At 39.8% G+C, this 288,358-nt stretch overlaps 1 protein-coding gene across 1 annotated transcript; it reads right to left on the bottom strand.

The window, feature by feature from the left end:
- Positions 1-59,318: 59,318 nt before the first annotated feature.
- Positions 59,319-260,306, bottom strand: LOC128641800 (cytochrome P450 2W1). Its single transcript, XM_053694337.1, has 9 exons — positions 260,052-260,306; positions 232,799-232,961; positions 224,133-224,282; positions 218,451-218,608; positions 178,197-178,370; positions 129,799-129,946; positions 110,492-110,676; positions 71,513-71,654; positions 59,319-59,636 (listed from the first exon to the last, which is right to left on the bottom strand). Exons 1-9 carry the CDS (start codon positions 260,235-260,237, stop codon positions 59,449-59,451), a joined length of 1,494 nt encoding a protein of 497 aa, XP_053550312.1. The 5' UTR covers positions 260,238-260,306; the 3' UTR covers positions 59,319-59,448.
- Positions 260,307-288,358: the final 28,052 nt, after the last annotated feature.

The raw sequence follows: 288,358 nt of genomic DNA, 5'->3' as shown, positions 1-288,358 counted from the left end.
TTTAATAAACCAAAGCCAGCCCCCAAGTCTGCATGAAGGTGCGGCCCTCTTTCCAGTTCAGCTGGTGGGGAGCAGATTCTGTTCAAAATCAGTGGATTCAGAGTATTGTCTCTCAAGGGTATCGAATAGGATTCAGAGTAAGACCACCTGTGAGAAGATTCTTTCTCGCATTCCAGTAAATCCGGTGAAGGCTCAGGCTTTTCTGAAGTGTGTTTCAGATCTAGAGCTTTCAAGGGTAATAATACCAGTTCCGTTTCAGGAGCAGGATCTGTTTTTTTTTTTTCAAATCTATTCATTGTCCCAAAGAAAGAAAATTCAGGCTGGTTCTGGATTTGAATTTTTTGAATCATTTTGTAAGAGTCCCAATTTTCAAGATTGTGACTATAAGGACTATTTTGCCTTTTGTTCAGCAAGGTCATTATATGTCCACAATAGACTTACAGGATGCATATCTTCACATTCCGATTCATCCAGACCACTAGCGGTTTTTGAGATTCTCTTTTCTAGACAGGCATTACCAATTTGTCGCTCTTCCCTTTGGCCTAGCAACAGCTCCAAGAATCTTTTCAAAGGTTCTCGGTGCCCTTCTATCTGTAATCAGAGAGCAGGGTATTACGGTGTTTCCTTATTTGAATCAATGGTGCAGGGATTTTACTCGGATATCACAAGTGATATACTTAAATTCCAACATTCAACTCTCTCTAACTTGGTGATTAGACCATCATCGTCTAATTCAGGGGGCCTCTTTTGTTCTTCCTACCTGGACTGTGATCACAACAGATACAAGTCTTTCAAGTTGAGGAGCTGTCTGGGGATCTCTAACAGCACAAGGGGTTTGGAAACCTCAAGAGGCGAGGTTACCAATATTTTAGAACTCTGTGCTATTTTCAGGGCTCTTCAGGTTTGGCCTCTGTTAAAGAGAGAACCATTCATTTGTTTTCAGATGGACAATATCACAACTGTGGCATATGTCAATCATCAGGGTGGGACTCGCAGTCCCCTAGCTATGAAAGAAGTATCTCGGATACTTTCTTGGGTGGAATTTCTGTGGTGCATATCCCAGGTTAGACAATTGGGAAGCGGATTATCTCAGCCGTCAGACCTTACATCTGGTGGAGTGGTCTCTCCATCCAGATGTATTTTGTCAGATTATACAGATGTGGGGTCTTCCAGAAATAGATCTGATGGCTTCTCATCTAAACAAGAAACTTCCTAGGTACCTATCCAGGTCCAGAGATCCTCAGGTGGAGATGGTGGATGCTTTAGCAGTTCCTTGGTTTTACCAGCCTACTTATATCTTTCCGCCTCTAGTTCTTCTTCCAAGAGTGATCTCCAGCACCAGCATGGCCTCACAGGTTTTGGTATGCAGATCTTGTCCGGATGTCAAGTTGCCAGCCCTGCCACTTCCTCTAAGACCAGACCTTCTGTCTCAAGGGCCATTTTTCCATCAGGATCTCAAAATGTTAAATTTGATGGTATGGAAATTAAACGCTTAGTGCTTAATCATGGAGGTTTCTCTGACTCAGTGATTAATACTATGCTACAGGCTCGTAAGTCTTTTTCAAGGAAGATTTATTATCGAGTTTGGAAGACCTATATTTCATGGTGTTCTTCTCATAAATTCTCCTTGCATTCTTTTAGAATTCCTAGAATTTTACAGTTTCTTCAGGATGGTTTGGATAAAGGTTTGTCTGCAAGTACTTTGAAGGGACAAATCTCTGCTCTTTCTGTTTTATTTCATAGAAAGATTGCTAAGCTTCCTGATATTCACTGTTTTGTTTAGGCTTTGGTTCGTATCAAGCCTGTTGTTAAATCAATATCTCCTCCTTGGAGTCTTAATTTGGTTTTAAGGCTTTGCAGGCTCCTCCTTTTGAGCCTATGCATTCTTTGGATATTAAACTACTTTCTTGGAAAGTGTTGTTTCTTTTGGCTATCTCTTTAGCTAGAAGAGTTTCTGAACTGTCTGCTCTCTTGTGAGTCTCCTTTTCTGATTTTTCATCAGGATAAGGCTGTTTTGCGGACTTTGTTTAAATTTCTTCCTAAGGTTGTGAATTCTAACAACATTAGTAGGGAAATTGTTGTTCCTTCCTTATGTCCTAATCCCAAGAATACTCGAAAGATCTTTGCATTCTTTGGATGTTGTAGGAGCTTTGAAATATTATGTTGAAGCTACTAAAGAATTCAGGAAGACTTCTAGTCTAGTTGTTGTCTTCTCTGGTTCTAGGAAAGGTCAGAAAGCTTCTGCCATTTCTTTGGCATCTTGGTTAAAGCTTTTGATTCATAAGGCTTATTTGGAGGTGGGACAGTCCCCGTCTCAGAGGATCACAGCTCATTATACTAGATCAATCTCCACTTCTTGGGCTTTTAAGAATGAAAAGCTTCAGTTGATCAGATTTGCAAAGCAGCAACTTGGTCTTCTTTGCATACATTTACTAAATTTTACCATTTTGATGGTACGGTATTTGCTTCTTCTTTAGCAGTCTTTGGTAGAAAAGTTCTTCAGGCAGCTGTTTCAGTTTGATTCTTCTGCTAATGTTTTAAGTTTTTTCTTTCAATTTATGAGAAAAACTTATTTTTGTGTGGATTTATTTTTTTCAGCAGAAAATGGCTATTTTTATTTTATCCATCCCTTTCTAGTGATTCTTCTGTGGACTTCCACATCTTGGGTATTTCTATCCCATACGTCACTAGCTCATGGACTCTTTTTCTGGTGGTTATGATTTTTTGTATAAAAGCACAATTATATTTCCAGTTCCTCTTTTTGTATGCTTTTTTACTCCTTATTTTATCACCCCACTACTTGGCTATTAGTTAAACTGAATTGTGGGTGTGGTGAGGGGTGTATTTATAGGCATTTTTAGCTTTGAGAAACTTTGTCCCTCCTAGTAGGATTTTAAATCCCATACGTCACTAGCTCATGGACTCTTGCCAATATGAAAGAAATTAATTTATCAGGTAAGTTCATAAATTATGTTTTTATATTTTTCCATTATGATATAATCCAGTTAACCTTTGTTTTCAATCAACATGTCCTATAAGTATAGAATCCTCATAAGGAAAACAATGGCCACTCATGGGCCTTAACCTTTAACTTCTGCCAATAGAGGAGCTTGGTAGGGGACATGTAGTAGCAATAGAATATATAGGGCCACTCTTGGACCCTCAAGGCTATATTTATAGCTAAAGGGAAGCAACATTACTTTGTATTTTCTTTATAATGGTACCCTGTACATATACATATAGTGATGTAGAGAAAATGTTCCCCTGAATAAATGACTGCTCTACTATGTTATACATTATGCCCTGCAAATTTGAAGTGGCTACGGAAACTGTTATATCCAGGCTGAATGTTAACTTAAAGGGACACGGAATCCAATTTTTTTTCTTTCGTGGTTCAGATAGAGCATGCAAATTTAAGCAACTTTCTAATTTGCTCCTATTATCAATTTTTCTTCGTTCTCTTGCTATCTCTATTTGAAAAAGAAGGCATCTAAGCTAATGAGCCAGCCAAATTTTGGTTCAGTACGATGGACAGCACTTGTTTGTTCATCAAAAATGGGCCGGCATCTAAACTTACATTATTGCTTTTCAAATAAAGATACCAAGGGAATGAAGAAAATTTGATAATAGGAGTAAATTAGAAAGTTGCTTAAAATTGCATGCTCTATCTGAATCAAGAAAGAAAAAATTTGGTTTCAGTGTCCTTTTAAGGGTAATACTAAAGAATGACCTAGTTAAAATGTAAACGCCAGCGAAGCTGCATTGTACTATCAGCATCATATATAAGATCATATGTCCTTTATGGGAAGCTGGGTGTATCAACTTTGTAATAAACTCTTGTCTTGATAAGACTATGTCGAGTGAACCCCAATTTAGTAGCTAAAAATGGTCCAGTCACATGTTTGGGACAAGTGACTCTCTCCCTTAAAACACATCATGTTATGGGTAATTGTCATAAGTCAACTAAATATGGTAAGTAGTTATAAGAATAAGAGAAACCTTTATTTTTACGGGACTTTGGATCACGCCACTCCGCCTGCAAGCAGCGCAACCTTAAATTAAATTGTTGGTAAAGAGGTCCTCTAACAAATAAACACCTAGATTACGAGTTTTGAGCGCTATAGGGAAATTAACGAACGCAACAAAAGTTACGTTATATAATTTCCTATAGCGCTGCTTATACAAGTTTTCAAACATATGCCTTTTGCGTGCGATATGCTTGCGTTGTGCTCCATAACGCACACAATAAGAGCGCTGCTGAGACGCGCTCGTGCTCGCTTTACCCATAGACATCAATAGGGAGAGCCGGCCAAAAAAAAAACACCTGCGATCGCGGAAACAAAAGTTCCGTAATGCAGCCCCATTGATGTCTATGGGGAAATAAAAATACTGTTTAAACCTAACACCCTAACTTAAACCCTGAGTCTAAACACCCCTAATCTTCTGCCCCTGACATCGCCGACACCTGCCTACAGTTATTAACCCCTCATCTGCCGCTCCCGATGTCGCTGCTACCTAAATAAAATTATTAACCCCTAATCTGCTGCTCCCGATATCACCACCACTGTACTACATTTATTAACCCCTAAACCGCCAGCCCCCCACATCGCAACAAGCTAAATTAAACTATATTAACCCTTAAACCTAACCCTAACACCCCCTAACTTTAACATAATAAAAATATAACTAAATTAAATTTAAAATTATTAACTAAATAAACCTATTAACCCCTAAACTGCCAGCCCCCCCACATCGCAACAAGTTAAATTAAACTATATTAACCCCTAAACCTAACCCCCCTAACTTTAACATAATTAAATTAGATCTAAATTAAATCTACAGTTATTAACTAAATAATTCCTATTTAAAACTAAATACATACTTACCTGTGAAATAAAACCTAAGCTAGATACAATATAACTAATAGTTATATTGTATCTAGCTTAGGTTTTATTTTTATTTCACAGGTAAGTTTGTATTTATTTTAACTAGGTAGACTAGTTAGTAAATAGTTACTAACTATTTACTAGCTACCTAGTTAAAATAAATACAAACTTACCTGTGAAATAAAACCTAACCTGCCTTACACTAAAATCTGCCATTACAAAATATAAAAAAAAAAACGAAATTATCCAAAAAAAAACACAATTTATGCTTACCTGATAAATTTATTTCTCTTGTGGTGTATCCAGTCCACGGATCATCCATTACTTGTGGAATATTCTCATTCCCAACAGGAAGTTGCAAGAGGACACCCACAGCAGAGCTGTTATATAGCTCCTCCCCTAACTGCCATATCCAGTCATTCGACCGAAAACACGCAGAGAAAGGAGAAACCATAGGGTGCAGTGGTGACTGTAGTTTAAATGAAAAAATCACCTGCCTTAAAATGACAGGGCGGGCCGTGGACTGGATACACCACAAGAGAAATAAATTTATCAGGTAAGCATAAATTGTGTTTTCTCTTGTAAGGTGTATCCAGTCCACGGATCATCCATTACTTGTGGGATACCAATACCAAAGCTAAAGTACACGGATGAAGGGAGGGACAAGGCAGGTACTTAAACGGAAGGTACCACTGCCTGTAAAACCTTTGTCCCAAAAATAGCCTCCGAAGAAGCAAAAGTATCAAATTTGTAGAATTTTGAAAAAGTATGAAGCGAAGACCAAGTCGCCGCCTTGCAAATCAGTTCAACAGAAGCCTCATTTTTAAAGGCCCAAGTGGAAGCCACAGCTCTAGTAGAATGAGCTGTAATCCTTTCAGGAAGCTGCTGGCCAGCAGTCTCATAGGCTAAGCGAATTATGCTTCTTAGCCAAAAAGAAAGAGAGGTTGCCGAAGCCTTTTGACCTCTCCTCTGTCCAGAGTAGACAACAAACAAAGCAGATGTTTGACAAAAATCTTTAGTAGCTTGTAAGTAAAACTTTAAAGCACGAACTACGTCCAGATTGTGTAATAGACGTTCCTTCTTTGAAGAAGGATTAGGACACAAGGATGGAACAACAATCTCTTGATTGATATTCTTGTTAGATACCACCTTAGGTAAAAACCCAGGTTTGGTACCCAGGACTACCTTATCCGTATGGAAGATCAGATAAGGAGAATCACATTGTAAAGCAGATAACTCGGAGACTCTACAAGCCGAGGAAATAGCTACCAAAAACAGAACTTTCCAAGGAACTCCTTGAAGAACCTTAAGAACCAAATTTAAGCTCCATGGGGGAGCAACAGGTTTAAACACAGGCTTGATTCTAACCAAAGCTTGACAAAATGCCTGAACGTCTGGAACATCTGCCAGACGCTTGTGCAAAAGAATAGACAGAGCAGAAATCTGTCCTTTTAAGGAACTAGCTGACAATCCTTTTTCCAAACCATCTTGGAGAAAAGATAATATCCTGGGAATCCTAACCCTTGGATTCACACCAATAAAGATATGTACGCCATATTTTATGGTAAATTTTCCTGGTGACAGGCTTTCGTGCCTGTATTAAGGTATCAATTACTGACTCGGAGAAGCCACGCTTTGATAAAATCAAGCGTTCAATCTCCAGGCAGTCAGTCTCAGAGAAATTAGATTTGGATGGTTGAAAGGACCCTAAAGTAGAAGGTCCTGTCTCAGAGGCAGAGTCCATGGTGGAAAGGATGACATGTCCACCAGATCTGCATACCAGGTCCTGCGTGGCCATGCAGGCGCTATCAAAATCACTGATGCTCTCTCCTGCTTGACCTTGGCAATCAGTCGAGGGAGCAGAGGAAACGGTGGAAACACATAAGCCAGGTTGAAAGACCAGGGCGCTGCTAGAGCATCTATTAGCGTCGCCTTTGGATCCCTGGACCTGGATCCGTAACAAGGAAGCTTGGCGTTCTAGCGAGACGCCATGAGATCCAGTTCTGGTTTGCCCCAACGATTAATCAATTGTGCAAACACCTCCGGATGAAAAGTCTGACGACTTAAAAAATCCGCCTCCCAGTTCTCTACACCTGGGATATGGATAGCTGATAGGTGGCAAGAGTGAGTCTCTGCCCAGCGAATTATCTTTGAGACTTCTAACATCACTAGGGAACTTCTTGTTCCCCCTTGATGGTTGATGTAAGCCACAGTCGTGATGTTGTCCAACTGAAATCTGATGTACTTCAGAGTTGCTAACTGAGGCCAAGCCTGAAGAGCATTGAATATCGCTCTTCCAGAATATTTATTGGAAGGAGTGTCTCCTCCTGAGTCCACGATCCCTGAGCCTTCAGGGAGTTCCAGACTGCACCCCAACCTAGAAGACTGGCATCTGTTGTTACAATTGTCCAATCTGGCCTGCAAAAGGTCATACCTTTGGACAGATGGACCCAAGATAGCCACCAGAGAAGAGAATCCCTGGTCTCTTGATCCAGATTTAGTAGAGGGGACAAATCTGTGTAATCCCCGTTCCACTGACTGAGCATGCAGAGTTGCAGCGGTCTGAGATGTAGGCGTGCAAACGGCACTATGTCCATTGCCGCTACCATTAAGCCGATTACTTCCATGCACTGAGCCACCGAAGGGCGCGGAATGGAATGAAGAACACGGCAGGAATTTAGAAGCTTTGATAACCTGGACTCCGTCAGGTAAATTTTCATTTCTACAGAATCTATCAGAGTCCCTAGGAAGGAAACTCTTGTGAGTGGGGATAGAGAACTCTTTTCCTCGTTCACTTTCCACCCATGCAATCTCAGAAATGCCAGTACTACGTCCGCATGAGACTTAGCAATTTGGAAGTTTGACGCCTGTATCAGGATGTCGTCTAAATAAGGGGCCACTGCTATGCCCCGTGGCCTTAGGACCACCAGAAGCGACCCTAGAACCTTTGTAAAGATTCTTGGGGCTGTAGCTAATCCAAAGGGAAGAGCTTCAAACTGGTAATGCCTGTCTAAAAAGGCAAACCTGAGAAACCGATGATGATGATGATCTTTGTTATCGGAATGTGAAGATAAGCATCCTTTAAATCCACTGTAGTCATATATTGACCCTCCTAGATCATAGATAGGATGGTACGAATAGTTTCCATCTTGAATGATGGAACTCTGAGGAATTTGTTTAAGATCTTTAGATCCAAAATTGGTCTGAAGGTTCCCTCTTTTTTTGGGAACCACAAACAGATTTGAGTAAAAACCCTGCCCCTGTTCCTCCTTTGGAACTGGATGGATAACTCCCATAACTAGGAGGTCTCGTACACAGTGTAATAATGCCTCTCTCTTTATCTGGTTTGCAGATAATTGTGAAAGGTGAAATCTCCCTTTTGGGGGGGAAGCTTTGAAGTCCAGAAGATATCCCTGGGATATAATTTCCAACACCCAGGGATCCTGGACATCTCTTGCCCACACCTGGGCGAAGAGCGAAAGTCTGCCCCCTACTAGATCCGTTACCGGATAGGGGGACGTTCCTTCATGCTGTCTTAGAGGCAGAAGCAGGCTTTTTGGCCTGCTTACCTTTGTCCCAGGTCTGGTTTGGTCTCCAGACCGTCTTGGACTGAGCAAAAGTTCCCTCTTGTTTGCATTAGAGGAAGTTGATGCCGCACTTGCCTTGAAGTTTCGAAAGGCACGAAAATTAGACTGTTTGGCCCTTGATTTGGACCTGTCCTGAGGAAGGGCATGACCTTTTCCTCCAGTGATATCAGCAATAATCTCCTTCAAACCAGGCCCGAATAGGGTCTGCCCCTTGAAGGGAATGTTAAGCAGCTTAGATTTTGAAGTCACGTCAGCTGACCATGATTTAAGCCATAGCGCCCTGCACGCCTGTATAGCAAAACCAGAATTCTTAGCCGTTAGTTTAGTCAAATGAACAATGGCATCAGAAAACAAAGGAATTGGCTAGCTTAAGTGCTCTAAGCTTGCCAAGTATGTCATCCAATGGAGTCGCTACCTGTAAAGCCTCTTCCAGAGACTCAAACCAGAACGCCGCAGCAGCAGTGACAGGAGCAATGCATGCAAGGGGCTGTAGGATAAAACCTTATTGAATAAACATTTTCTTAAGGTAACCTTCTAATTTTTTATCCATTGGATCTAAAAAAGCACAACTGTCCTCGACAGGGATAGTAGTACGCTTTGCTAAAGTAGAAACTGCTCCCTCCACCTTAGGAACTGTCTGTCATAAGTCCTGTGTGGTGGCGTCTATTGGAAACATTTTTCTAAAAATAGGAGGGGAAGAGAACGTCACACCTGGTCTATCCCATTCCTTATTAATAATTTCTGTAAACCTTTTAGGTATTGGAAAAACATCAGTACACACCGGCACTGCATAGTATTTATCCAGTCTACACAATTTCTCTGGCACTGCAATTGTATGACAGTCATTCAGAGCAGCTAAAACCTCCCTGAGAAACATGCGGAGGTGTTCAAGCTTAAATTTAAATGTAGAAATATCAGAATCAGGTTGCATCATCTTTCCTGAGTCAGAAACATCACCCACAGACTGAAGCTCTCCTTCCTCAGCTTCTGCATAATGTGAGGCAGTATCAGACATGGTTCTTAAAGCGTCACTATGCTCTGCATTTCGTCTAACCCCAGAGCTATCTCGCTTACCTCTAAATTCAGGTAGTCTGGCTAATACCGCTGACAGTGTATTATCCATGACTGCCGCCATGTCTTGTAAAGTAATCGCTATGGGCGCCCTAGATGTACTTGGCGCCATTTGAGCGTGAGTCCCTTGAGCGGGAGTCAAAGGATCTGACACGTGGGGAGAGTTAGTCGGCATAACCTCCCCCTCGTCAGATTCCTCTGGTGATAAAATTTTTTAAAGACAGAATATGATCTTTATTGCTTAAAGTGAAATCAGTACATTTGGTACACATTCTAAGAGGGGGTTCCACCATGGCTTTTAAACATAATGAACAAGGAGTTTCCTCTATGTCAGACATGTTTGTACAGACTAGCAATGAGACTAGCAAGCTTGGAAAACACTTTAAATCAAGTTAACAAGCAAATATAAAAAACGGTACTGTGCCTTTAAGAGAAACAAATTTTGTCAAAATTTGAAAAACAGTGAAAAAAGGCAGTAAATCAAACGAAATTTTTACAGTGTATGTAATAAGTTAACAGAGCATTGCACCCACTTGCAAATGGATGATTAACCCCTTAATTAAAAAAACGGATCAAAAAAATGATATAGACGTTTTTTAACAGACACAACAAACTGCCACAGCCTGCTGTGGCCCTACCTTCCCCAATAAACGACTTTGGAAAGCCTTTGAGCCCTTTAGAGATGTCCTATAGCATACAGGGGACTCCTGAGGGAAGCTGGATGTCACAGTTTGTAATTTTAACTGCAACAACTGTAACTTTTATACTACAACAGTGGAAAGTCTCAGGAAACTGTTTCTAGGCAAAATTTAAGCCAGCCATGTGGAAAAAACTAGGCCCCAATAAAGTTTTATCACCACAGCATATATAAAAACGATTAAACATGCCAGCAAACGTTTTATATTGCAATTTTATAAGGGTATTACCCCTGAGAGTAAGCATGATACCAGTCACTATTAAATCACTGTATTCAGGCTTAACTTACATTAATCCGGTATCAGCAGCATTTTCTAGCATTTTCCATTTCTAGAAAATATTGTAACTGCACATACCTCATAGCAGAGTAACCTGCACGCCATTCTCCCGCTGAAGTTACCTCTCTCCTCAGACATATGTGAGAACAGCAATGGATCTTAGTTACAACCTGCTAAGATCATAGAAAACTCAGGCAGATTCTTCTTCTATTTACTGCCTGGGATAAAATAGTACAACTCCGGTACCATTTAAAATAACAAACTTTTGATTGAAGATAAAAAACTAATTATATTTCACCACTCTCTCTTACTACCTCCATGCGTGTTGAGAGTTGCAAGAGAATGACTAGGGGAGGAGTTATATAACAGCTCTGCTGTGGGTGTCCTCTTGCAACTTCCTGTTGGGAATGAGAATATCCCACAAGTAATGGATGATCCGTGGACTGGATACACCTTACAAGAGAAATAAAGATTAATACTATTCTAATACCCTAAAAAAAAAACACTTCAAAATTAAAAACCCTACTTTAGAATAAACTACCAAGGGCCCTCAAGGGCCCTCAAAAGGGCCTTTTGTAGGGCATTGCCCTGAGATAAACAGCTCTTTTACTCAAAAAAACCCCACAAACACCCCCTAACACTATACAAACCCCCACCCCCCAAACTACCAGATAAACAGCTAAAAAAAAAAAAAAAACACCCCCTAAAATTATTACACAAAATAACAAGCAAATTATCAAAAATAAAAAAAAATATTCCTATTCTAATACCCATAAAAAAAAAAACCCAAAATAAAAAAACCTAATCTAGAATAAACTACCAATGGCCCTTAAAAGGGCCTTTGGTAGGGCATTGCCCTAAAGATATCAGCTCTTTTATTGAAAATAATTTACAAAGACCCACTAACATTACAAACTCCCAAAATAAAAAAAACTATCTATAAAAAAACCTACTCTACCCATTGCCCTGAAAAGGGCATTTGTATGGGCATTGCCCTTAAACGGATATTTAGCTTTTTTACTGCCCAGACCCTAAACTAAAAAATAAAACCTACCCAATAAACCCTTAAAAAAGCCTAACACTAGCCCCCTGACAATCCACTTACAGTTTTTGAAGTCCCGCTTGAACGATCTTCATCCCGGCAAAGTCTTCATCTATGCGGCCTCTTCAATCTTCATCCCGGCGGCGACATCCTGATCCAAGTGGCGAGAAGTCTTCATCCAGGTGGCCTCTTCAATCTTCATCCAGGCGGCATCTTCTATCTTGATCCCGGAGGTGCGGAGCGGGTCCATCCTGAAGACATCCGGCGCGGAGCATCCTCTTCATATGGTCGCCGCTGGACACTGAATCTTCCATGCAAGGGACGCGATTCAAGATGGCGTCCCTTGCATTCCTATTGGCTGATAAATTTGAATCAGCCAATAGGAATTAGGGCTGCTAAAATCCTATTGGCTGTTCAAATCAGCCAATAGGATTTAAGCAGCTCTCATTCTATTGGCTAATTTGGCAAGGATGCTCTGCGCCGCATGTCTTCAGGATGGACCTGCTCCGCGCTGGCTGGATGAAGATCAAAGAGGTTGTCTGGATCAAGACTTCTTGCCACCTGGATAAGGACTTCGCCGGCTAGATTAAGATAGAAGAGGCCGCCTGGATGAAGACTTCTTCCCGCCTGGATGATGACTTCGCCGGCTGGATGGAGACTTCGCCGAGTGGATGAAGATCCTTTAGGTTTTCTTAATTGTTTTTTGGGTGTTTTTTTTAAGATTAGGGTTTGGGCAATGTAAAAGAGCTAAATGACCTTTTAAGGGCAATGCCCATACAAATGCCCTTTTCAGAGCAATGGTTAGCTTAGGTTATTTTAGATAGTTTGGGTGGGGGGTTTTACTGTTGGGGGGGTGTTTGTATTTTTTTTTTACAGGTAAAAGAGCTGATATCTTTGGGGCAATGCCCCTCAAAAGGCCCCTTTGAGGGCCATTGGTAGTTTATTGTAGGCTAGGGTTTGTTTGTTTTTTATTATGGGTGGACTTTTTTATTTTGATAAGGCTATTAGATTAGGTTTAATTCTTTTCTATTTTTGATAATTTGTTATTTTTCGTAATTTAGTGGGGGGGGGGGTTGTAATTTAGTTAGTTTTTATTTTTTGTAATTAGATACTTTTTGTATTTTTTAGTGTGTTAGGATTTTTTTATTGGTAGTTTAGTTTTATTTAATTGGTAGTTAGTTTAATAACTATAGTAGTTTAATTGTTAGTTTAAAATTAATTTTTTTAATTTGACAGGTAAGTTTTTTTTTGTTAGGTTTTTTTTTCGTTTTTAAAACCTTTATTTTGTTTTACTGAACATACATGTTATACTGTAAATATACATAACAGGCCTCAATAATGGTACATTTCAAAACGTATGCAGTTTTACACGTGTAAGTGGTTACATTCTCCTGAGTCCTGCATGTCTAGCTTGGTCTCGAATTAAACCAGTTTAGACCTCTTTTTGGTCTTAAACACACATTTTTATGACCTTCCAATGTCCAGTTTCAATATATATATATATGTTATATTTTGACTTAACTATAACATAAAATAGTAACTGTGACGCACTGCTATAATAGGATCGTTCGAGCAGGCGCCTTCTAAATCTAAATCATTGTCTGTATCTCATTTTGAGATATCATCTGGGCCTCCGCCAGGGCCGGGGTTTTGATGGATGGGGGATACGTAAGGAAGGGGAGGGGTTATACTCTAGTGATGACGGGGGAGTTACATTATAGAAATCTATAGTGCGGAAATCTCGTCTAATAATGTGCAAGGGCCTCAGGTCTGTGCCCATATCGTTAGCATTATTTTGTGTACCTCGACAGCATTGTTTCTAATGTAATGATATCTTTCTAATTACAAAAGTGTCTTGACTTGTTTCACCCATTCCCTAGATGTAGGGACCTAGGGATAAGCATTTTTGCACGGCTTAGCATCGTCAGCAACAGTTTTCACTTCGCCACTTCCTTTAATTTGGGGAGGCTTGTAAAAAGTAATATTTTCGGGTCCCTGGGGACAATAGTCCCCAGTACCTTACAGATATGTGCTATTATATCTGTCCAGAATTGTTGGATGTTAGGACAGCTCCACCAAATGTGTTGTATGGTGCCCTCTTCTATGCAGCCCCTCCAGCAACGCCCCGTGGAGGCGGGGTATATCACTTTTAATCGTGCCAGTGTCAGGTACAACCTTGTCAAGAACTTAAAATTAGTCTCCTTCACCTGAGCTAAGATGGATGCCACCTTATTATTGAGAAATATTGATTTCCAGGTTTTAAATGTTAGTCCTAAAGTCAGTTCCCTATTCCATGCCCTGATGTATGTTGGTAAGATGTCCTCGCCGGCTATCTGCAGCCTCTTTTATAAGATAAAGTTTAAGCCTTGTTTGCCAAGCACAGTCTCTCAAAGTCAGTCACAGGCCTGAGAAAGGATAGTTTATGTTTATGATATTCAATGTAGTGGTTTATCTGTGCATGTGTCATCCATGTCATGGAGGGCCCTGTTTCTAATATTTCTTCCATGCTTTTTAGTTTATGGTGTTGTGGCTGCATCAGATGGAATATTGTGTTTTCTATAATGTGTTGGCCATTATAGTCGTATCGTTTTAACAAATTAATTTTAAGATCTGGATTGTCTAAGTATGGTGTCATTGGTGATGCCATTGTCGATATATGAGTGGAGGTGTGAATTATCTTATCCCATGTCGCGAAGAGCTCCTTTATCAGAGGATAATCCTCTATCAGTGTCGGTCTTTCTTTTTTGGTATCCACGCCAGATGGCCTGGGTTATTTGTGTGTAATATAGCCCTATCTATCTGAAGCCAGTGTTTTTTGGGGTCATTCGTGCACCACTCCAAGCCTCTGCAATATTATTATTATAATATTATTGCCTGTCTCAGGGCCGTCCCTAGCCATTGCGGGGCCCAAGGCAGGATGACAAAATGGGGCCCCCTTTCTCTCCGCCCCAACCCCGCCCACTCTCCGCCCCCTCTCTGTCCCAACCCCACCCACTGTTCGCCCCCAACCCCACCCACAGCTTTTAGAATGAAAAAAAAAAACATTAAAGGTAATGCGCAACATTTTATATATAAAAAAAACATAAATCCACTAATGTGGAGCACTATCACATTGTATATATTGCAATATATCATTTGTACTTTTGGAACAGCTGTTTATGTATATAATGAAGAATTATGCTGACAATTAGGAACATTTGAGTTAAACTGGCCTTATTTTTTATGTGTTTTCTTATGATAACAAGAACATTAGAGACGCCATGGCCGGCCCTAGCAAGTGCAGGTCCCTAGGCAGACAAACAGCCCAGGGCCTCCACCCAGAACAAAAAATACTTAAGAAATGGGACAATGCACTGTACCACACAAACACACAGATATAATACACAGAGAGATATTTATATACACATACATCCACACACTCAGACACATACACAGGAACACAGGTGTACACACACACATAAACCCCATACACACACACACACAGCCCACACACACACACAGCCCTCACACACCCACACAGCCCACACACACACAGCCCCCCCCACACACACACACACAGCCCACACACACACAGCCCACACAAACACAGCCCACACACACACACACAGCCCCCACACACACACACAGCCCACACACAATAAATAAAATAAATGGTGCCCCCAGCAATAAAATGAAGCCCCCTGCAATAAAATGAAGCCCCAGCACAAAAATGATGCCCCATCTCCCCTGCAATAAAATAATGCCCCCAACAAAATAATGATGCCCCCAGTAATAAAATTAAACCCCCAGCCCCCTGCAATAAAATGATGCCCCCAGCAATACAATGAAGCCCTCCTGCAATAAAATGATGCCCAGCCCCCCTTCAATAAGATGATGCCCCCAGCAATAAATGATTACCCCAGCCCCACTGCAATGATGCCCCCAGCAATAAAATGATGCCCATTCCCCTTGCAATAAAATGATGCCCCATCCCCACTGCAATAAAATGATGCCCACAGCAATAAAACGAAACCTCCCTGCAATAAAATGAACCCCCCTGCAAAAAATGATGCCCCAGCTCCCCTGCAATAAAAATGATGCCCCAGCCCCTGAAATAAAATGATGCCCCCAACAAAAATATGATGCCCCCAGGACCCCTGCAATAAATGATGCACCCAGCAATAAAATGAAGCCCCCAGCCCCCCTGCAATAAAATGATGCCCCAGCCCCATTGCAATAAAATGATGCCCCCCTGCAATAAAAATATGCCCCAGGCCCCCCTGGACAAAAATGATGCCCCCCAGCAATAAAATTATGTCCCATCTACCCTGCAATAAAATTATGCCCCCAACAAAAATATGATGCCCCCAGCAATAAAATGATTTCCCCAGCCTCCCAACAATAAAATTGACCCCCCCTGCAATAAAATTATGCCCCAGCCCCCCTTCCATTGCCCCCAGCAATAAAATGAAGCCCCCTTGCAATACAATGAAGCCCAGTCCCCCTGCAATAAAATTATACCCCAGCCCCATGCAATACAATTATGCCCAGGAACCAGCCCACCTGCCAGAGTGCCTTTGAATAATTAAAATGTGGTACTAGTCACACTCACTGTGTCTGACTGTCTGGGTGCCTGGGCCAAAGGGGCTCCACTGAGCCTGAACCAAATAGAGTTGGAATATATGTGTCCCACTGAGAAAAGAAACAGAATAAATAAAATCCAAGGGATTGGAAGCTGCACCGAAATGATCCCTCCGCATTCCTATCCTCACAGAAGTATCTGCCTTTGGGACTTTGCTTTTTTAATAAGCAGTATTGAACTAACAGAACTGAATAAGGTAAGACAAAGAATAAACCCAGAATGAAGATTAATTGATTTCTTTTCCCTTATTCCCTTTACCAAAAGTGACATTCTGAACAATTTTTGTAGCATCATACAGATATTTGGATTTTATATATGCACATTTTGTTATTGGCTTACACCAATTTTAATAACCAAAGATGTAAAGATGCAGAATTCCATCTGAGCAAAAAAAATAATACTTTTTTTGCATTAGAATAAATAGAGTAGAATCTCATCAACTTGTATAACATCATGTAAATCAGCTTTGTCTTTAAACTAGCTATTTGCCTCACTGTGTTTTGGGTATTTACCTTGCAATCTCTCTCTGCAATAATCATTTTAGTAATAACATTTAACCCCTATGATTGTAGGTCTTTCGGACACTGAAACATTTAATCACAGACGATTTTACCTCACCTGGCTGGTGGCTACGACAAGCGGTCTGCGAGGCGAGCTGCTCACTCTGCTGCACACTGACTGAAGTCCCTCGTGAGCGTGACAGCAGCAGGCAGCTATGCTCTGCCTCCGCCCTCCGGTGCCTTGCTCCGCCTCCACCTCAGTGACAGCAGCGAATGATTGGAGAATAAAAGTTATATCCTCCAATCATTCAGATGCTGCTGTCACCTGGCATGCCATGGTGTGTGTCTCGTGGGCCGTGCCCCCCCCTCCCTCAAAAAAATGTATTGCGCAAAAAAAAATATATTAAAAAAAAATCTTTTTACAAAAAATATTAACATTTTAATTTTTTTTTTAATACTTTGGGGTAGCCCCCTGACCGCGGGGCCCGAGGCTGTCGCTTGCCCCGCCTTGCCCAAAGGCCGGCCCTGGCCTGTCTATATGTCTGTAGATCTGGAATCCCCAACCCTCCCCTCTCCTTGGGTAAATATAATGTTTGCTTAGCTATCCTTGGTCTAATGCCATTCTAGATGAATGCCTCCAGCGCATTTTGTAGTTTTGTTAAGTGTTCCAAGGGTAGTGTAATGGGAGGGGCTGCAAAACATAAAGGATTCTGGGCAGTACATTCATTTTTATGACATTCATTTTTATGACGCCGATTCTACCCATCCACGAAAGATTTTTGCTTTTCCAGCAAGAAAGATCCCTTATTATTACTCCTGTTTATAATTAGCTTGAAATAGTATCTCTGCATGTGCCGAAAGATATATCCCTAGGTATTTCATTCTATCATGTTTAATGGACATTCTAACATCATTTGCAAAATTTTGTCTGCCGGCATGGTAATATTCAAAAATTCAGATTTACTGACGTTTGCCAGTTTGGAATGTTTACCAAAATCTTTAAAGACCTGTAAGGCTCTTGGAAGGGATGTTTCTGTGTTTGTAAGTGTTGGCAGAATGTCGTCCCCATACATCGACATTTTATGCTCTGTGTGGTCTAATTTGATACCCGTGATTTGTGTGCAACCGCGTATTTTGAGGGCCAAAATCTTTATTGAGATGGCAAATAAGATTGGGGAGAGGGGGCATCCCTGCCTTGTTCCATTTGTGACTGAGAAGCTATCTGATAGCCAACCATTTACTTTCACCTTTTCAGTTGGTGTAGTGTAAAGTACAAATATCATCTCTATAAAGTGCTGGCTGAAGCCCATCTTCAACAGGGTGACTCTTAGAAAGGACCAACTCACCCTGTCGAATGCCTTCTCGGCATCCGTGGAGGTAAGCGTTAAGGGAATCCTGTGTTTTTGTGCATGGGATACGAGTTGTAACACCTTTAGGGTATTGTCCCTCGCCTCACGGCCCGGGACAAATCCCACTTGGTCAGGGTTGATTATTTTAGGTAGTATTCTATTTATTCGTGTGGCTAAAATTTTTGCGTATATTTTTATATCGGAATTGAGTAACAAGGGCGGGCGGAGGTTCCCCGGTCTGTTGGGTGGTTTGCTGGGTTTTGGCAATACCGGTATGTGCGCTTCAAGTAGGTTCCTAGTGAAGCCACCTTCCTTAAGTAGAACGTTGTACATGTCAGCTAGATAGGGAGTTAATAATGCTGTAAATTGTTTGTAGTATGATATTCCAAGTCCATCCGGCCCTGGGCTCTTCCCTGTCGGCATATTTTTGATTGCTTTTTGGATTTCTGCGTGTGTTATAGGTGACTCTAATTGTTTTGCTTCGTCTGGGTCTATAGTCGGTATTTCTATGTCTTTTAGGTAATCTTCAATTTCTATCAGATTTGTGTCATCATTTATGTTAGGGCTTGTTACTGGGTTAGCTGTTTTTAGGTTGTATAATGATGAATAATATACTCTCAGAGTTTCAGCTATATTTTGGCTGTCTTTGTGTTGTGTCCCCTGCTTATCCTGCATATGTGCAATATGTGTTTGGAGTTGTTTCAGTTTGAGAGTTTTGGCCAGGAGCGCGCCTGGTTTATCACCAAATTCAAAGTATTGTTGTCGTAGGTGTAGCGACCTCAACTGTGTCTCCTTTAGTTGGAGATTGTGAAGCTCCTTTCTAACTTCTGTTAGTGAGTTTAAAATTGTGACCAACGTCGCATTCTTTTTATGTTTGGTGGTTTCCCGGTATGCTATTTGTGCTTTTAGCGAGTTGTACTGTTGTCTACTTTGCTTGCGCTGTTGGATCTTAATTTTTATCATGACCCCTCTAATGACTGCTTTGTGTACCTCCCATAACATTTATGCCTTGATCCGTCTTGTGTTGTTAAGCCTAACGTATTCCTTTAGTTCTCTGCCTATCTCTAGTTTGTGCAGGGGGTTTTGTAAAAGAAAGTCTTCCAGTCTCCAAATGTAGGGAAGCAGTGGCCTCTCCGGCCATGTAAAGTCGCAGAGAACCGGCGAGTGGTCCGACCATGTTCTTGGTAGGATTTCTGAGTTATGTACTTGGGATAGTGTGGCGGGATCTGTCAAAATGTAATCTATTCTAGAGTATGTCTGATGTGGGTGTGAATACAATTTGAAATCGTTATCCCTAGGATGCAATGCTCTCCATGGGTCATGTACCATAAGTTGTTGCAATTGATGATTAATAGATTTAAGTACCCTCCTGGGCTTGCTGGAGGAGCCACTGGTTGTGTCCACATTAGGGTCTAGAGGTGCATTAAAGTCCCCTCCCAGAAATAATGTGCCCTTGCCAAATTCTAAAAAAATTTGTGTGACTGTCCACAATGCTGTGTGTTGTTGCTGGTTAGGCATATATATATTTACTAGTGTTATGTATATATTATATAGCAGACCTGTTACCAATATATACCTTCCCTCTTTATCCTTTTCCACATGTGTTGGTTGGAATTGAAGTGTGTTTTTAATCAAAATGCACATTCCTCCTGTCTTGGTCAGCCCCGAAGACATATATGTCCTCTGGTACCTAGGGTGTATTAGTTTAGGTTCTCTGCCCTTCTTAGAATGCGTCTCCTGAATGAAAATTTTGACCCCCTCTTGTCTATGTAAGTCCCTGAATGCAATAGAGCGTTTCTCTGGACTGTTAAGGCCCTTTGCATTGATGGTTATAAGTTGTATCTTGTGTGAGCGTGGGCTAGTGCCCTGACCTGGCATTCCTGTCTACCTTATTTTAGGGTGTTCGTATTTATCTGTTTGTTTGGGTAGTTAGATCAGTGGGAAGGGAAGGAGGGTAGAGGTGTCTGTGGTAATATGGGTTAACTGGGTTTACTATAAAGGTTATAGTCGGGGTTGGTGTGGAGGCGATCCACTTCCGTACACTTCTTTTGGTGTACTTACGTAGTAATTAGTCCAATATCTTCGTATTTTTGTAGGAATATTCAGAAGTCTAATGCAACAACTGAGGGTGGTATCCCTTACCCCCAGCCCGGTGTTTATATTGTGAATAATCGTTAATTGATGGATGTGTAGTTTAAATTTTAATATGTCTTCATGCAACATGACGTGATAATTTATCTGTTGTCATGGGGTGTAGTAATAGGCCACATAAATTCCTCTAATATGCCTGCTATTGTTGCACTGAACTTATGTGACGCCATGCACCGTCCATGTTCTCTGCAGCTATGGTCAGTGTAGACCATGTCTCTAGAGACAGTGTATTCCTTAAGGTGTTGTGTTATGCGAGGGGTCTTGTATGTCTGCAGGCGAGGCGTTGTGCGGTGATTGTCTTAAGATTAGTTCCTTGGGCCCAACCTCCAGTTTTTATATCATCTTTTACTTCATAACCATTGGCTATTTGAATACCTATAGAAATATGTCTTAGGAATCGTATTGTATCCTTTTTTGGGTGTTATTGAAGTTGGTGTTGTATGTCATGTGAGGATAAGTGGTATTGTTCCAATATTTATCGCCGTGTATTTTATAAGTGATGTTTTGTTAAGCACCTGATGCGATCCATTTAAGAATGCATAGTTTACATTATCTTTTCTATATAAACATTAATACAAACAATATTCTACATTATTCTTGAGCACATAACACCCCGGGTTCTTTCATGTTACAGTGTTCATAAGCGTTACTATGCTAATCTTGTATTGGAGGTTTTAGTGATAACTGATGAAGTATGGTGTTCTATTTTGGCCTTAGGTTTGCAGCCTAGTGTGCTTACAGGCTCCACTCTGACCTTAAAGGTGTGCAGTTTTCCTATAGGTGCTTTCTACTTACATGAGGTGCCCGCTTTCAGTAGTGCACTTTTTGTGCAGCTACGTGTCAGTGCTAAGCCTAAGCTTTATAACCTGCTAAACTATGCAATGTCAGCTTATTACATTTACACATCACGCTAGCATTTTCATTTTACATTTCTGTACACGGATCAACAAAGCAACATATCAACTTGCAAGCTTCAGTAACTAAACATCAATGGTGAACAGTAAGAACAATTTGCATCAGTAACTGTATATTAACATTACCTATCTGTTGTTTAATAGTCCGGTAGTCGTATTCCCCTTCTGGGACTTGTGAAGAGGAGTGAGAAATAGTTGATCATAGGCTATGAGAGGTTGATGATGTCCCGCCATGAATACATGTTTCACTTAGAGTGAAACTCCCCCACTCCCCTGCTAGAGTTGCTGAAGTCACCAGCATGGTCTCTTGGTGGCGTAACTTTTATTTGTAGGGTTTCGCAAAAAGTCTCCATGTCATCCAGGTTCCTGTATGTTAACGACTTGTCTCTTCTCGTGGCAGTTATGCTTACCGGGAAGCACCATCTGTAGGGTATGTTCTTCTTCCATAGTACTGAGGTGATAAACTGCAACTCCCTCCTTTTTTGCAATGTTGTGGGACTAAGATCTGCAAATATTTGTATTGGGATCCCCGCATGAGTGAATTGTGGCTTTTGTCGGGATTGCTTCATTATTTCCTCTTTGTCCTGATGATTCAGGAACTTGACTATGACATCTCTCAGGAGCGCCTTGGCAGATGTTTTGGCTCTCAAGGCTCTGTGCACTCTTTCCATAACAATGTCCGGAGATGTGTTGTTTCCTTTTATTGTTCTGTACAAATCTTGCAAGTATCCAGAGAGCGCGTTCGGTAGGATGCTCTCTGGTACTCCTCTGATTCGGAGGTTGTTTCTGCGGCCCCTATTGTCGAGGTCTTCTACTTTTTTGAGTCAATTCTGTATGGTTTCCTTCTGGTTATACATGAGCTGTGACAGATGATGTACATCCTGAGTAGTTGTGTTGTGACTTTCCTCTAACGTACCCACGTTTCTGGTCAGTGTGTTTAATGTCTCTTTTCAGTTCCTGAAACATATTTTCATGTCTGCCATGGCCGTGTTTATGTCCTCTTTTGAGGCTAAAAGTTTTAAGTCCTCTCTTGTGATGTCTGAGGAATGTGTCGGGGGCGAGGGGACAGTGAGTAATGCAGGGGCTGTCTCTGTTGGCGCATGGGATATCTCTTGTATTCTCTCCTTTTGCATGTGAAGACCTCTCTGCAATCTTCAAGTACTGGCTTAACATTGTTGATTTAGTACCCAGTTAAATCGGTTGAGCGAACAATTCACTAATATGAGTCAAGCGTTTATGGCTCAGCCCCCGAATAATACTTTTTTAGGTGCACAGCCAGTGGTCAACAGTGGGCCACAGGCACAGCCATAAATACTCAGATATTATCTGAGGGGAGACAAATACCAAATGAGATAATGAATGTTAAAATGATACTAATCAAATTCTCTCCCTACAGCCTAGCAACGAAAGGCCTGAATGTCATGACAGGTGTCCCCAGTCTGGAAGTATTTATGACTTTTCTATTTTTCAGTTGTCCCTAAGCATTATTCCCACAGATGAACGCGCAGAACAATTCCTACAGGAGGAAGTATCCCCTAACTGCAGTGCAGTATTCAGGAAATCCGTTATCCCTATTACAGAGGAGGCGGTCGATGAGGATTGTGCCGCGTGAGGTGATATAATGAATCCAAGTAAACCGTGGCGAAGTCCACCAATGTTTAAACATGATAATTTTATGTGTGAAATGGTAGAAACTGCAGGGAGATATTATGTATCAACTGAGATCCAGTATTCTGTTACTAACCCTATCATGGGATTAATTGATACTGGATCTCAGGCAACTATTCTATCCCACAGGTATTACACACAGCTAGATGAGCTAACACCCCACAAACCTAAGCTAAGGGAATTTGATGGTTCACTAATAGGTGTTGGGGGTGATCCCCTCAAAGTTTGGGGTATGGCATGGTTAAAGCTAAAGCTAGGGAACAGGGTCATAAGACACCTTGTCCTTATAGTGGATCTGCCAACTAATCGTTTAATCATTGGTATTGATCTTCTGAAGCAATTAAGCACCATAATTGATTGCATAAATAATGTAATTTGGTCACAAGTAAAAAGACCTATTAATCATGAGCAGTCCAACATGCCTCACACCAGACATAACTGTCATGTGGTGGAAGAAAAGCCAGATGCTGTGGAGATTAATTTCAGGAATAACTCTGTACCTGAAGTAACTATCCTGCAGATAGATGATCAGACTCCCCTATGATCTGATGATCATACTTTTAAAATTCCGCCTGGAAAGATAGCCAATATTTCTTTAGATGGCGATGTATTAACAATATTTCTCCACAAGGGGGACCCTAACTCCCCTAAAGGGGGAGAACATACGCAATTCCTCGCAGAAATTGCGAAAGTTAAAGAGGATCTATTTATCCCTATGCAAGTGCATGACCTTGGGAACACCAAGTATGCCAAATTGAGCTTAAAATAGGAAGCTACCTATATAAGCGAAGGCTTATTAGCGCAGATAGCTGAACCTCAGGCAATTCAATATATTTCTCCCCATGACCACTGTGTCCATGGACTGGATGACAGGTCTGAAAGCTATAATATCACAGCTAAATGTTTATTATCTATCTCTATAGGTAATAAATCAGCAAAGCACCTGTTTTTAGTTTTAAATACTCTCCCTAATCAAATATACATTGGCAATGATCTCATACATAGATATGCCATACAAATAGATTTGATTAACTCTTGCCTCTGGAGCAGGTTAAAGGGGGACTTTGAAGTATTCCAGGATGAAAATGCAGCCCTGAAATCTAATCAGCAATTGCCATATGCGGTGAATATGCAGGTGTCTAATAATATTGTAATCCCTGCTGGGGCTGATAAATTTATTTTACCCTTACAGGTAAAAAGGGGTCAGAGATTAAAAACTTCTGAAACGCTAATAGGCATCTCCCATAGAGTGCAAAATCTGGATATAACAATGACCCATACTCCCATGGTAAATATTGGAAATATTCCAATAAATGTTATTGTGCATAACATGACCCCACAGGATATTACCTCATCCAAGGGAACTACCATAGGATATGCGCTGGAGTCCAGTTATTACACTTTTGGATTCCAGAATAATATAATTGGGCTAATACTTGAAGGATACTTAACTGAAGACCAGTTAATAGAACAATCCTTTGCATCTATGCCAGAGGGATTGTTTACAATTCAGTATATTTATCCCTTCAGCTCAGAGGAAGGCCTCCCTAGTATTTGATCAGTCAACCAAAGAGCAAGAATACCCCAATACCCAGAATCATGGGGGCAAGGTAAATTATAATTGAGGGGATCTCACATTTAGGCTTGAAGAAGCCTATAAGATAGGACAGCCTGAAATCTTTCCAGGATTTCAGCAAATAGTCTACGAGAACTGCTACGAGAACATCTACGAGAACTGCTGATGGAATACCAGGACATTTTTGCTAGGGATTCTTACAACTGTGGGACTACAGACCTGCACATTGCAAGAATCCAAACCGATCCCAATGCCCACCTGTATTTGTTAAACAATACAGACTCCCTTTAGCCTCCTATGATGCTCTTGCAGAAATCTTAGAAGAAAGGGGTGTCATCAGACAGGTGCATAGCTCTTATAATAATCCTATTCTAGGTATCCTTAAACCCAATTGACAATGGCGTTTGTGTGCTGACTTAAGACAGCTGAACAAACGAGTATATATGTCTGGCTGGCCCGTACCATACATTGACCAGTGCCTAGCACAGATGCAGGGATCTAAAATATTCACTGCCATCAATTGCGCGCAGGGATACTGGACCATAAAGGTACATGAGGAAGACCAGTATAAGCTCGCATTCTCCTTCCAAAAGGTCCAGTATGCATTCCAAAGACTTCCGTTTGGATACATAAATTCAGGGCATGAATTTGCTGTATTCATGCATAAGGCTATGCCTGATGCACTGGAAAGGGGACTTTATCTTATGTTGATGATGTGTTAATCAAAAGCACATAATTTGAAAGACATATCTCGGAGCTTAAACATGCCCTCAGCCAACTTAAAAGGGCAGGCGTCAAGCTATCCCTACAAAAAGCCCAGTGGTGCCGTAACCGTGTGAATTTCTTGGGACATGAAGTTACTTCTGAAGGGTTAAATCCTCAGAAGAAAAAGGTTGAAGCTATAACAAATTCTAAAAACCCAACTAACTTAAAGGAATTAAGATCATTCCTGGGTATGACAAATTATTCTCACAAATGTATTGATAATTATGCAGAATTAGCTAAACCACTGCTACATCTTCTAAAGAAGGATGTGAAATGGCACTGGAGTGAGACTCAAGAAACAGCCATAAGAGAGCTGAAGAGAAAAGTCACTCAAGCACCTTGCTTAGCTTACCCTGAAGGCTGTAAACCTTTCTACTTAGAAACAGGTTACACAGATATAAGCATGAGTGCTGTCTTATACCAAAAGCATGAAAATTTAAGCAAAGTCATTGCTTATGCGAGCAAAACTCTATCACCAGTTGAAATAAAATTTAGTGATTGTGAAAAAGCCCTTTTATCTACTGTATGGGCTCTACACAATTTCCGCAGCTATATACAGGGCGAGAAAATTATCGAAGAAATGGCCCACTAGCCTTTGCTATATCTGCAAAGTGAGAGAATAAGAGATGGGAACCTGTCCAATAGCCGCATAACAGCCTGGACTCTATCCTTACAAGGCTGGCCTTTAGAAATTCGCTATAAACAAGGGCTTGCTGAGCTCCATGACTGTACTGCTAAGAATCATGGGGAAGAGTTACTAAAAGATGATTTCCTGGAGGAACAATTGCTTTCCCCATATAAAATGTATAATGAGGACCAGTGTCAAACATTACTTTGGGTATATGTTGATGGTTGTTCTTACCATGCCACTATCAATAATGAGCGCAGATGAGTCGGCGGCATTGGTATAACTTGGGCAAAGGGATTCCCAAATATTTCTGTAGGGTTCAACATTTGACCAAGACCCAGTCAAGTAGCAGAACTAACTGCTGTTCTAAAAACAGTTGAAATGGCTATTGAACAAGGTATTCATGGATTTGTGATCATTACTGACTCAAATTATGTGCGTGACAGTTTTGTTGAATACCTGCCAGCTTGGAAAAGAAATCGCATGCAGAAAACTAACAAAAAACCTGTCAAACATAGAAAGTTGTTCTGTGAAATTGATAAGCTAGTGGTGTCAAATGGTTTAACCATACACTGGAAGAAGACCAAGGGTCATTCCAGAATTCAAGGTCCTGATAAAGAAGGCAATGATCTTGCAGATTCATTAGCCAAACAAGGAGCCATTACTGGAGAGCTGCTTAATATTGACCACTTAATGGGTGCAATTCAGATAGAGGTCATTACCAGAGATCAGGCTAAACAACAGGATGAGCCTAACCTGGTACAATGGAGTCAGGATTCTCCTAGTGATGATCTGATCACTAGTCAAAGAGAAGACCCCATTATAGGTATTTTCTATAAACATATAGAAGACCCTGAAAACAACCCCATCTCAAAAGACAATTGTATTGGTAAGGAAGATCTTAGAATCTTAATGAAATCCAAATCACAGTTCATGTTACTGGATGGTTTGTTAATAAGAACCTCCAAAACTGGCATCCAGCAATGGGTGGTACCGACCCAGTTCAGGGGTCTCATGCTTCAACATACCCATGATGCTCCCACATCTGAACATCGTGGTGCAAAATTAACTTATGAAATATTACGCAATTACGCCTTTTGGCCACATATGTTGAAGGATGTTCAAACCTACTGTCAAGGTTGTTTAATCTGTCCACAGTTCCAACCCACTGCACCAACGCACAGAGTGCCATTGCAGAAAAGGGGGATGGTAATGCCATGGTCAGATATACAAATTGATTTTATTGGTCCAGTAATTAGGTCATCAAGAGGCAACCGATACATGTTGACAGTAACATGCCTATTCCCTAAATGGGTAGAGTGCATCAGTGCACCTAACAATAGTGCTGAAACATGCGCAGCATTGCTCATCAACCACGTGTTTTCCAGATTTGGTTTACCCCAGCGAATCGAATCTGATCGGGGGACCCACTTCACTAGCGAAGTGATGACCAAAATGTGGAAAATACTGGGGGTTAAAAGAAAGCTCCACATTGCATATAAAGCTGCGTCTAGTGGTGATGTAGAGCGTTACAACCAGTCCATTGTGAAAATCCTCAAAAAGTTTGTGAGTGAAACAGGTAAGGACTGGGACGTAAAATTACCTTTAGTCCTAATGGCATTGAGAGCAACCCCAAGTAGTGCTATTAAGATGTCACCTTTTGAACTGATGACTGGTAGAAGAATGGTTCTACCTCAGCATTTACTGTATCGCACCTCAGACCAGAATTAATAAATTCTGCCACAACACATCAGTATGTAGAGAACCTGAGGAAGCATCTGCAATATGCTTTTGCATTTGCTCAAAGAAATATAGAGAAGTCCGCAACTGCCGCTAAAACTTATTATGATTTCAAAACTTCCAAAAAGGAATATGAAATTAATGATAAAGTTTATCTTTATAACTTTGGAAGAGATCAGGTTAAGGAGAAGAAATGTCTTCCATCATGGAAGGGTCCTTTTGTCATTACGGAAAAAATATCTCCAGTGGCCTATAAAATAAGGATCCCCAAAAATTATACTTTTATAGATAAGTGGGTCCATATTAATCAGTTGCAAGCGTGCCATCCTAGGTCCCAATTACAAGTCATAGAAGCAAAATTAAATTATATACCTGCACCACAGTAGTGAAGGGGAGAAGATCAGATAGAAATAAAGTATCTAGCTCAGTGGGTAAAGAAGTTGAATTCCTGATATGTTTGAAGGGTGAATTCCAGATACTCGTCTCAGTTGTCTCTTCCTAGTAAATATACAATCTGATCCAGAACTGATGATGATAATGATGCCATCAGAGGAGGAACAGACATTGTGAGCCCAGGTTGAACGACTACCTTGTGAGCAAAGGGGAGGACTACACAATTTAATCCAGAGATCTATGGGAAGACAGCCAGATGACAGCAGGATCCCATTAGATTACAATAGGAACCCACCAGATGGCAGCAGGATCCCACCAGATGACAGCGGAAGTCCTGCATGTGACCAAACCCCAGGAGGAAGGGGATACAACCCCTAAAGAGTCCACAGGATGGAAGACTCACCAATGCAAAGATATTTTAAGGCATTTTGACAAACCCCAAGAGAAAGTCAACATGCTTCCAAAGGACACAATGATTAAGGGAGTGCCTTGGAATTGCATGAAAATTTGCTAAACTCAAAGGAGGTTATTATTGGATTACACTTCCTGCACCAAATGCACAATGGAGTGCCACCATCAAGCCTAGAGGTGAACTGAAGTCCCCAGCTTGCCAGGCAGGTATTTGACCTATACCTGGTATGATCCGTTGAGATAAAGACTCAATACAATAGTTTTTGAAATTGTTGTTCTATCCAGATTCGATAACAAATTGACCACACGCGATCCTTCATCACGTACTTCCACATCTTGCTGCCGGCTCCACTATGAAATTTCCAAACCTGTCTAGTATTTTCAGCCGGAGATTCTTCTCCCCTGATGCTGCAGGGCAGCCAGGAAATGGAGAGGGGTTGCTGACTGAAGATACCAGACGACAAGTATACCGAGCCTGCATGTTTGTTTTTAAGGATCTAAAAGCAAGAACCTAAAATCATCTGTTTAACAATAGCCTTCCCACACAAATTACGTTGAATCTAGGTCAATTCCTCCGCATGTCTCTGACATCCAGAGAATTTGAAAAGGGGGAATATGTTACATAATCTGTGGGGAGTTGTCTATATCAAAAGAATTATTTGATCAAATTATAAAAATAATTAATTTGATACGGGAATTTGTATTTAAAATTATCTTGGATCACATGTGTCCAAAGGTTACCTTTTGCCAGGAAGAACCCCTGCTGTTTGTATACACAAAAATCAGATAACAAAAAGCATGTGTCCAGGAGTTACCTGAACAGGATATCACTGGGGGGGGCTTTATCAACAGAACAGAGAGGACTGTTGTCCCAACTCAAAAGGTGGAGTCCCATTGTCTAGGAACTTTGGTGGATGGAATTAAAAACAAATGGACCCTCACTCATATGTTAATGGGATACCTGCTGACTTACTCAGACACTCCTTAACACAAAGTACCACATTTGCTTGGAAAGGACATGTAAAAATGACCAGTATTGCATTATATGTGTATAAGGATCATATGTTTTTAAAATAACTACTTCAAAAATCTGATAACTATATGTATAGATAAGTTAAATATGGAATTAAGTATATTTGGTAAATTTATGAAGTCTAGCTCACAAATTAGATAAATGAATATATATATATATATATATATATATATATATATATATATATATATATATATATATATAAATAGATAGAGAGAGAGAGAGAGAGAGAGAGAGAGAGAGAGATGTATATATAGATATATAAAAAATAAATAAATAAAAAATCCTAAGAATGATAAAATATAAGAAAGTTACACAAGTTCATTTTCATGGCACAACTCACCATTGCCATCTTGTGGCCAGTGAGTAAAAGTACAACCAGCTATACTTAACAATGAGTGAATTATTCCCAAAAGCTAATTAGCATCCCTCCAATCACAGCACTACAGATCCTCACACATCTGTGAATGGCTGTTTGAGATTAGGGCGGAGTTATAGTTCAGGATAAATTGGGTCACTGAGCATTCACAGGGACACTCTGGGTTGCATAAAAGTGAGGGCGAAGTCCTGTCCAATTTTCCCCTGGTATAGAACTTTTGAATCCTGATTGTACCCATCTCATATTTTTGATATCCTTGGAAACTTTTTGCCTATTTTTCCTGTGGATTAAGAGATTTTGTTGGACCGAAGGCAGAGGAAACACAGAGCTTGACTATTGATAACCCAGGGTTTGGAGGAGCAAACATTTGTGGAAGTATAAAAAGTCTATAATTATATTTAAAGTTGTTGGTCCTTATTAAGATGTGTATTAAATTATTATAGGCCCAATTTTTATATGTACTTACTCCCATATTCTAATTTATATTGTCTAGGAATCTAAATTACCTAACAATACAAGAAACCTTGTTATTGTCAGGGTGCCAGGAATCAGACTGAGACGAGAAGTGCAAAAATAATCACACCTTTATTAATAGCAAAAAATAATAAAAAGTCCACAAGCCAGGAATCAAAACCAGAGCTGGTAGTCAGATGAGCCAAGTCAGGAGCCAAAGCGAATAGTCAGACGAGCCGGAATCAGGAACAAGGAAAACAGCAGAGTCAGGAACAAGCCAGGGATCAGGAACCAGGAAGGACGTCAGGCAGCCAGGTAATACACAAGGAACTCTCACAAACAGGTCTGAGAGAACGCAAAGGCAAAGCATACTGAACAGAGGCCCTTTAAATAATAAGTGATGACATCACAATTCTGAGACTGCATCCTGTCTCACATGGATGATGCACACCAGTCTGGCCATAAAAGGAAGTGCAGGAATTGAGCAGCATCCCCCACAATGCACCATAGTCAGTAAGAGAGGTGAGTAAAATGGCTGCCAGCAGCACATGGCGAACACAACAGGGAGAAATCCCTGACAGTTATAGATAGTGTGCATTTAATCCAGCATATTGTAAGGAAAGCCCCGGGCATTATAATTAAATATATTTAATTTTAGTGGTATTGTATTCTCTAAGGCTGAGACTTGCTGAGGCATCATAAAACAATTTTTTTTAATTGTTTGCGGGTTATAGCCATACTTTTGGAATCTGATTAATTGCTATAAATTGCTAAGTATCCGGGTATAATTTTAATGGTAATATATTGGCTAAGATTGTATTAAATAACTGTTGTTAGTAACACATATTGCATAATTGGTTCATGTTGATTTAATTTTACCTTGTTATAGACCTCACTGTTGGATTTATACCCATAGGATCAAAGCAAAGTGTAGTAGCATATTTTATTTCATATTGTATCAGAGAGTTTGTTTTGTGTATAATTAAATGATATATCGCTTGTTAATATTTTGTTTAATGTATAATAAATCTATATATATATTTCCAAACTGAATCCTCTTTACGCCACAAATATAATTCGGCGTGTTTAAAAAGATATCGCCTGATTAGAACTACAAAAAAAAAAAAAAAAATACAAATATATTGGAGGTTACTGCGGAGATAGTCATAATCAATATTGTATTCTAAAATATATATCACATTGGAGATACCGCTGAGATAGTTTTAATTATATCTGTAACCTTATATAAAATATATAACAAAATGTATTCATATTTTTTGGGTGGGGCAATCATAAGCCTAATTCCAATAGTTTCATTGCTTTATCATCTAACAGAGTTTTACTGATGTTAAAAATACCTCTTCTATCTAATTACTTTTTCTCATTGTTTTTAGACATATTGATGGGCTTGAGGCGGTGGAACAAATGGATTTATCCTTAAAAGTATTTAAATTATTCTGTATAATAATTACTATTCGTTTATTAGCAGATTTTATTTGAAGCCTATGGGTAAAGCCATTGGCATGAGATTTGCACCCAGCTATGCCAATCTCTTTATAGGCCAATGGGAAGAAGATTTCCTCTACATTTATAAGCTGGGTGCAAATCTCGTGCTGTACAAGAGATACACAGATGTTATCATTATGGTATGGAAAGGAAGTATAGAAGAGCTTGAGAGGTTTATAAAGATTATGAATTAGTGATGTCGCGAACTGAAAATTTTCCATTTGCGAACGGCGGACTCGAACTTCCGCAACTGTTCGCGAACGGGCGAACCGCCATTGACTTTACTAGGCAGGCGCATTTTAAAACCCACAGGGACTCTTTATGGCCACAATAGTGATGGAAAAGTTGTTTCAAGGGGACTAACACCTGGAGTGTGGCATGCCGGAGGGGGATCCATGGCAAAACGCCCACGGAAAATTACATAGTTGATGCAGAGTCTGGTTTTAATCCATAAAGGGCATAAATCACCTAACATTCCTAAATTGTTTGGAATAACGTGCTTTAAAACATCAGGTATGATGTTGTATCGATCAGGTAGTGTAAGGGTTACGCCCGCTTCACAGTGACAGACCAAACTCCCCGTTTAACGCACCGCAAACAGTCCATTTGCACAACCACGAGATAGATAGATTTGATAGATACATAGATTAGATAGATCGATAGATGCAATATACATTTGATAGATACGATAGATAGTTAGATAGATTTGATAGATAAATAGATAGATTTGATAGATATATAATTTCCCAGACAGAGAATTACAAGACGTGCGGTCTGGGACCCATGGTAACGTTCCCAGAGGCAGTTGCGGCGCCAGGGGACGTGTATATGGCATGGATTTTAGGAACCGGGAGATGGAAAAAGATGCTTGGTCGGTCCTCCTACTTCAAATTTGGGGCACTGCACGTGCAATCTACTGTGCCACCAGATATGAGTGGTGTGTTAAGTAGTACTATTCTGATCAGTTTTATACCTGTTACTCCCCCTATCAGGGGAGGGGTATATGGAATGGATTTTAGGAACCGGGAGATGGAAAAAGACGCTTGGTCGGTCCTGCTACTACAAATTTGGGGCACTGGGCGTGCAATCTACTGTGCCACCAGATATGAGTGGTGTGTTAAGTAGTACTATTTTGATCAGTTTAATACCTGTTACTCCCCCTATCGGGGGAGGTGTATATGGCATGGATTTTAGGAACCGGGAGATGGAAAAAGATGCTTGGTCGGTCCTCCTACTTCAAATTTGGGGCACTGCGCGTGCAATCGTGGCCGGACTTTTAGCCGACGGACATTTGGCCGACGGACATTTGGCCGAAACACAAGTGGCTGTCACAAAACAGTCCGGCCACGAGATAGATTTGATAGATAGATACATAGATTAGATAGATCAATAGATGCAATATACATTTGATAGATACGATTGATAGTTAGATAGATTTGATAGATAAATAGATAGATTTGATAGATATATAATTTCCCAGACAGAGAATTACAAGATGTGCGGTCTGAGACCCATGGTAAGGTTCCCAGAGGCAGTTGCGGCGCCAGGGGACGTGCATATGGCATGGATTTAAGGAACCGGGAGATGGAAAAAGATGCTTGGTCGGTCCTCCTACTTCAAATTTGGGGCACTGCGCGTGCAATCTACTGTGCCACCAGATATGAGTGGTGTGTTAAGCAGTACTATTCTGATCAGTTTAATACCTGTTACTCCCCCTATCGGGGGAGGTGTATATGGCATAGATTTTAGGAACCGGGAGATGGAAAAAGATGCTTGGTCGGTCCTCCTACTTCAAATTTGGGGCACTGCGCGTGTAATCGTGGCCGGACTTTTAGCTGACGGCCATTTGGCCGACGGACATTTGGCCGAAACACAAGTGGCTGTCACAAAACAGTCCGGCCACGAGATAGATAGATTTGATAGATAGATACATAGATTAGATAGATAGATCAATAAATGCCATATACATTTGATAGATACGATAGACAGATATATTTGATAGATAAATAGATAGATTTGATAGATAGATAGATAGACAGATAATTTCCCAGACAGAGAATTACAAGACGTGCGGTCTGGTACCCATGGTAAGGTTACTTCCTTTTGCACAATCGAGTACAGGTTGGGGATTGCCTTTTGTGCAAAGAAATTTCGGCTGGGTACCTTCCACTGCGGTGTCCCCTATCAGGGAATGTGTATATGGCATGGATTTTAGGAACCGGGAGATGGAAAAAGATGCTTGGTCGGTCCTCCTACTTCAAATTTGGGGCACTGCGCGTGCAATCTAATGTACCACCAGATAGGAGTGGTGTGTTAAGTAGTACTATTCCTATCAGTTTAATCCTGTTAAGTGTCTTTTTTTTGGTTTTGTTTTTGAAGCCACAGTGCAGCACCAGAGGCCAGAAAAATTTGGCATGTACACATGCCTGAAAAATTAGGTATTGTTGCAGCCGCTGCTGTAGCAGCGGCCAGAAAAATTGATGTTTGTTTCCCAGGCAGAAAGTGCCCTAAAACATTGCAGCTTGAACTCTAGTTGGTGGCGGATAAGTCACGCAAGTCATCCGGCATTTGAAGATAAAATACAGCAGCGTGTGGACCGTTTTTAGCCCAAGGCAGCTCATCTCATCAGGCCTTTTTTACTCAAATATATCGCCCAATGTCAGTCCCTTCGGGATCCATCCCTCATTCATCTTAATAAAGGTGAGGTAATCTAGACTTTTTTGACCTAGGCGACTTCTCTTCTCAGTGACAATACCTCCTGCTTAACTGAAGGTCCTTTCTGACAGGACACTTGAAGCGGGGCAGGCCAGAAGTTCTATTGCAAATTGGGATAGCTCAGGCCACAGGTCAAGCCTGCACACCCAGTAGTCAAGGGGTTCATCGCTCCTCAGAGTGTCGAGATCTGCAGTTAAGACGAGGTAGTCTGCTACCTGTCGGTCGAGTCGTTCTCTGAGGGTGGACCCCGAAGGGCTGTGGCGATGCATAGGAGTTAAAAAGCTCTGCATGTCCTCCATCAACAACACGTCTGTAAAGCGTCCTGTCCTTGCCGGCGTGGTCGTGGGAGTCGGAGGATTACTTTCAGCTCTTCCCCTGTTATATTCACATTGTGCTCTGACATCACCCTTATACGCTGTGTAAAGCATACTTTTTAATTTATTTTGGAAATGCTGCATCCTTTCCGACTTGTTGTAATTTGGTAACATTTCTGGCACTTTATGCTTATACCGGGGGTCTAGTAGCGTGGACACCCAGTACAGGTTGCAAATGGCATCGCTGTTGTCAGAGGCAGACACACACTGCTGAGCTCTGCGATGACGGCATTCTGGTGGTGGCAACAGCATGCGTTGATTGGCGTGCTGTCTGGCTGACCCCGGGTGCCGATGCATGCTGTCTGACTGTGCCACTAGCTCCTTGCGATGACCTCCCCCTGCTTCCAACTCGTCTCCTCCTCCTCCTCTCTGTCTCCCCATCTGAACTTTCCCCCTGTTCTTCTTCTCTTCTAGTGGGCACCCACGTGACATCCACGGACGCATCGTCATCATCAACCGCTTCACTTGTATCTGACAAATCAACAAAGGAAGCAGCAGCGGGTACAACATCATCATCATCACACCGTACGTCCATGTCTGTAATGCTGCCTGACTGAGACATATCACTGTTATCTACATCCTCTGTCAATGATGGTTACGCATCACTCATTTCTTCCAACTGATGTGTAAAAAACTCCTCTGACACATCAAGTGAAGTGGCTGTGGTGCTAGTGTTGGTGGTGGCGGCAGGCGGGCGAGTGGTGGTAACTTGAGAGGTGCCCGAAGATAAGCTGGAGGAGGATGGTGCATCAAGGTTCGGAGCGGAAGCTATGAAAGATTGGGTGTCCTGTGTTAAAAAGTCAACTATGTCCTCCTCAGAACTTTTCGCGTTCATGGGACGTGGCCTCTGAACATTGGGCAATATTCTATGGCCAAAGGGAATCACAGCACCACGACCACGACGGCACCTGCGGGGTGGCCTGCCTCTGCCTGTCATTTTTTTTTAAAATGTATACTTACACTACTATTAAACAAGATATGAGTGGTGCCACTGGGCAAGTGGGCACAGTATACGCTGTGAGCCTGGCACACACGCTGGCAGGCAGGCAACTGCAATTAGATTACACAAGCAGACTGATGTTTCACAGTCAAAAAAGTTTGTTTTTTTAAAATTATTTACACTACTGTTACACCAGATATGGGTGGTGGCACTGGGCAAGTGGGCCTGGCACACACACTGGCAGGCAGGCAACTGCAATTAGATTACACTAGCAGACTGATGTTTCACAGTCAAAAAAGTATTTTTTTTAATTATTTACACTACTGTTACACCAGATATGAGTGGTGGCACTGGGCAAGTGGGCCTGGCACACACGCTAGCAGGCAGGCAACTGCAATTAGATTACACTAGCAGACTGATGTTTCACAGTCAAAAAACACAATTTATGCTTACCTGATAAATTTATTTCTCTTGTGGTGTATCCAGTCCACGGATCATCCATTACTTGTGGGATATTCTCATTCCCAACAGGAAATTGCAAGAGGACACCCACAGCAGAGCTGTTATATAGCTCCTCCCCTAACTGCCATATCCAGTCATTCGACCGAAAACACGCAGAGAAAGGAGAAACCATAGGGTGCCATGGTAACTGTAGTTTAAATGAAAAAAATTACCTGCCTTAAAATGACAGGGCGGGCCGTGGACCGGATACACCACAAGAGAAATAAATTTATCAGGTAAGCATAAATTGTGTTTTCTCTTGTAAGGTGTATCCAGTCCACGGATCATCCATTACTTGTGGGATACCAATACCAAAGCTAAAGTACACGGATGAAGGGAGGGACAAGGCAGGTACTTAAATGGAAGGTACCACTGCCTGTAAAACCTTTCTCCCAAAAATAGCCTCCGAAGAAGCAAAAGTATCAAAATTTGTAGAATTTTGAAAAAGTATGAAGCGAAGACCAAGTCGCCGCCTTGCAAATCTGTTCAACAGAAGCCTCATTTTTAAAGGCCCAAGTGGAAGCCACAGCTCTAGTAGAATGAGCTGTAATCCTTTCAGGAGGCTGCTGTCCAGCAGTCTCATAAACTAAACGGATTATACTTCTTAGCCAAAAAGAAAGAGAGGTTGCCAAAGCCTTTTGACCTCTCCTCTGTCCAGAGTAGACAACAAACAAAGCAGATGTTTGCCGAAAATCTTTAGTAGCTTGTAAGTAAAACTTCAAAGCACGAACCACGTCCAGATTGTGTAATAGACGTTCCTTCTTTGAAGAAGGATTAGGACACAAGGATGGAACAACAATCTCTTGATTGATAGTCTTGTTAGATACCACCTTAGGTAAAAACCCCGGTTTGGTACGCAGGACTACCTTATCCGAATGGAAAATCAGATAAGGAGAATCACATTGTAAGGCAGATAACTCGGAGACTCTACGAGCCCAGGAAATAGCTACCAAAAAAAGAACCTTCCAAGATAAAAGTTTGATATCTATGGAATGAAGAGGTTCAAAAGGAACTCCTTGAAGAACCTTAAGAACCAAGTTTAAGCTCCATGGTGGAGCAACCGGTTTAAACACAGGCTTGATTCTAACTAAAGCCTGACAAAAAGCAGAAATCTGTCCCTTTAAGGAACTAGCTGACAATCCTTTTTCCAAACCTTCTTGGAGAAAGGATAATATCCTGGGAATCCTTAATTTACTCCATGAGTAACCCTTGGATTCACACCAATAAAGATATTTACGCCATATCTTATGATAAATTTTCCTGGTTACAGGCTTTCGTGCCTGTATTAAGGTATCAATGACTGACTCGGAGAAGACACGCTTTGATAAAATCAAGCGTTCAATCTCCATGCAGTCAGTCTCAGAGAAATTAGATTTGGATGGTGGAAAGGACCCTGAAGAAGAAGGTCCTGTCTCAGAGGCAGAGTCCATGGTGGAAAGGATGACATGTCCACTAGATCTGCATACCAGGTCCTGCGTGGCCACGCAGGCGCTATAAAAATCACCAATGCTCTCTCCTGCTTGATCTTGGCAATCAGTCGAGGGAGCAGAGGAAACGGTGGAAACACATAAGCCAGGTTGAAGGACCAGGGCGTTGCTAGAGCATCTATCATCGTCGCTTTGGAATCCCTGGACCTGGATCCGTAACAAGGAAGCTTGGCGTTCTGTATGAGATCCAGTTCTGGTTTGCCCCAATGATGAATCAATTGTGCAAACACCTCCGGATGGAGTTCCCACTCCCCCGGATGAAAAGTCTGTCGACTTAGAAAATCCGCCACCCAGTTCTCTACACCTGGGATATGGATAGCTGATAGGTGGCAAGAGTGAATCTCTGCCCAATGAATTATCCTTGAGACTTCTAACATCGCTAAGGGACTTCTTGTTCCCCCTTGATGATTGATGTAAGCCACAGTCGTGATGTTGTCCGACTGAAATCTGATGTACCTCAGAGTTGCTAACTGAGGCCAAGCCTGAAGAGCATTGAATATCGCTCTCAGTTCCAGAATATTTATTGGAAGAAGTGTCTCCTCCTGAGTCCACGATCCCTGAGCCTTCAGGGAGTTCCAGACTGCACGCCAACCTAGAAGGCTGGCGTCTGTTGTTACAATTGTCCAATCTGGCCTGCGAAATGTCATACCTTTGGACAGATGGACCCGAGATAGCCACCAGAGAAGATAATCCCTGGTCTCTTGATCCAGATTTAGTTTAGGGGACAAATCTGTGTAATCCCCGTTCCACTGACTGAGCATGCATAGTTGCAGCGGTCTGAGATGTAAGCGTGCAAACGGCACTATGTCCATTGCCGCTACCATTAAGCCGATTACATCCATGCACTGAGCCACCGAAGGGCGCGGAATGGAATGAAGAACACAGCAGGAATTTAGAAGCTTTGATAACCTGGACTCCGTCAGGTAAATTTTCATTTCTATAGAATCTATCAGAGTCCCTAGGAAGGAAACTCTCGTGAGTGGGGATAGAGAACTCTTTTCCTCGTTCACTTTCCACCCATGTGACCTCAGAAATGCCAGTACTATGTCCGTATGAGATTTGGCAATTTGGAAGTTTGACGCCTGTATCAGGATGTCGTCTAAATAAGGGGCCACTGATATACCCCGCGGCCTTAGGACCGCCAGAAGCGACCCGATTCTTGGGGCTGTAGCTAATCCAAAAGGAAGAGCTACGAACTGGTAATGCCTGTCCAGAAAGGCAAACCTGAGAAACCGATGATGATCTTTGTGTATCGGAATGTGAAGATAAGCATCCTTTAGATCCACTGTAGTCATATATTGACCCTACTGGATAATAGGTAGGATGGTACGAATAGTTTCCATCTTGAATGATGGAACTCTGAGGAATTTGTTTAAGATCTTTAGATCCAAAATTGGTCTGAAGGTTCCCTCTTTTTTGGGAACCACAAACAGATTTGAGTAAAAACCCTGTCCCTGTTCCTCCTTTGGAACTGGATGGATCACTCCCATAACTAGGAGGTCTTGTACACAGTGTAAGAATGCCTCTCTCTTTATCTGGTTTGCAGATAATTGTGAAAGGTAAAATCTCCCTTTTGTGGGGGAAGCCTTGAAGTCCAGAAGATATCCCTGGGATATAATTTCCAAAGCCCAGGGATCCTGAACATATCTTGCCCACGCCTGAGCGAAGAGTGAGAGTCTGCCCCCTACTAGATCCGTTACCGGATAGGGGGCCGTTCCTTCATGCTGTCTTAGAGGCAGCATCAGGCTTTTTAGCCTGCTTACTTTTGTTCCAGGTCTGGATTGGCCTCCAGACCGTCTTGGACTGAGCAAAAGTTCCCTCTTGTTTTGCATTAGAGGAAGTTGATGCTGTACTTGCCTTGAAGTTTCGAAAGGTACAAAAATTAGACTGTTTGGTCCTTGATTTGGACCTGTCCTGAGGAAGGGCATGACCTTTTCCTCCAGTGATATCAGCAATAATCTCCTTCAAACCAGGCCCAAATAGGGTCTGCCCCTTGAAGGGAATATTAAGCAGCTTAGATTTTGAAGTCACGTCAGTTGACCATGATTTAAGCCATAGCGCCCTACGTGCCTGTATAGCAAAACCAGAATTCTTAGCCGTTAGTTTAGTCAAATGAACAATGGCATCAGAAACAAAAGAATTGGCTAGCTTAAGTGCTCTAAGTTTGCCAAGTATGTCATCCAATGGAGTCGCTACCTGTAAAGCCTCTTTCAGAGACTCAAACCAGAACGCCGCAGCAGCAGTGACAGGAGCAATGCATGCAAGGGGCTGTAGGATAAAACCTTGTTGAATAAACATTTTCTGAAGGTAACCTTCTAATTTTTTATCCATTGGATCTGAAAAAGCACAACTGTCCTCGACAGGGATAGTAGTACGCTTTGCAAGAGTAGAAACTGCTCCCTCCACCTTAGGGACTGTCTGCCATAAGTCCCATGTGGTGGCGTCTATAGGAAACATTTTTCTAAAAATAGGAGGTGGAAAGAACGGCACACCTGGCCTATCCCATTCCTTAGTAATAATTTCTGTAAACCTTTTAGGTATTGGAAAAACATCAGTACACACCGGCACTGCAAAGTATTTATCCAGTCTACACAATTTCTCTGGCACTGCAATTGTGTCACAGTCATTCAGAGCAGCTAAAACCTCCCTTAGCAACACGCGGAGGTGTTCAAGCTTAAATTTAAATGCAGAAATATCAGAATCAGGTATCTTTCCTGAGTCATAAATATCGCCTACAGACTGAAGCTCTCCTTCCTCAGCTTCTGCATATTGTGAGGCAGTATCAGACATGGTTCTTAAAGCGTCAGTATGCTCTGTATTTCGTCTAACCCCAGAGCTATCTCGCTTTCCTCTAAATACAGGTAGTCTGGCTAATACCGCTGACAGTGTATTATCCATGACTGCCGCCATGTCTTGTAAAGTAATCGCTATGGGCGCCCTAGATGTACTTGGCGCCATTTGAGCGTGAGTCCCTTGAGCGGGAGTCAAAGGATCTGACACGTGGGGAAAGTTAGTCGGCATAACTTCCCCCTCGTCAGAATCCTCTGGTGATAAATTTTTTACAGACAGAATATGATCTTTATTGCTTAAAGTGAAATCAGTACATTTGGTACACATTCTAAGAGGGGGTTCCACCATGGCATTTAAACATAATGAACAAGGAGTTTCCTCTATGTCAGACATGTTTGTACAGACTAGCAATGAGACTTGCAAGCTTGGAAAACACTTTAAATCAAGTTAACAAGCAAATATAAAAAACGGTACTGTGCCTTTAAGAGAAACAAATGTTGTCAGAATTTGAAAAACAGTGAAAAAAGGCAGTTACACAAACGAAATTTTTACAGTGTGTATAATAAGCTAACAGAGCATTGCACCCACTTGCAAATGGATGATTAACCCCGTAGTTCAAAAAACAAATAAAAAAAACGACATAAACGTTTCTAAACAGTCACAATCAACTGCCACAGCTTTGCTGTGGCTCATACCTTCCCCAATAAACGACTTTAGGCCCTTTTGAGATGTCCTGCAGCATTCAGGGGACTTTTGAGGAAAAATGGATGTCTCAGTCTGTAATTTTAACTGCGCAAAAAAGCGCTAAAATAGGCCCCTCCCACTCATACTACAACAGTGGAAAGCCTCAGGAAACTGTTACTAGGCCAAAATAAAGCCAACCATGTGGAAAAAATTAGGCCCCCATAATTTTTATCACCAGACACACATATAAAAACGATTAAACATGCCAGCAAACGTTTTATATTGTATTTATATAAGGGTAATACCCCTGAGAGTAAGCATGATACCAGTCATTATTAAATCACTGTATTCAGGCTTAACTTACATTAATTCGGTATCAGCAGCATTTTCTAGCATTTCCAATCCTAGAAAAAATTATAATTGCACATACCTCATTAGCAGAATAAACTGCACGCCATTCTCCCGCTGAAGTTACCTCACTCCTCAGACATATGTCAGAACAGCAATGGATCTTAGTTACAACCTGCTAAGATCATAGAAAACTCAGGCAGATTCTTCTTCTACTTCTGCCTGAGATAAAACAGTACAACTCCGGTACCATTTAAAATAAACTTTTGATTGAAGAAAATAAACTAACTATTTTTTACCACTCTCTCTTACTACCTCCATGCGTGTTGAGAGTTGAAAGAGAATGACTGGATATGGCAGTTAGGGGAGGAGCTATATAACAGCTCTGCTGTGGGTGTCCTCTTGCAACTTCCTGTTGGGAATGAGAATATCCCACAAGTAATGGATGATCCGTGGACTGGATACACCTTACAAGAGAAAAGTTTTTTTTTTATTATTATTATTTACACTACTGTTACACCAGATATGAGTGCTGGCACTGGGCAAGTGGGCCTGGCACACACGCTAGCAGGCAGGCAACTGCAATTAGATTACACTAGCAGACTGATGTTTCACAGTCAAAAAAGTTTTTTTTTTTTTAATTATTTACACTACTGTTACACCAGATATGAGTGGTGGCACTGGGCAAGTGGGCCGGGCACACACGTTGGCAGGCAGGCAACTGCAATTAGATTACACTAGCAGACTGATGTTTCACAGTCAAAAAAGTTTTGTTTTTTTAAATTATTTACACTACTATTACACCAGATATGAGTGGTGGCACTGGGCAAGTGGGCCTGGCACACACGCTAGCAGGCAAGCAACTGCAATTAGATTACACTAGCAGACTGATGTTTCACAGTCAAAAAAGTTTTTTTTTAAAAAATTATTTACACTACTGTTACACCAGATATGAGTGGTGGCACTGGGCAAGTGGGCCGGGCACACACGTTGGCAGGCAGGTAACTGCAATTAGAATTACACTAGCAGACTGATGTTTCACCGTCAAAAAAGTTTTTTTTTTTAAATTATTTACACTACTGTTACGCCAGATATGAGTGGTGGCACTGGGCAAGTGGGCCTGGCACACACGCTAGCAGGCAGGCAACTGCAATTAGATTACACTAGCAGACTGATGTTTCACAGTCAAAAAAGTTTTTTTTTTTAAATTATTTACACTACTGTTACACCAGATATGAGTGGTGGCACTGGGCAAGTGGGCCTGGCACATACGCTAGCAGGCAGGCAACTGCAATTAGATTACACTAGCAGACTGATGTTTCACAGTCAAAAAAGTTTTTTTTTTTTTTTATTATTTACACTACTGTTACACCAGATATGAGTGGTGGCACTGGGCAAGTGGGCCTGGCACACACGCAACTGCAATTAGATTACACTAGCAGACTGATGTTTCACAGTCAAAGTTTTTTTTAAATTATTTACACTACTGTTACACCAGATATGAGTGGTGGCACTGGGCAAGTGGGCCTGGCACACACGCTAGCAGGCAGGCAACTGCAATTAGATTACACTAGCAGACTGAGGTTTCACAGTCGAAAAAGTTTTTTTTTACAAAATTTACCCTACTGTTACAACAGATATGAGTGGTGGCACTAGTTGGCAAGTGGGCCTGGCACACACGCTGGCAGGCAGGCAACTACAATTAGATTACACTAGCAGACTGATGTTTCACAGTCAAAAAAGTTTTTTTTAAAAAAAATTTACACTACTGTTACAACAGATATGAGTGGTGGCACTAGTTGGCAAGTGGACCTGGCACACACGCTGGCAGGCAGGCAACTGCTATTAGATTACACTAGCAGACTGATGTTTCACAGTCAAAAAAGTTTTTTTTTTAAATTTACACTACTGTTACAACAGATATGAGTGGTGGCACCAGTTGGCAAGTGGGCCTGGCACACACGCTGGCAGGCAGGCAACTGCAATTAGATTACACTAGCAGACTGATGTTTCACAGTCAAAAAAGTTTTTTTTTTTTTAAATTTACACTACTGTTACAACAGATATGAGTGGTGGCACTAGTTGGCAAGTTGGCCTGGCACACACACTGGCAGGCAACTGCAATTAGATTACACTAGCAGACTGATGTTTCACAGTCAAAAAAGTTTTTTTTTTAAATTTACACTACTGTTACAACAGATATGAGTGGTGGCACCAGTTGGCAAGTGGGCCTGGCACACACGCTGGCAGGCAGGCAACTGCAATTAGATTACACTAGCAGACTGATGTTTCACAGTCAAAAAAGTTTTTTTTTTTTTAAATTTACACTACTGTTACAACAGATATGAGTGGTGGCACTAGTTGGCAAGTTGGCCTGGCACACACACTGGCAGGCAACTGCAATTAGATTACACTAGCAGACTGATGTTTCACAGTCAAAAAAGTTTTTTTTTTTAAATTATTTACACTACTGTTACACCAGATATGAGTGGTGGCACTGGGCAAGTGGGCCTGGCACATACGCTAGCAGGCAGGCAACTGCAATTAGATTACACTAGCAGACTGATGTTTCACAGTCAAAAAAGTTTTTTTTTTTTTTTATTATTTACACTACTGTTACACCAGATATGAGTGGTGGCACTGGGCAAGTGGGCCTGGCACACACGCAACTGCAATTAGATTACACTAGCAGACTGATGTTTCACAGTCAAAGTTTTTTTTAAATTATTTACACTACTGTTACACCAGATATGAGTGGTGGCACTGGGCAAGTGGGCCTGGCACACACGCTAGCAGGCAGGCAACTGCAATTAGATTACACTAGCAGACTGAGGTTTCACAGTCGAAAAAGTTTTTTTTTACAAAATTTACCCTACTGTTACAACAGATATGAGTGGTGGCACTAGTTGGCAAGTGGGCCTGGCACACACGCTGGCAGGCAGGCAACTACAATTAGATTACACTAGCAGACTGATGTTTCACAGTCAAAAAAGTTTTTTTTTAAAAAAATTTACACTACTGTTACAACAGATATGAGTGGTGGCACTAGTTGGCAAGTGGACCTGGCACACACGCTGGCAGGCAGGCAACTGCTATTAGATTACACTAGCAGACTGATGTTTCACAGTCAAAAAAGTTTTTTTTTTAAATTTACACTACTGTTACAACAGATATGAGTGGTGGCACCAGTTGGCAAGTGGGCCTGGCACACACGCTGGCAGGCAGGCAACTGCAATTAGATTACACTAGCAGACTGATGTTTCACAGTCAAAAAAGTTTTTTTTTTTTTAAATTTACACTACTGTTACAACAGATATGAGTGGTGGCACTAGTTGGCAAGTTGGCCTGGCACACACACTGGCAGGCAACTGCAATTAGATTACACTAGCAGACTGATGTTTCACAGTCAAAAAAGTTTTTTTTTTAAATTTACACTACTGTTACAACAGATATGAGTGGTGGCACCAGTTGGCAAGTGGGCCTGGCACACACGCTGGCAGGCAGGCAACTGCAATTAGATTACACTAGCAGACTGATGTTTCACAGTCAAAAAAGTTTTTTTTTTTTTAAATTTACACTACTGTTACAACAGATATGAGTGGTGGCACTAGTTGGCAAGTTGGCCTGGCACACACACTGGCAGGCAACTGCAATTAGATTACACTAGCAGACTGATGTTTCACAGTCAAAAAATTTTTTTTTTTTTTAAATGTACACTACTGTTACAACAGATATGAGTGGTGGCACTTAGCAAGTGGGCCTGGCACACACGCTAGCAGGCAAATGCAATTAGATTACACTAACAGACTGATGTTTCACAGTCAAAAAAGTTTTTTTTTTTTTTAAATTTACACTACTGTTACAACAGATATGAGTGGTGGCACTAGTTGGCAAGTGGGCCTGGCACACACGCTGGCTAGCAGGCAGGCAGGCAGGCAACTGCTATTAGATTACACTAGCAGACTGATGTTTCACAGTCAAAAAAGTTTTTTTTTTTTTTAAATTTACACTACTGTTACAACAGATATGAGTGGTGGCACTGCAGGCAGGCACCTGCAATTAGATTACACTAGCAGACTGATGTTTCACAGTCAAAATTACACAGTCAAAAAAAAAAAAAAAAGACATGTTCTAGCCCTAAAAAGGGTTTTTTGGGGGGCTGTCCTTACAGCAGAGATCAGATGAGTCCTTCAGGACTGTAGTGGACACTGAATACACTAGCCTAGCTATCAATTTCCCTAAAAAAACAGCAGCAGCTACACTATCCCTCCTCTCACTAAGAATGCAGGATCAGAATGAATCTAAAATGGCTGCTGTCCAGGAGCTGGGAGGGTCTGGGAGGGAGTGTCTGCTGCTGATTGGCTGAAATGTGTCTGCAGACTGTGAGATACAGGGTCAAAGTTTACGCAATGATGACGAATAGGGGCGGATCGAACATCGCATATGTTTGCCCGCCGCAGCGAACGCGAACAAGCTATGTTCGCCGGGAACTATTCGCCGGCGAACAATTCGCGACATCACTATTATGAATTAGAACAATAGGGGCTTATAATTCATGAGTGAATATAGTCAAGAAAAGATAGTCTTTCTAGATTTGGATATTGAAGTGAGTGATAATGATATAGTGACTTAAACCCACTTTAAAGAAGTGGATAGCAACAACTATGTACATATGAACAGTTGCCATCTAGATAGATGAAAAACTAATATCCCCTATGGACAGTTTTTAAGGGTCAGAAAGAACTGTACGCTATAACAAGACTATGACTTGCAGGTTGAACTATTACAGCAAAGATTTTATGAAAGAGGTTACCCTGATGAAAACATTATAGGAGCTGTTGAAAAGGCTATGTTAAGGGATAGAGCTTCACTTTTGGGTGATACAACCACAACTAACCTATATCATGCACATGAGAATTTAAATGACACAGGGCTGTTTGACACTTCTAAGAGTTATGCAACCAATGAAGTTAAGAATGCTAAGGAAGATAAATTAATAGTAACATTTGTAACACAGTATTCAACTGACCATAAGGTAATGGAGAGAATAATAAAAAAAACATTGGCACTTTATAAAAACAGACCGTATTTTAGGTACTAATATATCTGAAAAACCTAAGTTGAAGCCAGAAAAAAAGAAATGGTGGAACTTTTGGGAAATTATGTAAAAGGTTTCTTCCTCTGTTTCTTCTGTAGTTCCTGTCAATATAGTAATAAAATTAAAGAGTTTCGTTCAACTCATACAGGAGTGACCTTCAGGATAAATGAGACCATTATATGCACAGATAAGATAAAGGGGTCATATCTATGATAATGTGTTCATATAATTTACAATATTTAGGTGAGACGACAAGGACCCTGAGGGAGAGAATAAGAGAACATCTATATAGATAAGGGGGATCTAGAAACTCAACTTTATGATCATTTCAGGGTGGTACATAACAATAACTTAAAAAAATTTAAAGTTTGGGGAATGTATAAAGTAAACAAGAACTGGAAAGGGGAAAACTATGAAAATACAATATTGAGGAAGGAAGCAGAATTTAAAAATAGATTAAAGACATTATTCCCATTAGGTTTAAATTCTGAGTTGGAAGTAATTTCTTCTAAAATTATTTAAAAACAAAAAAAAGTTTTACTTAAAATCCTTTCCAATGGCGTGTCCGAACCGCGATCTTGTATGGTCACACTTTCTCTGTGCTCTCACTGATCACTTGAAATCCGCCGTTATCAGGGTAGATCTTACAGCACAAACTTATACCTATCTGTCTATAAGGGCAGACTACATAACGGCACCTGTAAATTAGAGACATTTGCGCTGTATTTGTGAAGTTTGAGTCACATTTTGGACGTAGGAGGCCTAGAGCGGCGGCTCACACATAGGCAACGCCACCCCCCTTTAACAATAGAGGGTATTTGTCCTAATTGGGTACCCGCTACATCAGCCCGATATACAGACTCACTTGCCGAACCATATCAACTTTTCAAAGTTTGAATTAAAGAAGGCTTTACCTAATCTTCCTTCATTGCTACCCCGCAAAATGGACGCTGAGCAGGAAAGGGACCTGAACGCTAGATGCGACAACAGCATGGAAAAGCTAGATCGCTGTTTTCAGAGCCTGATTGCCAGAGCCCCATGGGACTTTTTTATGCAAGCTTATCAAAAGCGGCAAAGGCTATACCAGTCCACTGTTACTAGCGAAGCAGTCACAATACCGGACTTACCAGAGGTTGTTAATCTTGCAGTGGAGCCGCCATGTGAGATCTCGTCATTTACACCGCAATCATCTGGCCGCATGGAAGGAATCAAGATGGCGGGTGGATTTAGGTATGGGGAAGCTGCTAATATAAAGGCCAAGGAGCAGTCAGAGTCCGATCTGAGCCCTAATTTCGCAGGGGCAAAAGCACAGGACTTATCGCTACCTGAAGGTATCATATTTAATATTGCGCCAGGAGGGGAGCCTGGGGAGGACATCCATGCTGATCTAAATAACAAAAAGAGACTCAGTTTGTCTGGCGTTTATAAAACAAATATTCCTGTGCAATTATGCCGTCAGGATCTTGTGGATACGCTCCGTTTAGACAAGCTGATGGAGGAAGGTTGTTCCAGAATTTTAACATCACTGCCTAGACACCACTGGCACAGCGGTGGTGGCCTCATATGGGACACTGGGACACTATTCACACCTTTGCAGGTTATACTTGGAATCGGAAGCTCATTGTGGGGTTTTCCCTAGCACATAAGGTTTACTAGTCACTGAGGGAGAGACATGGAAGCATTTTAGGTTGTTTGGTTACCCTTTATTTTCAGTTACAAAGTGCCTTTTCTTATGTTTATATTTCAAGATGTTGATACTATATAGAGGTTCCTTTACTGTTATATTTCATAAATGGCCTACTTTCCACGGTTTGCGGCCGGAACCGGGGGGGGGGAAGGTTACGTGGGTTGTGACAATGCTATAGGAACTGCCTCTGTCTACATATGTTATGTCTGGTAAAATATATGTTAATCAAGCCTATATCCCTGTTACCTTATGCCTTTACGCACTAAATAGCGTTTTGCAGTCTTAATTTTATCTTTACCTCGCTTGGAAGACACTACTTTTTTATAGCGACCTTAAATATAAGCATATGTTTCCCGTGGGGTTTGGGGGGGCCCCTGAGAGAGACATGCTGGATAATAAAGATAAAACAAGGGTCTCTAAAAATGAAATATTGTTGTCTCCATATGCGTGAGGGTCTTATCTCCATTAGAGCGCTATAGTAATACATTTTCTTTCCCTAATAAACTGCAGAAGGTTCCCAAAAGCATAGATATTTGCAACACCCATCCAATAAATAAACTATAGATCACATTAGTGATGGAGCAATACTATCCAAACTGTTCTCTTGGCCTTAAACTGTTGTATACTACCCCACATGAGATGTTATTAAGGTAAATCCGAATGCCCCTAGTGGTATTAAACCACTGCCTAAACTTCTTCAGACTAAGCTGCCTACGTTTTACTACCCGTTAGGGGTAAACATGCCTCTTCTCTGTACATTATGGTTCATGTTTAATTGTTTTTGTGTTAATACTTATATTTAACGAGTGGGTACCCGATTGGGACCTTTGCATCTCCTATCTTTAAAATGTAAAACCTATTCAACATTGTTATTTTTAGAGATGCCATTTTTCTGTGCAATTTATGTTATTACTATCTATTTAACCCCTAAAAAACGTTATTTACATATCTAGGATCCAAGAGTGATCTAATATGACATGAAGAGGGGAGAAAAATGAAGGGGAAGTTAATTTTGTCTTTTTTTTAAATTCTTTTTTATTGCTTTTGGTGCTTTACATACTTTCAGATATGCCACAAATATTTGTGTTGATTATTGTACCATGCAATTTATGCCTGTAAACTTCTTTACCTTCAATAAAAAAAAAAAAAAAAAAAATCCTTTCCAATAACCTCTTCCAAAAGATTTAAATACACTTTGGATAAAATAATTAGGGATTATATGCTTAGTATATAAATATTAATTTTCATATATAAATTAACATTTTTAGTTAGTGTATAATTCTATTATATAATTCTTTTATTTATCTACAGAATAAGACATGTTCTGTGATATAGTAGCAATATGCCTTTAAATACTGAATAGTAAGTTAATTGCTTGAAATTCCATCTAAGGCAAAACAGCACATATTTAAATGAGGACTAAGTACGAAGCTGCACATTTTGAAAAAGCCAGTAACCGCGAAATGCGTTGATTTGTGATATCAGCAAAGGGCTACAGGGGAAAGTATGTCTGTCTGCAGATGATACAAAAATTTGTAACAGAGTGGATGTTTCAGGGGGGAGGGGGGTAGACAAAATGAGAAGTGATATACAACAATTGGAGGATTGGACAAATGAATGGGATCTAAAGTTTAACACAGCAAAGTGTAAAATTATGCATTTAGGGAAGTGTAAATTTAGGCATTTAGACACAATGACACTTTATTGACTGTTACAAATGAGGAACAGGACTTGGGAATTATTATTTCAGATGATTTAAAATTTAGTAAACAATGTAGTTCAGTAGCGAGTAAGGCTAGCAGAATGCTTGGATGTATTGGTAGAGGTATTTGTAGCCGAAATAGTAAGGTTCTTATGCCACTTTATAGATCATTGGTTAGGCCCCATCTTCAGTATTGTGTACAGTTCTGGAGGCCATATCTTCAGGAGGATATTAACAAACTTAAATCTGTGCAAAGGAGAGATACCAAAATGGTACATGGTCTAAAAAATAAAACTTACCAGGATAGGCTCAATGACCTAAATATGTATAGCTTAGAGGAGAGAAGGGAAAGAGGTGATATGGTAGCAACTTTCAAGTACGTTAAAGGGCTTAGTAAAACTGAGGCTGTGGGTATTTTAAATAAAATGGAAAATTCAAGAACAAGGGGTCATGATCTCAAGCTGAAGGGTAGTAGATTCCGGAGTAATTTGAGTAAGTACTTCGTTACAGAAAGTGTGATTGATTTATAGAATAAACTTCCTCAAGAGGTAGTAATGACAAACACTGTGGGGGACTTTAAAAATGCCTGGGACAATCATAAGGCTATCGGTCACGCCGCTCTGGCTGTTGCCAGGGACGTGGCGGTTGCTGCTCTGGCTGTTGCCAAGGACGTGGCGGTTGCTGCTCTGGCTGTTGCCAGGGACGTGGCGATTGCTGCTCTGGCTGTTGCCAGGGACGCATCGGTTCCTGTGAGTGAGCACGTCTATTCCCCTCTCAAGCTGGATCCTTTGAACTCCTTGGCGCCTATGTAAGTACCTGCATAAGGTACATTCACTGCCCAAGTGTAGGTGTTACTGTTTGTGCTCCTAGGTGCTTTATTACTTGAATTGCTGGATTGCCTTAAAGGGACATGAAACCCAATTTTTTTTCTTTCATGATTTAGAAAGAACATGCAATTTTAAACAACTTTTCAGTTTACTTCCATTATCTATTTTATTTCATTCTCTGGATATACTTTGTTTAAAAGCATTTCTAAATAGGCTCAGCGGCTGCATATAGATGCCTCATGTGATCGGCTCACCCATGTGCATTGCTATTTCTTAAACAAAGGATATCTGAAGAATGAAGCAAATTAAATAATAGAAGTACATTGACATGTTTTTTTAAAATTGTATTCTCTATCTGAATCATGAGAAAAGATTTTTGGGTTTATTGTCCCTTTAATATTACTTAACTATGCTTGTCTGACTACTCTGCCTGTTTAACCCTTGAATTGCTGGATTGCCTTATCATTGCTGAACTCTGCCTGTCTGGCCCCTGAACTGCTAAACTGCTGGATTATCTTTTGTTGTTGACCCCTGTCTGTTCCTGACCACTCTATTGGTTTACCCCTGAACTGCTATACTGCTGGATTGCCTTTCTGTTGCCGAACTCTGCCTGTCTCTGACCATTCTCTGCCTTAATCTTATTGCCGTAAAGGACTACCCTGTCTACCGTGAGTACTGCTTACCTCATTTCTTACACTCACTATGTTCTGGGATATTTCCTTATCCTTCCACTTGACTACTGGCCAAGTTTGGTCTGATAGGGAAATATCCCACGAGCATTACATTATCCTACGAACTAGATTAGTTTATACGTTTAGGAAATATCAGGCAGACTTGCTGGGCCTATGGCTCTTATCTGCCGTCAATATCTATGTTTCTATGTTTGTCATTTAGGCAATATTTAAATGTCATATTACAGCTTATACATTTCAGCTATCACTTTAATACTTTTGTATACATAGTACCCTCAGAAAGATAGTACAGTACTGTAATCATAAAGGTAATACTTGTTGTTTTAAAGATACAGGCAGAAAAAATAATGGCTTACAGCCGGTGAAATTTTTTTACAAATTTTTGCTCATTTTATTATATAACAATATATATATATTATAATGCAATTTGAAGAAGTATTTTATTAATAAAATATTTACTTTTTTTAAAAGGGTTGTGGTCTATTGTCAAGATGTTTGACAGGGAAGGGCTTAAAAGGACATGAAACCCAAAATAATGATTTCAAGATTTAGGTAGAACAAACAATTTTAAACAACTTTCCAGTTTACTTCTATTATCAAATTTACTTAATTCTCTTGGTATCATTTGTTGAAGGAGCACCAATGCCCTACTTGTTTCTATCTGAACACATTGGTGAGCCCATGACAATTAGTATATATATAAACAGCCACCAATCAGCAGATAGAACTTAGGTTCTTTGCTGCTCCTAAACTTACCTAGATAAACCTTTCAGCAAAGGATAACAAGAGAAGGAAGCAAATTAAATAATATAAGTAAATTGGAAAGTTGTTTAAAATTGTATTCTCGGTCTAAATCTTGAATGTCTAATTATGACTTTACTGTCCCTTTTAAAGGTGTATATATCTGTATATATTTCTATGTGTGTATGTGTATTGTATATAGGTATGTATGTGTGCACATGTATACATATGCAAATATATACGCATATATACACCTTGGAGCCTTTCCCTGTCAAACATCTTGACATATACCATATCCCTTTAATCCCATTTTATATATTTATTTCAGTAATCAACTTCTATTTTACATTTAATATGTACTGTGTGTGTATATATATATATATATATATATATATATATATATATATATATATATATATATATATATATGTGTGTGTGTGTGTGTGCGTAATACTTTATTTTAATAAGTTTTACATGTTTTTTGTGATACTTTTATTCTAGAACTAACATTTTACTTCAAGTCTTAAAGTGATGGTAAACTCAATCGATTTGCAAGATATGCTTTTGCACTCCGTCCTGGAAAGACAAAGAAGAGGCGCTCTGGTGCAGAAAATCCTATGATACGAGAGTGATATAGGCAGAGACCAATGAATCAATACTCACAAGTGTGTATGCACAACCAGTGCAATATCAGGCAAGCCGAAGCTTCAGAGCCGTTCGGCTGACTCACTCGAGACCAGACAGCTATGTGAGACGGGCGCTTCTCATAAGGCGAAGGAGTGTATCTATAATATAAGACAAAAAGAACGCCCTTGGTGCAGAATACCCAAAACACAGTTTGACATACAACGGGTAGCGGTGAACCTATACTCACATACGGAATTGCACAAACAGTGCAATATCAGGCGAGCCGAAACTTTGTGAGCCATTCGGCTGACTCTCTGTGATTGAATCAGCTGTTCCTCGGGAGGCCGGGAGAAAAAAATCCTTGAGTGTTGGCTGTTAGAATTTAGAGCAAGCCACTAACGTTCTAAGCCAGGTAACAAGCAAAGAACCAATGTTTACACCCAATGGGAATAGAGTAGAGAATAATTGTCTCAAAAGCAAGGTAGGACAAGTATAAAACTTTAATAAAACTTTAAAAAATGCTTGCAATGCGTTTCTCGGCTGCTATATCTAAGATATATCTTTTAACTATTATGGAAATTGAACCTCACTTTAATTCATCAATTTTTTTGGAAACATAAAAATGAAAAGTTTATTTCACCTAATCTCTCTCTATTTGTTACACCACTCCCCCACACAGCGCCTATGTCCTTTTTTTCAATTGATTTTCTGGCCGATAAGCGCCCAACTCCAAAGCAAAAACGCCCCATTAATGCTTTGCTCATGCGCTTACATTTTGGCCTAATCCCTGATGCACCTGGGTGACTATGTAGAGAGCAGGTGAGTCCATTCTCTACGTCACTGACTGTCTGAAGCCGGAACTGGAGGGGGGCGGAGGAAGGAGCGGTAGGGAACAATATTATACATCTCATTTTTTAATATTTATAAATACATTTCTAAAAAAAAAAGTTAGCAACTTTATTATATGCAACTATTTTAATCAAACTGCCTATTCCAGAGAGCTCAAATTTACCTTTACTTTTATACTGCTATATGTTGCTTGAGTGCAACAACGAACCCACAACTTGTTATATGAGCGCTGTTTAGCGTGGCTGTTATATCCATTGAAAGTATAGTTAGTGGTAAAGGATCTTGGCCGTACTAAACATTCTCTGGTAATTCTGTTCTACCATGTCCAATACCAGATTTGTGCTAATCTTAGCGCCGTACTGCGAAATTGAACGCAATCCTAGAGCTATCGATAGCGCTCCACTTGTAATTTAGGACATACTGTATAATTAGTGTCAGACTATTTAGGGATTATAAAAAAACACTTTCAACCAGAGGATTTTATTTGTCTGTCAGATTTATTGCATCATATTTTAATCCCAAAAGAAAAATAACATTTACAAAGGCACCAAATAACAGCTGAATTGAAGGTTAGAAAAACAAACATAAAAAATACAATACAAAGTTTTCCTATTTACATGCGGATCTACATTTAGGAATAAAATCCAAATGTATACATAGAAAATCATAAAAAAAAACTGATCATTTGCACTAAAGGGGTTAAAACCCTATGAGATTGTATTCTATGGGGCATATTTATCAAGCTCTGTATTGAGCTTGATGCCCTGTGTCTAAAGACCGCTGCTCCATAACTTGTCGCCTGCTCTGAGGCGGCGGACAGAAATCAACCCGATCGAATGCAGTCGGGTTGATTGACACCTCCTGCTAGCGGCCGATTGGCCGCGAATCTGCAGGGGGCGGAACTGCTGGTGCAATGGTAAATGCAGACAACGTATGCTGTTGGCATTTATCGATGTGCAGTGGACATGGTACGCTACTTCGTATCATGTCCGCTCGCACAGTGATACATATGCCCCTATGAGCCTATTGTAACTTCCCTAACTGGCTTCATCAGATGAGATAATATAGCAGTCTTTTTAATATTTAAACTCAGGCTAATCTTTGCTTTTAATACACCATTACATAAAGCATTTATTGTTTAAAGAGATATGAAACCCCCAAATTTTCTTTTGTAATTCAGAGTACAGAGCATACAATTTTTTATTTTTTTTCCAATTTACTTCTATTATTAAATTTGCTTACCGTAGTTCCCATGGTATTCTTTGATGATGAGATGCCTAGCTAGGTGTCTGGGACACTATGTGGCAGAAAATAGTGCTGTCATCTAGTGCTCTGGCACATGGATATGATTGCTAAACTACTGTCATATAGGACTCCAGACATGGGGAGGCTCCTGAACTTAAAGGGACAGGAACCCCCAACATTTTCTTTCATGATTTGGATAGAACATTCCATTTATACCGTTTTAAACAACTTTCCAATTTACTTCTATTATGAAATTTGCTTCATTCACTTGCTATCCTTGTTTGCTGATAGAACGGCTTTGCACTACTGTCAATTAATAGATCTATTTAGCCAATCACAAGAAAGAAATATGTGCAGGCACCAATCAGCAGCTAGCTCCCACTAGTGTAGGATATATGCATGTTCTTTTTTCAACAAAGGATACTAAGAGAACAAAGCCCATTTGAAAATAAGTGAATTTAAAAATGTCTTAAAATGACATGCTCTATCTGAATCATGCAAGTTTATTTTTGACTTTCTTATCCCTTAAAGTCCCTGTTTTTCAACAAAATATACCAAGAGAACAAAGAAAAATTTATAATATAAATAAATTAGATCATGAAAGAAACATTTTGGGTTTCATATCTGGTAATGTCCTTTAATACAATTTTGTGTGCTGCACCCATCCCTTTCACTCTCTTGTAAAACATTAGGTATTGAATTTGTTTTTGTGTGTGAATGAACTTTACAGTATTTTTGGCATATAAGACTAATTTGTTTTACATATTAAATGCTCATTAAAAAAGGTCTGCATCTTATATTCCAAATGCATTATAGTTAGTGGTCAGCAGACAGTAAAGTGCTTTTCACCTGTCCTGACTTGCTAGTATGGCTCATTAAAAAAGGTCTGCATCTTATATTCCAAATGCATTATAGTTAGTGGTCAGCAGACAGTAAAGTGCTTTTCACCTGTCCTGACTTGCTAGTATGGCTCATTAAAAAAGGTCTGCATCTTATATTCCAAATGCATTATAGTTAGTGGTCAGCAGACAGTAAAGTGCTTTTCACCTGTCCTGACTTGCTAGTATGGCTCATTAAAAAAGGTCTGCATCTTATATTCCAAATGCATTATAGTTAGTGGTCAGCAGACAGTAAAGTGCTTTTCACCTGTCCTGACTTGCTAGTATGGCTCATTAAAAAAGGTCTGCATCTTATATTCCAAATGCATTATAGTTAGTGGTCAGCAGACAGTAAAGTGCTTTTCACCTGTCCTGACTTGCTAGTATGTCTGTTTATCTATGCATGAGCTTACATAGCATCTAAAAATGACAAGAAGATATGTTTTTATGTGCTTGACACCTAGGGGTGAATTTAACATAGGTCTAACGGACATGATTCGCTCAACCTCGCTAAATGCTGACAGCATACGCTGTCTGCATTTATCATTGCACAAGCATTTCTGGTGAAATGCTTGTGCAATGCTGCCCCGATGCTCACCGGCGGCCAATTCGCCGCTAGCAGGGGCCGTTAATCACTGCGATCAGATCAGGATGATTTCAGTCCGCAACACAAAACAAATGGACAAAATAAATAAAACATGAAGGGCTTGATTTCAAGTGGAGCACTATTTATTGCTCCCGCACATGCACGTTAACCAAGCTAGAAGTAAGCTTTTGCACACATTGGGTAGCGCACTTATTCCAACCTGAAAGTTAAAAGTTTCCGTATGAGCGATAAGCAGACGCATGCAAATAGCTAAAGTTGGAATACCACAACCGCGTTAACGTTTTCCCTCATAGCCTTCACTTGAGTGTGAAAAGTGTTAGGAAAACTAACACCCAAACAAGTCGAGCAAACCCGATTTTCTCAAGTACGCGAAATGTTAATATTTCACATTCCAATGTTCTTCACATAGCAGAACATGTTCTATTTATTCTTAAATGCATATTTCTCTTTTAAATATAATTTAGTTGTGTTTTGTGCAACTTTTTATTCGAGCATAAAAGTTAAACGGAGCTTTGATGTCGCACTATCCCGACGCGCGTTAAATTCAATTGCACTCAAGCAAACACGTTTACTTTCAACCTGTAATACGCACGCTACTTCTGGTGTGCGCAAAGAGCCGCGATAAACCCCTTTTCAGACGCTCGCAAGTTAGTGCACCACTTGTATTCTACCCCAAAATGAGACGTAGGGACAATATGTAAATAAGAAAAAAAGAAAACAGTTTGCTAGAAAGTCTTGTGCTGTTTTTAAAGAGACACTGAACCCAAATTTTTTCTTTCATGATTCAGATAAAGCATACAATTTTAAGCAGCTTTCTAATTTACACATATTATAAACTAATCTTCGTTCTCTTGCTATTTTTATTTGAAAATCATGAATGTAAATCTTAGCAGCCAGCCCATTTTAGGTTCAGCACCATGGATAGCGCTTGCTTATTGGAGGCTGACATTTACCCTCCAATAAGTGAGCATAACCCAGGTTCTCAACCAAAAATGGGCCGGCTCCTTTGCATTACATTCCTGCTTTTTAAATAAAGATAGCAAGAGAACAAAGAAAAATTGATAATAGGAGTAAATTAGAAAGTTGCTTAAAATTGCATGCTCTATCTGAATCAATAAAGAAAAAAAGAAAAATGCGTTTAGTGTCCCTTTAATGCCAAGTACTAATGTTGACCTCCCGCCTCTTATTCTCCATAATATTTGGGTTTGATGCATGTCATGTGTTGTAGAGGGCGTGGTAAATAATGCAAATTACTTAAATGCGGCTTGTTTTTTACAGTAAGCAATTGTCTATACCTTTCTTCTGATATGTGATCTCTGTGTAACAGAAGGTTGTCACAGTTTATATTTGACAAGGATCTCTTCTATCCTCTTGTACACTTAAAGGGACATTGTACACTCATTTTTTCTTTGCATAAATGTTTTGTAGATGATCCATTTATATAGCCCATCTGGTACTGTTTTTATAAAAATGTATAGTTTTGCTTATTTTTTTTAAGAACATTGTGCTGATTTTCAGACTCCTAACCAAGCCCCACTGTGCCAGATATATACACACGTTTACAGACTTCTGCAGTCTCCTGTTTGTTATCTGTCTTTTCAAAGGCATGGAGTGGTGTGGTCTGCCCTTTTTGTTTACCCAGCCCTTTCAGTGGGTGTCCCAGACTACCTCATCAACTGTGCTAAACTGGGAGCTTCTAAGTAAGTTTTTATAATGGATTTTTAGATCAGTATCTGTGCATATTATTCTTTATAGTAGTGTCTATTACATGCAGTTACATGAAAATTAGTGTATACTGTCCCTTTAACCTTATTTACTTTTATATTCTTTAAGAAATGAATAAAAATCGATTCGTTATATGCTTTGATGTTAAGAGGAATACATTTCATGCTTCCATCAATTTATATACAAACAGAGAAAAAAAAATAGTAGACCGTAAAATCTAGTCAAAACATCCCCCAAAAAATTATTATACTATGTGGGGATGGAGTGAGCTATGAGTAAGGCTACGGCCAAAATGCGTAAGCTACAGCATTAGGTCGTTTTGTGTTACTACTATTTTGTCCCCATGTTGGTCTTTATTTTTAACCAATTTTGATTAAAGTATATATTTTTTACCTGACTCCGGACCTGCTCTTTATCCATCAATTTATATACAGCCATTGTTTTTGGGTTTGGCTGACAATTTTGTGTGCACGAGTGCAAAGACAAAAGTGTAGTATATCACTACTTTTCAACAAGCATTTTTATATTCACCTGAAATATACTTACTGTGTATACTGTACTGATACGGAGCTGAAATATAATTCTGTATCACAAAGCAATGTGTAAACTGCAGAAGCTACATCACGGTAAATATATGTGTCTTTCCTTTACATGACATGACTATGACTTGTCTCCTTATGCTTGTGGGTTGACATTATCCATTATTTTTGGTTCTGGCTATAAATTGTGCGCATATCGGTGCACTGCTACTTTTTTTTAACAAAGCGGTTTAGCTGCTCTTTTATATGTAACTGAAATATACTTCGGTATCACAAAACAATGTTTTAAGGGATAGTTTAGTGAAAAATAAACTTTTATGATTCAGATAGAGCATGCAATTTTAAGCAACTTTTTAATTTACTCCTATTATCAATTCTTCTTCCTTCTCTTGGTATCTTTATTTAAAATAGCTGGAAAGTAAGCTTAGAAGCCAGCCCTTTTTTGGTTTAGAACCTGGGTAGAGCTTGCTGATTGGCTACATTTAGACACCAATCAGCAAGCGCTACCCAGGTGCTGAACCAAAAATGGGCCATCTTCTAAGCTTTACATTCCAGTTTTTTTTAAATAAAGATACCAAGAGAATGAAGCAAATTATAATAGGCGTAAATTAGAACGTTGCTTATAATTGTCTGCTCTATCTGAATCATGCAAGTTTAATTTTGACTAGACTATCCCTTTAAATGGCAGAAGCTCATTGGCGGTAAATAGGTATATTCTTCTTTTACGTTATTGTGACTTGTCTCCTTATGTTCTGGGGATGGCACAAACATTATAATATTTTGGCCTTAAAGTGAAGCACACCTCAGCATCCATATCTAGGTCAGACCTGTCCACACCTGGTGGAGGTGTAAAGGTGAATTTCTGCAGTAAACCAATAATGAAGATAAAGACTTCCATCCTTGCTAAGCTTTCTCCAGCACAAGCCCGGCGTCCTGTGGAAATCAAAACATTATATTATTAATATCAATTCTGATAGACGATCACAGTTTTGATCCAAACAGTTTCTATGTAGTCAATTTAATTATGAATTTTTAACTACACAAAAAAGCCAGAATGGCGTTTTTCTCAAAATGTTTTTTTTTTTTTCCATCTCTGATTGGTTGATATCATTATAGGTGGGGAAAATACATAGGGGTTGTTTAGACGTAAAAGTGGATTATATATGAGGCATATCATGGTATGTACAGTAGAAGTAGGGGACAGATAAGCCATTATATTTATGTATTCATTTATTGTACAGATGTTAATTGGTGCGGCTAACATTGGTGCGGTTATTGCCTCAGCTGCAGTTAGGGCTAACATTGGTTGTTGGTATTGGGTCAGCAGTTGATACCACTAATATCTGTGAGGAGTCTGGTCAGTGGTGGCTTCGATCATCTGCATTGTAAGAACTGGGTCAGAAGTTGCATTATTTGCAGTGGGTGAGTTGGAAGTTAGGATTGATACTAGTGGAAGGGATCAGTTTTGTGGCAGTTATGGTTCATTGAGTTGGAGGATATGTGGATTAGGGTTGATAAGATTGGGTGGATAGAATTAATCCTCTGGGTGGATAACGCAGTGGAGGATTTATTTTTTGATCATTTGCAATGGGTTGTTGCTGTTCTAAAGGAGTCGTATATCAGCTAAAATTTGTTTCACAACTGATTTAAAGGGACAGTCTAGTCAAAATTAGACTTTAATGATTCAGATAGGGCATGCAGTTTTAAAGGGACAGTCAAGTCCAAAAAAAACTTTCATGATACAAATAGGGCATGCAATTTTACACAACTTTCCAATTTACTTGTATCATCAAATTTGATTTGTTCTCTTGGTATTCTTTGTTGAAAGCTAAACCTACAGTAGGTAGGCTTATATGCTAATTTCTAAGCCCTTGAAGGCCACCTCTTATCTCAGTTCATTTTTACAGTTAGACAGTACTTGTTCATGTGTGCCATAGATATAACATTGTGCTCACTTCCGTGGATTTATTTATGAGCCAGCACTCATTGGCTTAAATACAAGTCTGTCAAAAGAACTGAAATAAGGGGACATTCTGCAGAGACTTAGATACAAGATAATTGCAGAGGTAAAAAGTATATTAAAGGGACAATCTAGTCCAAAACAAACTTTCATTGTAATTTTAAACAATTTTCCAATTTACTTCTATCACCAATTTTCATTGTTCTCTTGGTATTCTTAGTTGAAAGCTAAATCTAGGAGGTTCATGTTCTAATTTCTAAGCCCTTGAAGGCCGTCTCTTAGCTCAGGGCATTTTGACAGTTTTTCTCCACTAGAGGGTGTTAATTCATTTGTTTCATATATATAACACTGTGCTCATGCACGTGGAGTTCCTAGGAGCCAGCACTGATTGGTTAAAATGCAAGTCTGTTAAAAGAACTGACATAAGGGGGCAATGGCTTAAATACAAGATAATGACAGAGGTAAAAAGTGTATTAATATAACTTTGTTGGTTATGCAAAACTAGGGAATAGGTAATAAAGGGATTATCTGTCTTTTAAAACAATAAATATTCTGGTGTAGACTGTCCCTTTAATATAACCATGTTGGGTCAGCAAAACTGGGGAATGGGTAATAAAGGGATTATCTATCTTTTTAAACAATACAAATTCTGGTCACTTTAATGTTAACATGCACAATACTTGATCTCCATTTTTCCACAATGGGACTTGGAACTGCTGATAATCAATGCTGATTACTGAAATAACAAATGGTATGATATAGTCTGTGACTATGTTTTGTAGTTGGATACAATGGTCTTTATGATAAGTGTGTACAATATGAATGACATTTGTATATGAGCATCATGCATATACTGGGCATGTTAAATCAATTAAATTTTTTAAAACTTTTTATATGATAAAAGTATTTTTTTTTTTTTTTAATTCATTAAGTAAACCTTTGTCGGGATATTCATCTAAAATCAATACAAACAGTGCATGGCCACAAATTATCTGATCTTCTATAATGTGATTTTAACTATTCCCACACTGTAAATTGTGAAACTACAAATTGACAATGTTTTAAAGGGACAGTCAACTCCAGAAGTTTTGTTGTTTAAAAAGATAGATAATCCCTTTATTACCCTTTCCCCAGTTTTGCACAGCCAACACGGCTATATTATTACACTTTTTACCTCTGTGATTACCTTGTATCTAAGCCTCTGCAAACTGTCCCTTTATTTCAGTGCTTTTGACAGACATTTTAGCCAGTCAGTGCTGACTACTAGCTAACTCCACATGTGTGTGCTCAATGTTATCTATATGACACCCATGAACTAACACCCTCTAGTGGTCAAAATGCATTTAGATAAGAGGCGGCCTTCAAGGTCTAAGAAATTAGCATATGAGCATACCTAGATTTAGCTTTCAACTAAGAATACCAAGAGAATAAAGCAAAATCGGTGATAAAAGTAAATTGGAAAGTTGTTAAAAATGACATGTCCTATCTGAATCATGAATGTTTATTTTGGACTTTACTGTCCCTTTAAAGATGCTCCAGAGTAGCAAAACACCGTACAGACCATAATTTCACTAACTCACTGTACAAATCGTGATTTTTAAATCCCAGTCTAACTGTAAAGAATAGGATTTCTCTTTGCCCCATTTCTAAAACTGTAAGAATATAATAATTTTAAACAAATAAGGCTGAATGGCAAATACTTAAAGGGACTTGAAACGCAAAAATGTTTTTGTGAACGTGATATTTGCGATCCACTTAGTAATACAAGTGCACACACCAGAGCGTGCTTCCATAGGCTCCAATGGGAGGCTTGTTCTCCTGCTGTGAGACATGGCATAAGAACCTTGTGCAGCGAAGGGGGTAAGTAGCGCAGCGATGGGCAGCAAATGTTAAATATATATGTATATGATTATATACATACAGTATATATTTATGTGTTAATATGTGAATGTACACATAATAACACACACATATATATAGAAAAGCATATACATATATATTTGTGTTAATATGTGTATGTACACATAATAACAAATATATATATATATATATATATATATATATATATATATATATATATATATATATATATATATATATATATATATATATATATATATATATAATTTATATTTATAGGGAACACACAGTCCCCATAGACTGCTATGTAAGACACTTTTCTGTGCAATTTGTTTTTAACACCCCACACCTGCCACTTTTAACATCTGAAAACTGCTTTGTGCAGTTGTTTTTTTATAAACAAAATTGCTACATTTATTATTTAAGAAAAAACTACAATTGTCCAATTGGAGGACATTTAGAAAATTAACCAGAGATCTGGTTAATTAATTCCCCCACACTCTTTTTTATTGTCTCAGCAATATATTGTCTTATCCTTTGTTGCCATCTTGTGGAATTTTGCAGAAGTACACATGATTTTGTCATTATTTTGTTTCTAACTGGTCAGTTACACTCACTACCTACTAATCACAGCATTAGCATCACTTTTATGATTTTCTACTCATACCCAAGTCTTGGTTTATCTGAGTGTTGTTGTCTTAGGACAAACATAGTTCTAGACTTTTTCAAGGGATGAGAAATGAAAAGGCCCAGCATCTCCATCATCTGATTGCGGCATTCTGCCTTGCTCCCCTTTATCTAAGACATCTGCTATGATTTCATGAAAGCCCAACAAAAGCAGAGATATTCTCCCATCCAACACCTATTAACTGCGTGGATTTGTGAAAAGTTATGTTATTGTTATAAGCTGACATAGGATATTTTATATCATATTGAGTTCATTATTTTATTTGTCTATATATACAGTTGTAGGTGAGTCACCCTAAATGTTTTTTCATGGTTTAAGATAAGTTTGTTTAACGTGTGCTAATTATTTCTTTATACTCCACTCCAACATATTTGAGTTTGTATGTATACTTTAAAAGAAGGCTGACAGCTAAGTTTTAGTATTTTAGCTTTAAATCTTATAGTAAAATTGTTAGTTTGTCTTTAACAATTAAACTTACTTAATTATGGAAAGTTCCTTGGGGTAACAAAATGTCTACTAAATCCAAACATCTGATTGGAAACACAAAAATGGGTCTGATACCTCTTATGATCCCTCAATAATTGTACTAGATCAAAATGTATCTAAGAAAGAATCTAATAACATTGTGCAAGAAGTTTATATGGATAATCTGACAGAGGAGGTAAAACTAACAGGTTCAATGAAATTGAAGAACTAATCCAATATCTGTTTGATTCTTCAACTACACTGTCTAGACAAATTGAAGAGTTTGAGAAGCAGAACAGGGCATTTCATAGTCATCTGGAAGATCTAGAAAATAGATTGAGATTGAATAATATCCCCTTGGTGAAACTTACAGACAATACATTTTATAGAACACACACTGTCCCCATTGCTGGGTATTACCTTCCCTGTACTTACTGGTAGTGTAGAGAGGGCACACAGGATAGGCCCTGAAAGGAAATCTGGTGATACCTCTCTCCCACATCAGATTATGATCAAATGTTTGCATTTCCAGACTAAAATTGCGGTACTCTGTGCATATAGGAAAACACCGGCTATACAGTATGAGAGCTCTAAATTGGATCTGTTTCAAGACTGTTCTGCTGAACTCACAAAAAGACGTAGAGAATTTGCCACAATTTGCTCCGCTATCCACAAGGAGGGTAAAAAAGTATTCCTGCTGTACCCAGCCAAACTGAAAATTCTAGCTTCAGAAGGACCAAAATTCTTTGACTCACCTAGGCCCTGATGATCAAAAATGCTACGAGGCAGTGAGATATTCCAAAGGATCCGCTGCTATGTGGAGCGAGCCGGTGGAAATATTCCAAGATCCCAAAATAGCTGCTAACAGGCGGTATTGCTGAGAGGCATTCACTATACATGACATTGTTCGGCGTTGATAGCGATAGATAACACCCAACTTTGCTGCCAATATTGACAATGTATAGTAAATGATCCCTTGAAATATAGCTGCCTTGCCTAACCACTAATCATAAATATCCCACGATTGCAAACTAACACTACACTAATAAATATCTTAACTGCCACATACCCAACGCAAGTACCCATCTACTCTATTAACCCCTCAACTGCCAAATACCCACCGCAAGTATCTATCCTGTTTACCCCTCAACCTCCACATACCCACCGCAAGTATCTATCCTGTTAACCCATCAACTGCCACATGCCTACCGCAAGTACCTATCCTGTTAACCCCTATACCACCACTAGCCCACCACTAGTACCCTACACTATTAAAGAAACATTCTAGTCAAAATTAAACTTTCATGATTCAGAAATGCATTGTAAAAAGAGAAAGAGAAAGAAAAGCATAAACTGGCACACTTGTTGGGGGATAGTTAAACAATTAATTGCTGTGTGTGGATGGGTGATTAAAACATAACTTTTAATAATTGTATATAAAATAAAAATGTACTATGCCATCAATAAAAAGTACTTAAAAAAGAGGCCTCTGAAAAAGCAGTTGTGAAACGCGTGTCAGGCATTCGCACTGCTTCTCTTATCTGTGTAATAACAATAGTTTGTTGGCCTTTAAGGCAATATTTACATAGACTAGCTTTACATACTGGCAAAATATAGTAACTGGTCTTAAGGAGCCTAATTGTTTTGAGAATCCCTTAGGCTCTCTGTTTCTATTGTCGATAATCCGTTTAGACCTTTGCAAACTGTTACTCCTAATACTGTTAGACAGCTTTCTGCTGGTCTATGTGAGGGGAAATATTGTTACAGACTGACTGCTGTATCGATGACAAGAGGAGTAAGTTAGTCTATTGCTGACATTTTTTTAAGTACTTTTTATTGATGGCATAGTCCATTTTTATTTTATATACAATTATTAAAAGTTATGTTTTAATCACCCATCCACACACAGCACTTAATTGTTTAGCTATCCCCCAACAAGTGTGCCAGTTTATGCTTTTCTTTCTCTTTTTACAATGTCTATAACATTAGCATAAGGCACTGCCCACCTCCTAGTACATAGGTTTATTGGAGGGGGAACTGTGGGGATAGTCTTAACCCCCCTCCCTTCCCTAGGGGTTTTAGGGATCTTCTTCTTAAATGATTCAGATAGGGCATATAATTTTAAACAACTTTCCAATTTACTTTTATCATCAAATTTGTTCTCTTGGTATTCTTAGTTGAAAGCTAAACCTAGGTAATTTCTAAGCCCTTGAAGGCTGCCTTTTCTTCTTCTGAATGCATTTGGTAGTTTTTCAGAGCTAGAGGGCATTCGTTCATGTGTGCCATATAGATAACGTATTCACGTCCATGGAGTTACCTAGGAGTCACCACTAATTGGCTAAAATGCTAATCTGTCAAAATAACTGAAATAAGGGTCAGTCTGCAGAGGCTTAGATACAAGGTAATCACAGAGGTAAAAAGTATATTAATATAACAGTGTTTGTTATGCAAAACTGGGGAATGGGTAATAAAACGATGATCTATCTTTTTAAATAATAAAAAATCTGGAGTAGACTTTCCTTTTAACCCCTCTACCACCACTAGCTTACTACAAGTACCCTAAACTATTAACCCCTAAACCACTACTAGCCTATCACAAGTACCTTACACTATTAACACAATAAACTGCCACAAACCCCAATGCAAACTAACCCCACTATACCTAACACCTAACCCCCTTCTAAACTAAACCCCCTAACTTACTGAAAAATAAAAAAATGAATTTCCAGAAAAAAAAAGTATCAAAATCAAAATCAAAAAACCCTCCATTATACCTAACACTAACCTACATGCCCCATAAAAAATAACACCAACCGAAAACAAAAAACTCTAAAACCTACCTAAATTTAAATTACAATAGAGTCTTTGTAGGGCATTGCCCTATAGTGTATGCAGTTCTTTTGCATTAAAATAAATTACACCCCCCTCTACAATACAAGTAACCCCCACCCCCAAAATAATAAAAGCTAGCTACAAAGTCCATCTTCGCGGAGGCTGACTTCTGTATTTTACATTTAGTGTTTTAGGGTTATTGTTTTTGATGGGTGTTATTTTTTATGGGGCATGTAGGTTAGTGTTAGGTATAATGGAAGGTTTTTTATTTTTATTTTGATACTGTTTTTTTTTCTGTAACTTAGACTTTTTTTTTTTTACTATATCCCCTTATGGGGATTGATTAGGTGATTAATGTTGGTTAGCATTTAGTAGGCCTTAATCACCTAACCGTGCCCATATTTATATAGGGGTGATTAGTGTTGTTTAGCATTTAGTAGGCCTTAATCACCTAACCGTGCCCATATTTATATAGGGGTGATTAGTGTTGTTTAGCATTTAGTAGGCCTTAATCACCTAACCGTGCCCATATTTATATAGGGGTGATTAGTGTTGTTTAGCATTTAGTAGGCCTTAATCACCTAACCGTGCCCATATTTATATAGGGGTGATTAGTGTTGTTTAGCATTTAGTAGGCCTTAATCACCTAACCGTGCCCATATTTATATAGGGGTGATTAGTGTTGTTTAGCATTTAGTAGGCCTTAATCACCTAACCGTGCCCCTATTTATATAGGGGTGATTAGTGTTGTTTAGCATTTAGTAGGCCTTAATCACCTAACCGTGCCCATATTTATATAGGGGTGATTAGTGTTGTTTAGCATTTAGTAGGCCTTAATCACCTAACCGTGCCCCTATTTATATAGGGGTGCTTAGTGTTGTTTAGCATTTAGTAGGCCTTAATCACCTAACCGTGCCCATATTTATATAGGGGTGATTAGTGTTGTTTAGCATTTAGTAGGCCTTAATCCCCTAACCCCCCCCCCATGTTGTGATATTGTCAACTGGGAAATTTGACAACATTTTTTATACAAAGCTATTCTCTTCTCTTCAGGTTAATTATATTTTGAGATTGCATCACCCGGACAGAAGAGATTACTCATGTATCTCTAGAGCATCTCCATCCCTTTCCAGGATAGATCTTTTTGATAGCAGATGCTCTATTGCCTCAAATTCGCTCTGATAGGATATTTGATGTGGTCTTTTCTGATCATGCTCCTTGGGAGATTTGTCTCACTGATAGGGCCTCCAAGTTGATATATTTCATAGCTATGTATGTGCCTCAGAAAACTTCCGTAAACATTTAATTTACTGCTGGAACAACTTTTACAAAGATAATATTAGCCACGCTGACAAACCTGAATCACTTTGGGGGGCAACCAAGGCTGTGTTGTCAGGCAATAGTATTTTCTATATGGCAAGCTTACTCAAGAAAGCTCAAATGACATATCATTTTTAGAGAAGAAACTAGCCCAAGCATACATATTATATTGTGAAACTAAAACTCAGATGAGTTGGGATGTGTACATAGAGGCGAAGGAAGCACTAGGCACATTCTATAGACATTGAGCTGCTGCTCACCTTAAGAGAGAGAGTAGATTCCAGAGATTCAGGAATAAAGCTGGGAAATTATTGGCCACATGAATAAAATCCAACTAAGGCACATAAGAATATAGCGAGAATTAAACTTGGAGATAAAGTATTCCATTCTTCCGAGAACATTGCCAAAGCTTTTGCCCAATACATTTATATGCTAGCCAACTCCCCCTAGCAAGAAAAAAATTATACAAACCTTTGAAAAGATATTGTATTACCAAGGCTTGCTCCGGATCAACTGGAATTTATTAAGTGCATCAATCTCGGCTGAGGAAATGGATCTCATTATTATGGACCTGGCGGTGGGTAAATCGGCAGGCCCAGGTGGTTTGCCCTTTGAATTTTTTCAGGGTTCTGAAATCTCAAGTAATACCTATACTTACTAAGCTCATCAATAGGTACTACCAGCAGGGGTATAGGCCTGGGCAATTCTCATCAGCTCATATTAATTTAATTCACAAACTGGACAGGGATGGTGCACTCCCTGAGTCTTACAGTCCTATATCCCTGCTAAATCCTGATTACAAAATATTAAAGGGACACTGAACCCAATTTTTTTCTTTTGTGATTCAGATAGAGCATGCAATTTTAAGCAACTTTCTAATTTACTCCTATTATCAAATTTTCTTCGTTCTCTTGCTATCTTTAGTTGAAATAAAAGCCATCTAAGCTTTTTTGGGTTAAGAACTCTGGAAAGCACTTTTTGATTGGTGGATGGATTTTTTCCAATAAAGAACATTTGATAATAGGAGTAAATCAGAAAGTTGCTTAAAAGTTCATGCTCTATCTGAATCACAAAAGAAATTTTTTTGGGTTCAGTGTCCCTTTAATGAAACTGCTGGCAAAAATTTCTATTGCTTAGCTTCTTATATTCTGATTAAACATGCTTCTTTATAAAAGAACATTGGTTACTAACTCAAGGTTATGCACATAATCTCTAGTTATTGGATGAAGGCTGGGGATGGAGTGGTTGGCAGTGATTCGGAGGCCTTCCTGCTTTCCTTGGAGGCAGAGAAGGCCTTTAATTGCATAGAATGGCTGCACCTTTTTGATACCCTCCAAAAGTTTGTTTTTCAGGGTCCTTTCCTTGGTTTGTTTTAGGAACATTTACTCCGGTAGCAAGAATGTTGATCAATGGATTATTTTCGCCGAACATTAATTTAGAAAGGAGGTATGAGGCAGGGGTGTCCCCTTTCACTGCTGCTTTAAGATTTGTTCTGGAGCCTCTGGCAATTAAGTTGCGTCTGGCATATCCTGGTATTAACATCAATGATTCTATACAACATATAATACTTTATGCCGACGATATGCTGCTCTTTGTTAAAAATACCAAAGTGCACATTCCTATTATCCTATTATCTTGTCTATTAAAGAATTAGGTGTCATATCGGGTTACAAGGTGAAAAAAATCTGAGATCCTTTGGTTGAGTTGAATGGGAAAGGGGGCTTGGAGGTGATTACCCCTTTAAAGGGGTTATTGTAACTCTTAAATATCTAGGAATTTGCTTGCATCCTAACCCTCTTTGCATATAGGAGATTAATATTTCTAAGCAGTGTGAGGCTGTGATCACTCAATTTCATACTTGGAGAACCCTCCTCCTGTCCTTGTCATTTAGAGTATGTCTGGTCAAAATGGTAACATTAACTTGTTTATTGTATCCTCAATTGACGCTGCTGCTTCTGCTCACCAGAACAGACCTCCGTGCCCTCAAAAACTATGTTCTTTTTGGTGATGGGAGTTGGGGATTCCAAATCTCAAATTATATAATTGGGCCGCTCTGCTTCATGTGGTAATGGACTGGCAAATGGCCACGGGTCTCTTCATTGATGTAAACCTGGATAGGGCAGTGCTACAACCATATGACTTAACTTATCTACCTTATGCTACATTTAAGACCCTTCCTAAGGCAATTAAGTCACATATTCTATAAAAGGGCGCATTGCGGGCCTGGAATTTGTCTTTTAAAAGTTTGGGTTGCACTTGTTCTTCTCCAAGGTTTTTCCCTCTAATTGGCAAATTGGAGTTTCCATTTCATGTGTGGAAGGAAAAAGGTGTTACGTTATAGAGGGAATGTGTTAAATCTTCTCTTACATACATTGAAACCTTTTCAAGTTTTACAGTCCTAATACAATATTTCACGAAAACATTTTTATGAGTATCTCAAATTGAGACACTTAATTAATAGTCTTTTTATCATATACTTCTTAGAAGGGGGACTGAACAGGTACGAGCAGAACTTTTAGAACAATGGAATAGATTCACAGGCATACAAGTTGAATTACAGCATATCACTAATAGCCTAGTTAGACCCAAGAAAGCAACATTATCAGTTACACTTCGGGATGCTCAGCTGAGGATGCTGCATAGGGATTATATAACTCCTAACCGATTTGTCAAGTGGCACCCTGATACTCCCAATAAATATGTAAAATGCATTTTAGAGGACCCAAATTTCTTTCTTTATTTTGTACGTTGTCCTAAAATAAGGTATTTCTGGAACAAACTCCAGTTTTTGGATTTCTAAAACCTCTAAAATTTCTAAAAGATGCTCTCTATCCCCTCCCCTTCTTGGTCTATCCACTTGTTCCATAATTTGGAATAATAGACCAAGAAGGGGAGGGGATAGAGAGCATCTTCTAAAAATCAGAAAGATGTTCTGAATCTTTAAATTAGAGGCCCTTATCCCCAAAGGTATGAATAAAGACTATGATTGGAGCCTGTTTCTTTAAATCAGATTATTTGCTTTGAATTTAATTATTCTCTCCAAATTAGTAGCCATAACTGAACCAATCTTTGTTTCTGTTTCTTCTTTTACTTTAGGCAATCTGTTAGCATGTGCAATACTCCTCTTTTAATTGTATATGTGGGTTTTAAGTGTTTTTAATGTAAGGGAAACAATTGGATTATTCTCATGAGACCATCTGAAACAAAAAAAATAGATGCAGTATGATCTACATCCATAAGATGTCACTATTGAGAAATAAGATGCTCACATGAGAATAGGTAACAGGTGAAGGTATAAAAGTCACAAACCTGTGTATAATTATAAGTATACATGACTAAGGGCCTAAGGCAGGCCTGACATGTTGTATGTTTTGCTCTCTGGACCCTATGTGAAACAATAAAGGTCTTTTTAACTTTGGAGGCTGGAATACCATTGGACATGGCAAGTCCTACATTCCGTGCCCCACAACTAAGAGACAGGTGTGCTGTTTTCCAAAACCTTTGTGAAGTTATCTTTATTTAAAAAGCAGGAATGTAAAGCTTAGGAGCTTTTTGGGTTCAGCACCCTGGATAGTGCTTGTTTTGTTGGTGGCTACACCCAGGTTCTGAACCAAAAATGGTCTGGCTCCTATGCATTACATTCCTGCTCTTCACATTTTATTTTTCAGTATATGTCATATTTACCTTTGGAAAATGGATAAAAAGCATCTTTCTTCAAAAACTTCCCATCGGAGTCCAGGAAATGGTCAGGGTTAAATTCTCTTGGTGTGGCCCACTGAGTTTTATCATAAAGAACGCCGGTCAGAAGTGGAATCACAAGTGTTCCCTAGGAAATAAATGTCAAGTTATAGTAGTTTTCAGGGATTTATTCATGTTAGTGTTACTGTATGGAAAGCACAGTTGCAGTATATACAAAGCTAATTATTTGTGTTTATTACAAGTTAAGAAGACTGTAGGTTTCTTTAAGAAATTCAATTACATAGAACTGAGCAACAAGATATATCATATGAGTTTTACTGAACTTGTCAATATGGTTTATTAGAAGATTTCTCGCTATTTAAAGGGTCATGAAGCCCAAAAATGTATTTCATGATTTAGGTAGAACATACAATTTTAAACAACTTTCTAGTTTACTTCTGTTATCAAATTTGTTTCATTCTCTTGGTATCATTTGTTGAAGGAGCAGCAATGCACTACTGGTTTCTGACTGAACACATACAGTAGGTAAGCCAATGATAATATATATATATATATACAGCCACCAATATTTTTTTTATTAAAAACCAGTGAAGGCCAAGTGGCCATATTTTTTGCTCCCCGCATTAGATTACCATATGGATGGTATTTTACTGACGCAATCGCTTGGTAAGACTGGGCAAAGTGGGCAGGGTGGAGATTACCCGCCTCCCAGCCACTATAATTAGATAATAATTTTTGTGAAAAGGCACTTTTCCTGTGGATGCAGTTTATCGAAGCCAAGCCAACTAATATAGCCATCTACATCGGCTTTCTAACAAGATTGTGCTGCGGGTGCTCTGGAGGAACCGGCACACTGATTGGACGAGTCCTTGTGTCGTCAACGGCTCCAGCGTGTCTGTCGGGCGACCCACAACAGTCCCGGCCTGCTACCATTGGCACTCTGTGCCGCTCCGTCTGTGAGTAGTTCGTGATCTTGGGGGGAGGGCTAACTGTTGTTCCTCTGCATATCCCATATGATACTGCTCTATCTTTGGCGCCTCTCTTTTTTGTCTCTCTCTCTCTATATATATATATATATATATATATATATATATATATATATATATATATATATATATATATATATATATATATATATATATACACAGGGAGTGCAGAATTATTAGGCAAGTTGTATTTTTGAGGATTAATTTTATTATTGAACAACAACCATGTTCTCAATGAACCCAAAAAACTAATTAATATCAAAGCTGAATATTTTTGGAAGTAGTTTTTAGTTTTAGCTATATTAGGGGGATATCTGTGTGTGCAGGTGACTATTACTGTGCATAATTATTAGGCAACTTAACAAAAAACAAATATATACCCATTTCAATTATTTATTTTTACCAGTGAAACCAATATAACATCTCAACATTCACAAATATACATTTCTGACATTCAAAAACAAAACAAAAACAAATCAGTGACCAATATAGCCACCTTTCTTTGCAAGGACACTCAAAAGCCTGTCATCCATGGATTCTGTCAGTGTTTTGATCTGTTCACCATCAACATTGCGTGCAGCAGCAATCACAGCCTCCCAGACACTGTTCAGAGAGGTGTACTGTTTTCCCTCCTTGTAAATCTCACATTTGATGATGGACCACAGGTTCTCAATGGGGTTCAGATCAGGTGAACAAGGAGGCCATGTCATTAGATTTTCTTCTTTTATACCCTTTCTTGCCAGCCACGCTGTGGAGTACTTGGACGCGTGTGATGGAGCATTGTCCTGCATGAAAATCATGTTTTTCTTGAAGGATGCAGACTTCTTCCTGTACCACTGCTTGAAGAAGGTGTCTTCCAGAAACTGGCAGTAGGACTGGGAGTTGAGCTTGACTCCATCCTCAACCCGAAAAGGCCCCACAAGCTCATCTTTGATGATACCAGCCCAAACCAGTACTCCACCTCCACCTTGCTGGCGTCGGACTGGAGCTCTCTGCCCTTTACCAATCCAGCCACGGGCCCATCCATCTGGCCCATCAAGACTCACTCTCATTTCATCAGTCCATAAAACCTTAGAAAAATCAGTCTTGAGATATTTCTTGGCCCAGTCTTGACGTTTCAGCTTGTGTGTCTTGTTCAGTGGTGGTCGTCTTTCAGCCTTTCTTACCTTGGCCATGTCTCTGAGTATTGCACACCTTGTGCTTTTGGGCACTCCAGTGATGTTGCAGCTCTGAAATATGGCCAAACTGGTGGCAAGTGGCATCTTGGCAGCTGCACGCTTGACTTTTCTCAGTTCATGGGCAGTTATTTTGCGCCTTGGTTTTTCCACACGCTTCTTGCGATCCTGTTGACTATTTTGAATGAAACGCTTGATTGTTCGATGATCACTGTTACGGTTACCCTTAGTCTCGCTGAGAGATGGACCGCTTAGTAGCCTGGATCCCTATTGCTAAAGAGGGGAGAAGCTGCTTTCCATAGTATTCTATATGAGTCTCGCAAATATAGAATAATCTCCCTTAGCTGCAGTACAGCTAGGATACCCTTCTGCCCACAAAAACGAGTCAACGCTGCGATTGAGGGTCAAACAAGAACTCAGGACTGGGATGCCCAGCCTGCTTTTTATTAAGGTTACATGCACACAGGGCACTCCCAGGGGGAGAGGGGGGGAAGCACAAAATCCCCCATCACACATTTAGATAGAGAGCACTGTCCTTTGACAGGCCACAATAGGATTACAGTACTTAAGATAACAAGTTTACAAGTTCATCTTATCAATTAGCAGTCTGGCTCCAGAGGTGATTAGACAATAGTTTCTAAAAGCTGAAAAAAAAGAGTTAACTCTTTATGAAATGATACTTGTTACGGTTTTCTTGGAGCCCTTCTTAGGCGCTGGCTTGCTGGTTCAGGCATTGCTGCTGGGAAATAAGCTCTTCACAACAAAATAACTAATGCTTCTGTAACAGTGCTCCCTTTCTGTGGAACACTCTGGCAGACACGGTCTGACCCCTTTTCGGGGCAGACTAAGGCTGTCCAGACCGCTGGTTATGCGGGGCTGAGGTCGGTTTGTCTGGACAACCCGTCGGCGTTGCCATTCTGTTTCCCAGGTCTGTAAGTAATGGTGAAATTGAAGGGTTGCAACGATAAGCTCCAACGTAATAGCCTGCCGTTATCTCCAGAGACCCGGTTCAGCCACACCAACGGGTTATGGTCGGTGACCAGAGTGAACTCCTGACCATATAAATAGGGAGTCAATTTCTTTAATGCCCACACCAAAGCCAAACACTCCTTTTCGACCGCTGCATAGCTGACTTCGCGGGGCAGGAGCTTCCGGCTGATGTAGGCAACTGGATGCTCCCCTCCATCTTCGCCTACTTGGCTGAGGACGGCTCCCAGCCCGAACATGGAAGCATCTGTATGGACGATAAAACGTTTGTTAAGGGCTGGGGCCGCCAAGACAGGAGCGTTAATTAGAGCATTTTTGAGAGCCTGGAAAGCCGTTTCACAGTGGGGAGACCACAGGACCTGTCGAGGTAAGTTCTTTTTGGTCAAGTCAGTCAGGGGTTTGGCAAGTGTGCTGTAGTCTGGTACGAACCGTCTATAGTACCCTGCCGTGCCCAGGAAGGCTAGGACCTGAGTCTTAGTGATGGGGGTGGGCCAATTGGCGACAGCTTCTATTTTGGCCGGCTCTGGTCGCTGCTTTCCACACCCCACCCGGTGACCCAGGTACTGTACCTCGGCCATCCCAAAGTGGCATTTTTCTGGCTTCAGAGTCAGGCCAGCAGCCCGGATCTGATCCAGAACCATTCCCACATGAGCTAAGTGGTCCTCCCAGGACTCACTGTGGATCGCTATGTCGTCCAGGTAGGCGCAAGCAAAACTCTGGAAGCCATCCAGGAGCCTATCCACCAAGCGCTGGAATGTAGCTGGGGCATTCTTCATCCCAAACGGCATTACCCTAAACTGATATAAGCCGAATGGAGTGACGAATGCCGACTTGGGGATAGCCTCCGGGGCCAGGGGAATCTGCCAGTAACCTTTGCAGAGGTCAATAGTGGTCAGGTAATTTCCCCTGGCTATACGATCGAGTAGCTCGTCTACCCTGGGCATAGGGTAAGCGTCCGTCACGGTCTTTTCATTGAGCCTCCGATAGTCTACGCAGAACCGGGTGGTCCCATCTTTCTTGGGCACCAAGACAACTGGGGAGGCCCAGGGACTATCGGAGGGCTCAATTACCCTGAGCTGGAGCATCTCATCGATCTCCTTCTTCATTCCTGTCCTAACTGCTTCGGGGATTCGGTACGGAGCCTGGCGCAAGGGAGCTTGTCCCGGAGTATCTACCTGGTGGGTGGTTAAAGTAGTGTACCCTGGCTTCGGGGAGAAGGTGAGGTGTTTGGACTGGAGGAGTTGGTTGAGCTGCTCCCTTTCAGTGGGGCTAAGTCGGTCCCCTATCTGAACCTGCGCCACTATACCTGTGGGGAGGCTCTTTTCTAATAGGTCTGGAATGGGTAAACTGTCGGGGTCTTCCTGAGGGGAACAACATACGGCCGTCACGTTCTCTGGTCGCTCAAAATATTCCTTGAGCAGGTTTACATGGAATGTCTTTCTAAGATTGTTGTCGTGGCAGCTAGCTATCACATAAGTGGTGTCTCCCCTTTTCTCTACGATCTGGTAGGGACCCTGCCAGGACGCCTGCAATTTGTCTGTCTTCACCGGCTTAAGTACTAACACCTTTTGTCCTATGGTGAAGATTCTCTTTCGGGCCCCCCGATCGTACCATACTTTCTGTCTTCTCTGGGCCAACTGGAGATTAGCCCGCACGGATTTGGCTAATTGCTCCATTCGGTCCCTGAGTTCCAGCACGTATGGCACAATTGGGACACCGTCAGCCTCCATCTCTCCCTCCCAGTGCTCCCGGATCAGGTTTAGGGGTCCCCGTACCTTTCTTCCGTAGAGCAACTCGAAGGGAGAGAACCCTGTCGTTTCCTGGGGCACCTCCCGATAAGCAAATAGGAGGTGCGGCAGGAAGCGTTCCCAGTCTCGGTATTCCTGAGTGAACGTCTTGAGCATTTGCTTGAGGGTCCCATTGAACCTCTCACACAGCCCGTTCGTCTGGGGGTGGTATGGGGAGCTCAGGAGGGACTTAATTTTGCAAACCTGCCAGAGTTGTTGGGTCAATTCAGCCGTAAATTGGGTGCCTCGGTCGGATAGGATTTCTTTTGGAAATCCTACCCGGGAGAACACCTGTACTAGTGCATTCGCTACCGTATCCGCTTGTATGTTGGATAGGGCGACAGCCTCTGGGTACCTGGTAGCGTAGTCCACTACGGTAAGAATGTATCGCTTACCGGAGGGACTAGGGGTAGCCAGTGGTCCCACTAGGTCAATAGCAACCCGGCTGAAGGGTTCCTCTACAATGGGCATATTTACTAGCTGGGCTTTAGGGTGATCGCCTCGCCTTCCTACTCGTTGACACACATCGCAGGTGTTACAGTAAGTTCTAACGTCAGCGTGCACCCCTGGCCAAAAGAACGTGTGAGTAATGCGGTGTAGGGTACGGGTAACGGCTAGGTGGCCTGCTAAGGGGATGTCGTGGCCTATTTTGAGGATTTCTTGACGGTATTTGTGGGGCACTACCAGCTGTCGCCTACGCTGTCCCCTTTTCTCTGTCCAGCGGTATAGTTTCCCTTTTTCCCATAAGAATGTTTCGTTATCTGCCCCGCCCCCTCCGGTCTCTGCTCGTTCCCGGTACTTTTGTAAGGTCGGGTCAGTCTTAGACTCTGCCTCGAAAGCATCTGGGGTGTCCCAGGGTATGGGGCCTAACCTGTCAGGCAAGGTCGGGGTAGGTCTTACCTGTGTCTCCCGCACTGGTGAGAGCTCTCGCTCCGTCCGGGCTTGGGCCCGTGTAGTCACTGGGTCCGCCTCGTTGTTGCATACTGGAGCATAGGCAGAAGTCATGGGGCCCAAATCGTTGCCCAGTAGTACTTCGGCAGGTAAATTATCCATTAGGCCCACGTTCACAGCCCCCTTTCCCGCTCCCCAATCAAGATGCACTTTAGCTGTTGGAATTTTGTACACATCCCCCCCCGCCACTCTAACGGCCACAGTCTGTCCGGATCGCTTGTGCTCTGGCACCAAATGACTCTGTACCAGCGTGATAGTAGCCCCTGTGTCTCGCAATCCCTCGGTAGATCGCCCCTCGAGCCATACCCTCTGCCGATGGTGCTGGCGGTTATCTGAGGCAGCATATACAGGGTCTGCCTCGTGAAGCGGCCCCACATATCCCTCCATAGGGGCCTCTTGGTTAACACAGAGGGCCCGGGCCGGACGATAGGACCCAGAGGGGTAATTGTAATTCCTGGGTGTCTGGTGCGTATTAAGGGGGCAGCTAGCCATGAAATGCCCTGGTTGCTTGCATCGGTGGCAAGTCGGTCTGGGACGCTCAGAGCTGTTATTGGGTGGTCCTGAGTGTCGGACGGGCCCTGTGGGCACCGGGGCTCGGAATTCAGCACGAGGGGGTGCACGGTAAACCTCTCTGGGTTCGACCCGTGCTGGAGCTCGGTAGTTCATGGGTTCGTGAAGACGGGAGTCATAATGTTCATCAGCCAATTTGGCTGCTTCTTCTAAGGTAGAAGGCCGCCTGTCTCGCAGCCATTCCTTCCCTTGCTGTTCCATGCCATTATAAAAATGTTCTAAGAGAAACAATTGTAAAATTTCCTCCCCAGTCACCGCTTTACTTCCGCTCAGCCAGTGATTTGCCGCTCTCCGCATTCGGTGCGCCCATTCCATATGGGTATCGTTAGGCTTCTTTTCCGTGCCCCGAAACTGTCGGCGATACGTGTCCGGAGTTACAGCGTACCGTCGCAACAGTGTCTCCTTAACTAGCTCATACTGTGTCACTTCCTCAGCACCCAGAGTACGAAAGGCTTCCAGGGCTCGCCCGGATAGTTTCCCAGACAATATCGTGGGCCACTCTCTGTTGGGAATCTGGTGCAGGGCACATTGCCTTTCGAAGTCCGCCAAATATTCATCAATCCCTGTCTCGCTCTCTAGGAAGGGTCGAAATGCCGCATAGGGTATCTTGGGCCTCCCAGCATTTTCGACAGGGATGATTACCTGCGGGGCTTCAGCATTGCGGTGTGCATTCGCTAGGTTGAGTTCGTGGGCTCGAGTCTCTCGTATATCCTCGTCCGCCTCCGCCATCAACTGCTGTACCAATTCCATGGAGGGGTTCGGCCCGTATAATGAGAGCCTTTCCCGAACAATCCTGGTTTTTTCGTCACTAATCGTGGTCGGTGTTTCCGCCATTGTGAAGCTCTGATCCAGTTCGGTCAATTCTGCGATCAGCTCTCTCCTCGGCCGGTTGCTGGCGTACCCCCCTCTGCTTTCAAGTAAATCTTTTAGGGTTGTACGCTTCAATTTTTCGTAAGCGCTCTCCATCCGTTCTGTACCTCTCCTAGGAAATCCAGGAAAATCCCGCCGCTGCCGCCAAATGTTACGGTTACCCTTAGTCTCGCTGAGAGATGGACCGCTTAGTAGCCTGGATCCCTATTGCTAAAGAGGGGAGAAGCTGCTTTCCATAGTATTCTATATGAGTCTCGCAAATATAGAATAATCTCCCTTAGCTGCAGTACAGCTAGGATACCCTTCTGCCCACAAAAACGAGTCAACGCTGCGATTGAGGGTCAAACAAGAACTCAGGACTGGGATGCCCAGCCTGCTTTTTATTAAGGTTACATGCACACAGGGCACTCCCAGGGGGAGAGGGGGGGAAGCACAAAATCCCCCATCACACATTTAGATAGAGAGCACTGTCCTTTGACAGGCCACAATAGGATTACAGTACTTAAGATAACAAGTTTACAAGTTCATCTTATCAATTAGCAGTCTGGCTCCAGAGGTGATTAGACAATAGTTTCTAAAAGCTGAAAAAAAAGAGTTAACTCTTTATGAAATGATACTTGTTACGGTTTTCTTGGAGCCCTTCTTAGGCGCTGGCTTGCTGGTTCAGGCATTGCTGCTGGGAAATAAGCTCTTCACAACAAAATAACTAATGCTTCTGTAACAATCACGCTTCAGAAGCTTTGCAATTTTAAGAGTGCTGCATCCCTCTGCAAGATATCTCACTATTTTTGACTTTTCTGAGCCTGTCAAGTCCTTCTTTTGACCCATTTTGCCAAAGGAAAGGAAGTTGCCTAATAATTATGCACAAGGTCAGTTAAAATTTAACACTTTATTTAACATATATACAAAGACAGACAATTTACTTAAATCGGATCACTGTTTAGAAACAAACATTCATCAATTGTTTCTATATATTGTCATTCCAAGTGACCCAACTGTAACATAATAAAACCAAACCAAAACCAAAAGGTAAAGGTAAAATATAAGGGCTACGTGCTCTAGAAAATACTATTGTGGTGAAGTTAATCGATATTGAGTGGATTTCAAGTTCAAGTCATACAGTTTTCACACAGGCTATGCGCTCAAAGGCGTCCTCCTACCTGCGTACTGCTGAGATTTAACTCAATCAGCCGATTTCTAGCTGATCCCTATCAATCAATATCTCAACATTCATACAGTCTCAATATATCTGTCGGGATTAGACTAATGTTTCTTAGTTATTAGAATATATATATGTATTAGTGCTCGAATTCAATGTAATATTGCTGATAATTATCGCTATGATAAGGTAATGTTTGGCAAATTGATAGTGCCTAAAGTCTAGAGATTATTAATTTCAGTTCTAAGTGCTTATCATCACTACTTGAACAGGTTCTCAAAAATATAGGCACCGTTAGCCCTTTTGTCAAATCATATTATTACCCTTAGATCGCTATATATATATTGAAAATAACCGCTATTAGAGCGGCAACAATAGTAGCCAACAGATTATCAGTAACTTAGTTTCTAACACCACGCTAGAGTTCCAGAGCACGCCCACCGACGCGTTTCGTCACTTGTACGTGACTTCGTCAGGGCATAGGGCCCGCCCAGCCTCAAATGCCGTCTTTTATCCTCCATAGTTGCCGTGGTAACGGCTTGTGTATTGCGGAAGTGTCCACCGCAATGTCTACGGCGACTAAGTATTACTCTCCGATATTACAATTAAGTAATGTGTGATATATCGGGTGTAGGTACATTCCATGTCATTAATCTCAGATTTTTATACAGAGCATTTGTGCAGTAATTGGAAGCTGTCCTCCTACTGACTAAATACTTTTTACAGACACATATATAATTACATATGTATTGTTAGTTTTTGACAGCAGTCTGTGCAATCTATCTAAGAAAATATTACAGCAGTTTATGCTAAACATTTTTTATCGGACATAGGGACTCCATAGTGGCTAAGGGTTAGATATTTATTAAGCATGAGTATATATATATATATAGTCGTTCTAAAAAGCTTATATTTCTCTAGTGCCAAACTGACAATGAAGTATATATCTATTGAGTCTAAAAGAATGAATATCTATAGGACTGAATTAGCTTTATGTGTGATTTTATCATAACACATTTCTGTAAAGTTTACACTTCCATCCTATGCTTATCTCGTTAAAGGAGCCAAATCCCGATTAAGTTGCTCCCTAAGGGGATATGTGTGTAATTTTCAACTGTATTTATAGTCATATTTAATAGCTACGTCCCATACTTCATAATTTATTACAGATATATAGACTTAGATATAGATCTTAAATTAGATCTTAAATTAGAATATAATCTCTAGAGAAAGCTCTTATAAGAGATTGCCTCATTTAAACCCTTTGGTGATGCAGATTTTAATTCATGTATCCATCTGCATTCTTTTTGAAGCAGAAGTTTGTTAATGTCACCCCTTCTGCCCTTAAACTTTAGTTGTTCTATGGCAAAGAAATGTATCTGATATTTCTCTTGTTGATGAACTGTGTTCATATGCTTAGCTACTGGTACATTCCTGTCCCATTTTATGTCCCCTATATGTTCAAGGACTCTTGTTCTTAGTTCCCTTGAGGTTTCACCTACATAAATTAGGGGACATTTGCACATGGCTACGTATACAACTCTCTTGGTTCTACAATTCATAAATTCATTTATAGGGTAGTTTTTCCCTGTTTTTGGATGAACAAATTGTTTCATTGGGGACATATTTTTGCACGCTTGGCAGCGGCCACATTTAAAAAACCATTTAGTTTCTTGAAGCCATGTTTTCTGTGGATTTTGTACAAAGTGACTCCTAGTCAAGGTGTCTTTAAAATTACGTGATCTCCTATTAGTTATCTTAGGTCTATCTGCGATAACTTCAGACAATTCAGGGTCCTCCTGTAGGACGTGCCAGTGTTTTTGAAATATGTGTTGAATACTGCTGTGTTTTTCATCGAATGTGCCTATAATTGTAATTTGCTGACTGTCTTTATTTCTGTCAGTATCAATTTTTTCCTGTAGTAGGGGTGCTCTCTCTAGTGCCTTAGCTTGTTGGTAAGCTTTTTTAAGGCATCTATTAGGGTATCCCCTTTCTTTGAACCTTTTTCTTAGTTCTTGAGCTTCTAATTCAAAATCTTCTAATGAGTTGCAATTGCGCCTAGCCCTCAGGTATTGGCCAAATGGGATGCCCATCCTTTGGCTTTTAGGATGGTAGCTTTTCCAGTTTAGGAGATTATTAGTAGCTGTCTCTTTCCTAAATAATTTTGTACTTAGGGATCCATCGCACTCTTTTTGAATTTCCAAGTCTAGAAAGGAAATACTTGTTTCTTCAATCGTTGAGGTATAGTGCATACCGTGAGTATTGTCATTTAGCCATAACATAAAGTCATTAAAGTTCTCTTTGGAACCTGTCCATAATATAAGCACATCATCGATGTAGCGAATAAATAGATCCATATATTTCATAAAAGGGTTCATTTCTTCATTTAGGATATATGTATGTTCTATCCAACCCAAAAACAAATTTGCATAAGTGGGGGCACAGCATGTGCCCATTGCTGTGCCCCTTTTCTGCAAATACACTTTATTATCAAAAAGAAAGTAGTTGTGTTGTAACACAAAATCAAGTAGTTCAATTACAAAATCATCAGCCTTACTGCCTTTTGGGTTTGTCATTTTTAAGAAGAATTGTACAGCCAGTTTCCCTAGAGAGTGTGATATATTTGAATATAGACTCTCGACGTCAATGCTTGCTAGTAGTGTATTCTCACTCACATAGACATTTTCCAAGCATTTTAGAACTTCCTTAGTGTCTTGGACATATGATGTCAGTGTGTGTACATATTCTCTTAATTTCTTGTCTACAAAAGTACTCACTTTTTCAGTCAAACAACCATTCCCAGATACTATTGGTCTTCCTGGGGGTGACAGTAAGTTTTTGTGAACTTTTGGCAGGCTGTAAAATGTAGCTACTCTGGGTTTCAATTCACTCATATATTGATATTCTGATTTTGTAATGATTCTTTCTCCATACCCTTTATCTAATATAGATTTCAGTTCTTTTATGTATGTTAATGTCGGGTCTTTAGATAAAATTTGATAATTATCTTTATTTGTTAGAATATCAAGACACATCTTTTTGTACTGGGGGTTTGACATGATAACCAAATTACCGCCCTTATCGGCATTCTTAATTGTTATATCAGTGTTGTTGGTTAATTCTGCCAATGCTTCTCTTTCTTTAAAACTAAGATTCTTTTTAGTTTTACTTTTACAATTAAGGGCTTCAAGTTCTGTAGTTACCAATGTTACAAATTTGTCTATCGTTGGATATTTGGAGATTGTGGGCATGAAGGTACTCTTAGGTTTCACAATGCTATTTGTTTGTGTAGCATCAGTGTCATCATTTTCATCTAGTAATGTTTTCATTAAAGTAACAATTTCTAGATCCTCTTCATCCACCCCCATATCCATAAGGCATGCTTTATTTGCCTCCTTGTGATATTTGTGTAGTGCCAGCTTTCTGGCAAAAAGATGTGTGTCTTTAACCCAATTGAAGGTGTCATATTTGGGGCTAGGGATAAAGGAAAGCCCCTTGGATAATAAACTGTGGTGTTCATGTCTCAGAGTAATTCCTGCCAAATTGATGACTTGTAATTGGTTATCTTTCATTTTTGTTTGTTTGGTTTTCTCTTGTTTTGTTGTCTTGTTTTTATACTTGTTTTTGGTGGGAACAGATCCTTCTCTAAAAAAATCCTAGTAATGGATGGTTCCGTCATAGGTGTTATAGCTGTAGTTGTGGTTATTGGTGTTGATTCTTCTTCTGACAATTCTGACTCTGCAGAAGAACTTTCTGCTGTGGTATTTTTACCTTTATTTTCTTGTGTCTGTCTCACATTTCTACGTTTGTAATTAACTTTATAAATATTGCCTTTTTGATGGTCTGACCAGTCTCTCTGTAGTTTTCTATTTTTTGTTTCACTAAGTTCTTCTTTTAGTTTATCAATATGGAATTTTAGTTTTTGATCTAAAGCCTCAAAATCTTTGTCTGAGGTGAATTTATTAGTTTGTATTCTTGCCTCTTCAACTAATTTTGTTAGTTGCTCATACTGACTCCTTTCATATTCTAATGTAAGTTTCATCAGATCTAATGAGCACTGTGTCAGAATTTCCTGCCACCTTAAGACAAAGTTCTCATCTGGGATGTGAAAAGAAGGTGCTAATTGTATCCTCAGACCCCTAGGAATGAGTTTGTTTTTTACATAGTTTTCTAGACTAAAAATCTCCCAAAAGGTCTTAACTTGTTTTTTCATAATTTTGGCTATACTTTTGAAGGCTTCTTCTATATTTGTAGCTTTTGGACATACATTGCCTACATTTAATGTAAAGAGCCTTTCGGCCTCCTGCTTCCATTTTTCAAAGTCAATATTAGAAGATAGATAGCCCGCCATAGCTATCTATTCTTTTTACCTTTAAGTTCCCAAATTCAAAGGTTGTGAATGAAATCACTATGTAATAGGGTTGGTTATGGAAAAATTCAAAGGATTTGTAGCATTTAAGCTAAGTGCTGAATTAGGCACTATTAAATTGGATAAGGTCAGTTAAAATTTAACACTTTATTTAACATATATACAAAGACAGACAATTTACTTAAATCAGATTGTAATTGAACTACTTGATTTTGTGTTACAACATAACTACTTTCTTTTTGATAATAAAGTGTATTTGCAGAAAAGGGGCACAGCAATGGGCACATGCTGTGCCCCCACTTATGCAAATTTGTTTTTGGGTTGGATAGAACATACATATATCCTAAATGAAGAAATGAACCCTTTTATGAAATATATGGATCTATTTATTTGCTACATCGATGATGTGCTTATATTATGGACAGGTTCCAAAGAGAACTTTAATGACTTTATGTTATGGCTAAATGACAATACTCACGGTATGCACTATACCTCAACGATTGAAGAAACAAGTATTTCCTTTCTAGACTTGGAAATTCGAAAAGAGTGCGATGGATCCCTAAGTACAAAATTATTTAGGAAAGAGACAGCTACTAATAATCTCCTAAACTGGAAAAGCTACCATCCTAAAAGCCAAAGGATGGGCATCCCATTTGGCCAATACCTGAGGGCTAGGCGCAATTGCAGCTCATTAGAAGATTTTGAATTAGAAGCTCAAGAACTAAGAAAAAGGTTCAAAGAAAGGGGATACCCTAATAGATGCCTTAAAAAAAGCTTACCAACGAGCTAAGGCACTAGAGAGAGCACCCCTACTACAGGAAAAAATTGATACTGACAGAAATAAAGACAGTCAGCAAATTACAATTATAGGCACATTCAATGAAAAACACAGCAGTATTCAACACATATTTCAAAAACACTGGCACGTCCTACAGGAGGACCCTGAATTGTCTGAAGTTATCGCAGATAGACCTAAGATAACTAATAGGAGATCACGTAATTTGAAAGACACCTTGACTAGGAGTCACTTTGTACAAAATCCACAGAAAACATGGCTTCAAGAAACTAAAGGGTTTTTTAAATGTGGCCGCTGCCAAGCGTGCAAAAATATGTCCCCAATGAAACAATTTGTTCATCCAAAAACAGGGAAAAACTACCCTATAAATGAATTTATGAATTGTAGAACCAAGAGAGTTGTATACGTAGCCATGTGCAAATGTCCCCTAATTTATGTAGGTGAAACCTCAAGGGAACTAAGAACAAGAGTCCTTGAACATATAGGGGACATAAAATGGGACAGGAATGTACCAGTAGCTAAGCATATGAACACAGTTCATCAACAAGAGAAATATCAGATACATTTCTTTGCCATAGAACAACTAAAGCTTAAGGGCAGAAGGGGTGACATTAACAAACTTCTGCTTCAAAAAGAATGCAGATGGATACATGAATTAAAATCTGCATCACCAAAGGGTTTAAATGAGGCAATCTCTTATAAGAGCTTTCTCTAGAGATTATATTCTAATTTAAGATCTAATTTAAGATCTATATCTAAGTCTATATATCTGTAATAAATTATGAAGTATGGGACGTAGCTATTAAATATGACTATAAATACAGTTGAAAATTACACACATATCCCCTTAGGGAGCAACTTAATCGGGATTTGGCTCCTTTAACGAGATAAGCATAGGATGGAAGTGTAAACTTTACAGAAATGTGTTATGATAAAATCACACATAAAGCTAATTCAGTCCTATAGATATTCATTCTTTTAGACTCAATAGATATATACTTCATTGTCAGTTTGGCACTAGAGAAATATAAGCTTTTTAGAACGACTATATATATACTCATGCTTAATAAATATCTAACCCTTAGCCACTATGGAGTCCCTATGTCCGATAAAAAATGTTTAGCATAAACTGCTGTAATATTTTCTTAGATAGATTGCACAGACTGCTGTCAAAAACTAACAATACATATGTAATTATATATGTGTCTGTAAAAAGTATTTAGTCAGTAGGAGGACAGCTTCCAATCACTGCACAAATGCTCCGTATAACAATCTGAGATTAATGACATGGAATGTACCTACACCCGATATATCACACATTACTTAATTGTAATATCGGAGAGTAATACTTAGTCGCCGTAGACATTGCGGTGGACACTTCCGCAATACACAAGCCGTTACCACGGCAACTATGGAGGATAAAAGACGGCATTTGAGGCTGGGCGGGCCCTATGCCCTGACGAAGTCACGTACAAGTGACGAAACACGTCGGTGGGCGTGCTCTGGAACTCTAGCGTGGTGTTAGAAACTAAGTTACTGATAATCTGTTGGCTACTATTGTTGCCGCTCTAATAGCGGTTATTTTCAATATATATATAGCGATCTAAGGGTAATAATATGATTTGACAAAAGGGCTAACGGTGCCTATATTTTTGAGAACCTGTTCAAGTAGTGATGATAAGCACTTAGAACTGAAATTAATAATCTCTAGACTTTAGGCACTATCAATTTGCCAAACATTACCTTATCATAGCGATAATTATCAGCAATATTACATTGAATTCGAGCACTAATACATATATATATTCTAATAACTAAGAAACATTAGTCTAATCCCGACAGATATATTGAGACTGTATGAATGTTGAGATATTGATTGATAGGGATCAGCTAGAAATCGGCTGACTGAGTTAAATCTCAGCAGTACGCAGGTAGGAGGACGCCTTTGAGCGCATAGCCTGTGTGAAAACTGTATGACTTGAACTTGAAATCCACTCAATATCGATTAACTTCACCACAATAGTATTTTCTAGAGCACGTAGCCCTTATATTTTACCTTTTGGTTTTGGTTTGGTTTTATTATGTTACAGTTGGGTCACTTGGAATGACAATATATAGAAACAATTGATGAATGTTTGTTTCTAAACAGTGATCCGATTTAAGTAAATTGTCTGTCTTTGTATATATGTTAAATAAAGTGTTAAATTTTAACTGACCTTATCCAATTTAATAGTGCCTAATTCAGCACTTAGCTTAAATGCTACAAATCCTTTGAATTTTTCCCTAACCAACCCTAATAATTATGCACACCTGATATAGGGTGTTGATGTCATTAGACCACACCCCTTCTCATTACAGAGATGCACATCACCTAATATGCTTAATTGGTAGTAGGCTTTCGAGCCTATACAGCTTGGAGTAAGACAACATGCATGAAGAGGATGATGTGGTCAAAATACTCATTTGCCTAATAATTCTGCACTCCCTGTATATATATATACAGCCACCAATCATTTTTTTATTAAAAACCAGTGAAGGCCAAGTGGCCATATTTTTTGCTCCCCGCATTAGATTACCATATGGATGGTATTTTACTGACACAATCGCTTGGTAAGACTGGGCAAAGTGGGCAGGGTGGAGATTACCCGCCTCCCGGCCACTATAATTAGAGGAATTAGGGCCAGCATTGTATAGAGTGCATGTCTGTGTTTGTGTGTACCTGTGTCTGTGAAATGTACATCCTGTAGGTAGTTTATAACAAATATCTCATGGTATAAGGAGGTGTAATATATAATGTTAGTCTCTTTTTATAGGCAACACTGAATGTTGGGACAGGGGTGAGCCATATACTGTATGAGACAGAGCTTACATAAGGGCACTGGGCTGAGGAGGAAGGGAATAAGGCTGTGGATCGAGGGGAAAATAATAAACTATGAATTGCAAAGTTTTTTTGTGTCTCCTGATCGCATAATATTGTATATATTCTTCTGCAGCTGTGTACCCGGGCTGCCTGGGATTATGTTGTCTTCTGGTGGGTGGCGCCTCTACCCGGGAGAGTGCAGTGCTTCACAGCTTGATTATTTGCATATATATTTCTGCATGGTGGTTTGGGTAAGTTGATTTATCTTTTTATATGTCTGAGGAAGGGGGTAAAACCATGAACAAATTTACGATTAAAGGGTAATTGAATACCAATTCCTGTGAGTGCTCGTTGTGGGACTTATATATATAACCAGAACTCTGAGGTCGTGCTAACCCGACGTGCGTTAACTTCAATCCGGCGCCAAAATACCCTAAGGGTGATGCGCTCAGTAATCACGTTTACTTTCAAATTGTAATACTAACGAAAAACCTGACATGTGCAAACCGCTGCAATAAATCCCTTTTTCGCTCGTGCATTTAGCGCTCCACTTGTAATCTAGCCCAATGTCGGCAGCACATCCCCACAACCTGTTGTACCTCTGACATACATTCCTTAATGCTCATTATTTCTTACATTAATACACTGCTTGAGCCCAAGTTTGGGTTGCCGATATCCCCATACCTTTGTCCCTTCATATACACGCGTACATCAAAATAACTGCTTACAAATAATATCAACTATATCTCTTACAATTGAGTTTGAATAAATAAAAAATAATAGCTAACGTAGTTGGTATACGTATGCATAGATGGGATTTCCCTGATATCTACAGACATTTACTTGGATGGAACATCCTTGTCATATTGGAACCTAATATCTATACACAAACTCTGAAGGTATATATCAACAGGGTTACCGGACATTTACCAGGGTAAAAGGTATAGTTCAAAATATTACTTGATATTCTTTTATTGTTCTTTCTCTGTTTCATCTGCTCTTATAGCTAATTATATGATCCTCCTCAATGGAGAATAAAAAAGTACAGAATAATGGAAATTAATGAGACATTATACTAAAATATACACAGAGAGAAGCACACTCACAGGAACGAACAACCGTCTCAATATCATTGTTAGTCTGTTCTATGGTGATTTACCACCTGGGTGCAGCTTCTTTTAGCCCAGTAATGCTTTTCACAGAGTAGAACTTTCCTGTAGTATATCAGTCTGATCCCGCCTATTATGGTTAGTCCAGCGCCGAAATACCAGGCAATTCATCTCTGAACTAGGAACACAGCAACCCCAGATGATCGTTTTGGCCATCATTGGGCTTCGTCAGTGAGGTATAACCATATTCCTCTAAGCACACTGAGCAAGGAGTCCATGTCTGGATTCCCCTCTTTTTTCCCATAGGGAGACTAAATACACACAGAAGCACACTCACAGGAACGGACAACAGGCTCAATACCATTGTTAGCCTGTTCTATGGAGATTTACCACATGGGTGTAGCTTGTTTTAGCCCAGTAATGCTTTTCACAGAGTAGAACTTTCCTGTAGTATATCAGTCTGATCCCGCCTGTTACGGTCAGTCCGGCGCCAAAATACCCTAAGGGTGATGCAGGAAGGTAGACGTGGACCCGTTGCTTAGTATGGTTAGAGGGATATGGCTGCCCCTCACTAACAAGGCCCACAATAAGCTGAAACGTACGTCTGGGGATTTTTTCTCGTTCAGAGGGGGATTGCCTGGTATTTCAGGGCTGGACTGCACTGTTAAGTCATGAACAGACTGAAATGCTACAGGAAAGTTCTTCTCTGTGAAAGGCACATGTTGAGGAAAAAGAGGCTGCTTTTTGGGTGGTAACTAGCCATAGAACAAGCCTTTATGCTGTTGTTCGTTCCCAGGTTGAGCGCTTCTTTGTTTTTATTTATGCAAATTATGACCCTGAGGGAAGTCTCCCTAAGGGTGATGCAGGAAGCCAGATGTGGACCTGTTGCTCAGTGTGCCTAGAGGGATATGGCTGCACCTCACTGACGAGGCCCACAATAGGCTGAAACGTACGTCTGGGGTTTTGCCGTTTCTTTCATTCAGAGAGGGATTGCCTGGTATTTCGGGGCTGGACTGCACTGTTAAGTCAGGATCAGACTGATATGCTACAGGAGAGTTCTTCTCTGTGAAAGGCACATATTGAGCAAAAAGAGGCTGCTTCTTGGGTGGTAACTAGCCATAGAAAAAGCTATTATGCTGTTGTTCGTTCCCAGGTTGAGCGCTTCTCTGTTTTTATTTATGCATAATACCAAAATATACCTGCATATTACTCCCAAAAATTTAGAATGTCAGATGCATCATAGGGGCCGATTTATCAAGCTCTGCAGGGGGCGGCATTGTACCAGCAGTTCACAAGAACTGCTGGTGCAATGATAAATGCAGACAGCGTAAGATGTCGGCATTTATCGATGTGCAGCAGCAGCGGACATGATACGCTACATCATATCATGTCCACTTGCACTATAATAAATATACTCCTTGTCTTCAATTTAAAGATCCAGAACATTTCCCTACAAATTAATATCTTAAGTCTATCACCTCTTCTAACAGGCTGTTTTATCTACGCTATAGCTAGCCATTTAAATGTCGTAACCACTTTATTATGTTGGTATATAAAGTATTTTGTTAGGGCTGAGAATTCTCTTTCACATTTGATATTACTCAGGTGTTCCCTATTGCAGAATCTAACGTCCCTCATGGTAAGTCCTACATACTGCATCTCGCATTGAATTCATGAGTTTGTATGAACATTGCAGTTCATACAATGTGTCACATCATATTGTTGATTAGTCACATAAGACTTAAAGGGACAGTCTACACCAGAATTGTTATTGTTTTAAAAGATAGATAATCCCTTGTTTACCCATTCCCTAGTTTTGCATAACCAACACAGTTATATTTATATATTTTTTACCTCTGTGATTATCTTGTATCTAAGCCTCTGCAGACCGCCCCTTTATTTGTTCTTTTGACAGACTTGCAGTTTAGCCAATCAGTGATGGCTCCCAGGTAACTTCACGTGCACGAGCACAGTGTTATCTATACGAAAAACATGAACTAACACCATTTAGTGGTGAAATACCTGTTAAAATGCATTCTTAAGAGGCGGCCTTCAAGGTCTAAGAAAACATAATTTATGCTTACCTGATAAATTTATTTCTCTTGTGGTGTATCCAGTCCACGGATCATCCATTACTTGTGGGATATTCTCCTTCCCAACAGGAAGTTGCAAGAGGATCACCCACAGCAGAGCTGCTATATAGCTCCTCCCCTAACTGCCATTACCAGTCATTCTAAAAATTAAATTAGCATATGAACCTCCTAAGTTAAGCTTTCAACTAAGAATACCAAGAGAACAAAGAAAAATTGGTGATAAAAGTAAATTGGAAAATTGTTTAAAATTACATGCCCTATCTGAATCATGAAAGTTTTTTTTGGACTAGACTGTTCCTTTAAATACAGAACCTGTTTTAACATATTTACAAGCATTTCATCTGCTCTGACCACATTTATAAGTACATTTACATAAAACCACAAACTAGTACTATCATCACGAGGTGACCTAGTAGGGGATACAAAATTGGCTATAGTTTTGTTATTTCTATAGGAGAACTGAGATCCTTTTTCCACCGTAGATTTTAACTTATCAATTTAATAAAATTGTAAGGTGTTTTCTTATAATGTGGCAGTCCTGAGTGTATTGTTTGCTGTACTTTGTAACAAATGTAATCTGACCGTCATCCTGACCAGATCACCTTGACTTCCTCTCCAACAGTAGGCTGGATTAAGGTATCAAGTCAGCTTGTTTCTTGGCTCTTCCTATGATATTTCTAGAATATCCCCTTTCTAATAGTTTCTGTTTTAGAGTCTCACTCTCTCGTTCAATATCTATTCTTGAACAATTGCGTTTTTATACGTAAGAACTGTCCTATAGCTTTAGACAAAGGGATGTTTTGTGGGTAATTGCTGGTGGCATGTAGTAGTGTGTTCTTAGAAATGTGCTTTTCCATAGGTCTTTGTTTTTATAGTTAGACTAAATACACAGAGAGAGGAGCACTCTTAGGAACAAACAACCAGATTAATACAATTGTTAGCCTGATCCATAGCAATTTACCACCTGGGTGCAGCTTCTTTTAGCCCAGTAATGTTTTTCACAGAGTAGAACCTTCCTGTAGTATATCAGTCTGATCCCGCCTATTACGGTCAGTCTGATCCCGCCTATTATGGTTAGTCTAGCGCCGAAATACCAGGCAATTCTTCCCTGAACAAGGAACACAGCAACCCCAGACAATCATTTTTATAGTTGTCTTCTCTGGATCAGCCATTAGAGTAACATCTAAATAGTGTATTTCAATTGGTTGAAACTTTCTTATTTAAATCCCAAAAAACTCCACAGCTTCTTCAAGATAAACAATAGGTTGTCAATAAAAGCTCTTATATTGGCCTATGCATGATCTTAATAGGTGTCCATCTCCATAGCTGTAGGACAGCTCCCACCAACCTAAAAAAAGGTGGGAGTATGATGGGGAAAATGTATCCTTCATTGCTGTCCCACATCTCTGGAGAAAGTCCCTGAAAAATTTAAAAAATATGCTCAAGCAAGAAAGTCACTATGTCTATGAAGTAATCAATCATACCAAAAAAAAATCTAATGGCCCCTATATGGGGTATGATAAAGTATAATAAAACCACATCAATGGCTATTCATCTGTATTCGGGATACCAGACAAACTGGGACAGGTCTCCCAAAAGTTGTTTTGTATATTGCAAATAGCTCAAGAGTTTCGATACAATTGGTTATAGTACGGAATCCACCCATTCTAAGAGGGGTTCCAATCGTGAGCCAATGCCAGACACAATGTACCTGCCCTTCATATCTGTGTTTATGCACTTTTGGGAAATGGTGAAAAGCAGGGGTATGTGGATGTTCCACATACAACAATATTAGCTGTTGTTATATTTATATATCCCTTACTTACACCATCATCAATAATGGATTTAATTTGTTGTTGGTATTAGATTTTGTTTTCATCTTAAAATAACCAGAATCATTTAACTGTTTTAAAGCCTCTGCTATATAGTCTTCTCTCAGCATGACTATTGTGCCCCCACCTTTGTCCAATTTTTAAATTACTATGTCCCTTCTTTTGTTAAGTGAATCTAATGCTTGACATTGTCATTTTGATGTAAAAAGAGTCGGCTAGATTACAAATTTTGTCGGTAAAGACTTGCGTTGCTAACGCTCCTTTTTTTTCCAGCGCTCACTTTAAACAATGCTGGTATTACAAGTTTTCTGAATGGCTGCGTTAGCCTCAGAAAAGTGAGCATTGAGCAAATTTAGCGCCACTTCTCCCTGTAATACCAGCGTTGCTTACGGTAGCGGTAAGATGGCTAAAACGTGCTTGTGCACGATCTCCCCATAGGAAACAATGGGGCTGAGACACCTGCAAAAAAGCAGCCCCATTGTTTCCTATGGGAAAATATTTTCTAAGTCTACACCTAACACCCTAACATGAACCCCGAGTCTAAACACCCCTAATCTTACATTTATTAACCCCTAATATATCGCCCCCGACATCCTCGCCACCTGCATTTTATTATTAACCCCTAATCTGCCGCTTCGGACACCGCCGCCACCTACATTATACTTATGAACCCCTAATCTGCTGCCCCCAACATCGCCGACACCTACATTATAGTTATTAACCCTTAATCTGCTGCCCCCAACATCGCCGCCACCTAACTACAATTATTAACCCCTAATCTGCCGACCGGACATCGCCGCCACTATAATAAATGTATTAACCCCTATACCGCCGCACTCCCGCCTCGTAAACACTATAAAATTTGTTATTAACCCCTAATCTGCCGTCCCTAACATTGCCGCCACCTACCTACAATTATTAACACCTCATCTGCCGCCCCCCAATGTCGCTGCTACTATATTAAATGTATTAACCCCTAAGCCTAAATTTAACCCTAACACCCCCCTAACTTAAATCTATTTTTAATAAATCTAAATACAATTACTATAATTAAATAAATTATTCCTATTTAAAACTAAATACTTACCTATAAAATAAACCATAAAATAGCTACAATATGACTAATAGTTACATTGTATCTAGCTTAGGGTTTATTTTTATTTTACAGGCAACTTTGTATTTATTTTAACTAGGTACAATAGCTATTAAATAGTTAATAACTATTTAATAGCTACCTAGTTAAAATAATTACAAAATTACCTGTAAAATAAATCCTAACCTAAGTTACAAATACACCTAACACTACACTATCAATAAATTAATTAAATAAATGAACTACAATTATCTAAAATAAAATACAATTAAATAAACTAAACTATATTGCAAAAAAACAACACTAAATTACAAAAAATATTACAAGAAGTTTAATCTAATTACACCTAATTTAAGCCCCCTAATAAAATAAAAAAGCCCCCCAAAATAATAAAATTCCCTATCCTAAACTAAATTACAAATAGCCCTTAAAAGGGCCTCTTGCGGGGCATTGCCCCAAAGTAATCAGCTCTTTTACCAGCCCTTAAAAGGGCTTTTTGCGGGGCATTGCCCCAAAGTAATCAGCTCTTTTACCTGTAAAAAAAAGAAATACAATACCCCCCCAACATTACAACCCACCACCCACACACCCCTACTCTAAAACCCACCCGATCCCCCCTTAAAAAAAACCTAAGACTACCCCATTGAAGAACATCCTACCTTGAGCCATCTTCACCCAGCCGGGCACCGATGGGGCAGAAGAGGACATCCGGACCGGCAGAAGTCTTCATCCTATCCGGGCAGAAGAGGACATCCGGACCGGGAGACATCTTCATCCATGCGGCATCTTCTATCTTCAACCATCCAACGAGGAACGGCTCCATCTTGAAGACCTCTGGCGCGGAACATCCTTCTAGGCCGACGGACTAACTACGAATGACTATTCCTTTAAATGACGTCATCCAAGATGGCGTCCCTCGATTTCCGATTGGCTGATAGGATTCTATCAGCCAATCAGAATTAAGGTAGGAAAAATCCGATTGGTTGATTTAATCAGCCAATCGGATTGAAGTTCAATCTGATTGGCTGATTGGATCAGCCAATAGAATTGACCTTGCATTCTATTGGCTGATTGGATCAGCCAATAGAATTGACCTCACATTCTATTGGCTGATCCTATTTAGTTTTAAATAGGAATAATTTATTTAATTATAGTAATTGTATTTAGTTTTATTAAAAATAGATTTAAGTTAGCGGGGTGTTAGGGTTAAACTTAGGTTTAGGGGTTAATACATTTAATATAGTAGAGGCGATGTTGGGGTGGCAGATTAAGGGTTAATAATTGTAGATAGGTGGCGGCGATGTTAGGGACGGCAGATTAGGGGTTAATAACAAATTTTATAGTGTTTGCGAAGCGGGAGTGCGGCGGTTTAGGGGTTAATACATTTATTATAGTGGCGGCAATGTCCGGTCGGCAGATTAATGGGTTAATAATTGTAGTTTGGTGGCGGCGACATTGGGGGCAGCAGATTAGGGGTTAATAACTATAATGTAGGTATCAGCGATGTTAGGGGCAGCAGATTAGGGGTTCATAGGTATAATGTAAGTGGCAGCAATGTCCGGTCAGGCAGATTAGGGGTTAAATAATTTTATTATAGTGTTTACGATGTGGGGGGGGCCTCGGTTTAGGGGTTAATAGGTAGTTTATTGGTGTAAGTGTACTTTGTAGCACTTTAGTTAAGAGCTTTATGTTCCGGCGTTAGCCCATAAAACTCTTAACTACTGACTTTTATATGCGGTAGGAGTCTTGGAGGTAGAGGCTGTACCGCTCACTTCTTCCAAGACTTGTAATACCAGCGTTAGGAAAATCCCATTAAAAAGATAGGATACGCAACTGACGTAAGGGGATTTGCGGTATGGAAAAGTTGCGGAAGAAAAGTGAGCGATACACCTGTACCTGCCGGACTTGTAATACCAGCGGGCGTTAAAAAGCAGCGTTAGGACCCCTTAACGCTGCTTTTTAAGGCTAACGCAGAACTCGTAATCTAGGCGATTAAGTTTGCATTCTACACTAGAGTGAAAGATCTCAAACACTGAGCCCCTACGTTGTATAGGGTACAAAACTCGATTTGGTTCTCATAGTGTAAGTAATAGTAGGTTTCTCACAATGTTCAGCCTGCACTACATTACTTTCTTTAAAGAGATAATCTAGGTCTTGAAGTGTACATAGATCCTCAAAATTGTCCAAAGTTGGACCATTACTAACTGGAGCACCTACCTTCACAGACGACTGGTCTGGTGATGCTATATCAGAGTTAAAGGAGTGACGATTAAGTGTTAGATTGCAAACTAATCTATTTACATCAATGAAAGTGCCAAATCTAATATTGGTGTATGTTACAGAAGCATTAGTTATTTTGTTGTGAAGAGCTTATTTCCCAGCAGCAATGCCTGAACCAGCAAGCCAGCGCCTAAGAAGGGCTCCAAGAAAACCGTAACAAGTATCATTTCATAAAGAGTTAACTCTTTTTTTCCAGCTTTTAGAAACTATTGTCTAATCACCTCTGGAGCCAGACTGCTAATTGATAAGATGAACTTGTAAACTTGTTATCTTAAGTACTGTAATCCTATTGTGGCCTGTCAAAGGACAGTGCTCTCTATCTAAATGTGTGATGGGGGATTTTGTGCTTCCCCCCCCCTCTCCCCCTGGGAGTGCCCTGTGTGCATGTAACCTTAATAAAAAGCAGGCTGGGCATCCCAGTCCTGAGTTCTTGTTTGACCCTCAATCGCAGCGTTGACTCGTTTTTGTGGGCAGAAGGGTATCCTAGCTGTACTGCAGCTAAGGGAGATTATTCTATATTTGCGAGACTCATATAGAATACTATGGAAAGCAGCTTCTCCCCTCTTTAGCAATAGGGATCCAGGCTACTAAGCGGTCCATCTCTCAGCGAGACTAAGGGTAACCGTAACATTTGGCGGCAGCGGCGGGATTTTCCTGGATTTCCTAGGAGAGGTACAGAACGGATGGAGAGCGCTTACAAAAAATTGAAGCGTACAACCCTAAAAGATTTACTTGAAAGCAGAGGGGGGTACACCAGCAACCGGCCGAGGAGAGAGCTGATCGCAGAATTGACCGAACTGGATCAGAGCTTCACAATGGCGGAAACACCGACCACGATTAATGACGAAAAAACCAGGATTGTTCGGGAAAGGCTCTCATTATACGGGCCGAACCCCTCCATGGAATTGGTACAGCAGTTGATGGCGGAGGCGGACGAGGATATACGAGAGACTCGAGCCCACGAACTCAACCTAGCGAACGCACACCGCAATGCTGAAGCCCCGCAGGTAATCATCCCTGTCGAAAATGCTGGGAGGCCCAAGATACCCTATGCGGCATTTCGACCCTTCCTAGAGAGCGAGACAGGGATTGATGAATATTTGGCGGACTTCAAAAGGCAATGTGCCCTGCACCAGATTCCCAACAGAGAGTGGCCCACGATATTGTCTGGGAAACTATCCGGGCGAGCCCTGGAAGCCTTTCGTACTCTGGGTGCTGAGGAAGTGACACAGTATGAGCTAGTTAAGGAGACACTGTTGCGACGGTACGCTGTAACTCCGGACACGTATCGCCGACAGTTTCGGGGCACGGAAAAGAAGCCTAACGATACCCATATGGAATGGGCGCACCGAATGCGGAGAGCGGCAAATCACTGGCTGAGCGGAAGTAAAGCGGTGACTGGGGAGGAAATTTTACAATTGTTTCTCTTAGAACATTTTTATAATGGCATGGAACAGCAAGGGAAGGAATGGCTGCGAGACAGGCGGCCTTCTACCTTAGAAGAAGCAGCCAAATTGGCCGATGAACATTATGACTCCCGTCTTCACGAACCCATGAACTACCGAGCTCCAGCACGGGTCGAACCCAGAGAGGTTTACCGTGCACCCCCTCGTGCTGAATTCCAAGCCCCGGTGCCCACAGGGCCCGTCCGACACTCAGGACCACCCAATAACAGCTCTGAGCGTCCCAGACCGACTTGCCACCGATGCAAGCAACCAGGGCATTTCATGGCTAGCTGCCCCCTTAATACGCACCAGACACCCAGGAATTACAATTACCCCTCTGGGTCCTATCGTCCGGCCCGGGCCCTCTGTGTTAACCAAGAGGCCCCTATGGAGGGATATGTGGGGCCGCTTCACGAGGCAGACCCTGTATATGCTGCCTCAGATAACCGCCAGCACCATCGGCAGAGGGTATGGCTCGAGGGGCGATCTACCGAGGGATTGCGAGACACAGGGGCTACTATCACGCTGGTACAGAGTCATTTGGTGCCAGAGCACAAGCGATCCGGACAGACTGTGGCCGTTAGAGTGGCGGGGGGGGGATGTGTACAAAATTCCAACAGCTAAAGTGCATCTTGATTGGGGAGCGGGAAAGGGGGCTGTGAACGTGGGCCTAATGGATAATTTACCTGCCGAAGTACTACTGGGCAACGATTTGGGCCCCATGACTTCTGCCTATGCTCCAGTATGCAACAACGAGGCGGACCCAGTGACTACACGGGCCCAAGCCCGGACGGAGCGAGAGCTCTCACCAGTGCGGGAGACACAGGTAAGACCTACCCCGACCTTGCCTGACAGGTTAGGCCCCATACCCTGGGACACCCCAGATGCTTTCGAGGCAGAGTCTAAGACTGACCCGACCTTACAAAAGTACCGGGAACGAGCAGAGACCGGAGGGGGCGGGGCAGATAACGAAACATTCTTATGGGAAAAAGGGAAACTATACCGCTGGACAGAGAAAAGGGGACAGCGTAGGCGACAGCTGGTAGTGCCCCACAAATACCGTCAAGAAATCCTCAAAATAGGCCACAACATCCCCTTAGCAGGCCACCTAGCCGTTACCCGTACCCTACACCGCATTACTCACACGTTCTTTTGGCCAGGGGTGCACGCTGACGTTAGAACTTACTGTAACACCTGTGATGTGTGTCAACGAGTAGGAAGGCGAGGTGATCACCCTAAAGCCCAGCTAGTAAATATGCCCATTGTAGAGGAACCCTTCAGCCGGGTTGCTATTGACCTAGTGGGACCACTGGCTACCCCTAGTCCCTCCGGTAAGCGATACATTCTTACCGTAGTGGACTACGCTACCAGGTACCCAGAGGCTGTTGCCCTATCCAAAATACAAGCGGATACGGTAGCGAATGCACTAGTACAGGTGTTCTCCCGGGTAGGATTTCCAAAAGAAATCCTATCCGACCGAGGCACCCAATTTACGGCTGAATTGACCCAACAACTCTGGCAGGTTTGCAAAATTAAGTCCCTCCTGAGCTCCCCATACCACCCCCAGACGAACGGGCTGTGTGAGATGTTCAATGGGACCCTCAAGCAAATGCTCAAGACGTTCACTCAGGAATACCGAGACTGGGAACGCTTCCTGCCGCACCTCCTATTTGCTTATCGGGAGGTGCCCCAGGAAACGACAGGGTTCTCTCCCTTCGAGTTGCTCTACGGAAGAAAGGTACGGGGACCCCTAAACCTGATCCGGGAGCACTGGGAGGGAGAGATGGAGGCTGACGGTGTCCCAATTGTGCCATACGTGCTGGAACTCAGGGACCGAATGGAGCAATTAGCCAAATCCGTGCGGGCTAATCTCCAGTTGGCCCAGAGAAGACAGAAAGTATGGTACGATTGGGGGGCCCGAAAGAGAATCTTCACCATAGGACAAAAGGTGTTAGTACTTAAGCCGGTGAAGACAGACAAATTGCAGGCGTCCTGGCAGGGTCCCTACCAGATCGTAGAGAAAAGGGGAGACACCACTTATGTGATAGCTAGCTGCCACGACAACAATCTTAGAAAGACATTCCATGTAAACATGCTCACGGAATATTTTGAGCGACCAGAGAACGTGACGACCGTATGTTGTTCCCCTCAGGAAGACCCCGACAGTTTACCCATTCCAGACCTATTAGAAAAGAGCCTCCCCACAGTTATAGTGGCGCAGGTTCAGATAGGGGACCGACTTAGCCCCACTGAAAGGGAGCAGCTCAACCAACTCCTCCAGTCCAAACACCTCACCTTCTCCCCGAAGCCAGGGTACACTACTTTAACCACCCACCAGGTAGATACTCCGGGACAAGCTCCCTTGCGCCAGGCTCCGTACCGAATCCCCGAAGCAGTTAGGACAGGAATGAAGAAGGAGATCGATGAGATGCTCCAGCTCAGGGTAATTGAGCCCTCCGATAGTCCCTGGGCCTCCCCAGTTGTCTTGGTGCCCAAGAAAGATGGGACCACCCGGTTCTGCGTAGACTATCGGAGGCTCAATGAAAAGACCGTGACGGACGCTTACCCTATGCCCAGGGTAGACGAGCTACTCGATCGTATAGCCAGGGGAAATTACCTGACCACTATTGACCTCTGCAAAGGTTACTGGCAGATTCCCCTGGCCCCGGAGGCTATCCCCAAGTCGGCATTCGTCACTCCATTCGGCTTATATCAGTTTAGGGTAATGCCGTTTGGGATGAAGAATGCCCCAGCTACATTCCAGCGCTTGGTGGATAGGCTCCTGGATGGCTTCCAGAGTTTTGCTTGCGCCTACCTGGACGACATAGCGATCCACAGTGAGTCCTGGGAGGACCACTTAGCTCATGTGGGAATGGTTCTGGATCAGATCCGGGCTGCTGGCCTGACTCTGAAGCCAGAAAAATGCCACTTTGGGATGGCCGAGGTACAGTACCTGGGTCACCGGGTGGGGTGTGGAAAGCAGCGACCAGAGCCGGCCAAAATAGAAGCTGTCGCCAATTGGCCCACCTCCATCACTAAGACTCAGGTCCTAGCCTTCCTGGGCACGGCAGGGTACTATAGACGGTTCGTACCAGACTACAGCACACTTGCCAAACCCCTGACTGACTTGACCAAGAAGAACTTACCTCGACAGGTCCTGTGGTCTCCCCACTGTGAAACGGCTTTCCAGGCTCTCAAAAATGCTCTAATTAACGCTCCTGTCTTGGCGGCCCCAGCCCTTAACAAACGTTTTATCGTCCATACAGATGCTTCCATGTTCGGGCTGGGAGCCGTCCTCAGCCAAGTAGGCGAAGATGGAGGGGAGCATCCAGTTGCCTACATCAGCCGGAAGCTCCTGCCCCGCGAAGTCAGCTATGCAGCGGTCGAAAAGGAGTGTTTGGCTTTGGTGTGGGCATTAAAGAAATTGACTCCCTATTTATATGGGCAGGAGTTCACTCTGGTCACCGACCATAACCCGTTGGTGTGGCTGAACCGGGTCTCTGGAGATAATGGCAGGCTATTACGTTGGAGCTTATCGTTGCAACCCTTCAATTTCACCATTACTTACAGACCTGGGAAACAGAATGGCAACGCCGACGGGTTGTCCAGACAAACCGACCTCAGCCCCGCATAACCAGCAGTCTGGACAGCCTTAGTCTGCCCCGAAAAGGGGTCAGACCGTGTCTGCCAGAGTGTTCCACAGAAAGGGAGCACTGTTACAGAAGCATTAGTTATTTTGTTGTGAAGAGCTTATTTCCCAGCAGCAATGCCTGAACCAGCAAGCCAGCGCCTAAGAAGGGCTCCAAGAAAACCGTAACAAGTATCATTTCATAAAGAGTTAACTCTTTTTTTTCAGCTTTTAGAAACTATTGTCTAATCACCTCTGGAGCCAGACTGCTAATTGATAAGATGAACTTGTAAACTTGTTATCTTAAGTACTGTAATCCTATTGTGGCCTGTCAAAGGACAGTGCTCTCTATCTAAATGTGTGATGGGGGATTTTGTGCTTCCCCCCCCCTCTCCCCCTGGGAGTGCCCTGTGTGCATGTAACCTTAATAAAAAGCAGGCTGGGCATCCCAGTCCTGAGTTCTTGTTTGACCCTCAATCGCAGCGTTGACTCGTTTTTGTGGGCAGAAGGGTATCCTAGCTGTACTGCAGCTAAGGGAGATTATTCTATATTTGCGAGACTCATATAGAATACTATGGAAAGCAGCTTCTCCCCTCTTTAGCAATAGGGATCCAGGCTACTAAGCGGTCCATCTCTCAGCGAGACTAAGGGTAACCATAACAGTGTAAAATTAAAATCCTGATTTAGCACAGGATATTTATCATGTGACAAGACTATACCTTCCCATAGTAACCACACATATATCTCCTATGACTTCTGTGTGCAGAGCTGGTATCTTTCTCTGTTTCTTACCCCACATTTTTGGTTGATCTTGGGGGACTTAAAACCCTGTTCCAACATTTCTTGTTCATTATCATTATATACACTATGGGCTAGATTACAAGTCGTGTGATAACGTTAGCACAGGCACGTGTTTTACAAGTTGAAAGCAAGTGCATACCACTGAGTGCAATCTAAATTTGCACTTGTTGGGTTAGCGCGACTGAAGACCTATTTTCAGGGTTAGGGCTAAAAAGAAAATGTGCACGAAACACAAATACATTAAATTACATTGTAACACTCATATACTGTATACACTATATAATAAAAATGATTCATATACATATTAATTCATATTTTTTAAAAGGGATATGGTATATGACAAGGTGTTTCAATGAAAATGGCTATATATACAGTGTGTATGTGTGTGTTTATATATATATATATATATAAATACTCTGTGTGTGTGTGTGTATATATATATATATATATATATATATATATATATATATATATATATATATATATATATATATGTCTAAATAAGTGCATGTATATATGTGTATTTATGAATTTATATTTTTATGTATATACATATGTATACACACAAAAAAAGAATTATATATATATATATATATATATATATATATATATATATATATATACAGTATATATATATATATATATATATATATATATATATATATATACATACATATATATATACATATATATATATATATATATATATATATATATATATATATATATATATATATATATATATATATATATATATATATATATATATATATATATATATATATATAGACACACTTTGGAGCCCTTTCCACTCAAATACCTCAAAACATAAAAAAAACTTTTTTTTCTCCCAATTTTAATTTTTAATAATGTGTTTTACTATGTATTTAATGTTATATTCCAATTTTTGTCACATAGTAAATTTTTAATTTTTAAAAATACAGTATAATTATATATATATATATATATATATATATATATATATATATATATATATATATATATATATATATATATATATATACACATCTGTACATATCTATATTTGTACACATTCATATAGATATAAATATATATATATATATTTTAAAATGAATTATATATATATATATATATATTTATATATATATATATATTTGCGCTTAACTTTTTATACCAGCACACATTAGCATGTGCTGGTATTACTCAGTGGAGCGCTAATATTGGTTTCGCAAATATTTAGGTATATTTAGAGCTCCACTCGTAATCTGGCCTCCGCTTTTACTGTAACATATGTATATGCAATATGGCAGTTTTGATTGCACCCTCTGCAAATGGAGATGCTGAAAATGCTAAGTATTTTTTATGTTGTTTAGTGTTTAAAACGGCTTTCCAAGTTACAGCAAAACTAAGCCAATCTTTATAAAGTTTGGCTTAGATTTTCTGGCACAGGGTTCTTCAAACTTTTTTCCGCAAGACCCAGTGCAATTACACCACATAACTTTACAACCCTATTTTTATGCTTGGTCTGAAAATTCTGAAGCAATATACAACAAGATAGCTCCAATTTTTGGCAAAGTGAGTAAAATGTCTGCGTACTTAATTCCTGATTGTAGTCAAACAGCAAGCACACTTATACAACACACACACTGTCATACAACACACACACACACTCTGATTACACATATACACACACCACACACACTCTCATACAATGCACACACACGCTCATATGACACACACAACCAGTAGACCCACTCTCATAACACACAGACCACACACACTCTCATACAATGCACACACACTCTCATATTACACATACACACTGTACACATACTCTCATAACACACAAACCACACACATCACTCACACTCTCATATTACACATATACACATAGCACACACTCTTATATAACATAAACACTCTCATATTACACATACACACATAGCACACACTCTCATATAACATAAACACTCTCATATTACACATACACACATAGCACACACTCTCATATAACATAAACACTCTCATATTACACATACACACATAGCACACACTCTCATATAACATAAACACTCATATTACACATACACACATAGCACACACTATCATATAACATAAGCACTCTCATATTACACATACACACATAGCACACACTATCATATAACATAAACACTCTCATTTCTTTCATGTAATTAGCAAGAGTCCATGAGCTAGTGACGTATGGGATATACATTCCTACCAGGAGGGGCAAAGTTTCCCAAACCTTAAAATGCCTATAAATACACCCCTCACCACACCCACAATTCAGTTTTACAAACTTTGCCTCCTATGGAGGTGGTGAAGTAAGTTTGTGCTAGATTCTACGTTGATATGCGCTCCGCAGCAAGTTGGGGCCCGGTTTTCCTCTCAGCGTGCAGTGAATGTCAGAGGGATGTGAGGAGAGTATTGCCTATTTGAATTCAATGATCTCCTTCTACGGGGTCTATTTCATAGGTTCTCTGTTATCGGTCGTGGAGATTCATCTCTTACCTCCCTTTTCAGATCGACGATATACTCTTATATATATATACCATTACCTCTGCTGATTTTCGTTTCAGTACTGGTTTGGCTTTCTACAAACATGTAGATGAGTGTCCTGGGGTAAGTAAGTCTTATTTTCTGTGACACTCTAAAGCTATGGTTGGGCACTTTTTTATAAAGTTCTAAATATATGTATTCAAACATTTATTTGCCTTGACTCAGGATGTTCAACATTCCTTTTTTTCAGACAGTCAGTTTCATATTTGGGATAATGCATTTGAATCAATCATTTTTTCTTACCTTAAAAATTTGACTTTTTTCCCTGTGGGCTGTTAGGCTCGCGGGGGCTGAAAATGCTTCATTTTATTGCGTCATTCTTGGCGCAGACTTTTTTGGCGCAAAAAATCTTTTCTGTTTCCGGCGTCATACGTGTTGCCGGAAGTTGCGTCATTTTTTGATGTTCTTTTGCGCCAAAAATGTCGGCGTTCCGGATGTGGCATCATTTTTGGCGCCAAAAAGCATTTAGGCGCCAAATAATGTGGGCGTCTTATTTGGCGCTAAAAAAATATGGGCGTCGCTTTTGTCTCCACATTATTTAAGTCTCATTTTATATTGCTTCTGGTTGCTAGAAGCTTGTTCTATGGCATTTTTTTCCCATTTCTGAAACTGTCATTTAAGGAATTTGATCAATTTTGCTTTATATGTTGTTTTTTCTATTACATATTGCAAGATGTTCCACGTTGCAACTGAGTCAGAAGATACTTCAGGAAAATCACTGCCCGGTGCTGGAGCTACCAAGCTAAGTGTATCTGCTATAAATTTTTGGTATCTGTTTCTCCAGCTGTTGTTTGTATTGCATGTCATGACAAACTTATTAATGCAGATAAAATTTCCTTTAGTACTGTTACATTACCTGTTGCTGTTCCGTCAACATCTAATTTTCAGAGTGTTCCTGATAAACATAAGAGATTTTATTTTTTAAATCCATTAAGAAGGCTATGTCTGTTATTTCTCCTTCTAGTTTACATAAAAGTCTTTTAAAACTTCTCTTTTTTCAGATGAATTTTTAAATGAACATCATCATTCTGATACTGATAAATGGTTCTTTATTTAAAGAATTATAAATTGCATTAGAAATAGAGGATTCTGGTCCTCTTGATACTAAATCTAAACGTTTAAATAAGGTTTTTAAATCTCCTGTAGTTATTCCAGAAGTGTTTAATCTCCGTGATGCTATTTCTGAAGTAATTTCCAGGGAATGGAATAATTTGGGTAATTCTTTTACTCCTTCTAAACGTTTAAGCAATTATATCCTGTGCCATCTGACAGATTAGAGTTTTTGGGACAAAATCCCTAAGGTTATGGGGCTGTCTCTACTCCTGCTAAATGTACTACTATTCCTACGGCAGATAGTACTTCATTTAAGGATTCTTTAGATAGGAAAATTGAATCCTTTCTAAGAAAAGCTTACTTATGTTCAGGTAATCTTCTTAGACCTGCTATATTTTTAGCGGATGTTGCTGCAGCTTCAACTTTTTGGTTAGGAGCTTTAGCGCAACAAGTAACAGATCATAATTTTATAGCATTATTATTATTCTATAACATGCTAATAATTTTATTGGTGATACCATCTTTTGATATCATTAGAGTTGATGTCAGGTATATGTCTCTAGCTATTTTAGCTAGAAAAGCTTTATGGTTTAAACTTGGAATGTTGATATGTCTTCTAAGTCAACTTTGCTTTCCCTTTCTTTCCAGGGTAATTAATTATTATCTCAACTGTTTCTGGAAGGAAGGGAACTTTTTTACCAAAGGATAAAAAATCTAAGGTAAATTTAGGTCTAATAATCATTTTCGTTCCTTTCCTCACAACAAGGAACAAAAGCCTGATTTTTCTTCCTCAGGAGCGGTATCAGTTTGGAAACTATTTCCAGTTTGGAATATATCCAAGCCTTATAGAAACCTATAGCCAGCTCCTAGGTACCCATGAAGGTGCGGCCCTTATTCCAGCTCAGCTGGTATGGGGCAGATTACGTTTTCTTCAAAGAAATTTGGATCAATTCCGTTCTCAATTTCTGGTTTCAGAACATTGTTTCAGAAAGGTACAGAATTGGCTTCAAGTTAAGGCCTCCTGCTAAGAGATTTTTTTCTTTCCCGTGTCCCAGTTAACACAGCAAAGGCTCAGCATTTCTGAAATGTGTTTCAGATCTAGAGTTGGCTGGAGTAATTATGCCAGTTCCAGTTCTGGAACAGGGGCTGGGGTTTTATTTTTATCTCTTCATTGTACCAAAGAAGGTCAATTCCTTCAGACCAGTTCCGGATCTATCAATATTGAATCATTATGTAAGGATACCAACATTCAAGATGGTTACTGTAGGACTATCCTGCCTTTTGTTTAGCAAGGGCATTACATGTCTACTATAGATTTACAGGATGTGTATCCGCATATTCTGATTCATCCAGATCACTTTTAGAGTCTGAGATTCTCTTTTTAGACAAGCATTACCAGTTTTGTGGCTCTACCGTTTGGCCTAGCCTCAGTTTTTCAAAGAATTTTTTTCAAAGGTTCTCGGTGCCCTTCTTTCTGTAATCAGAGAACAGGGTTTTGGTATTTCCTTATTTGGACGATATCTTGGTACTTGCTCAGTCTTCTTATTTTCGAAGAATCTCATACGAATCGACTTGTGTTGTTTCTTCAAGTTTATGGTTGGAGGATCAATTTACCAATCAGTTCATTGATTCCTCAGACAAGGGTAACCTTTTTAGGTTTCTAGATAGATTCAGTGTCTATGACTTTGTCCTTGTCAGACAAGAGAAGTTTAACATTGATATCAGCTTGTCAAAACCTTCAGTCACAATCATTCCCTTTGGTAGCCTTATGCATGGAAATTTTAGGTCTTAGGACTGCCGCATCAGATGCGATCTCCTTTGCTCGTTTTCACATGCGACCTCTTCAGCTCTGTATGCTGAACCAATGGTGCAGGGATTACTCAAAGATATCTCAAGTAATATCTTTAAACCGATTATACGACACTCTCTGACATGGTGGACAGATCACCATCGTTTAGTTCAGGGGGCTTCTTTGTTCTTCCGACCTGGACTATAATCTCAACAGATGCAAGTCTTACAGGTTGGGGAGCTGTGTGGGGGTATCTGACGGCACAAGGGGTTTGGGAATCTCAGGAGGTGAGATTTCCGATCAATATTTTGGAACTCCGTGCAATTTTCAGAGCTCTTTAGTCTTGGCCTCTTCTGAAGAGAAAGTTGTTCATTTGTTTTCAGATAGACAATGTCACAACTATGGCATACATCAATCATCAAGGAGGGACTCACAGTCCTCTGGCTATGAAAGAAGTATCTCGAATTTTGGTTTGGGCGGAATCCAGCTCCTGTCTAATCTCTGTGGTTCATATCCCAGGTATGGACAATTGGAAAGCGGATTATCTCAGTCGCCAAACGTTGCACCTGGGCGAATGGTCTCTTCACCCAGAGGTATTTCCTCAGATTGTTCAAATGTGGGAACTCCCAGAAATAGATCTGATGGCTTCTCATCTAAACAAGAAACTTCCCTGGTATCTGTCCGGATCCCGGGATCCTCGGGCGGAGGCAGTGGATGCATTATCTCTTTCTTACAAGTGTCATCCTGCCTATATCTTTCCGCCTCTAGTTCTTCTTCCAAGGGTATTCTCCAATATTCTAAAGGAATGTTCGTTTGTCCTGCTGGTAGCTCCAGCATGGCCTCTCAGGTTTTTGTATGCGGATCTTGTCCGGATGGCCTCTTGCCAGCTGTGGACTCTTCCGATTCAGACCAGTCTTTCTGTCTCAAGGTTCTTTTTTCCATCAGGATCTCAAAACCTTAATTTTAAGGTATGGAGTTTGAACGCTTGATTCTTGGTCAAAGAGGTTTCTCTGACTCTATGATTGATACTATGTGACAGGCTCGTAATTCTGTATCTAGAGAGATATATTATAGAGTCTGGAAGACTTATATTTCTTAGTATCTTTCTCATCTTTTTTCTTGGCATTCTTTTTTGAATACCGAGAATTTTACAGTTTCTTCAGGATGGTTTAGATAAAGGTTTGTCCGCAAGTTCCTTGAAAGACAAATCTCTGTTCTTTCTGTTCTTTTCACAGAAGGATATATATAAATATAGTATAAAACCTGTCATTTAGTCAATTTCTCCTCCTTGGAGTTTGAATTTGGTTCTGGGGGCTCTTCAAGCTCCTCCTTTTGAACCCATGCATTCTTTGGTCGTTATATTACTTTCTTGGAAAGTTTTGTTTCTTTGGCCATCTCTTCTGCCAGAAGAGTCTCCGAATTATCTACTCTTTTTTGTGAGTCTCCTTTTCTGATTTTGCATCAGGATAAGGCGGTGCTGCGAACTTCTTTTGAATTTTTTACCTAAGGTTGTGAATTCTAACAACATTAGTAGAGAAATTGTGGTTCCTTCATTATGTCCTAATCCTATGAATTCTAAGGAGAAATCATTGCATTCTTTGGATGCTGTTAGAGCTTTGTAATATTATGTTGAAGCTACTAAGTCTTTCCGAAAGACTTCTAGTCTATTTATCATCTTTTCCGGTTCTAGAAAAGGCCAGAAAGCTTCTGCCATTTCTTTGGCATTTTGGTTGAAATCTTTATTTCATCATGCCTATGTTGAGTCGGGTAACACTCCGCCTCAAAGGATTACAGCTCATTCTACTAGGTCAGTTTATTCTTCCTGGGCGTTTAGGAATGAAGCTTCGGTTGATCAGATTTGCAAAGCAGCAACTTGATCCTCTTTGCATACTTTTACTAAATTCTACCATTTTGATGTGTTTTCTTCTTCTGAAGCAGTTTTTGGTAGAAACGTACTTCAGGCAGTGGTTTCAGTTTGAATCTTCTGCTTATGTTTTTTCATTAAAATTTTTATTCTGGGTGTGGATTATTTTCAGCAGGAATTGGCTGTCTTTATTTTATCCCTCCCTCTCTAGTGACTCTTGCGTGGAAAGATCCACATCTTGGGTAATCATTATCCCATACGTCACTAGCTCATGGACTCTTGCTAATTACATGAAAGAAAACATAATTTATGTAAGAACTTACCTGATAAATTAATTTCTTTCATATTAGCAAGAGTCCATGAGGCCCGCCCTTTTTTGTGGTGGTTTTGATTTTTTTGTATAAAGCACAATTATTCCAATTCCTTATTTTATATGCTTTCGCACTTTTTTCTTATCACCCCACTTCTTGGCTATTCGTTAAACTGAATTGTGGGTGTGGTGAGGGGTGTATTTATAGGCATTTTAAGGTTTGGGAAACTTTGCCCCTCCTGGTAGGAATGTATATCCCATACGTCACTAGCTCATGGACTCTTGCTAATATGAAAGAAATGAATTTATCAGGTAAGTTCTTACATAAATTATGTTATTACACATACACACATAGCACACACTCTCATATAACATAAACACTATCATATTACACATACACACAACACACACACTCTCATATAACACACACACCACGCACACTTTTTTACAATACACACACGTCGCATCCCAGTAAACGTGGTGTTGCAACCCAGTAGTGGGTCCTGACCCGTGGTTTGAAGAACCCTCGTCTAGCACATGCCAAATATATTTAAATTTAAAACATTGTCTCAATAACAGTGATATATTTAAGAGTTACCTTAGGAATAAAGTAGCCTCTGAAGTGGGCATCTGCTGCTGTAGCATGCGGTATGAATTGAAGTATGTTACCCAAGCGTTGTATTTCATGCACCATTGCTAAGCAGTACGGCAGGCACTTCTGATCATCCCATGTAGGGGGACGTTCAAGCCCTATCACACTCTCAATTTCCTCTTGAGCTTTCTCTGCAAAAAAAAAAAAAAAATTGTTTATGGTTATAAACAATAAAACATACCATCATTTCATTTCTGATTTTAAATATTAAAAAAAGTTTTGTTTACTTAAATGTTTTTTTTTTTTTTTTTTTTTTTTTAAACAGTTTTTATTGTGCATATAAAATAAAGATACAAGGGGGTGGAGGCGCAGCTCCAGTTTTCCATTTACAATAATAGCTGTGGGTTTTATGGATAGTATGTAAGACTGATATGATATTTATTCACATATATAGTGAAATAATTAATAAAGGAAAGAGAGGGGAAAGAAGGAAGAAAGGATAAAATAAAAGAGAGAGAAAAAAAAAAAAAAAAAAAAAAAAAGGGGAAAAAAGGAGGAAAAGATATAATAAGGAGGAAGAAAAGAGTGAGGGCTCCCGGTCCGCCCATGCCCCAGATGTTTGTGTAGTTGATGTCGAATTGTATGAATTCCCATTACCAGTAAGTTATGATTTTGGATGTTACGCTTATGACTTTATTTTAGGCTTAGTAGTTTAACTTGATTTACTTGCATTCGTTTTGGACGTAGGTGGTCCACAAATGAGAGAACTCTGCGTAAGAGTCCATTTTATCATTTTTAAGGAAGTAATACTCTTCTAATTTTATGAGTTCTGAAACTTTTTTAATCCACATGGTAACTGATGGAACTTCTCTACTTCTCCAATTTTTAGCTATCAGGACTTTGATTCCGTTAGTCATAATTTTAAACAAGTGTATGTATGGTTTATATTTGAGAGTGGAGGGGGGTTTGTGCAGAAGCCATATCAGGGGGTCAAGTGGCAATTGGGTATCCAGTATGATTTCTATCTCGGAGATGACTTTCCTCCATAAGTTTTGAATACTATTGCACCACCACCACATATGGGCAGTGTCACTATTTACATGGCCGCATCGCCAGCATCTATTGCTTTGAGATCTAAAAAGGCGGTGTAGTTTTTTCGGAGTGAGGTACCACCTGTGCAAAAGTTTAAAATTGACCTCCAGAATGGAGGATGAGATTGAAGATTTCTTTGTAGCTTGGAACATCAGTTTACTTGTTTGGGGTAGTATAATGACACCTAGATCTCTTTCCCAGCTTTCTATATAGGGGGGAGTTTGTCCTGGGGGTGTGTGAGTTAAGATCTTATAGATGATGGACAATGTATGTCTCAGGGGGGGAGAGCGAGTGCACAGGGATTCAAAGGAGGTTAGAGGTCTGACCATGTTCCCATATTCTGGGTGTGTGGTGATAAAGTGGGCAGTCTGTCTGTAAGTGAACCAGTCAGCGAAACAGTTTAGTCCCTTTTTTACTAATTCATTTTGTGAGAGTAAGGATTCATTTTCGGTTAGTGTATATACTGCGAGGTCTCTGTTCTGAGTTGTTGTGGTGGATTGTGTGGTGAAGGGCCTTACCGTGAATTCCCCGTTTTCAATTAGGGATGTCATGGGTGAGGGTATGGAGGAGATGTAGTGTGTTGTGTTAATTGTATGTTCCCAAACCTTAAGGGTCTCCTGTATCATTGGGTTGTCTGTTCTAATTAATTTGAATAGATGTGGGCTGCTCCAACATAACCTTCCCAGGTGCGGCTTATTCATTATTAAGTGTTCTAGTGGTACCCATCTTTTATGGTTGAAATGGATGTTCCAATCCACTAGGCGTTGCAGAAAGATAGCTTGACGGTAAGCTGCTAGGTTTGGAACTCCCAGGCCTCCTTGTGTTTTTGAAGTTTGCATTGTTTGTTTACTAATTCTGGGCGGTCTACGGCGCCAAATGAAGTCGCTGAATGCTTTCTGGAGGGACGGGAGGTATGTTTTGGGAAGGGGTATTGGTAAGGTCTGAAGTAGGTATAAGATACGTGGGAATATATTCATTTTAATCGTGTCGATGCGACCTAACCATGATAGCTTTTTAGATCCCCATGATGAGAGATCACGTATTATATTGTGTTTAGCAGGTATATAGTTAAGGTGGAAGATATCTTCTTGTGAGGAGGTCAAGTGTACTCCCAAGTATTTCAATGAATGAGTGCACCAGGTGAACGGGGAAATCTCTTGTGTGGCTAGTAGTGAGGGGCCTGACATATTTATGTTTAATATTTCTGATTTGGACATGTTTATTGCAAAATTGGACAGGGATTTGAAGGAATTAAATTCGTTTAATAAGTGAGGAATTGAGCGTTCGGGGTCGGTGAGTGTGAATAACATGTCATCGGCAAACAGAGACAGAACATATTTCTGTTCCTTAATTGTAATTCCTGTTATCAGGGGGTTTTGTCTGATCCTGGTTGCCAATGTTTCAATCACACAGGCGAATAGGAGTGGGGATAGGGGGCATCCCTGGCGTGTTCCGTTATTAATTTGAAATGGGGGGGAAAGAGTACCATTTACTAATATTCTCGCGGTGGTCTGGGAGTATAGGGAGAAGATCCTGGTAAGGATCTTTGTGCCTAGACCCATATGGGTCAGTGTGGCTCGCATGAAGTCCCAGGCAACACGGTCAAAGGCCTTTTCCGCGTCTGTGGACAAAAGGACAGAGGAGATGTTGTTATGCTTAGCATGATGTATTAAATTTAAGGCCCTGACCGTGTTGTCTTTCGCCTCTCTTCCTGGCACAAAGCCGACCTGGTCCAAATGGATCAGGTCAGGGAGGATTCCGTTTAATCTATGAGCCAGTATCCGTGCAAAAATTTTTATGTCCGTATTCAGTAACGATATGGGGCGATAATTGTTAGGTAAATCTTGGGGTTTGTTTGGTTTAGGGATTAATGTTATATGGGCTACCAGTGCGGTGTCAGGAAATGATTTACTCTCGTCTATAGATTGGAAGTATTGTACCATATATGGATTTAGGATCTCTTGGAAAGTGGTGTAATATTTGTGGCTAAAGCCGTCTGGTCCAGGTGCTTTCCCTGTGGGTAGGTGTTTCATAGCTAACTGGAGCTCAGCTAGTGAGATGGGGTTCTCTAATTGTTCTTTTTGTAATTCGTTAATATGTGGTAAGTTAAGTCTGCTAAGATATTCCTCTATTAGTTGTGATCTAGTTAAGTTGTGGTTCAAGTTTCTGGGATTGGTGGGTTGTATATTGTATAACTTTTGGAAAAAGTTTCTGAATGTATTGGATATGGATTGGGTGGAGAAATGGGAGACGTTCTTTTTGTCTTTAATCTGCATAATGTACCTCTGGTATGTCTTCTGTTTGAGGTACCTGGCTAGTAGTCTGCCTGATTTGTTCCAACCCTCATAGTGTTTTTGTTGGGAGTAGAGTGCCTGTCGTTTGTGTGTCTTGTCAAGATGTGAGGCTAGTTTTTGTTTGTGTTCAGTAATTTCTGCGAGTAGATTTTTGTCAGTCGGGTTTTTTTTATGTAAGTTTTCCATCTGTTCTATTTGTGAGACTAGAGAGATCGTGAGCTCTCTTTGTGCTTTATTATGTTGTGCCTTAATGGCCATTAGTTCTCCCCTAATGACACTCTTGTGTGCTTCCCAGAGGGTGTGCATGCTTGTCTCAGGTTGAGTATTATGTTCAAAGTATTCCGTAAGAGTGGTTGTCAGTTTGGTGATCACATCAGTTTCTGTTAATAAATGTTCATCAAGTCGCCAGACAAAATCTCTTATAGGTTTAGAGGGCCATGTCATTGTACATATCATAGAGGCATGGTCAGACCATGTGATCGGAGAGATTGTGGCCGAGTTAAATAGTGATAGGCCTCCAACATCTGCAAACACATAGTCTATTCTCGTATAGATCTCATGTGGGTAAGAATAATATGTATAGTCTCTAGTCTGAGGGTGTAAGGTTCTCCATACGTCATGTGCTACAATTTTCTCGAGATACGACTTAATTTTTGAGATTTGTGAAGGTGATGTGGAGGAGTATCGAGATGAGCAGTCTAGGCTAGGGTTAAGTGCTGTGTTTAAGTCTCCACACATTATGAGTGTCCCCTTCTGATGGTCTAAAATTAGGTTTTTAATTTTCTTCATGAAGGAGTGTTGTGCTGTGTTAGGGGCATACACTGAAACTAATGTTACAGGTCTCCCGTAGAGAAGACCAGTTAGGAGGAGGTATCTGCCTTCTCTGTCTCTAAGTGTTTGTAGTGATGTAAAGGGTATATTTTTCTTAATAAGGATTCCCACCCCTTGTTTTTTATTGTGGCAATGTGATGCCCAAAAGCATGTGCCAAACGTGCATGCGAAGGTGGTAGGTTCCTTTCCTTTACGGAAATGGGTCTCCTGTAAGAAGACAAGGTCTGCTCCCTGCCTATGGAAATCTTTAGAGGCCAGCGTTCTCTTACAGGGTATATTTAGTCCTTTTGCGTTAATTGAGTATATTTTTAAGTTATTACCGGAATGGGGTTGTCTTCTATTGTTATCCATTATCTAGTTTATGGATGTCTGACGTAGGTCGTGAGGTTATTAAAATGTCTATTTGTGAGTCTGGATGCAGGACGGGCCGGGAGCGCCCTTACGCGGCCTAAACATCAGGCCACGTGATAATGTATTAACTTCAAAAAACAAATTTAAAACACAAATATAAAATAACATAAACAGTGGGGTCAAATATTCAGGAAAAACCAACATTAACAGTAGTTGGATAAAGGGGGGTATCATTTCTCATCTATCACTAGGTTCCTCTAATAGAACAATAGGGTATTATACACTGTTAGCATGATTCTAGATTCTCTTATCGTCATTTACTACAGGGGTTATAGCTATGGATATACATGTCAGTTATAGAAAGAGAGCTAGAAATGTGGATACATTCAGAGCACATCACTCAGTAAAAAGGGGATAACTAGAATATCCAACATGAGAGAGGTTAGGATCATATATATAATAATTAAACGTTTTAACCATGATAATATCAACTTCAAAACCAACAACGTTAAGCCATCTCATCCTCATCCCCGAACCTCTCAGGTAGTGCATCATGTTCAGCGTCTGATCACAGTCACCGTGGGTGTAGTAGGTTAGTTTTAAGCCTGCATTTCTAAACAACATGGGTCTTATGTTAATGTGATACAGACACCGAGCAGGAGAGGGTAAGGGGGGAGGAGAACAGCTAGGTCTATCTAGAAAGTAATAACTTTAACAGTTCTATTCCCACCCCAAATCAGATCAGTTCCAAATAGGTCCCAGGGTACATTTCCCTTTAGGTCAGTTAGCTTTTTAGCAATATACTTATCAGTTCCTGGGAAACAAGGTCCATTTCGGTCCGAGCTCGATATTTCTTCAGGGTGTCAGGGTACTTATTGCATCAAACGTGTGCATGAGACTAGGGTGCTGTGGTATCTATTTTTTTCTTTTTGTTAGCTTGATACCATTGTGAGCGTTGTGGCTTGGGGTTCGACTGGTCACTTGAAGAAGGTGCATCCAGATCTTTAAGGAGTGGTTGTGGAAAGGAGATGTTTAGGCCCTTTGAGAAAGCATCCAGGTCGTCGGGTTCTTTGTAGATTTGAGTCTTGCCTTCTTGTTGTACTATAAGGCTGAAGGGGTATCCCCATCTGTACTTCATTCGCCTCTCTTGCAGGACTTGGGTAATGAATCTTATTCCCTTTCTTCTCTCAATTGTTGAGGGGCTAATGTCCTGAAAGATTTGTATACTGTAGGCCTGGAATTTAATTTCTCTTTGTAGTCTAACTTGCTTCCATATTGCCTCCTTGTCTAAGTAGGTGGTGAATTTAATAATTATATCTCTTGGTGGATTGGGGGGTTTTGGTATGGGTCTCAACGCTCTGTGTGCGCGTTCCATAGAGGCTTCAGATAGTTTGAGGGAAGGGACAATGTACTCAAAAAGTTGTAGCAAGTATGAGACAAGGTTATCCTGTGTCACTTCTTCTGGAACCCCTCTTATCCTCAAATTGCTCCTACGGCTCCTGTTATCCAAGTCTTCAATTTTAAGTTGAAGTGCTTGCATTGTGATGTCTTGTCTCACCATTTGATGATTGGCATCGGAAACCATAGTGTTTAAGGTGTCTTGACCCTCCTCCAGGGTCTCTATTCTTGCCCCCAGTTCGTTGATGTTCTTTTTTAGGGAGGACATTTCTGTTTTGATGAATGATTTTAGGTCTGCCAGGTCAGACTTAGAGGGTAGTTGTGAAATAGTTTTCTGTATCAGACTAAGTTGTTGTGACTGTGGTATGGATTCTTGCTCCTGTGATAAATGTGAGTCCGTTGGTGGTGAATCTTTAGTACTGTCAAGAGCGTCAATCTCCTGTTTGTGAAAGAAGGAGGACATGGTGGTAGTAGCTGTTGTGGATGATTTCTTGTCCGCTTTGGGTTTCTGCCTTGATGCCATTGATATAACAGAGTTATCCCTTCGCCAACAGCCAGTTTTCAGTCACTGGTGTTTATAAGGAGAGGGTTCCTTAATGTAATGTAGCACCAGTTCATTAAATAGGTAGGTTGCTATCTCTGATGGCGGCTGCGATCTGTCTAGGGAGAGCGGTTTAAGTCTGTAGGCCTCAGTCTCTGGTTTGGTATAGTTAGATAGCTACCTTAAGGCCGGTCTCAGACTTCCACCGCGATCCGATGCTAATGTTTAGGTCGTTTTGCCTTGTATATGTGTTCAGTGGATTGGGCTGTAGTCTGAGGTGTATCTGCGTGTTACCTTGTTTATCCGGTGGGGCCGCGCCACGTGGGAGCTGTAATGGCGTGCGGCTGTATGTGGCGTTTCGTTCGACTGTCTGAGCCTCAAGTCCGGTAATCGCTGCTGCGGTCTACCAGTGTGGGTCACTAGCTCCCTGCTGCTGAACCGAAGTTGGATCCAGGGCACAAGCGTGCCTCTTGTAAAGCGGAGCTTCCAGCCGAGTGAGTATAGGTGCGGTAGTACGTTGTTTAAGTTCAGCGGTTCTTCAGCTGGTAAGCGTTTGGTCCGGTCACCGGACAGTTAGGTTTATGGCACAAGAGTCTCTAGTTGCTTTTTAGCTTATTGCTGCCCTTCAAATCACCATAATGGAACCTGTGTGCGAGAATATGTTACGGAGCAAAGTTAAAGTGCAGCCATGTTCCTGCACGGCTACGCTCCGCCCCCCTTGTTTACTTAAATGTTATTGTTTGTGTTCTATACTATATTTATTAGGTTTTACCAAGATTTTAGCCAGATATTGTATTTAGGAAAAATGAATTTTACTAGTAGAAGTTTATGTATCCATTTTTCTCTACATTTCAAACCTTAGTTACTGGAAAACCATGTGCTTTTAACAAGTGTGAACTATATTGAGATTATAACAATGGATTCCAGATGTGTAGAAATATTTATAAATACTGTAATAAGTCATCAGCTCAGGGTTTTAAACACAATCTATAAACTATAAATATGTATTGTTTGTATGTGATTTAGTATTTAAAACAAATAACGATGTTAAATTGCTTTTTTAAGGGACACTAAAGTCAAAAATAAACGTTCATGATTCAGATAGAGCATGTCATTTTAAGAAACTTTCTAATTTACTCCTATTATCAAATTTTCTTTGTTCTCTTGCTATCTTTATTTGAAAAAGAAGGCATCTAAGCTTTTTTTTTTTGGTTCAGACTATGGACAGCACTTTTTTATTGGTGGATGAATTTATCCACCAATCAGCAAGGACAACCCAGGTTGTTCACCAAAACTGGGCCGGCATCTAAAACTTACATTCTTGCATTTTAAATAAAGATACCAAGGGGTGGAGCCAACTACCAAAGGAGTCAGACGTGTGCGTGAAGAGCTCATAGCTCTTATATGTACTATTTAATGTTTTTTAGTGTCTAAAATAACTCTTGAAACTCTAAAAAGGGACACTTCCATATATAGCATCGCCGGTGACACTCAGTACTATTGCATGGACAGTTTACAGCTTTGGGAGAGCTCCAGCAGTTCCGTTCAGATGAGGGCCTTGGACAACTTGTGGCTGGCTGTAACGCAGCTCATACAAGATCACTTTGCCAACTTAGAGCTGGTCCTAAATGAATGTTATGCTAATGTTGTGGCCGAAGAGGATAAACCTGCCAGGTTAACAGACTGCTGTGTCTCCCTGGCCTCTGAGACCTTGTGTAGCTATCCTGAGGCCCTAAAACAAGGGGGTGCCTGCACCTACTATGACAGAGATTGTCTACAATACGATGCTGAAACTAGGGGCTCCCCTGCCATGATTCCTGTTTCTGGAATAGCTACTGAACTACTGTGTTACCCAAGAGATCCAGCCCTGATACCATCCCTACCTTGGAACGCACTGTATGTAGCCTCCGTAGAGGACAGCTATGTTTGTAAGGTTCTGCCTCCGTCTCGTGGTGATGGGACCAAGTTCGTTGGGATAGAGATACACTCAAGGGCTTTAGATGTGCAGAGTTATGGATGTAGCGTTCTGGCTCTAAATTTCACCCAGCGTATGCAGAAGGCATCTTATGAGGGATTACACTCCGAGTGTGTGATTCAATTGTGGAAGACAGGCATAGGTTAGAACACCCTATTGCAGGGATGTCCAAACTTTGCTCTCCAGAGGTTTTGGAACTACATTTCCCATGATGCTCAGTTAGATAAAATGCTGGCTGAGCATCATCGGAAATGTAGTTCCAAAACCTCTGGAGAGCAAAGTTTGGACACCCCTGCCCTATTGGGACAGATCTTACACTCCGTATAATGGGTGAAGTTACATTTCTTCCAAAGGACAAAGTGTCAGTCTTATTACACGGACTTGCAGTGGCTGGTAAAAGTCATTTTTACTCTCATAGTGGGGGGAGTAGGTTAGGATTTCGAGCTCAGCTCACTAGAGGGACAGCTCACGCTACTATTATGTCAGTCAGCAGTTTTGTTTTTCCTTGTTTTACTAATTTGTGTTTTGAGATGCCTATTGTATTTGTTATCAATTGTTTATGTTACTGAAGCAGGTCAACTATGGTGTTAGACTGTAAATTCACACAATTTATAAGCTCACCTTCCTACTATGCTAAATTACATTTCTCTTGCCTCTCCTGCCTCCTTTTTTAGCGGCGAGATTACTGCAAATATTAAAAACAAAATGTCCTTATACAAGCTGTAATGGCCATTTACCACCACTAGAGGGGAGTCAAAGTTTATTTATAGCTTGATCCACACAGCAATTTTATGTGGTCTTCCAGCCGAAGTTACTGTATTATTACTCTTATTTTCTTCTTGATTTCCTGTCTTAGGAGTCCAGATTTGCTACCCATAAACAGTACACTTGTTATAAGTATAGAGGTAGATCTTTACTAGGACTCCCAGAAATACCCCCAGGCATCTTGAACCAGTACTTGATATATATTATGGTATGTATTATGCCCAGATTTTTTTTTTTATTATTATTATTTTATTCTGCAAGGCAGTTAATCCCACTATAGTTGTGCTATTTTTACTATCCTATTTACAGCTCTCTGAATTTGTCAAATACTTTTTGTCATTTGTGGTTAGCCCTGATATATTCTGAGCAAGATTACCAGCACAAAACTTCTGTTCTCCTTTTTTAATTGTTTATTGTCTTAGGAGTATGCCAAAAAGTTAACCAAGTTTAATTAAAGGGTAGTGTGCTTTATTTCCCTACCTGCTTTAGACCATTTAAAGGCAGGATAGCAGTTTATTTTAACACGTATGCATACATCTCACCCAGAGGTAAAGGTAAGGGCCACATATAATTGGGCACATAGTTTGAAACTAACCCTCTACCGTCTTGTTCGTACTATTATATAGACCCAGGGGCAGGTGGTTACTAAAGTATGTTTATAGCAATCTATGGCACAATTTATAGGATCATATAACCATGTTCCGCATTAACCTATACTACAGTACAGCTAGTCCCACTTAAGTACCTATGGCATAAGGCGAGGTATAGAGGGATAAAGGTTAGTACTATGGGCACAACCAGACGATTCCCTAGCAAGCATCAGATATGGACATACAATGAACTAGCTTGGTCGTACCTAGCACATGTGTACACAAGACTCTGTCTGTTAAGGATAAATCTTGGGGTTGTTATTGTTGATAAATATTTGTTGTTTGAGCTACCTATACATAGCTGTGTTACTCTTTAAGCTGAGTAGGTATGTATCTTGTCCCATTGCTCAGTCTGCAAATCTATAAGGTATGTAATCTTAGGCAGCTGTTTGGAACTTATAAAATTCCAATATCTCTCTCACAAACCTCTCCCTTTTAAGCTATTGTTTTACCCTAAGTGGCGTGCTTCCAGCGGCCGGGGCGGCACGTTTACATCTTTCTAAGGGAGAAAGTATACTATTTATTACCAACTTCTGACCTATATAGCTCCTCATCAGTGTACCATAGAGAAATACCTGTTAGCCAGAGTATTGATTTTGGCTCAGATAATGCCTTTACATATGTTGCTTGGGATCTTTTTTTAGAACGTACATACAGGCTACCGTCTATATCAGCAACCACAGTTTAAGCGCAAGTAATCTATTGAACAGAATTATATTAGTCACCCGTAAATTTATCACTGAAAATTAGCAACCCTGTCCCCCTCTCTACGCAGCCCCCTCCAGGGCAATGACTTAATATGTACAAGTCCCCTGTTCCCTTTAATCCTGTTAACCTTTAAGTGTCACACTTTATCCTCCTATAGCTTTATGTAGACTATCGTAATAGTCCCACAAAAGCTAGCTTGACTCTACACATGAGTGAGCTTGAGTTTCAGGCTTTGTTCCTCAGATGTACATATTTTTAATGCCGGCACTCTATTCTTATCATATACTCTATATACCGATTTTACCATGTGTTACATAGACGCATGACTCTTAGTTTATGCTATTTAGTATATTTAACTAACCCCCCCCCACCACTTGAAATGTGCCCCCTAGTTAGGGAGGACTAACTAAGCGGTTTATCTTGCTTATACCGCACCCCTACTTAGCCTCTTATTCTCTTAACAGTAATTCTTCAACTATTATGTTAATTTATTAGCACCACCTATAACAGCAACTCTTACATTATAGCAGAGTGTTAACCTTATGTTCCCTACCTAGTTTGGCAAAATTGATCAGCACCACTTACAAGTGAAGCTTGAAATCTTAACCCTTTTAAGTTATGCCTATACTCTTCATCATACCATTCATACGGAACAAAACTTCATTTGCTGAGAACCATACTGCCCTTATTTATCTAAAAAGGTGGATTGTTAATTCCTCAAGTAACAAGAGATATGTTGTAGTTCCATCAAACTCTATAATCCTTAAGAAAAATGAGGTTTCATTTGTATATGTTTTATTTTGTGGTTTATATTTGCTTGTTTATTATTACCTACCATGTCTCATCTGACTTGCAAGTTACAACTCTCACTCAATTATTTTTGAAACAAAGCATTGTATTATTGTATAATCACTGTTATGTCTTGATCTGACAATGTCTTGTACCCACATTTCTTTGTCAATATGTATAAAAACCTCAATTTAAAAAAACCAAAAAAAAACCAAAATAAAAAAAAATAAAATAAAGATACCAAGAGAATAAAGAAAATTTGATACTAGGAGTAAATATGAAAGTTGCTTAAAATTTCATGCTCTATCTGAATCACAAAAGAAAAAAAATGGGTTTAGAGTCCCTTTAAGGACCAGCCTATTTTTGTTCAGAACCTGGGTTGCACTTGCTTATTGTGGTTAAATTGAGCCACCAATCAGCAAGCGCTAGCCAGGGTGCTGAACCAACAATGGGCCGTCTCCTTAGCTTACATTCCTACTTTTTCAAATAAAGATACCAATAGAATGAAGAACATTTTATAATAGGTGTAAATTAGAAAGTAGCTTAAAATTGCCTGCTCTATCTGAAGCATGAAAGAAAAAATGTGGGTTCAGTTTCACTTTAAGATATGAACTAAGCATGCAGATTTTTCTACTTAAATGGCTGTCTGCCAAACCATTTGGAGATGATGTTTTTCTGAAGTTATTATTATTATCATTATTATTATCATTTATTTGTATAGCGCCGCCAAATTCCGTAGCGCTGGGTACAATGATAGGGGTATACAATGACAAAGATTTGTGATACAATACAAAACATAACAAGACTAAACAAATCTAGCACAGGAGGAAGAGGGCCCTGCTCTGGAGAGCTCACAGTCTATAGGTTTAGGGTGCAGAGACATAAGGTTGGGGTAGCTTGTTACATCGGTTGTATTTGCAGCAGTGAGTCAGGCAATTCATGTACATGTATTAGCTTGGTTCGGATGCGAGATGGAGGAAAGATGGTAAGCCTCTCTGAATAGGTGGGTTTTCAAGGATCTTCTGAAGCTATACAAGGTTGGAGACAGTCTGATGGAGCGGGGTAGAGAGTTCCAGAGGACAGGAGCAGCACGTGCGAAGTCTTGGAGGTGGGAGTGGGATGTAGAGATAACAGGAGTGTAGAGACGTAGGCCAGAGGTTGATCGAAGAGGACGGGATGGGGAGTATTTCACGATGAGAGAGGAGATATAGTTGGGAGTTAGACTGTTGAGTACTTTGTAGGTTAGGGCTAATACTTTAAATTGTATTCTGGAGTGTATGGGGAGCCAGTGTAGAGACTGGCAGAGTGGAGCAGCTGATGTAGATCGTCGGCTTAGGTGGATGAGTCTAGCAGAAGCATTCATAATAGATTGGAGGGAGGAGAGGCGGTGTTTTGGAAGGCCATTTAAGAGTAGATTGCAATAATCAATGCGTGACAGGATGAGGGAATGAATAAGTATTTTTGTAGTATTTTGAGTAAGGAAGGGACGAATTCTGGAAATGTTGCGTAGGTGTGACCGGCAGGATTTGGTAAGCGTTTGTATATGTGGGTTGAATGTGAGTTCTGAGTCTAGTGTGACCCCAAGGCAGCGGACCTGGGGTGAGGTGTTGAGAATAGAGTCTCCAACCATCATAGAAATGTCAGGTGTCGGATGTCTTGAAGAGGGGGGAATAAGAAGCAGCTCAGTTTTGGACGGATTGAGTTGGAGGTAGTGTGAAGACATCCAAGAGAAAATTGCAGAGAGGCAGTCAGCAATCTGGTTGAGTAAAGAGGGAGAGATATCAGGAGAGGAAAGATAGATTTGGGTATCATCAGCATATAGGTGGTACTGGAATCCAAAGGAGGCTATAAGTTTTCCAAGGCAGGATGTATAAAGAGAGAAAAGCAAGGGACCTAAGACAGAGCCTTGTGGTACTCCAACTGAGAGAGGCATAGGATCACAAGATATGTTGTTAAAGGAAACTGAAAACGAGTGGTTTGAAAGATATGATGCAAACCAGGAGAGGGCTGTGTCTCGGATGCCAAATGAATGTAGTATTTTTAGGAGGAGAGAATGGTCAACTGTGTCAAAAGCTGCGGACAGGTCAAGAAGAATTAGTAATGAGTAATGGCCTTTTGCTTTGGCTGATAACAGGTCATTTGTTACTTTAGCAAGAGCGGTTTCTGTTGAGTGTTTAGGGCGGAAACCAGATTATAGTGGATCAAGTAAGGAGTTAATTGTGAGAAATTGAGTTAGCCAATTATAGACTAGTCGTTCCAATCATTGTGAAGCAAAGGGAAGTAAGGAGACCGGTCGATAGTTAGAAGGCGTGGAGGGGTCAAGCGAGGGCTTTTTTAGGATTGGTATGATTGACGCATGCTTGAATGTGTCAGGAAATGTGCCAGCAGTGAGGGATTGGTTAAAGAGATGATTTAGGGTAGGGGTTAGTGAAGCAGAGAGAGGGGGAATAAGTCGTGAAGGAATAGGGTCAAGTGGGCAGGTTGTGAGATGAGCCGAGGATAGGAGTGCAGAGACTTCTTCCTCTGTTACAGGAGGGAAATAGCATAGATTTTTGTTAATAGAAGGGGTGGGTAGGATTGCTGGGTTTGCGGGGTGCGAGGTGCAGATCTCTTTTCTAATGGTGTCAATTTTATTTTTGAAGTGATCAGCAATAATTTGAGCAGTGAGGTTGGTAGTGGGCGGGGGGGCAGGCGGACGTAGAAGGGAGTTAAAGGTTGAGAACAGTTTTCTGGGGTTGGATGCGTGAGATGACACGAGGGAGGAGAAATAGACTTGTTTTGCCAGGCTGAGCGCAGAGTTGTAGGACTTAAGGTTCAATTTATAATGTTGGAAATCAGCAAAGGTGCGTGATTTCCTCCACTGCCGTTCAGCGGCCCGTGAGCATCGCTGAAGATATTTGGTCTGTTTAGTGTGCCACGGTTGCTGTCGAGTGATTGATGTACGTCGAAGAGTGGAGGGTGCAGTTTTGTCAAGTGTTGATTTTAGTGCCGAATTATACTGTAGAGTCACGAGGGTTGGACAAGAGAGGGATGAAATGTCAGAGAGCAGAGGACTCAGTTGTAACTGTTGATATAAAAAAGTCTGTTTAATGGACTTTAAAGGAACATGAAACCCATTTTTTTGTTTCATAATTCAGATAGTGAATACTACTTTAAAAAATGTTTCCAATTTACTTCTATTATCAAATTTGTGTCATTCTCATGCTATTCTTTATTGAAGAGATATCTAGATAAGTAGCGTGCACATATCTGAAGCACTACATGACAGGAAATAGTGCTGCCATCTAGTGCTCTTGCTCATGTATAACATTATTGTAAAACAGCTGCCATATACTGCTACAGACAAATGCACACCCCTGAACTTACCGTCCTGCTTTTCAACAAAGAATAACAAAAAAACAAGAAAATTTGATAATAAAAATCAATTGCAAAGCTGTTTAAAATTGTATGCTCTATCTGATTCACAAAATAATTTTGTTGGGTTTTATGTCCCTTTAAACTGCTGGATGCAACTACTATAGCAGGATTACCACTCATTATGTTATTGTTTTTCGTCCAATACCTGAAGCTGTCTTTAGAGCTTTTCTTTTTTTTTTTTTTTTTAAATATTTTTATTGAGACAAACCAGAGAAAATAGAGTAATACAACTCCACATGGGTATGTGCATAGAAATTACAAACATAAAAAGGTAAACAATAAGTCTTAGTGATGTAATAATTATCATCTTATACTTAACACATACATAGTTCTTCATTTGCTGGGGAGTATGGAGGTGGAATTTCTCAGGAGTAAATATAGGGTCTCTTTTTAGTGTTATCAGGGGTATTATGAATATAAGTTGACAAAGTTATATCCCTGTGTCGTGAAGGGCTAGGTCAAGAAGACCACTCCCTGTAAACTGAAGTGGATACAGAATGATAATATAGTGAGAAATCAGCAAGTCCACTTGTGGTGAGGGAAATATTTATCAAATAGCTGACTGGGACTTTTGGGTTATTCAAGAGATCTGTATCAATGGGGGGATATAAGTTAACAAGAAAACTGTGAGAGAAGGAAAAGATTACAGCGGACAAGAGCCGCTTGGATTAAAGAAAAATGGGTATAGGACCCAGTATAAGGGGGGGGAGGCGGAGCTATAATAGATTGCTCTACAGGAAATGTAGCTGGTATAAAAAGGGAGAAGATGAACCTTGTAAGTACTCTGGATATTTGTTTGGAGTATAAGGAGCAGGAGAGGGAAACTTGCTGGTACATAGCTAAATATTCTTTCATCTCAACTATGGTGGAGTTGCAAAGGCTTATAGATAAGGAGTAGCATGCATATTCGGCAATAACCGAATATCTAGGAAGGCAAATATTAAACAGACAAATATTAGTTAGGTACAGTTTTCATATGTTAACAAGAAAGGAGTAGTAAATATTATATATATCCTGCTATAGTGTACTACATATGTTTGTGAACATAACTGGTAGACAGTCTATCTTGTTGTAAATTTGTAAAAAGCAGTAAGCCCCTCTCTCATTAATAGCTCTCACAGAAATGATCAAACTTAACGACCTAAGGTTCCCAGAGCACAGAGTAAAATTATATAGCGCTATATCTAAACATGCAGCGGTTGAGTCACTTAAAGGCTTAAAGGGTTTGGGGTGTCACAATTGGATAAAGCTTAGAGATTTCATTCGTTTAGAATCTATGAAAATAATATGTTGTGGGAATGAAGAGATTACCGAATGGCTAAAGGATGAGGAGCGTTAAACATTCAAACAGAAATAGGATGTAAGAAACTTGAGATGTGTGCAACATATAGATGTATACATATAATAGCAAGTAGTATAAACCCCAGTAGGTACCCATATATTGTGAGAGCGACCTTCATCATAATAAATGTAAAGAACCTAGGTTAGGAAAATGTTCAATTAGGGATGCACCGTGGAAACCTTTTGTTTGCATAACTAATGAAAGTCTAGGTTCTTTCTAGTTATATGCCTTATGTAGATGCAAACTTGTTCCCTTTCTGGATCTTATGATCTTCCTAAGGGTCTCATAAACAGGGGGAACCTCAAGAAGAACACAAATGGTGGAAACTACTTCAGCTGCCACCTCAGATATGACGTTAGGGGTTCATAGACCACTGGAAAGGAAGGGAATAGAAAAATTACATAGAGAACCATAATAGTAAGGTTGGGAAAAACATTCATAACTGCATGTAAGCTGCTAGACCTTGTAAGAACTATAAACCAAAAAGATTTGAAAAGGAACATAAATGTCTTAGGGAGATTCAACTGTCACCTCAATTATAACATGAAAATACTACCAACCGCTGAGAAGAAAGGGAACATAAAAATTAACAATGAGAGCAAATCCTCTTAGTAGTGCAATGTAAGCAGTCAATATTTAAGCTATGCCGGACTTATGTAACTCTAAAATAAAGAAAGGGGTAATGTTCACAGGTCCGGTATACTGCCTGGTTATCCGCTGCGCTGGGTGGGAGCTGAGTTGTCTCTCTTCATCTCCAGGTATAGTAAAATGCTTCGGTGACCATTTCTTTAGGCTTCTGTCACTGACCTCAGGTTTGGGGGCCACGGGTTTGCTCTCACAGTCACTTACGTCTCTTAGTGGCATGGCCATACTGCCTGAGGTAGATGATGTTTGATAATTAGATCGTAGAATACTCTGATCTTGGCCTGTGCTTCTCAGAGTCAGAGATGGCATCCTGTCCAAATGAGTGCTATTCTCAGAAGCTACAGCACTGCCAGCGGTTTCTTGAGAGAAATCGTAATTTATGGTACTCTGCGTGTCCCACTCTGCAGCTGCGTGCACACCAGAGTCCCAGCACATGTCAGATTGTACGAAAGAGTCCTCCTCCGGTTCATACAGCTCCACAAGTAGAGTAGAAAAGAGGCGATTAAAATGTTGCCTGAGATCTCGGTAGTGCTGATCTAAGGAGAGCAGTGTACTACATTCCCATTGCTCAATGGCGTCTATTTTAGTGGGGCCGTGACTCATGGTGTTCTCTGATTCGGACGATAGTGTAGCAGTCTCCAATGGGCCATATGTGGATAGTCTTGTCAGGGACATAATCGCAGCCTACAGATAGCCGCTAATATGCTCAAGTCAAGTCTTACTCTTATCACCACGTGGTCGGCAATATGGCTGTTCCTTAGTCAGACTGTACGTAGGCTGCGGTTGATAGGAGAATGCTCCAATTTGTCGCTTCAGGTTCTCTCTCAGTTACTGAACCCCTCAGTACTGATCTTCATATTATCAGCTATAGTTTGGCAAGATCTAGGGCAATCCTGTGCGATCTTATCATGAATTAAGGATATTATAGTAACAGAGCTCTCTTAGCTTGCGACCGCTCAGGTGCCTGGCTTGCTCCGCCCCCTCCTTTTTTCTTATTTTAACCAATTACTGGTGACGGCTGGTCAAATTCCACTGAGTGCCGCCATCTTGGTGCTTCAATATTCTTGCACTCTGTGACAGAAGAGGTGAATATTCACAGATTGCTACCTTTTTTACAGCTGTATTGTTCTCTTCAGCTTAACATGCGTGATACAGAGTGGTAGATTTAAAGGGATATTGAACCCAAATTGTTTCTTTCATGATTCAGGTAGAACATGACATTTTAAGCAACTTTCTAATTTACTCCTATTGTGTTTTTTTATTTGTTCTCTTGCTATCTTTATTTAAAAAAGCAGGAATGTAAACTTATGAGCCGGCCCATCTTTGGTTCAGCACTTGGGTAGCACTTGCTTGGTGGCTAAAATACATTCCTTTTTTTCAAATAAAAATACCAAGAAAATGAAGAAAAATTCATAATAGGAGTAAATTAGAAAGTTGCTTAGAATTGCATGCTCTACTGGAATCATGAAAGAAAAACTTTGGGTTCAGTATCCCTTTAATTTTTTGCAGCGGCTGTATTGTTCTTTATTATTCATTTGTCCTTAAAATTCTGTATAAAAACTGCAACACTGTAAAGCTCCTACTTTGTATTGTTTGTGCTAACCTGAAGCACACAATACAGCTGGGAAAACATCAGAAACATCACTGATCTGTAAATGTTCACCAAGTCTGTCACAGGGTGCAAGAACTCCAGACAATAAAATAATTTGTTCCAGCCACCAGTAGTTTAAAAGACCTTTATTCTTTCATCAGCTAGGGTCTTAGACAAAAATACAGTGTTTCAGGCCTTCCCTTGGTGCTGTTTTCCACACTTTCTCACAGGGTGCAAGAATACAGGAGCTCCAAGATGGCGACACCCAGAGTGAAATTGGGAGCTTCTTCAGCCAGCAACTGTTTAAGAGAACAGATCTGAAGAGAGCTACAAGCACAGAGGCAAAACAATAGCATAGTAAGTAGAAATCATTATGTTGAGAATAAATGTCCATATAAGTAATTTTGGGTAGATTTTAATACAAGTTTATAATTAATCTCATGATGAGTATCTGCTGATTTAACCCAATCCAGATTCACCTGTTTATGGCCATTTTACGAGTGGAGTGCAAAATTGTGCTTTCGTGAGATCGATATTTGCAGTCCACTCGTAATACCAGCGCGCGCAATTGTGTGCTGGTATTTGAAGTGACCCTCAATGCGAAACCGAGCTTGGGTGCGCTTTGTATGGAAGCTTTGCGCTCAATTGAGCACGCTTTTATTGGCTTCAATAGGAGCCTCGTTCTTATGCTGTGAGACACTGCACGAGAACCTAGTGCAGCGAAGGGGGTAAGTCGAGCAGCGATGGACAGCAATAAAGAAATATATACAGTATATAAGCGCAATAAATTAGCGCTCCACTTGTAATCTAGCCCTATATGCCCTAAATATATGTATCCTAAGTTTGCAGCCACCATCTCACCTATAAAGAGAAAAAGCATAATGTTTGTGTTTGTGCGTAGATGTTCTGGCATTGTGCACTTACTCTGGATATGAGGATATTTCATCAGAAACAGGATACCCCATTGAATTGTGGCAGCAGTGGTCTCTGTGCCACCAAGTATGATATCAAACATAGAAGCTAACAAGTTTTTCTCTTGAAAGATTTTTCCATTTTCTGCAGTATTTGTTTCCTGTAGGAAGAAAATAATAATAATAAAAAATATATATATATCTATAACATAATCGCGTTTGTAACACGTCCGTTGCGGTTATCAGTTGCGCACGCAGCCTGCAGCGCGAGACAACTTCAGGAGCTTCAGCTCTCAACTGTAACATAACAGCTGAGAGCGGGAGCTCCTGAAGCTTCAGGCATCATGAGATCCATATGAGGCCAGATGCCTGATCGTTACAGACGGTGACACTGTGTGTGTCACCGTCTGTAACAATCTTCTGATGGTCCCGACGGGAGGTGTGGGCGGCTGAGCAGCGGGGGAGGGAGGGGGTGGGAGTGCCCTTCTACAGAAAGGGAAAAAAAGGACAGGGAGGGATGGGGCAGCTACACTACAGAAAAGGGGTTTGGGGTGGGAGGATATATGGCGATCGCGGGGGGGGGGGGGGAGGAGGAGGAGGTGGTGGGACCACTACACTACAGAAAAAAATAAAAAATAGTCAGCCAGTACCTAAGATGGCAGCAATAGAGGGGGGAGGGTTAGAGAGCTGTTTGAGGGGGGATCAGAAACAGAGGGACAGGGACAGAGGAATTGGGACAGAAGGATAGGGACAGAGGGATAGGGACAGAAGGACAGGGACAGAAGGATAAGGACAGAGGGATAGGGACAGGGGCAGAGGGATAGGGATAGAGGGATAGGGACAGAAGGATAGGGACAGAAGGATATGGACAGAGGGATAGGGATAGAGGGATAGGAACAGAGATAGAGGGATAGGGACAGAGATAGAGGGATAGGGACAGAAGGACAGGGACAGAAGGATAGGGAGAGAAGGACAGAGACAGAAGGATAGGGACAGAGATAGAGGAATAGGGACAGATGGACAGGGACAGAGGGAAAGGGACAGAAGGATAGGGACAGAGGGATATGGATAGAGGGATAGGAGCCCTGACAAAGGGATAGGGACAGAGGGATAGGGACAGAGGGATAGGAGCCCTGACAGAAGGATAGGGACATAAGGATAGGACAGAGGGATAGGAGCCCTGGCAAAGGGATAGGGACAGAGGGATAGGGACAGAGGGATAGGAGCCCTGACAAAGGGATAGGGACAGAGGGATAGGGACAGAGGGATAGAGATAGAGGGATAGGGACAGAGGGATAGAGATAGAGGGACAGGGACAGAGGGATATGGATAGAGGAATAGGGACAGAGGGATAGGGATAGAGGTATATGGATAGAGGGACAGGGACAGAGGGATAGGGATAGAGGGACAGAGGGACAGGGACAGAGGGATATGGATATAGGGATAGAGGGATAGGGATAGAGGGACAGATGGATAGAGATAGAGGGATAGGGATAGAGGGATAGGGATAGAGATAGAGGGATAGGGACAGAGGGATAGGGATAGAGATAGAGGGATAGGGACAGAGGGATAGGGACAGAGGGATAGGGACAGAGGTATAGGGACAGAGGGATAGAGACAGAGGGATAGGGATAGAGATAGAGGGATAGGGACAGAGGGATAGGAATAGAGGGACAGAGGGATAAGGACAGAGGGATAGGGACAGAGGGAGAGGGATAGAGGGACAGGGACAGAGGGATATGGATAGAGGGATAGGAAACGAGGGATAGGGATAGAGGGATTGTGACAGAGGGATAGGAACCCTGACAAAGGGATAGGGACAGAGGGATAGAGGTATAGGGACAGAGGGATAGGAGCCCTGACAAAGGGATAGGGATAGAGATAGAGGGATAGGGACAGAGGAAGAGGGATAGAGGGACAGGGACAGTGGAATAGGGATAGAGGGACAGAAGAATAGGGATAGAGGGACAGAGGAATAGGGATAGAGATAGAGGGATAGGGATAGAGGGACAGGGACTGAGGAATAGGGATAGAGAGATAGGGATAGAGGGATAGGGACAGAGGGATAGGGACAGAGGGTTAGGGACAGAGGGAGAGGGATAGGGACAGAGGGATAGGGACAGAGGGATAGGGACAGAGGGATAGGGACAGAGGGATAGGGACAGAGGGATAGGGACAGATGGATAGGGACAGAGGGATAGGGACAGAGAGATAAGGACAGAGGGATAGGGATAGAGGGATAGGCATAGAGGGACAGGGACAGAGGAATAGGGATAGGGGGATAGGGACAGAGGGATAGGGACAGGGATAGAGGAATAGATGGATAGGGATAGATGGACCTCACTTAAAAAAAAAATAGACTGCCCTCTGGGTTGGCTATCGTCTTGAATATATATGTCAAGAAAATGAGTCACCACATTCATTTAGCATCCAAAGTACATTTGGAAAATCGTTTTTGCTAATAGATTTACCTAAAATGATTGCCCAGAATTGGTTTTAATCACGAAGTGAGAAAATAAGATTGGTAAAGAAGTCAGGATAGTGCTAAAGAAACTATGACAAAGAGAAAGATGGTTATGCTATCAGCCCAATACTCCTGACATTTGTTAGAATATAACATTTGGAAATTGTGTTTTTGTAAGGTTGATAAATAAAAAAGTCAGTTTAAGGGACGTAAAACTGCATTGGCAAAACTTCTTCTAAGAAAAGTTATTACATATGCCACATGTAACTAGATAAGAATTCAAAATGTTCAATTTACTTTTATCATCAAATTTGCATTGTTCTCTTGGTATTCTTTGTTGAAAGCTAAATTTAGGTTGGACAGCGCTAATACATGTGTGTCATATAGATAAAATTGTTCTCACTCCTGTGGAGTTATTTATGAGTCAGTACTGCTTGGCTAATATTCATGTATGTCAAAAGAACTGAGATAAGGGTGCAGTCTGCAGAGGCTTAGATGCAAGGTAATCAAAGAGGTAAAAAGTATATTAATTTAACTGTGTTGGTTATGCAAAACTGGGGAATGGGTAATAAAGGGATTATCTATTTTAAACAATTAAAATTTTCAAGTAGACTGTACCTTTAATTTTTGTCATACAAGGTACTGACTCTGAAAGGAATATATTACGAGTGGAGCGCTTGAGCGATTAGGGGTTTATCACAGGGATTTGCGCTCATCTGGCTTACTGCTGGTATTGCAAGTAAAGAAATGTGGGTGTTTTTTTTTTTTTTTTAGATTAGGTATTTTTTGGGGGGAGGGGGCAGAAAAAGAGCTAAATGCTCTTCTAAGGGGATTGCCAAGCCTGATGCCCTTTTTGAGAGTGTTTTTTTTTTGGGGGGGGGGTTACTTGTAGAAAGGCGTTAGGGTTTTTTCATTTGAAAAAAGAGCTAAGTGCTAATGCTAGTTTAGTGTTAGTATAGGTTTTTTTATTTTGGGATGGGTTTTTCTTCATTTTAAGCGGGGCTTTAGTTTTAGAATAGGCATATGTTTTTTTTATTTTTCAGTAATGGTAGCATTTTTTCAGGTACTGTTAGGTTTTTGTTTTTTTAGTTGAAATTCTTTTTATTTGGTTTCAATAAAGCACAACAATTACAGTGGTAGGCTCCACATTACATGGTATGTTATACATTCTACACATTTCAACACATAGAATCCACAGAGAAGCAATATATTTATCTGGTTCCGATGTGTCTACTGCCTATCCAAATCAAGTCCAGCTATATAACCTTTTTCTTGGATTGTGTTACCTTCATATATACTTTTCAATGGAGACCTCTACCCACTGTTTCTCTATGATTAAATCAATAAACATTTTGTATTTAAGGTGCTACAAATATTTTAAACAATAAAACTAACTAAGTTGTCTGCTGAATGTGGTCAAGATCTGCTAATTTTGAAGCTAATTGAAATCTATGTACAAGTCAGGTGGTGTGAGTTGTTGTCGGGTGTATCTTATCCTGTGTGTCTAAGCTTATTCACGTGCATCATGTGGAAACTAAGTGTCAGCAATTGTTTACCCTCTCATCCCTTATTATCATGCATGATCCAGTAAAACCAGATCTTGTGAAATTGGTCCTTGGTACCCTGGAGCCGTGCAATTTCTTCTGACATAATATCTATAAATTGAATTTTGTTCATGATTTCCTGCCAGGTGGGAACTCCTATCTTCCAATGTCTTGCTATGCAAGTTCTAGTGACTGTGCAGCTTATCTTAATAAATTTATTAATGAGGGTGTTAAATTGAGGGAGACCTTGGTTCAATAACGCTTGGAAGATATTAAGGGAAATAGGTTCATCAAGTAACATGCTTAGCATATTGTTCAGTTGATTCCAAATGTCTTTTACTTTGACACAGTCCAACCACATATGACTATATGAGCCCAGTTCCTCACAGCCCCTGTAGCAATTCTTGGAGTTAGTGGGGGAGAAGTGCAAAGTTTTATGGGGGTTAAGTACCACCTAAAAGACGTTTTAATGCAGTTTTCCCTAAGATCTGCACTAACTAAACCTTTGCATGAGTCAAACATGATTTGATCCCATTCATCCTTCTGGAGTGTAGTGCCTGTGTCTATTTCCCATTTCGTGATAGTGGATGATTAGATTTGTATTTATTTTCTTGAAGTATAAGGTATAATTTGGATATAGTGTGCTTATCTCTGCTATCGGATCTACAAAAACGTTCTAGCGTTGTGTATGGGTCTTTCCCTTCATGAGTGACATAGCTATTGAGAGCAGAGGAAATTTGCAAGTACACAGACCAGTGTAATTTAAGTGGTAGTATTTTCTCCTGCAATTGATTAAATGTGATCAAGCGTCCCGCTATCATGAAATCAGCTACCCTGTAAAGTCCTTTGTTCGCCCACTTATCTAACTGACAATGGATTTCTTGAGGTAAAAGTTGTTTAAGTGTTTTTTTTTGTTTGTTTGTTTTTTATTGAGATTCAGTTTTAGGGTATACAAAAAATAAATGTCAGTTCAAAATATACGACAACAAACAAAAAAAGAAAGAAATGTGATACATCTTAGCTAGTACACAGCTTAATCAGAAGACATTTGTAAAATCAATAAACATAATAGGTACCCATCAAGCTGTATGGCTCCCATAAAGAAAACCTATAAGGCCACTCTTGGCTCTCAGATAATTGCAGAAAGATTTAACGTTAAAGAAGGCAACCAAGGACATTAGGAGACCACTTATGGATTTCAAATTATGAATCTGAATTTTCATATTTAATGAGATATAGAGCATGCTCTTATATCTGTAGTTTGGTATGTAAATCTAAAAGAGTAACGGTAAACTTTCCATAAGATATATTTTCTTGTGCTTATCTAATAAGCCGAAGGGAGTATGGGGGGGGGGGGGGGGAGGGTTGTGCACAAATGGTAATGATAAATGAATAATAATGAGTGGTTAGTAGGAGTTAGATTATTGTTTAAAGGGACACTCAGGCTTTATAAAATGTTTATGATTCAGATATAGCATGTAATTTTAAACAACTTTCCAATTTACTTCCATTAAAAAAAATGTGCACAGTCTTTTATATTTACAATTTTTGAGTCACCAGATCCTACTGAGCATGTGCAAGAATTCAGACTATACGTATATGCATTTGTGATTGGCTGATTGCTATCACATGATACAAGGGGAGTGGAAATATACATAACTTTGAAATGTGCTATAAAAAACACACACACTCATTTGAAGTTCAGACTAAGTGCTTTTGCATTGTCTTGTTATCTTGCATTTGTTGATTATGCAAATCTAATGTGTTGACTGGTCCTTTAACTATCAGGAATAAAGCTTACTCCTCAATGATCCCCTATCAGGTATACATAGGAAGTTACTATTGGCATTGAATCTAGGGTTTTCCTGAACTCATTAACTATGAGTATAATCATATCAATGTTGGCATCCTACTATCTATGGAGAACAAACAAGTTAGATATGACAATACTGGTCTATACATAAAGTTAAATGAAGGTTGCAGTGCAGATGAACCATCAGCTAGTCCTTGACTCCCCTCTAGTGGTGAGAAAGAGAATCTAATTTGTAACAGCAGTGAAGACAGCTGTGTCTATCATTAAAAGTTCCTCAATAACAATGTATGGGAAGATCTGAAACTAAACCTCTGACATGCGCCTAGAACTCTAATGTTTACCCTAAAGTAAGGGTCACATGAATATTAAGAGAGTACATCTGTCTATAAGTACATATCAATATAACAGTTGTAAATATGTGAAACAAGGAACTTAGAACTATAAACTGCATTACAATTAGTATATATATTTTACAATCACGAGAAGAATATTATCACTTTTCACGGATCTAACAATCCGTTAGCCAAAATGGGTGCTGCAGATTAAATGAAATAAGTTTCATAGAGACACAATCAATCCCCTTATAATTAAGAAAGTAGTCCCACCATATGAGGTGCTGTATGTGTTGTGCCTGTCATTAAAAGTTCCTCAATAGTAATGTATGAAAAAATCTGAAAAGAAACCACTAATGTTAGCCTAGAACTCTAGTGTTTATCCTAAATTAAGGGTCACATGAATAGAAAGAGAGTATAACTGTGCATAAATATATATCAGTAAAAACACTCGCAAATATGTTAAGCCAGAAACTTAGGGTTATAAACTGCATTACAGTCAGTGTGCATATTTTGCATTCGCGGTGAGGGAATTATCACATTTCACGGAACCCAGAATGGGTATGTTTCAAATGTAGGTCTCGAGACCCCATCCGGGTCGCATATACTACCAACAGTGGGCTCTCCAAATGGCAATCCGGTTACTGCCCGGGACCTCCTATAATCAGAGCTCTTCGCCTCATTGAATGTGTCTCGTAGGAGGCTCTGTTTCTGAGAATATTGCTGAGCGTTGTCAATCAATACGCTGCTGCATGTAGATTTCAACGCCATAAGTAGGTCCTTCCCGAGCTGCCTATAATGGCTGCTTACGAGTTGTATGATACTCTTCTCCCATCTACAGACTGCATCCATTCTGTCTTCAATATATATTACTGGTATTTCCACAATATGCCCGAGCTGAGCTGGTAGAAATGACAGCTGCGTTATCCATCACATGCCTCGAGGTCATTCAGAATGACTTTGGTTCCTGCGGTTATCGTATCAAAAGTTCCAAACCACATCAAATAGGTTAGGAAGGAAAGCTTCTTTCTAGGGTCTGAGTTACAGGTAACAAATGTCATGCTTATTCAAGAATTAACCCCCTAAATCCGTTTATTTGGCAAGAGCTCATGAGGTGTGCGTCTTGTCGGCTAGATCCGCCCCCCGTTTAGTTTTATTTTACAGGCAAGTTTGTATTTATTTTAACTAGGTAGAATAGTTATTAAATAGTTATTAACTATTTAATAACTACCTAACTAAAATAAATACAAAAGTACCTGTAAAATAAAACCTAACCTAAGTTACAATAACACCTAACACTAAACTACAATTAAATAAATTAACTAAATTAAATACAATTAGCTAAAGTACAAAAACCCCCCACTAAATTACAGAAAATAAAAAACAAATTACAGATCTTTAAACTAATTACACAAAATTAAAAAAGCCCCCCCAAAATAAAAAAAAACCCCTAGCCTAAACTAAACTATCAATAGCCCTTAAAATAACCTTTTGCAGGGCATTGCCCCAAAGAAATCAGCTCTTTTACCTGTAAAAAAAATACAAACACCCCCCAACAGTAAAACCCACCACCCACACAACCAACCCCCCAAATAAAAAGCTAACTAAAAAAACCTAAGCTCCCCATTGCCCTGAAAAGGGAATTTGGATGGGCATTGCCTTTAAAAGGGCATTTAGCTCTATTGCTGCCCAAACCCTAATCTAAAAATAAAACCCACCCAATACACCCTTAAAAAAACCTAACACCCCCTGAAGATCGACTTACTGTTCTGAAGACCGGACATCCATCCTCAAGGAAGCGGCAGAAGTCTTCATCCAACCGGGCCGAAGTCCTCAATGAAGCCGGGAGAAGTCTTCATCCAAGCCAGACGAAGTGGTCCTCCAGACGGGCAGAAGTCTTCATCAAAACGGCATCTTCTATCTTCATCCATCCGACGCGGAGCGGCTCCACCTTCAAGACATCCTACGCGGAGCTTCCTCTTCATCCGGAGTCTTCTTACTGAATGACGGTTCCTTTAAGTGACGTCATCCAAGATGGCGTCCCTTAGATTCCGATTGGCTTATAGAATTCTATCAGCCAATCGGAATTAAGGTAGAAAAAATCCTACTGGCTGATGCAATCAGCCAATACCATTGAAGTTCGATCCTATTGGCTGATCCAATCAGCCAATAGGATTGAGCTTGCATTCTATTGGCTGTTCCAATCAGCCAATAGAAGGTACTCCCAGGTATCAATAACATTATGGGCCGCTAATGAGTCTCATACGTATTTGGAGATTGAGTTTTGACTAAGCTATTTATTAGAGAGTTTGGCTCCTACAGTATTGGAGTGTGGTGTCAGTGAGATATTGAAATCTCCTGCTAATATTATTCGTGATTGGGACCATTGAGTTAACAGATTTGAGACTTGGTGAAAGAAAGTGTGTTGTTTTTCTTTAGGGGTGTACACATTACACAAGGTGATGTGAGTGTTCTTTACTCTGCCTCTCACTATCAGATATCTACCCTCCGGGTCTCTAATAACTTCCTCAGTCGCAAATTGCAAGGATTGATGTATAAGTATAGAAACACCTTTTTTGGGGGGTCTGTGGTGGAGTGGTAATGAAAGGGAAAATGTTTTTCCCAGTATTTGGGGATTAAGTCATGGGTGAAATGTGTTCTTGTAAGTATATTACTTTTGCTTTTAGTTTTTTATATTGATTTAGGGCTGTTTTACGTGTTATATCCGTATTCAGTCCCCTCACATTATGTGTGAGGATTATCAATTCAGAGGTCATAACGTGTGAGTGGATATTGTGCTTAGTGTCAGATCCAGTTTACCATGATAAACCCCCCAAACTCTTCTACCATTTTTCTGCAATGTTGTGTGTGTAGGATTTGACCCTTGCTCCCTCGACTTAAAGAATGTTGGAGAGACACCAATGACTAGCTTAACCACATTCAAACAGCAAAAGAACAACAAACATTTAACATAATAACATAACAACAGGTACATTACCTGAATTTTGGGTGATTGCCTAGAAATGTAGTTAAAATAAACATTAACTATACAGTGCAAAATAAAATATAAAATAGAATATCTAACTAGTAACAGCGATTACTTAAATTAAAGCCTCCTTTGCCATATTTTAGGGGGTACTTTTTCTTCCCAAGAAGCTTTTAACGGCTTCCCCATCCCCCACACCACAGTCTTTCCAGGCTCCCGAACTGTGTCCTTAGATGTGTCTCAATATTATCCCAGATGAGTGAGAACTTAAGTCTGGATACAATCATTCACAAGTCTTTGAGCTGAGTGCGACCAAGAGGTTATTACTGCACTTAGATAATAACTGGCAGAACCCTGGTTCACTACTGAAACCTGGAAAACATCTTTATTAACAATAGTCATACTCATCTGTCTAGAAGTCCCTCAGAGAGATGAGATAGGTCCGAAAGTGTTCTTAATTCCGCCCATGGCCGGAGACCTCTCATTTTGGTTTCTTCTTTGTAACCCTGTTCCACTACTGTCTCCCCGTTGTGGAGCAAGGTCTCTCCCAGTTTCCTGGGGTGGTGTAGGAGGGTCTGGTGCTTCCAGATTAAGGTATGAGCAAATGTCTGGAATGTCCAGCTGGTTTTCTATCGACAAATAAGGATGAGACTCTTGTGCCAAGGTCTTGAATTTCTTGCTTAATTTCCCCCAGGCTACTAGTTACAGTTGATTAGATTGCGTCCATTTTTCCCCACATTTTTTCAAAATTGGCCACTATGTCTTGTTTTGAAACCAATGCTTTAATATCGGCCTTTGTGGCTGGCGTGGAATTATCATCATTTGTTTGTGGGCTGTTCTCATATTCTATGTCTTCTTCCATATCTGGATTGTTGGGTATTTTTCCCCCTTTGGAGGGTTTAAAAAAAATACTAGCTGTGGCAGATTTCCCTGTCGTGGCGGTTCTTAGTGGCTTTCTGGCCGACATATTAAGCGAATCAATAGGGCTGCTTGCTCAAAAAGGAGTTATTCGCTCAATTGTCTTAATGGTGTACAAGATGGGGAGTAATGTATATCGTCTAATTTAGTTTATCCTTCCTTAGGAGCATCTTACTTCATTAGGGGGAATTCAGAAGATATTTATTAAATGATTTAAACCTCTGCTCCCTCGCTGCTCAATTGTATGCTCACATGATAAACATTACTTTATATCACCTAAGGTGCCACCAAACTGGGTGGACTCAGCAAGCTTTGATTAGGCGCTCATTTTATAAGTGTCCGCTGCCAAATGTCCCAGCTAGTCATTGTCAGTGTGGAGCTGGAGTCCGTGCCCTTATTTATATGTGGTCTGTGCTTGTCTCACAGTCTTGCGGGCTTACCTTGTCAGCTTTAGTGTCTCTGGATAGACAGTGAATACCCCACACTGACTTTCAAGATGGCGCCATCATGCTGCTCTATCAGAGCTTATTGTGGTTAGTTTAGCTCTTTCCCATGCCGCCACGCTACAAATCTTGCTTTACAGGCTCCTATAGTGGTCCGGGGCTGGTAGTCACTCTGCAGGATGAGTCTTAGGCACTTTTGATAAGTTTAACGGCTCTCTGTTATGCGGTTTGTACAGAGCAGTCTGATTATGCGACCATCTTCGTCTCCGGTCCGGTTTTTTATTTTTTAAAGGTACTGTACTTTTTTTTTTCTTAAGGTACTGTTAGTTTTTTTTTATATATTAAAGGTACAGTTATTTTTTTTTTTCAGGTAAGGTTAGTTTTTTGGTGGTAACTTAGGGGGTGTTAGGTTAGGGGGGTTGGTTAGGGGGTTTAGATGTTAGTATTTTACGGTGAATGTATTGGAGGTTTAGGGGTTAATAGATGTGTGGAGTAGTTTGCGATGTAGGGGTGCTGCATTTCAGGGGTTAATAGTGTAGAGGGGTACTTTGCAAAGTGGTGGTGTGGTGGTTTAGGGGTTAATAGTGCAGAGGGGTAGTTTGCAATGGGCTGTATGGCAGTTTAGAGGTTAATAGAGTAGTTTAGTGCAACTGTTTCCTCCAGCCACATAAAAAGTTTTAGCGTTAAATGCAATTGCGTTCGAGTGATCCCATTTACTTTCGACTTGTAGTACAAGCGGACAATGCAGCTCAATGCCGCCCAAAGAAAACATGTGGAGTGTAAATTATTGCGAAATTTGCGGTAATTTAAACAGTGTTTACGCTGCTTGCGCTAACAATAGCATAGATAGACGTGCAGTGAGGTCAGAGTCTGGTGAGGCACTAGTAATGATACACCGGAGAAATACATTTATGAACGCGACAAAGGCAGCTTAAATTTATGATTAAATTGGCAGGTTGCAGGTCCAATTTACTGCTATAAATACATTTGCTTCATTCTCTTTGTATCGTTTGTTGAAGGATTTGCAGCAATGCACTAATGGGTGCTAACTGAACATATTAAATGAGCCAATGACAAGAGCAAATCTGGGCTTTGTTTCTCAGACAACAAGGCTAGTATAAAGAGTTTTGCACTGTTATCCACTAAAGCCAATTAAGGACTGATATGTAGCACAATTAGCCTTGAGAAGTAAGCAAGGTGCATTACATGTTCTGATAATTAGAAATTGCTCAACTTTCAGTGCTAAATTACATGAGAAAGGGACAAAATAAATAATAAAAATTGTTTCATTATTCATAAATAGGAAGGAAAACTTTTGTGTGGCTCTGAAGAATGCTGAAAACAATACTAATAAAAAAAAGCATGTTGGACTTCCGGTGGGCGGGCGCTGTGAATGGAAGCAGGGGAAAGGAGCTCCGGACCCTATGCCACTGTAACGTAACAAATCCTAAAGTATTAGCCCAAAACTAGCCACAGTCCTTGGCAGGGGTCACCTACTCCTGTCCGGAGTGACATCGTTATCGGCAAGGAGTCTACCACCTGACTCCCCCACCGCGGAGCACCGCTTGAAAGAAGCAGGAGGAGAGTGACGGCAGTGAGCCGTCCTGCAACAACCCAAGACTCAAATCGGAGGGCAGCGACAGAGATACAAATCACCTACCAGTGACCTCCGGCGACAAAGACAGGCAGGTCTGGCTGAGAGGGTGAGTTTGAGCTTTGGCGGCAAAACGCCATCTTGCCTTACCGGAGGGGATAGAGAAGGAGAGTGACGCACATACAGCGCAGCGCACTCCCCAGAAAAACAAAGCTAAACCCCAGGGGCAAAACCACATTAATAGGCTGGGCAGACTAGACATAACGCAGCTTACAACACCCAGAAAAAATTACAGGCCCAGGATTAGACTCCTCACTGGGCAACTCTCCCTCACTAAAAGTAATAAATAAGCAGAAGAAATCAACAGCCCAGAGCCAGCATTAGGTAACTGACACCTCTCGGTACAGCTGCTGCAGGATTGGTAAAGCAAATTATTACTAGCAAGTGGAGTACAATTGCTGGGAGAAAGGGATAAAGAGACATTACAAGTGAAAGTTTGGCTACTAATCTCATACCCCCCTGTAGCTGAGTGATTGAACTGACCACCTGTTCCCCTGACATCTTCTGGAGGCTTTACAGATATAAACACACAGATAAAGCACAGGGGCCCCGGTGTACAGGACTTAAACCATCTGTGAACGCAAGAATCCACCCAGTACTGGCTGGGGGGATATCCTCACAGCTCTCTCTGATACCTTATTGTAATTACTCAGTAACTGAGGAGGGGACACCGCTCCTAGCAGCAATGCAAGGCTAAATCAAATGGGTATATCCCCCCCGCTCACCCACCGCTTATGAAAGCTTGCTAGACACCCTAGGTGACCTGGTACCTCCAGACCTGGCTGCCATTACTCACGTAATTTTCTCCTTTTAGTGATGGTGTCACTTCAGTAACGGAGACATCTCAGTAACGGTGCCTTCTTTGCAGCACACAGTTGGAATAGCAACTGTGAACCCCCCAGAACTGTATGCAAAAATATTACGACTCTTACTCCAAAAAAACAGACACAATGACAAACAGATTGAAGAATGCAGACAAGAAAAGACACCAGTCAGAGCATCAACAAGCTTCAGGGCAGGTTGAAGATGTGTCACCCATCAGCCTCATGGACACCCACCCAATTGTTACCCAGATCTCAGCATTATTTCTACCAAAAATTGAACAGCTTCAGACAGGCATGGACTCACTCACGGCAGAGGTTAAATCTTTTAATGGTAGACTGACACAGGTGGAGCAAAAGGTAGCAGATGGGGAAACCCGTCATAGGGAAACTGCAACTCAGGTTCACACCCTACAACAGCAGAACGAACGGCTGTGGGCTAAGATTGACGACCTGGAAAACAGGTCACGCCGTAACAATTTGAGGATAGTGGGGGTCTCTGAGTCACTCCCAGGTTCCCACCTAATTGAGTTTGCAGAAAGAACCCTGCCGGAACTGCTCAACATCTCCAAAGAGCATCTACCCTATACAGCAGAAAGAGCACACAGGGTGGGTGACCAGAGGAAGCAAAGTGAACAAAACCAACCACCAAGGCAAGTCATGGTGAAATACCTCAACTTTAAAGATAAAATATCTATCCTACAAGCATACAGGAAAACTCCACAACTAGAATACAACGGAAAAAGAATCTACCTGTTCCAGGACTATTCTGCGGCAGTAGCTGCCAGAAGACGAGAATTTTCACCGTACTGTAAACAACTTTTAGAACAAGGCCGAACGGCAGCCCTGCTGTTCCCAGCCAGACTGAGACTTCACACTGCAAGAGGACCACTATTCTTTGACTCACCAAATTTGCTGAAACTTCACCTACAAAGAGAGGGAGAGGAGCGACAAATTGCAGATGAAGATGACACCGCTGCTTAAGCCAGCGGTTGGTGCCAGGTCAACGGACCATATATAATAAAAAACTGGCAAAGCTATAACGCTGAAAACATGTATCCTTGAAAAGTGAGGGGGGGGGGCGACCCCCCCTTCTTGTTTATTGTTTCTTGTTATTTTTCTTGTTCCTTGTTTTTTCTTGTTGTTTTTCTTTTCTTGTTTTTTTTCCTAGACGAGAACTCAAGTCCTTCGCTACATATTTGGGACTGTTGGAGGAGGGGGCAATTAACCTAATTGTTTCCTGATATATGTATTGTTTATTGTATGCACTAACCATTTGAATTCAGGGAAGAGCTGACCTGTCCTGCCCAGAGGCGCCACTCCGGGGGGAAGGGAGAAGGTACGGGGGCAATCCATGCAATAGTGAGTACTGTTTTCCTTCCACACTTCCTAAAAGGCTCGCACAACAACATATATCCTAGTACCAAGTCTCTAGATCTACACAACCAACAAACACTCACTAGAACCCAAAATGAAACTAACTACATGGAATGTGGGAGGGATCACGTCCCCAATTAAGAGAAAAGTGATACTTAGACAGCTAAACACTATGAAGACGGATATAGCAATATTAGAGGAAACACACCTTTCGCAGAAAGAGCATCAAAAACTCAAGCAGAGCTGGGTGGGGGAGGTCTTATACACCACCTATGAAGGGAAGAGGGCTAGAGGAGTAGCAATTCTTTTCCGTAAAAATCTAAGTTATAAGGTCACGCAAACTGTTATAGACCCGGAGGGAAGATACCTGATAGTCAGACTACAAATAGGAGCATTACATATAGTACTCTGTGGGGTGTATGGCCCCCACACAGAAAAGAAAACATTCCTGACTCAACTACAAACTCAGCTCATCCAGTTTGCAGAGCTCCCAATTGTAATGGGAGGCGACTTCAATATTGCCCCACACACACCAGCAGACAGGTTCCGTAACCCAGACTATGCACCGCAAAAGACAACAATATGGAAAGGTTCCAAGAGGGAAACCCGTATCTTACTTAACTTCAGACACACCTTAACCCTCACGGATGTCTGGAGAGATAGAAACCCAGAGGCCCGAGACTACACCTGCCTACACCCAGCGAAAACAACCCTATCCCGCATAGACTACTTCTTAGTTACCAGCTCCTTTTGTCCTCATATAACTGACATCAAAATTGATCCCATAACGATTTCAGATCATGCCCCGGTTTCACTTCATATAGACACAGATGCTCCACACAGACAAGCACACAGGTGGCGATTTCCGTCACACTTATACCACGACCTCAACTTACGCAAATACCTGATAGGGGAATGGTTAACATATACAGAACTGAACGCACAGCATTTGGGTGACATTTCTCTATTCTGGGAATCAGCAAAGGCGGTGTTGAGAGGGGTGGTGATGGCATATGCGGCCAAAGTTAGGAAAACACGAAGAGCAAGGGGGGACCTACTCTTACGTCAGATACTAAATGCCAGAAACAAATACTTGAGACATCCTACAGAACAGAACAGGAATAAATATAGAGAGGTTAAAGACTTGAGAGACACTTATCTGATACAAACAACGGTTGCTGCCCAAAACCGCTCTCAGGCTAAATATTACAGGTACGGAAACCGTACGGGGAAATTATTGGCTCGGCTCACAAGGTTAGATAGAAAGCCAAACACTATAGTGGCCATCAAGGACAAAGACAATATACTTACTCAAGATTCAGAAATACAACAGGCATTCACCTCATATTACTCTAACTTGTACGACTCTCAAGACATAGACGTAGAAAAGAAAGACGCATTTTGGAGAGAGTTAACATTACCACAGCTAAATGAGGATCAGGTAGGGAAACTCAATGCCCCAATTCAACCCCTGGAAATTACAAAGGCCATCGATTCGCTCCCCCTAGAAAAAACCCCGGGACCTGATGGACTGCCCGGGGAATTCTATAAAATGCTCAGTGGGGAGACGGTGGACACTCTTGCCCTACTGTATAACGCAATCCTAGAAGGAAGAGCAAAATTAACCAATAGATTCGCAGAAGCAAATATTACAGTCCTCCCCAAACCCGACAGGGACCCCCTACTCACAGCATCCTACAGACCAATCTCCCTGCTAAATTCGGACTATAAACTACTCACCAAAATATTGGCCAATAGACTGGCGGGGGTACTCCCCCTCCTAGTTCAGGAAGACCAAACCGGGTTTGTTAAAGGAAGGTCCGCAGTCAAAAATATGAGAAAATTGCAATTAGTATTAACACACTTTTGGGAGAGACGGGGGGAGGATCGAGATCAGAATGCGAACGAGGCCTGCCTGATCCTAGTGGACGCTGAAAAAGCATTCGATAAAATATTATGGGACCATTTATTTACCACCCTGAGACAATTTGGCATACGGGGACCCTATTTGAGAGCTATTGAGACCATATACAACACTCCCCAAGCGGCGATCCTGATAAACGGGAAGCCATCAAAGACATTCTCTCTCAGGAGGGGCACGAGGCAGGGGTGCCCTCTTTCACCCCTCCTGTTTGACCTCGCATTGGAGCCCCTAGCGATTAGGATTAGGAAGGAGACAGCAGGGCTGAGTATAGGCAGGGAAACAATACACCTGTCACTCTTTGCAGACGACATGATACTCTACACAAGAGACCCCAGGGAAAACATCCCTAAAGTAATGAGGGTTATAGCTGAGTTTAGTGATATTTCAGGATACAGGATAAATAAAGATAAGTCTGAACTACTATGGCTACAGAATAATGACCCTAGTGTACCATTAGAAGATAACTTTAAAGTGATCTCACACACATTTAAATATCTAGGTATCAATCTGACTAGAAATCCCACCCAATGGTACGCAGTCAATTTCAAACCACTGTTGCAAAATCTAAAACAAAAACTTTTGACCTGGGCTTCACTACCCCTGACCTTATCGGGGAGAGTGGGGCTTATTAAAATGATCCTGTTCCCTAAGCTCCTCTATACCCTGCAGATGCTCCCTGAGCTGCTGCATAAAAAAGACCTTGGGAAACTAAACAGGGACATTCTATATTTCATCTGGAAGGGGAAAAAACACAGAATCAGTTATCAGAAAATGACTTGTCAACCAGAGCGTGGAGGCTTTGGACTTCCCAACATCGAATATTATAACTGGGCAGCCTTAACAAAGTATGTGATGGACTGGTTGGTGGACGGGGGGCACTTTACCAATTATGCACTAGAATCAGAAATCATCAAACCATGGTCATTAAAAATGCTCCCACACATGAATAGAGCTCAGGCAGACCCCATACTGGGAGGGGCGGGTCTTTTCCGTCACCCCATAAGAGCATGGTGGAAATTGTGCAGGACACTGGGGGTCTCACACAATCACACAACTTTTCTGCCCCTCAGGGGTAATCCAGACTTTCCCGCAGGATTCACCACAAAACCATTTAAGCAATGGGAGGAATGGGGGGTTAAGAGTCTAAAGCAAATACTATCAGACGATAGGTCCACAGTCCGCCCATTCATCGAATTACAGAGAGACTATGGTATACCTAACTCGCACCATTTTGCCTACCTACAAGTCAAACATTACGTGCAAAATCTCTTGAGAACGGGGAACATGTTAGAAACTGACTGTGACATTTACAAACTCTTGAAGTTGATGAAGGGAGGGATGACCTCTATCTCACATACCTATAACACTCTCCAGTCTAAGCCCAATAAATCAAATATTGAACAGCTGAGAACCGCCTGGGAAAACAGGATAGGCCACAACATTGCAGACGAATATGTAGAGCAAAGCTTTGTAAAGGTGAGGAAGGCTTCTCTCTCAAACGAAATTAGGGAATCCCACACTAAACTCGTTCACAACGCATACATAACACCCAAAATGTTCCATAAGTGGAAGACAGATGCAATGGGAATATGCCCGAAATGCTCAAACCCCAACCCAGACATACTACACATGATATGGAACTGTCCGCAGTTAACAAAATTTTGGGCCATGGCACAGAGGTGGTTGGAAAAGTGTACAGGGGACAAAATCCAGTTGTCAGACGAAATGGTGATTTTCCTACATGCTCAGACAAAGACTAGCCAGCACACAGAGTTCATACACAACGTTATACTACACGCAAGAAAACTCATCCTAAAGCAATGGATGATGCAGGCACCCCCAACCTTCACACAGCTCAAGGAAATAGTAAGAAAGCAAATGATTTATGAACAACTTGACACTCAGGGGGACATTACACGCAGAACGAAAAAATTTGTAACTAAATGGGAAACCTTTATTTACACGCTAGACCTAGCGCATCAGAAACAGATTATTTACCCATTCAAAGATGCTGAGTTTATATTGAACGCCCAACTACACGGGAAATGGAACTTATTTACGTAACGGCTCGGACATGATAACAATTGCCAGAGATGTTACAGGGCTCAGGGCACTGGGAACCCTGGGGTGGCGCCTGGGGTCGAGACAGAGAATAGGCAAGCTCTGGGAGAGGAGAGGATAATTGATTCATTTGACACATGCATGTTGCATTATACTGGTATGTTTACGTTACAGAATTCAATAGATATGTGTCTTCTACTGTCTCTTTCAGTAAGGGAGATGAACTGGAAAGTAGGAGAAGGGGCTATGTTATGAAGGAGGGTGGATAGGTGGAAAATTAAAATCAATGGTGCCACTGCAGTGATTTTATTTGACAAGTATTGCACTCAGTTTGATATGTTATGTAATTCCCATCGTTGTTACTGTATGTGGTACTGGAAAAATAAAGTATTTAAAACAAATAAATTGTTCTAACTAGAACTTTAGCGTTAGCACAGATATATGGATATGGGTCACCATACCAATATGATAAGCATAGCAGGTCTAATTTTCTATCTGGCTTCTTATAGGTTAATTAATTGATTGATATTACTAACGATTTTGTGTTAATGACATTTGTATGCCTAATACTCAAGTTGTTATACCAATTCCATTATTAAAGGGGTATGAAACCCTAATTGTTTCTTTCATGATTCAAAAAAAAAAAAAAAAAAAAAAAAAAAAAAAAAAAGCATGTTAAAATGAGAAATTTAGATAGATACTTATAGTAACAGATTCCACTTTGAGCAGAGACTTTTCACATAACATTGAGAAGAATAGAAGCTATAGTACTACATATTGTTATTTTATAGTAAAATAACAAATGTATGAAGTACTATAGCTTCTATTCTTCTCAATATCATTGAATGTCAGTAAACAATCTGTTTGGCCTGTCATGGGATTTCTTAACCTACAAATTAGGGAATTTATACAGTACTGCAAGTAAAATTTTACTTTTAGTACTGTACACATTCACAAATTTGTAGGTTGAGAACACCCAGTCTCATACAGATGCACACACACTATCACGCTCATACAGATGCAGAGTCGCACACACTCTCAGTCTCATACAGATGCACACACACACTCATACAGATGCACACACACATACAGATGCACACACACTCACTGACATACAGATGCACACACATTAATTTCATACAGATGCGCACACACACTCACTTTCATACAGATACACACACACTCACTTTCATACAGATACACACACACTCACTTTCATACAGATACACACACACACACACACTCACTTTCATACAGATACACACACACACACACACACTCACTTTCATACACTGTGTGCAGAATTATTAGGCAAATGAGTATTTTGACCACATCATCCTCTTTATGCATGTTGTCTTACTCCAAGCTGTATAGGCTCGAAAGCCTACTACCAATTAAGCATATTAGGTGATGTGCATCTCTGTAATGAGAAGGGGTGTGGTCTAATGACATCAACACCCTATATCAGGTGTGCATAATTATTAGGCAACTTCCTTTCCTTTGGCAAAATGGGTCAAAAGAAGGACTTGACAGGCTCAGAAAAGTCAAAAATAGTGAGATATCTTGCAGAGGGATGCAGCACTCTTAAAATTGCAAAGCTTCTGAAGCGTGATCATCGAACAATCAAGCGTTTCCTTCAAAATAGTCTACAGGGTCGCAAGAAGCGTGTGGAAAAACCAAGGCGCAAAATAACTGCCCATGAACTGAGAAAAGTCAAGCGTGCAGCTGCCAAGATGCCACTTGCCACCAGTTTGGCCATATTTCAGAGCTGCAACATCACTGGAGTGCCCAAAAGCACAAGGTGTGCAATACTCAGAGACATGGCCAAGGTAAGAAAGGCTGAAAGACGACCACCACTGAACAAGACACACAAGCTGAAACTGAAACGTCAAGACTGGGCCAAGAAATATCTCAAGACTGATTTTTCTAAGGTTTTATGGACTGATGAAATGAGAGTGAGTCTTGATGGGCCAGATGGATGGGCCCGTGGCTGGATTGGTAAAGGGCAGAGAGCTCCAGTCCGACTCAGACGCCAGCAAGGTGGAGGTGGAGTATTGGTTTGGGCTGGTATCATCAAAGATGAGCTTGTGGGGCCTTTTCGGGTTGAGGATGGAGTCAAGCTCAACTCCCAGTCCTACTGCCAGTTTCTGGAAGACACCTTCTTCAAGCAGTGGTACAGGAAGAAGTCTGCATCCTTCAAGAAAAACATGATTTTCATGCAGGACAATGCTCCATCACACGCGTCCAAGTACTCCACAGCACTCCACAGCATGGCTGGCAAGAAAGGGTATAAAAGAAGAAAATCTAATGACATGGCCTCCTTGTTCACCTGATCTGAACCCCATTGAGAACCTGTGGTCCATCATCAAATGTGAGATTTACAAGGAGGGAAAACAGTACACCTCTCTGAACAGTGTCTGGGAGGCTGTGGTTGCTGCTGCATGCAATGTTGATGGTGAACAGATCAAAACACTGACAGAATCCATGGATGGCAGGCTTTTGAGTGTCCTTGCAAAGAAAGGTTGCTATATTGGTCACTGATTTGTTTTTGTTTTGTTTTTGAATGTCAGAAATGTATATTTGTGAATGTTGAGATGTTATATTGTTTTCACTGGTAAAAATAAATAATTGAAATGGGTATATATTTGTTTTTTGTTAAGTTGCCTAATAATTATGCACAGTAATAGTCACCTGCACACACAGATATCCCCCTAAAATAGCTATAACTAAAAACAAACTAAAAACTACTTCCAAAACTATTCAGCTTTGATATTAATGAGTTTTTTGGGTTCATTGAGAACATGGTTGTTGTTCAATAATAAAATTAATCCTCAAAAATACAACTTGCCTAATAATTCTGCACTCCCTGTACAGATACACACACACTCTCAATTTCATACAGATACAGTACACAAACTTATGTGCAAACGTTCTTCTGTGATACCACCCACAAAAGGATATGTATGGATCAGCTAATCAATTCCAAGGGGCTCACTGCAGTAGTTAGTTGGCTTTTTACTAATGCTCATTTTTGTAAGTACAATGGGATAGTGCCAGCTGTTTAACATTGCCTATGGGTTTAATCTTAACACATGACAGTTTTTAATAAATAAATAAATAATTTCAAAATCAATCTATCCACTAAACTGTTTTTAGGCTTCAAAGTAAATTATATGAGTCTAAAATAGATCAAAAGGAACACAGCTCTTTTTCTGGGGCCCTCAAAGTTTCCTTCACAGTTAAAAATGCATGCATTATTCCTTTACAAAATCAAGCAATCTCATTAAATACTATAAAACTGCAACCCAATATTGTACAACTGTATAAATTGGCGGTGACCCTCAGTAACATACAGCGGCAGTTAGGTTAAGGTTAGCTAGCCATCATATTATATAATCACTATAGCTTAGAAAGGCAGTTTATTTTATTGGTGTCCGTATAAGAATGGCATCAGATCATGTATCCACCCACATGTAAATATAGCAATTTTCACTTTAAGTACGGTAATATATTATGCCCCTCTACATAAACACATAGCATATATTTTATCATCTTTGGGTGATCTGTTAATTGCCTAGTGAATAGATGCAGTAAGTCTTGATTATGACTGTCTTACACGCCCCTTAGAGTTTACTAAGTATGTGTCAGTGGATTACGCCCCCTCCATGTGGGTAGACACAATCGTAATAACGCTGCTATTGAGAGGAAATAATTATGGCATTAGAACACGCCCCCTGATGTACATCACAGAGAAAAGAACACTTCTTATTAGGGCTTGTTGGGAAATTTTGATAATGACACCACCACCCTTACGTTCCCCACTTTAGCATTGATCTAGTAGAGCGTGTATCTGAAATAACAAGACAGGATTGGCCCAATATTGCCGCACGCCCACTATACTCGGCCAACAGTTTAGATATGTGCAAAACTTTAAATAACTTGCTTGTAGTATGCCGTGTACATAACTGAATGATCTTGAAATCATTAAACCCAAACAAACATTTGTTTCATGCACAAGCTATTAACTCGTATCCTTTTGATTAAAATAATATCACAACGTATCAAATTAATCATTTGCACAAGTCCCCTAATCTGACCACTAATATAAATAGTAAATTTGATCCGATAATTATGGGGATTTACTAACTTGTATTCCTCTCTATCTAAATAATATGAGAATGTGTTAATTCACTTATATGCACAAGTCTCTTATTTCTGATCATTAATATAAATAGCAAGTTATGTTTGTTAATTGTGGGAAGAATTATAGTAATTTGACATAACTCCTAAGATTTGTTATCTTGAAAAATGAGGAGGATTGTGGCATATGAGGGTATGTATCATGTCTTATAACCTATGACAAGCTGCAAATTGAATGCTTATTATTTGAACCTGTTGTAAGGTTGCATTTAGAAGCATACACTGTTATTAAATTACTAGAACCACTTAATAATGCCTTCTTTTGCATTTTGCCAAGACACAATGCACTATTGTAGCTTCAATGATGATTTTAAATTCTGTTTTTATGTAAAATATTAATGTATATTGTATTTCTAGGATGCTTATGTTTAGAAAATTATGTTAGTATTCTACATTTATGTATCTTATTGTTGCTTATCATTCAATTAGGATTGTTTGCACTCACAGACACCCTCAGGGGTTTGTCAGTTAGAAGGTTCATTATGCCGGATGAAACAGCCCATACTAGGGCTGAGAAACGCGTTGCATTTTAAACCATTGCTTGTCAATGTTTTTAATAATTTTTTTAATAAACTAACTTGTTTTATACAAGCTTTGGTTTACCTTCTTCTATAGCAGTTATAATCACTGCTACTGACTTTCCATTAACCTTTGAGTGTAGCAGGATCCCCCTGCATTGACCAACCTACGCCTGGAGAGGGTTAGCTGGTACACCTCAAGTTACAAGCCTGCACCTACCAGTACATAAGTGTACTTGGGCGAAATGTGAGTACTCACTTGGCTTTATATGTTATCATTTGTGGTTCAGCATACAGATATACACATGAGGCGCCCCTCTTGTCTCCCTCTTTTTAAGGTTAGCAGCGCCTGGCTGCTTCAAATTTTCATGCACAGTGTGAGTGTTGCTCAAAAAAAATTAAACTTTTTGGTCACTAACCTGATTATGAGAAGGGACACTACAGTAAAACTTGTAGACAACAAGAAGACACCACTGACGGTCATGACATAAGCTCCTTTGAAGAAGCCACCGACTTCACTTCACATCTGACACACTGACTGGCTTGCGCTATCCTGCCTCTCCGAGTCTCACTCAGACTCAGTCACGACAGGAGGGGAGCTGTGGATGCAGATGCATGGCAGTAATCACTCGGCACTAGCTCTGAGCTTTCTCCTGTGACCTGACGACCTGAGCCTCTCGCAATTGAACCGGCACGCACGTGACAGAGTGTCTCACTCTGCGCCTCACATTCCCGCCCGGTAGTCAGTCTCAGAGTCAGACATGCTCTTGTCTGATTGGCTGAGGGGCGGGCAGGGCTCCCGAGGCTTCTAGAGACCAGCCTCCAGTGGGAGCGGTAAGGGCCACAAAGAGATGAGCATTAAGCTTATTCGACACTGGGTGGCAGTCTCTAGCGACCCATACAAAAATGCATTCATATTGCGCAACAGAAGGGGAGCTGAACGGCTAACAGCCTCTACTTCCTTGCGCAATATGAATGTGTAAGTAGTACTACGGGTGTTGTAATTTATTACTAAGAGATCATAATTTGGGCACGGCGGCAGGTGGCAGCGTTGGGGGGTAGTGTCGGGCACCTTTTGATGACAAAAAAATATTAAAAAAAAAGTTTTGTTTTTTTTTAATCATGGTTAAAGAATGTAATTACACACATTGGACAGGTGAGGCGCTGCCTCACCTGCCTCCTATGAATACACTCCACTTTTTGTGTGCAGAAGTAATATTACACTCTTGTTTCCGTTTAATGAAAACAATAAATAATTTGCTTTAACCTTCTTAGTTGTAATGAAATTACATAATTGTTGGCAAACTGCCCTGAAATTAGTCTGTGCACAGTTTTTTTTTCTTTTAATAAAAACTGGAATATGTCAAGTTGTTTCTGATATGTTTTGTATAATTGATCTAATTCAGGGTAATTCTCAATTTTTCTTAGGATCTCATTTTGAATTTTATTTTCTAGTCTCTCATATTCTGAGAGATCATATTTCAAAACCTTCATTCATTTTGTGTCAATGCTGGAATCTTTTTTCAATAATTTTGCAATGTATTAATTGATGCAAGCACCACTCCTAAAACCAAAATACAACATGATAAAATCATTGCAATTACATAGCTATATTTAGGCTAGATTACGAGTGGCAAGTTAACTATTCCATGCGAGCGATAGAGGGTTTATCGGGGCTCTTTGGGCATGTCGGGAGTAATGTGGGTATTATAAGTTGAAAGTAAATGCGTTCGCTTGAGCGCAATTTAATTTTAAGCAGGGATAGTGGGACTTCAGAGCTCTGGTTAAATGTTACGTGGGACAAAAAAGTTGCAAAAAGCACATCAAAATTACATTTAAATGTATTGTTACACTAGTCTAACAAAAAATATCAAAGATATGAGGTCTCGGGTGAAAACTAAAGGGCTGCAAAGAGCTTTAACATTCGTACATATACATGTCTAAATATATCTTTGAGAAAGTGCCAGACATGCGCGAAACGCGTCAGTTGACATATCTCCTAGCTAACCGCTACTCTGTGAGTTTATCCGCTTCTAATGCATATCGGTAAATGATGACTTTTACCCCCTTTACTAAGACTATGCCTAGTATGTTGGTTAAATAGACTTATGTCTTGCTACTGAAGTTCACTACTGAAGTTTGTTACCTTGTTCAGGAGTTACCCCTCTTTCTTTGTACATAAATATATATATATATATATATATATATGTACATATGTACTTATGTATTTATATGTGTATTTACAGACATATAAACACATAAATATATACATATATAGACACATATAAGTGCATTGGGGCTCTTTGCAATCAAGTAGCTGAAAATATGTAAATATTTCACATTCCAATGCTCTTCACCTAAGTGTTTTTAAATAGATATTCATATATCTATCTGTATGTATCTATGCACACACACACACACACACATATATATATATATATATATATATAGTTCACACTGAAGTAGGACAGGACCCGGTGTTGATCCGTGATATCCCACACCAATAACAACCAGCACCAGAGATATATTGAATCACCAATTTAGTGCCAAGTAAGCAATACTTGGCATTAAATTGGTGATTCAATATATCTCTGGTGCTGGTTGTTATTGGTGTGGGATATCACGGATCAACACCGGGTCCTGTCCTACTTCAGTGTGAACTATTTTGGATGCAATTTGGCCGTGCACAGAGTGGTTGTGAGAGTTGGTAAGTGCTGATCTTCTGTATATATATATATATATATACTGTCATGAGTCTCTTGTTCTACTCTATGTAGTTCCCTCTGCCTGTACCTTTAAGCCTTTACCACTCATATCACTATATAAGGCTCCTCCATCCAGCACTCATTGCTGGATTATCGAAGAATACTTGTTCCGTTTGGTTCTTTCTTGTGTTCTCTCAGCCTTGGAAGTAATTCCTTTCCTAGACCCAAATCTCACCTACCTCCTAACCGGCACTCCTACACTGGATTATTTGCAACTGGAAGGACTTGCCACCTCCACAGCGTTCCTGACGTCATCAGCTACTGCCCGTAGCAATTCCTGCCCGTGTGACTCTCTCCTTGCTAGTGTCAAGTTTTGCAAGTATCTGTCTCCGTTTGCAGCTCATCCTCCATATCACTCTGCCTTCCAGGACTATCCAGAGTCAGGTCGTATAACTCTCACTTGTTGTGGATGTCTGAATATAATATCTGTGTGCATAATTCTATGCTTACGATGATACACACAAGTGCCTAGAGGTTACCTTTGTGATTGAATTTGATATGATATACACACTTCCGGTAACTAAACCAAATATACTGTGAGATTGATGTCTGTGAACCACCTGCAAATATATTAAGGTTCAGTACAAATAACTCTGCATACCTTTAGTATTGATACTATACGTTCCACTTACTCTCTGTATTGTAACTCTCACTTGTATGGCCAAACTCTTACCTTAACTCAGTTACACCGGTGTTTTTGGATATAAAAAGACAAAGGGGTTAACTTTGACTATATTCTATAGTTGTTAACCCTACTGTCACAAAACATTATAATCAACTACGTTTACCATATCAGCCTCTGGACCTATACCTGGAAGATCACTAAGTTTTGTAGTGGTTGTAACATAATAATCCAGCCATAAAAAAATAAAAAAAATGTATTACAGATAATAATAATGGATCCAGTAGATGTGGTGAACCAGGTTGTCGTGCTGATACAACGGGTGGATGCTTTGACTCAGACAATCAGGGACTTACAGACTGATAATCAAACAGTCAAAGATTGTCTCAGAGACATTTATGCAGCTAGACCCAGTCCTACAGATGCTCAGCCTGAGCGCCAGGTGTCTCTCCCAGAGAAATTTCATGGCGATAGATCTCTTTTCAGAGAGTTTAAAAATGCATGTTTGCTGCTCTTTGAATTGAGACCTAAAACTTATTCAAATGATAGATTAAAATTTTTACTATCATTTTGTACTTAAGAGGTGAGCCACGGGCATGGGCAGACTCATACTATGATTCCCAAGATCTCATACTGAACTCCCTTCATAACTTTCTAAAGGCAATGTCTGCCATTTATGATGATCCATTCAAACAAAACTCAGCAGAAATTTCTTTAAGATCTCTGAAACAGGGAAGACATGCGGTTGAGGATTAAATTGCTCAATTCAAGTTATACATAAAGTATTCAGAATGGAACGAAATTTCATTAAAAATTCAATTTCGTCTCGGCCTATCAGATGACATCAAGGATGAATTGTCTCGTATTGGGATTCCAGATAATTTAGATGAACTATTCACCTTATCCATTACCATAGATAGGCGTCTCAGGGAACGCCGTATGGAGAGAGCTGGTACTACCTCATCATACAAAAGATGTACACCTACTCCATCTGTAGGAAAAGAGATAGAGACACCGATGGAAACTGGTTTCCTCAGAGGACCCCTGACTTCTCAGGAGAAAATTAGGAGACGTCTACAGAATCTATGTATGTACTGCACCTCTAGTGATCATGATGTCAAGTCTTGCCCTATACTGAAGAAAACAAAAGCTGGTAGGATTACTCAATTCTCTCTAGCACTCTCCTCTGATGATAAAACACAAACCTTACTTCACCTTGCCTTTCTCTTTACAGTGGGATCAGTCCAGGCTCAACACAGAAGCCATCATTGATACTGGAGCTTGTGGTAACTACATTGATCAAGACTTTGTCTCCATAAATAAAATTCCTACATACACTAAAGATTCTCCTGTGTCAGTTAATCTCATTGATGGAACCTCTCTTTCCTCAGGTCCTATCACCAAACAAACAGTACCCCTCCTCATGTGCACTATGTCCAAATATAGAGAGATATTAAGTTTTGATGTGCTAACTTCTCCTATGTTTCCTATTAATCTAGGTATATCCTGGCTGAATATACACCAACCTACTTTTGTTTGGCAGGACAGAATCTTAAACTTACATTCTCATTACTGTAATACTACATGTTATATGTAGCTACCATTCCATATCGTTATATCTAACCCCTATCCAAACCTGAACTAGTGCATTTAAAAACCTTCATTCAGGAGAATCTAGCCAAAGGTTTTATTAGACCCTCTACATCCCCAGCAGGGGCAGGTATTTTTTTTGTAAAAAACAAACAACTCTCTCAGGCCTATAATAGATTATAGGGAATTAAACAAAAGGACCTGTAAAAACCGCTATCCATTATCGTTAATTCCAATGTTTTATCAATTACATTTTTAGAGACATTCTTGATGTTTTCATCGTTGTTTATTTAGACGACATTCTAATTTTTTCCCCCACACAAGAACAACACATCGCCCATGTAAGGACAGTACTGGCTCGCTTACGCAACAATAGACTTTATGCGAAACTTGAAAAAACATTTCAAAACATGTTATAGAGATGGACAATACTAAGACTCTTGCTGTTACAAAATGGCCAATACCTAAGTCCAGAAAAAATGTTCAGAGGTTTTTGGGCTTCGCAAATTTTTAATGCAAATTTATACACAATTTTGCAACCATCACTAAACCCCTGACTGACTTGACAAAACTCGACAAAAATTTCCACTGGTCTCAATCCTCTCAATTGGCTTTTGATCAACTCAAGTTTAGTTTTACCACTGCTCCAGTATTACAATTCCTGGACTCTAACCAACAGTTTATTCTAGAAGTTGATGCTTCAGAATTTGCTATAGGGGCTATACTTTCACAAATGAGATCCATTACGGAGACCATGCACGCTGTGGCATATTACTCAAGAGTAATGACAACAGCTGAGAGGAACTATCCAGTAGGCAAAAAAGAGATTCTCGCAATCAAGGGTTCTTTCTTCCATGTAATTGGCAAGAGTCCATGAGCTAGTGACGTATGGGATATACAATCCTACAGGAGGGGCAAAGTTTCCCAAACCTCAAAATGCCTATAAATACACCCCTCACCACACCCACAATTCAGTTTTACAAACTTTGCCTCCTATGGAGGTGATGAAGTAAGTTTGTGCTTGATTTCTACGTTGATATGCGCTTCTTAGCATTTTGAAGCCCGATTCCTCTCAGAGTACAGTGAATGTCAGGGGGGTGTGAAGGGAGTATCACCTATTGAATTCTATGGTTTTCCTTGCGGGAAATCTTTTTCATAGGTTATCGGTCGTAGAGATTCATCTCCTACCTCCCTTTTCAGAACGACAATATACTCTCATATTCCATTACCTCTACTGAAAACCATTTCAGTACTGGTTTGGCTATCTGCTATTTGTGGATGGGTGTCTTTCGGTAAGTATGTTTCCATTACTTAAGACTCTCAGCTATGGTTTGGCACTTTATGTATTAATGTAAAGTTCTAAATATATGTATTGTACTTATATTTGCCATGAGACAGGTTTATGTATATTTCCTATTGCAGACTATCAGTTTCATATTTGGGAAAAAAACATATTTAGGGAAAAAAAAATTCTTACCTGGTGTATAGTCTTTTTTCAAATTTACTGCTTTTTCATTACATTTTCGCTGGCAAAATTAGGCTCGTGAGGTCGCAAAATGCCGATGTTTATTGCGTCATTTTGGGAACGAGAATTTTTTTGGCGTGAAGGTACGTCTGGTAACACAAATTCGTAATTTTCGGCGTCTTAGTTGACGCTGAGTTTTCTTGCACAAGGTTGCGTCTGCAATGACGCAAGTGTGTCATTTCCGGATGTTGTTAGCGCCAAAAATTTTATTTTGTGTTGTGCGTCATACTTGGCTCCAAATAATTTCATTATTTATAACCCCATTCCTATATGCCTCTTGCCTTTTTCTATTTCAGAGGGCTATGCTGTTTGCATTTTTTCCATTCCTGAAACAGCCATATAATGAAATTGATAATTTTGCTTTATATGTTGTTTTTTCTCTTATATTTGTAACATGTCTCAATCTGATCCTGTCTCAGAAACCACTGTTGGATTCCTGCTGCCAGATAACAGTTCTACCAAAGATAAGTGTAGCTGTTGTAAATTAGTTGAGATTATATCTCCAGCGGTAGTATTTAACAGTTGTCATGATAAACTTTTACATGCAGAGAATGTATCCATCAGTAATAGTACAATGCCTGTTGTTCCTTCAACATCTAATGTACATGATATCCCTGTGAATATAAAAGATTTTATTGCTGATGTGATTCAGAAGGCTTTGTCTGCTATTCCGCCTTCTAATAAACGTAAAAGGTCTTTTAAAACTTCTCATAAAGTTGATGAAATTTCAAATGACCGACAACATACTGTATTATCCTCCTCTGATGAGGATCTGATTCAGAAGATCCTTCCTCAAATATTGACACTGACAAATCTACTTATTTATTTCAAATGGAGTATATTCGTTCCTTGTTAAAAGAGGTGTTGATTACATTGGATATTAAGGAAACTAGTCCTCTTGATACTAAAACTAGTAAACTTTAAATTCTGTTTATAAACCTCCTGTGGTTACTCCAGAGGTTTTTCCAGTTCCTGATGGGGCTATTTCTACTCTTGCCAAAGTACTACTATTCCTATGGAAGATAGAACTTCCTTTAAGGACCCTTTAGATAGGAAACTTGAATCTTATCTAAGGAAAGCTTAGTTATATTCTGGCTATCTTCTCAGGCCTGCCATTTCTATGGCTGATGTTGCAGCTGCATCAACTTTTTGGTTGGAAAATTTAGTGCAACAGGAAATGGATCCTGATTTGTCTAGCATTGTTCGCTTGCTTCAACATGCTAATCATTTTATCTGTGATGCCATTTTTTATATTATCAAGATTGATGTTAAATCTATGTCTTTAGCTATTTTAGCTAGAAGAGCTTTGTGGCTCAAATATTGGAATGCTGACATGGTATCTACTGTAAGTCTAGATTACTATCTCTTTCTTTCCAAGGTAATAATTTATTTGGTTCTCAGTTGGATTCGATTATTTAAACTGTCACTGGGGGGAGAGAGTTTTTTTGCCTCAGGATAAAAGACCTAAGGGTAAATCTAAAGCTTCTAACCGTTTTCGTTCCTTTCGTCAAAATAAGGAACAGAAACCTAATCCTTCCCCTAAAGAATCTGGTTCCAATTGTAAACCTTCTTCAAGTTGGAGTAAATCCAGACCATTTAAGAAACCAAATCCAGCCCCTAAGTCTGCATGAAGGTGTGGCCCTCATTCCAGCCCAGCTGGTAGGGGCAGATTAAGATTATTCCAAGACATTTGGGCAGATTATGTCCTTAATCAATGGATTCAGAGTATTGTCTCTCAAGGGTACCGAATAGGATTCAGAGTAAGACCTCCTGCATCCCAGTAAATCCAGTAAAGGCTCAGGCTTTTCTGAAGTGTGTTTCAGACCTGGAGCTTTCAGGGGTAATCATACCAGTTCCGTTTCAGGAACAGGGTCTGGGGTTTTATTCAAATCTATTTATTGTCCCAAAGAAAGAAAATTCATTCAGGCCAGTTCTGGATCTGAAAATTTTAAATTGTTTTGTAAGAGTGCCAACTTTCAAAATGGTGACTATAAGGACTATTCTGCCTTTTGTTCAGCAAGGGCATTATATTTCCACAATAGACTTACAGTATGCATATCTTCATATTCCGATTCTTTCAGACCACTATAAGTTTCTGAGATTCTCTTTTCTAGACAAGCATTACCAATTTGTCGCTCTTCTATTTGCCCTAGCGACAGCTCCAAGAATCTTTTCAAAGGTTCTCAGTGCCCCACTCTCTGTAATCAACGGGGTATTGTGGTGTTTCATTATTTGGACGATATCTTGGTACTAGCTCAGTCTTTACATTCTGCAGAATCTCACACAAATCAACTAGTGTTGTTTCTTCAAAGACATGGTTGGAGGATCAATTTCAAAAAAGTTCCTTGATTCCTCAGACAAGGGTCACCTTTTTAGGTTTCCAGCTAGATTCAGTGTCCATGACTCTGTCTCTAACAGACAAGAGATGATTAAAATTGGTTTCAGCTTGTCGGAACCTTCAGTCTCAATTATTCCCTTCAGTAGCTATGTGCATGGAAGTTTTAGATCTCATGACTGCAGCATCAGACGCGATCCCCTTTTGTTCGTTCATATGAGACCTCTCCAGCTTTGTATGCTGAATCAATGGTGCAGGGATTATACAAAGATATCACAATTAATATCCTTAAATCCCAATGTTTGACTCTCTCTGACTTGGTGGTTAGATCACCATCGTATAGTTGAAGGGGCCTCTTTTGCTCGTCCAACCTGGACTGTGATCACAACAGATGCAAGTCTTTCAGGTTGGGGAGCTGTCTGGGGATCTCTGACAGCACAAGGGGTTTGGAAATCTCAAAAGGCGAGATTACCAATCAATATTTTAGAACTCTGTGCTATTTTCAGGGCTCTTCAGGTTTGGCCTCTTTTGAAGAGAGAACCGTTCATTTGTTTTCAGACAGACAATATCACAATGGGGGCATATGTCAATCATCAGGGTGGGACTCAGTCCCCAAGCTATGAAAAAAGTATCTCGGATACTTGCTTGGGCAGAATCCAGCTCCTGTCTAATTTCTGCAGTTCATATCCCAGGTGTAGACAATTGGGAAGCAGATTATCTCAGCCATCAGACTTTACATCCGGGGGAGTGGTCGCACCATCCAGATATGTTTTCTCAGATTGTTCAGATGTGGGGTTTTCCAAAAATAGATCTGATGGCTTCCCATCTAAACAAGAAACTTCCCAGGTACCTGTCCAGGTCCAGGGATCATCAGGCGGAGGTGGTGGATGCATTAGCAGTTCCTTGGTGTTACCAACCTGCTTATATTTTCCCGCCTCTAGTTCTTCTTCCAAGAGTGATCTCAAAGATCATCATGGAACAATAGTTTGTGTTGCTGGTAGCTCCAGCATGGCCTCACAGGTTTTGGTATGCAGATCTTGTTCGGATGTCCAGTCGCCAACCTTGGCAACTTCCTTTAAGACCAGACCTTCTTTCTCAAGGTCCTTTTTTTCCATCAGGATCTCAAATCATTAAATTTGAAGGTATATAAATTGAATGCTTAGTGCTTAGTCATAGAGGTTTCTCGGACTCCTACTATGTTGCAGGCTCGTAAATCTGTTTCTAGGAAGATTTATTATCGAGTTTGGAAGATTTATATTTCATGGTGTTCTCCTCATAAATTCTCCTGGCATTCTTTTAGAATTCCTAGAATTTTACAGTTTCTTCAGGATGGTTTGGATAAAGGTTTGTCTGCAAGTTCCTTGAAGGGACAAATCTCTGCTCTTTCTGTTTTATTTCACAGAAAGATTGCTAAGCTTCCTGATATTCACTGTTTTGTACAGGCTTTGGTTCATATCAAGACTGTCATTAAATCAATCTCTCCTCCTTGGAGTCTTAATTTAGTTTTGAAGGCTTTACAGGCTCCTCCGTTTGAACCTATGCATTCTTTGGACATTAAACTACTTTCTTGGAAAGTGTTGTTCCTTTTGGCCATCTCTTCTGCTAGAAGAGTTTCAGAATTATCTGCTCTTTCTTGTGAATCTCCTTTTTTGATTTTCCATCAGGATAAGGCAGTTTTGCGGACTTCATTTAAATTTCTACCCAAGGTTGTGAATTCTAACAACATTAATAGAGAAATTGTTGTTCCTTCTTTGTGTCCTAATCCTAAGAATTATTTGGAGAGATCCTTACATTCTTTGGATGTTGTTAGAGCTTTGAACTATTATGTTGAAGCTACTAAAGATTTCAGGAAGACTTCTAGTCTATTTGTTATCTTTTCTGGTTCTAGGAAAGGTCAGAAGGCTTCTGCCATTTCCTTGGCATCTTGGTTAAAGCTTTTGATTTATCAGGCTTATTTGGAGTCGGGTCAGGCCCCGCCTCAGAGAATTACAGCTCATTCTACTAGATCAGTCTCCACTTCATGGGCTTTTAAGAATGAAGCTTCAGTTGATCAGATTTGCAAAACAGCAACTTGGTCTTCTTTGCATACATTTCTAAATTCTACCGTTTTGATGTATTTGCTTCTTCGGAAGCAGTTTTTGGTAGAAATGTTCTTCAGGCAGCTGTTTCAGTTTGATTCCTCTGCTTATGTTTAAGTTTTTTCTTTTCATTTATGAGAATAAACTTATATTTTAGGTTGTGGATTAATTTTTTTCAGCGGAAAATGGCTGTTATTATTTTAATCTGTCCCTCTCTAGTGACTCTTCTATGGAGTTCCACATCTTGGGTATTACTATCTCATATGTCACTAGCTCATGGACTCTTGCCAATTACATGAAAGAAAACATAATTTATGTAAGAACTTACCTGATAAATTAATTTCTTTCATATTGGCAAGAGTCCATGAGACCCACCCTTTTTATGGTGGTTATGATTTTTTGTGTAAAGCACAATTATTTCCAAATTTCTTTTTTGATGCTTTTTACTCCTTTCTTTATCACCCCACTACTTGGCTATTCGTTAAACTGAATTGTGGGTGTGGTGAGGAGTGTATTTATAGGCATTTTGAGGTTTGGGAAACTTTGCCCCTCCTGGTTTGATTGTATATCCCATAAGTCACTAGCTCATGGACTCTTGCCAATATGAAATAAATTAATTTATCAGGTAAATTATTACATAAATTATGTTTTTGAACATTGGAGACACCTCTTAGAAGGTACAACTCATCCAGTTATAGTACTAACAGATCACAAGAACTTACAATATTTACAATTGAATAGAACCTTGTCATCATGACAATTACGCTGGAGTCTTTATTTTTCACATTTTGACTACGTCATTAGCTACCGTACAGGTAAAGTAATGGGAAAGCTGATGCCCTATCAAGAAGAGATCCTAGACCTCCCATTCATAATGAACCCTCAACCGTTATTCCGAGAAGTAATTTCCTCGGCATGCTTATTAAACCTATCTCTGAAATGAGAACCTTACAAGACCAGGATGTATCTAAACCTATACAACTACTCCAACAAATGGATGATGGTTTACTCTATTTCCATAACCGTCTCTACATACCTGCAAGCTTAAGATCTGAAGTTTTAACTTCCACCCATGATTCCCTTTCACAGGACATTTGGGATCACATAAAACTTTGGATCTACAGTAACGGTTTTATTGGTGGCCATCAATGTCTACTCATGTTAAGACTTACTTCTCTCATTGCCCAGTGTGTTCCACATCAAAACCTTCCCATCAACGCCCAGTCAGCCTGTTGCAACCATATCCAGTCCCCAAACGTCCTTGAACATATGTTTTCTAAAATGGCGCATTTTGTACCTCTCACTTCGATCCCAACTGCCAAACTGCCCACAGAAATTTTCATCAGAGAGACAGTACGGCTCCATGGTCTGCCCACTTCTGTTCTTAGTGACAGGGGAACACAATTCACCTCTAGGTTTTGGAGAGAACTCTGTAAATCCCTTCACATCTCTCAAAAACTCAGCACTTCATACCACCCCCAGACCAATGGTCAAGCAGAGAGGACCAATCAATGGATCGAACAATACCTCCATTGTTACAGTTCACATCAACAAGATTGTTGGGCTACTGACCTTTCATCAGCCAAGTTCGCTTACAACAACGCAAAAAACTCCACTACCTCACATAGTCCATTTTTTACGAATTATGGATTGCATCCTCGAATGGATTTATACCCGCGTATTGAAGCAGCTTGTCCTCAAGTCAATGATACAGTCAATAACATTGCCCAGACCTTCTCTGTCATTCAGGACAACATAAAACTTGCACAGGCTTCGCATAAAAGGTTCTATGATATTAGACATAAGCCTCAACCCTCGTACCAAATTGGGCAGTTGGTCTGGTTTGAGATTACAAACCCCATCAAGGAAACTTAGCAAGTTATTCATAGGACCTTTTCCTATCGTTGCTATTTCTAACCCTGTGACTGTAACCTTACAATTACCTTATACCTATAAGTTACATCTTACTTTTCATGTTTCTTGGGTGAAACCTTGTCTTTCTACTACCGCCAGCTCGACTACTTTATCGCAACCTCTAACCCAGTCACCTGAAACGGAATATGAGGTTTATAGCGTCTTGGATTCTAGATGGAGGAACGGTCTCCTTGAATATCTGGTTCATTGGACTGACTGACTACTCTGAAGATTCTTGGGAACCGGCTGCCAATCTCCAAGCCCCCCGTTTGATCTCCATTTTCTACAGGCGGAACCCGGACAGGCCTTCTCCTTAGAACCTCGCTGTGGTTCCTTTCTGGGGGGACTATGTCAGGAGTCTCCTGTTATACTCTCTTGTAGTTCCCTCTGCCTGTACCTTTAAGCCTCTACCACTCATATCACTATATAAGGCTCCTCCCTCCAGCACTCATTTCTGGATTATTGTTCAGTTTGGTTCTTTCTTGTGTTCTCTCAGCCTTGGAAGTAATTCCTTTCCTAGACCCAAATCTCTCCTACCTCCTTACCGGCACTCCTATACTGGATTATTTGCAACTGGACGGACTTGCCACCTCCACAGAATTCCTGACGTCATCAGCTACTGCCCGTAGCAATTCCTGCATATGCGACTCTCTCCTTGCTAGTGTCAAGCTTTGCAAGTATCTGTCTCTGTTTGCAGCTTGTCCTCCATATCACTCTGCCTTCCAGGACTATCCAGAGTCAGGTCGTATAACTCTCACTTGTTGTGGATGTCTAAATATAATATCTGTGGTCATAATTGTATGCTTACTACGATACACACAAGTGCCTAGAGGTTACCTTTTGTGATTGAATTTGATATGATATACACACTTACGGTAACTAAACCAGATATACTGTGAGATTGATGTCTCTGAACCACCTGCAAATATATTAAGGTTCAGTACAAATAACTCTGCTTACCTTTAGTATTGATACTATACGTTCCACTTACTCTCTGTATTGTAACTCTCACTTATATTGCCAAACTCTTACCTTAACTCAGTTACACCGGTGTGTACACTGACTAAGTATTTGGACATAAAAAGACAAAGGGGTTAACTTTGACTATATTCTATAGTTGTTAACCCTACTGTCACAAAACATTATAATCAACTACGTTTACCATATCAGCCTCTGGACCTATACATTGAAGATCACTAAGTTTTGTAGTGGTTGTAACATATAGATACAATTCAGTAAAGGCCAGCACTCATGATTCAAATTCAACCACCCAGGGTGCTTCCAAAAGATTATTAACAAATATCAATAGAGGAATGCACTCGCCAAGATTTTCAAACAAAGCCACCTTTATTCAGTGTGACGTTTTGGTGTTTCACCCCTTTCCTCCATTATTAAAAAAAAATCTTCTATGTGAGCATATTATTCTATGTGAAGAACATTGGAATGTGAAATATTCATATTTCATTTGGGGTTAGTGCACTTGAAAAAACGCGATTGGGTTTGCGCGCGAGTAAGGGTCTTAGTTCTTCACCCCACTTTTCTCTGTCTACTGAATTCTATAGGGGAATAAGTTAACAAGGTCACGATATTTTAAGTTCGGCTTTTTGCGTGTGTCAGGTTAGCGCTTGCACAAAAACATTTACGCTCCACTTGTATTCTAGCCCTATATTGTAAGACTGCCAAAATAGTGCTGTTGTTAGTGTGTTGTTTCAATATCTGGGGAATCAAGCTTTCTTGACAACTGAGCACATAGACTTTTAACATTAAAATGAATTATACATGGGACAAAGATAGGCAAAATAGAAAATTGGAAGAAACAGCTGATTTTAATGAGGTGTTTATTTGGTAAACACTGGATTATGTCTTAAAAGATATGCATAGAACAACGTATAAACAAGACAATGTATGGTGGTATTGCCACTTCTTTGAAAAATACATTGACAAGAAACTAATACCTAGGGTTTTACAAATCCAACTCTTCCCAGCTTTTGAATTTAGATATCATACTTTAATAGGAGAATGAGAAGAATCATTGACAGAATGTTCTACAAAATTAATAATGATTTTAATTAAACATGATCTCTCTGAATATGAGAGACTAGAAAAATTTAAATTCAAGAGCAAAACGAGATTCTAAAAAATATTTGAGAGTAATCCTGAATTTTATAAATGATACAAAACATAAAAAAACACTTGACATATTTTTGCTATTACATTTATTAAAGACAAACAAACTTTAAGAAATTCTAATTTAAGCTTGACCTACCTGATTGCCAACTAACCTAGTATCAAAAACAACCAAAAGAATAGAAGCACCTGATGACAGCCGTTAGTAGTGAACGTAAATTTAATGGACAGGGTATACCATCACAACATGTAGTATACAAAGTACGGAGTATACACAGGGACTGTGTCCCTACTTAAGTCAGTTGATACAGAGGAGATGAAAATAGTGAGTGTATAAAGAGCTAGTAACAAAAAGCGGCTAACGCGTTTCGGCGTGAGCCTTACTCATAGCCTCATAAAACACACATTGACTGTGAAAGTTTAAAACACCTAGCTCAAAACCTGATTGGATAGCGGAAAACACACCCTGCAAATAATTAGCCAATCCGTGACTGCTGTTTAAAGCTAATACACGCACACACACACCCCTCCCCACCCCCTATGATTGCACACTATAGTCTAACGATGAATAAATAAATGATAAATAATTCCCTTCATCACTGAGTTATCCAAACTCGTAAAGTTTACCGCAAAGGGTTGCAGCCTGCTTAACCTGACAGGAAGCGATCACTCGTCGGATAGTGCATAAATCATTTCAGACCGTCACGGGAATTTTCCGCTCAGTTCGGTGACAGAATCCGAGTCGAGAGCTCAAAGTGGGAGGGAACAAGCAATCCAAACAACCCTGATAGGATATCACAAAAGACCCTGGCCAATAGTTAAACCGGGGCTCGCCTCCATAACATACGTCAATGTGGTATAACAACATAGTGAACTGGATAGTATAAATCACAGAGTCCCACTCCAAAAGACCGGGCAGGAGGCAAAATCCTATAAACACAGGGTAGATAGAGGAACGTGTGGAGATCATAAGTACAAATCTACAAATCTAGATATGCACAAAAAAGTAGAACCAATAGACAGGACCAAAAAAGGACCAAAAAACTGTTCCTAATAATCAATCATACTTATAAAAAATCTGCAGTCCAAACCACTCATTGTGACATAGGAACTTGGGGCAAAGAATAAATCAATAAATAAATAATCAATGCATTATAGGCCATGTATGTATACAATACGATGTGATAGTCTCCTCATCATCGCCCAAATGAAAAGGGATAGAAGGTACATACACTGCACATAAATAGTGTACAAACACGCTGAAGCTCATACAGTATAGTGTAATAATGCTATCCATTATCTCGCCCATCAAACCTAACGATAGGGTACACAGACATCGAACTAAATTTAAGTAAGTTTAAATTTAAGTGTCCCAATGAGGGCACAAATATCACCACAGGGTGAAGGAACAAATAAATAAATAAATGAAAAGGGGGAATATGAAGGAAAATAAGTGAGCAAGTAAGTAAGTTGGGCGGGACCTCCCCCACTCCAACATTCACGAGAAGGTATCAAACCTAACGGGACCAAAAGTTTATTAAATCAAACTCCGAATTGAGGCCCCCTGGGATCCTGGTCTTCAGCTTAAAGATCCAGAAGGCCTCCTTCTCTCCAAGTTTGTTAACCCTATCTTCCTGACCTTTTCTTAAGGGAACCTTGTCAATAATGGTCCAGACAAATGACCTTAGTGACTTGTTATGAGTCTCCACAAAATGTCTTACTAGGGGGGTCGTTTTAGAGCCAATCCTAATATCCGACGTGTTCCTTTATGCGAGTTCTAGCCTCTCGCGTTGAGAGTCCCACATACTGTATGGAACATAGACTGCAAGTGATGAGATATACAATATAAGTTTGTCTACAATTCAGACAGTATTTAATGTTAAATCTCTCTCCACTCACTGTGGAGACAAAAGTGTCCCCCACAATTAACCTTTCACAAGCCACACAAGTGTGGTGGTGGCACTTAAAGGCCCCCAATGATGTCAACCATGAGGAGGTCCGATTAGGGAGATCACTCCAGATTTTTGTGGGAGCAACCATATTTCCTATCGTCTTGTTTTTTCTATAGGCAAATCTGATTCCCCTTTCCACTGTGTCAATCAACCCATCATCCGCTGACAAAAGGCTAAAATGTTTATCCACTATTCGGCAGATCTCGTCATATTGTCTAGAGTACTCAGTGATGAAAGACACCCTATCACCAAATCTAGTTGTGACTGAAACACCCTCTCTACTTCTCTTACCTATGGTAAGAAGTTTCTCCCTAGGGATCCTTTCTACATCTTTTCTTGCCCTCAAGATCATTGTAGAGTCAAAGCCTCTTTCCTTAAGTCTCAGAGCCAGGTCATCCGCCTGTCTCTCATATGCAGTGCGAAACGTGCAGTTCCTTTTAAAGCGAATGAACTGGCTCTTGGCCACACCCCTGAATACTCTTCTGGGGTGACAGCTTGAGGCGTGAGGGGGTTAAGACTGAATAAATATCCGACCTTTCTAACGGATGACAAAACTTTCATAGAATTGTGGAACAGCAAACTATCGGAGTGTTCCTTTCAACTGATGAAATTAATCTGTGATTACAAACAAAAGGAATTAGAAGATGCAGCCTTAAAAATCAGAGAGATACAGAAGGAGCTCAACACCCAATGTGAGGATGTGAATTTCCTTAAGTTTAATGACACGCTACAACGGGTAGTGGCGGAGGCGAAAACTCTACTCCTTCAAATTAAACACAATAAATACCTACGGGATCAACAGGATTACGATCTCAACAGGGTGTATATCTGGAATAAAAGGGATAGATCACTACTCAGGAGGGAACAGGATAAGAGTACCTTCCATCCCAACCAACAGCGAGGTGGTCACAGACGTAGAAGAAATAGAGGAAGGAGGGTAAACTTTTATGAGAGTGAGGGTGAATCTGAGGGTTCAGGGTCAGGGTCAGGAGGAGAGGAACATCCCCCTGTCCAGAGTGTGAGACCCAAGGAAACCCCTCCCATTCTCAAAGTACCCACCAAACAATTTTTCTCCCAGACAAATTACAGAGAGGAACCGACCACAGACACGGAAACAAGAGGTTATAGTCGCACCCGGGATCAAGCACAGCTTCAACAGGTTTTTTCCATCCCCCAAAAAACACCAGAAGGGGGGGGAGGAGGAAACCTAAACACGAATCAGGGTGCAGACCACCAGTACAAAGAACAGCGGAGGTACCCCCAGAGAAGGGGAAGAGGAAGAGGGAATTACAGGTTTTGAACATCATTAACCTGTCCGACTACACCCCGGATCCACATGAACTTGAAGTTCTCAGTTTGGGACTGACTTTTGTGCCTACAGCTGACTTTGACTTGTTCAGGACATTGCTTAATGTCAACAAACTTATACGTGATCTGACCTTAAAGAAATTCTTCAAGATGCATCCCATAAGAGGAGAGGATGAGAGTCACGATGCCATTCTTAACGAGTTAGAATCCAGACACTTAGTAGCCCTGAGAGATAGTTCTCTCAACTTCCAGGAGTTCTGTGATATAGGGACCTTGGAATCTCTCTCAGAAGGTGGGGAATTTAACTCAGCCGCCTGCATTGGATTACCTGCTTTTAAGGTAAAGTCTATATTTTACCCTATCCAATGTAGGGGTAACCTTTTGGAGAAATTCCAAAATAGAATAGAAGAAGACCTTACCTGCTTGTATTACAAATCTGTGAGGGGAGAACAGAGTAACATCACTAGGAAACAGAGAAAAGCATTGGAGAAACTTAGCAAAAATGAGGGAATTATAATTAGGGTTGCTGATAAGGGTGGCACCATAGTCTTGCAAAATAGAGGGGACTTCATTTCAGAGGCCCTGAGACAACTAACAAACACAGATGATTATACGGTGTTGCCAGGGGACCCCACTTGGGCCTACCAGTCACGATTGGCCTCCCTCGTGGATGATGGGGTGGAAGGTGGGTTTATTGACCCGGGCACTAAGGAATACCTCCTTGTTTCGAACCCTACAATCGCTACTTTCAACCATCTACCTAAGGTTCATAAATCCTTGGTGAACGTACAGGGGAGGCCAATCGTGAGCGGTATTGGATCATTACTTGAACACCTCTCGGAATGGCTGGATGATATTTTGCAACCACTAGTGAGCACCCTGTGGAGTCACCTGGCGGACACAAAACATGTTCTGAATCTGTTGTGCCAGATAACATGGGAGACAAACTACAGATGGCTCACTGTGGATGTCAAATCCTTGTACACTTCCATCCCTCATGATAAAGGGTTGGAGGCTGTACGTTTTTTTCTTAATAGACACTATGGTGGGGATCCCTTGTTCGTGGATTTTGTAGTAGAGGTGACTCGGTTCCTCCTCACTCGAAATTATTTTGAGTTTATGGGACAGTTCTATCTCCAAAGGCGTGGGACAGCCATGGGAGCAAAATTTGCCCCGTCCTATGCAAACATCTTCATGGGATCGTGGGAACTGTCCCACGTCTTTGGAGATCAGAACATGTTCAGATCGGATATCATTTGGTATGGCCGATTTATTGACGATCTGCTATTTGTCTGGGGAGGAACCGAGCACCAGCTTACAGAATTTGTGGCCGGCTTGGAGAATAACGATTGTGGACTGAGTTTCACCTCTGAGATACAGGAAAGACGTGTGGATTTTCTGGACATCACACTGGAGGGTGTGCAGGGCCAGGGGATCATCACGGAGGTTTTCTGCAAACCCATAGCGGGGAATTCATTACTACACGCCTCAAGCTGTCACCCCAGAAGAGTATTCAGGGGTGTGGCCAAGAGCCAGTTCATTCGCTTTAAAAGGAACTGCATGTTTTGCACTGCATATGAGAGACAGGCGGATGACCTGGCTCTGAGAATTAAGGAAAGAGGCTATGACTCTACAATGATCTTGAGGGCAAGAAAAGATGTAGAAAGGATCCCTAGGGAGAAACTTCTTACCATAGGTAAGAGAAGTAGAGAGGGTGTTTCAGTCACAACTTGATTTGGTTATAGGGTGTCTTTCATCACTGAGTACTCTAGACAATATGACGAGATCTGCCGAATAGTGGATAAACATTTTAGCCTTTTGTCAGCGGATGATGGGTTGATTGACACAGTGGAAAGGGGAATCAGATTTGCCTATAGAAAAAACAAGACGATAGGAAATATGGTTGCTCCCACAAAAATCTGGAGTGATCTCCCTAATCGGACCTCCTCATGGTTGACATCATTGGGGGCCTTTAAGTGCCACCACCACACTTGTGTGGCTTGTGAAAGGTTAATTGTGGGGGGCACTTTTGTCTCCACAGTGAGTGGAGAGAGATTTAACATTAAATACTGTCTGAATTGTAGACAAACTTATATTGTATATCTCATCACTTGCAGTCTATGTTCCCTACAGTATGTGGGACTCTCAACGCGAGAGGCTAGAACTCGCATAAAGGAACACATGTCGGATATTAGGATTGGCTCTAAAACGACCCCCCTAGTAAGACATTTTGTGGAGACTCATAACAAGTCACTAAGGTCATTTGTCTGGACCATTCTTGACAAGGTTCCCTTAAGAAAAGGTCAGGGAGATAGGGTTAACAAACTTGAAGAGAAGGAGGCCTTCTGGATCTTTAAGCTCAATTCGGAGTTTGATTTAATAAACTGTTGGTCCCGTTAGGTTTGATACCTTCTCGTGAATGTTGGAGTGGGGGAGGTCCCGCCCAACTTACTTACTTGCTCACTTATTTTCCTTCATATTCCCCATTTTCATTTATTTATTTATTTATTTGTTCCTTCACCCTGTGGTGATATTTGTGCACTCATTGGGACACTTAAATTTAAACTTACTTAAATTTAGTTCGATGTCTGTGTACCCTATCGTTAGGTTTGATGGGCGAGATAATGGATAGCATTATTACACTATACTGTATGAGCTTCAGCGTGTTTGTACACTATTTATGTGCAGTGTATGTACCTTCTATCCCTTTTCATTTGGGCGATGATGAGGAGACTATCACATTGCATTGTATACATACATGGCCTATAATGCATTGATTATTTATTTATTTATTGATTTGTTCTTTGCCCCAAGTTCCTATGTCACAATGAGTGGTTTGGACTGCAGATTTTTTATAAGTATGATTGATTGTTAGGAACAGTTTTTTGGTCCTTTTTTGGTCCTGTCTATTGGTTCTACTTTTTTGTGCATATCTAGATTTGTAGATTTGTACTTCTGATCTCCACACGTTCCTCTATCTACCCTGTGTTTATAGGATTTTGCCTCCTGTCCGGTCTTTTGGAGTGGGACTCTGTGATTTATACTATCCAGTTCACTATGTTGTTATACCGCATTGACGTATGTTATGGAGGCGAGCCCCGGTTTAACTATTGGCCAGGGTCTTTTGTGATATCCTATCAGGGTTGTTTGGATTGCTTGTTCCCTCCCACTTTGAGCTCTCAACTCGGATTCTGTCACCGAACTGAGCGGAAAATTCCCGTGACGGTCTGAAATGATTTATGCACTATCCGACGAGTGATCGCTTCCTGTCAGGTTAAGCAGGCTGCAACCCTTTGCGGTAAACTTTACGAGTTTGGATAACTCAGTGATGAAGGGAATTAGGCTCATTATCATTATTTATTTATTTATCATTTATTTATTCATCGTTAGACTATAGTGTGCAATCATAGGGGGTGGGGAGGGGTGTGTGTGTGCGTGTATTAGCTTTAAACAGCAGTCACGGATTGGCTAATTATTTGCAGGGTGTGTTTCCCGCTATCCATTCAGGTTTTGAGCTAGGTGTTTTAAACTTTCACAGTCAATGTGTGTTTTATGAGGCTATGAGTAAGGCTCACGCCGAAACGTGTTAGCCGCTTTTTGTTACTAGCTCTTTATACACTCACTATTTTCATCTCCTCTGTATCAACTGACTTTTAAGTAGGGACACAGTCCCTGTGTATACTCCGTACTTTGTATACTACATGTTGTGATGGTATACCCTGTCCATTAAATTTACGTTCACTACTAACGGCTGTCATCAGGTGCTTCTATTCTTTTGTATGTTTTTGCTACAAGTTTGGGCCGAAGTGAGCACTGATTATATGGCTGTGAGCTGTGGATCTGGCGGACCTGGGAAGCAGCCTGCAGGACCAGGGATCGATGAAAGCCTTCTCTCTACAGTGTGGAATACATTGTTGCAGTCCGGTGTGATACTTGGAATACCGCTGGAGCAATAACAATATATGAGGTATTTGCCTACTGTTTCATAAGGGGAGTCTAGTTATTTTGCCAAATCGATTTGCTTATTGCTGTTTCACGCACTGGAAGTATTCTTTGGCCTGTAACTTTAAGATCCGTTTTTCCTGCACTGTCTACTTGTCTCCAGGGATAGAGGAACCCTGTGGGGCTTTGTGACTTGAGGCTGCGCTATTTTGGGGGTCACACATCAAGTAGGCTGGTGAAGTTATACATAGTAACCACCCTGAATGATAGGTAATGTTTCCATCCACTACTTTTAACATTAACACATTAGTGATCCCCTGCTGCTTGTACTAACACCTATTTTTTCTATTCCTCTACATTTGTGTAACCTAGTATCAGTGTAGAGTTAAAGGGCATTGTGGTGGAAAACTTTCATGTGGATTATAATTTAAAAGGATCATATGTAATTTGTCTATAACAGTCCCTAGAGGCATACACCTACAGACGCAAAGTCTATCTTTCCATGTTTTAAAATTATATTTGTGGCTAATCTTTTATTGCTTCCTAGAGAGGCTTTTAAATTTAACTAGGGTTTTATTAGGAGACATTTTAATTAAAACTTAGCTATTCTGAACCCAAGTCAACCTTGTTAAGAAATCTTCTGTAGCTATGACTTTTTATGCAATAATGTGCCTATTTTTTATTAAAATCTATATGATTCTATATTTCCCTAATAAACATAGGATGTTGCCCCTTTGTCAGCGGCCAAGACCAGGGGGATATAATTAACCACTGAAAAGGGAATATTAGATTTAAACTCTCTATCATTATACGTAATGGATGATGAAAAATTAGAACTTTTGAAATAGCATAGTAATTATATATTGCGCTCATATCCAATTTAACCTCTGGGGGATGGTCTTAGAATCTCACGTAGACCTGTTATCATAGAAATAAAATTAAAATATATTGTCCTTATTCTCCTAATGGAAGCATGTCCTAAGAAAGTAAGCTATTTACACTGTAATTATATTATTAGACTTTGTATAGAGAATGTTCTATAGTTTGCATTTTTCTTGATTTTATCCCTTTGGTACTTTCAGACCCAAATTGGGTCTTATTCCTGATCACCATATATATAAAACTGAGATCTTCAATTTGAGACCCAAGAGTGGTCTCCTTTTGTTAATAGTACTTTCTGTCCCTAGTATAATCTTATGTAGAGGTCCAAACGTGGCCCCTAGTATTATTCAGAAAGTCTATGCTTAAATAGCATACCTATACTAAATGTTTTACTTATTTGACTAGGTGTGAACAAATGTTTTATTATTATTATTGATTCAGTATTCTGTTAATCTTACCTAATTGATAGTCCTACTGTACTGTACACATCCTGTCAGTTAATTATTTGTATGCTTTATTAAAAAATCTCAATAAAAAAATAAATAAATCTGCACAAACATATTTCATGGCAGTTTGGCAACAATTACATAATTCCATTACAACTGAGAAGGTTACAGCAATTCTTTATTGTTATTTATTAAAGAGAAACAGAGTATAATAGACTTGTGCAGTCAAGACATTTTTGGTTTGTCCAAAATTTTCGCACTGAATATTTAACGAAATTCGTTTCCCCAAATATTCGTTGGCTGCACTTTTTGGTATTCGTTTTGTTAAAAACAAATACAGAATTTCAGTTAAATATTTACAATCATTTTTGTTAAAACAAATGTAAATTTTCAAAGCTACAGATTAAATATAATCTGTAACTAGGATACTTACCTTAACAGAGCACGCAAACCTGATCTTGCCAGAGCCCCGGCCGCGTTAGGATAACGCTCTCGGTTCTCAGGACCAGGTCCTGAAAGCAGAGTGCATTAAGCCTCCTTATAATACTGGAAATGCAAGGTTCTACATTTTTGAAGAAAAAATAAGCAGACAATGTATTATTTAAATGGAGCTAGACTTAGCCAAACCGAGGAGGAAAGGGACACAATGCAGGGCAGTGGCTAATAAGATATTAGCATGTATTAAAAGAGGCATTGATGCAAAGGAGGAAAGCATAATTCTGTCACTATATAAATCACTGGCCTCACCTTGAGTATGGAGTGCAGTTTTGGGGACTTAGAAAAAGTTCAGAGAAGGGCCACAAAACTAATAAGGGGAATTAAAAATTTAATTTATTAGGAGAGGTTATCCAAACGGTCTGTTTTCTCAAGAAAAAAGGTGCATGATAGGTGACATGATAAGCCCTGTTTATACCAAGAAAATTGTTCTTGACAAGGGGTCACAATTTAAGTCTGGAAGAAAAGAGACTTAATCTCCTGCAACGTAAAAGTTTTTTCACTGTAAGAGCAATACAATTGTGGAAGTCATTACCTGAGGAGGTAATAAATGCCATTACCTTAGATACATTTAAAAATGGTTTAGATACATTTCTGCCTAGAAACAGAATTCAGGGATATGATTGCTTGTGTTAAATGGGTCACATTTTTTAATGGGATTAATTTATAATCAACTTGAGCTTTTTTTTTTTTGTAAGTATAGGTTGAACTTGATGGACTTACGTCTTTTTTTGCAATATTATCTACTATGTTACATATATACAGAAAATGTGACGATACCAGAGGAACACCAATTATTCAATTCATGTGGTTACATTTTAGTCCTGTTCACATATGTTAAAGGAATTTTAATAAAAGTTATGTTTTAAATCATATCTAGCCGCTTTAAGTCTGGGCATAAAGTACTAAATTGCAACTCTATTTGAAATCTTTTTCCAAAACTTGCAATGTATTAATTGATGCAAGCAGCACTTCCAAAACTGAAATACAGCATAATAAAATAAATTATGACTTAAATCATAAGTCTACATACTCATTACAATTACATAGCTATATATAATAATATATTTATGCCTAAATAGTGTTGTAGTTAGTGAGTTTTTTTCAACTACTGAATTGGCTTTGAATGTTCAGGCTGACTTACCATTGAGATAGGGCATATCTAGCTCACATTTTCATTATAGCCTTTACCATTTCATCTGGAACCATATTATCTTAATTATCTACATTCTTAAATTGAATCACTCTGATCTGTTAGAAACTGAAGAGCCGTAAAAGTGCAAAGAGACAATGCAGGAGTTAAACACGTGTGTGTCCCTTTAAACAAAATGAAAATAATGCATATTATCATCTTTGAGACAGATCAACTCATTACCATCTGGTCTTTGAGCATAAACGCTTCAGTGTAAGTTCTCCAGCAATTTTCATTTAAAGATTCCCGCAGTTCAACAAAAAGTTTTTTCATAATTTCTTGTATCTCTTCGACTTTTTTAACAACTACATGGGGTGTATTCAAGATATATCCAAGAATGGGGAAAACGTTGTAAAACTGGAAAATAAAACACAGGAACAAAAATGGATTAGGTTATTGAGTGGTAAATATATATATCAATAATACATTTTATATTTAACCATTGATATTACATAACAGCAATAATCACAAACTGAACATTTAGCATATTTTTTGTTACAGCTACATCCTATAAAAGTAATACAGGTATCCCTTATCAGAGCTGGACTGGGAATAAAAATACGAAACTACCCTAATTTTAGTCCGTAGATTGCATACACCCCATTTTTCTCAAGGGGATTACTGGGATACTTCTTACCCCAATATTTTTTTTTGTTTCAGAATTAAATTATATCAGAGTTTAATAAAATACAATTCCAGATTGTTGTTTTATAGGTATCCTACCACCCAATTCCATCCATGACTCCCTTTTACAATGTGAAAATAATCATCCATGGTGTGATCTGGAGAAGACACTCAGTGTGTCACACTGTCTCACAGTGTGAGTTCACTAGACACTAGAAACCATTCAAAGTAGGGCTACTAAATGGTAGATGGTCTAGGAGATAAAACTTACAAGGAAATACATTGTGACCTTAATACTTATAGCTCAGAGGAGAAAACATTTTTATACAGCAGCACCACCCCTTTAAATTGTAGTTGGCCAGCCCCAGCTATTGCTGCCTATCGGGAAATCCCCCGGGCCTTCCTTGTCCCTTATTTAACAATGGCCTTTTTTATTTTTTGTTTCCGATTAACAACCGTTACAGCGCTACAGCATACACCCAAAATTGAGATACAAGAAAATAATATAACACTTTCTGATATCTCTTAGAAGGGACATATTACCAGCAATACATAATTTAAGACATTTTTACACAGGAATTTATGAGAATTTGCACTTAAAGGGATAGGAAAGTCAAAATTAAATATGCATGATTCAGATAGAAGTAAATTTAAAAGTGTATTAAATAACGCTCTATTTTAAAATGTACTTTGTTTTCTTGGTATCCATTATTAAAAAAAAGAACATGTAATATCCTACACTAGTGGGAGCTAGCTGGTGATTGCAGCCTGCACACATTTGCCTCTATTGATTGGTTGACTAGTTATGTTTAGCTGGCTCTATTTAGTGCATTGGGGTTCATTTCCCCTTAAAGGGATAATATTGTGATATTTTGTATTTTACGTTTATTTACAGTGTATAAACTTATATAGCTAATAGTTTTAGATTATATCAAGAAATTAGTTCTTACATCTATAGCTTTAAATTTAATATTTTATTTCTGTCAATTTTGATAAGGGTCTGGAACATAATTTATTGACTTCCGGTAAACTTTCATTATATAAGTAGGTTTATTTTACATACAGTATCCCACAAAAGTGAGTACACCCCTCACATTTTTTTTAAAATATTTTATTATATCTTTTCATGTGACAACACTGAAGAAATGATACTTTGCTACAAAGTAAAGTAGTGAGTGTACAGCCTGTATAACAGTGTACATTTGCTGTCCCCTCAAAATAACTTAGCACACAGCCATTAATGGCTTCAGTGTTGTCACATGAAAAGATATAATAACTGCACACTGACCGCAGTCCACTCTTTCAAATACTTGGGTATGTTGTTAGACCCCAATCTATCTTTTGGCCTCCAAATAGAAAAACGTGCATCTAAACGCTATCCAAAACTAGGTGCCCTGTACAGGAACAAATCCTGCCTCAGCCCCTACAGTAAAGGAAAATATTGTACAGCAAATGCTGATGCCAATCATGGATTATGGGGATGTAGTATATGCACCTGCATCGCAAACTCATCTTAATAAGCTTAATACATTGTATAACTCGTTCTGCTGCTTTGTGCTTGTTACGGTACCAACAGTGTACCAAGGGTTAATACCAGATGAACAATGTCCTGCATAGGGAATCAGCAATTCACAACCCAGCCAGTTTCAGGTTTAAAACAGAATGTCTACTTTATTTGAAGGCAGCACACAGATTTATACACCCTGGCTTCAGGTTACAAAGGGCATTGGTTTAACAGTAAAGCAAACATATGAACAATGCATCAAACCTCTAACAATTGTCTATTCACAGGTAAAACAGATTAACATATTAAGTTAATTAACTAGGGAAGAACGTTTACTCAGACAATCTGATGTTGGGCAGTCTAGTTAACATAATCACACAAGGACACAATCAGTTTACCCAGACAGACTCCTGAGACACAATCAGATCTGAAACATACATAGAATACATCTTATTACTGAATATAGGAACAGTTCTTATTAGCTATAAAGTCTTTTATGCCCACTTGGCTTATAGAGTCACAATTGCTCCCACAAGGGGCACTCACACCCTGTACCCATCCTGTATTTATGGATACAGGGTGACATAGACATAAGACAGAGTTATGAAAGTACATGGGGTGTCCAGCATATAAAATTCCATATTTCCATGCAGTCTCTGGGTATCCTTAAGCCCATGTACCTCCAGCCCAAAGAATGTTCCATAACAGGCCCTCCAATGTACAGTGGCGAGATTGGTTTTGTCACATCTCTCCCCTTTTCCAAACAGACTAACAGGGTATCTGACCTCCTGCCGGTCAGTGCCCTGGTTAGTCCAGCAACCCACCCATAAAACACAATTAGTAGTACAGCCCACCCACAATAAATGGTTACTACACCTGAGTACGGGGAAAACTTGTCCATGTCCAGGTACCTCACCACAGCTGTGTGGGGGACTGGTACACTGAATTGGTGGGTTGCGAGGTGGGCAGAGACCAGCTGTACTCTGCCCGGGTGCCAGCACTACCATGGAAGTAGCCTGGTGGGAGCCTGGTTGCTGGAGGGGGAGACCGACTGTCTCCCCTTTGGATACATAGCTGTGCTGCTGGAGGGGGAGACCATTCGTCTCCCCTTTGGCTAAACAGCTGTGTTGCTGGGGGACAGGACCAACTGTCCCTACCCCTTGTAACGCAGCCTGCCGCTGGGGAATGGAGTCTGGGCTCCCAAAGTCAGGCTCTGCAAAGGACTCCCATAACAAGCCAGGACCATCAAACTCCTCTCCCTCTGGTTTGTCATGCTCGGCTGTCCAGGGTATATAATGTGCCATATACCACCAGAGCGCCTGGTAGGCATGTCAGTTTGCTGGGACAATCCATCTGGATTCCCGTTATGAGAGAGAATTCCTGTCCATACAAACAAGGGTTCAAATTCCTCAGTGCCCAGACCAGGGCCAAACAGTCCTTCAAAATCCCATCAGCTTCTTTACGAGTTTTCTGTACCTGCTCTTTATAGGTATCCACAATCCCTTCATACTGACATAGGGTGCCCTTGAGTTGCTGCACCTCACTATGAGCCAGCGTCAGCTTCTCCTCAAGTGTCGCTAAGTTTGTCTTTAAGGTTTCATGTCCCACTCTCAAGCTGGTGTTTTCTGCAGTCTGTCGGTGCAGCTTGTCTAGCAGAGATTCACGTTCTAAACGTGCTTTTTCCTCTGCGCTCCTCTTCTCCTTCATCAGCGCATTGTAACGGGACCTCCACATATCAATAGCGGATAGAGATTTACTGAGCTCATCATCCTGGGGCTTAGCAGCAGGTGGGTCAGTCTCTGCTGCATGGATCTGGGCACGGGTAGTCACAGAGTTAACATCAGCGGGACCCATAGGAGCGTAGGCAGAAACAAGGGGGGCCAAGTCATTTCCAAGAAGAACATCAGCAGGTAAGTCCTTCTTGACCCCCACATTCACAGGTCTAGCGCCCACTCCCCAATCCAAATGTACCCTGGCAACAGGTAGGCTGAACACATCGCCCCCTGCTAACCTCACAGCCACAGTGTCTCCCGTGTACTGTTTCTCAGACACCAAGTTCTTTTGAAGCAAGGTCATGGTAGCACCAGTATCCCGTAGACCACTGACCTTCTTCCCATTCACTTTAACCAGTTGCCGGTTATTCCGATGGGCAGCTTGCACAAGGTCTGCCTCATGTAGGATGCTCCAGCATTCTTGCGCCTCTACGTAGCGGGCCGTAGGCTGAGGATTACGTGGGATTCCGCCGGCGGGTCTTCTCCAGGACTGCGCTTGGTTCGCTGCGTTTAGGGGACACTCTGGTCTTTTGTGCCCTAGTTGCTTACATCTAAAGCACCGAATAGGTTGTGAGTAGCACCGCAAATTGAACAGGGCTCTCTGAGGGTAGTTCGTGGCCGGAGGCCGTGTGGTATAGCGGTGCGCCGGGGTTTGGTAACTGGCAGCTGCTGGGGTGACTGGGGGTCTGTACTCCACTCTAGCAGGGGGCTTAGTGGTAGCAGTGTCCAGTTTGCGGGCATCCGTATACTCATCTGCCAAGCGAGCCGCTTCCTGCAGGGTGGAGGGTTTACGGTCCCGAACCCACTCTCGAACTCCTGCGGGTAACTTGTCGAAGCAATGTTCCAACAGGAATAGCTGCAGCACCTCTTCCCCAGATATGGCTTGGCACCCCGCTATCCAGTGAGCTGCTGTGCGGTGCACCTTACATGCCCACTCAAGGTAGGAATCTCCAGCTAATTTAACAGTGTCTCTGAACCGCCTCCGGTATGCCTCCGGTGTAACCGCATACCTGGAGAGCAGAGCCTCTTTTACAGTATTATAATCCCTGACTTCCTCATCTGGAATGGCCCGAAAAGCCTCTCTGGCCCGGCCGGATAATTTTCCAGATAATATCGTGACCCAGTCCTCTGCGGGTACCTTGTGTAGTGCACATTGCCTCTCAAAATCCGCAAGGTACCCATCAATCTCTCCTTCTGTTTCCAGGAAGTTTTTAAAAGCTGCAAAATTTACTTTTCTCTTTTCCATCTTAGTCAGTATTGTAATAATCCCCCTCTTCCTGAGGTTACTGGCTTGTGTAGTTGCTCTTCTGGGCGATAAGGTTCATTCCGTCGCTGCCACCAATGTTACGGTACCAACAGTGTACCAAGGGTTAATACCAGATGAACAATGTCCTGCATAGGGAATCAGCAATTCACAACCCAGCCAGTTTCAGGTTTAAAACAGAATGTCTACTTTATTTGAAGGCAGCACACAGATTTATACACCCTGGCTTCAGGTTACAAAGGGCATTGGTTTAACAGTAAAGCAAACATATGAACAATGCATCAAACCTCTAACAATTGTCTATTCACAGGTAAAACAGATTAACATATTAAGTTAATTAACTAGGGAAGAACGTTTACTCAGACAATCTGATGTTGGGCAGTCTAGTTAACATAATCACACAAGGACACAATCAGTTTACCCAGACAGACTCCTGAGACACAATCAGATCTGAAACATACATAGAATACATCTTATTACTGAATATAGGAACAGTTCTTATTAGCTATAAAGTCTTTTATGCCCACTTGGCTTATAGAGTCACAATTGCTCCCACAAGGGGCACTCACACCCTGTACCCATCCTGTATTTATGGATACAGGGTGACATAGACATAAGACAGAGTTATGAAAGTACATGGGGTGTCCAGCATATAAAATTCCATATTTCCATGCAGTCTCTGGGTATCCTTAAGCCCATGTACCTCCAGCCCAAAGAATGTTCCATAACAGGCCCTCCAATGTACAGTGGCGAGATTGGTTTTGTCACAGTGCTACATTGTAACTACAGGACCCATCATTTTGACATGCTAAAAGAACTAAACTGGCTGTCGCTGGAATCCAGACGCACCCTCCATCTTTCCAGCCTTGTGTTTAAGACCTTTTCTGGGAAGCTCCCACCCTACCTGAGCAGAATGCTCTCCCCGGCTGTTCCCACCTCCTATACCCTCCAATCCAGTACCAGCACATTATTTAGTTTGCCTCAATACAAAAAGAAATCCTCCTTTTCCTACAGAGCACCACAATTATGGAACGACCTCCCGCACACTTTCAAACCTTCCCCAAGCCTTAAATCCTTTAAGAGATCCCTCTCTTCATATCTCAAAACAAAATGCACCTGTCATGGATGATTATATTTCTCTTGTAAGGTGTATCCAGTCCACGGATCATCCATTACTTGTGGGATATTCTCACTCCCAACAGGAAGTTGCAAGAGGACCCACAGCAAAGCTGTTATATAGCTCCTCCCCTTCCTACCATATCCAGTCATTCTCTTGCAACTCTCAATGCGCATGGAGGTAGTAAGAGGAGAGTGGTGAAAAATAGTTAGTTTATTTTCTTCAATCAAAAGTTTGTTATTTTAAATAGTACCGGAGTTGTGCTATTTTTTCTCAGGCAGAGATAGAAGAAGAATCTGCCTGAGTTTTCTATGATCTTAGCAGGTTGTAACTAAGATCCATTGCTGTTCTCACACATGTCTGAGGAGTGAGGTAACTTCAGAGGGAGAATGGCGTGCAGGTTATCCTGCTATGAGGTATGTGCAGTTATGATTTTTTCTAGGTTTGGAAATGCTAGAAAATGCTGCTGATTCCTGATAAATGTAAGTTAAGCCTGAATACAGTGATTTAATAATGACTAGTATCATGCTTACTCTCAGGGGTAATACCCTTATAGATATGCTATATAAAACGTTTACTGGCATGTTTAATCGTTTTTTATATATGCTTGGTGATAAAACTTATTGGGGCCTAAATTTTTCCACATGGCTGGCTGTATTTTGGCCTAGAAACAGTTTCCTGAGGCTTTCCACTGTTGTAATATGAGTGGGAGGGGCCTATTTTAGCGCTTTTTTGCGCAGTTAAAATTACAGCATGAGACATCCAGTTTTCATCAGGAGTCCCCTGAATGCTACAGGACATCTCTAAAGAGCCTAAAATTGTTTATTGGGGAAGGTAGGAGCCACAGTAAAGCTGTGGCACTTTGCTGGGACTGTTAAAAAACGTCTATGTCGTTTTTTTGATCCGTTTATAAACATGTCTGACATAGAGGAAACTCCTTGTTCATTATGTTTAAAGGCCATGGTGGAACCCCCTCTTAGAATGTGTACCAATTGTACTGACTTCACTCTAAGCAATAAATATCATATTCTGTCTTTAAAAGATTTATCACCAGAGGAATCTAGCGAGGGGGAAGTTATGCCGACTAACTCTCCCCACGTGTCAGATTCTTTGACTCCCGCTCAAGGGACTCACGCTGAAATGGCGCCAAGTACATCAAGGGCACCCATAGTGTTTACTTTACAAGACATGGCGGCAGTCATGGATAATACACTGTCAGCGGTATTAGCCAGACTACCTGAACTTAGAGGTAAGCGAGATAGCTCTGGGGTTAGACGAAATGCAGAGCATACTGACGCTTTAAGAACCATGTCTGATACTGCCTCACAATATGCTGAAGCTGAGGAAGGAGAACTTCAGTCTGTGGGTGATGTTTCTGACTCAGGGAGAATACCTGATTCTGATATTTCTACATTTAAATTTAAGCTTGAACACCTCAGCGTATTACTTAAAGAGGTTTTAGCTGCTCTGAATGACTGTGACACAATTGCAGTGCCAGAGAAATTGTGTAGACTGGATAAATACTTTGCAGTGCCGGTGTGTACTGATGTTTTTCCAATACCTAAAAGGTTTGCAGAAATTGTTAATAAGGAATGGGATAGACCAGGTGTGCCGTTCTCTCCCCCTCCGATTTTTAGAAAAATGTTTCCTATAGACGCCACCACACGGGACTTATGGCAGACAGTCCCTAAGGTGGAGGGAGAAGTTTCTACTTTAGCAAAGCGTACTACTATCCCTGTCGAGGACAGTTGTGCTTTTTCAGATCCAATGGATAAAAAATTAGAAGGTTACCTTAAGAAAATATTTTGTCAACAAGGTTTTATTCTACAGCCCCTTGCATGCATTGCCCCTGTCACTGCTGCTGCGGCATTCTGGTTTGAGTCTCTGGAAGAGGCTTTACAGGTAGCGACTCCATTGGATGACATACTTGGCAAACTTAGGGCACTTAAGCTAGCCAATTCTTTTGTTTCTGATGCCATTGTTCATTTGACTAAACTAACGGCTAAGAATTCTGGTTTTGCTATACAGGCACGCAGAGCGCTATGGCTTAAATCATGGTCAGCTGACGTGACTTCAGAATCTAAGCTGCTTAACATTCCCTTCAAGGGGCAGACCTTATTCGGGCCTGGTTTGAAGGAGATTATTGCTGATATCACTGGAGGAAAAGGTCATGCCCTTCCTCAGGAACGGTCCAAATCCAGGGCCAAACAGTCTAATTTTCGTGCCTTTCGAAACTTCAAGGCAAGTGCGGCATCAACCTCCTCTAATGCAAGACAAGACGGAACTGTTGCTCAATCCAAGGCGGTCTGGAGGCCAAACCAGACCTGGAACAAAGGTAAGCAGGCTAAAAAAACCTGCTGCTGCCTCTAAGACAGCATGAAGGAACGGCCCCCTATCCGGTAACGGATCTAGTGGGGGGCAGACTTTCACTCTTTGCCCAGGCGTGGGCAAGAGATGTTCAGTATCCCTGGGCATTGCAAATTATATCCCAGGGGTCTCTTCTGGACTTCAAAGCTTCTCCCCCCATAGGGAGATTTCACCTTTCACAATTATCTGCAAACCAGATAAAGAGAGAGGCATTCTTACACTGTGTACGAGACCTCCTAGTTATGGGAGTGATCCATCCAGTTCCAAAAGAGGAACAAGGACAGGGTTTTTACTCAAATCTGTTTGTGGTTCCCAAAAAAGAGGGAACATTCAGACCAAATTTGGATCTAAAGATCTTAAACAAATTCCTCAGAGTTCCATCATTCAAGATGGAAACTATTCGTACCATCCTGCCTATGATCCAGGAGGGTCAAGATATGACTACAGTGGATCTAAAGGATGCTTACCTTCACATTCCGATACACAAAGATCATCATCGGTTTCTCAGGTTTGCCTTTCTAGACAGGCATTACCAGTTTGTAGCTCTTCCCTTTGGGTTAGCTACAGCCCCAAGAATCTTCACGAAGGTTCTAGGGTCCCTTCTGTCGGTCCTAAGGCCACGGGGCATAGCAGTAGCCCCTTATTTAGACGACATCCTGATACAGGCATCAAACTTCCAAATTGCCAAGTCTCATACGGACGTAGTACTGGCATTTCTGAGGTCGCATGGGTGGAAAGTGAACGAGGAAAATAGTTCTCTATCCCCACTCACAAGGGTTTCCTTTCTAGGGACTCTGATAGATTCTGTAGAAATGAAAATTTACCTGACGGAGTCCAGGTTATCAAAGCTTCTAAATTCCTGCCGGGTTCTTCATTCCATTCCGCACCCTTCGGTGGCTCAGTGTATGGAAGTAATCGGCTTAATGGTAGCAGCAATGGACATAGTGCCATTTGCACGCTTGCATCTCAGACCGCTGCAACTATGCATGCTCAGTCAGTGGGATGGGGATTACACAGATTTGTCCCCTCAACTGAATCTGGACCAAGAGACCAGGGATTCTCTGCTCTGGTGGCTATCTCGGGTCCATCTGTCCAAAGGTATGACCTTTCGCAGGCCAGATTGGACAATTGTAACAACAGATGCCAGCCTTCTAGGTTGGGGTGCAGTCTGGAACTCCCTGAAGGCTCAGGGATCGTGGACTCAGGAGGAGTCTCTCCTTCCAATAAATATTCTGGAATTAAGAGCGATATTCAATGCTCTTCAGGCTTGGCCTCAGTTAGCAACTCTGAGGTACATCAGATTTCAGTCGGACAACATCACGACTGTGGCTTACATCAACCATCAAGGGGGAACAAGAAGTTCCCAAGCGATGTTAGAAGTCTCAAAGATAATTCGCTGGGCGGAGATTCACTCCTGCCATCTATCAGCTATCCATATCCCAGGTGTAGAGAACTGGGAGGCGGATTTTCTAAGTCGACAGACTTTTCATCCGGGGGAGTGGGAACTTCATCCGGAAGTGTTTGCACAAGTGATTCATCGCTGGGGCAAACGAGAACTGGATCTCATGGCATCTCGACAGAACGCCAAGCTTCCTTGTTACGGATCCAGGTCCAGGGACCCCAGGGCGACGCTGATAGATGCTCTGGCAGCGCCCTGGTCTTTCAACCTGGCTTATGTGTTTCCACCGTTTCCTCTGCTCCCTCGACTGATTGCCAAGATCAAGCAGGAGAGAGCATCAGTGATTTTAATAGCGCCTGCGTGGCCACGCAGGACCTGGTATGCAGATCTAGTGGACATGTCATCCTTTCCACCATGGACTCTGCCTCTGAGACAGGACCTTCTACTTCAGGGTCCTTTCCACCATCCAAATCTAATTTCTCTGAGACTGACTGCATGGAGATTGAACGCTTGATTTTATCAAAGCGTGGCTTCTCCGAGTCAGTCATTGATACCTTAATACAGGCACGATAGTCTGTCACCAGGAAAATTTACCATAAAATATGGCGTAAATATCTTTATTGGTGAGAATCCAAGGGTTACTCATGGAGTAAGGTCAGGATTCCTAGAATATTATCTTTTCTCCAAGAAGGCTTGGAAAAAGGTTTGTCAGCTAGTTCCTTAAAATGACAGATTTCTGCTCTGTCTATTCTTTTACACAAGCGTCTGGCAGATGTTCCAGACGTTCAGGCATTTTGTCAGGCTTTAGTCAGAATCAAGCCTGTGTTTAAACCTGTTGCTCCACCATGGAGCTTAAATTTGGTTCTTAAGGTTCTTCAAGGAGTTCCGTTTGAACCTCTTCATTCCATAGATATCAAACTTTTATCTTGGAAAGTCCTTTTTTTGGTAGCTATTTCCTCGGCTCGTAGAGTCTCCGAGTTATCTGCCTTACAATGTGATTCTCCTTATCTGATTTTTCATTCTGATAAGGTAGTCCTGCGTACCAAACCTGGGTTTTTACCTAAGGTGGTATCTAACAAGAATATCAATCAAGAGATTGTTGTTCCATTCTTGTGTCCTAATCCTTCTTCGAAGAAGGAACGTCTATTACATAATCTGGACGTGGTTCGTGCTTTAAAGTTTTATTTACAAGCTACTAAAGATTTTCGGCAAACATCTTATTTGTTTGTTGTCTACTCTGGACAGAGGAGAGGCCAAAAGGCTTCGGCAACTTCTCTTTCTTTTTGGCTAAGGAGTATAATACGCTTAGCTTATGAGACTGCTGGCCAGCAGCCTCCTGAACGGATTACAGCTCATTCTACTAGAGCTGTGGCTTCCACATGGGCCTTTAAAAATGAGGCTTCTGTTGAACAGATTTGCAAGGCGGCGACTTGGTCTTCGCTTCATACCTTTTCAAAATTCTATAAATTTGATACTTTTGCTTCTTCGGAGGCTATTTTTGGGAGAAAGGTTTTACAGGCAGTGGTACCTTCCGTTTAAGTACCTGCCTTGTCCCTCCCCTTCATCCGTGTACTTTAGCTTTGGTATTGGTATCCCACAAGTAATGGATGATCCGTGGACTGGATACACCTTACAAGAGAAAACACAATTTATGCTTACCTGATAAATGTTTTTCTCTTGTGGTGTATCCAGTCCACGGCCCGCCCTGTCATTTTAAGGCAGGTATTTTTAAATGTAAACTACAGTCACCACTGCACCCTATGGTTTCTCCTTTCTCTGCTTGTTTTCGGTCAAATGACTGGATATGGTAGGAAGGGGAGGAGCTATATAACAGCTTTGCTGTGGGTCCTCTTGCAACTTCCTGTTGGGAGTGAGAATATCCCACAAGTAATGGATGATTCGTGGACTGGATACACCACAAGAGAAATATATTTATCAGGTAAGCATAAATTGTGTTATTTCCTACCTGTTCTATATTACATTTTGCTTATGTATTAATATTGTTTTTGTATTTTATTGTACCATATTGTATCAATGCAATGTTTTGTGGACAGGCCATACTTGAAAACGAGAGATATCTCAATGTATCCTTCCTGGTAAAATATTTTATAAATTAAATAAAATAAAATAATAAAATATTTACAAAAATGTGAGGGGTGTACTCACTTTTGTTGGATACTTTAGATACTTTGTGTAAGTTTTCCTTCAGGGATGGACACTTGGCTTAAAGGGATAGTAAAGTCCAAATTAAACTTTGATGATTCAGAAAGGGCATGTCATTTTAAACAACTTTCTCCAACATAGGTGTGTCCGGTCCACGGCGTCATCCTTACTTGTGGGATATTCTCCTCCCCAACAGGAAATGGCAAAGAGCCCAGCAAAGCTGGTCACATGATCCCTCCTAGGCTCCGCCTTCCCCAGTCATTCTCTTTGCCGTTGTACAGGCAACATCTCCACGGAGATGGCTTAGAGTTTTTTAGTGTTTAACTGTAGTTTTTATTATTCAATCAAGAGTTTGTTATTTTAAAATAGTGCTGGTATGTACTATTTACTCTGAAACAGAAAAGAGATGAAGATTTCTGTTTGTAAGAGGAAAATGATTTTAGCAACCGTTACTAAAATCGATGGCTGTTTCCACACAGGACTGTTGAGAGGAATTAACTTCAGTTGGGGGAACAGTGAGCAGACTTTTGCTGCTTGAGGTATGACACATTCTAACAAGACGATGTAATGCTGGAAGCTGTCATTTTCCCTATGGGATCCGGTAAGCCATTTTTATTACAGAAAGAAAAAAAGGGCTTCACAAGGGCTTTTAAGACTGTAGACATTTTCTGGGCTAAATCGATTTATATATAAGATAGCCTTGAGGAATTATTTTAATCTTGGGAATTATGTAAAATAACCGTCAGGCACTGTATTGGACACCTTATTCTCTAGGGGCTTTCCCTAATCATAGGCAGAGTCTCATTTTCGCGCCTCTATTGCGCACTTGTTTTTGGGAAGCATGACATGCAGATGCATGTGTGAGGAGCTCTGATACATAGAAAAGACTTTCTGAAGGCGTCATTTGGTATCGTATTCCCCTTTGGGCTTGGTTGGGTCTCAGCAAAGCAGATACCAGGGACTGTAAAGGGGTTAAATTTAAAAATGGCTCCGGTTCCGTTATTTTAAGGGTTAAAGCTTCCAAATTTGGTGTGCAATACTTTTAAGGCTTTAAGACACTGTGGTGAAATTTTGGTGAATTTTGAACAATTCCTTCATACTTTTTCACAATTGCAGTAATAAAGTGTGTTCAGTTTAAAATTTAAAGTGACAGTAACGGTTTATTTTAAAACGTTTTTTGTACTTTGTTATCAAGTTTATGCCTGTTTAACATGTCTGAACTACCAGATAGACTGTGTTCTGAATGTGGGGAAGCCAAGGTTCCTTCTCATTTAAATAGATGTGATTTATGTGACACAAAATATAGAGAAAATGATGCCCAAGATGATTCCTCAAGTGAGGGGAGTAAGCATGGTACTGCATCATCCCCTCCTTCGTCTACACCAGTCTTGCCCACACAGGAGGCCCCTAGTACATCTAGTGCGCCAATACTCCTTACTATGCAACAATTAACGGCTGTAATGGATAATTCTATCAAAAACATTTTAGCCAAAATGCCCACTTATCAGCGAAAGCGCGACTGCTCTGTTTTAGAAAATACTGAAGAGCATGAGGACGCTGATGATATTGGTTCTGAAGTGCCCCTACACCAGTCTGAGGGGGCCAGGGAGGTTTTGTCTGAGGGAGAAATTTCAGATTCAGGGAAAATTCCTCAACATGCTGAACCTGATGTGATTACATTTAAATTTAAATTGGAACATCTCCGCGCTCTGCTTAAGGAGGTGTTATCTACTCTGGATGATTGTGAGAATTTGGTCATTCCAGAGAAACTATGTAAAATGGACAAGTTCCTAGAGGCCCCCCGAAGCTTTTCCTATACCCAAGCGGGTGGCGGACATTGTAAATAAAGAATGGGAAAGGCCCGGTATACCTTTCGTCCCTCCCCCCATATTTAAAAAATTGTTTCCTATGGTCGACCCCAGAAAGGACTTATGGCAGACAGTCCCCAAGGTCGAGGGGGCGGTTTCTACTCTAAACAAACGCACTACTATACCTATAGAAGATAGTTGTGCTTTCAAAGATCCTATGGATAAAAAATTAGAAGGTTTGCTTAAAAAGATGTTTGTTCAGCAAGGTTACCTTCTACAACCAATTTCATGCATTGTTCCTGTCACTACAGCAGCGTGTTTCTGGTTCGATGAACTAGAAAAGGCGCTCAATAATAATTCTTCTTCTTATGAGGAGATTATGGACAGAATTCATGCTCTCAAATTGGCTAATTCTTTCACCCTAGACGCCACTTTGCAATTGGCTAGGTTAGCGGCGAAAAATTCTGGTTTTGCTATTGTGGCGCGCAGAGCGCTTTGGCTAAAATCTTGGTCAGCGGATGCGTCTTCCAAGAACAAATTGCTTAACATTCCTTTCAAGGGGAAAACGCTGTTTGGCCCTGACTTGAAAGAGATTATCTCTGATATCACTGGGGGCAAGGGCCACGCCCTTCCTCAGGATAGGTCTTTCAAGGCCAAAAATAAACCTAATTTTCGTCCCTTTCGCAGAAACGGACCAGCCCCAAGTGCTACGTCCTCTAAGCAAGAGGGTAATACTTCTCAAGCCAAGCCAGCCTGGAGACCAATGCAAGGCTGGAACAAAGGAAAGCAGGCCAAGAAACCTGCCACTGCTACCAAGACAGCATGAGATGTTGGCCCCCGATCCGGGACCGGATCTGGTGGGGGGCAGACTCTCTCTCTTCGCTCAGGCTTGGGCAAGAGATGTTCTGGATCCTTGGGCACTAGAAATAGTCTCCCAAGGTTATCTTCTGGAATTCAAGGGGCCTCCCCCAAGGGGGAGGTTCCACAGGTCTCAATTGTCTTCAGACCACGTAAAAAAACAGGCATTCTTACATTGTGTAGAAGACCTGTTAAAAATGGGAGTGATTCATCCTGTTCCATTAGGAGAACAAGGGATGGGGTTCTACTCCAATCTGTTCGTAGTTCCCAAAAAAGAGGGAACATTCAGACCAATCTTAGATCTCAAGATCCTAAACAAGTTTCTCAAGGTTCCATCGTTCAAAATGGAAACCATTCGAACAATTCTTCCTTCCATCCAGGAAGGTCAATTCATGACCACGGTGGATTTAAAGGATGCGTATCTACATATTCCTATCCACAAGGAACATCATCGGTTCCTAATGTTCGCATTCCTGGACAAGCATTACCAGTTTGTGGCACTTCCGTTCGGATTAGCCACTGCTCCAAGAATTTTCACAAAGGTACTAGGGTCCCTTCTAGCGGTGCTAAGACCAAGGGGCATTGCAGTAGTACCTTACTTGGACGACATTCTGATTCAAGCGTCGTCCCTTCCTCAAGCAAAGGCTCACACGGACATTGTCCTGGCCTTTCTCAGATCTCATGGGTGGAAAGTGAACGTAGAAAAAAGTTCTCTATCTCCGTCAACAAGGGTTCCCTTCTTAGGAACAATAATAGACTCCTTAGAAATGAGGATTTTTCTGACAGAGGCCAGAAAATCAAAACTTCTAAACTCTTGTCAAATACTTCATTCTGTTCCTCTTCCTTCCATAGCGCAGTGCATGGAAGTAATAGGTTTGATGGTAGCGGCAATGGACATAGTTCCTTTTGCGCGAATTCATCTAAGACCATTACAACTGTGCATGCTCAGTCAGTGGAATGGGGACTATACAGACTTGTCTCCGACGATACAAGTAGATCAGAGGACCAGAGATTCACTCCGTTGGTGGCTGTCCCTGGACAACCTGTCACAGGGGATGAGCTTCCGCAGACCAGAGTGGGTCATTGTCACGACCGACGCCAGTCTGGTGGGCTGGGGCGCGGTCTGGGGACCCCAGAAAGCTCAGGGTCTTTGGTCTCGGGAAGAATCTCTTCTCCCGATAAATATTCTGGAACTGAGAGCGATATTCAATGCTCTCAAGGCTTGGCCTCAGCTAGCAAAGGCCAAGTTCATACGGTTTCAATCAGACAACATGACGACTGTTGCGTACATCAACCATCAGGGGGGAACAAGGAGTTCCCTGGCGATGGAAGAAGTGACCAAAATCATTCAATGGGCGGAGACTTACTCCTGCCACTTGTCTGCAATCCACATCCCAGGAGTGGAAAATTGGGAAGCGGATTTTCTGAGTCGTCAGACATTTCATCCGGGGGAGTGGGAACTCCATCCGGAAATCTTTGCCCAAATTACTCAATTGTGGGGCATTCCAGACATGGATCTGATGGCCTCTCGTCAGAACTTCAAGGTTCCTTGCTACGGGTCCAGATCCAGGGATCCCAAGGCGACTCTAGTAGATGCACTAGTAGCACCTTGGACCTTCAAACTAGCTTATGTATTCCCGCCGTTTCCTCTCATCCCCAGGCTGGTAGCCAGGATCAATCAGGAGAGGGCATCGGTGATCTTGATAGCTCCTGCGTGGCCACGCAGGACTTGGTATGCAGACCTGGTGAATATGTCATCGGCTCCACCATGGAAGCTACCTTTGAGACGAGACCTTCTTGTTCAAGGTCCGTTCGAACATCCGAATCTGGTCTCACTCCAACTGACTGCTTGGAGATTGAACGCTTGATCTTATCAAAGCGAGGGTTCTCAGATTCTGTCATTGATACTCTTGTTCAGGCCAGAAAGCCTGTAACTAGAAGAATTTACCACAAAATATGGAAAAAATATATCTGTTGGTGTGAATCTAAAGGATTCCCTTGGGACAAGGTAAAAATTCCTAAGATTCTATCCTTTCTTCAAGAAGGTTTGGAAAAAGGATTATCTGCAAGTTCCTTGAAGGGACAGATTTCTGCCTTGTCTGTGTTACTTCACAAAAAGCTGGCAGCTGTGCCAGATGTTCAAGCCTTTGTTCAGGCTCTGGTTAGAATCAAGCCTGTTTACAAACCTTTGACTCCTCCTTGGAGTCTCAATTTAGTTCTTTCAGTTCTTCAGGGGGTTCCGTTTGAACCCTTACATTCCGTTGATATTAAGTTATTATCTTGGAAAGTTTTGTTTTTGGTTGCAATTTCTTCTGCTAGAAGAGTTTCAGAATTATCTGCTCTGCAGTGTTCTCCTCCTTATCTGGTGTTCCATGCAGATAAGGTAGTTTTACCTACTAAACCTGGTTTTCTTCCGAAAGTTGTTTCTAACAAAAACATTAACCAGGAGATAGTCGTGCCTTCTTTGTGTCCGAATCCAGTTTCAAAGAAGGAACGTTTGTTGCACAATTTGGATGTTGTTCGTGCTCTAAAATTCTATTTAGATGCTACAAAGGATTTTAGACAAACATCTTCCTTGTTTGTTGTTTATTCTGGTAAAAGGAGAGGTCAAAAAGCAACTTCTACCTCTCTCTCTTTTTGGATTAAAAGCATCATCAGATTGGCTTACGAGACTGCCGGACGGCAGCCTCCTGAAAGAATCACAGCTCATTCCACTAGGGCTGTGGCTTCCACATGGGCCTTCAAGAACGAGGCTTCTGTTGATCAGATATGTAAGGCAGCGACTTGGTCTTCACTGCACACTTTTACTAAATTTTACAAGTTTGATACTTTTGCTTCTTCTGAGGCTATTTTTGGGAGAAAGGTTTTGCAAGCCGTGGTGCCTTCCATCTAGGTGACCTGATTTGCTCCCTCCCTTCATCCGTGTCCTAAAGCTTTGGTATTGGTTCCCACAAGTAAGGATGACGCCGTGGACCGGACACACCTATGTTGGAGAAAACAGAATTTATGTTTACCTGATAAATTACTTTCTCCAACGGTGTGTCCGGTCCACGGCCCGCCCTGGTTTTTTTAATCAGGTCTGATAATTTATTTTCTTTAACTACAGTCACCACGGTATCATATGGTTTCTCCTATGCAAATATTCCTCCTTTACGTCGGTCGAATGACTGGGGAAGGCGGAGCCTAGGAGGGATCATGTGACCAGCTTTGCTGGGCTCTTTGCCATTTCCTGTTGGGGAGGAGAATATCCCACAAGTAAGGATGACGCCGTGGACCGGACACACCGTTGGAGAAAGTAATTTATCAGGTAAACATAAATTCTGTTTTCTAATTTACTTTAATAATCAAATTTGCTTTGTTCTCTTGGTATTCTTAGTTGAAAGCTAAACCCTTGAAGGCTGATTCTTATCTGAATGCATTTGACTGTTTTTCACAGCTAGAGGGCGTTAGTTCATGTGTTTCATAACAATAACATTATGTTCACGCACGTGGAGTTATTTAAGAGTTAGCACTAATTGCCTTAAATGCAAGTTTTTCAAAAGAACTGAGATAAGGAGGCAGTCAGAAGATTAGATACAAGGTAATTACAGAGGTAAAAATGATATATTTCTATAACAGTGTTGGTTATGCAAAACTGGGGAATGGTAAATAAAGGGATTATCTATCTTTTTTAACCAATAACATTTTTGGTGTTTAAGACTGAGGGCTTCATGTAGTAATTACTTTTAAAGGGACATAAAACCCAACATTTTTCTTTCATGATTCAGATAAAGAATACAATTTAAAAAAAGTTTCCAATTTACTTCTATTATTAAATTTGTTTTTTTTTCTCTTGTTATTATTGGTTTAAGAGATATCTAGATAGGTATCGTGCACATGTCTGGAGCACTACATGACAGGAAATAGTGCTGCCACCTAGTGTTCTTGCTAATGTATAACATTGTTGCCATATAGTACTGCAGACAGTTCCTGCTTTTCAATAAAGGATAAGAAGGAAACAAAGAAATTTTGATAATAGAAGTAAATTGGAAAGTTGTTTAAAATTGTCTGCTCTATCTAAATTATGAAAGAAAACTTTGTTTTTTTTACAGTCTTTGTGTTTTTTAATAGCTTGATATTTATGAACTCACATCAGACCCATTCTGTCAGTCAAGGGACTTGGTGTTAGGGTGACATTTAATGAAAATGTATACAGGTTATCCCCAGAAAAACAAAGCAAGCGATTTCTGTGTGTCACTCCATATACTCTCTAATATACATAAGCGTATTAGCTCACAGCGGTTTCAGCACAGTGTAAAAAATGTGCAGGACTTAAGACTCACTCATCCCTCCTTCTCCTCTCCCGACCTCTGATAATTCTCTGCTGGACCGCAGTGTATAACTGCCCCTACCGTGTGGATCTTTGTTACTCGGCACTGTAGAGAGCAATACGTCTCCTCCGCAGCTGTGACCACGCCTCCACAGCGTACCGCTCGTCACAATCGTTGCTTACGGTACTGTTAGCTCTCATTGGCCCATGCAACCGCCACTCGTCGGGTCATCCAATCGACTTAGAGAGAAACTGGAGGCTTGTCAGTGGGGTGTGTCTTGGTATGAGTATCTGTCTTCACCTGCTTTTTCACCGTTAACCGCTGGCGTGCTTTACAAACGGCATCCGTGTTTCCATAAGAAGGAGACCCCAACTCCTTAGTTAAATAGACAGCAAAAAGGTGAAATGGAAACTGGATGCAAAATACTCTTTTGGATCCGGTTTCTGTTTCACCTTTTTGCAGGTTATCCCCAATAACTAAGAGGATTATTTGAGACCAATCATGGGCGCTACACTCCTCTACTACTCACGTGTTTATGAATGACCTTTCAGTTTGCTCTTACATCTGTTTTCATTCATTGTTACTTCTTGATGTTACTACAGTCACCAAATTTTACTTTTGTTGGGAACCGACGACTAATCAAAAGTGAATAAATGAAGATAAATCTTGACCTTTATTAGGGCTTCTGCTAAGTTTGATAACATAAAATTGTTTCTTGACATGCAGCAACAACTTAGAAAATAAATTCAAACTGAAGACTATAGTTTGAGCGTAAAGGTTTCAGGATGAAGGCTTGAAGCAATCTTAATGCTTAAAGGACCACTACATGCAGTAGAATTGCATAATTAGCCAGTGCATAATAAAAACATAACTTATGTAAGAATTTACCTGATAAATTCATTTCTTTCATATTGGCAAGAGTCCATGAGCTAGTGACGTATGGGATATACAATCCTACCAGGAGGGGCAAAGTTTCCCAAACCTCAAAATGCCTATAGATACACCCCTCACCACACCCACAATTCTGTTTAACAAATAGCCAAGAAGTGGGGTGATAAAGAAAGGAGCAAAAAGCATAAACAAAGGAATTGGAATAATTGTGCTTTATACAAAAAAAATCATAACCACCATAAAAAGGTTGGGCCTCATGGACTCTTGCCAATATGAAAGAAATTAATTTATCAGGTAAATTCTTACATAAATTATGTTTTCTTTCATGTAATTGGCAAGAGTCCATGAGCTAGTGACGTATGGGATAGCAATACCCAAGATGTGGAACTCGACGCAAGAGTCACTAGAGAGGGAGGGATAAAAAATAAAGACAGCCAATTCCGCTGAAAAAATTAAATCCCCAAAATCCAAATCATAAGTTTTAATCTTATAATGGAAAAGAAAAAAACTGAAATTATAAGCAGAAGAATCAAACTGAAACAGCTGCCTGAAGAACTTTTCTACAAAAACTGCTTCTGAAGAAGAAAAAAACATCAAAATGGTAGAATTTAGTAAATGTATGCAAAGAAGACCAAGTTGCTGCTTTGAAAATCTGATCAACAGAAGCTTCATTCTTAAAAGCCCAGGAAGTGGAAACTGACCTAGTAGAATGAGCTGTAATCCTCTGAGGTGGGGATTTACCAGACTCCAAATAAGCGTGATGAATCAAAAGCTTTAACCAAGATGCCAAAGAAATGGCAGAAGCCTTCTGACCTTTCCTAGAACCAGAAAAGATAACAAATAGACTAGAAGTCTTCCTGAAAACTTTAGTAGCTTCAACATAATATTTCAAAGCTCTAACCACATCCAAAGAATGTAAAGATCTTTCCAAAGATTTCTTAGGATGGGGACACAAAGAAGGGACAACAATTTCCCTACTAATGTTGTTGGAATTCACAACTTTAGGTAAGAATTTAAATGAAGTCCGCAAAACTGCCTTATCCTGATGAAAAATCAGAAAAGGAGACTCACAAGAAAGAGCAGATAATTCAGAAACCCTTCTAGCAGAAGAGATGGCCAAAAGAAACAACACTTTCCAAGAAAGCAATTTAATGTCCAAAGAATGCATAGGCTCAAACGAAGGAGCCTGTCAAGCCTTCAAAACCAAATTAAGACTCCAAGGAGGAGAGATTGATTTAATGACAGGCTTGATATGAACCAAAGCCTGTACAAAACAATGAATATCAGGGAGTTTAGCAATTTTTCTGTGGAATAGAACAGAAAGAGCAGAGATTTGTCCTTTCAAGGAACTCGCAGACAAACCCTTATCCAAACAATCCTGAAGAAACTGTAAAATTCTAGGAATTCTAAAAGAATGCCAAGAGAATTTATGAGAAGAACACCATGAAATGTAAGTCTTCCAAACTCAATAATAAATTTTTCTAGAAACAGATTTACGAGCCTGCAACATAGTATTAATCACTGAGTCAGAGAAACCTCTATGAGTAAGCACTAAGCGTTCAATTTCCATACCTTCAAATTTAATGATTTGAGATCCTGATGGAAAAACGGACCTTGAGATAGAAGGTCTGGCCTTAGTGGAAGTGGCCATGGTTGGCAACTGGACATCCGAACAAGAGGCGGAAAAATATAGGCAGGTTGATAACTCCCAGTGGAGGCTCCTCCATATGTGCACAACCGCACGTGCCCCCTGGAGAAAATGTGCCCCCCTGGAGAAAAAAGAAAAAAGAAAGAAATTATTAATTTTTTGGCTGAATAAATATAATTTTTCCAATAGCCCCCCTATTGGAAAACATATATTTATTTAGCCAAAAATTTTTCCTGTCTACTGCACAGTTTAATAAAAAAAAAAAAAAAATCCCTTTTAAATATCTCTATACCTCTCTACCGCACGTGCGGTAAGAGAGGTATAGCCTGCCTCAGCCCTTAGCAGATTTTTTCAATGTGCCTGCTGCTCCGCCCATAACTGAGCCTATACCTTTCCTAATCGCACAATCTTCAGTGTGCGATTTGGCTCATTGCTATGGGCGGGCAGCAGGGGGAGCACTTTTTTAATGCTTCCTTTTTTGTGTTAGCTGCAACGCTCCTGCCCTACCCTCTCAGGCACACTCCGATCCTGCTCTGGAACATCCTCCGGGTCTCACACCAGCAGTGGCTCTCTCACATCCGGGATCTCTGCCCCACAACTTGGCTTCAGTTCATGGCTAACTACATTCACGTACCGCCGGGCTTGCCAGATGTGCCCAAGCTAGACCTCACTGTACTGGAGACCGGATACCGGGAGGGTGCCATGCGGCTGCTGCAGGAGATCCGGCCCGAGTGGAAGGCGGAGGAGGTGACTACTAAGGTAGGTTATTACCGTCCAGTATGGCATGCTAAGGATGAATGGGGTTTTTTTTAGCTACCATGGCAGTTAGGGACTCCCTTGTGACTCAGTCTTACTGAGCAGTGTGTGTCTGTGTGCTACAGTAGCGCTGAGTGTCACGGGCAATTCATTTTATAACTTAGAGAAAGCTGTCAGCTTCAAAGCTGCAAAAGGCAAATTAGCTGTTAATGCCGTTGTATATAACTTCCTGCTTGGACGGTTTGAAGGAATGCAAGCAAGAGCTGTTATCCCTTAGGAGCTACAAAAAAGGTGACATACTCTTTACTGCAGTGATTGTTTGTAAAAACTTTTTTTAGCAGTCTGTGTGCTTCAACTAAGCTGGAGGGCTGTGTTAACCTCTTAACTGCTGACATAGCAGCCATGATGCAGACTTACCCAGCTTATTTAGTCTTACAGCCTGCTATGAAAAATTTGTATTCATCCCAATGCACTTCTGATTATTCCATATATATCTATCTCTAAAGCTTTATGGTGTAAATGTATAGTCTACATTGGAGTATTTATCCCTGGTAAATGTAAATATATATATATATATATATATATATATAACAGTACAAAACAGGGATGCAAGTATGCAACTCTATGTGCAAGATAAAAATAAAGCATAATAAACACCTTTAAAGACAGAAATATCATCAGGCACTAAAAGTATTAACGGACAGCAAAAAATTTTCTTCTGCATACAAAAATGTACTATGTCTCTACAAAGACCATATAGAACAAACCTTAATGATATATAATGCCTTTATAATTGTACCACATCTAATCTTCCTATCATTATCTCATAAATTTGTACGTAATTTTTTAAAATATATATATATAAACTATTTTACATAACTGGTCCGTGAACCCCCATTTGAATAACCCACAAGCCGCCACTGATAACTCCAAGGAAGTGTCAATCCACTGCTTCCGCTTGAGGATCCCTGGACCTGGACAGGTACCTGGGAAGTTTCTTGTTTAGATGAGATGCCATCAGATCTATTTCTGGAAGCTCCCACATCTGAACAATATGAAAAAACACATCTGGGTGAAGAGACCACTCTCCCAGATGTAAAGCTTGACGACTGAGATAATCCGCTTCCCAATTGTCTATACCTGGGATATGGACCGCAGAAATTAGACAGGAGCTGGATTCTGCCCAAACAAGTATCCAGGATACTTCTTTCATAGCCTGAGGACTGTGAGTCCCATCCTGATGATTGGTATATGCCACAGTTGTGACAATGTCTGTCTGAAAACAAATAAATGGCTCTCTCTTCAATAGAGGGCAAAACTGAAGAGCTCTGAGAATCGCACGGAGTTCCAAAATATTGATTGGTAATCTCGCCTCTTGAGATTTTCAAACCCCTTGTGCTGTCAGAGATCCCAGACAGCTCCCCAACCTGAAAGACTCACATCTGTTGTGATCACAGTCCAGATTGGACGAACAAAAGAGGCCCCTTGAGCTATACGATGGTGATCTAACCACCAAGTCAGAGATAGTTGAACATTGGGATTTAAGGATATTAATTGTGATATCCTTGTATAATCCCTGCCCCATTGGTTCAGCATACAAAGCTGAAGAGGTCTCATGTGAAAACGAGCAAAGGGGATTGCGCCCGATGCTGCAGTCATGAGACCTAAAACCTCCATGCACATAGCTACTGAAGGGAATGACTGAGACTAAAGGGTTCGACAGGCTGCAACCAATTTCAGACGTCTCTGTCTGTTGGAGACAAAGTCATGGATACTGAATCTATTTGGAAACCTAAAAAGGTTACCCTTGTCTGAAGAATCAAATAACTTTTTGGTAAATTGATCCTCCAACCATGTCTTTGAAGAAACAACACTAGTTGATTTGTGTGAGATTCTGCAGAACGTAAAGACTGAGCAAGTACCAAGATATCGCGTCCAAATAAGGAAACACTGCAATACCCCGCTCTCTGATTAGATTACAGAGAGTAGGGCACCAAGAACCTTTGAAAAGATCCTTGGAGCTGTCGCTAGGCCAAAAGGAAGAGCAACAAATTGGTAATGCTTGTCTAGAAAAGAGAATCTCAGGAACTGATAGTGATCTGGATGAATCGGAATATGAAGATATGCATCCTGTAAGTCTATTGTGGACATATAATGCCCTTGCTGAACAAAAGGCAGAATAGTCCTTATAGTTAACATTTTGAATGTTGGTACTCTTACATAATGATTCAAGACTTTTAGATCCAGAACTGGTCTGAATGAATTTTCTTTCTTTGGGACAATGAACAGATTTGAATAAAACCCCAGATCCTGTTCCTTAAAAAGAACTGGCATGATTACCCCAGATAACTCCAGGTCTGAAACACACTTCAGGAAAGCCTGCGCTTTATCTGGGCTCACTGGAATGCGTGAGAGAAAGAAACTTCTCACAGGCGGTCTTACTCTGAAACCTATTCTGTACCCCTGAGAGACAATGTTCTGAATCCAATGATTTTGGACTGAATTTATCCAAACATCCTTGAAAAATTTTAATCTGCCCCCTACCAACTGAGCTGGAATGAGGACCTCACCTTCATGCGGACTTGGGGGCTGGTTTAGATCTCTTAAATGGTTTGGATTCATTCCAGATTGAGAAAGGCATCCAATTGGAGACAGATTCCTTAGGGGAAGGATTAGGTTTCTGTTCCTTATTTTGTTGAAAGGAACGAAAACGATTAGAAGCTTTAAATTTACCCTTAAATTTTTTATCCTGAGGCAAAATAGTTCCCTTCCCCCCAGTGACAGTTGAAATTATAAAATCTAACTGAGAACCAAATAATTTATTACCTTGGAAAGAAAGAGATAGCAATGTCAATTTAGAAGTCATAACAGCATTCCTAGATTTAAGCCATAAAGCTCTTCTAGCTAAAATAGCTAAAGACATATATCTAACATCAATTCTGATGATATAAAAAAATGGCATCACAAATTAAATTATTTGCATGTTGAATTAATTTAACAATGCTATACACATTATGATCTGATACTTATTGCGCTAAAGTTTCCAACCAAAAAGTTGAGGCAGCTGCAACATCAGCCAAAGAAATAGCAGGCCTAAGAAGATGGCCTGAACATAAATAACCTTTCCTTAGATAAGATTCAAGCTTCCTATCTAAAGGATCTTTAAAAGAAGTACTATCTTCCGTAGGAATTGTAGTACGTTTAGCAGGAGTAGAGATGGCCCCATCAACTTTGGAGATCTTTTCCCAAAACTCCAATCTATCAGTAGGAAAAGGATACAATTTTTTAAACCTTGAAGAAGGAGTAAAATAAGTACCCAGTCTATTCCATTTCTTAGAAATCATATCTGAAATAGCATCAGGAACTGGAAAAACCTCTGGAATAACTACATGAGGTTTATAAACCGAATTTAAACGTTTACTAGTTTTAGTATCAAGAGGACTAGTCTCCTCCATATCTAATGCAATCAACACTTCTTTTAATAAAGAACGAATATACTCCATTTTAAAAAAATAAGAGGATTTGTCAGTGTCAATATCTGAGGCAGGATCCTCTGAATCAGAGAGATCCTCATCAGAGATAGATAAATCAGTATGTTGTCGGTCATTAGAAAATTCATCAACTCTATGAGAAGTTTTAAAAGACCTTTTACGTTTATTTGAAGGCGGAATGGCAGACAAAGCCTTCTGAATGGAATAAGAAATAAATGCTCTTAAATTTACAGGAATATCCTGAGCATTAGATGTTGATGGACCAGCAACATGTAATGAACTACTACTGATGGAATCATTCTCTACATGTAAAAGTTTATCATGACAACTATTACAAACCACAGCTGGAGGAACAGTTCCCACAAGTTTACAACAAATGCACTTAGCTTTGGTAGAACCAATATCAGGCAGCAGGATTCCAGTAGTAGATTCTAAGACAGGATCAGATTGAGACATCTTGCAGTATGTATAAAGCAAAATGATCAATTTCCTTATATGACAGTTTCAGGAATGGGAAAAAATGCAAACAGAATAGGCCTCTGACATAGAAAAAAAGACCAGAGGCAAAAGGAATGAGGTCTTAAATAATGAAAAAATGTTTGGCGCCAAGTATGACGCACCACAAACTGAAAAACATTTTTTGGCGCCAAAAACGTCCGGAATGAAACTCGAGCGTCATAGATGATGCAACCTCGTGAAAAGACTCGGCGCCAACTAAGACGCTGGAAATGACGAATTTGCATCAACAAATATAATTTTCGCACCAAAAAAGTCTTGCGCCAAGAATGACGCAATAAATTATAGCATTTTGCGCTCTCGCGAGCCTAATACAGCCTGCAATTTAGAAAGAGTCAATGTGAAAACTTCAGGTAAGAATTTTTTTTAATTTTTTTTTATTTTATAAAGCATTTCCCAGATATGAAACTGACAGTTTACAAAAAGGAAATATACTGATGAACCTGAATCATGGCAAATATAAGTACAAACATATATTTAGAACTTTATATATAAAGTGCCAAACCATAGCTGAGAGTATCTTAAGTAAATGAAACATACTTACCAAAAGACACCCATCCTCATATAGCAGATAGCCAAACCAGTACTGAAACGAAAATCAGTAGAGGTAATGGTATATAAGAGTATATCGTCGATCTGAAAAGGGAGGTAGGAGATGAATCTCTACGACCGATAACAGAGAACCTATGAAATAGATCCCCGTTAGGAAGACCATTGTATTCAATAGGAGATACTCCGTTCACATCCCTCTGACAATCACTGTACACTGAGAGGAACTGGGCTTCAACAAGCTGAGAAGCGCATAGCAACGTAGAAATCTTAGCACAAACTTACTTCACCACCTCCATAGGAGGCAAAGTTTGTAAAACTGAATTGTGGGTGTGGTGAGGGGTGTATTTATAGGCATTTTGAGGTTTAGGAAACTTTGCCCCTCCTGGTAGGATTGTATATCCCATACGTCACTAGCTCATGGACCCTTGCCAATTACATGAAAGATAAGACAATGCAATAGCACCTACTCTGAATTTTTAATAAGAAGTAGATTTTTTTTCTGACAAATTTATTTTTTCTCTTATTTTCCGGCCCTTGTACCATGTGACAGACATCAGCCAATCACATACTAATATAAGTACACCCTGTGAGCCTGTGCGCATGCTCAGTAAGATCTTGTTCCCCAGAAAGTGTGCACATAAAAAGACTGTGCAAAATTTGATAATGGAAGTCAATTGCTAAGTGTCTTAAAACTGCATGCTCTTTCTGAATCATAAAAGTTTATTTTGACTTGAGTGTCCCTTTAACTGAATGCATGCTTTTAATCTATAACAAAACCAAAAATGTCTAGTTGCCTAGAAATGCTTGTGCAATAATAAATGCTGACAGCGTATGTTGTCGGCATTTATTGATGTGCAGAGGACATTGTTTAATCGGCCCCTAAGTGTATTTAGAGTATTTAAAGGGATATTCTGGATCTTTGTAAACTGATTAGAGTTACATGTATAGTGTGCACACTACCCTCACAGTATTAACCACATCACGGAATATCTGATTTCATTCAGAAATCCATTAAACCTAATAGTGAGTTACATGCTGATAATATTCTGCAGGTCTATTCATTCCATTTTAGAATTAGACTATAATCGTTAACACTTAAAGAAGACCCTTAATTAAGAACTGTTGTCATTATTCATCATAATAGGATGGTTTTAAAGATTTCCTTTCCCATTTTTGAATTTTGTATATTTTTACAATTTATATTTTAAGTCGCACCAAACACACCATACTAAGGTCTGAACCCACAATTTGAGTTCTTCATATATTAATGAACCTAGAGTGCTGAACATGTATCCTTAATGATGGACTCTTTCCACCATTTTTAGTGTTGCATTTTGCAATGGGGGTTGTGGCGGTTAGGGGGTTAATAGGTTAGAGGGTAGTTTGCGATGGGGGGTTGTGGTGGTTATGGGGTTAATAGTTTAGGACATTTATAGCGGTGGTTTAGGAGTTAATAGTTTAGCGGGATAATTTGCGGTGGGCTATGTGGCAGTTAGGAGTTTAATAGTGTAGTGGGGTAATTTGAAATGACGTTTGTGGCAGTTTATGGGTTAATGGTGTAGTGATGTAGTTTGCAATGGGGTTGTCGTGGTTTAGAGGTTAACAGTGCAGTGTGGTAGTTTGCGATGGGGGTATAGTGTTTTAGGGGTTAATATTGTAGCAGGGTAGTTTGCGATGGCATGTGTGGTGGTTTAGGGGTTAATAGTTTAGCGGGGTAGTTTGCATTAAGGGAATGGTGGTATAGGGGTTCGTTTGTGATGGGATGAGGCAGTTTAGGGTTTAATACTATAGTTTAGTCCAACTTTTTCCTCAACCAAAACTCTTTACGTAAAATTTTAGGTTGCATAAAAAGTTTGAGCAATCAGATTTTACTTTCAACCTGTAATATGAGTGTTTGCACTGAAGGGGGCCCCATTGAAAGTATAGGAAGCGCAAATTAACGCAAATGAACTTGCAGTAATTGAAACACTGCTCCACTCGTAATACAGAGTCGAGTGCAAAAATCACGGCAATCTCACAATTAAATTTGCACTTCTCGTGCAAACAATTGTGCTCCATTCGTAATCTAGCCCTTGACTGGGAAGCTTAATCCAACTTCATGCCTATGATACCAGATTTATGCCCATAACACACATCAGTACTTTCCTGGCTTTCCTTCTGAGCTTGTGTCTCTAACTGGCTCTTTCCACCATCACCTCCTGGATGTCACATTACTATGTAAAATACAACACATTTTAAACTGATCTAATTATCTTTATTATCTTTATCGACCAATGTCCCTCACTGCACCATTCATCTCCTTGTTCATTATACTACTATTAAAGGGATAGTCTAGCTACATTTAGCCACCATTCAGCAAACGCTACCCAGGTGCTGAACCAAAAATGGGCCGGCTCTTAAGCTTATATTCTTGCTTTTCCAAAGAAAGATAGAAAAAGAGAACAAAGAAAATTTGTTAATAGAAGTAAATTAGAAAGTTGCTTAAAATTGCCTGCTCTATCTGAATCACAAAACTTTAATTTTGACTAGACTACCCCATTAAACCTACTGACAAAGTCTATTGCCTTGGTATTGTTATGATTCTAGTCTTACTTTATGATAGCTATATTTACAGGGCACTGCAAACATGCATCCGTTCCTGAACGAGTACACAGTGGACATTTCCATGTGTTATTGCTACCAGAATTCATGATTCTATTGCAAGATTCTTCTGACATTCTTCCTCAGCCTCTTTGTTCAGCAATCTGGGCTTAAATATGTTGAAGGCATCAGTTTTCTTAATTCTTATTTGTTTGTTCTTTGTCTTGATTTATAGTTCCCTACATTTTCTCTCCTCATGTCTGTAATTACATATGCCGTATACAAGAAACCTTTTGTGCAACTCTGTAGTTTCGTCTGCTTAAAGGGACACTGAAATAAACTGGCCAAAAAACTAATTTAATCAGAAGAGAATTCACAAAAATTATGATAAAAACAATACATAAAATATCAGAATAAACTATAAAGAGCACTGTGGTAATGGAGTGCGCTCAGGCTCTCCTTTGAGTGGAGCACCGTAACATCAGTGTCCCAGCCATAGAGCCTTATTGTGGGGAAAATATAATACCCTACCCGAGGACATTACATGGCATAAGGAAGTCCAATATACCCTTTTAGGCTGGTTGGGACCAGCCTTAACACAGAACTGAAGTAGAAGTATGGCAACAAATTGAAGTGCAGGCAGCGCTGCAGCGAAGACTACAAGGGAAATTTACACAACACCCTGCAGAGGGAATACCTTATTTCAGAAACGTCTCGCTAAGAGCTCTGACCCAGGTGAGAGGTGGACCATCCGTCCGGGACTGGGACTCAGAAAGGTGGCTGTGCCGCGTTGGGAGGCACGTGTCGTGCGCCCTGGAGGCTCCGGGCGGCAGCCGTGAAGCAGTGTCCAGGTGATTATTGGGTTGGAGCTGCCTGGTTGGCAGGGAGAAGTTAATCGACCCCGGACTCTAGCGTCTCACTATCCCCCCTGGAAGCCGGCGTAGCCCAGTGACGTCACATCCGCTCTACGGAGCACTGTCGGAGCCTTGGTGGTGGTCAGCAGCATACGGCAAGTGGCAGCAGCGTGGCAGCTCCAGAGATAACACGTATCGCTTTGGAAGAGAAGGCTCACTGAGAGGTTTTAAATAACGCCGTGAAGATATCGGGGGGGTGAGTACCACTGTATGAGTTGTTCAAGTGGGCGCGTTTTTAGGCACATGTAGAAGACAGTTACTCCACACATATCGTTATATCTTTCCTCCCTGGGTCAGAAATAGAAATTGTGATTGCCGGTGTTGAGGAAATCTTACAGGCTGCAACGCTGGGAGCTGGCACTTTGCAGGTGTGACCCTCATTGATCTCATGCTATTGTTGCCGGTCTCCTGTATCTAGATAATACTGTGTTTTGTCTTTAAGGCCTTAAATACATCAGGGGCTAGGGCCCTAGCATCTTTTGTACAGCAATATATCAGAAAATACATGGCATTGGAAATTTCCAAGGACTAAGTATATACAAGGCAATACTGCTATCACAAGGCTATTGAAGGATATTAGCCCAAGTTGTAAAGTCTTGAAAATCAAAGAAGAATACATCGCGTCTGGGCCCTATAAGACTTTCTAGTGACTCTAGAGGGACTGGAAAATCTGTGCTTGCAGGCACCCACTAAACCTCTCTCATTTGCTTAAAGATAGTAATAATTGTCTTTACAGAGTCATAATAGAGGCTATTTAACGTCATATAGAGTAACACAAGGCCGGATAACCACACATGGAATAGAGCGCTTTGAGCAGACTTTACTCTATCAATTGCCTCATGTTTGGCCCTGAAACTATGTATAGAAAATAGTTTGTAAAGACTTTGCTAAGTGTGTTCGGTGTATATAAAGTATCTTGTCAGATATCAACACTAAGTTCTATAAAGCTTTCTATATCTGTTAAATATCATGTAACATTCTTGGAGTTGGCGGAATGCAACCGCTTGGGCGCAGTGAATTTTTTTTGGCTTGAAACCTGGGAAGAGAGAAGTTGTTGCTAATTTTTAGGCAACATATTGAGGTTTGAGCCAAATTTTCGCTCTCAGAATTTTTTTTTGTTTTTGTTTTTTTTTTTTTTTTCCCCTTTCCTTTTTTTCTCCCCATTGAATTCACTAAGGTTCACTAAGTGGTTCACTAGTTTGGCACACTGAGTGCATTGGATCTGAGATTTTTGCACCCTTTCTTTTTTTTTTTTTTTTTTCTCACTACTGGCTAAGTTCAGCCCCTACACACACAAGGAGATTAGTGATTCCCCTTCTTTTTTTTTTTTTCTTTTAGTCATTTTTCTCACTTTTTTCACTTATCAATAGTACAGAACACATCAAAGTTTTTTTTTTTTTTTCAACAGCCCGCACCCAGTTTTTTTTCTTTTTTTTCCTCTCTTACCCATTTTTTCACTTTTTTCACATATCCACAATATAGAGCTCACTAAGCTCTAAGATCTTTTTTTTTTTTTTTTTTTTTTGTTGACACTTTAACAACCTGCTTTCGGGTTTTTTTTTTTTTTGTTCACGTTTTTCACATATTCAAAGCACAGAGCTTATCCAAGCTTCAAAAAAAAAAAATTTTTTTTTTTTTTTTTTCCTTCACGTTGGTATTCACAAATAGCACTTAATTCATATATATTGATGTGAATGGAGAGGTTTATCTCACAACAAAAAAACTCTTCGCCTAGTATGCCCCCGAAACCGAAAGAGAAGAGAGACAACTCTAAAAATACAGAATCATTTCATGACACCTCACAAGACCGCAATGTTTTGAATTTTTGTAATGATATGTCTGAGTTTGCTGCGGAAGTAGCTAAAATGATGGCTCCACATTTAGACTTAGTTAAACAAGAGATAAAGTCTGAGATTTTTAATCTTTCCAATGAGATTAGACAATTCACTACCCGTATGGAGGAGGTCGAGACAAGGGTGTCTGACCTGGAAGACAGATTAAATGCTGTGAGTTCGGCTTCTTCTGTTCAGGATAAGGCCATCACCCAGCTACAAGCGCGAGTTGAAGACCTCGAAGATAGGTCAAGACGGAACAACCTAAGAGTGATTGGCCTTCCTGAAACAGCGGAATTCCAAGATGTATTAAAATTTGTCTCTGTCACACTCCCTCAGGCACTCATGATTCCTCCTCCTCCTACACCCTTTCTGATAGAAAGAGCGCATAGAATTGGGGCACCCAGAGAAAATAACCCTTCATCCAATTCTAGGCCTATTATTTTTAAATTTGTCAATTATCAAGACAAAGTTTTATTTTTGTCCTATTACCGTAAACTTAATTCTCTGGTCATCAACTCTTATAGAATTGCAATTTTTCAAGATTTTTCTGCAGAAACTAGGGCCAAGCGGAGAGAAATGTCCCCTTTCTTTGACAAATTTAGCAAAGCAGAATGTAGTGTAAGATTGGTTTACCCAGCTAAACTTTTAATCAATAAGGCAGGGGTTTTATATGTGGTAAATAATAGTTAGGAAGCCTCTTTGTAAAACAATGGGCATAGTGTGACTAGCAGACGGTAACGCAAAAAGTCTTGGGAAGTTAGTAAACTGTATTTAGAATGGAAAATATTGTTACGTGCATTGGATTTTGTATAAAATTGTATATGGCGCTGGGTTTTTTTTTTTTTTTTTTCTCTCTTCTTTCCCCGGGTCCCGCCTCCCCCTGCACGAATATATGGGTTATTTAAATGTGATGATAGGGGCGAGACACGAGTCCGTTTACTCTCTGGTATATGTTAGACATGCTTAAGCTGGCGTCTTGGAATGTGGGTGGCATAAATTCTCCAATAAAAAGAAAGACCATAATTAAACATTTAGCTAAAATAAAGCCAGATCTCGCCTTCTTACAAGAGACCCATTTGAAAAATTCGGAAATGGGGAAGCTTCAAACTAATTGGGTAGGGGAAGTAATTGCGGCACCGTTTAACACACGCAAAAGAGGAGTAGCCATTCTTTTAAACAAAAATCTAGACTACAAAATAGATTCGTCAGCTATAGATCCGGAAGGTCGCTATATTATTGCAGAAATCACGATTAACAAAACTCGTTTTGTGTTTTGCAACATTTATGGGCCAAACAATGCGGATAAGACATTCTGGGACAAGATGGTACTTTATCTCCATAAATTTATAGGTCAGAACCTTATAGTGGCAGGGGATTTTAACCTAACAGCGGACCCTATTCTTGATAGGGTAAGTAAGGATCATAAGGTTGTTCGCGATAGAAAGACTCATACTCTTAAAAAATTTCTGGCGCAACTTGGGTTAATAGACGTGTGGCGCGTCCAAAACCCAGATGTGAGAGCTTTCACGTGTCTAGCAAAAGGCCAGCAATCTCTCTCTAGGATAGACCTTTTTCTGATGGCAGATTCTATGACTGGTTCAGAATGGGAAGCAGACATAAAGGATATAACAATTTCAGATCATGCGGTGATTACACTATCACTTAATGCACAGCAGTGTCGAAGTACTACTAATCAAAATATTTTTTTTCCCAAATACCTAGTGAATAATATCAATTTTCAGAACTGGCTGACTAACCAATGGGCTGATTATGAAACTATTAATAAAGACTATAAAAACAAGCCAGAGATATATTGGGAAGCAGCCAAAGCTGTATTAAGAGGCAATATTAAAGCATACATGTGTAAACTTAAGAAAAGAATTAGACACCAAGAAACCCAATTAAGTAATCAAGTAAAAAATGCGTACAGAACATATCTGAATGAACATACGAGAGATAAATGGCAGAAATATATAGAGGCCAAAACGGCACGTGATATTTTTATCAAACAAAAAACTGCCCTAGATATTCAGAGGCAAAAAGCCTTGTACGGAGGGTTTGTTGGGAGATCGGCCAAATTCTTGGCTAGGCTCACTAAAAAGAATCATAGGAACCCAATAACAGCTATTAGATCTAGCACAGCTAGGTTCACTAATAACGCAGACATTACTAAGACCTTTTTTGACTATTTTAGTGCCCTCTACACTGCCGAAGAGTATCTGATAGAAAAGCAGACAGCATTTTGGGACAAGATTCAGATTCCTAAAATATCCCCAGAAAGCCTAGCAGAGATAAACAAACCGATTGATATGGAAGAGATAGTGGCAGCTATTAAGTCTGCCAAAACGAACAAAGCAGCGGGTCCTGACTGTCTTCCCATTGAATTTTATAGGATTCTTCAACCACATGTGGTTTTAGCTCTGGAAAAACTGTTTAATTTCTATTTCATCAGGAATAATAATTGCTCACCATACTTTGCTGCGGCGGTGATATCTTTAATTCTTAAAAAAAACAAAGAACCAGATCTCCCAGAATCATATAGACCGATTTCTGTATTAAATACGGATTATAAATTGCTCACGGCCATTCTAGCAAATAGATTAAAACTTCACCTTGGTGCAATTATTCATGAAAATCAGTCAGGGTTCATGGCAGGGAGAAATCCTTCCAGGAACATACGAAAAGTCATGACCTTGATAGATTTTTTCTGGAACAAATTCAGAACAACAAGATATAGGGACACAGTAGACCTCGCCTTATTAACATTAGATGCAGAAAAAGCGTTTGATCGCATTGCTTGGAAACATCTATTTTATACTTTAGAACAATTCGGCTTCACAGGACACTTCCATAAATTTATACAGTTAATATATTCTTCCCCTATTTCATCTTTACTCATTAATGGGCAGATTTCTCAACGGATTGTTCTACAACGGGGTACACGTCAGGGTTGCCCCTTATCCCCGCTGTTGTTTAACATCTCGTTAGAACCCTTAGCAATTCTACTGCGGAAACAACTAGAGGGGATTCGGGTTGGAGATCAGAAATTAATATTGTTAATGTATGCGGATGACATACTTTTGGGTTTGAGCAACATTGAACAAAGTCTTTCTTGTTTACTTGATGTAATCGAATTGTTTGGCAAAATTTCGGGTTATAAAATCAATCTCACTAAATCTGAGCTATTATGGCTCAATAGGAAAGATTGTCATATTAAGCATCCTTTCATCGAGACGTCACAGATAACCTATCTTGGGATTAAGTTAACTGCAAATCCAGAGGAGTGGTATAAGTTAAATTTCGGTAAATGCTTTTTAGACTGTATAGATAAGATGAATGGATGGAGGAACTTACCTATATCCTTAACAGCTAGGGTTACACTTATAAAAACTATTCTATTCCCCAAATTATTCTATCTCATACAAAATCTGCCAATCCCTATTCACAATAGCGATATAAAAAATTACAACAGGGCATGCTCGAATTTAATCTGGAGTGGCGCCAGAGTGCGTATCTCTGCCGCACGTCTCATGTGTAATAAAGAAGCTGCAGGTTTGTCCCTGCCTAATTTGCATTTTTATAGCTTGGCAGCACGGTTAAAGGTTGCCGTTGATTGGCTAACGCAATGTGATCAGGTTTCACCGGTACTCTGGGAGACAGCTTTGGTGGCCCCTTTTCGGTTGGACGCTATCTTACATTGCCCTATGAATGCTCTCCCATCCCCGCTTTTTTCGCTCAGTACTTTTAGGTACGTCATTCTAGCATGGCAAAAATGTTGCTCCCTCGCGGACTGTTCACCTTATATCTCCAATTATCTACCCATTACGGGGAACCCTAACTTTGCACCAGGACTGTCAGATAAAGTCTTTAGGATATGGTTTACTAAAGGTTTGGTATTTGTCGCCCAAATGTTGGATGTGAATCGCACACCTTTAACCTTTGCTGAACTGAAACATACATTTGGGCTTGAGAACAAAGATTTCTACGCCTATTTGCAGCTAAGACATTTTTTCTTTGAGTTAAGGCAAAGCTATGGATTAGATTGGACTCTTTCGGTTCTCCAAGCTAAAATTAATATCTTTCAAGGAGGCCTATATTCTATATCTCCACTTTACAGCCTTTTGAACCAGGGGCCTTCAGCTCTTCAAAGAGAATTCATTGCTGCAAAATGGAATAGGTTTTTTCCGGCGGTGAATAGTCAGACCATCGAGAACACTTTCAAAATAATTGGAAATAGTTGGGTACTGACGGCGTGGAGAGAAACTCAAATTAAACTATCCTTTATGACATATCTGACCCCAATTAGGTTGACCAATTGGTACAGGATACAGACGGTGTGTCCCAAATGTTCCTCTCACACCGCTGACTTACTACACTGCTTTTGGAGTTGCCCTAGGATTATTCAATTTTGGCGCAGGGTAGAATATTGGATACAGGCTTCGCTTAAGATAGACTTTAACTTTCAATCAACACAGATATTTTTTTTAGTGCAACCGCAAATTGTCCCTAGAAACTTCAAATTAATTAATCAGATTATATTTCTTGGTCGTAATATAATACTGAGAGCCTGGAAGGCAAAAACAGCACCTAAATTGAATGAGCTTAAAAACGCGTTGATGACCCATTTTACACAAGAACAGTGGAACTTACAAGACGTTTCAGATGAAAGGCTAGCCAAGTTCTTTAATCAATGGGGAACATTTATTTTATCTTTTCCAGTTGAAGTGCAGGTTAGGATGGTTAAACCGTTCAGCGAGACTGCATACGTGCAACTTCAGATATTGGCAGGTCATTTTCCCCGATCCTGGCATAACATGGGAGAGTTGGAAAGAGACTGACTATGGTGGGGGGAGATAGGTCCCGGTCGGGGAAAGAACCTTTTCCTTTTTTTTTTTTTTTTTTTTTCGTTGTTATACATTTATTTTATGTGTCTTGCTTTTCAGCGTTATCTGTTGCTTTTGTTAAATTATACATATAGCGAGGTTGCTGTACAAACAGGTGTTATTCAAGATTTGTGTTAAAAAGAGGAAAATATTAGAAAATAGGAGTGTATGGAATCGGGGATGCTGATAAGTGTACTATTTTCTCTTTGTTTTGGTTTACAAGGGGGTTGACAATATTCCATAACGAATCATTTTTGTATTTGTTATCTGTCGTGCTTTGTTTCATAAGATGTTATATTCAGCCCTGCGTGGCAGAAAGAAGTGGATTTCTGTGATGTGTACACTTATTTTGTGTTAAATAAATAAACATTTAAAAAAAAAAAAAGAATAAACTATAAAATAACTTCATGGATCCATGGGTGAGTGATAAAGTACACTAAAAAATTATACAAATGGATGGTATAAAAACAGATGAGTGATAATGGTCAAATAAAGATTGTACAAATGGATGATAACAGATAGGTGATAAAAAACAAATAGGTAATAAAAAAACAAATAGGTAATAAAAAAATGGTAGCAATGCATATAACAACAGATACTCAGTGAATAAACATAAAAAATAATGGTGTCAAAAATCCATAATAAAGTCCAAAATGTTGGAGGTGATGAAATCGACTGGGTGATAATAAAATCCAATAGTAATAGTAATAATAAAGTTCAAATCCAAAAAAAGTTCAAATCCAAAAAGTGATAGATGGTGTGAAAAATGTGAAAAATTAGGCAGATATTAAAAAATTAGGCAGATATTAAAAAAATCAGAGTACAAGTGCCAAAAGTGATTAAAATTCGCAATCATCAAATCACAGTGTCATCACACTTATAAAAATGGTCCAAGTAAAAATAGTGCATACGTTCCACCTAAGGAAAAAAAATAAAACAAATATGGTGTAGAATGTCCTATAAATTTTGGCAATAATGAAATAAGGCTTACCAGTGCTGGTCTACGCGTTTCGGCCCGGCACTGGTAAGCCTTATTTAATTATTTCCATTTTTATAAGTGTGATGACACTGTGATTTGATGATTGCGAATTTTAATCACTTTTGGCACTTGTACTTTTTTTAATATCTGCCTAATTTTTTAATATCTGCCTAATTTTTCACATTTTTCACACCATCTATCACTTTTTGGATTTGAACTTTATTATTACTATTATTATTGGATTTTATTATCACCCAGTCGATTTCATCACCTCCAACATTTTGGACTTTATTATGGATTTTTGACACCATTATTTTTTATGTTTATTCACTGAGTATCTGTTGTTATATGCATTGCTACCATTTTTTTATTACCTATTTGTTTTTTTTATTACCTATTTGTTTTTTATCACTTATCTGTTATCATCCATTTGTACAATCTTTATTTGACCATTATCACTCATCTGTTTTTATACCATCCATTTGTATAATTTTTTAGTGTACTTTATCACTCACTCATGGATCCATGAAGTTATTTTATATTTTATTCTGATATTTTATGTATTGTTTTTATCATCATTTTTGTGAATTCTCTTCTGATTAAATTAGTTTTTTGGCCAGTTTATCTCTGTTTCCTTAAACCTTAGCCTCCTTAGGGTAGGCGCCTGGGCCCCTTTTTTCCTTATATTCTTACTTTATCTGGGTAACAGCTAGGAGTCACCCGCCCCCAGGCACTGAGGTTCCCTTCTGGCGCTTAGGCCAACCCCCAGCTCCATAAAGGGACACTGAACCCAATTTTTTTTTCTTTTGTGATTCAGATAGAGCAGCAGTTTTAAGACACTTTCCAATTTACTTCCATTATCAAATTTTACACAGTCTTTTTATATTCACACTTTCTGGGGAACAAAATTCTACTGAGCATGTGCAGAAGCTCACAGAGTAAACGTATACTAGTCTGTGATTGGCTGATGTCTGTCACATGATACAGGGGGCTGGAAAATGTGAGAAAATATAAATTTGTCAGAAAAAAAATCTACTGCTTATTTGAAATTCAGAGTAGGTGTTATTGCCTTGTCTTTTTAGTATGCACTTGTTAATTATGCACTACAAATAAACAATGATTGCACATAATTTTCTACCTAACTGTAGCCTTAACTTGAACACTACAAGGAACTTAAATAACCAGTAAATACAGTAGATTTGCATAATCGACAAACACATAATAATTATTTGTAGAGCGCTAACAGATTCCGCAAAATGCAATAGCACTTAGTCTGAACTTCAAATGAGTAGTAGTTTTTTTTGGACAAATTTCAAAGTTATGTCTATTTCCACTCCCCCTGTACCATGTGATAGCAATCAGCCAATCACAAATGCATAGACGTATATTCTGTGAATTCTTGCTCAGTAGGAGCTGGTGACTCAAAAAGTGTAAATATAAAAAGACTGCACATTTTGTTAATGGATGTAAATTGAAAATATGTTTAAAATTGCATGTTCTATCTGAATCATGAAAGTTTAATTTTGACTTGAGTGTCCCTTTACGCCTATGGCCTCAATTTATCAAGGTCTGTCGGACCTGATACGCACGCCGTATTCAGCATTGCACCAGCAGCTCACAAGAGCTGCTGGTGCAACGCCGCCCCCTGCAGACTCGCGGCCAATAGGCCACCAGCAGGGGGGTGTCAATCAACCCGATCGTACTTGATCGGGTTGATTTCCGGCAATGTCTGTCCGCCTGCTCAGAGCAGACGGACAGGTTATGGAGCAGCGGCCTTTGTGACCGCTGCTTCATAACTTGTGTTTCTGGCGAGCCTGCAGGATCGCCAGAAACACGGGGCATAAATATGCCCCTATGCCTAAACAGCTGACCTAAACCAACATGATGCAAACTTATTGTGATCGTCTAGTTCCACTTAGGACATTGTTGAATTAGTCACAGTGATTGCCTGTCATTCTGCTAGGAAGGATTTCACCCACACTATTGCTATGGAGAAAATGTAGCTGCACATTCTAAAACTCTAAAAAAAAACCTCTCATATGAATCAGTTCTACGGTTGTTTTTACATTGTCAACAAAATAAAAAACTACTTTTCATGTTCACAAACCATAGTGATTTTTTTCAATATGGCACAGGACTGTTGAAGCTTAATTACTAAATTATATAACTGATAGTAGTATTTGTCTATTTCATGCATAGTAGTTACCTGTGCTTCTGGAGTACCAGCAAGGATGACAATATCGTCTACATTTTTTACTATTTTTCGAAAAGTTGGGTGATCATAGTCAAAACGTTTTCCAAATAACAATCCAAAAGTGATATTGGGAGGAGCATTGCCAAATACTTTTTGATTAAAAGGTTTACCTGAAATGTACAATGAAATAACATTTAATATTATTGTAAATAATTGATTTAGCATTTTAGATATTTATGGATGGATAAAACATAGCTAGGTTTAGTGGGAAAGAGATAACATAGGAATACTAAGATATGCTCCCAAGCCATTAAAAGGCTAGCGTACTGAATGTTTAAAATTACAAACAGGTTGACAAGTCGGTATTTTAGACATTATTAGTGATATCACATCTATGCATTCTGTTGTGTATGAGTACTGAGTTTCAATATCATCACAGGTTTTACCAAGGGCTCCTGGGGACTAAGCATTGAAATAATTTATTAATCCAAATATCAGCATTCATTCTCTAAATTTCACATCCAGGTAAAACTCTGTAATTTACCGTTTATGGAGCATATGAATCAGGGGTTAAGTCGAGCGAAAATGCATGGGAACGGAGTTCCGGCACTATTTTTGCAGGTGGAACTAAGTTCCTACTGGAAATAGAACAGCAATGCTTCAGGACACACTGCTGCTGCTGCTGCTGGTGGGAGGAGCTGGAGCACAGTCTGGTTAGAGGGATAGTGAGATCCTCTAGTAATGGGCAGTATCACTTCCTACAATATACTAAATGCAAGCCTGTCAGCGGTCCTGTTGTGTGATCACCCCGCACTGTGTGGAACACATGGAACCTACATTTCTGTGTGGCTTGCTCTGGGGTTATTTAGCTCCCCTCAGCAGAAGTAGGACTATTGCACCTTAAAGGGATACTAAATCCAAAATATTTATTTAATGATTCAGATAGAACATGCAATTTTAAGCAACTTTCTACTTTACTCCTATTATCAATTTTTCTTTGTTCTCTTCCTATCTTTATTTTAATAGCGGGAATGTAAAGCTTAGGAGCCAGCACATTTTTGGTTCAGAACCTGGGTTACACTTGCTTATTGGTTGGCTGAATGTAGTCACCATCCAGGGTGCTGAACCTAAAATGGGCCTGCTCCTAAGCTTTACATTCCTGCTTTTTTTAAATGAAGATATCAAGAGAACAAAGAAAAATTAATAAAAGGAGTAAATCAGAAAGCTGTTTAGAATTGCCAAAGACAACCATTCAACCCTTCATTGGATTTAATTTGCTTTCATTAAAGGGACACTGAACCCAAATTTTTTGATTCAGATAGAGCATGAAATTTTAAGCAACTTTCTAATTTACTCCTATTATCAAATTTTCTTCATTCTCTTGGTATCTTTATTTGAAATGCAAGAATGTAAGTTTAAATGCCGGCCCATTTTTGGTGAACAACCTGGGTTGTTCTTGCTGATTGGTGGATAAATCCGTCCACCAATAAAAGAGTGCTGTCCAGAGTCTGAACTAAAAAAAAAAGCTTAGATGCCTTCTTTTTCAAATAAAGATAGCAAGAGAACAAATAAAATGTGATAATAGGAGTAAATTAGAAAGTTGCTTAAAATTGCATGCTCTATCTGAATCATGAAAAAAAAAAATTGGGTTCAGTGTCCCTTTAACCAGAGTGTATAGATTATGTACATATAAATAGCGCGTGTGTATAAAATGTTATTAATTGTGAGTGGGGTGTAAGTCTTGGTCAGTTCCCACACTTTTTTTTTTGTAGGACTTGACCCCTGATATGAATACAGTAAAAGAAGAATATTATAGGGACAGTCAACACCAGAATTTTGTTGTTTAAAAATAAAGATAACCCTTTATTACCGTCCCCCAGTTTTGCATAACCAACACAGTTATAGAAATACACTTTTTACCTCTGTGATTACCTTGTGTCTAAGCTTCTGCAAACTGCCCCCTTATTTCAGTTATTTTGACTCACTCCAGGGTAACTTCACGTGCATGAGCTCAATGTTATCTATATGAAAAACATGAACTAACGCCCTCTAGTGGTCAAAATGCATTTAGATTAGAGCCAGTCTTCAAGGTCTAAGAAATTAGCATATGAACCTCCTAGGTTTAGCTTTCAACTAAGAATACCAAACAAACAAAGCAAAATTGGTGATAAAAGTAAATTTGAAAGTTGTTTAAAATTACATGCACTATCTGAAATATGAAAGTTTGTTTTGGACTTAACTGTCCCTTTAAAAATAATTAGCTCTCGGATTGTAAGATCTTAGCTTCAGTCAGGTGTTATCTTTGGCTTACTAGAGTGTGCAACCAATGACTGTTTGGAATATTGCAGTGTCTGTACTTCCATGTAAAACATGATTTGAAAAGCCGACCATATTCAGAATCAAATTACAGGAAATGAGAACAAAATAAATAATGACAGTATATAGCAAAGTTGTTTTACTACATGTAATGAAAAAAATTATATTGATATCTTGAGGTGTTTAGTGTCCCTTTAACCCTTTAAGGACACAGCTTTCAGTTTGCTCAATTGTTTTATGACGGAAAAATTCCGTCATATGTCCTTAAAGGGACAGTCAACCATAGAATTGTTATTGTTTTAAAAGATAGATAATCCCTTTATTACTCATTTCCCAGTTTTGCATAACCAACACAGTTATATTAATATACTTTTTTCCTCTGTGATTACCTTGTATCTAGGAACCTTCTTCCAGCCCCCTGATCACATGACTGTGACTGTTTATTATCTATTGTCTTAAATTTAGCATTATTTTGTGCTAAATCTTAAATAACTTTCTGTGCCTGAACACAGTGTTATCTATATAGCCCACGTGTACTTTCTGTCTCTTTGTGTTGAAAAGAGATTTAAAAAGAATGTGATAAGAGGCAGCCCTCAAAGGCTTAGAAATTAGCATATGAGCCTACCTATGTTTAGTTTAAACTAAGAATACCAAGAGAAAAAAGCAAATTTGATGATAAAAGTAAATTGGAAAGTCAATTAAAATTAAAAGTCCTATCTGAATAATGAAAGTTAAATTTATACTTGACTGTCCCTTTAAGAGGTTAAACTTACTATAACTAAGTAAAATATAACAAAACACACATCAGTTCCAAATATATATTGAAAAAAACAAAAACAAACACATCTTCCACTGTCATAGGTATCAATCTCGTTAGCAACTTCCAGCTATTAGATTTATAAAGGATCACCTTGGCTTAAAGAGAAAATCTAAGACTTGGCTTTTCAACCAAATATCACAAATAACTGACTCTAACCATATTTCTTTCACTCTCACTATCACAGTTAAAAAGTCTCTAATTTTTCTTATATTCAATTTACATATTATTTTTATGTTGGTTACATGCTATTATTTTCTCAACAGATTCCAAAAAAGCATAGCACCAGGTCCTGCACTTTCATGTACTTTATAATGTCATAGATAATTGTAAGTATTTTCCTGTTTTTATTCCATTTTCACTTTTGAAATAAACTGGACGTTTGTTATTTCTCAAAAGAGAAGTAGTGAGTTTTCAGTTTATTGGATTCATCATCAGTAAATGAGGCTGAAGAAAGCTTCACAGGACAGGGGCGAAATGATCAAACGCAGGGACGAAATGATCAAATGAGTAAACGCAATCCCATATTCTCAAGTGCGCTATCTCAACATGATAATATAAATATTTCACATTCCAATGTTCTTCACATAGTAGAATATGTTCTATTTATTCATAAATACATATTTCTACATACTGTATATCTGATGATATTTTTGTAAAATATATATATATATATATATATATACAGTATATATATATATTTAGAATACAGAGACAGGTGCACTCTCACGTACAGTATCACAAATGCCAGGGTGCTAGAATATAGGTGATGATATAGCAGATAGAAGACAGCACTCTCTGGTCTTAATATAACAGAAGATATATTTCAGTGACGTTTTCGGGGAATACGGTCTGAGGAAGGGGTGTATTTCCTGAAATGTCACTGAAATAAATCTTCTGTTATATTAAGACCAGAGAGTGTTGTCTTCTATCTGATATATATATATATGAGTATAGTTGCATGTGACCTGTTATTTACTCACTATTCACCAGTACTCACTCATCATGTAAAACAGAAGCAGAAGCTTGCTCTATTAGTTCTCTATGCGGTGGGTGGTACAGCATCTGACTGGTTGTGAAAGTTGTGTAAATGGGCATCTGGAGGGGGGGAAGGGGGTTGCTTGCCCCCCTGAAATTTTGCTCCAGGTAAAAAGTCAATCACACTTTTGCAAGCACACAGCTATATTAAAATGTACACTTCCATTCTGATTTTAATCTGGCTGTGTGCTTGCAAGAAAGTGCAAGACTTTCTGTTGTGTTAATATTTCTGTTTTGTAATTTTCCTTATGGACTTTAAACCCAGGCTTCTCTGGGGTTAACTAACTGAGTCACTGAGACCTGTGCAGCTGTCTGTGAGTGCTGGGGAGTACCCAAGGGTGTGAAATTTGCAGTGGCACAGGATGTGCACCCGGTGTGGTTTGAGAGTGCAGTCCATTTCCCTGTTTTGTATGTGTCTAGGTAAATTACAAAAGGCCTGTGTCACCATTGTTTATCTGTCTGTTTCACTGAAAGCACGCATTGTGGGGCTGTAGGTTAGGGAGCCAGAGGGGAAAAGACCTTGACTTGGTTTAAACCACAAATGCTATAACCCCTATACAACCACAACCCCCCACCGCAATAACCTCTAGACTACTTAACCCCTATACCAACATAACCCCCCACAGCAATAACCCTTACACTACTTAACCCTTATACCACCACAACCCCCTACCGTAAACTACCACTAACCTATTAACGCCCTAGCCAACAATACCCCACCGCAAACTACCCTTAACCTATTAAATCCCTAACTGCCAATACCCCACCGTAAACTACACCCTGCTAGGATTGCCGGCGAGTGGCGATGTGGGTGAACTTTTGCTGAAGCCGCAATCCCTATTATATCCTATGGCACTTCTTGGTTCAGCCCCCTTTTGTGAATATAGGTGAACCCAAGCAGGCAGTTTTTCTTCGGTCTGCTGAATATAGGGGTCTAATATCGGGGTCTAAGGCACAGTGGCAAGGGGTCCAAGTATGATTGCTTCCATCACCCTTATAAAACACATCCCTAAATGCACTTGCTTATAAACAGGGAACAAGTTCAGCTGGGAACTGGCAGAGAAATAGTAACTTGCTCTTTTGGATAGTATAGAGTAACCTGGGCTGGCAGTTGACACAGGCACTAGATCCCCTCTTTTAAGTAGATGAGCAAGGTAACGTGAATAGGGATAAAAGCAAAGGAGTATTACTCAAAATAATACTTCTAATCTGTATAGAAAACCATTTGGACAGTTTGGTGATAAGCCTACTTGTGAATAAGTGGATGCTGGTTACTTCAGAGGTATATAAAATGTTTATAGAGTAAAACATTTCATATACCTGTAACCTGGGAAACCTTCAGGTATAATGTTCTCACTGGTCTAGTAGAGGCGATTGGTTGTCCTATATAAAGAAGGCAAGCACAAAGAGTGATGTTCATAGCTTCATATGTGATTAACAGAAGTTCAGTCTATATTGTTCCATGTAGAAAAAGCCTTATCATGATTGAACGTACATAATGAGGTTAACATACTATGGCTCACCATTGTACGACCTAATTAATTCATTTAGGTAATGCAACTCCTCAATAATCTTGCCTTCAATTGGACTCTTCCCCATGCCAAGGTCTCTCAGGATGGAAAGAGCAAATCTTCTAGTTGTTTTCCAGATTTCTCCATTAGAAAAGAACACTCCTATTGAAATAAATAATGAAAGCACAATATAAATTACACGTCAAATTTTGATTATTGAAGGAAAACTGACTCATGAAAAGCTCCTAAACTTGTTATTGAATGTGAAAGGGACAGTCTACTCCAGAATTTTTATTGTTTAAAAAGATAGATAATTCCTTTATTACTTTTATTAATTCCCCAGTTTTGCATAACCAACACGGTTATATTAATACACTTTTTACCTCTGTGATTACCTTGTATATAAGCCTCTGTAGACTGCCCCCTTATTTTAGTTCTTTTGACAGACATGCATTTTAGGCAATCATTGCTAACTCCTAGGTAACTCCACATGCGTGAGCACAATGTTACTATATGGCACACATGAACTAACGCCCTCTAGCTGTGAAAACTAAATAAGAGGCAGACTTTAAGGACTTAGAAATTAGCAAAATTTGATGATAAAAGTAAATTTGAATGTTGTTTAAAATTGTATGCCCTATCTGAATCAAAAAAGTTTAATTTTGACTGGACTGTTCCTTTAAAGGAACATTGTAGTCAACATTTTTCCTTTTTTACATCAAAAAGTGGTCACTTTTGCAGGGGGGGGGGGGTTACATTTTAGTTTAAACAGCTTTTACTTAACATTTTTTTCTGGCAAAATATATTTTTGACATGTGTACATGTTTCTTTTTTGTATGGAAGATAGAAAATGCTTGAATACACTATTCATTTTAAATTTTCATTTTATTTCCGGAGCATCTGAATTTGTGCAAAACCAGGAAAAAATACCCTTGGCCTATTAAAAGTAGACAGGTGCACAGGCAAAAAAAACATAATTTATGTAAGAACTTACCTGATAAATTCATTTATTTCATGGTGGCGAGAGTCCACAAGTTTTTATGTATGGGATATACAGTCCTACCAGGAGGAGGCATAGTCTCCCAAAGCCTATTGATACCCCTCCCAACTTAAGAATAACCAAGTAGTTAGGTGTTTAAGGAGCAAAAGTCAATAAAGAGGATCAGGTAAAAATATCTGCTTAAAACAAACATAACAACCCCAGATGGGCAGGGCCTTGTGGACTCTCGCCAACATGAAAGAAATTAATTTATCAGATAAGTTCTTACATAATTTATGTTTTCTTTCATATAGGTGGCAAGAGTCAAGCTGTTACGTATGGGATATAATACCCAAGAGGGTCAATTTATTATTGTGCAGGCAGATACAATGTAGCGTATCATGTCCTCCGCACATCGATAAATGCCGACAGCATACGCTCTCTGCATTTATCATTGCAGATTCACAGCCAATTGGCCACTAGCAGGGGATGTCAATCAACCCGATCATATTTGATTGGGCTGATTGCTGTCTGCCACCTCAGAGGTGGAGGACGAGTTAAGGAGCAGCGGTTATAGGACCGCTGCTTCTTAACTTTCGCTTCAGGCAGAACTGAAGCAGAGTGGGTCAGAAGCAGCATCGGTGCTTCATAAATCGACCCCTAGATGTGGAAGTCTATAAGTAACAAGAAAGGTAGGGATAAAACAAAAAACAGATTATTTCGCTGAGAAAAATAATCCAAACCCAAAATAATGTCTTTTATGACCAAAAAATACAAATATAGGCACAATTCTCAAACTAAGACAACTACATGAATTACTTTTCTACCAAAAGCTGCTTATGACGCAAAAACATCAAAATGGTAAAATTTAGTAAAGGTATGCAGAGAAGACTAAGTGTCCGCTTTGCAAATTTGATCAACTGAAGTCTCATTCTTGAAAGCTCATGTGGCAACTGATCTAGTAGAATGAGCTGTAATTCTCTGAGGTGGAGACTAACCCGCCTTCCAATAAGCTTTGTGAATCAAAAGTTTCAACCAAGAGGCTAAAAAAATGGCTGAGGCATTTTGCCTTTCTAATGACCATATCACAGAACAAACAGACTAGGGGGTCGATCCGATAAAAATCGTCGCCCGCAAAAGCCGGCGACGCCAATATTTGCGCTGGTTTGGTATCCTATGTACGGCGTAACCTAGAAGTTACGCGCGTATATTTCTGCCGTCGCCCGTAGTTTTTTGGGCTATAGGCAGGTATACCAAACCAGCGCAGTTTGGTATCCAATATGCAGCGTAAGGACTTACGTGGCGAAAATGGAGAAATCTTACTCCATTTTCACCTCGCCACAAAAAGCAGCCGTAAGAAGCCTTACGCTGACTATTGGAGCCCCGTAACTCCCTAAACTAGCTAGAAAATAAACCTAACACCTAACGCATGCGCAATGTCTATCTAGCTGTCGCCCGCGATCTGCTAAATAAAACCTAACACCTAACGCATGCGCAATGTCTATCTACCTGTCAACCGCGATCCCCCGCCGCAATCCCTAATAAAGTTATTAACCCCTAAACCGCTGCTCCCGGACCCCGCCGCCATCTACATAAACTAACCCCCTACTGTGAGCCCCTAAAACCGCCGCCACCTACCTTATCTATCCCCTAATGTGAACACCTTACACCGCTGCCATCTACCTTATCTATCCACTAATCTGACCCCTTACACCGCCGCCACCTATATAAAAATTATTAACCCCTAATCTAATTCCCCTATACCGCCGCCAGCTATATTAATATTATTAACCCCTAATCTAATCCCCCTAAAGTAATAAACTCTATTACCAGCCCTTAAAAGGGCATTTTGCAGGGCTTTGCCCCAAAGTAAACAGCTCTTTTGCCCTATAACCTGCCCTCCCTACACCGCCGCCACCTATATTAATAGTATTAACCCCTAATGTAAGCCCCTTACACCGCCATCTATATTAAAATTATTAACCCCTAATTTAATCTACCTACCCCGCCGCCAGCTATGTTATCTATATTAACCCTAAGTATATTATAGTTAATATAGTTATTACATTATATATATTAACTATATTAACGCTAATTATATTAGGGTTAATATAGTTACTATAGTATTTATATTAACTATATTAACTCTATCTAACCCTAACAACCCTAACTAAATTCTTATTAAATTAATCTAATTCATATTATAAACTAAAATATACCTATTTAAATCTAAATACTTACCTATAAAATAAACCCTAAGATAGCTACAATATAATTAATAATTACATTGTAGCTATGTTAGGGTTTATATTTATTTTACAGGTAAATTGTTAATTATTTTAACTAGGTATAATAGCTATTAAATAGTTATTAACTATTTAATATCTACCTAGTTAAAATAATTACCCAATTACCTGTAAAATAAATCCTAACCTAAGTTACAAATACACCTACACTATCAATAAATTTAATAAACTACAAACATCTATCTAAAAATACAATTAAATAAACTAAACTAAATTACAAAAAAAAACAAACACTAAATTACAAAAAATAAAAAAAAATTACAAGATTTTTAAGCTAATTACACCTATTCTAAGCCCCCTAATAAAATAATAAAGCCCCCCCAAAAAAACAAAAAAAACCCTGCCCTATTCTAAATTAAAAAAAGTTCAAAGCTCTTTACCTTACCAGCCCTTAAAATGGCCTTTTGTGGGGCATGCCCCAAAGAATTCAGCTCTTTTGCATTTCAATAAATATACAATACCCCCCCCCCAACATTACAACCCACCACCCACATACCCCTATTCTAAACCCACCCAAACCCCCCTTAAAAAAGCCTAACACTACCCCCCTGAAGATCTCCCTACCTTGTCTTCACCACACCGGGCCGAACTCCTCATCCGATCCGGGCGATGTCTTCCTCCAAGCGGCAAAGAAGAATTCTTCATCCCTTCATCCTCATATATCCTTTTTCCCCCACATCCAATCGTTTTCTACATCCTGCCGCAACCACCTACGCAATATTTCCAAGATTCGCCCTTTTCTGAGCGCTAGCACCACAAAGCAAATAATCCACTCCCTTGTTATTTCCTGACTTGACAACTGCAATAACCTACTTACTGGCCTTTCTCTTTCCCACCTCTCCCCCCTTCAATTCATCCTAAATGCCTCTGCCAGGCTGATTCACCTTTTCGGTCGCTCTGTATCTGCTGCACCTCTCTGCAAGTCCCTTCATTGGTTCCCCATTCACAGTAGAATTAAATTTAAAATTCTCACCCTTACATACAAAGCTCTCACTAACGCCGCTCCCCACTACCTATCCTCTATAATACACAAGTATACTCCAGCCCGCCCAGTAAGATCAAACAATGACCTGCTCCTTGCATCCGCGACTATCACCTCTTCTCATGCTAGACTGCAGGAATTCTGTCGTGCAGCACCTACCCTCTGGAACATTCTTCCTCGTGCTGTCAGGCTTTGCCTTAGACTGTCTTCCTTTAAATGCTCTCTGAAGACTTTTTTGTTCAGAGAAACCTACCAACCAACTCAATATTTCTCTTACCTAACAACATTTCCCTCATCTAACTCTGCATTAACATCTTTCTCAATCGTGCAGTCCTTACCTCCTGTTTCTCATTCTCCTACCCCTCTAGATTTTAAGTACACATGGGAATAGGGCCCTCAATTTCTTCTGTATGTGTTTTTAAACTTTGTCTTGTTATATCATTGTTTTATTTAAATGAATTGTACCCATGGACAGCGCTGCGGAACATGTTGGCACTTCATAAATAAAGTATAATAATAACTTTAGGCTTTAGCACTGTAGGTCTAATGTGTTGTTGTGTTATAGTGCGAGCGATAAGTGTTTTTTTTTTTTAAAGCACGTTCCATTGAAGTCAATGAGGAGGAGAAGAAGTTAAAGGGACAGTACACACCAATTTTCATATAACTGCATGTAATGGACACTACTATAAATAATAAAATGCACAAATGCTGATCTAAAAATCCAGTATAAAACCTTATTAGAAGCTCTACATTTATCTCTGTTAAAAAGGTTTGCTGGAAAACCTACTTAAAGTTGATGTATAGCAAATAAAACAGGCACTCCCCCTTCCTCTGCATATGAAAAGACTCTTTAGACGAACAGGAGAAAGCTGGAGTAAGTATTCGTCGGTATACTTTAAAACTTTGGGGCTTGGTTAGGAGTCTGAAAATCAGGTCAATGTTATTTAAAAATAAGCAAAACCATACATTTATTTTAAAAAAAAACCTTTATAGGCTATATATAAATGGATCATCTGCAAAACATTTATGTAAAGAAAAATCTAGTGTATAATGTCCCTTTAATGTGGTCGCGATATGGGAAGTCCTGAAGTTAGCACTCATTAGATTTCACTTGTGGAAACAATTTACTTCCAGTGGAGTTGAAGAGTGCTTCACTTTCAATCTAGCACTTATTTGTTAAAGGGGCCTGTCATTTTGTGTTTTTAAATAAATTACAAAATTGGTGTTTTTTTGCATTTGTCCAAGTCCAAATGCACATATAATAAATAGTATAAAACATTTATTTCTGCATTTTTTCATCGGCACACAACTATTTTATTTTTTACAGCTGAATGCGGTCTTTGGGGCCGAATTATCAAGGGCCGAACGGCCCCTGATGCCCCTGTTTCCCCTGTTTCCGTGAGAGCCTTCAGGCTCGCCGGAAACAGCAGTTATGAAGTAACAGTCTTAAGACCGCTGCTCCATAACTGGCTTGCTGCCTATGAGGCTGCGGTCTTCAAACCACCCGATCCTATACGATCGGGCTGATTGACACCCCCTGCTAGCAGCTGATTGGCTGCGAATCTGCAGGGGTGGCATTGCACAAGCAGTTCACAAGAACTGCTTGTGCAATGATAAATGCAGACAGCGTATACTGTCGGCATTCATCGATGTCTGTCGCAGATGATCAGCTGAGCGGTTCATGTCGGACAGACCGATGATAAATCGGCCCTTTTGTGTTGTTATATAAAGGAACAGTGTGTTAGCAATGGTCAATTTTACATGCTGGGGTGTACTTTATTGTTTGCATACATCTTATTTACCTTTATTTTGCTATTTGAAATAGCCTATTTTACCTGTAGAAACCTATGCTGAAAATATGAATAAAAAATGAATTATTTATAGAAAAACTATGTAAACAGTAGACAATAGCACTGATTAGTTCTTTAGTGGGGGGTAGGGGGCTGAGAGGTTTTTGCTGCAACTGTAGACTCACAAGTAGATTACGAGTGGTGTGCTAAAAAAAATTTGGATTTTTTTACTTTTTATTACGAGTTGAAAGTAAACGTGTTCGCTTGAGCGCAATAACATTTATTACACATTGGGTTAGCGCGACTTCAGAGCTCTGGCTAACTGTTATGCAAGACTAAAAAGTTGCACAAAACACTTAAAAATACATTTAAAAGTACAGTTACACTCATAATAACACTGCCTGATAATGATTATTTTTAAAAAAATGCATTAAAAGGTTATAAGGCATCAAAGATATGAGGTCAGGTTAGAAAAAAAGGGCTGCAAAGGGCTTTAAGGTAGAAATACATACATACATACATACACATGTCTAAATACGTACAGGGAGTGCAGAATTATTAGGCAAGTTGTATTTTTGAGGATTAATTTTATTATTGAACAACAACCATGTTCTCAATGAACCCAAAAAACTCATTAATATCAAAGCTGAATAGTTTTGGAAGTAGTTTTTAGTTTGTTTTTAGTTATAGCTATTTTAGGGGGATATCTGTGTGTGCAGGTGACTATTACTGTGCATAATTATTAGGCAACTTAACAAAAAACAAATATATACCCATTTCAATTATTTATTTTTACCAGTGAAACCAATATAACATCTCAACATTCACAAATATACATTTCTGACATTCAAAAACAAAACAAAAACAAATCAGTTACCAATATAGCCACCTTTCTTTGCAAGGACACTCAAAAGCCTGCCATCCATGGATTCTGTCAGTGTTTTGATCTGTTCACCATCAACATTGCGTGCAGCAGCAACCACAGCCTCCCAGACACTGTTCAGAGAGGTGTACTGTTTTCCCTCCTTGTAAATCTCACATTTGATGATGGACCACAGGTTCTCAATGGGGTTCAGATCAGGTGAACAAGGAGGCCATGTCATTAGATTTTCTTCTTTTATACCCTTTCTTGCCAGCCACGCTGTGGAGTACTTGGACGCGTGTGATGGAGCATTGTCCTGCATGAAAATCATGTTTTTCTTGAAGGATGCAGACTTCTTCCTGTACCACTGCTTGAAGAAGGTGTCTTCCAGAAACTGGCAGTAGGACTGGGAGTTGAGCTTGACTCCATCCTCAACCCGAAAAGGCCCCACAAGCTCATCTTTGATGATACCAGCCCAAACCAGTACTCCACCTCCACCTTGCTGGCGTCTGAGTCGGACTGGAGCTCTCTGCCCTTTACCAATCCAGCCACAGGCCCATCCATCTGGCCCATCAAGACTCACTCTCATTTCATCAGTCCATAAAACCTTAGAAAAATCAGTCTTGAGATATTTCTTGGCCTAGTCTTGACGTTTCAGCTTGTGTGTCTTGTTCAGTGGTGGTCTTCTTTCAGCCTTTCTTACCTTGGCCATGTCTCTGAGTATTTCACACCTTGTGCTTTTGGGCCCTCCAGTGATGTTGCAGCTCTGAAATATGGCCAAACTGGTGGCAAGTGGCATCTTGGCAGCTGCACGCTTGACTTTTCTCAGTTCATGGGCAGTTATTTTGCGCCTTGGTTTTTCCACACGCTTCTTGCGACCCTGTTGACTATTTTGAATGAAACGCTTGATTGTTCGATGATCACGCTTCAGAAGCTTTGCAATTTTAAGAGTGCTGCATCCCTCTGCAAGATATCTCACTATTTTTGACTTTTCTGAGCCTGTCAAGTCCTTCTTTTGACCCATTTTGCCAAAGGAAAGGAAGTTGCCTAATAATTATGCACACCTGATATAGGGTGTTGATGTCATTAGACCACACCCCTTCTCATTACAGAGATGCACATCACCTAATATGCTTAATTGGTAGTAGGCTTTCGAGCCTATACAGCTTGGAGTAAGACAACATGCATAAAGAGGATGATGTGGTCAAAATACTCATTTGCCTAATAATTCTGCACTCCCTGTATATGTATATATGTACACAGTTAAACACATTATAGTAGGAATAGATATTCTAAATGGCCTTCCAAAACACAGCCTCTCCTCCCTCCAATCTATTATGAATGCTTCAGCTAGACTCATCCACCTAAGTCACCGATCTACATCAGCTGCTCCGCTCTGCCAGTCTCTACACTGGCTCCCCATACACTCCAAAATACAATTTCAAGTATTAACCCTAACTTACAAAATTTTATCACAAACCCTTGTCGTATACCCCTATCTTTGTACCCATGGAATTTTGTGGCGCTATACAAATAAATAATAATATTTTGCTCATACCCGTGGAATTACTTATGAGAGGTTACTAATTGGCTAAAATGCAAGTCTGTCAAAAGAACTGAAATAAGGGGGGGTAGTCTGCAGAGGCTTAAATACAACAGTAAAAATTCTAGAGTAGACTGTCCCTTTAATAAATAAGAATAAATAGCAACCCAACAAGTGCAAAAAACCTCTGTCTAGCAAAGTTTATGCACAATTTACCTTGACCATGCTGGAAATTATCAATTAGAGGGACAGGAGCTCGATTTCCAAAATCATAAGAGGAATTCAGCAGGGCCTCTTTCATGACATCATATCCAACCAGAACCACAGCTGGGCTAGACCCCAAGTAGAAAGTGAAAATCGGACCATATTTTTCAGCAAGCTAGAAAATTAAAATAAATGAGTACAAAGTCAATTGGTTATGATGATCAGTATTTCTGTAATATTAAATAATTTACTGCATCAATCACTCTGAAATCAGCTTATTAAACAATGTTTACATATTGTACAGACTATATAGACATTTTATGAATCTCAGCTTATCTTTATAACAAGCATGCCTCTCAACAGTTGTTTTCCAGGACTGGAAAGTCCACGAAGTGTGAGGGAAACAAGTCCAAGGGGCTGTGACTGGGGAGTTAGAATCACATGTTTACAGTGAATGGGGTTGGAGTTGAACATTGGCAAAATCTGGGTAGTTCCGGTTTATGCTTACAAAAATGGAACATTTGCACTAAAGGGAAGGCTGTAAGATTTACAGAGGGGAAGAGCTTTCAAACTTTAATAATCCAGCAATATATGGACAGTTGGAAACTCTCAGGAGGTTGATTGTGTGAGCTGCCATTTTGTGTGAGGAGCCATGTTGGGGGGGATAGTGAGTGGTTAGTGATGGGATTGTGGGTGTGTCTGGGCAGTCCATGGGTGTGACTTGGTAGTTCTGTGGGTGTGCCTGGGTGGTTTGTGGGCATGAATGAAGGGTCTGTGCGTGGGGCTCAGGGAAATTCTGCAAAGAGGGACATTTGGCTGTTTCAGACAGTGGGACTAAGCTCAGAATCAGGGACTGTCCCTCTCAAATAGGGACAGTTGTGTGGTCTGCTATAGTCCTAAGACTTGGCCAGTAAAACTGCAAATGTCAATTATAAAATGTGTAACCATTAGCACCTGGAGCTATTACTTTCTAAATATAATGGAGATCATGCCCAGCTAGCTAATGCCATAAAGAATTTATATTGTGCATGTGCTATAGTACCATGCATGCAGTGCTACATATAAATGAGGTATAGATTGCCACTGCCATGAAAATGTAATTACTGACGTGTGAGATTAGACATGTACAGTCAAAAACTTCTTACTGTACAAATAAAGTGTTGGACTTTCTAAGATGGCTGCCACCAAGAAGTAGTCATTAACACATGTTGCTTGCTTATGCCTTGACTGGACTTCAGAGTGCCTAAGCATCATGGGAAATGTAGTTATGAAACGTCTGGAGGGCCGAAAAATCTGGAGTGCCAAGGTTTGCCATCACCACACTAGGTGCACCAGTTGATATCTGAGGGGTAAATTACTGTTCTGTATTACATATTTGAGAGAAGGAAGAGACTTTCTCTAAAAAAGAATACACATTTAGCACTCTGGGTTTAGAGAGTAGATTTCAGCTAGAGTAGCTGATACTGATTAAAAAGCCTACATTTTTCAAATTGGACTTGTGGAAAAATAATAAAACTTAACTTTTATTTAGTTATCACATAAAATAGGAAATGTATATTTAAAATAGAATCTTATTTCTAGTATATTATTGCATCACATTAATTTTTGACAAGTTCACACATCACCAGTAGTAGAAGTTAGCTTCTAAAATGAAATACTCTTCTACTTTACACAGTCCTATCTGTATTACACTTTTATATTTTCAGATTGAATTTATCTGTTATTTAACCTTATCAGTTTCGCATCCAATAGGTAATCAGGGCTGAAGAGATTTACAACAGTGTCAATGTGTGGCGATACGATATCAACAATCATCAATTAAATTACACAAGATATCCAATGGTTGCCCTGCAAGAGAATGACATCGTACTTGTGGGCGTGTCTGTACACGCTATAAAATGCTGACAACCCGGCGGTGCGACTATCCTTTGAGAAAGCCGGTTCCCGGCGAAACATGTCAGGAAGGCTAGAGTATTGGTGAGGAGTCCTAGGAGCTCCTGTGTTTTTAGTTAGGCTTAGGCTATTTTTTTCTTACTGTAGTATATCGATCTGCTCCCATGCTCAAGTAACCTCCGCTCTATATTTTGGTTGATGTAGCAACTTAGTTTAAATGTAACCAGCTGGGCTAATGAATTGTTGTTACTAGATAATCAAGCGTATACATTTGTGCAGTTTCACTTCGTGAGCATGTACCATATTAGAACTTTTAACTAAGTTGCACCGCAAAGCTGATCCTTTGTACTATTTCTCTTTCCTGTTATATTTAATATTAACAGTCGCTAGTCTCTGTTGTATAAATTTACTTCATAATCATTAAGGGATATCACTATACAAATTGGGGAGATATATGTCTACTGTATCATACTTAATATGCTGGGATCTGGGATTTAAATGCTCAATGACATGCTCTCTAGTGATTGCCTACACACATATATATATATACATACATGTTGTTACGCTTATAGACCTGTATAACTCCGGTTAGCTAACACCAGGGTATTATTGGGTCAAGTGAATTGTTAAAATAGTACTATATGTACATTGACATCCCGCCTAAGTGCATACTTATATATATATATATATATATATATATACACACACATGTACAAACGCTGCCACGTTTGTAAACCTGTATAACGCCGTCTAGGTAGGAACTCTGAAGATTGACACCCACTAGGTGCCAATGACTTGAGTAATATCTGTGATAACTTTAGATTATACAGTGAGATCTGTAAGGAGGTACATGTTCACAAAACTCAGTTACCATTAATAACGCTACAATATATTATCAGATCTCATTTAACTGATTATTCTGGGATACCCAGTTATCACATAAAGAGTCATAGCATTCAGGGTACACCATTTTTCTGTTCGCTCTCAACCTATTTATCAATTGCAATATACAAGTTACTTTATATGAATTATACTACTAGAGGATCCTAAGCGTGGTTTTAAATATACATTTCCTATTTTATGTGATAACTAAATAAAAGTTAAGTTTTATTATTTTTCCACAAGTCCAATTTGAAAAATGTAGGCTTTTTAATCAGTATCAGCTACTCTAGCTGAAATCTACTCTCTAAACCCAGAGTGCTAAATGTGTAGAGTAAGTGTCTTCCTACTCTCAAATTTGTACAGTCGTTGTCAATACACCAAGCACCTATACCCCATATACTTAGGTTACTTAATCTTCTACAATACAGGGGTTTTATTAAGGGTTATAACCAATATTAGTAGTGCCATTGGCCCTCTTTGTGTAACTATACTGTTCTGTGTTACTAGCAGCCATATGGGTGTAATAAGTTCTCAGCGTTATTAGCCTTTACAGGAATTTAAATCAATGGGCTGGCAGTGTGGAGGTAAATAAACTATGGTTTAAACTTCCCCATTACAGGCAATAACAACTTAACAATACTAACCTATATAGGGACAGATTACAAGTGGAGCAGTATTTAACCCTCCCACTTGTACCCTAACTCCGCTAGAAGTAAGCTTTTTGTGCGTGTCGGGTAGCACTTGTATTAGAAGTAAAAAATAAAAAGTTTTTACTTGTGCTAATCAGTTGAGTGCAAAAAGGGGTTTAGAATATTTTGAGCGCGTTAATGTATTCTTCCATAATAGCAAAAAAGTGGAGAAAAAAACCTCACACCCATATTTGCATGCAAACCTGATCACATATTCTCAAGTGCGCTAACCCAACATGAAAATATGAATATTTCACATTCCAAAGTTCTTCACATAGCAGAATACGTTCTATTTATTCATAAATACGTATTTCTACATATATATGATGGTATTTTGCACAAATATATATGTATACCTATAAGGGTAATTATATCCCACTAACCAGGAACCCCACTTGGGAATATAAAACGGAATTAGAGGATATCCTAGCAATGGGGGTCACCAATGGATGGATAAGTGAAAATGAGAGACTATATGATGGCTGAATACCCAAAGACACCAGTCTTTTATGTGCTCCCAAAGATTCACAAGTCCTTAGTGGCGCCACCAGGGAGAACTATCATCTCTGCATTTGATTCACTGAACCAACCCATAGCCAAGTTCCTGGATGACCACCTACGTGACTGTGTAAAAATGCTATCATCCTACATAAAGGACTCAGCAGAGTTTATTAAGTCACTGGGAAAGATAGAGAATACTGAAGGGATATGCTATTTGTTACCATGGATATGTCTAATTTATATACATGCATACCTCATAAAGAGGGAATGACAGCTGTTAGGGACTTGCTCAAAAACAACACTGAGTAAAGAGGCCCACCAATAGAATACTTTGCCCGATTATTGCACTTTGTGTTGCATAAAAATTACTTCAAATTTGGAAATGAGATATTTTTGCAAAGAATGGGAACTGCAATGGGCTCACGTGTAGCCCCAAGTTATGTCAACACATTTATGCATTTCTATGAGCAAAAATATATCTTTGACAACCCTACTTTTAAGGAACATGGCAGGGGATACAGGCGCTTCATAGATTATGTGTTTTTTGTATGGTATGGCAGAGAGGAGACACTGATAAAGGTCTCAGATGAATTAAACACACTGCCTAGCCCTATTAAATTTGTGCCAAAATGGGACCCCAATAGAATAGAGTTCCTAGATATAGAGATCTATAAGGAGAAGGACAGATAGACACAAGGATCTATAGGGAACCCACAGATAGGAACACCCTGGTTAAGTTTGAAAGCTTTCACCCAAAGCACCTACTGCAATCAATGCCCAACGCTCAAATGCTCAGAGCTGTTAGACTCACTTCCAAGGTGGAAGAAAGGGAGGCTGCAGTGGATGATATGGGAATGAGATATTCAAAACGTGGGTACCCAAACAAAATACTACAGGAAAGTAAAGAGAAAGCCATGTCTGAACACCAACCAGAAAGGAAGGAGACAGACAGTAATATACTATACTTTGTAACAGACTACCCCACTGATACATGGAAATTAAGGAAGGCCATAAATGAGAACTGGAGGGTCTTGCAAATATATAAAAGATTGACCCCATATGTAAAAGAAGAGCCAATATAGAAAGGGAAGAAGTTTGAGAGACATGTTAGTCCAATCAGACACAGTGGAAAAATATGAAAAACCAATCACTCACTTTCTGCAGAGGAAACCAGGGGTTATAAATGTCATGGCTATGTGACGTGATAACCAAATTTTAGGGGACACATTCACACACAGCCATACAGGCAAAATGTATAAAATTAAATTCCCTTTAAACTGTGAATCAAAATACATGGTGTATATGATTAAATGCCAATGTGGTGATGTCTACATTGGCAAACTGGAATGTACCCTGAAAGAGAGAATGGCCACACACAGGTCTAGTATCAGATTAGCCATTGAAAAGGGTAAAACAGATTAGCCAGTGGCCAAACACTTCCTGGAGAAAGGACATTCAGTGTCCAGTCTATGATGCTGTGCCATAGATCACATACCAATACCCAAAAGAGGTGGAAACAGGAAAAAGGCACTAATACAAAGAGAGAGCAAATGGATCGACGAGCTAGACACTGTACACCCCAGAGGCCTAAACACCTATTTATCTTTATCATGTTTTCTGTAAAGCATAGACAGGCATAGATGAGTGTGGATAGAGTTAGATTAAAACCCTAATATCTATGCTACATGTTATGCATTATTTGTTATACATTATGTATTGTTTTTAATCACTGTACAGCACTAAAACCCCTCCTAATAATGGGATGCCTTATATATTCTAGCCAGAAATAGTGACCATATGGAACAAGAAGCAAAGTCTGCAAATAGTTCATGCTAACACTAAATTGCAGAGAAGCTGTGCACCCTGGGAGTTGGGAGTGGCTTGTGAGTACTGGGGAGTATATAACTGTGGTGATTTTCACTGTATTGTTACCTTGCCAAAGAAACAAATGTACATGGATATATACTCCCCTTCAAAAATAGAACCGCAGCCTTTCCACAGTCTTTCCTGAAACCTGTTTGGAAGATATAGTGTGCAAAAAAGGAGGCACCGGTTCACTTTGGATCCTCGTCTGTTTATTCGCTTGTACTCCCCTGTCTTTAGGTTGTTCGTCAGGAGTACTCCTAGTTAGATTAGAAGGTTGTGATGGGATATCATGTCAAGACACTGTATAATGGTGTGTATATACTCGCAGCTTAAAATCAGCATAAACGGCTCCTAAGTCTGCAAAGAAGAACTTCACCAGCTTTTCTCATCTAAAAGCAATTTTATTGTGTCCAACGCGTTTCAACTGACCCAGCTGTCTTTCTCAAGAGCATTCACAGTTTTAAAGTGCTTTACAAACAAAGCATACCTTTCTGAAACACAGGCGGTTTTAAATACACAATCAAAAGCTCTACCCGTTACCCCATTGGTGGAGGCCGGGTTTACACTCGTTAAAATAAAATTTTAAATTAAACCTTAAAAATAAAACCTAGAGCAAAATATCAGTTAACATTTTTATAAAAGCATTCATTAATCGATATATTTGATAAAAATATTTGCTTGTGGGAGTTAAACTTCTTTGCATCAAGATGTGTAGTTCCCTTTCGAGCCGTTTCCTTTCTGACAGTCTCCTCTCAGGTCCGTTCAAGGATAGCGTGATCACATGATCTTTAATGTCCAATCGGGAAATGTCCCAGTTTAAACAATATTGTTTCACTAACATCGGCTGTAAATGCCGTTATAAACTAGACGACAGAATAAAGAAAGATTTGCATTAGATTCCAATAAATACAGTTCCTCATTATAGAAGGTAGCTATGCATTATCAAAATAGTTGAAGATTATTCTATATGTCATTTGTTATTTGAGAAATATGAATATAAATTTAGAGAACAATTATGTCATGACCATTAATGGAGTTCCTCATTATAAAAGGTAACTCAACATTATCAAAGTAGTTGAAGATATGGATATAGCTTTAACAAAATAAGAGAACACTTGTATCATAACCATTAAAGGGACATTACCTAAATAATACTATTAAATAAATCAATTATTTTTAAAAGGATGACATATATGGTTTAAATATGGTATTACCATCAATAACGTAAATAAATCGCCTTTTTTAAAAGGATTACATATATGGTTTAAATGTGGTATTACCATCATTAACGTAAATAAATTGCTAGTTTTTAAAAGGATGACATATATGGTTCAAATGTGGCATTACCATCATTAACGTATGAATATAGATTTAACGGAATAAGAGAACACTTATATCATAACCATTAAAGGGGCTTTACCTGAATAATGCTGTTAAATAGATTGCTTGTTTTTAAAAAGGATGACATATGATTCAAATGTGGCATTACCATCAGTAACATAAGGAAATTAAAAATCACTGTAATTCACTAAAAATGTTAACTGATATTTTGCTCTAGGTTTTATTTTTTAGGTGTAATTTTTAAATTTTATTTTAATGAGTGTAAACCTGGCCTCCACCAATGGGGTAACGGGTAGCGCTTTTGTTGATGTATTTAAAGACCTTGTGTGTTGTGGAAAGGTATGCTTGGATTGTAAAGCACTTTAAAACTGTGAATGCTCTTAAAAAAAAAAGAGGTCTTGGTCCGTTGAAACGCGTTGGGAACAATACAATTGCTTTTAGATGAGAAAAGCTGGTGAAGTTCTTCTTTACACACTTAGGAGCCGTTTATGCTGATTTTAAGCTGTGAGTATATACACGCCATTAAACGGTGTCTTGACATGATATCACAGCACAACCTTCTAATCTAACTAGGAGTACCCCTCTCCTGACGAACAACCTAAAGACAGCGGAGTACAAGAGAATAAACAGACGAGAATCCAAAGTGAACCAGCGCCTCCTTTTTTGCACACTTTACCTTGACAAAGGCCCAGATGTGGCCGAAATGTTGGAATATGTTACAATAAAGAATTTAAAGTAAGAACACTGAGCTGAGTCATAAGTGAGAGTATCAATACCTGATGGAAGCTCAAAAAACTGATCTAAGAGTGCAATCTCATAATGACAAGTATATATATATATATATATATATATATATATATATATATACATACATGGTTATAGGTATAGATATATACAGATATATGTAGGAGTATCTATTTAAAAATACATAGAACATAATCTGCTATGTGCAGAACAATGGAATGTGAAATATTTACTGTAAATACACAGTATAAGACTATTAAAAATGAATATTGCATAAATATGATTTTTTATGTTTTTATCTACTTGACTGAAAAGGGATCCAATGCACTTATATATATATGTCTATATATGTATACTTATGTATTTATGTGTATATGTCTATAAATACATATACATATATATGTATAAATACAGAAATACATATGTACACATTTTTTATATATATATATGTCCCACATGAAGATGCACTCTCACTAGCTTGCAGCAACTGCCAGGGTGCTATGTCAAATTAAATAGAGCTCAGACCATCAAAGGTCTGAGCAAGGGATACGGTCCCGAAACATCACCAATAAAATTAACTGATTAAAGTTATAGATGTCCAAAGTCCAGAGAGTGCTTATTTTTTATATATATATAGTCTCAGACTCAGTCAGTATATATATATATATATATATATATATATATATATATATATATATATATATATATATATTAAAATGTATATGTATGTATCTCAATGTTAAAACCCCTTTACCTGCCTTTATTTTCCTAACACATGAGACCTCATATCTTTTTTGCGCATTATATTTGAAAATAAAAATAGACAACAGAAAACCACTCATTCCCCTAAGGTCTCTGGCTCTAATTGAAGACCATCTCTGAATTGGAATAAATCCAAGCCCCTAAACCTACATGAGGGTGCGGCCCTCAAGCCGGTTCTTCTGGTAGGGGGCAGACTTAAGCTATGTCAAAGAGTTTGGACATACTCTGTCCAAAATCAATGGATTCAAAATATAATAATAATAAGGATTGGGTTTTTATTCAAATCTATTTATTGTACCAAAGGAAAATTCTTTCAGACCGTTTTGTAAGAGTCCCAACTTTCAAGATGGTGACTATAAGGACTATTCTGCCTTTTGTTCAGCAAGTTCACTTCATGTCCACAATAGATTTACAGGACGCTTTCATTCACATTCCGATTCATCCAGATCACTATTGATTTCTGAGATTCTCTTTTCATTTAGCAGAATCTCACACAAAACAACTTCTGCTATTTTTTTAAAGACATGGTTGGAGGATTAATTTACCAAAGAGTTTCTTGATTCCTCAGACAAAGGTCACCTTTTTAGGTTTCCAGATAGATTCAGTGTCCATGAGTCAAAAGAGACATTTGAGATTGGTTTCAGCTTGTCTAAACCGTCAGTGTCTATCATTCCCTTCAGTTGTTATGTGCATGGAAGTTTTAGGTCTCATGATTGCAGCATAGGGCACTATCCGTTTTGCTCCTTTTCATATGAGACCTCTACAGCTTTGCATGTTGCACCAGTGGTGCAGGGATTATACATAGATATCCCAACTGATATACTTAAATCCCAACACTCAACTCTCTCTGACTTGGTGGTTAAACCATCACCTTATTGTTCAAGGGGCCTCCTTTGTTTGTCCTACCTGGACTGTGATCACAACAGATGCAAATCTCAAAGGTTTGGGAACTGTTTGGGGGTTTGGAATCCTTGACAGGCGAGGTTACCAATCAATATCTTAGAACTCCATGCTATTTGCAGAGTTCTTCAGGCTCAGTCTCTATTAAGAAGAGAGAAACGTATATTCGGTTTCAAACAGACAATGTCACAACAAATCCTTTTAACAAAAAATAGCAGTATTACCCCGGATTGAGTGAATTGAATTAATCTATTAGTAATAGTTAAGCAGAACCCTTTTTGAATAATATATGGGATCGATCTCACAATACCACACTTTGAAATTCACTGAGTGGATAAACAACTTAAATATATAAAAACACATGTTAAAAATACACAAATTGCAATAGAAGTATATGCGTTATTAGCACAACACTATATGCCGATGACAGTCTTAAAAGGCTATATCAGCCTAAAACATACTCAAACTTTAGATAGTGTCAGTTCTGTGTGTGGTTATGCACTCTCCTATATGCAACGTTCTCCTTAATTCAGCGTTGGAGTCTGGTGCCTCCTTTCTCATGGACTGCAATAGCTTGTCAGTCCTCTGGAAACAGATGCTCCTTCTCCCAGAGCTTCTCCACACCATGAAAGATCTAAGACGTTTTTAACTTACAGGGAAGGTAAAGCTTCAAGGCTTAAGAGGTCCAAGTGAGAGTCGAGAACTGCAAGTGTGAGCTCAGGATACCACCAGTGAAAGGCCCCATCCGATTACTAACACGGACACTCGTAGGAACCGGCAACCTTGAAGTACATATAAAGAACTTTCCCAAAGGATTTTAAGAGGGCTCTATTTTAACTTCTAGTAAGTGCAATGATGTGTGTGTTTTATTTAAGTTGTAATAAATTGATACCGTGACTCACAGTCCCCTAGCAATGAAAGAAGTATTTCTAATACTTTCTTGGGCAGAATCCAAATCTTGTCTAATCTCTGTGGATCATATACCAGGTGTATACTATTGGAGAGAGTGGATTATTTCAGTCGTCAGACTCTACATCTGGGGAAGTGGGCTCTCCATCCAGATGTGTTCTATCAGATTGTGCAGATGTGGGGTCTTCCAGACATAGATCTGATGGCCTCTCCTCTAAAAAAAAACTTCCCAGATACCTCTCCAGGTCCAGGGATCCTCAGGCGCAATTGATGGATGCTATAGCAGTTCCATGGTTTTATCAACCTACTTACATTTTTCCACCTCTAGTTTTTCTTCCAAGAGTGATCTCAAAGATCATAATGGAACAATCTTGTGTATTTCTGATAGCCCCTACATGGCCTCACAGGTTCTGGTATGTGGACCTTGTCCTGAATTTCCAGTTGCCAACCTTGGTCACTTCCTCTAAGACCAGACCTTCTGTCTCAAGGCCTGTTATTCCATTTGGATCTCAAATCTCTAAATTTGAAGCATGGAAATTGAACGCTTAGTCCTTAGTCATAGAGGTTTCTCTGACTCTGTGATTAACACTATGATACAGGCACATAAGCCTGTTTCAAGGAAAATATATCACAAGGTTTGGAAAACCTATATTTCATGGTGTTCCACTTATGATTATTCTTGGCATTATTTTAGAATTCCTTGGATTCTACAGTTTCTTAAGGATAGTTTGGATAAATGTTTGTCTGCCAAATACTTTGAAAGGACAAATGTCTGCTCTTTCTATTTTATTTCACAGAAAGATTGCTAATCTTTCTGTTGTTCACTGTTTTGTTCAGGCTTTGACTCATATCAAACCTGTTAATAAATCCATCTCTCCTCGAAGTCTAAATTTGGTATTAAAGACTTTGCAAACTCCTCCTTTTGAGCCTATGCATTCTTTGGGCATTAAACTACTTTCATGGAAAGTGTTATTTCTCTTGGCTATCTATTTTGCTAGAAGAGATTCTGAATTGTCTGCTCTCTCTTGCGAGTCTCCTTATCTGATTTTCCATCAAGATAAAGCTGTTTTGCGGACTTTGTTTACATTTTTGCCTAAAGTTGTGAATTCTAACAAAATGAATAGGGAAATTATTGTTCCTTCCTTGTATCCTAACCCTATGAATACTCTTGAAAGGTCTTTACATTCTTTGGATTTGGTAAGAGCTTTGAAATATTATTTTGAGGCTACTAAAGATTTCAGAAAGACTTCTAGTCTATTTGTTATTTTTTCTGGTTCCAGAAAATGTCAGAAAGCCTCTGCCATTTCTTTGGCATCTTGGTTGAAACTTCTGATTCACAAAGCTTATTTGGAGGTGGGGCAGTATCTGCCTCAGAGAATAACAGCTCTTTCTACAAGATCAGTTGCCACATCTTGGGTTTTCAAGAATGAAGCTTCAGTTGATCAAATCTGCAAAGCAGCCACTTGGTCTTCTTTTCATACATTTACTACATTTTACTATTTTTATGTTTTTGCTTCTAAGGAAGCAGCTTTTGCTAGAAAGGTTCTTCAGGCAGCTGTCTCAGTTTGATTCTAGTGCCTATGATTTAAGTTTTTTGAATTTTTAAGAAAACAATAATTTTTTTTGGATTTAATTTCTTTCTTAGCTTTTTTTATTTTATCCCTCCCTCTATAGTTGCTTGTTGACTTTTACATCTTGGGTATTATATCCCATCAGTAACTAGCTCGTGGACTCTCACCACCTATATGAAAGAAAACATAATTTATGTAAGAACTTACCTAATTAATTCATTTCTTTGATGGTGGCGAGAGTCCAGGAGACCCACCCATTTTTTGTGGGTTACAATTTTTTTGTATAAAGCACATTATTTATCCTGCTCCTCTATTTTATGCTTTTATTCCTTATTCACCTCACTAACTTGGCTATATGTTAAACTGATGTATGAGTGATGTGGGAGGTATGTTTATATGCATTTGAGGTTTGGGAAACTTTGCCCCTCCTGTTAGGAATGTATATCCCATCAGTAACTAGCTTGACCATGAAAGAAATTAATTTATCAGGTAAGTTCTTACATAAATTTTGTTTTTTACATGAACATTTTCAGAAATATATATTTAATAATGAAAATTAAATTTTGTCTATAAGAAGAACATTGTAATGTAAAATATGCGCACATCAGGTTTCGCACTTTAGGTCTAACGCGGTGTCGGGTTAGTGCACCTGAAGAGTTAGTCTTAAGGCGCTTTATGCAAATATTAAATGTAAAATTTTGTTTTTTTTATGATAGTAATAGTTATAGATACTGTAAAATGTGTGTGTATATGTAAATATATATATTCTCTGGAATATTTAGAATATTTCAGAACATCTATAGTAATTATTTACATACATTATTTTTCAATATTTTAAATTTAATAAATACATAACTCACCTAAATATAACTCATGTGGGGTTAGTGCACATGAAGAATTAATGTATTCCTGTTGGCTTTATGTGCACAAACTGGTCAGGGTTACACTAATTCATACATGAGTTATATTAAGGTGCTTTATGTATTATGTAAATAATTATTATAGATGTACTAAAATATTTTAAATATTCCATAGACTATACATATATTTTTAATGTATCTATAATATTTAGTAATAATTACTATTAATGTTTTTCATATTTTACATTTAATATTTCCATAATGCACCTTAAGTTAGCTAGTTCTTCATGTGCACCAACCTGACCTAAAGCGTGAAACCTGAAGCGTGTTATGCATATTTTACATTCCAATGAAATAGATAAATAGGTATATACAGATATACATAGAAATATGTATTTAAAATAAAAATAATATTTTCCTGTATGTGAAGAACATTGCAATGTTAAATATTTACAGAAAATACACAGTAAAAAACATTATTAAATATTATTATACAATTATTATTTAGACACACACACACACACACATATATATAGAGAGAGTCCAGCAAAGAAAGGCACTCACTGTACACATAAAATTTAACTTTTAATAAATATGCAAAGATTTAAAAAGACATAACGTTTCGGTGTTTACAAAACACCTTTGTCAAATGTCAGCAATACATAAATGTCCTAATATCCCAAAACTCACCTACCATACCCAAATATACGTCTCCTTATATACCTACAAACAAACAAACAAACATATTTGCGCTCCTGTATGCGATACACCACTCACGTGGTGACGTAGTGACGTCATCACGCTACGTGCCCCTGTGTTGTGATTCTAACCAATCACGCTATGGCTGGTTGCCATAGAAACGTAGATACAATGCCGTCTTTCCCGGTATGAAAACTGACTTGCGATCCACGATCAGTGACAGCGCTGTGTAAACATACATGTCTACCCTGATCCCACATAGTATGGCACCCAGGTATTGTTATGAAAAGGCAGCAAGCTACGTTACAATCAGTTGTGACAGGGACCAACATACCGCATCCCCTTAGCAATGTAAGAGCTGGCTTCTGATCTTCAGTCAATAAAAATATTGTGCGGGCATAACTGTCAACATTAATCACACAAGTATCAAACATAGTATAAGCCTCTGGCATTATCAAATATGAACACAGAGGGGACATGTAAAAACCAGCTTGGGAACGGAACAGCTGAACTTTGTGACCACATATACCCCGACTAGCCGTATGCTTAAGAAATCGGCGCAGCAACATTGGCCAATCTTGGGAACTGATCCAACTCTCCCATTCCAGAGGATGCAGCCACCTAGGATGGTCTATCGCAGGGCGGAGAACCTGAGGGATTTACTGGTGAAGACCGATCCGGTCAAATGCTACCAGAAGGATACCTGGCTGAAGACGTCCAAACAGGGATGCTACACATGTGGAAGTTGTATCACATGCAACACCATGTTGAAGGGCCAGACGTTCCAACACCCGCATACCAACAAGCGATATACCATCCGATCAGTGACGTGCAATGAGGCCAGAGGCTGTTGAGGCACTAGATATGATATGCCGGAGAAACACATGTACAGAGGGCCGCAAGTACCCCCAACAGGGCAGGTTTAAATGATAGCTGAACCAGTGCACAGGTGACATAATCAGGTGATGGGTGAGAGCAAGTTAGTAACCACTGAGTTACTGATCAGCTGATTACTTCACCTGTGCACTGATTCAGCTATAATGAAAATCTGGCCTGTTGGTGGTACTTGAGGACCATTGTTGAGAAACACTGCACTAAAGCACCAGCTCATTGGAAATGTATTGATTACCTGGAGAATAAAGCACACATACTCTGCTCACTGACACCCACACACACTCTGCTCACATACACACTCACACAAATCTGTGGCACAGTGCCAGTTACTAAGCAATTAAAATGATCCACAATCTCTTCTCTACTCACTACTGTATTGTAAAAATAGAAATAATTTACCATACAAGTTTTACACAAAGGACAAGTTATCAATACTGCCAACACAGCTGCTGCAATATTGTGTTCAAGAAACGCACGTGCACATCCCACTTAGGTATGCTCTTCAACAAAGGACACCAAAGGATACCAAAAGAATGAATTACATAACAATAAAAGTAAAATAGAAAGTTTATTTATTTATTTTTTTGTGCAATTTCTATCTGAATGATGGAAATGTAATTATGACTTCATGTTCCTTTCAAAAACTAATTTGATTTCCTGACATGGGGCCAGTAACAGTTGATGCTAATTCTCAAAATATAAATAACTAGAAAAGTCTATTAAAATAGCATGCTCTACCTCAATCATGAAAGTTTAATTTTAAATGTCTCCCTTTGACTATGTGTTTAACCAGTTACTTTCCAGTGGAATTATTTCTAAAAACATTTAACTGCAATAATTACATATATTTTTTAAATGACTCATTATCTCCTTTTATTAATATAAACTTGTATAAAAGCAGCACATATTAAAAACACAATGCAACAGCTTTCAATTGATTTGTGAATTACAAGTTAACAGCCGTCTTTAAATAAATGGAGACACAGAGAAAAATAAAAATAGATACTGCATCCTCTGACTGAACAGACATAACATATATGAAGGTTGTACCTAATTAAATCAAATAACCATGGAAAAGGGAGGCTTAGCAATATTCAATGTCAAAAATGTTAGTTTAAATAATGTGGACACTGCACACTTAACTTCAAACTCTGGGTTTTAAATTATGGATTTAAATTTGAATTGACCCTTTGACTTCCTGTCAGTATTGGGTTATGCTCACTTACTGTCCCCCCTGTTAATGAGCTGTATCTGAACACAATTTGTGAATCACAAGAGATGTAGAATAGTACTTTACTCTTCTGCTTGGTGTCATCTGTTCTTAGGTTACCTCAGCTTCCAGTTGTGTCACATGACCCTGCTCACTGCATCCTCCTTCTGATTAATCTATATATCCTTCACTTGCTAGGAGGCATCAAGAGGGGTGCCTCCTATTGGTACCAATTTCTGCTGCTAATATATTGACAGAACACAGGTGGCGCTGCAGCACAGCTTTTCCTTTGACCCATGTACTGCAATGGAGAGAAGCGTTCCTGTACCTGCCTCTCCATAGCATTACATGGGGGGGAAATAGTTTTTTTTGGACTTTTTTTTTGTTTTAATTAAAATTTAATTAAGCTTTGGCCACATATGGCAGGGTAGGCACTGCCTCCCCTGCCTCCTATGAGTGCACGTCCCTGCATCCGATACAGAATAACATGCACAAGCACATATGTTATTTATATGTTAATCTGCCCATGCTCTTTGGTTTATATTGGCAAAACAATAATGAGTTTCAGAGACCGAATGGCGAACCATCGCTGCGCAATATGTGAAGCATTGAGACAGGGGGATTCGGAGCAACCTGTTGCCCAGCATTTTGCTGAACATAACCACAGCCTATCCAGCCTTAGGTCAATAGTGATTTACCACGTGCTGCCACTGAGGAGAGGTGGTGATAGGGACACAAGGCTGTTACAAGTGGAAACAAAATGGATTCACATGCTGGACACATTGGTTCCTAAAGGACTAAACACTGTCCTTGACTTTGGACCGTTCTATATTAAATAATACCACATTGGATTCTACCAGCAATTGTTCTATGCATTGTCACCCTAGATTATTCACATGGATCTTCATCCTAGTGGGTACCCATGGGTTTCTATGCATACTCTAAGAGATATGAAGGGGGATTTCACCTCTATATACAGGGTTAAGTTTAATCTAGTTCATCATCCAAGTGTATACTTATGATAATTATAAATTGTTGAATACATAAGTAGGTAATTTTCCATATCACTGCTGTCCATTAATGACTTACTGGTTTTAATTTTGAATTGTATTTATCACTGAGTAAAAATGTTTTTTTATTTCTATTTGCGCTGCTGTGTTTTGATCAGCACCCTGTGTTGATATTTGATAATGCCGGAGGCTTATACTATGTTTGACACTTGTATGATTAATGTTGACAGTTATGCCCGCACAATATTTTTATTGACTGTAGATCAGGAGCCAGCTCTTACATTTCTAAGGGGATGCGGTATGTTGGTCCCTGTCACAACTGATTGTAACGTAGCTTGCTGCCTTTCCATAACAATACCTGGGTTCCATACTATGTGGGATCAGGGTAGACATGTATGTTTACACAGCGCTGTGACTGATCGTGGATCGCAAGTCAGTTTTCATACCGGGAAAGACGGAATTGTATCTACGTTTCTATGGCAACCAGCCATAGCGTGATTGGTTAGAATCACAACACAGGGGCACGTAGCGTGATGACGTCACTACGTCACCACGTGAGTGGTGTATCGCATACAGGAGCGCAAATATGTTTGTTTGTTTGTTTGTAGGTATATAAGGAGACGTATATTTGGGTATGGTAGGTGAGTTTTGGGATATTAGGAAATTTATGTATTGCTGACATTTGACAAAGGTGTTTTGTAAACACTGAAACGTTATGTCTTTTTAAATTTTTGCATATTTATTAAAAGTTAAATTTTATGTGTACAGTGAGTGCCTTTCTTTGCTGGACTTTTGGATACACTCTGGCTGCTGGAAAGAACTGTTTGATGTGCTTGATCTTTTTGGGATAGTATATATATATATATATATATATATACAGGTGGCCCTCGGTTTACGCTGGTTCAATTTGTGCCATTTCAGAATAACAACCTTTTTTTTCTGTCATGTGACTGCTATTGAAAAGCTTTTAGAAAGCAATGCACTAATTAAAATAACCAGTAGGTGGAGCTGTCCGCTTGTTTTGCAGCAAAGTTTTGCAACTTAACAGCCTTTAAAGGGACATAATACTCATATGCTAAATCACTTGAAACTGATGCAGTATAACTGTAAAAAGCTGACAGGAAAATATCACCTGAGCATCTCTATGTAAAAAAGGAAGATATTTTACCTCACAATCTCCTCAGCTCAGCAGAGTAAGTTCTGTTTAAAAAGTTATACTTCACCTGCTCCCTGCTGCAGGTAAAAAAAATAATTAAGAAATGAACAGCAGCCAATCAGCATCAGCAGTGCTGAGGTCATGAACTCTTACTGTGATCTCATGAGATTTGACTTAACTCTCATGAGATTTCATAGTAAGCTTCCTTTACCTGATTGGTGAAATAATATGAGAGTTCACGAGGCTCATCCTTTCAGCTGTTCCAGGACAGACATATTAATATGCTGCTTAGAAATCCTTTACAATGGGAGGTGGCTACTGAGGAACTTTTGAGGTAAAATATCTTTCATTTTTACATAGAGATGTTCAGGAGATATTTTCTAGTCAGCTTTGTACAGCTATGCTGCATCACTTTCAAGTGTTTAAACATTTGGGTATTATGGCCCTTTATTGATGTGTACACAGATCAGACCAGATCTATCGAGCAAAATTTAGCAGGCACTTCCCTATTATCTTCCTGTCCAGCAGCTTCAGGTGAGGTTAACTGCTTAATCACTGCAGATTGAAATGCATAGAATAGGTGCAGACCCAATATTATCCAACATGCTAACAATGCAGAGAACTGATTGCAGAAAAATGCTAGTAAAAAAAACGTTTTTGTTCATTAAACTTAGTTTGATGATGATGCAGTCTGTTGTGTAATTATTTTATTAGGTGATGTTTAGCAAATGTTTTTGTTCATTAAACTTAGTTTGATGATGATACAATCTATATTATTAGGTTTATAATGTGGTTTAGCAATTAAAGTCTTCATTTCAAAGTTTTAAAAATAATGTATTAGGTGTTACTTATGACAATTTTGAGAGGTTCCTGGAACCTAACTCCTTTACTTCCTATTGACTTACATTATAAACTGGGTTTCAATTTACAACGGTTTCGATTTACATCCATTCCTCCTGGAACCTAACCCTGGCGTAAACTGAGGGCTACCTGTATATATATATATATATATATATATATATATATATATATATATATATATATATATATATATATATATATGTATATATATATATATATATATATATATATATATATATATATATATATATATAATAGCCCTTTGCAGTCAAATACCTGGTCATATACCTTTGAACCATTTAAAAAAAAAAAAATCTATCAATGTTTCTCGGAATCATTTTTATCTGATAGTGTGTGTTTGAGTGTAATAGTTTATTTTAATGTATTTATGTTGTGTTTGGTGCAACATTTATTTTATTTTATCCCTAACCCTTTACTCAAGGTCTTCAGTTGCGCAAACCTGATGTGCGCTTAATTTGATTGCGCCTGAGCGAACACGTTTACTTTCAAATATTCGAATATTGCACTGGTGCAAACACTAGCGCACCACTTGTAATCTAGCCCTTTATGGGGAATGTTATGTTTATAATCTCTTTAATCTTTGTGCTTGGTGTAAATCTACAGCATCATGCAGATCTTTGTATGGCCGGAGTAACCAACCTAGAGCACCAGTTCTTAAAGGGACAGTCAACTCCAAAATTGTTTAAAAAGAGAGAATTCCTTTATTATCCATTCCCCAGTTTTGCATAACCAACACCGTTATATTAATATACTTTTTACTTCTTTGATTACCTTATGTCTAAGCCTCTTTTGACAGCCTTCTGATCACATGGCTATTTATTTATTTTTTATTGATTGACTTGTATTTTAGCCAATTAGAGCAGTGTCTGTCACAACCCACTGGCGTGAGCACAATTTTATCTATATGGCCCACATGACCTAGCAGTCTCCTGTTGTGAAAAGCAAATAAAAGCATGTGATAAGAGGATGTCTTTAGTGGCTTAGAAACAGGCAGCAATTTAGAGGTTTAAAGGTTATAAAGTATATTAATATAACAATGTTGATTGTGCAAAGCTTGGGAATGGGTAGTAAAGGCATTATCTAACGTTGTAGAAAATAACCATTCTGGTGTAGACTGTCCCTTTAATAATATGTAGTCCTCAATTACTTATCTGTCCCACTAACCATTTTTACATTATTCCTCTATCAGTCACCAATCACAACACACACTATTCCATCGTCTTTCTAAATGACAAATAACTGACATCATTTGCCAAAGCCAGCACTGGTTTATATCAGTAAAATAAAAACCTAATTCATTTATTAATTTGCATTTGCCTCATATATGTTTCTCACAAATGTACTGAACAGTTAATTATTCACTCATTCCTTCCAGGCAAAGAGAAAATCATGCAACAGTGATTTTCCCCTTCTGTGAGGCACCTTTAGACCAGTTGTAAGCAAATTCCACAGGAGCATGGCAGCTACAGGTTAATATGAAACCAAACTGTTCTTAGAAATTTGCTTCCCCCTTAAAGGGGTCATGAAACCCACATTTTTTTATTTCATGATTCAGATAGAGCATGACATTTTAAATAACTTTACAATGTATTTCTATTATCTCATTTGTTTCATTCTCTTTGTATCCTTTTTTGAAATGTATTAACTTCTGCTGTCTTAGGCACAAAGCCTTGCTAGACTTGTCACGAAATACTCTACTATGTGTATAAATTAACAATCTCACAATATTTTATAACTAACATTTGTTAAGCACTGAAGCACCTAATTACAGTCATAGTCAAACATTATGCTAGTTGTATTTTAATTATATACAAGCCCCTAGAATTGTAATCTTTATATTTAAACACAAGCACTTGAGTTTCAGTTTTAAAGTCAGTGTGCAGTTTATGTGTAAGATAAGTAATATCGGCCTAGATTTGGAGTTTTGTCGGTAACGACCCGAAAAACTAACGCCAGCTTTTTTCTGGCCGCACCATAAAAATAACTCTGGTATTGAGAGTCCACATAAAGGCTGCGTTAGGCTCCAAAAAAGGAGCGTAGAGCATATTTAACGCAGCTTCAACTCTCGATACCAGAGTTGCTTACGGACGCGGCCAGCCTCAAAAACGTGCTCGTGCACGATTCCCCCATAGGAAACAATGGGGCTGTTTGAGCTGAAAAAAAACCAAACACCTGCAAAAAAGCCGCGTTCAGCTCCTAACGCAGCCCCATTGTTTGCTATGCGGTAACCGTTCCTACGTCTGCACTTAACACTCTAACATGTACCCCGAGTCTAAACACCCCTAACCTTACACTTATTAACCCCTAATCTGCCGCCCCCGCTATTGCTGACCCCTGCATATTATTATTAACCCCTAATCTGCCGCTCCGTAAACCGCCGCTACTTACATTATCCCTATGTACCCCTAATCTGCTGCCCTAACATCGCCGACCCCTATATTATATTTATTAACCCCTAATCTGCCCCCCACAACGTCGCCTCCACCTGCCTACACTTATTAACCCCTAATCTGCCGACCGGACCTGAGCGCTACTATAATAAAGTTATTAACACCTAATCCGCCTCACTAACCCTATCATAAATAGTATTAACCCCTAATCTGCCCTCCCTAACATCGCCGACACCTAACTTCAAACATTAACCCCTAATCTGCCGACTGGAGCTCACCGCTATTCTAATAAATGTATTAACCCCTAAAGCTAAGTCTAACCCTAACACTAACACCCCCCTAAGTTAAATATAATTTAAATCTAACGAAATTAATTAACTCTTATTAAATAAATTATTCCTATTTAAAGCTAAATACTTACCTGTAAAATAAATCCTAATATAGCTACAATATAAATTATAATTATATTATAGCTATTTTAGGATTTATATTTATTTTACAGGTAACTTTGTATTTATTTTAACCAGGTACAATAGCTATTAAATAGTTAAGAACTATTTAATAGCTAAAATAGTTAAAATAATTACAAATTTACCTGTAAAAGAAATCCTAACCTAAGTTACAAATAAACCTAACACTAGACTATCAATAAATTAATTAAATAAACTACCTACAATTACCTACAATTAACCTAACACTACACTATCAATAAATTAATTAAATACAATTGCTACAAATAAATACAATTAAATAAACTAGCTAAAGTACAAAAAATAAAAAAGAACTAAGTTACAAAAAATAAAAAAATATTTACAAACATAAGAAAAATATTACAACAATTTTAAACTAATTACACCTACTCTAAGCTCCCTAATAAAATAACAAAGCCCCCCAAAATAAAAAAATGCCCTACCCTATTCTAAATTACTAAAGTTCAAAGCTCTTTTACCTTACCAGCCCTGAACAGGGCCCTTTGCGGGGCATGCCCCAAGAAATACAGCTCTTTTGCCTGTAAAAAAAAAACATACAATACCCAAGCCCCCCAACATTACAACCCACCACCCACATACCCCTAATCTAACCCAAACCCCCCTTAAATAAACCTAACACTAAGCCCCTGAAGATCATCCTACCTTGTCTTCACCATACCAGGTTCACCGATCCGTCCAGAAGAGCTCCTCCGATGTCCTGATACAAGCCCAAGCGGGGGGCTGAAGAGGTCCATGATCCGGCTGAAGTCTTCATCCAAGCGGGGCAGAAGAGGTCTTCCATCCGATTGAAGTCTTCATCCAAGCGGCATCCATCCGGAGCGAAGCGGCAGCATCCTGAAGACCTCCACCGCGGAACATCCATCCTGGCCGACGACTGAACGACGAATGACGGTTCCTTTAAATGACGTCATCCAAGATGGCGTCCCTCGAATTCCGATTGGCTGATAGGATTCTATCAGCCAATCGGAATTAAGGTAGGAATATTCTGATTGGCTGATGGAATCAGCCAATCAGAATCAAGTTCAATCCGATTGGCTGATCCGATCAGCCAATCAGATTGAGCTCGCATTCTATTGGCTGTTCCGATCAGCCAATAGAATGCAAGCTCAATCTGATTGGCTGATTGGATCAGCCAATCGGATTGAACTTGATTCTGATTGGCTGATTCCATCAGCCAATCAGAATATTCCTACCTAAATTCCGATTGGCTGATAGAATCCTATCAGCCAATCGGAATTTGAGGGACGCCATCTTGGATGACGTCATTTAAAGGAACCGTCATTCGTCGTTCAGTCGTCGGCCAGGATGGATGTTCCGCGGTGGAGGTCTTCAGGATGCTGCCGCTTCGCTCCGGATGGATGCCGCTTGGATGAAGACTTCAATCGGATGGAAGACCTCTTCTGCCCCGCTTGGATGAAGACTTCAGCCGGATCATGGACCTCTTCAGCCCCCCGCTTGGGCTTGGATCAGGACATCGGAGGAGCTCTTCTGGACGGATCGGTGAACCTGGTATGGTGAATACAAGGTAGGATGATCTTCAGGGGCTTAGTGTTAGGTTTATTTAAGGGGGGTTTGGGTTAGATTAGGGGTATGTGGGTGGTGGGTTGTAATGTTGGGGGGCTTGGGTATTGTATGTTTTTTTTTACAGGCAAAAGATCTGTATTTCTTGGGGCATGCCCCGCAAAGGGCCCTGTTCAGGGCTGGTAAGGTAAAAGAGCTTTGAACTTAAGTAATTTAGAATAGGGTAGGGCATTTTTTTATTTTGGGGGGCTTTGTTATTTTATTAGGGGGCTTAGAGTAGGTGTAATTAGTTTAAAATTGTTGTAATATTTTTCTTATGTTTGTAAATATTTTTTTATTTTTTGTAACTTAGTTCTTTTTTATTTTTTGTACTTTAGCTAGTTTATTTAATTGTATTTATTTGTAGCAATTGTATTTAATTAATTTATTGATAGTGTAGTGTTAGGTTAATTGTAGGTAATTGTAGGTAGTTTATTTAATTAATTTATTGATAGTCTAGTGTTAGGTTTATTTGTAACTTAGGTTAGGATTTCTTTTACAGGTAAGTTTGTAATTATTTTAACTATTTTAGCTATTAAATAGTTCTTAACTATTTAATAGCTATTGTACCTGGTTAAAATAAATACAAAGTTACCTGTAAAATAAATATAATTTCTAAAATAGCTATAATATAATTATAATTTATATTGTAGCTATATTAGGATTTATTTTACAGGTAAGTATTTAGCTTTAAATAGGAATAATTTATTTAATAAGAGTTAATTAATTTCGTTAGATTTAAATTATATTTAACTTAGGGGGGTGTTAGTATTAGGGTTAGACTTAGCTTTAGGGGTTAATAAATTTATTAGAATAGCGGCGAGATTCGGTCGGCAGATTAGGGGTTAATAATTGAAGTTAGGTGTCGGCGATGTTAGGGAGGGCAGATTAGGGGTTAATACTATTTATGATAGGGTTAGTGAGGCGGATTAGGGGTTAATAACTTTATTATAGTAGCGCTCAGGTCCGGTCGGCAGATTAGGGGTTAATAAGTGTAGGCAGGTGGAGGCGACGTTGAGGGGGGCAGATTAGGGGTTAATAAATATAATATAGGGGTCGGCGGTGTTAGGGGCAGCAGATTAGGGGTACATAAGGATAACGTAGGTGGCGAGGCTTTGCGGTCGGCAGATTAGGGGTTAATAAGTGTAGGCAGGTGGAGGCGACGTTGAGGGGGGCAGATTAGGGGTTAATAAATATAATACAGGGGTCGGTGGTGTTAGGGGCAGCAGATTAGGGGTACATAAGTATAACGTAGGTGGCGGTCGGCAGATTAGGGGTTAAAATTTTTTTTTAGAGTGTCGGCGATGTGGGGGGACCTCGGTTTAGGGGTACATAGGTAGTTTATGGGTGTTAGTGTACTTTAGAGCACAGTAGTTAAGAGCTTTATAAACCGGCGTTAGCCCAGAAAGCTCTTAACTACTGACTTTTTTCCTGCGGCTGGAGTTTTGTCGTTAGATGTCTAACGCTCACTTCAGAAACGACTCTAAATACCGGAGTTATAAAAATCCCATTGAAAAGATAGGATACGCAATTTACGTAAGGGGATCTGCGGTATGGAAAAGTCACGGCTGAAAAGTGAGCGTTAGACCCTATTTTGAGTGACTCCAAATACCGGCGGTAGCCTAAAACCAGCGTTAGGAGCCTCTAACGCTGGTTTTCACGGCTACCGCCAAACTCCAAATCTAGGCCATCATGTTTAGAGTAATCATTTTATTGTTTTACAATTCTGTAGAAGCCAAGAAGCCCATTCACAGTTTAAGGGCTCCATGTACTAAGCCGTCAATTCATCCGTCATTGTAGACGCGGCTAAACTCGCCATTACTCGCCGCAGGCGAAATGGTGTTCGCTGTTGCTATGTACTAATAATCCCACAATAAATAGACACGCCTAGCCCGCCGCGAGCAGTGGCGGAATATTGATAAATTTGACGCCTCGCTCGCCGCGACTAAGCTGATGTACTTAACTCAGTTGAATTGTCTGGCCAATTGTTAACACGTGACATGCAAGGTGTCACGAACGTCATAGTAGTCGCGGGAATAGAATTTTGTTCCTATAAAAGTACAACTTTTGTAAACAACTTTATTATTGTTCCAAAATTTTGGGAGAGTGATAACAGAGCGTTATTTTTTGTGATCTTTATTTACAAATTCGATATGGCTTCATCTGGATCTGAAACCGCTTCAAAATCCAAGAATCCTCACTTTTCTCATCAGCAAAACGTCGTTTTGATTGACATGATTATTGACTCATGATTATTTGTTTGGATGCCGTGTCAAAGAGACAAATTTTTCTAAGAGGAAGCAGATCTGGCAAAGGATAAGCGATGCTGTTAGTTCTCTCCATAGCTGCTGAAATGAACAATGTAAGTACAATGCTGATATTACTGCCTTTTATATATGTCTAGACTGGCGTCTCGAGTGACTTTCCTATTGTTTTGTACCTTGCCCGCCACCGAAAAGGTGGCGAGGCAAAAATAACGAGGTGGGGGCGGAGATTGACGCGAGCGGACAAATAGATTTTTTAGTACATTCGTTTTTGGCGAGTTGGTGGTCAAATGTGTCTAATTACAGTGAAAAATGGAGAGGTAGCGAGGTTTGGCGGATAAGTACGCTCGCAATTTTAAAGATGAGAGTTTTAACATAGTTGACAGCTTTGTACATATCAGTTTGCGAGTTTTGACGCGAGATTTGTTGCGGGTAGCTCGCTGACTGCTTAGTACATGGAGCCCTAAAAGTGTGATCTGAGCTATAGGTGTACAGTTTATTAGACCAGGAAATGAAAGTATGTGAACAATAAAGGAGTAGAATAAGGTCACAAACAAATGCATCAATAAGCTAAGGACAGCTATGTCACCTGTTAGGTGGCAGTGACATTCCTAACAAGCATAAAAACAAAAACAATTTTTTCCAGCAATAATAAAGCAAGAACAAAAACAAAAAAGAGATAGAAAAGAAATTGAATTTTAAAATTACTAAAAAAATCTAATACTCCTTTAAGGGAAACCTCCCCCACTAAATAAGCCCTAGTGTACACCAGTTAAATTAATGAGTGAGCTTAGGGTTCCTTAACGGGCCACTAAACCCAAAATCTTTCTTTCATGATTCAGATAGAGAATACAAATTTAAACAACAATTTACTTCTATTATTTATTTTGCTTCATTTTTTAGATATCCTTAGTTGAAGAAAAAGCAATGCACATGGTGAGCCAATCACACGAGGCATCTATGTGTAGCCACCAATCAGCAGCTACTGAGCATATCTAGATATGCTTTTCAGCAAACAATATCAAGAGAATAAAACAAATTAGATAATATAAGTAAATCAGAAAGATGTTTAAAATTGCATTCTCTTTCTAAATCATGAAAGAAAACATGTGGGTTTCATGCCCCTTTTTGATATATACAGAATATTTTGATATATACAGAATAACCTCTGAAGATCAGAGTCCTTAATTCTTATTTTTTTAAAAATAAAACATACCATCTTCTACATAGGGGGTTTAACCTATGCAATATAATTAATATCAGCACTAGTTATTTCTTAAAGAGACAGTAGAGTCAAAATTAAACATCCGTAATTCAGATAGAAGTAAATTGGAAAGTTATTTAAATTTGCTTACTCTATTATCAAATTTGCTTTCTTCTTTTGGTTTCTTTTGTTGAAGAATAAACCTAGGTAGGATGATAGGAGCTTTAGGATGTCTTCAGTACTCTATGGCAGCAGTGCTTACCACTATATATAACATTGCTATAAACATTGTTACAAACTCTGCTACCAAATTACACACTCCTGAGCTCACCTACCATTACCCTTTAACAAAGCATACTAAAATAACTAAGCAAAATTTATAATAAAAATAAACTGGAAATTTTATTTTAACATGCATGCTCTATGCAATCGTTTTAAGTTTATTTAAGTTATACTGTAGTGCCCCTTTAAAATTTAAGGAATGTTACAATTCTGTTTTATCAGCTTCTACGTCATCTGCCTGGAGATGAATCAATGATTTCATTATTTTACATAAATAGTTTTTTTTCATAAAATGATGCAATTACCTTCATGAAAACTAAATCTTGTCTTTTTGTTCCCACCAAGTGCAGATTTCCTATAATTGGTAGAGGAGTTGGTCCTGGAGGTAAGTGGTATTTGTTTCCTTTATAATATGAAAATAATTGTTTCATGCACAGCATCACAACTGTGATTAGCAGGAGAAGTGTGAGTCCTTCTGAAGAAAGAGACATGCTGTATCTCGTCAGCTGCTGTCTAAAGTATAAGGATTTGTTGCTGGTAACCCTTATCTAAATTAAGCTTTACCACTAAAAACCAATTTGGCACAGAAGAGAGAGAGTGTGGAGATTTGTAGACATAACAAATGAAAACTCCTCTGCTCTGTGATTGGTTGGCACTGATGATAAAGGGCAGTGTTGCAATCATAATAATGTTTTATAATCTGGTGCAATATTCTTTATCAAGAGAAAAACAAACACACTGAGACATATAATTGGACCATAGCATTCACTTGTAATTTATTCCAAAGCAGTATTGGTTCTACAACATTAAAGTAACATTGTAATTTAAAATGTTATTCCATTTTAATGTGTTCCTAATGGTTCATTTAACCTGCTGGAGTGTATTCAATTGTTTGCAAACAGCTACTTTACTTTTATTTTTTATTTGAAATAGCTACTTTTGCCCGTTTTATCCCCACAAACACTGAAAATATGAGTAACAAATGTTTTCTCTATAGAAAAGCTGGGTAAACAGGAGACAATAGCACTGATTACTCTCCAAGTGGGGTTTATGAGATAGAGCTTTTTTGTGTGATATAGCTGCCTGTGCTCATTAGTATATCAATACCTAACATAGATACAATTGTCAGGTCTGTTTTACTGGCAGATTCAGGCCATTGTTATTGGTAATATTTTCAAGGAGAAAAAACAGCTAGTTTAATTACAAAAATAATTATGAAGGAACAATGTCCCATATGTGCAACACTGCATTTTTTATAATAAGATATATGGAAAACTTTAAGGGGAAACAAAGTGCTAAAAACATGACCACACAGCTAAATATTAAGATGGACAGAATCACTGGTGGAGAGATCTAATTTCTACTACCTATTTATGTATTTATTTTTAAGATCCATCTTCTCCCTCCTAATTTTCGGCTAGATTATGAGTTTTGCGTTATGAGTGAAAAAGCCTCATAATGCTGCTTTTTCACTAAGGCTGCTATTACGAGTCTTGTAGGTACAGCTGTACCGCACACTTTTTTGGCCGTAACGCAACGTAACTACCGCACTTTTTAAAAAGTCCTTTTTCAATGGGACTCCCATAGCGCCGGTATTACGAGTTTGCCTGTTCGGCCAAAAAGTGAGCGGTACAGCTCATAACTACAAGATCCGTACCGTCATCTGAAAGTCAGTAGTTATGGGTTTTACGTTACAAATCTGTAACATAAAACTCATAACTAAAGTGTTACAAAGTACACAAACACCCATAAACTACCTATTAACCCCTAAACTGAGGCCCTCCCGCATCACAAACACTAAAATAAAATTATGAACCCCTAATCTGCCGCTCCGGACATCACCACCACTATAATAAACATATTAACCCCTAAACCTCCGCACTCCCGCATCGTAAACACTAGTTAAATATTATTAACCCCTAATCTGCTGCCCCAATGTTGTCGCCACCTACATACACTTATTAACCCCTAATCTGCTGTCCCTAACATCGCTGCAACCTACATTACTGTTATTAACCCCTAATCTGCTGCCCCAAAATCGCTGCAGCCTAACTACACTTATTAACCCCTAATCTGCTGCCCCCAATGTCGCCACCACTATGCTAAAGTTATTAACCCCTAAACCTCTGGCCTCCCACATCACTAACACTAAATAAATATATTAAGCCCTAAACCTAACCCTAAGTCTAACCCTAACACCCCTAACTTTAATATAATTAAAATAAATCTAAATACAAATTACTATTATTACCTAAATAATATCTATTTAAGACTAAATACTTACCTGTAAAATAAACCCTAAGCTAGCTACAATATAACTAATAGTTACATTGTAGCTATCTTAGGTTTTATTTTTATTTCACAGGCAAGTTTGTATTTATTTTAACTAGATACACTAGTTAGTAAATAGTTATTAACTATTTACTAACTACCTAGTTAAAATCAATACAAATTACCTGTAAAATAAAACCTAACATTACACTGAAATTATATAAATTAAATGAACAAAATACATTTATCTAAATTACAAAAAATAATAAACACTAAATTACACAAAATAAAAAAGAAATGATCAAATATTTAAACTAATTACACCTGATTGGAACAGCCAATAGAATGCGAGCTCAATCCTATTGGAGCATAGATGGCTGGAGGGTGGCAGGGCTAGGCCAGTCTATACAAATTTCCAGGGCCGGTCTGATTTCCCAGTCTGACCCTGGTTGCACGTGGCTTTCATTCTTTTTAAACTCCTCCCCTCACAGGTGAGCCACTCCCCGTTTGTAGGTCAGCACTGTTTATTGTGAAACTTGCAAACACGGAGAGTTTTCAGCAGTACTAGAGCAGACAGTTAACCGCCGAAAGAGCCAGTGAACCTGGGGCCTCACATCAGAGAACTGACACCTAACGGCCCGGCCCACCGGGATTTTTCCCGGTATGCCGGTGGCCCAATCCGGCCCTGGTCACACCGCACGCATGTACCGACGCATGCGCAATTCAGTTGTACCTGTGCTGCACATGCACATTGTTTGATGTCACCGACGCACCCGGAGTGTAATCAAAGCCACAACCTTCACATCTATATTAAAGAGGAAGAGGGGTGGATCTGTCATTTATAAGTATTTACAGATCATCACCTACATAAATGGGCTGTACTTTTTGAGTCAATAGTTAAAAAATAATATTCACAAACTATGCTCCACTTTGTCAGTGTACACCTGTTGAATTATTGCCTTGTAAATAATTTAATGAAAGGAATGTATCATGCTCTTTGAAACTGTTTAGAAGTAAAATTACGTCACTCCTTTTATATTTTTTTAAATGCCATTATCTACAGTATATTTTTAAATTAATATAAAACATATGCTATGTGCATTGTTTAAAATATGTTGGGCTAGATTACAAGTGGCACAAACCGCACAAGCGCAAACTAAATTTGTTAGCACAACTGAAGTCCTCAAGTAAAGGGTTAGGGTGAAAAAAAACATTGCACCAAACAGAACATAAATATATTATAAAATACATTTACACTCATATATACACTCTCTAATAAGAAATATATACATACAAAAATTAATAAAAAAAAGTGTGTTTGTATGTATCAATGTGTGAGAGAGAGAGAGAGAGAGAGAGAGAGAGCATCGCCCTCCTGTGACATCATACGCGTTTCATGCCTCTGGGGCACTTGTTCACTGATGGAGAACAGGTGGTGAATAGGCTCCTTATAAGGAATATCACATCCAATAGAAAAACATCTGATTAACATATCATGCATTAACCCCTAAGTTTCCAATACTATGTATGACACAGCCTACGTATTGCTAATTAGCTCTATCTTGTCATATAATAACATTATGGTTATTTAAATTTAATCAGCAGCTTATGAACAACAAACTCACATATAGAAATGCAATTCAGTCAATGTTAGAGTTGGTTATATATAAAGATAAATGCATGTTGATATTATTGTGATATAAACAAATAAATACATATATCGCATATCATATAGTACACCAACTGGTTGTAAAATACATGAATTGATCATGAGTATTATTATGCTGAAAATATTTTGCTGAAGTATACACAATTAAGTAAGTATTACAATTTGTTTTATGGCTTCTATTGTTGGATGAACATATTTACATCCATTCTGGAATTTAAACCCGTAGGCACTCTTGTCTTAGGAGAATCCAAAAAACATCTCTTTCATCTAGTTTTTTTTCCCTATTTCCACCCCGGGGATGCCTATGTATAAAATCTATTCCTTGAACCTTGAGTAATGTACTATCTGAGTTGTGATTGTACCTGAAATGTTTGGCTATTGGAGTTTTAGACTCTGGGTCCTCAATAGATCTGAGGTGCTCCATAACCCGATCCTTCAAGGACCTCTTTGTACGTCCGATATATTGTATTTTACATCCTTGACATGTTAATAGATACACCACATGGGTACTATTGCAATTTATAAAGTAGCGTATGTCGCATTCTTTGTCAAGTACTTCAGATCTACAGATACTACCCTGAATTATGTGAGAACACATCTTACATCTGGATGCGTTACATTTGAAACAGCCATTACGCTTTTGTAACCATGTGCCACTCGTTACTTTAGTCAACATGGAAGGAGACAATATGTTTCTGAGTGTTTTCGCTTTGTGCAACACAAACCTGCAGCCCCCCTTCACGATCTTACTCAACCTTTCATCATTTTGAAGTATAGGGAGACTTTGTTTGATTAATTTACAGATTTTATCATATTCAAGACTATATGGAGTAGTAAAAATAGGAATAGAAGTGTACTTATTCTTCTTTGTGTTCTTTTTATATGTAAGTAACTCTGTCCTGGGTATTTTATCTACATCCAATTTTGCCTGTGTCAATACTGCTCGAGGGTACCCGCGTAATCTTAACCTCTCCATTGTGTCAATGGCTTGTTGTTCATATATGATGGGATCTGAGAAATTACGCTTCACCCTGATGAGTTGACTCTTGGGAATAGATTTCAATAGGTGAGGGGGATCACAGGAATCATATTTGAGAATGCTATTACCCGATGTGGGTTTACAATATAATTCTACCTTTATGTTCCATCGACTGGCCTCACGGTCACATCTAGAAAATTTAGAGATTCCGTACTGGATTCAATGGTGAAAGTAAAGATTCAATTTGTTATGCGACACATATTGATGAAACCGTTCGATGGAATCACATTCACCATTCCAAACATATATAAAATTCAATGTCCCAAAGAAGATGCACTCTCACCAACCTCCTGCAGCCGCCAGGGTGCTGTAAATAGGTATGTATCATTAAAAAAAAAGCACTCACTGGCTTTTAGACAACTTAATCAATTATTCATATTTATTAATATTAGTGACGTTTCGAGACCCTTCCTCAGACTAACCTGTGCTATGGCATGGCACACAATTTTATACCATACAACAGTAAACCCCACCACCATAACACCAATCACTGCACCACTTCAGTGTTTGTAACAATCACATACACCTGTGTATTACTCCCATCTCCCTAAAGTTACATAGGAGTACAGACACAAAGTGGCACACGGTATAAAGGCTAAACCTTTTATTAGAGCAACGTTTTGGGGCTCCTGCCCCTTTCTCAAGCTAGTTACAAATACAAAAGACACATCTTTTATAGACCTAACATAAAACAGGTAACCAATAATCACACATGGGAGGGGTTAGCAGGACGTGACATCATCACAGCTCTTTTTACAAAGAAAAAACACTTTTTTTTAAAACATTAACCCTATGTTGATTATGTGTGTATTAGGTTGCCTGATTAAAAACAAATGCAGCAAATTACCCAACATTTTATAAAAAAATTAGTAATAAACATAATTTCACAGGATTTAAGTGCAAATAAATTTCAAATTAATGAAAGGAGATCAAATTCCCTATTGAGCCCCTTAGGAAACATAATGTTAAGACGCCAAATCCATTTAGCTTCCCTCTTAAGTAAATCCCTGTCTCTGTCCCCCCCTCTTGGTTTTTTGGGGGCACTATCTATAACAAGATACCTTAATTGATTGGCCTGGTGTCCCATTTGTGCAAAATGTGCTGGTACTGGGAGGTGTAACATTTTATCACTACCTATAGTGGCCGGTATAGGCTCACTTTTAAGTCCCACGGCACAATTCCTGGATAAGATATTGTCACCTCTTGTTACACAAGGAAAATCATATATTAGAGATACTACACAATTTATAGAAAAGATCACTACATTACAGAACATGGATGAGGGAGTTACTCTGGCAACTTGGGATGTCAACTCGCTTTATACGGTCATTCCACATACCACAGGGGTGGACTGTATAAAGGAGGCACTACTGAAAAGTAATTTATATGATGAAGCACAGCTTGAATGGTTAATTCAATTATTACACTTAGTATTGACAAACAACTTTTTTCTTTTTGAAAATCAATTCTATATGCAGAAAACAGGCACAGCGATGGGGTCCAATGTGGCCCCATCCTATGGCTGTTTGGTAATGGATGTCATTGAAGAGAGGAATGTGTACACAAATCCTCTATACAGACAGTACTGTGAAGGGTGGTTCCGCTACATTGATGACCTGTTCATTGTGTGGCGGGGCCCCCCGGATAAACTCACAGAACTTAAAACAGAGATTGAAAATGCTATTCCCTTTCTGAGGTTTAGTAGTAAAGTTGATACAAATAAGGTAGAATTTTTGGACACTATGGTCCTTAAAAACAATGGCAGGTTGATAACTGATTTGTTTGTTAAACCCACAGACAGGAACACCCTGCTACATAGAAGCAGTTTTCATCCATCCAGAGTTTTTCAAAGCGTGCCAAAATCACAACTGCTAAGAGTAGACAGAATTGTGACAGATCCTGATACTAAGGAAGCTAGATCCAGAGATATGAAGGAGAAATTTGTCAATAGAGGTTACAGTCCACAGGAGCTAGAGGAAGTTGAGGAAACATTAAAGACCCCTGTCAGAAGTGATAAGATAAACCCAAATAGATTACATTTTGTAAGTTCTTATAACATAATGAGCAGGAAAGTGTTTAGTATTATTAAAAGGAATTGATTTCTGTTAAAAGATGCCTGCCCAGAGATCAAGGAATTTCAGGAATACCCCAGAGCCTCGTATCGTAGAGGAAACACTATAGGTAACAAGTTGGTACATGCAATGCCTACAACTAATGTCCAGAATAAAACATTTTTTGGACCCCCCAAGCATGGTACATTTCCGTGTTTGGGTTGTGCCCAATGTAATAACATTATTAAGGGTGGTGCCATTTCCCACCCGTACACAGGGAAAAATATAATATCAAGGGTTACTACACGTGTAGTTCGACTTATGTTGTGTATGTGTTAAAGTGTCCATGTGGGCTCTTGTACATAGGTGAGACCACCCAACGAATAAGAGATCGCATTTGCCAACATAAGTCAACCATACATAGTGATAAAATGTTACACCTCCCAGTACCAGCACATTTTGCACAAATGGGACACCAGGCCAATCAATTAAGGTATCTTGTTATAGATAGTGCCCCCAAACAAACAAGAGGGGGGGACAGAGACAGGGATTTACTTAAGAGGTAAGCTAAATGGATTTGGCATCTTAACAGTATGTTTCCTAAGGGGCTCAATAGGGAATTTGATCTCCTTCCATTAATTTGACATTTATTTGCACTTAAATCCTGTGAAATTATGTTTATTACTAATTTTTTTTAAAAATGTTGGGTAATTTGCTGCATTTGTTTGAGAAAGGGACAGGAGCCCCGAAACGTTGCTCTAATAAAAGGTATAGCCTTTATACCGTGTGCCACTTTGTGTCTGTATTCCTATGTAACTTGAGGCATAGAGAGTGGCCTTGTGAAGTGTTGCACCAGTGTTTATGAACTTTTATTTTGATACATTGAGAATTCTCAAAGGTGAAGTATGGATTTCATTTGCTCCAATTCCATCTGCCTAAACACACACCCACATTGTGCAAAACAAAAACAAAACATAAACACATAAAACCATAAAAATGACTCATCCACAAATCATTTCCACATATACCAAATGTTTCTAAATTCAGAACTGCAACCAAATCCATCTAAAACCTGTTTAGCACAGAAGTTGATCATTATTGAATCTATAAAGACGCATGCAGTCCCGCACTCATCACACTATAGTCATCATCAAAATATTTATCTAGCAAATATATTAATTACTTAGCATACAAGAGTGACTAGTTAAGACTACACAGGACTATGAATGCAAGCTAAAATACAAAATGCACCTTTTAAATCTATTAACTGCAGTTTGATTGTAGCAATAATGAATGTATTTGCTTTAAAATATCAAATTATATAATTCATACATTACCAACATGAGCCAATTTAGAATTCCAATATTTTTTCTATAGATTCAGATCACCTCATATGAAGAAAGGTTATTGCATAGATCAAGAAGTTAGTCTCAGATTTTTGCTTAAAGCGATTGTGTCCCAAGTATGGAGCCAGTTATCCAATCACAAGTTTCAGCAGACATAAAAGACTGTCTCTCTCCCTTTGCATTGAGGTTATAACGTGATATAATCCTCCCCCTCCTTATTCTAATCAATGGTGATCTGAATTCGATAGGCCCTTAACGGAGCTGTCTTTTTGGATTGGCCCCGGGGCTTGTCCCTCTCATTGGTCACCTGGGAGATGCCTCCCTGACTGGCTCTGTATGTGTTCTAATAGACAATTTATTTGGCTGGCATACCAGTTCCAATCCCCTAGGGGGCAGCAGACAACCAGCAAATACAGTCTCACCATCAATCACTGCTACAATCCAAATATCTCCCTATATAGTGATTATTTAATATACTATAACTTTTAGTACTAATAAGTTTCATGTTCAAATACACATGGATCACACAGTACCATTTTGTTTTGATCATTTTAAGACAAAACTTGAAAATATTCCACTTATAATATATTAAATGCGTTTAAAAAACATATTTTCTATGAAACGATTTAAAAGAATTATAATACCGTCATCATGGGTTTACTTACTCTCTCAGCCATCATCTTAATATCTCATACATACCTTGAGGTCGGCAGAGATTTGTGGTTTCATATTTCTAATACATTTTGAGTGCATGAAACACCAGATGCAGGTCTGAATTGAAATAAATAATGTTGTTAAAAATATCAAACATTTATACATCTAATTGCAGTTATTCATTTAATCCATTACAAATCTGAAAGGCATTTCTTCTCAGGATATATATATATATATATATATATATATATATATATATATATATATATATATATATAAATAAAATAGCAAGTGGTGAAGGATTCAAACGGATGGGTTCCGTATCCAGCAAAAACGTCACACAGCAGGCACAGCAGGAATATATAATCCGTTAATAATGTGTAAATAACCAAACATTTCAGCCCTCACATGGGCTTTTGTCAATGGTAAACATAAGCCAGGACAGACATAACACATACTGCTACCCTCCACCTTTAAATACCAACCTCCCTTAAGTCATAGCCAATCAGGACGCCTGAGCGGTACACACCCAGAAGTAACAAGCAACTGCAAACAGCTGTAGACACAAGACACAACACCTGGGAACGGATCAGCCTGCTCAACCCCTAGCTTGTCATGCATAGACAAATGAGTCAAGCTCATTACTGTGTAAAGCAAGCACACACGTGAAATGTGGGCGGTACCACAAGCGGCGAATACTGACAGGGGCCGATATGACAGCAGCCATAAACACCCAAAACAATTAAAGTGTAAATAAAGAGAACATAGTTACAGGGGCTTAATTCAACATAATAATATAAATCTAGAAGTGCGGGTAGCACCCTCTATACTCATAGGTATCAAGGTGACAGACCCACAAAGATTGATCTAACCCCAGCATATCAACAAACGATAGATGCAAGAACATAGTGTGTATAACATAATACATATCAACTATGCTAAGGGACCAATACCGGCCACATTATTAGCAGGGGAGTTAGAAAAGATACATCATATAACAAACAGACACGGATGAAAATCTTCATCTGGTCTTATAGCAGCAGCCAAAGTCAATGTTTGTGTTTAGTCCACGGGGGTAACCGTGTCAAGGTTGAATATCCAACGTGCTTCCAGTTGTAGTAGTCTCTGTCCTCTGTCACCCCCTCTATTAGAGCGGGGTACATGATCCAGGAGTATAGGTGGTGAGGAAATTCAATCGATCACGGGTCTCAGTAGTAGGCTTCCTGGGACCCTCAGTAGTAGGGGGAGGGGCCACCAAAAGAAAGAATCAAAAGAAAACGAAACAATAGTGTATAACCTTAGTTCACGCCCTCTTACTACTGACGATATTAGTGTACTCAACAAAGGCTTATCCTTTGTACCTACCCCCAAGTGTGATCTATTTAATTTGTGTGTGGATATGGGACGTTTTTAAAGACAACTTAAACTTAGAGATTTTTTTAAGGATAAATGTGAGTATGCACATAAACCTTTTAAGGCTGCAAGCACCTTTGAACCTCCCAATACACACTCATCTATTAAAACATTCCACCGCATTTGTACTTCTACCATCTCAGAGCTACACCAGTCCCTACCACGTTATAGGGATAATCTTACTAAAGCTGAAAGACTTGCTATTAAGTCTCTGTCGACTGATAGTGGCATAGTGATTAGGCCTGCGGATAAGGGAGGAGCCACCGTAATTTTGGATTACTCCCAATATAAAACTGAGGCTATGAGACAATTATTTGATACCACTACCTACCGTAAACTTCACATGAATCCTACTAGAATGTACAAAAAAGAGATTGATGAATTTCTTAATTTGGCTTATCAAGCTAATGTCATTGATGAGGACGCACTAGGTTACCTTACTGTGGATTACCCGATTTGCCCGATTTTGTACTTGCTCCCCAAAATCCACAAGTCATTGGATAAACCCCCTGGCAGACCCATTGTGTCTGCAAGGGGGTCATTATTACAGCCGCTGGCTGAATTTGTAGATTTTTATTTACAGCCTGTGGTTCAGAATACCCAAGCACACCTTAAATATTCATTTGAATTGATTAACTTGTTGAGAAATATTGAGGATATTAACCCCACTGACATTTTGGTAACCATAGACGTGGTGAGTTTGTATACGGTCATTCCCCATGCACATGGGATAGCCATGATTAGACAAGCCCTTATTAACAACACCCACTATGTGGGCCCCCCTATTGAGTTCCTACTACATCTTATAGAATTCTGTTTGGAAAAAACCTTTTTTCGTTTTGAAGAGTCTTTCTACCTTCAAACCATGGGTATGGCGATGGGGTCTAATATGGCCCCATCCTACGCCAACATTTACATGGCTATGTATGAGCAACAATATATTTTTTCAAAACAGTTGCCACTCAAATTTTATCGTCGGTACATAGACAATGTGTTTTTGATTTGGAGTAGTACTCCTGTCTCTCTGACTGAATGGGTGAATGATCTCAATACACTCGACTCGACTATTCGGTTCAAAATGGAACAAAGCACTGACTGTATACATTTCCTTGACTTAGAGATTTTTAAAGTTGAGACGGAGGGTATAAGTACACTTCATACCACCCTATATAAGAAAGAGACTGATAGGAACTCTACACTCCATTACAACAGCTTTCATCCTAGGTTCCCAAAAGATGGGGTGAGTTCCTCGCAGCTCCTGCGGGTGGTCTGCAACAATACGGATGACATACGAAAAGTATCACAACTTGAAGAGATGTCCCAAAGATTTTTCAAACGGGGGTATCCGTTGTCTTTGATTGAACAACAACGTCAGAGAGCCAGCGAATGGACACAGGATGCTGTGATCGCCAGGAAGCCTACTACTGAGACCCATGATCGATTAAATTTCCTCACCACCTATACTCCTGGGTCTGAACTAATGGGTGCCACCATCAAGAAAAATTGGCTGATGCTGTCCAAGGATTCCAGCCTACCATTTTCAGATGCACCAACACCACGGATGGTGTACAAGAGGGCTAGCAATCTACGAGATTTGCTAGTACTGAATGATCCTGTGCATTGTTATGCAAGACAAGGTTGGCTACCCAAGGGTAAGCCGGGATGTTATAGGTGTGGCAACTGTGTGACATGCAATAGCCTCATCATTGGGAATTCATTCCAAAACCCGCACACCAACAAGTGGTTTAAGAATAACCACAGGCTCACATGTACATCTGACGCCATTATTTGCCCGTGCTCCATGTATTATATTGGAAAGATGGTGACATCCTTCAGGGAAAGATTTGCTAACCATAAGTCTGCTATACGGCAGGCTCTTGACAAAGGATGTTTCGGACTAGCCGGTGGCACGTCATTTTCTCAATGCTGGACACTCAATTGCATCACTTTGCACCATCCTGATTGATCATGTACCCCGCTCTAACAGGGGGGGGTGACAGAGGACAGAGATTACTACAACTGGAAGCACGTTGGATATTCAACCTTGACACGGTTACCCCCCCATGGACTAAACACAAACATTGACTTTGGCTGCTGCTATAAGACCAGATGAAGATTTTCATTCGTGTCTGTTTGTTATATGATGTATTTTTTCTAACTCCCCTGCTAATAATGTGGCCGGTATTGGTCCCTTAGCATAGTTGATATGTATTATGTTATACACACTATGTTCTTGCATCTATCGTTTGTTGATATGCTGGGGTTAGATCAATCTTTGTGGGTCTGTCACCTTGATACCTATGAATAACAGAATTTATGTTTACCTGATAAATTACTTTCTCCAACGGTGTGTCCGGTCCACGGCGTCATCCTTACTTGTGGGATATTCTCTTCCCCAACAGGAAATGGCAAAGAGCCCAGCAAAGCTGGTCACATGATCCCTCCTAGGCTCCGCCTTCCCCAGTCATTCGACCGACGTAAAGGAGGAATATTTGCATAGGAGAAATCATATGATACCGTGGTGACTGTAGTTAGAGAAATTAAATCATCAGACCTGATTAAAAAACCAGGGCGGGCCGTGGACCGGACACACCGTTGGAGAAAGTAATTTATCAGGTAAACATAAATTCTGTTTTCTCCAACATTGGTGTGTCCGGTCCACGGCGTCATCCTTACTTGTGGGAACCAATACCAAAGCTTTAGGACACGGATGATGGGAGGGAGAAAATCAGGTCACCTAGATGGAAGGCACCACGGTTTGCAAAACCTTTCTCCCAAAAATAGCCTCAGAAGAAGCAAAAGTATCAAATTTGTAAAATTTGGTAAAAGTGTGCAGTGAAGACCAAGTCGCTGCCTTACATATCTGATCAACAGAAGCCTCGTTCTTGAAGGCCCATGTGGAAGCCACAGCCCTAGTGGAATGAGCTGTGATTCTTTCAGGAGGCTGCCGTCCGGCAGTCTCATAAGCCAATCTGATGATGCTTTTAAGCCAAAAAGAGAGAGAGGTAGCAGTTGCTTTTTGACCTCTCCTTTTACCAGAATAAACAACAAACAAGGAAGATGTTTGTCTGAAATCCTTTGTAGCCTCTAAATAGAATTTTAGAGCACGAACTACATCCAAATTGTGCAACAAACGTTCCTTCTTTGAAACTGGATTCGGACACAAAGAAGGCACAACTATCTCCTGGTTAATATTTTTGTTAGAAACAACTTTCGGAAGAAAACCAGGTTTAGTACGCAAAACCACCTTATCTGCATGGAACACCAGATAAGGAGGAGAACACTGCAGAGCAGATAACTCTGAAACTCTTCTAGCAGAAGAAATTGCAACCAAAAACAAAACCTTCCAAGATAATAACTTAATATCTACGGAATGTAAGGGTTCAAACGGAACCCCTTGAAGAACTAAAAGAACTAAATTGAGACTCCAAGGAGGAGTCAAAGGTTTGTAAACAGGCTTGATTCTAACCAGAGCCTGAACAAAAGCCTGAACATCTGGCACAGCCGCCAGCTTCTTGTGAAGTAAAACAGATAAAGCAGAAATCTGTCCCTTCAAAGAACTTGCAGATAATCCTTTCTCCAAACCCTCTTGTAGAAAGGATAGAATCTTAGGAATTTTTACCCTGTTCCATGGGAATCCTTCGATTCGCACCAACAGATATATTTCTTCCATACTTTATGGTAAATTTTTCTAGTTACAGGCTTTCTAGCCTGAATAAGAGTATCAATGACAGAATCTGAGAACCCACGCTTTGATAAAATCAAGCGTTCAATCTCCAAGCAGTCAGTTGGAGTGATGCCAGATTCGGATGTTCGAACGGACCTTGAACAAGAAGGTCCCGTCTCAAAGGTAGCTTCCATGGTGGAGCCGATGACATATTCACCAGGTCTGCATACCAAGTTCTGCGTGGCCACGCAGGAGCTATCAAGATCACCGAAGCCCTCTCTTGATTGATCCTGGCTACCAGCCTGGGAATGAGAGGAAACGGTGGGAACACATAAGCTAGGTTGAAGGTCCAGGGCGCTACTAGTGCATCTACTAGAGTCGCCTTGGGATCCCTGGATCTGGACCCGTAGCAAGGAACCTTGAAGTTCTGACGAGACGCCATCAGATCCATGTCTGGAATGCCCCATAATTGAGTTATTTGGGCAAAGATTTCCGGATGGAGTTCCCACTCCCCTGGATGAAATGTCTGACGACTCAGAAAATCCGCTTCACAATTTTCCACTCCTGGGATGTGGATTGCAGACAAGTGGCAGGAGTGAAGCTCCGCCCATTGAATTACTTTGGTCACTTCTTCCATCGCCAGGGAACTCCTTGTTCCCCCCTGATGGTTGATATATGCAACAGTCGTCATGTTGTCTGATTGAAACCTTATGAATTTGGCCTTTGCTAGTTGAGGCCAAGCCTTGAGAGCATTGAATATCGCTCTCAGTTCCAGAATGTTTATCGGGAGAAGAGATTCTTCCCGAGACCATAGACCCTGAGCCTTCAGGTGTTTCCAGACCGCGCCCCAGCCCACCAGGCTGGCGTCGGTCGTTACAATGACCCACTCTGGTCTTCTGAAGCTCATCCCTTGGGACAGGTTGTCCAGGGTCAGCCACCAACGGAGTGAATCTCTGGTCCTCTGATCTACTTGGATCGTCGGGGACAAATCTGTATAATCCCCATTCCACTGTCTGAGCATGCACAGTTGTAATGGTCTTAGATGAATTCGTGCAAAAGGAACTATGTCCATTGCCGCAACCATCAAACCTATTACTTCCATGCACTGCGCTATGGAAGGAAGAAGAACAGAATGAAGTACTTGACAAGAGCTTAGAAGTTTTGATTTTCTGGCTTCTGTCAGAAAAATCTTAATTTCCAAGGAGTCTATTATTGTTCCCAAGAAGGGAACTCTTGTTGACGGGAATAGAGAACTTTTTTCTACGTTCACTTTCCACCAGTGAGATCTGAGAAAGGCTAGGACAATGTCCGTATGAGCCTTTGCTTGTGGTAGAGACGACACTTGAATCAGTATGTCGTCCAAGTAGGGTACTACTGCAATGCCCCTTGGCCTTAGCACCGCTAGAAGGGACCCTAGTACCTTAGTGAAAATTCTTGGAGCAGTGGCTAGTCCGAATGGAAGTGCCACAAACTGGTAATGCTTGTCCAGAAAGGCGAATCTTAGGAACCGATGATGTTCCTTGTGGATAGGAATATGTAGATACGCATCCTTTAAATCCACCGTGGTCATGAATTGACCTTCCTGGATGGTAGGAAGAATTGTCCGAATGGTTTCCATCTTGAACGATGGGACCTTGAGAAATTTGTTTAGGATCTTGAGATCCAAAATTGGCCTGAATGTTCCCTCTTTTTTGGGAACTATGAACAGATTGGAGTAAAACCCCATCCCTTGTTCTCCTAATGGAACAGGATGAATCACTCCCATTTTTAACAGGTCTTCTACACAATGTAAGAATGCCTGTCTTTTTATTTGGTCTGAAGACAATTGAGACCTGTGGAACCTTCCCCTTGGGGGTAGTTCCTTGAATTCCAGGAGATAACCTTGAGAAACTATTTCTAGCGCCCAAGGATCCTGAACATCTCTTGCCCAAGCCTGAGCGAAGAGAGAGAGTCTGCCCCCCACCAGATCCGGTCCCGGATCGGGGGCCAGCATCTCATGCTGTCTTGGTAGCGGTAGCGGGCTTCTTGGCCTGCTTACCTTTGTTCCAACCTTGCATCGGTCTCCAGGCTGGCTTGGTTTGAGAAGAATTACCCTCTTGCTTAGAGGATGTAGAATTTGAGGCTGGTCCGTTTCTGCGAAAGGGACGAAAATTTGTTTTATTTTTAGCCTTAAAAGACCTATCCTGAGGAAGGGCGTGGCCCTTTCCCCCAGTGATGTCTGAAATAATCTCTTTCAAGTCAGGGCCAAACAGCGTTTTCCCCTTGAAAGGGATGTTAAGCAATCTGTTCTTGGAGGACACATCCGCTGACCAAGACTTCAGCCAAAGCGCTCTGCGCGCCACAATAGCAAAACCTGAATTTTTCGCTGCTAATCTAGCTAATTGCAAAGTGGCGTCTAAGGTAAAAGAGTTAGCCAACTTAAGTGCTTGAACTCTGTCCATAACCTCCTCATAAGAGGATGCTTGATTGAGCGACTTTTCTAGTTCCTCGAACCAGAAACACGCTGCTGTAGTGACAGGAACAATGCATGAAATTGGTTGTAGAAGGTAACCTTGCTGAACAAACATCTTTTTAAGCAAACCCTCTAATTTTTTATCCATAGGATCTTTGAAAGCACAACTATCTTCTATAGGGGTAGTGGTGCGTTTGTTTAGAGTAGAAACCGCCCCCTCGACCTTGGGGACTGTCTGCCATAAGTCCTTCCTGGGGTCGACCATAGGAAATAATTTCTTAAATATAGGGGGAGGGACAAAAGGTATGCCGGGCCTTTCCCATTCTTTATTTACAATGTCCGCCACCCGCTTGGGTATAGGAAAAGCTTCGGGGGGCACCGGGACCTCTAGGAACCTGTCCATCTTACATAATTTCTCTGGAATGACCAAATTGTCACAATCATCCAGAGTAGATAACACCTCCTTAAGCAGAGCGCGGAGATGTTCCAATTTAAATTTAAATGTAATAACGTCAGGTTCAGCTTGTTGAGAAATTTTTCCTGAATCTGAAATTTCTCCCTCAGACAAAACCTCCCTAGCCCCTTCAGACTGGTGTAAGGGCATGTCAGAACCATTATCATCAGCGTCCTCATGCTCTTCAGTATCTAAAACAGAGCAGTCGCGCTTTCGCTGATAAGTGGGCATTTTGGCTAAAATGTTTTTAATAGAATTATCCATTACAGCCGTTAATTGTTGCATAGTAAGGAGGATTGGCGCACTAGATTCACTAGGGATCTCCTGAGTGGGCAAGACTGGTGTAGACATAGAAGGAGATGATGCAGTACCATGCTTACTCCCCTCACTTAAGGAATCATTTTGGGCAACATTATTATCAGTGGCATCATTGTCCCTACTTTGTTTGTCACATTCATCACATATATTTAAATGGAGAGGAACCTTGGCTTCCGAACATACAGAACATCGTCTATCTGATAGTTCAGACATGTTAATAGGCATAAACTTGATAACAAAGCACAAAAAACGTTTTAAAATAAAACCGTTACTGTCTCTTTAAATTTTAAACTGAACACACTTTTTTACTGAATATACGCAAAAGTATGAAGGAAATGTTCAAAATTCACCAAAATTTCACCACAGTGTCATAAAGCCTTAAAAGTATTGCACACCAAATTTGAAAGCTTTAACTCTTAAAATAACGGAACCAAAGCCGTTTTTACAATTAACCCCTATACAGTCCCTGGTATCTGCTTTGCTAAGACCCAACCAAGCCCAAAGGGGAATACGATACCAAATGACGCCTTCAATAAGCTTTTTCAGTGGATCTGAGCTCCTCACACATACATCTGCATGCCTTGCTTCTCAAAAACAACTGCGCATTAGTGGCGCGAAAATGAGAGAAAAGGCCCCCAGTGAAAAAGGTGTCCAATACAGTGCCTGCCGTTTTTTTAATAAAATTCCCAAGATTAAAATAACTCTCCAAAGTTATAAACCATTAAATATGCTTATAAAGTAATCGTTTTGGCCCAGAAAAATGTCTACCAGTCTTTAAAGCCCTTGTGAAGCCCTTTTATTCTTATATTGAAAATTAAGAAAATGGCTTACCGGAACCCATAGGGAAAATGACAGCTTCCAGCATTACCAAGTCTTGTTAGAAATGTGTCATACCTCAAGCAGCCAAAGTCTGCTCACTGTTTCCCCCAACTGAAGTTAATTCCTCTCAACAGTCCTGTGTGGAAACAGCCATCGATTTTAGTAACGGTTGCTAAAATCATTTTCCTCTTACAAACAGAAATCTTCATCTCTTTTCTGTTTCAGAGTAAATAGTACATACCAGCACTATTTCAAAATAACAAACTCTTGATAGAAGAATAAAAACTACATTTAAACACCAAAAAACTCTGAGCCATCTCCGTGGAGATGTTGCCTGTGCAACGGCAAAGAGAATGACTGGGGAAGGCGGAGCCTAGGAGGGATCATGTGACCAGCTTTGCTGGGCTCTTTGCCATTTCCTGTTGGGGAAGAGAATATCCCACAAGTAAGGATGACGCAGTGGACCGGACACACCAATGTTGGAGAAATAGAGGGTGCTACCCGCACTTCTAGATGTATATTATTATGTTGAATTAAGCCCCTGTAACTATGTTCTCTTTATTTACACTTTAATTGTTTTGGGTGTTTATGGCTGCTGTCATATTGGCCCCTGTCAGTATTCGCCGCTTGTGGTACTGCCCACATTTCACATGTGTGCTTGCTTTACAGAGTACTGAGCTTGACTCATTTGTCTATGCATGACAAACTAGGGGTTGAGCAGGCTGATCCATTCCCAGGTGTTGTGTCTTGTCTCTACAGATGTTTATGGCTTATGTTTACAATTGACAAAAGCGCATGTGAGGGCTGAAACGTTTGGTTATTTACACATTAAACGGATTATATATTCCTGCTGTGCCTGCTGTGTGAAGTTTTTGCTGGATACAGAACCCATCCGTTTGGATCCTTCACCACTTGCTATTGTTTGTTTATTTAGCAGTGCACCAGGTTGTTGCTGTTCTGAGGAGTGCCGTTTCCACTACGCTCTTTATATATATATATATACTAGTCCTAAAGCCCGTTGACACGGGCCGTGTTGTAATTCTCTCTCTCTCTCTCTCTCTCTCTCTCTCTCAGAAGGGGGGGGCAGAGAGCCAAAGAGAAGGGGGGGCAGAGAGCCAAAGAGAAGGGGGGGGGGGGCAGAGAGCCAAAGAGAAGGGGGGGGCAGAGAGCCAAAGAGAAGGGGGGGGAGAGAGAGCCAAAGAGAAGGGGGGGAAGAGAGCCAAAGAGAAGGGGGGGAGAGCCAAAGAGAAGGGGGGGAGAGCCAAAGAGAAGGGGGGGAGAGAGAGAGCCAAAGAGGAAAAAGAGCCAAAAAGGAGAGAGAGCCAAAGAGGGGGGAGAGAGAGCCAAAGAGGGGGGAGAGAGAGCCAAAGAGGGGGGAGAGAGAGCCAAAGAGGGGGGGGGGAGAGAGCCAAAGGGGGGGGGAGAGCCAAAGGGGGGGAGAGCCAAAGAGGGGGGAGAGAGAGAGCCAAAGAGGAAAGAGAGCCAAAGAGAGAGACAAAGAGGGGGGAGAGAGAGCCAAAGAGGGGGGGGCAGAGCCAAAGAGGGGGGGGGGAGAGCCAAAGAGGGGGGGAGAGAGCCAAAGAGGGGGGGGAGAGCGCCAAAGAGGGGGGGGAGAGCGCCAAAGAGGGGGGGAGAGAACAAAAGAGGGGGGAGAGAGCCAAAGAGGGGAGGGGAGAGCAAAAGAGGGGGGGGGGAGAGCCAAAGAGGGGGGGAGCCAAAGGGGAGGGGGGAGCCAAAGGGGAGGGGAGAGCCAAAGAGGGGGGAGAGAGAGAGCCAAAGAGGGGGGAGAGAGAGCCAAAGAGGGGGGAGAGAGAGCCAAAGAGGGGGGAGAGAGAGCCAAAGGGGGGGGGGGAGCCAAAGAGGGGAGAGAGAGAGCCAAAGAGGAGAGAGAGCAAAAGAGGGGAGAGAGCCAAAGAGGGGGGGGAGAGCCAAAGAGGGGGGGGAGAGCCAAAGGGGGGGGGGGGAGAGCCAAAGAGGGGGGAGAGAGAGCAAAAGAAAGGATGGAGAGAGCCAAAGAGGGGAGAGAGAGAGCAAAAGAGGGGAGAGAGAGAGCAAAAGAGGGGAGAGAGAGAACAAAGGAGAGGGGGGAGAGAAAGCAAAAGAGAGGGGGGAAAGAAAGCAAAAGAGAGGGGGGAAGAGAGGGCAAAAGAAAGGGGGGAGAGAGCAAGGGGTGGGACCGCTGTTCTGAAAAAAATGGCCCGTGTACACGGGCTTTAGTACTAGTATATATATATATATACAGTCTGAGAATCAATTATACTTGAAATTTTAAACACAAGTTGTATTTTAAAATGAATTTTAAAGCTACAATACAAACATGTGTTTCTGTTAGCCAGCATAGATGTTTATTTAACACAGCAGGGACAATTTAGCACTTAGATGAGGATCCTCTGAACATGTTTGTAGATTCAATCATTCCCACAGACGGACCGTCTATTCCCCACAGGGGGCCTGTGAGTTCCTTACCTATCTTGGGCAGGAAGCCTATATATGGGCATATGCCTCTGAGGGTTTCAAACATGCTTCTTTTAAAATTTTATAAAATTCTACCGGTATGTAATCTGGTCCTGGCGATTTATTAATACTGGCTGATTGAATAACCTCTAAAACTTCTTCCTCCGAAATAGGTCTATTAAGACCCAACAAATCTTCCTCAGAAATACTAGGGAGTTTAACACTAGCCCAAAAATTCAATGCATTATCTGAGTTTACCTCTTATTCTGAGTAAAGACGTTGAAAGACCTTAAAAAACACTTTACCAATATCCTCTACATTGGTATATTTTTCATTATCAAGTTTAATAGCAGAGATAAGATTCTTACTTTTCCTAACCTTTACTAGTCTCGCCAGAAATTTGGCCGAGTTCCCATAATGTCCCCTAAATTGATAGTTAATTTTCAGTTCTTCTTCTTGGGATCTTTGTTTTAAATAATATCTCTTTCCCTTTTAGATTTGCAATACCTATCCCAGTTATACTTAGATTTGTCGATGTAAAACCTCCTAAGTGCATTCCTAACTTGAGCCGCTAATTGTGATTCCTGCAGCAGTGCTTTCTTCTTCAAGGTGCTCAAATAAAGTTTAATTTCCCCCCTCAGTACAGCTTTAGCTGCCTCCCAGAAAACCTCAGGTTTGTTAACTTGACATATATTAAAAGTAGTATAATCCTTCCATTTCTGTTTTAACCAGTTAATGAATCTGGGACTATCAGCTAGAAAACGGGGGGAAAAAAATGAAGTATTTTGAATCTTGGGGGGGCAATAGCCGAAAGTGTAAAGGAGATTACTGCGTGGTCCGAAATAACAATATCATAAATATTTGCTTCTGATCTACATAGTGCTAACGGTTTTGAAATCAGGAACAGATCTATTCTAGAAAATGTCATATGTGTTTTTGACTCACAGGAAAAACTACGTTGCTCTGGGTTTTTATGTCTCCATATATCTATCAAATTTAATTAATGACAGAATCTTTTAAAATATTTTGCAACTTTGTAGTTTTCTCTTAAATTTTTTAAGGACAACCTGTCCAATACTGGACATAGCGACATATTAAAATCTCCCCCTAATATTAAATTAGCTGCTGAAAAAGGAAATAACTTACTCCTGATGGTGTCCCAAAAAACAGGAGAAAATGAATTGGGGCCATATAGATTACATAAAACAAAGTTGCAATCATTAATCTGGATATGTAGAATCAGAAATCTTCCCTCCGGATCAGCCTCCGTTTTAGCAATATTATAAACTACATTTTTATGCAACAGGATCGCAACTCCTGATCTCCTTTTAACCACCGGGGCTGCAACACATTCACCCACCCATTTACACTTTAATTTCGCTACTTCTACATCATTAAGATGTGTTTCTTGCAGGATTACTACATCAGGGCTAAATTTGGCCAGATACTTAATAATTAATTTGCGTTTTCTGGGGGCGATGTTACACCCCCAACATTCCAGGAAAGTATATTAATCTTAGACGTCATTTAATAAGATACAACACTTATTTAGCGACTCTAAGGGAGAAAAGCGACCAGTGATGGGAGGAGTGGGGGGAGGAGGAGGAAAGAAAGAAAGAAGAAAAAAAAAAAAAAAAAAAGGATAGTTTTTTAACAACAGCAAATAGAATAAAAAAATTAATGCTTCCACTCTTATACGAAAATACCAAGCCTGGCCACCATTTACACCAAGGATATATAATAATCGGTTTCAAGCTAACAGTTTTTTTTCCATTTAAAAAATCAACAAATAATATACCAAAAAGACATGCATCAAAATTATAATCAGTAATGAAAAACAACAATTCAATCAAATACATTTCAAGTTTATACTTAAATCAAAGATAGGTCCCCCATTGAACTACAGACCACCAATAAAGTCCTGAGCCTCTTGGGGGTTATTAAGCACGTCTCTGGTGCCATTCTCATCTACTATGATCTTTGCAGGGTATATTACCCATGCTTTCAAACCTTTACTGGTAATCCTAGTACAATAGGGGATCATTTGTTTTATTTTAGCGGACGTCTCTACCGAAAAATCTTGAAATAATAATTTTTCTCAAAAATAAATTCCCCCGACTTTATGTATAGTTTTCGAAATTCTACTTTGTCTTGATATCTAAACAACTTGAAAATGCACATTCTACTCCTTCTAGTGGAAGTTACACTTGCTTTGCTATGTCCAACCCTATGAGCTCTTTCAACTATTAAGGGGAGTTGTTGAGCAGGGAAACCTAGCGCTTTGGGGAGTAGCAAGGAAGTAACCTTTATAAGATCCTCATACTCAGGGGATTCTGGGAGTCCGATGATTCTGATATTATTCCATCTGGAGCGATACTCAGGATCCTCCAGATGGGATTGTAAGCTGGAAATGTTAACCTCATGATTATGCACTAGCTTATCTTGGACATCAACCCGATCCTCCAAATTAGAGATCCTATTTTCTGTCTCATTTATTCTTGTTGCAAATTGCTTGACCTCATTTGAGAGTGACACAATATCTGTAGAGATAAGGCTAATCTCTTTCTTAATAATATCAAATTGAGGGGTGAATATATCAGTTAATTGTGATACTAAGTTACCTATGTCAAAGTGGGGTGTACCCCCATCTAACGAAGGATCTAATGTAATGTCTACACTCTTAACCTTTTTGTCCTTAATTTTGGGCGGCATAATAGGGGAACTTTGTTTAGCCTGTGTAATAAATCTTTCCATGTACCCAGTGATTGGAAAACAAGTGAAAAAGCAAACAACAAAATACAAAAATAAGAAAAACAAAAAGTGCAATATCAATATTACGGTAACGTAAAGTCACCTAAGTGAATAAGGGAAGACAAGAGGGAGTCTTCTGCTGTGAATGAGATTTTTTTCCCTCTCCCCTCTACTTCTTTCTTTTTTTCCTCTTTTTCTCTTTTTTTTTTTTTTTTTTTTTTTAAAGTGATATACACAGATGTATATTAATTAGTGAGGTTAAGGCCTTTAGCGTAAACACATATCTGTTATAGAGAATAGACAAATGTGGAAACAGAAATAAACAGGGTATGCACCACTTAGTCTCAGCAAGCTGACCACAATATCTTAGCCAAAGAGTATTAAATGATATTTATCATAGAAACCAGAGTAAAAAAGGGCAAAAATAATAATGAATCATAGGACGTAGAATTGCTTAGAAAAGAAATTAAGCAGTCACATATACACCACTTAAGTCTCTTTTTCCTTACTCCTTCTTCCCTCTTTCTTTTCTCCCAATTTCAGATGATAATCAAATAGGGAATCAGGGAGTTCCAAATTGCAAAAGAGTTCCACCAGCTGAGATGGTAATGTTAGGTAAAAAATGGATCACCAACTTGCACAGTTCCACCAGCTAGTCCTATACTGATGTATATTAGGAAAGCCACAAGGGAGCACAAAATAAAAATATAAGGATGACCACAGCAACTGACGGGAGAGAGGTATTTCTCCTTATAGCTCTCTAGGCAGCATAACTTTTATGCAGATACCAGGACCAGTACAATACTGCCCATAGCCACAGCAATGTAATATAGGATAGTCACCCCAGCCAAACACTCAGAATACATATTTCAGACAGGCTGAGGTAAAAAGAAAAAAATAAGGTAGCCGGGAGGGTTTTTATGAAATACGGCTCCACACTGACTCGCATCAAATCAGCCTCCAAGGCCTTCCAGGCACTTTCACTCCGGCATGTCAGGAGAATATACAAATAGGAACAGTCAAGTCTTACCAGGAAGCATTGAGACTTAACAAATCCACCTTGGGAACCACAGCAGGGAAGAGCCGACGTCTCCTCAGGCCTCTGACCGACCAGATGTCACTCTCTACCGCGAGGAAGGAGCGCTGCCCATAGATCACTCCGCGGACACACTGCCCCCCCTACAAGCGGTAACTCCACTCAGAGGGCTCAGCAGTTCAACCGGGATCAGCTTGATAGCCACCTCTCAACACCACTCCTCTCCTGTCCATACGTTTCCTCTGCGGCAAATGCGGTATCCACCGCTGGGCTTGACCGCCAATTTAGGACTTCCACGACACAGGCATAGACACAGCCTGAAATCCTGCTGCAGATCCCAGACGATCTGTGTATAGCAGGCAAATGAATGCTGGGGGAGATGTCCTCGCTCCGAATCTCCAGAGCACCACAGCGTGTCTAACAGATCCGCCCCCACCGGAAGTCCCGGGTTTCAAACATGCTAATATTAACTTTGAATTAACTGCCTGAACTAATTAGACCAAATGTTTTCTTTTGAATCCTTAGATGTCTAAGGTAAAGAGGGGGTCTGTTGTAGTTACAGTTTCACAAACAAATTAATCATTTGGTGTAGACAACCATACTATATATATTAAATAATATATATATATATATATATATATATATATATATATATATAATTTATTTAATAACACTCAGATACCCTGACATTAACATCAGAGACAAAATTGTACGTAGCCATTTTGTTACAAACATGTGTCAAAAAGAAAAGATAACTTGAAAGGTACCTACCCCTGTTGTGGTTGCAAATATTGTGTATATATGAAAAATATCACTGAAGTTGAGATATTTCCAAATGGCAAGATAAAAATGATGGAACTATACAATATTATATATTGTCTGGAATGTTCATGCAAAAAAGATACGTGGGGATGTCCACAAGAGAATTTAGAGTACGACTTGGGGAACACCTGAGTAACTTTTAAAACGCCAAAAAAACAAAACAAGAAAAAGATAAAAAACTAACAACAGTGGCTAGACACTTCCTAGAACATCACAATGGCAAAGCTGAATTGACAGCCCGGGTCTTACAAAAAGTAAGACTAGGTATACGTGGTGGTGATATTGAAACTGCTCTCCTGAGAACCGAAAGCAAGTTTAAATGTGATATTACACGGGACTATCCCTTTCTATATACTAACTCGATATTTGCTCAGGTGCTGTGCAAGTTAGTGTAAGCCTTTTTTAGCCAATAGTGAGATAGGGATCTCTACTTATCACGGCAATTAGTGCTTTTTGCATACACCATATACAACTTATTGATTAAAGTGTGATACTGATATAATTGAACCGAGAAGTGTGACTTACTCAACAGAGGGCAGGCATATGTATTTGTATGTCTTTTAAATGATTTTAATGTGTGTCTTAGTTTTTTAATTAACAATATTATGTTATATTTTATTTTAAGTCCCCCCCTTTCCCCCCCCCCCATTGTTTGGTATAATCCTCAAGTGCATATAATAAGTGTGTCACAAAGTACTTGTTTCTTCTATTTTTCTTTCTATTACATAATAAATCCAGGTAAAGCCCAATGTAACATGATAAATCTTCTCAGAGTGCATCGAGTCACTGCATTAAACATATATATATATATACGATGCACTGTAATTCACACATCTTCACTATCTTTTCTGCCTCTGCCTCATTCCCCAAGGTTCACTTTGGGTTGATGCCAGAGGATCGGCGGGTCGCCTTCCTTGAACCCCCCAGACAGAGGCAAAAAAAATTGTGTAGATGGGGGAATTATATTACATCAGGCTTTACCCACAGCCACTTGGGTAATGTCAGGTTTATCCGGGTAATCCTAGGATTACCCAGAGTTCTGACTTTGCCTGTAACATATATATATATATATATATATATATATATATATATATATATATATATATATATATATATATATATATATATACATATACATACACACACCATAAGAGATTTGCATTCACTGGACTTTTCAACAATAATTTTATTCAAATCGTGACATTTCGGTTAAGACTCTCCCCTTCCTCAGACAAAATTCAAGTTCAAACATTCAAACTTTATACCCTGTGAACCACCCCCACCGGAAGTTTTATTGTTACTGTTGTCATGGTGATATGTGAAAACATTATTAAATATAGTGAAATCAACAAGCATTAAGATTGATATCAAATTTGATAATGTACATTATGTGCAAACTGATAATATATGTTGCTCATAGATCCTATACATAGTACACCTTCCAACTAGAGCTTATACTGCCAATCAGTCAAATCGGCAATGGAGTATATCTAAATTGACATCCTACGTCTAATAAACCAGTGTAGATTCATACCAGAGGATTTTGTAGCAGTCCTAATTAACTGTGATGCTAACAAGAAACATCTGTAATTCTCTTGGCAATAGTCTAACCTTAAATCGTGATTTAAGATTAGACTATTGCCAACAGATTACAGATGTTTTTTGTTAGCATCACAGTTGATATAGACTGTTACAACATTCCTCTGCTATGAATCTACACTGATAGGTTTATAAGAGGTTGGATGTCAATTCAGATATACTCTATTGCTGATGTGACTGATTGTCAGAATTTGGAGAAGTCCTGTTGGCAGGAATATGAAGAGGTAACAAGAGAGGAGGAGAGACGAGGTCGGATATATAGGGAGGAACAGTGTTACAGAGGGCTTTTAATATCTGAGTCAGGATTTTGTGTTTAGTTTTGGAGGTTAGAGAAAGCCAGTGAAGGGATTGGCAGAGAGGTGCAACCGTGCAACAGATGAAGAATGACTTTGTAAGGAAGATCAACCAGGCAGAGGCATTTATTATGGATTGTAAGGGAGATAGACACCAACTAGGGAGAACGGAAAAGGAAGGCGTTGCAATAGTCAAGGAGGGAGATGATGAGATAATTAATTAAAGTCTTTGTTGTGTCTTGTGTGAGTAAGTGATTTTGAAGATGTTTTTAAGTTGGAAACTGTCATGCCGCTCCCTTGCGCAGCCCTGGCTGTTGCCAGAGATGCTGCGGTTGCTGCTCTGGCTGTTGCCAGGGACGCGGCAGTTGCTGTGAGGGTGCGGCGATGACGTCATCGCCGCACGTCTCTTCCCCTCTGAAGCAGGATCCTTTGAGCTCCTTGGTGCGAATCGGTGCCTATATAAGTACTTGCATAACTTACATTCGCTGCTCAAGTATAGAAGTTACTGTGTGTGCTCCTTGGTGCCTTATTAATTGTATTGCTGGATTGTCTTAATATTGCTGAACTCTGCCTGTCTGACTACTCTGCCTGCTTAACCCTTGAATTGCTGGATATCCTTAATATTGCTGAACTCTGCCTGTCTGACTACTCTGCCTTTTTAACCCTTGAATTGCCGGATTGCTTTATCATTGCTGAACTCTGCCTGTCTAACTACTCTGCCTGGTTTACCCCTGAACTGCTAAACTGCTGGATTATCTTTTGTTGCCATGCTTACCTCATTTTCTACACTCTGTTCTGGGATATTTCCTTATCCTTCCGCTTGACGCCGGGATAAGAAGACTACTGGACAAGTTTGGTCTGATAGGGAAATATCCCACAAGCATTTCAGAAATGGCAGGATATATCCTAATATAATAATATACATCTTTGAGAATAAACATGCATGTCTTTGTTATTGCAATTTTATTCCAATTTCCTTTAATTATTAACTCAAGACAAGCCTGTTAGGGTATGTTTGAGTTAGGCGTAGTCTTTCACATTCCAGCACTCTGGCCTAACATATTATCTTGATAACATTGAGTACTCTGTTCATTAACTACTCAATATGAACTGTATTAGTCTTTAGAACGTGGTCACGAAAGGGTTAATAATTTACCCTCACTTAAGTCATATTTATTTTTTAAAAAAGTATCCTTGTTTTTACATTTGTAGTTTGAGTTGATAAACATAAGTTTAAATTATATAGTTTTTAAAGGGACATGAAACCCAAAATGTGTCTTTTGTGATTTATGTAGAACATTTTTCCAGTTTACTTCTATTATCAAATTTGTTTCATTATTTTCGTATAATTTATTGAAGGAGCAGCGATGCACTACTGGTCTCTAACTGAACACATGCGTGAGCCAATGACAATTGGTATATATATATATGCAGCCACCAATCAGCAGCTAGAACCTAGGTTCTTTGCTGCTCCTGAGCTTACCTAGATAAATCTTTCAGCAAA

Source organism: Bombina bombina, chromosome 11, assembly GCF_027579735.1.
Source record: "Bombina bombina isolate aBomBom1 chromosome 11, aBomBom1.pri, whole genome shotgun sequence".
NCBI lineage: Eukaryota > Metazoa > Chordata > Amphibia > Anura > Bombinatoridae > Bombina > Bombina bombina.
Note: the sequence above shows the minus strand (reverse complement) of the source record. Positions and strands in the feature narration are given on the sequence as shown.

Bases quoted from the DNA above. Each gene is read 5' to 3' on its own strand.
- LOC128641800 (XM_053694337.1), bottom strand. From the start codon at position 260,237: ATGTCTCTTTCTTCAGAAGGACTCACACTTCTCCTGCTAATCACAGTT. The intron at 218,609-224,132 runs GTGAGCCATAGT...TGTACATTTCAG, and splicing joins ATTAATTAGGTCGTACAATG to GTAAACCTTTTAATCAAAAA. The intron at 178,371-218,450 runs GTAACTACTATG...TTTATTTTCCAG, and splicing joins CTGGTACTCCAGAAGCACAG to TTTTACAACGTTTTCCCCAT.